Here is a 262,861-nt window from a genome sequence, read left to right as displayed (position 1 = left end):
GGATACAGCCTCGCTGCGCTCAGACCTCGGCCCCTAGGCCCAGCGGGGCCGCAGGTGACGGACTGCCCCACCGGCTGTCGGCCGCCGTTACTCCGTGGGTCACCTGGGCTGTGCAGGTGTGGGGGGGATGGCTCCTGTTTGTCATCTCTTAGGGGCCTAAGCCAAGGATCCTGCTTGGGTTTCCTAAACCATGGTTCCCACCTGCCTTTTTATTTTTAAATTTAACTTTATTGATGAAAGTATTACAATGTCACCCTTTTTCCCCCATTAACCCCCTCCACCCCACACCTCCTCCCAGGCCTTCACCACACTATTGTCTGTGCCCATGGGTTATGCATGCAAGTTCTTTGCTTAATCTCTACCCACTTACCCACCCATCTTCCCTCTGAAATTTGTCAGTCTGTCCTATGCTTCTATGTCTCTGTTTCCACCTGCCCCCTCCTTCCTAGAACCTATGCCTGCGGGGGACCTTTGGAGCAGATTCATTTAACAACCAAAATAATGGTGACTAAGGTTGCCAGGCATCCTGTGTGTACAGGACATGCCCTATATTTAATGGTTTAGTCCTGTTCTTTCCCAGAACAGCTTCACCAGAGGGACAGAGTGCAGGAAGCACTGACCCAGAGGCAGCTACATGGCAAGGTGAATCAGGAGAGACGGGAAACGTTAGTCTTTGCAGCTGTCAAGGAATCTACTCATGGATCAAATTAAAGTCTGGAACAGAAAAACACACTATCCCCAGCTACTAGCCCATGCAATAAGTCAAGAAAAAGAAAATGCATCCAAAATTGGAATAGACGTAAAAGGCTTTGTCAATGTTACAAAAGCCTATGGAATCTACAAATGTCACTAGAACTAATAAGTGAGTTGTGCAAGGTTGCAGGCTAAAAGATCAAAATACAAAAATTAATTATATTTCTGTATAGCATCAATGAAAATTAGTAATTTACTATTTATTAGAGCATCAAAAATATGAAATATTTAGACATAAATCTGAGAAAACATATAAAAGACCTAAACAGTAAAAGAAATTAAGATCTAAATAAATGAATAAAATATTGCTAAAAGAAATTAAGATCTAAATAAATGAATACATTTACAATGTTCACAAGTCAAAAGACTATCTAGTTACAATGTCATTTATTCCAAAACTGATCTATAGATTCAATACAAAATCCTAGAATGTGTTTTGTAGAAATAGACAAAATGATTCTAAAATTCACATAAAAATGCAAAGGACCTAGAATGGCCTAAACAACTTTGGCAAAAACCAAAGTAGAATGATTGACACTACATGGCTTTAATTAAGGCAGTATGTTAATGGCATCAAAATAAACAGATCAGTGCAACAAAACAGAATCTAGTGCTGGGCCCACACAGACAGGGACAACTGATTTGTGACAATGGTGCAAAGGCAATTCAGAAGAGAAGGAACCATGCTTTCAAAAAATGGTGCTACAATAGGTGATCCATTTAAAAAGGGAAAGGGAGAGGAACTTAGGTCCATACCTCACACCCTGTACAAAACAGATGATAGATTTAAATGTAAAGTTTTAAACTATAAAAACAGGAAGGAAAAATAGAAAAAAGCCTTTATAAACTTGGGTAAGGCAAATATTTCTTACATATGACACTGAAAGCACAATCCATAAAAGAACTGAAAAATTGGACCTCATCAATATTGAAATCTGCTCTTCAAAAGCTACTGTTAAGAGAATGAAAAGACAAACCACAAGCAGGGAGAAAATATTTGGAAATCACATCTATGAAAGAGGACTTGTGTCAATAGTGTATAAAGACCTCTCACATATCAATAAAAAGAAAACCCAATTAAAACAAAGGCAGAAAATATGAACTTTACCAAAGAAGACATATGGAAGGTAAGTAAGCACATGACAATATGCACAATAGCATTAGTCATTAGGGAAATGAAAATTAAAATCTCAATAAGATAGCGTTATATACTTATCAAAATAGTTAAAATTAAAATGAAATATCAAGTGTAGGCAAAGATGTATTAGGATGGAACTCTCATACAATGGTGGGAATGTAAATGCCACAACTTTGTAGAACAATTCTGAAGATTCTTAAAAACATAAATATACCTATCTAGGACCTGGCTATTCCACTCCTGGCATTTAGCAGGATAAATAAAAGCATATACATTTACAAACACTTGAACACAAATGTTCACAGAAGTTTTATATGTAACAACCAGAAACTAGAAACAACCCAAATGGCCATCAAGAGGTGAATGAACAAACTGTGATATAACCATAGTGCAATACTACTCAGAAATAAAAAGGAATGAACCACTGATGTATGCAACATGGGTGAACCGCAAAATAATTATTCCAAGTGAAAGACACTGGACCAGTACCTAGTGTGGCAACATTCATATAAAATCCTAGAAAGGGAAAATGAAGGCACAGTGACAGAAAGCACATCAGTGGTTCCCTGTGGGGAGCCAGGAGGGAGAATTACAGGGGCATAAGCAAAATTTGGGAGGTTTGGCCGCTTATTATCTTGTGGTGATTGTTTCATTGGTGTATACGTAAGTCAAAACATATCAATCACATTCCAATAAATAACATTTTTGTTTATTATGCCCCAGTCACTGTGCTAAGCACTTCTACATGTATTAATGCAGCTAATCCTCAACACAGAACTATGAGGTAGATTGCCATCCCTATTTTACAGATAAAGAAATTAGCATCGAGTTTCTGTAACTTAACCCTCTGCTTCCTGCAGTGGGCTGTCAAGCTGTCTGCAAAAGTGGTAGCTAATTCCCTGAGTAGAAAAAAAAAAAAAAAAACTAGATGAAGTTGCTAAGAAATGTTCCGGCTGTGAGGTCACTTGGAACAGCAATGAGATGGATAAATTTAAGACAGATAGCATCTTGCATCTGATTCAGAGTACACACACCCCAACTTTTGCGAAGGCACAGACAGCAATTGAGTGGTCAAGAGTAACTTCAGAGTAGTAAGTAGTGTGGGTGGGCTGCACCCGAGGTCGGTCTCTGAAAGCCTGAACTCTATTAGAATGTCCTAGATGCAGATGGCTCCAATGGTCAAGGCCCCTCTGTTGGTGAGTTTGGGAGACTTCTAATATTCATATTGTAATAGATGCCCATATATCTTTATCTTTCTGGTTTACCCCTTGTTTAATGTTGCACATCTGAATGTTGCACATGGGACATATAAGTTTTAAGATTTAAAGGGTCTGAAATGTCTTTAATTCTGGATGAAATGATTTTCCCTTAGAATTTTGAAGGCATGCACCATAGTCACCTAGCTTTCAAGGTTACTACTGAGAAATGGGATGCCATTTTTTTCCCCCCTGATTTTTTGTTTTTTCTCTCTAGATACTTTTAAGGATCTCTTCAAACCTGGTATTCTAATCCGTCTTGCTGGGCACTTAGTATAGCCTTTCAGTCTAGAAACTTACATTTCTTTCATGTTTGTAAGTTTTGAGATTTGTTCTTTTGTCTTTTCTAACTGGAAAGAAAGTTCATGTTGGGGAAACAAGGGTTCAGAGAATTTGAGGAAGCCAAGAGTCTGAATTAAACATCTTACTGGGACAGGAGAGAAGTGGGCATTCCAGTTACACAGAGCTATAGGAACAGAGGCATACAGTTAAGAATTAGCACAGTACAGTACAGCCCTGGCCAGGTGGCTCAGTTGGTTGGAACATGGTCCCATACACCAAAAGGTCGTGGGCTCAATTCCCAGTCAGGGCACATAACGAGGTTGTGGGTTAAATCCCAGTTGGGGCACATACGGAAGGCAACTGATCACTGTTTCTCTCACATCGCTGTTTCTCTCTCCCTCTCTCCCTCTCCCTCTCAAATCAATACACATATCCTTGGGTGAGGATTTTTTGGAAAAAAGAATGAGCACAGTCCAGGAAGAACAGTGATGACACTGACAAAAAACATGAAGATGGAGAGACACCAGGAGAGGCAGTGAGCCCAGCTGTGGCTAGTCCTCCTCCTGGACTGATGCCTTCTGCGTGTGGAGTTTCTTATGTAGAAAGAATCTTCCACACCAGCTAAAGGTTTTCCCACACACCTTACACTCGTAAGGTCTCTCACCAGAGTGCACTCGCTCGTGCTGAACCAGGGTGAATTTCTGAACGAATGCCTTCCCACACTCCTTACATTCAAAAGGCTTCTCCCCGGTGTGAATGCGCTGATGCTGAGTCAAGGCTGTGTTGGAGCTCAGTTGCTTCCCACACTCTTCACACTCATAGAGTCTCTTCCCAGTGTGGAACCTCTGGTGCTGGAGGAAGACGGAGCTGCTACTGAAGGCCTTGCCGCTCACCTTACACTCATAGGGCTTCTCTCCAGTGTGGATTCTCTGGTGCTGAATCAAGGCTGTGTCTGAACTTACGCCTTTCCCATACTCTTTACATTTAAGTCGTTTCTTTCCAGTGTGAACTACCTGATGCCGCGTAAGTAGTGAGTTATAGGAGTTACACCTGCAGTCTTTCCCACATTCTTTGCATCCAAAAGACTTTTCACCAGTGTGACACCTCTGATGTCGGTGGAAGTCGGCCATTCGACTAAAGTATCTGTCACATTTTCTACATTCATAAGGTATCTGACCACCAGGACCTGGCTGATTCGCGGCGAGTTGTGTGTTGACGCTAATGTTATTTGCTAATTTCTCACACTTCTCCCCACTCTCAATAGCCTGGGCCTCATGATACTGGAATGACCCATCAGTGAAATTTCTCCTCTCTGACTCTGCCTTCGTAACTACCCAGTGGCTGTGCTGCTGCCCTGGGCTGCTCCCAAGATCAAGGTCCTGGGGAACATTCCCTGGCAGCCCTGCCAGTGTCAGTCTGCGGGACTCTGATTCTTTGGCAATGTGTTCCTTTGGAGTGGATTTTTCCTTCTCAATTCTGGTCTCACCCCCTGGTATCACAAAAAGAAAACACAGCCGTCAGCCCCTGATGTTGCAAACAGAAGACCTGTGCTGCAGGGGAAACAGGAGCAGGTGTGTGGGTATTTTCCAGTCTGTGCAGAAAAGGGCACCAAAGATCACCACCCAGAAGAGCCCCCCTAGAATGAAGACTCCATGGGGGAGAGGCAGGTGAGGCCAGGCAGCATTCCCATAAAGAGCATTAAGACGGGGAGACAGAAAAGACTGTTAACTAGGGCAAAAGACCAAGAGCTTTCCCCCAAGTGACTGGGAGGGATAAAAGGGCAGACAGAGCGAAGTGATGAACAGAGACCCTCGGTGAGAGGAAGGCCGCCGAGACGCAAGAAGAAGGGGGAGAGTCCTGGAATCCTCCCTCACTCCCTGGAGGACGGGGACACAAAGGGGCTCTGCTCCCAAGAAACCTTCATTTCCCACCGTGCTTAAGGCAGAGCCCCTCTCAGGGCTGGAGGGACAGCCGACTTCAAAACCTGGGAACCCAGGGCTCTCCCCACCCAGTAGCTTCTGGGGAGCTCAGCCTTTAGAGCAACTGCCCATGAGGGTGTTTAGAGACCCACAAGGTCTAAGGAAGAAAGAGAATAGGATGCTCAAAAGGTAGCGGCAGACAATAACAGGGAGAAGAAATGCCTTACCCACGAAAGCCACATCTGCATAGTTCTCCAGCATCACCTCCCTGTAGAGGGCCCTCTGCACAGCGTCCAGGATGTCCCACTCATTCTGAGTGAAGTACACGGCCACGTCCTCAAAGGTCACCAGCTCCTGAAACAACAGGTCCCGGCTCACGCCTGTGTGAGGGCAGTGGAGCCTAAGTACAGGGGCAGAGGCCCACGGGGTCAGGTGGTATGGTCCAGGACAGCTAGCCAGCACCCTCCCCACCACAGGGGCCAGCCCTCAGCCGCACTGCCCTCCTCAGTGCACCCCTCTGTGGTCATCCCCTGTGGATCTCTGCGCTGACTCTGCCATGCCCTGCTCTGTGTACCTGTCGGTCCCTCTGGCTCCTTCCCCCCACCTGGGCCTCGTGTGCACATGCACAGGGGCATCTGTATAAACACAGCCCACACACAGCACTTTTGTACTGATCTCCACTCCCTCCTTGATCCCACTAAAGTGATAGTAACATCATGGCCCACGAGGAGGTGTTAGCAAAATGTCAGAAGGCAGAAAATAAAGGATGGGTGGTATCTAAGTTAGAAAGGCAGAGAAAGCTGAATCTTAACTGCTGGCAGAGGGGGAGGCAAACCAAAAGGAGATCATTCACACCACAGGATATTTTGGTAAAATGTTCTCTCCGTTTAAAAGCATCAGGGAGGAGGGAGGGCCCACAAAGAATTTAGGACAATGAATGAAAAACATCTATACAAAGGCACGCCAGTGAGAAGTCTCAGAAAAAACGAGAACATGAAAGAGATCCTAAAGGCTTTGGAGAAGGAAAAACAACACATACATGAAGACTGGAGAGTCACTACATGGCAAAAGTAAGGGAAATGTTTTTCAAAATGCTAAGGGAAAACTTCCATTTCTCATCTACAGGCATTCAATGACCCGATTAGCCTCCTGCCTGGACAAAATTACATAAACCAACAGTTTTTAAGATACTGGTTATCAAGCAATGAAAGACCATTCCTGAGACACGGGAAACAAAGAGGTAAGCCCCATGATTCCCCAAGCTCACTACGCTGGAAGTTTCCAGGCCATAATGCAGGGAGGGCAAACTGAGGCAGAGCCTGGCAGATCGTGGTAGAGCCTGAGGGGACCAAGACAGCTGGAATTTATAGGACAGAAAAGCAGAGGAAAGAGCTGAACAGGAAAAGAATACAAGTCACCTGCAGACGGTTCCCCTAGAAATTTAACAGAGTACTGATCTAGGCATGGCTGTAAGTAAATGACCCAAAGCCAGGGAGAGGATCCTTTGAAAGGACTGAAGGGAACAATGCCTGGCATTCACTAACAGAGAACATTAAAATCCTATGTAATAAACCCCTAATATGCAGACTGACCGAACAGCAGAAGGACCAATGGAAAGACTGGTTGCTATGATGCACACTGACCACCAGGGGGCAGACACTCAACGCAGAAGCTGCCCCCTGGTGGTCAGTGCACTCTCACAGGGGGAGCGCCACTCAGCCAGAAGCCAGGCTCAAGGCTGGTGAGCACAGCAGTGGTGATGTGAGCCTCTCCCGCCTCTGCTGCAGGCAGGCGGTAAGGAGCGAGGGTTCCCAGACTGCGAGAGGGATGTCTGACTGCCAGCTTAGGCTCGATCCCCAGGTATCGGGACTAAGCTGGCAGGTGGACATCCCCCAAGGGGTCCTGGACTGTGAGAGGGCACAGGCCAGGCTGAGGGAGCCCCCCCCCCCCACCTCCAGTGTACGAATTTCGTGCACTAGGCCTCTAGTAGTTATTATAAATGTATACCATAGGTTTAAAAGTTAAATAGATACAAGATATATTTCTTTAAAAGATCCAAATCAAACTTCTAGATATGAAAACTCCAATGTCTGAGATGAAAAATATACTTCATGGAATTAACGGCAAATCAGAAATTGCACGGGTTGGGGCAGGGAAGGGAGAAGTGCATGTAAGGCATAGCAATACCAAATGAAACACAGAGAAAAAAGACAAAGGCAAAAAGAGCAGCAACAATAACAGCTGCTCTCACCACTTCTCAATACTGAACTGGAGGTTCTAGCCAGTGCAAATAGGCAAGAAAAATAAAGGCATCCAGACTTGAAAGAAAAAAATAAACTCTTTATTCATAGATGGCATGTCTATGTAGAAAATCCAATGGGATCTACAAAATAATTATTAGAATTGTGTTATCCAAGGAAGACAATCTTGTGGATGGGGTGAAAGGGGTCTTCACTGTATGCAGTGTTGCAGTTTCCACTTTTCAGTTAATTTCTACTTTTCAGCCTCAATGCCAAATCTATCCCAGTCAATCCCTCCATACTCCTTTTTTCCCATTGCAATTATCTTAGTTTGGGCATTCTCATCTCTCCACCCCTCAACTCCTCCTCTTCTGCAAACACATCCAATTGTGACAGATTCAAAATGGAAGCCACTGGCCCAGACAACTCAAGGTCTGGATGCAGAGCTGACACCTACTCTCCTGACATCTGTGGACAAAAAGGGACCGAATACTAAACCTGACAAGCGCAGGGGAGGCCTGCGTGGCAGCCTTATAAACTCAAGTAACACAGAGGGATGGTTTTAAAATAAAACTTTTGAACTAAAAGCAGTGTGTGGCGTAGTCATGCCTAAGGCATTTTTCCCTAACAAAGGTCAATCCTCACCTTAATTAAGGCTGTCTCTGGTCTTTTTGCAACTAAGATAACATACCAGGAAAACATGCCTTTGTAATAACAAGGTAATTGCTCTTTTTCTGGACTCCTCAAAGAGCGGGCACCAGTAGAGACAACAGATCCCCTCATAGTTATTATCATGTTAAACGTGAACCTTAACTTGTACCCAGCTACGTAATCCGATCCCCCCCACACACACCCCTTGCTTTCTGCTGCCTCACTAATGTATCACCCATGGATTTCCAGTAGCCCACTTATGCCTTCTCTTTTGGCTGTCATGTATAAAATAAGATGCAAAACTACCATTTTCCAGAGCATTTTCTCAATCTGTTGGGGTTCTGCTTCCTGTCAATTGCCATCAGTTTGGCTTGGGTAAACTCCTAAGAGGTCTGAACGCTTCTGACACTGACACATAAGGATGGGGATCCACAGAGGCTGAGAGGATGCCGGCTCACCTGGTGCCACGTGGCCTGGACATGCCGCCTCGAGGTTCTACAGGTGAGAGAGGAGAAATACGGAGGCACGGGTAAAATTAACGCTGCCTCGCACCCTGCGAATGTGCTCTCTTCGCCTCGGACCCCATTCCTCCCGCCACCTCCTCACCCCAAAGGCAGAGCTTATTAGACACTCCGCCCGCCGCCGGGAAACAAACCTGTTAGCCACTGGGATGCGAGCCCCGACTTGCCCTGAGGGCTAACCCGCACGGCGCAGGCGCAGGCGCAGCGTGGTGGGAACGAGACCTAGGGCCTAGGGAAGCGTGGCCGGCCCAGCCGGAAGTGCATGCACCGTTTCCTCTCTAGAAACCTGGGAAGCGGCTCGTCTCTATGGTTCCCTATCCCAGCCGCAGAGACCACTGTCCCTACTTTCTCGCAGGAAGTTGCCGCCCCAGGCTCGGGTCCTGCAGGGCCATCCTCTGGGGACGTCGAGTTACAATTCTGTGATTCACCCAGCGTTCTCTGGCGTTTGCCAGTACGGGCTGCTCTGCCAGGCAGCGAGGGGATCATTGCTCCGTGTGCCAGAGCTGCCTGGGTGCTGTGGCTGCACCAGCCCGCCCGCAGCGGGAGCCTTGGAAGTGGGAAGGGCTGTGAAGTTTTAACCTTTCTAATAAACTGTTAACAGGAAGGAGTTCTATGATGAGCTGTCCCTGACAATTATCAAGCCGCAGGAGGCAGTCCAATTTACAGCCGGTCACTCAGAAAGCCTGGGCCTTGGGACTGCATCTGAAGTGCGGGCAGACCTCTAAACCCCTTGGTAGTCGTGTCAGAATCGCAGGGGCTGCTGTGGAGTGTAACACCCACACATTTACTGAGAAATGCTGTAAGAAACAGTTCATGAGGACAAAGTAATACAGACAAGCCAAGTCTATCCCTCATGAAGCCTAACAGGACGAAACACTGGAGGATGCAGTAACTGAAAACCAGAAAACCAACCCAAGCGCAGTAAAACCAAGAAACCAGTAAGATGGCTTACTTAGGCCTACGTGGCACTACCACCACTTGGTTGGTTTAGACCAGTGATTTTCAACCTTTTCATCTCATGGCACATAAATGACTAAATTCTGTGGCACACACAAAAAAAGGGGGGTCTAATTTTAATTCTCTAGACAACTCCTGAACCCTCACACAGGCCAGGTAACCCAAAACTGACTGCATTTCCTTTATCACAGAAGCTATTACACTATTATCACTTGACTATTAATACCAAGCCAAAATGATTTTGTCCATTTCCCAGTCAGGTTCAGGAAATCAGCTTTTGGTTAGAAATTATAGGCAACCGAACTTAGAATGTATCTTATTAAACCCTCAAGCATCCAAAGCTGCTAGAATTTTATGTTTATATGGAAAATATATTTGTACTAGAAAAAAAAACACCTGATGTTCTCATCATCATTTCCCATGAGAACATTAACTCGTTACCACTTAGTATGATGGCTTTAAACTACCTGAAAGCAGGCAGAATGAGACAAAGGAACTGATTTTCTAACAATGACATCAACCTTCCTACTATCAATCTCCTTCGCAATCCCTGCCCCGCAGCAGACGTTCACCCACAGCAAGCAGATGGGCCAGTGTGTTAAAAAGAACTTTTATTAATCGTTTATAGTAGCCCCTCGTGTTCTCATGCTTTCTTGCCAGATGCCTTGGGAGCAGCAGGTGCTTTCTGGGCTGGGGCTTTCGGACCCTTTTGAGCTTTTGGAGGCGCTGCCTTCTGGCCTGCAGGCTTCTGGGCGGGAACCTTCTGGCCTGGAGCCTTCTTGCCTGCAGCGGTGACCTTTTTTGCTGGAACCTTTGCAGCAGCTGCTGCAGCTGCAGCGGCACCTTTAGCAGCAGGTGCTTTTTTGGGCGAAGCTTTCAGGAGAGCTGCCTTTTGAAGCTTCTTAACTTCAAGCTTGATTATTCGGTTCCTCTGAAAAAGGCCAATGTAAGTATATTTACAACATGCATACAGAGACTATTTGTCATATATGTATGTATGTTTAAGAGAAAACCCTAATGTTAAGACCCTCATATAATCAACTTTGCTCTACTAAGCATGGGCAAACAGAATTACCATATAAATAAGTTTAGGGTTAAAACATAATCCTGTACTAATTTTAAAAACTTACCATTTTCTTTGCCTTCATCACTTTGTAACGATCAAAATCTGTCATCTTGGCTTTCTATAAAAAACAAAACACAAAACTCTCTTATACCACCTTCCAACCCTCCAAAAAAGGTCAGAATTCAAATGACTGTAAGTTATTACCTTTTCTCTGGCTTCAATCTTCTTGGCCCATCTTGTGGCTGCCCATTTTGTATTGATATCTGCCTTCTCCCAGGCTTGTCGAACATACTTCTGGCGGGCACTAGAAAGAACCAAGACTAGAGATGAAGAAATCAGCTTTGAAGCAAAACAAACCCAAGGGCAGCTTTTCACCCTCTGAAAAGCAGAACTGATACCCCCTCTCAGGTTAAAAAGCATAAGCAAAATAATCCCAAAAGTACCCTTCCCATTTGTTGTACTTCTAGCTCTAGTTGTCTCTAGAGAACAAATACCACCCGGCACACCACATCTTTGGATGTCTTATAACCTCAAACACACAATTAACCCAGTAAAACCCAGTACACTTCAAAAGTAAACTAGTTACAGGTGTCCCACTACAACTGTCAGTGCAGTTGGATAACTGTACAGCAACACAGCAGTTAACGTCCACAGTCTACATCAAGCATGTTAAAAAAGAATTAATGGTTTTCTCAATTCCTTGTAAGTAACTGTCACAAAATGATGCATGTTACTTTTTTAAAAAAATCCTCACCCAAGGATATTTTTTCCATTGATTTTTTTTTTAAATATATTTTATTGACTTTTTACAGAGAGGAAGGGAGAGAGATAGAGAGTTAGAAACATCGATGAGAGAGAAACATCGATCAGCTGCCTCCTGCACATCTCCCACTGGGGATGTGCCCGCAACCCAGGTACATGCCCTTGACTGGAATCGAACCTGGGACCCTTCAGTCCACAGGCCAACGCTCTATCCACTGAGCCAAACCGGTTTCGGCCCATTGATTTTTTTTAAAGAGAGACTGGAGGGGAGGGGTGGCAGTAGAGAAACATTGATGTGGTTACCTCCCGTACTTGCCCCTGCCCTACTGGGGCCAGGGGTAGAGCATGCAACTCAGGTCCATACACTTGACTGGGAATTGAACCCAAGACCCTTCCATCAGCAGGCCGACACTCTTACCACTGAGCAAAACTAGCTAGGGCTGTTAAATACTTCTGACACACAGGAAACATTCAACTAAGGATAACGAGTATTGGAAGAAACAAGAACTCGTATTTTTGTTTTGGAACTAAAAGTGATTAAAATATAAACAGGAAACCAGAATTCCTAAAAAAAGGTCTTTGCTGCGTAAATCCTGAGAGAGGTACAAACAAAAGAGGATGGCAAATCTGCACACAGGCAAAGCCAGAGAACGAAAAGATCGCAGCACATTTAAAAGGAAACAATGCCTGCCCACTACACTGGAAATTCTTCTTCTGAATTGCTTCCATTCTTCAAAACTGTTCACTATATTCTCAAGGGAAAACTAGTAAAATAACAAAAACTTTTTTTTAAGTAAACCAAGAAAATGTTCTCTAGCACAGTGGTCGCCAACCGGTGGTCCACGGACCACTGGTGGCCCACGAGGTCGGAAAGGCTGGCCACTGCTGCTCTAGCATAAGCAAAGCTGGGAGGTGGGTTTTACCTGTGTGGGAACTTAAGGATGAAGTCAGTGAGCTGCATGCATTTGAAAGGCATAGCCTGTCTCCTTACTCGAGTGCAAGGTCCATCAACCAAAGCCTAGAAGACATAAGATCAAGACCTCAGTGCAAAACCTAACAGCATTCAACAGGATAGTCTGCAATAACATGTCCTTTCAAAATCCAAGCCCTACTATTTAAATGCTTTTTTTTAAAAAACGATTAATTATTATTAGTTCAGCCTATTACCTAACTACATGTAATTTACTTGACAATTTTAAGTCTTCAATCCTTACATTTCCAACAAACAACTTAATGTCCATTCACAGCCTCTGGTCAATCCCTTAAGTTTGTGGTTCTCAATACTACACGCCTGGCTTGTTCTAAACTCCCTTTATACATATATAGTAACTCATTGAACCCTCACCAATGTTTTAGCCATAAAGGTGCTGGCTAGTGTAAGCCGCAGAGGCAATACCCAAACCCAGTGGCACTGGCCAACTCCAATCTGTGCCTGAAAACCCCTACAGCGCCCTGCCTGCTTTCCCCGAACTAAAACACCGCCATCGCCCACCCACAGCCCTCCGGCCTCCGGGGCCGCTGGGGTCCTCGCAGCGCACCACCCACTGTCGTGGGAAGCTGTGACTCTTCCCTTACACTTACCCTGTTCTGATCGATAACATCTACGATCGCGACCAGCTTCCCGGCATGAGGCCCGAAGGAGACGTAGGCCACCCGGCCAACCTCCACGAAGCGCCTGAACACCTGAAATGGGCCGGGGGGGGGAGGAAAGCGAAACTGATTAAAATCTCTCCACATTCACAGGGTCCTGCAGTTTACAGGCAAAGAGGCTCAGTGCAGCGAAGAACGTAGAGGGAAACACCCACCCCAAGCGCCACGGGTCGACCTGGATAACAAACTCGCAGAGGCGGGGACGGCGGCAAAAGCCGGGGTCTCGCCGGCCGTCACGGCCCGGCCCGCCAGTTCCAGCCCCGCCAGGCCGCCGGCGCTCCAGCTTTGGCGGCGGCTGCGCGCACGCATAAGCCCAGGCGCGCCGGGCCTGCCGGGCCCTCCACGCGCTCATCGACCGCAGGTCCGGGAAGCCCGCAAGCTACGCGCTCCATTCGCCCGGGAACCCTCACCTTGCGCTACGTAGGGCCCGCTGGGCGCCATTCCGCGCCCCGCTCAGGCGGTGGTGCAGCTGCGGGGCGGCCAGACCCCGGAGCCCGCAGCAGTGATACTCACCATGTTGGCGGCGCTCGGCGAGAAGGAACGAGGCCCACCCAACCGTGCGCATGTGCAGATAGTCGCCCCGCCCCTGCGCTGAACGGAACGCCGACGTGGGCGCTGATTGGTTAGAGCTGGGGCGTGCGTGCGTGCGTGCGTACTCGCGCGCATGCTCCCTGGGAAAACATGGCGGAGCCGGCGGAGTCTGGACGATTTTTCGCTGAAGCCGGCAATGAGCTCGCCCTCGGTGGTGCGGCGCTGAGTGGCGGGAGGGAAGATCATCGCTTAGGAGATTAGGGTGAAGAGCACAGAAGCTTTGACTCCCTTTGTCCACATTCCACTTGGCTCTTTTTTTAACATTCTTCCGTCTTTCTTTCCACTGCTCACCCTTCTCCCGACTTTTATCTAAACGTGGTTACTCATGGTTTAGTGCTAGATATGTTTTTTCTGTCCCCGAGTGACTCCAGTAATTTTGTTAATGTTTTATTTTAGAGTAATTCAGACTTACAGAAACGTTGCAAAGCTAATAGAGGTAATTTCCATGAATGCTGAATGTTGACATTTTATGTTTGCGTTCTCTGAACGATTTGAGAGAGAATTGCAGCCATGATGTTTCTTTATCGCTACACGATTAAATGTGTTATTTCCTAAAAACAAAGACATATCTTACGTAATAAAATGATCAAAATCAGGAAAATAATACGAATAGTCTGTTCTTTAATTTGCAGTCCTATTTAAATGTTATCAATTGCCCCATTTACAGTTGTTAGAGTAAATGCTATATATATATACTTTTTTTCCTGGTCCACAATCTAATCTAAACAAGTTGTGTTTAGTTACCATGTCTAGTTTTTCTGTTTTGTTTTTTTTGTGTGTGTGTGTTGTTGTTTTTTTAAATATATTTTATTGATTTTTTACAGAGAGGAAGGGAGAGAGATAGAGAGTTAGAAACATCGATGAGAGAGAAACATCGATCAGCTGCCTCCTGCACATCTCCTACTGGGGATGTGCCCGCAACCCAGGTACATGCCCTTGACCGGAATCGAACCTGGGACCTCTCAGTCCGCAGGCCGACGCTCTATCCACTGAGCCAAACCGGTTTCGGCCTGTTTTGTTTTTTTAATCGGTAACCGTTCCTAAGCTTTTATCTTTGGTAATACTGACGTTTTTGCATTTTAAAATACAGGCTGGTTGTTCTGTGGAATGTCTCTCGATATGGATTTGTTGTGGTTTTCCTCACCATTGCACTCAGCTTATGCCTTTTTGGTAGAAATGCTGAGCCCTTGATGGCATCGTATCAGGACACACGCGGGATGTCTCCTTGGCAGTGTTACTATTCACCACTTGATTAAGATGGTGATTACTTTGCTGACAATTCCCAAATCTATTTCAGTCGTTTCCTAAGATCTACACCAGCATATACTCCTGGACTGTTCCAAGCAGCCTCCTAAAGTGATCTGCCTTTCCATTGATCCATTTAATCTATTCTCTGCTCAGAAGTCAGAGGGATCTTTTTAAAAAACAAATCATGCCCTGGCCAGCTTGGCTCAGTGGATAGAGCGTCAGCCTGTAGACTGAAGGGTCCCGGTTTGATTCTGGCAAAGGGCACATGCCTGCGTTGCGGGCTCGATCCCCAGTAGGGGGCGTGCAGGAGGCAGCCAATCAGTGATTCTCTCTCATCATTGATGTTTCTCTCTCTCCCCTCTCCCTTCCTCTCTGAAATCAATAAAGAATATATTTTAAAAAATAAAGTAAAATAAAAAACAAATCATGCCCTGGCAAGTGTGACTCAGTGTGGCTCAGTAGGTGGGTGTCGGCCGGTGCACTGAAGGGTTGCCCCTGGTTTGAGTCGCTAGTTCGGTTGGACCCCTGGAAGGGGGTGTGCAGGAGGCAGCCCATCTAAGTTCTGCTCTCACATCGATGTTTCTCTCCCTCTCCAAAAATCAGTAAGAAATTTTAAATCAATAAATAAAATCACATCTTTCTGTTTAAAACATTTCAATGGCTTTCTACACTATTAGAATAAAATCAAAACTGCTTATTCTGGCCTGCATCATATGCTCCTACATGCAACCCCTTGTTCCCCTTCATTGTGCTTCAGCCACACTGGTCTTGAATAGGACAAGCTCTCCCCTTCTCCATGACTTGTACGTGGTGTCTCCTGTGCCAAGAATGCTTGGGGGGAGGGGGGCGGACATCAATTGGGGAAAAAGAAGACAAATGTAAAACTTTAGACAATAAAAAAAAAAGAATGCTCTTCCCTTTGTTCATACAGCATGACTGCCACATAAAAAAGGTCAGTCCCCTTGTCCCTTTACTAGATCAGCTGTTTGTTTTCCTCAGAGTTCTTACCACAGTTGTTTGACTCATCTTTCCGTCCATTTAGCTGTAGTTTTGCACCAACTAAAGTGAGTTCTATGAGGGCAGGACCTTGAGCGTCTTCTTTTCTTAGCACAGTGCCTCCTAAGGGGCTCAATAAGTGGGTGGCGAATGATTTCGTCTTTAGGCCTTGGCATCCTGCTTTATAATTTACAAAGCAAAAGACATGAATAAGAACATTCACCGCAGTCTGGTTGTGGTAAGAGCCCCAGACTGGACACTACCCAAAGGCCCATCAACAAGAGAATGGATAAGTCATGGAAGTCTTTATAATGGAGTCAGCAGCGTGTACACGGAACATGGACGCATTCACACACAACAGTGAAATAAGTCAGACGCATAGGGTGTATGCCATGTGATGTCAATTATATGAAGTTCAAAACAAGCAAACTAATCTTTGGCTGTTAGAAGTAAATGAACGTGTTTACCCTCGGTGGAGGCAGCGGCGGCTGGGGGGAAAGAGAGACAGCTGAGCTGCTGGTGGCCAGTTTCCTCTGCGTGTTGGTGACCTGAGTGTGTTCAGCTGGTGGAAATTCAAAGCTTTACCTTTCGGGCTGGTACACTTATTTCCCCCAAATAAAGGTTAGCTTAAAAACGCACACACAAAAACAACTTTCAAAATGGGGTCCTCTGGCTTTAACACCAGAGACTCTGATTTGCTGGTCTGAGGAGGGGCAAGAATCAGCATTTAAAAAAACAAGCTCCCCCACCTGGCAGGTGTGGCTCAGTGGTTGAGCACCGACCTATGAACCAGGAGGTCATGGTTAGATTCCTGGTCAGGGCACATGCCCAGGTTGTGGGCTGCATCCCCAGTAGGGGGTGTGCAGGAGGCGGTCCATCAATTATTCTTTCTCATTGATGTTTCTATCTTTCCCCTTCTTCTCTGAAAACAATAAAAATATTGTTATATTAAAAAATATATTAAATAAGAATATATTAAATAAGAAAAAAAATATATTAAAAAAGAAAAAAAAAAAAAGCTCCCCAGTGATTCACTGAACACACTTTGGCAAACACTTTCGGATTCTCCAGTTACAAAATTATTTTTCTAAAGTTCATCATCTGATTAAGTCAACCCTATTTAAAGTCCTCCAAATGTTCACTTTCATCCTCTGTTCTACAGAATCAAGTCCAAACTACCGAGCCTGGCATTCAAGGCCCTGCACAACAATCCTGCAGTAGCTACGGGTCTCACGGCTTTTCATACACTGGGCTTCCCTTTTCCTAGAATGTGCTCCTCACGCTACAGCTCTCCTTGAAGAAGCCGCTGGAGACCCTTCCCAAGCAGCCCCAGGCTCTTTGCGGATTTCTCTATGACAGTGGTTCTCAACCTTCCTAAGGCCACGGCCCTTTAATACAGTTCCTCATGTTGTGGTGACCCCCAGCCATAAAATTATTTTCGTTGCTACTTCATCACTGTAATTGTGCTACTGTTATGAATCGTCATGTAAATATCTGATAGGCAGGATGTATTTTCATTGTTACAAATGCAACATAATTAAAGCATAGTGATTCATCACAAAAAACAATATGTAATTATATATGTGTTTTCCGATGGTCTTAGGCGACCCCTGTGAAAGGGTCGTTCGACCCCCAAAGGGGTCGCGACCCACAGGTTGAGAACCGCTGCTGTATGATAATGGGAAGGCAACTGTAAGTAAGGCCCAACCGCCTTGTGGTGTAGGCGACGGGAAATGAGCAGGATAATCCTTAGCAGCCACTTACATCAGAAACCAAAGTATCAGACCACGCGTAAGCAGAACTCTGATAGGCCGGCTACACCCAACTGGCTCGTCCAATCACCAGGAGGATTGGCTAGTTCTGTCCCATCCACATCCTCCTTTACAAATCATTTTGAATCAATTCATAGATGTGATGGTCAATTTTATGTGTCAATGTGGCTAGGCTACAACCTTCAGTTAACCATTATTCTAGGTGTTGCTGTGAAGGTAAACAAAAATTAGTGGGAATGCTTGATATCAAATGTTCAGATTTCCGATTGCCTCAGTATTTTATAATATTAAAAATATTTTTGAACTGATGATTTTTTTCAGCATCCTTAATGAGGTAGAAACAAAAAGGACCCAACCTGGGAAAGATTTTCTCCATGGCTCCAGCAGAGGGCCTTCGTGTCTCATGTGTTTCAGGAGTCCTTACTTAGCATAGAGTAGACTTTTGGAGAATGTATGAATGAATGAATGAATAAATGAATGAATGAGTAAATGGATGAAAGAAATACCTTTTAAAACTCTTATTCATTGCCTATACTCCCTGCCAGATACTGGCTAAGTGTTACATTTTACTTTTCTCAACAATCCCATGAGGTACTAGTAGATATTAGTCCCAGAGATTGAAAGACTTTATGAAGATCATAGAGGTAGCAAGTAGCAAATTCTTGAGTTAACCCAGACCTATAATCTTTTAAATGTCATATAGGACATACAGAAAGTACATGCATGGTTGAAAAAAGGGAACACCTGTAACTACTACCTAGTTATAGAATATCAATCACCATCACCCCAAAAGTTCTGTTACTCTAGACTGGATTTTTGTGTGCCCCCGATATTCATATGTTAGAAGTCCCAACCCCCAATGGGATGGTATTTGGATATGGGACTTTTGGGAGGTGATTGGGGTTAGATGAGTTCATGAGGGGGTGCCCACTATCATGATGGGATTAGTACCCTTATAGAAAGAGACACCAGAGAGCTCACCCTCTCTTTCTGCACAAGCACAGAGACAAGGCCCCGTGAGGACTCCGTGAGAAGGCAGCTGCCCACAGCCAGGAACTGAATCAGCTGGCACCTTGATCTTCGGCTTCCCAGCTTCCAGAACTGTGAGAAATTAGATTTCTGTTGTTTAAGCCATCCAGTCTCTGATATTTTGTTATGGCAGCCCTAGCAGACTAAGACATCTGTTTGTTCCTTTCCAGACACAATCTCTGTTTCCCCACCCCACCTCACCCCCGCCCCAAATTTAAGAGCAATGATTTTCTTGCTTTTCTTTAGAGTTGATCTTCTGTGTTTAGTTTTGCCAGTTTTGGAGCTTTACATAAATGGAATTAAACTTGCTTTTTACCCTATGTTTGTAAGATCCATCCATATTGAACATATTTGTAGTTCTTTTGTTTTCACACATATTCTCATGGTTAAGGCCTTTTGTGTGTGTGTTAAGAATCCCTTTCCTTATTCAAGATCTCAAAATCTCAAAACCCTTCAGTCCTCGGGCCCACACTGTATCCACTGAGCCAAATTGGCCAGGGTACCTTCTGTCTATATTAGAAACAAGCCATATGCACACACAAAGACGAATAATGATATAATTTATGATGTAATTAGTTTTGAAAAGGTGATCCAGGAGACAGGCCATAGTGTGTGTAAGGAAAGCTTTGTGAAAGAAGTAGAGCTAAAATTATGCCTTGAGAAATATGCATTATTTGCATGGATTCGAGGATGACCCAGTCTAGGTAGAGAGAACTCTGTGAGCAAAGGTGCATTTTGGGATGGAGCAGCCATTCTGGGTGGAAATCAAGATCTAAATGGCGGGGGGGGGGGGGGGGGCAGAGAATATCTAATGGCAGGCTGTGGCCTCACAGAAGCTTTGACTGTCAAATAAGGCACAGAAATGTTCACTACAACTACTAGTATCTCAAGGAGCCAAAGGTTTACCAAAGGGAAGTCCTTTGAACTCTCTGAAATAAAAGTGATATTAATGCATCATTTTCTTAATTCACTAGGCAAGTCTTCTTAAGAAAATGTTCTCAATTTTTAAAACTTCTCACCAGTACTGCCTTGGGACCTTGGGAGAAGGAGTACCATGTGCAAGGTAACAAACACACACCCTGCAAGTCAAAACAAAATCCGAGTCCTTTATTCCACATTGAGCTACCAAACGACCATCTGCAATCATGTTGACTTTTAGCCTGTAGCCATCGGACATGCCGGAGTTCTCCCCATCCCACTTAGGAGTTAAACGTCCCTGCAGCTTCCTCTTCTTTCTCCAAAGTCAGGAACTATGGCCGCTACGCAGGGAGATCTACCGCCCAGGAAAGGAACTGGTAAGCCAATCATAGAATAGGACGTCTTGTGGCGCATCAAGCATACCTGTGGGATGGTGGACAGAAGGTGCACGCCACGCTAACGGTTTCTGGAAAGATGGCCCAAAACAAAAGCCTCGCCAAGGCAGAAAGATCTGGAACACGATGCCCTCGCCAGGAGGAAATGTTTCATAGGATGACAGGAGCAAGGTGAAGGGGAGGTGAGGATAATGATACAGACACCGGCTGCGATCTAATGACCAGAGCCCTGAGCGGGAGGGAATCCCACTTGAGGAATGGCCAGCTGTTTTCTGGGAGACTTGCCGTGCGTCCATCCTTCAGGTTCTGCCTGCACGACAGAAGCTGGCTGTGGCCACTGTCCTTGGGCGTAAAGCCGTCTTCTCCCCCAGATCCTATATTCTACCAACCTGAGGCAGCTCAATGTGGATGGGATTGCTAAAGGACAGCCTCAGTTAAGGACCAGTGGGCGGAAGCCATACGATGAGATAGCTGATTGGGTCAAATGCTTAGTGGGCATCTGCCAGGAGGAATACGGCCTTTCTAAGGGAGGACAGGATGCAAAATGTGCCCTGAGGTCAATTCTTCAACATGGAACTGTCATAATCTCTGCTTCCTCTTCCTCTGGGGCCCTGGAATAAAGAGCCGGCCTTGAGGGCCTGTCTCTCCTGTTCCCCAGGGGGTCAGCATTGGGTGGTGGGGTCTCTGAGGAGCAGTGTGCAAGGAACAGTTGAGGGGCTCCCCAAGAGGTGCGTTGGCATACATCGTATCTGAGGGGCGCACAACCTAAATATTTGACTGCGGTCGTGTTTCCCGCAGATGGGCATTTCACTCGCATTGTCTGGTGTCACCCAGGCTGGACCTGGGCAGCCCTCGAGCTCCTGCAGCTGCTCACTCGGCTCACTCGGAATCCACTGCATGGTCCAAGGCATGCTGGGAGCGCCTCTGATTCCTAGACAACGCATACAGGTACACCAGGAATGCCAGGCACAGCAAGGCCACTCCCGTGAAGAAGGCGAGGACGCTCATAAAGGTAGGTGGCTTCATGGGCAGGCGGATCAGGGGGATTTCGGCTGGGATCTGGTTGGTCAGGGTGAGCATGTAGCCAAGAGACCAGGCTATGCTGCTATTGTCCACCTGTGAAGTAGAGGAGATGGTTGAGTTCTCAGGGCAGGGGCTGAGGTGGGAATGCCATACCCGGGGCACACCACTGCCACCAGCAGGAAACACCCACTGGAAAAGAGGTCAAAGGACTTGCCCAAGTTCAGACACTGCAGAGGCTGGGCGACAATCCAAGTCACTGGGACCCCCAAAGGCTCGAGGGCCCTAACTCCAGCACCACAGAGGCAAGGCAGAACGAGTCCCCACAACCTCGCCACGGCCAAGTGGGAAGAGGCAGAGTTGATGACAGTGGACCATTGTCTGTTGCCGGCTGTACAGTGTCTGCGGCTAAAGAAGGAAGGTAATGTGTGTTCGCTAAGCCAAGGGCCAGTTTCTAAGAAACAGGGTTTGTCAGTTTCTTCTGGTAAATTCAATCGATTTTTGGTTTGCACATTTTTAGGTTGTTTTATTAGATGGATAAATATTTCTAATTTGCAATCTTCATGATGAAATGAACTTTTTGTCATTCTGTTGTAATCCTCTCTATTGTGAATGATGCTTTTTATCTTAAAGACAATTGTTTTCAGATATTAAATAGCTACAGCAGTTTTCTTCTGGGTGATGTTTGCCTGATAGTTTAAAAAAAATCTTTTTCTTTTTCTTTTTTAACTTTCAATCTTTCCAAATCCTGATGTGTAAAGCCTGTTTCTCTTATAAATTACATATATTTGATTTTTAAAAATCAGGTCTGGCAATGTCTGTCTTTTAACTGGTAGGTTTGGTCCATGTACGGATTATTGTAATGGTTGATATATTTGGATTTCTAATACCTTACTTTAAAATTTTCAATTGGTGCTTTTTTCCTATATTTATTTTTTTCCTTTCTTGCCTTATAAATTGTGTGTGTGCATGTTCCCTTTAAAAAATTAGCATTTTAGGCCACTCGAATGTGCCTGTATCCTATGACCCCCTGGCCCCATCCCCATCATACTGAATATTAGCTATACTTGAATTCTGGGTTGCTCTGGTGTATGGATGAATTCTTCTCTTTTCCTTTTTTATTTGGTGTTAGTTTTCTTTTTTTAAAAACATACATTTTAAGCCACAACACTATTTATTCTTACTCCACATGTTTTTATAACATCTGGATTTATTTCTAGTCTTATTTCATTACTTCCTCCAAATATAGTTTTGATGTTCAGTCTTTGTGTGGCCAATCTTCTACAGTCTTTTTAGGCCCTCACATTCGGATACTAATTTGGCTGGATAGAAGATTCTTTATGAATAAAGGAAAGGAACTTGACACCTAGAATTCTGTGTGCATCCAAGCGGGTGCTCAGTGGGAAGCCGTTCTCCATTCTCATCATGTACTTTCCTGATAATTAGATCATGAAGCCAAGCCAGGAAAGGACATGCCCACAACAATCCTTATATGTTCCCAGACATCCTTATTTCTTATAGATGATTCAATTTCATTGATGTAAAAATAGCCAGTCACAGGCCTAATGCCAGATGTTGATTGGTTTCATCTAATTAGCCAAAGCTCATACCGAACAGACTGACTCCAGATATACTTCAGGCTTTATACCAGCTCTTCCTGAACCCAGACAAGCCTCCCAGAACCCGGGAACATAGTGCTGGATGGGCATGTCAGCAAGGCTGCCGTTGCCCGAAAGCAAGGTCCGAGGCCCCGTCACTGCACAGTCACCTGGGAACAGCTGGGGTTCCAGCTTTGGCCCATGCTGGACTCTTGACAGTAAACACAGTGCCTCAGGCTCATTCCGAGAGAAGATTCTATTTAACCCCTCAAGCTCTAAAGCCTGCATCTTACTCTGACATCTGCGTAAATGGAGAGCGATTAGTTACTACCCTCTTTTAAAAAAATTTTTAAAATTGATTTTAAAGAGAGAGAGGAAGGGAGAGGGAGAGAGAAACATTGATGAGAGAATCATCAATTGGCTGCCTCTTGCATGACCCCTATTGGGGATTGAGCCCATAACCAGGGCTTGTGCCTGACCAGGAATAGAACCAGTGACCTCTCAGTACACGGGATGGCGCTCCACTAACCTCAACACCAGCCAGGGCTTTGTTTTAAAACCATCCTCTTTTTTTAAAAAAAAAACAAACTGTTCTATTTGAGGCTTCTTTTTAGAATGAAAATATGTTAGGATGAAATCCTTAACATATGTATTCATTCACTCAACAAACATTTACTAAGCATCTTCCAGGTTCTCGCCCATGTGCTGAACTGAATGCTGGGAATGTGAGGATAACACAAGTCCTGCCCTGGAGGAGCTCAGAGCCCACGGGTCCTGGCTTCCAAGGCTCTGCTCAAGGGGAAGGGTCTGCGGTGAGCTCGGCTTCCCAATTCTTCCTCATCCCTCCGGGGAGGTCCCTGGGGGTCAAGGCTCTCCTTTCACGCACGTACGCGCAACCCTCTCTGTTTTGAGAGGAAGAGGAGGAAAGGACTTGCGCTCTGACTTACCTCTTTTTTAAAGTGTATCTGGGGCCAGGTGTCCTCGGTGAATTTGTACCCACTCACGAGCAAGTGGTAGACATAGTGGGCCGAGAAGCAGTAGGAGCGGGCGTACACCTCATCGAACCGGGGCAGCAGCAGCGGGAGCTGAGAAGGTCAAAGCAGGGAGGGGAAGGCGGCAGGCAGGTTTTAAAATGCACATTTTGGAACACGTTAGGACCAAAGGACCAGCTGAAAAAATTCTATCACCCAGCGTTTCATATTTATTTAAAATTTTTTTTTTAATTTTAGTGTTTTTTAAAAATTGATTTGAGAGAGAGAGAGGAAGGGAGAGAGAGAAACATCAATGAGAAAGAACCATCCATCGGCTGCCTCCTGCATTAAGGGATGCAATGACATAATATTAAAAATATCCCTAGAACATCATCACGTAAGAACAATCTCTAAGCGTACAGGGTGCTTATCACGTGCCCAACACGGTTCTCACCCGGCGCCTGTGGTCAGAACATTAGTTCCTGACGCAGGTATGGCTCCCCAGATAGCCCCATTTTGGGGGTTAAAAGCAGAACAGCATAGGGCGAAATTCAGAACACATGCACTCCTGCGCACAATGGAGTATCCCCTGCTCTGCTGTGGGTGGCGCTGTTGCTCCTTTCTCCGTACACACTGACCTGACTCCAGTCCTGTGAGCAGAAATCCCAGGTGCTGGAGTTGAAGGCGTCCAGGGAAAAGCTGCCCGAGAGGTTTAACGCGTTGGCTGTGTAGAAGAATCCCGCAAAGGCCTGGGAGGAAGCAGAACAGAAGGACATAGTGTCTCAGAATGGGACAGACCATGGAGGCGTGAGGGCAGGTCGTAAAAGCAGGAGACAGGTCAGCAGCAGAGAAACGGAAAGGTGAGAAATAAATATGCAATGGGAAAAAAACCAGGAATCTTTCCGTGGTTTCTGCTCTTACCACAAAAGATCCTTTAACTTCCGGCTGATAAACCCCGTCGAAGCAGCAGATCTCTCGGTCGTGGCAAGCTCTGAAGGCAAAGAGGGAAGCCACCTTCACCCGACAGAGTAATGGGTCCCCGGTTCCTTCAAACGTGATGGTGTCATCGGGGTCGTAACCTCCAGGCCGCAGCTCCTCCGTGCACAGGCTGCCAAAGAGGTGGCCGGCGGTGAAGGTGGTGGTGTAATTCCGAGGGTAGCAGGGGTTGGTGACGCTGGTGCTGGTGGTGGAATTCTGTAGGCACACGAGTGGCCTATTAGAAAGCACTCTTTCGTTGAGGACAAAGTACTTCCCTTTTGCCAACTCTTATTATCGCTACACGCTAATGCCAGGAGGGAAATGGGGAAAACGCCATTCTGTGTCAGTGGGTACTTGAAGGCAACTCCCAGGTTGTCTAGATAACTCGAGTGGCGGTGGGGGGACAGTTACCTGTACCGGGTGCAATGCTAGGCTCTCGCTCACATGACCAGATCCAGCCCTTACGGCAGGCCTGTGAGGCAGGATTTATGAACTTCATTTTGGTGAGAAAACAAGATAGGCTAGGTTAATCAACCATTTTGACTAGAGTATTATCTATCCACCTAATAAAATAATCCCAAAGGGACAAATACATGAATTATGAGAATTTAGCTTCCGTCCCCCTCAGTGCCCCCCACCTGACCCCCTCCCTGGAAGTGACCTCTATGGCCAGTTTTTGTGTATTCTACCAGCGATGTTGTCTGTACTTCTTGTGTGCATACGTGAATACATTTTGTTTTCTTCCCTCTTTCTTTTACTAAAACCATAAATGGTAGTACCCTACACACTATTCTGCTCCTTCCTTTTCTTACTTAAAAATCCATCTTTGGCCCTAACCGGTTTGGCTCAGTGGATAGAGCGTCAGCCTGCGGACTGAAAGGTCCCAGGTTCGATTCCGGTCAAGGGCATGTACCTTGGTTGTGGGCACATCCCCAGTAGGAGGTGTGCAGGAGGCAGCTGATGGAAGAAAAAGATCTGTGAAGAAGGAAGGAAGGAAGGAAGGGGGGGAGGGAGGGAGAGTCCCTAATGTCTAACAAGTTATCAGAGTGAGACCTGAGCCGGGGGTGGCTGGGGACTGGTTAATAAGAGAATGATTGCCAAGTATCTACCCAGGTGTCCTCACCACACTGTGCAGGCCCTTACGGTACAGAACAGGAAATGAGACGCAGATTCAGCCAGTGATCATGATGTAATCATCTGTGTGAACCTTCTCAGTCGGGCTTGCTAGCATGTACTTGGCGCATGAAAGTGCTGGTCAGGCAGGTCTGGGCACGCATTTGTGGGTGATCCTCATCACACCTGGATCCTTTCCCTCACCTGAGTCAGAAGGCTCAGGCCAGAGCCACCCTCTCAGCACCCAGAGGTTACCAGGCAAGTTGGAGAGATGGCTGGTCCCTGTGAGATGACTGTCCACAGCAGAGGCTGGGCTCTCACACCTCTGCCCCTAGTCCTGGACTCAGACCTGGAAACTTGTGTTTTCATACGCAAATGAGACCTCAGACAGGTGAGTATACTCAGGGCCAGCTGACTTTAAAAGGTTAGAGTCCCGGACCCCTACTCACCCTGGGAGGATGGTTTCACCTGCCCCCTTCTGTGGAGTTCCGAGGAGCCCTCCCCTCCACTCTCCCTCTCCCCCTGCCAGGGCCGGAGCCAGAGCTGGAGGAAGGAGCATTAAGCTTTGCCTGAAATAACAGGAGGTTGAGAAAAAAGGATTTTCCAGGGCTTTTCTCCTGGGAAGAGGCATGTTGGCTGAGACTTAATGCCTTGGCAGGGCCAGACCAAATGATTTCCAAGGCCTTATATAGCCCTGTGGGCTGGACGTTCCCCACCCCTGCCATAAAGGGATCCCGGGACTTGAATCATTTGTAAAATGTGGGGAGCTCTGGAATTTCCTTGGAATTCTGACTCAAATACACTGGAAGTGGTCAACCCAACAGAGAGAGAGAAAGAGAGAGAGTGTGCGCGCTCGGACCCCCACAAGTAAACCGGAAAATGCTGCTGACTTCACCCACCTTCTAACTGGAGCTGAAAGGACGGACCCCGGAAGGCAAGGTGCCCGTCCCTCAGCCGAGACCCCCCAGGAAACGCCTGCTCCCCGCCCCCACTCAGGTACCTGAAGGAGCATGGCCAGAAACCTCTTCTCGGCCTCGTTTCGCCCGTAGCACTGGAAGCTGCGCGTGTAGAGTGTGTACACGTAGCCGTACAGGGACACCTTTATGATGTCACTGGTGTTCAGCTCCACCTTCTCTCCCACCGCGAAGGATATCTGGGTGGAGGCGCCGCCTAAATCCAGGGCGCCTGTGGTCTCCACGCCCTTTGGGTGCACCCACATGTGCCACAGGTCCTTCTGCGCCGCGGGAGAAGAAGGCATGAGAACAGGCCGGAGGCGCTGTTTCTGTTTGCCCAGGGCTCGCCACCTAAGACCCGTCTCTGACTGCTAAGAACTAGGACATATGGGGAAGCATTCAGGGCCAAACCTCTCCTTTCTGTCAGGGGTGGTGAACTCAAATGCTTCCAGGAGCTGGGCAGGCAGCAGGAATGAGCAAAGTAGGTTAGGGTTAGACAATAGGGAATGGTGGGGACTCTGGCAACCTGGGGAGTGCATGTTACACACTGTCCCGGTTGGCTGTTGCATGCAGGAATGGGAGTCCACTGTGACCAGCACTTCCAGCGAGGGCAGCGGGGGGGGGCAGGAGAAGCTATGAATTTTTATGTGAACTTTTCAAAATATTAACTGTTGGCAGTGAACTAAAGATTTAAAAAATATATTTGAGAAGGAACAGCATAGGTGTGGGCTGGATATGGTCTCTGTAACACAGTGATTGTCTCCTGGAGTCAGCCTTCCTCTGCACCAGAGAAGAAGGGCGTGTGGAGACTGGCGTGTCACGGAGACCTGGGGACACGGGGACCTGGGGAGCGGGCCGCCCCAAGGCTCTGTAAATTCCAGAGGGCTACGGGCCAGCTTAGAGGAGTCATTCTCCAGCTGCCCTTCCTATTACCCATAGCCCAGTGTTAGAGTCTCACCCCTCCCCCAATGTCTTATTTGCTCGTAAAGGGATGCTATTTCCTCTCCCCCGGGCATTTGGTCCTGCTTATGAGCCAAGGTTTTGCACCAGTTAGCGTGTCTTTTCTTACCTATTGTCCCCTGTGTTTCCCTGATGCGTCACACAATAGGAATGACCCGGGACAGATGCCCTGTTGGCATGCACCTCTGCTGAAGCTACCACCCACAGGGGAAGGGGTCAATGGCAAGATTAGAAACCATGCATTTGTTTTCACACACCTCCAGGAAATTTCCCATTAAATAGTTGGCTGTAATCCATCCATATATCCCTTCCTCTTGCCCAGAAATGATTTGAGCACCCCTAAAATCAAAGGGCTGGGACTTGAAGTAGTTTTGGATGCTTGCAAGGACTTCATTAGCTGCTGTTTCATTTTGCAACCTATGCAAGGCACAGAACACACAAGGCTGAGTGCCCGGACAACAGAGCCTTAAAATACCCTCCGCCAGGTGAACAGGCGAAACCTCCCCGCGCCCCCGCCCGCCCGCTGCGGACAGGGACCATTTCCCAGATGTGTGCGACACAGGCAACCCCTCCTGCAAGCCAAGGCTTCCTGGGGGACAGGAGGGGACAGCAGGGGGCACTAGGTACCTGCCAACCTGCCAGCAGATTCCAGGAAAAGCACCACTAGTTCTCGCCTCCCCTACCTGTTCCTGCCCCTCCCTCCAGCCACCCGCTCGTCCGAAGAGCCTTGTGCTTCATCTGACTCAGGTCAGCAGAGGAAAGGGGGGGTGGGGGAGACACAGAAATGGTATAAGTCATCTCTTGGGGGCACCACAAAAAGGAGCCCTCATCAAGCCAGAAGGAAGGGGAGCTTAGGAGGGGGCGGGAAGGAAGAGGGTTGACTCTCCAGCTTCACCAGGGGGGTATGAGGACGCCCGGGGAGGCGGGGGGGGGGGGGGGCGTCACTGGGTGGAATCCATTCGTGTGCTGCCCTCGGAGGGGTGGCAACATGGTAGTTTCATGTCACCCAGGACACGGTGTGATCAGGCCATTCACCCGCTGCCATTTCACCCTCCGGGGCATTACCTTCCCTCCCGTCCCTGTGTTAAGGAAGCCAGGGCCACGGGCTCACTCTGGGCTCCCAGAGAAAGAGCAGTGCGAGCCGCAGCAAGCGGTTGATGCTTGGAAAAGAATTCAGTTCCCCTAGTTTCATCTGTTCTCATCCAGGATGATTCCCATTAATTTTTTAAAATTTTGCCTTTTCCGCCTAAACCAGTTTAGCTCAGTGGATAGAGCGTCGGCCTGCAGACTGAAGGGTCCCAGGTTCGATTCCGGTCAAGGGCATGTACCTTGGTTGCGGGGCACATCCCCAGTAGGGAGTGTGCAGGAGGCAGCTGGTCGATGTTTCTCTCTCATTGATGTTTCTAACTCTCTATCCCTCTCCCTTCCTCTCTGTAAAAAATCAATAAAAATGTATTTAAAAAAATTTTTTTTGCCTTTTCTAGCAATTAAAATGTCAGCTAGTTGCTCCGAAGACGTGGCTCACCGTCAGAAAGTTTCACAAGGAGGAGTTAATATTTAATGCATTCCAATGGAACATTCATTCACTTTTTTCCCCAAGCGTTGACCTTTCTACCCCACGGTGCTGGTCATGGGCTATCAATCACAGAGCCTTGTAGTTATTTCTCACTCAGAGGACTGGGAAGGGGGGGAAGCAGCGAAGTAAAAGTTGGGTTCTTTGTTTCCATGTGGAAGAAAAGGCCGAAGGAAGGGATTTCTGTATCATTTCTATTTCAGGTAAATTCAATGACTTCAAAACACGGCCGATTCTAAGAAATTCCTCATTCCTCTTGGTCAACCAGGACATAGGAATAGGAACAAGGGTAGGAAAACGGCCAGAAAAAGGCCCATCCAACTAAGACTTTTTTGGATGGTGATGTTGAAGAGGCCCTGTTTGCTTGTTCCTTTGTGTTTCCTTCATGCCCACATGCGATCTGACATTGCTGGGATCACAGACAAGGGGGCTTGGGAGGAGAATGAGTGTCATCTTTTGGGGATAAAGCCTGATTTTCAAAGTTTGGAGCAGCTTCTTCTACCCTAGAGAGATTTGAGTTCGATGTTGTTTTTTAAAACTATTTTTTTCTTTTATTTCAAGGCCAATGAAATACTACAATGAAGAAATGGAGATAAATGGCCTTCAGAAGCAATGCAACTGGGCTAAGGCATGACTGCAAATCTAGAAGGAACTGCTTAGTTGGATGAAATGAGGTGTTTGTTTCATAATAACTCCAAAGGCTTTGATGGGGTGAGGGGAGGTGCAGACATTTTGTGACTTTGAAGTAGACTTCAGTGTCGTTTTGTACATGGGTACAAGCTCCATAGCTATGGGTGGCCCTCAGTGGAGCTGCTTGTGCTCAGGTGTCAACATACCAGGCGTCAAAAACAGTTTCTACTTTTTGCCCAGCTGGTGTGGCTCAGTGGTTGAGCATTGCCCTATGAACCAGGAGGTCATGGTTCTATTCCTGGTCAGGGCACATGCCCGGGTTGCAGGCTCGATCCCCAGTAGGGGGCGTGCAGGAGGCAGCCGACCAATGATTCTCTCTCATCATTGATGTTTCTATCTTTCCCTCTCCCTGCCTCTCTGAAATCAATTAAAAAATATATTAAACAACAACAAAGTTTCTACTTTTCTAAAAACTAGAGTTAACCCCGTGAACAGGTTTCATGTCACCTTCCCCTTTCTCAGAGTTCTCATTAGAATTGCCAAGGGCAAGGGAATCGATTTCAGAACTGTTTCTTTCTGGGTATTAAAATAAAGACGAAAAGTTTCCCAACTTTTTAAAGTCTACATTTATGGCAGAATATGGGCTTCTGTCTTTGGGATTTGTTCCCAGAAATAGAGTTATGTTCTTGGCAAAGTCCAACACATTCTTGGCTATTTTGGTCACATGGGCTGCTTCGTGCCTGTCCTGCCCTTACCTCAGCAAGCGCATCCCAGCCGTGGCGCCCAGGTAAATGTGCGTGGATCCCTGCAGGTGGGCTGGAATCTGCTCCTTCACTTTTTGCATGCAATCCTCGAAGGCTTTGGGGGCGTCTTGGGGGTTTTTCCCATAGCTGGAGATCCCAGAGCCTAAAGAGCAAGCAGTCAGCACTTCTTAGCAACCTCAGGAACCGACAAGAGCAGCACAACTTTCAAATAAAAAACCAATCAGCTTTGGAAATGAATAGGTTTCAGTAGGTGGATGTGCTAGGTGCCGTGATGATTCAGCTCCCAAAATAGGAAGGAGGGAATTACAAAGGTGAAAAACTGAGCCAGGGTGGAAAAATTAACCTGCTTAAAAAAGTTCTTGAATTGGTAAAGGGGTCAAATATACGGTAATGGAAGGAAAGGACTTTGGGTGGTGAGCATGCAGTAGAGTCCACAGATATCAAACTATATTGTGTACACCTGAAATTTATGTCATGTTAATAATCAATGCTACCTCAATAAATTCAATTTTAAAAATACACCGAGACCTCACCTTCTAGAGAGCCTCAGTCTACCCTTATAGCAGGCTGCCTTAATAAATGCACTTTTACAAAAAACGTTCTCGTTTTAGAAATTTCAAATGTAAATGAAAGTAGGGAGAATAATGCAGGGAACCCACGCACCACCTCCCAGCTCCAACAGGGATCACCTCTTACTTCACCTGCACCCCCGCCCCCATTCCCTCCTCAGAAGCAAACCGCAGACATGGTATCTTTTCATCCTGCGAATATTTCAGTATGCATCACCAGAGACAAGAGTTCTCTTAAAGAGGCATAGCCACCACCCACTATTATACCTATAAGAACTTAAAGTTGCCCTTTAACACAGTCAAATATCTAGTTAAGGTTCACATTTGCTCTTTGGTCGTATTTTTTCTCCGCCCCCCCGCCCCACCCCTCTCTTTCTCGCTTTCTAGTTTATTTGAATTAGTGTCCAGATTGCAATTGGTTGGTAGAGCTCTAAATCTCTCTTAATCTAGAGGCTGTGCGTCTCTATTTTTTCTTGGTAATTCAAAATTTCCCCCCTCCCAATTTAATTTGGCTTGTAGAGTTCCCCACAGCCTAGAAGTTGCTGACCGAATCCCCATGGTTCATTTTTAACATGTTATTTGGTCCCGGTTTTTCCTAGAAATTGGTAACTGAATGCTGAGGCTTAATCAGATTCAGGCTTGAAACAAGAATTCTTACGGATGAGTGCGTACTTCCAATAAGAGGCGCCCGCGTCTGGCTGTTTCTCTTTGGGCGCAGGCACCAATGGTCGCTGCTGAGACCCATCGGCCCAGGAAGGCCTGTAAAATGGTGATATTTTCTACCTGAAACGCTGTCGTGGGAGAAGAGCTACACCACCATTAACTATGTGGTTACCCTGCAGTACCGTTTGTCCAGAGAAGACAGGCTAAGAGCTTGATTCTGTTCCTTTATTTACCAGCTTAAAAATACAGACTGCCTCTCCAATATCTTTCTAACTTCGTCAAAGAGGGATTTTTGTTTGTCTGTTTTGTATGTTAGGAACATATACTGGTAAAGGTATATTTGATGCGTTTCGATTCATTGCAATTATTCTTACTCAGCCTTCTTCAGTTGGCCCGGCGTCCTCTGAGATTTTCTGACACGGGAAGATGTGTCAATGACCTCATATACTTCCTGCCCCGGATCGGGGCTCAGCCATTTCTCCACCGAGCCCTGGCTGCTTTTATTGAGTAATGGTATTCAGCACCCAAAGTTTGGGAGCTACGGTGCTCACTGTAAGTTTTCTCAGAGGACAGACCTCAGGAAAACTTTATTTCCAGAGAAAAATGTATCATGAATTCTTGTTGATGCTTCTAATTCAAAACTACAGGTTTTTACTGAAATTCTTTGATTTTTCTACCCTTATTTTCTTTTTTCTATGCTACCAATCCTGTTTGCGAGCACTCCAACTTAACAACTCATTTGCTTTATTTCACAGTCCACACACAAGTCTCAGTATCACAACACCGCACTACCACCAACTGTATCATCATTGAGAACAGTCTAAGATTATTTTAAAGCTCTTCTGTCCTTGGGGAATATCCCATTAGGTATGGACAGTGTCCAGGAAATAAAGCTTTCTTGAAATACATATTTTGTCTGCCTATTGGCTGTGGCTGCTTTCATGCTCACATGGTAGAGTTACATAGTTATGTCAGAAACCATGCCGAAACCGGTTTGGCTCAGTGGATAGAGCGTCGGCCTGCGGACTGAAGGGTCCCGGGTTTGATTCCGGTCAAGGGCATGTACTTCGATTGTGGGCACATCCCCAGTAGGAGATGTGCAAGAGGCAGCTGATCAATGTTTCTCTCTTATCGATGTTTCTAACTCTCTATCTCTCTCCCTTCCTCTCTGTAAAAAATCAATAAAATATATTTGAAAAAAACCCAAAAAAAACAAAACAAAACCATGTGGCCAACAAGTAAAGAGTATTTAGCACCTAACTCTTTACAGAAAACGTTTGCCAGTTTGACTTGGGCCCTCCATCCAACTTCCTATGCCCAAAATCAAATTCCTCCATCCCTGCAAGTCCCCAGCTGACTGCACAGGGAAATGGTACCATCACCTGCAGTTACCAGTTCAGAACAGATGCTCAGGCACCATCAACCGGGATGCCTCACATTGAATCTACCCTTAATTCTTGTTGGCTCTCCTTTCAAACAGCTCTCCGATCTGAGCCCACCTCACCCCGTCCCCCAGAGCCATTCCAGACCAGAGTTTAACCTCAGCACGGCTCGCATTGGGCCAGGTAACTCTTGCAGAGGTTGTCTTGTGCCTGTGCGATGTTGAGCTGCATCTCTGCCCTCTACCACTAGGTGCCAGCACCATCCCCAACCCCAGCTGGGACCATCGAAAATGTCCCCAGACAAATGTTCCCAGGGGGTGGATGGAACAGGGGGAGGGGGCAAAATCCCCCCATGCCCAGAAGCACCTGTCCAGGCCAGACCATCACAGCATCATGTCACCCGCACTGTTCTCATAGCCCTGGCTTCCCTGCTTCCAATCTTAGCCTATCACTACGTGTTCTGTATCAACAGAGGGATCCGTTAAAATGGTAAGTCATAAGTTGGGAGAGTTGTGGGGGGTAAGAGATCAACCAAAGGACTTGTATGCATGCATATAAGCATAACCAATGGACACAAGACACTGGGGGGTAGGGGAGGCCGGGGGAAGGTCAAGGGGGGAAAAAAGGGAGACATATGTAATACTCTTTGTAATACTTTAAGCAATAAAACAAAATTAAAAAAAAAAAAGGGTAAGTCATAGCATGTTAGTTCCCTGATCAGAACCTCCTACTGGCTTCCCAATATACTTTGCAGAAATTGCACTGGAGTCGAAGTCAGAGCCCTACTGTCTCTCAAGCCACGAGCTGGCCTGGCTACAGCTTTGGTCTCCTCTCTCCCTTCCTCTTCCTCATTCTGCTCCAGCCACTCTGGCCCCTTTGCTTTTCCTGGAAAATGCGAGCAGCTTCTACCCTTGGCCTTTTCTCTTGCTCAGCATGTTCTTCCCTCAAAAACTTGCATGGCTCACTCTCTTGTCCCACTTTTGTCTCTGCACAATTGTCACCTATTTTGTTCTTCCCCGAAGATCATGTCTAAAATAGCATGATCACTCTCTATCCACCTGCCTGGCTTGATTTCTCTTCGCAGAACTTCTCCCTGACATATCACATATCTGTTTATTATCTATCTCCTTCATTAGAATGTACGTTCTGTAACAGAAGAGCCTGTATATTTTGTTTGTTTTAGAATTCCCAGTCTTAAGAAATGTTACTGGCAAATGGCAGGTACCCAGTAAACATTTATTAAATAAAAGAATGAACTAATGAATCAATCAATCAATCAATCAATGAGTTTTTCAAACCAACATGCAACTCTACGGGAAGGGGGTCGTTTGCTCCCGGCTGCAGCAAACAAACTACATTTTGCTAGTGCTGGCCTCCGGATGGGGACTGGTTAGCAGCCTTGCTAGGATGTCCACACTTGGACCATTCAAGCATGTCACCTGTTTCCATAAGGTCCCGTAAGCCTCCTAGAGGGAAAAGAGACTGGGCTCATGGGCTCATGGGATACTGGGATTCTCACCCCCAAGAACAGAGTGAAAACTGTATTCCAATCTGGGGACGGAGGGGCGGGCAGACGACACAAAACTTACTCCAGGTGGGACAGCAGCATAAGACACACGTGTCTGAGCAATGGGTGCTGTCAGCATTATAGTGGCTGGTCCCTGGGGCAACTCTTGAAGGGGTTTCCATAGAGGAGAAGGCTCCAGTGGCGTTTAAGGAGGTTTTAAGCACTGGTGTAAAGGGAAAACATGAGTGTCCCTTGTGGGAGAAGGCAGCAGCAGGCGTGAGTGCTGCCCACAGCGAAACAGAGGAGGGGGGTCAAGGAGGCAGTCCCCCCCAAGAAGGGCTCCACACCAGCACGGGGACCAGCACCCAGGGAACTCCCGGAAAAGAGCAGCAACCTAGACAGACACACACCAGGGCGCCCCTGAGAAAGAAATTTCTGAGGGCCCAGGCATTCGGGAAACACAGCTGGGCAAGCAAGCATTCAACATCCCCTCGGATTGCCTAAGACGGGAGAGTCCAGGGGAAATTTGCAATTGAGAAACCAGAAACCCAAATTATCCCTGGAGAAGCCACATGTCCTCGAGGGGGTGACACTTAACCAGACTTCAGCTCTGTGATTAAGCTTTCCTTTGTGGTCCTTGGGTCGTCCAGGGTATATATGGATCACTGAGGCTGCCGTGATCAAAGGAGGGGAGACCCATTTATGGAGGTGGTGTGGGCTCCATGACCCCGCTCCTCCCCTAAATCCCGCCCTGGGTGGGCCAAGGCCCCCACCCCTGAGAGACTGCCCGTGTTCCTTCCCATGAGTCTCATGTCTCCCTACAGGTCAGAGGGACGTAGGGGCTGACTTGGCTACATTGCTTTTCCGGGTCGAACAGACCTTATAACTCCGGCACCGAAAACCTAAAGGGTGATGCCCCGTGAACAGCAATAGCTAACACGTTTGAGTGCTCAGTGTATGCCAGGCGTTTGCTACCTGCTTGACAAATATTATGGCATTTCATCTTCAAATCTCTCCTATGGGGGAGGCTTTACTATTGTTATGCTTTGTATTTGAGAGATGAGGGGGTCAAGATGCAGAGAGGTTCGATACCTTTGCAGAGCTCACACAGCCGGGATGAGGGGAAGTCTTAATCACTATTCTCCACTCTCCTCTCTTCTTGAAATGGGTGGTCTCTCTTTTCTAAACAAGCATCCTGGGCCCTCTTTCCTGCCCGGAGGGGAGAGCTGCTCAGACATCAGGAGAACAGAGATGGGATTTCTGGCTCAGGTCGAAGCAAGGCCACTGCTGCCTGTGCCATGTGGACAAGCAGCACCCAGAAAACATCCGCCTTTCTTGTTGTAATGATCCCAGAGAGGGGCCACGCAGACGCCCTTCCAATAAAGACTTACCATCCCAGCCGCCAGCAACTTCAGGGTTTGCCTCAGCCATAGAGAGCTGCCTTGCTCTTTCCAGGGTGACAACATCCAAAGACGGGAGGTGACAGGGTATGGTACCCAGCCACTCCAGGCCATTTCAGCCCAAAGAAAACTACGATCGGCTGGAGGTTTGCCAGGCCTGCGTTGCACTTTATCGCTCTTCTGTCTAATGCTTCTTCTTACCTCCTCCTTCAACAGGTGGGGATCTCTAGTAACTACCTGGTCTCCTTAACTTAAACTTAACTGTGACACCTATGCATCATGGTAGACGAGGCCAGGATGCTCACCACAGCAGGGCAAGTGATCAGAATTCACCCTGGTCTTCAAAAGAAGACTGTTAGGAAAGGCTAACTCTGCCTCTCAACTTTTTCTTTTAAAAAATATTTTTATTGATTTCAGAGAGAAGGCAGGGGAGAGAGAGATAGAAACTTCAATGATAAGAGAGAATCATTGACCGGCTGCCTCCTGCACACCCTGCAATGGAGATTGAGCCCGCAACCTGGGCATGTGCCCTGACCAGGAAGAGACCTGGTTTGTAGGTTGATGCTCAACCACTGAGCAATGCTGGCCAGGCTGCCTCGCAACTTTTTCAATGCCATGACCCCCAAGACATTCAAATACTTGAGCAGCTCATTGAGAGAAATAAAGGGCCAGAAGGACTGGTCTGGAGTCTCTAAGCTATGAGTATATCTGTAACGCAGACAGGACACACTGATTGGGAAGCTCTAGCCACCTCAAGATCAGAGTGCGCTAAAGTGACTGGTTTTTAAAGAGGCTCACACAGACGCACGCTCACAAACTGGGCTTGACTATGCAGACTAAAGATTTCATTGTTTAAGGCAAAATTATAAAATGTCTAATAGAAGAATATCTTTAGGACTACAGGATAGGGAAGAATTTCTTAAAATATCCCAAAGAGAAAGCCATAAAGGAGAAGATTGATAAATGCACCTCCATAAAAATGAAGAATTTCCATTCATCAAAAGACATCATGAAGAAACTAAAAGGACAAACCATAACCTGTGAGATGATATTAGCAACAACATAATAACAGAAAAGCATTCATATTCAGGATATGAAAGATGAGCAACAGCCCTAGCCAGTTTGGCTCAGTGGATAGAGCGTCAGCCTAAAGACTGAAGAGTCCCAGGTTCGATTCTGGTCAAGGGCACATGCCTGGGTTGCTGGCTCGGTCCAACATGCAGGAGGCAGCCAATCAATGATTCCCTCTCATCATTGATGTTTCTATCTCTCTCTCCCTCTCCCTTCCTTTTTGAAATCAATAAAAATATATTTTTTAAAAAATGAGCAAAAGACATGAGGCAGGCATTTCACAGAAAACAGAAGTGGTCAGAAATATCTAAGAAGATACTCAACCTTATTAATAACCAGAGAAATACAAATGTCCATCAACAGGGAAAATGATTGAATACTGCTACTCATATCAACAGAGATGAACCTTAAAACCCGGTGTTAGTGAACAAAGCAAATTACAGAGGAATAAATGTTTGATGCTATTTAACTAAATATGTGTTTGATTCCGTTTTTCAAAAGCAGGAAAAACCAAATACATTAGGACAAAAGTATGTAGCAGAACAAGGAAACAGTTACTATAAAGTTCAGGATATGTTGGGGGAGGCAGGGAGTTGTGTGAAGGGTCATTAAAGATGCTAATAATGTGCTGTTTCAGGGGTGGCAGCTCATGGGCCAAATCAAAGCCATCATCTTTTTTTTTTTTTGTACAGCCTGTAAGATAAAATAGTACTTTTTTTTTTTTTTTTTTTTAAGAATAGCTTATTGATTTTGAGAGAGAGAGGAAGGGAGAAGAGAGAAACATCAATGTGAGAGCACAACATCCATCGGCTGCCTCCCGCCCACCTCCGACTGGGAATTGAGCCCGCAACCTGGGCATGTGCCCTGACCGGGAATTGAACCAGAAACCTCGCGGTGCACAGAACAACATCCAATTGAGCCACACGGGTCAGGGCAGTTTTTACATTTTAAAATGGTATCTTGTGACCTGTGAAAAGTTCAGGGTCCATCCATAAAGCTTTACTGGAACAGAGCCATGCCTGCTTGTTTCTGTACTGTCCATCTCCCTCCACCCCCCTCCCCACACCCCATACACCTGCTCGGAGACAACTTGTCTCCCGTGTTCCTGCATGTTTTATGAGCACAGACACTGATTGCCTTTGTTCTGGATTATTTTTCAAGGATGTTTGCAGAGTGAACGGGCTCAGAAGACAGAGAAAAGTTGCACCCCAGAGCAAAAGGCAGGCACGCTCAGTGCCCTCTATAAATGTTTCAGATTCCCTAACCTCAGGTTTCTCTTCTGTAACCCAACCCACTGTGCGAGCAGATCCTGTCTGGCCCTCTTTGCATCATCCTCAGAGAACCAGCAGATGAAAAGGAGCTGATACTCTGGCTGCTGCTATTGCTGTGAATAACAAACTGCCTTTATTTGTGACCCAGGAAGCTTGCGTCTCCCACCAGCATCCATGAAAGAGCGGCAGGTAACGTCTCAGACCACTCGCAGCTCTTGACATGCCCCCAAACCTGTGTGGGTTTTGTTGTTGTTGTTGTTCCACCTATTTATTTATTTAAAACATTCTTTATTGTTGAAAGTATTATATATGTCCTCTTCCCCCGCCCCCCATTGACCCCCTCCAGCCCACTCCCACCCCTTGCCTTCGCCACCCTATTGCATTATGCATCTATGCATGCAAGGTCTTCGCAAACCTCTGTGTTTTACAGATGAGAAAACGGTGGCCCAGAGAAGGGCGGTGACTGACGGAAGGTCACTGCTACTGATGAGTAGCAGCACTAGCATGAGAGCTCATCGTTTCCTGGCACCCAGTCCAGGCAGCTTCTCGGGGCCCCTCCCGGCCTTCAAGGACACAGGCCTCTCCCTTGGCCTCCCTTCGGGCCTCCCAGACCCACTCTGGGCCTTACCTTTCACACTGCATTTGCTGGTTTGGCTGACCACGCCGGTATTATTCTCCTTCTCCGCTGGCCACTGGTACACGTAGACTGTGGTTCTGGAAGACCCGGCATCGAGCACGATTCCATACTGAAGAACAGCGGGGGGGAAAGGGGTCAGAATGGGCTGGGCTTCTCTGAAAACTTCTTTCCCGAGTGGCCCCCGGACACTCTCAAGAGCTTAGTCCACACTGCTTCATGCAGGGAGGGGCTGACTGAGAAGGAAAAACTATTTGCCCCAAACCAATGCCGTCTCCTGGGACTGTGGGGGGAGAAGGGGACAGAGAGAGGTAGGGCTGATGTTCTAGGGCACGGTTCTCAGCCGTGGCCACACATTAGAATCACTTGGGGCCGAAACCGGTTTGGCTCAGTGGATAGAGCGTCAGCCTGCGGACTGAGAGGTCCTGGGTTCGATTCTGGTCAAGGGCATGTACCTGGGTTGCGGGCACATCCCCGGTGGGGGATGTGCAAGAGGCAGCTGATCGATGTTTCTCTCTCATCGATGTTTCTAACTCTCTCTATCTCTCTCCCTTCCTCTCTGTGAAAAATCAATAAAATATATTAAAAAAAAAAAAAGAATCACTTGGGGAGCTTTGGGAACTCCCAATGCCAAGGCCGTGCCCCACAGCCATTCAGTCAGAATCTCTGCAGTCCTTGAGGCTCCCGTGGTGACTGATTCCTTATGCAGCCCAGGCTGAAGCGTAGTGCTCCAAGGACCCTGGACACAAAGACAGGCGCGTGAGCCCCCTTCATCCAGACCTCTGAGGTCGGGGACAGAGCCACCGGGGCTCAGGAGGGAAATGAAGAGTCAGTCACCTCCTGCCCTCTACGCTCCAAACTTGCAGGCCTGTCATCCTGGAATAAACAACCAAAGGGAAACTATAGGTGGATGTGTGCACAAGGGAGACACATTACTATCTGAATCAGCCCTCAGAATTAAAGTATTCATCTTTTTTCTGTTTTAGAAGATATTTCTATTGATTTTTAGAGAGAGAGGAAAGGAGAAAGAGAAACATCGATGTGAAAGCAGAACACCCATCGGCTGCTTCTTGCATGCCCCCTACTGGGAATCGAGCCTGCAACCTGGACATGTGCCCTGACTGGGAACCGAACCAGCAACCTTTTGGTGCAAGGGATGACACCCAACCTACTGAGCCACACCGGCCAGGGCTAGACATGTGCCTTTAAAACAACACAGGAACATATTGGACATAGTCTTTTCCAATGCTTTCTTCTTACTTAAGATGATATGAACATTTCTCCCTGCCAATATAGCCATTTTCAGTTCATTCCGCACATCCACTGTGAGAGTTACAATAATTTATTGAACTGATTCCAGACACGTAGGAGGTTTCCAACTTTCTACTACACAAATTTTTGCTTCATTTGAAATGGGACCAAATAATAAAAAATGCTGCTCCGGCTCCTGAATCCCAGCTTCTCTGTGACATGAGTTAGAACATCCTGTGTTCACTGGTATTTGAACTTGGACAGCCCTTCAGTCTGATAAATGTTGGTCAGGATCCTGACCTGACACCTTCCACGGCGAATAAGGGAGGCATTGTTCACCACCCGTCCCAGAGTCCCAGCAGAGGCTCGGGGAGAGATTAAAGTGCTGGTCGAAACCCGAAGGCAGGAGGGAAAGCAGGCACTCGGGAGGTCTGAGCTCCACATTATGTTTGCTTTCTCTCCTCCCCCCCACTGTGAAGCTGATCAGCACCCCAGTACCGGCCCTTCCACACCTGGTGCTCCCCGTGAAATGGAGAGAGAGAATAAAGGAACAGTGACTCCCTCCGGGGGTACCTGCCTTTCCCCAAATCTCTGTTCCAACCCTTCTCAAAGCAAGCGGTTCCCTGTGTACGAAGCCCGGGACCGCTGGGCCTGGATCAGAGAGAAGGAAGAACATCCATTCTCACGTGTAATCAGCTGGAATCCAGTTCTCATGGGGTGGGGGTGGGGATGGGGAGCCAGAGACTCCACTTGGTGAGCCTGGAGAGATGGCAGCCCCCGGGGCACCTGCTGATGCGGGGACAGGGGTCAGCCTTGAGGCCCAGCGTGACTGCTAGTATCACCCAAACGCCCCCACCATGGTTCACTGACATTTTCAAAAGTGGGAAAATGGGTCTTGGACCACTTTTCAGAGCTCAATTGCTTTGATCAGTGGAACTCAATGTGGTTCCAGGGAGGCGGGAGAGGGACTGCATTTCATTCAGTTCAGCCAGGTGGGTGATGCTGGGAGGAGAAACAGTAAGGAATCCGCTGTCTAGTGTAGCTTCAGAGAGAAACAGGGCTGGAATGTGGGTTAACCCACAGTGACAGTCTTCCTCGTGGACGCCATGGTCCAAAACGTAAGGACTGTGTGAGCTTCTGGCAAAAGCAAAAGCAGAGGTCACGAGTTCAGCTTTCTCAGACTGCTTTATTATTAGTAGTAGCAGTCGTATTACTATGTCATTATCATGGCTGTTACTATAAGAGAATAATAGTAAGTATTTATTTAGTACTTATTATACGCCAGGCACTGCACCAAGTGCTTCCATATGACTGCGTTCATCATGCAGGTGTTTTCATCATCCCCATTAAACAGATGGGGAAACCAGGGCCCACAGGGTCACTGCCCAAGGTCACAGAGCTGGGAACAAGCCTGGGTCTCATAGACTCTCAAACCTGTACTCCTAGTCCCCACGCTTTCATCGGGTTCCCAGGAAACCGAGTCTAGCAGGTGCCTGTTTAGTCAGTAGGTCCCTGAGCCAGCCTGGCAGACTGACTGTTCAGACAAAAAGTCCCTGTAGGCAAACTCCTGGCTAAGTGGGATGCACGTCTGGCTGGAGGGGAGGTGGTCCAAGTTGGACAAGGAGCCCAGGCTTTCTGGGAAGGAAGAAACCCATGATCCATCCTTTACTCTCCAAGGGGCAGAGCAGGTGGGCCACAGGCACCAGAGATGCAGGCTGCGGGTCCCAGCTTGATGGGGGTTAGAAGGAATGGTTTCAAGGCAGAGGGGCTCAGTGGCTGTGCTTCGGAGGGTAATGGCCAAGCAAGGGAGAGTGGCCCAACATGTCACAGCAGAAAAGCCGCGCCCTGGAAACCCTGAGACTGTGCGGGCCCCTCCCTCTCCAACAGTGACATCATGCGGCTGCAGGGCGAGGCCGGGGGTATTGATCACCCGGGGCTGAGCAACTCCAGCTTCCGGACAGTTGCTGATGGGAGGTGGGGATGTGAAGGCTCAGGAGGAAGATCCTGGACTTGATACTAAAGCCAGCGGGGGCTGAGTGAAAGGAACAATGATGTCATCATGTTTACACTTCCAGCTGGAAGAGCAGGTCGGACCAGTAACAGTGAGAAGGGGACTGGGGGACATTTAGACCCTTAACTAAGTTTTACAAGTTCCGCTCTTAAACTCAGGCAAACCAAGGTTAGGAAAGCCCTGGTTGGATTGAATTGCCAGACACCATGACCTTTCACGAGGGTCTTGAGGAGCATCCCATGCCCCCGTCCCCCTCCCCCCCCTCTCCGCCCCCCAGGCCACCGTGGAGCTGGCCCCTCCTAACCAACTGTCAGGTCCGCACAAAGGAAAAGGGGGCTCCAGGTATGACAACATAAACATGACAATGAAAAAGCCCTCACATTCAGCCAACCCTCCCCCCACACCCCCTTCTCCCCCCCACCCCCGCACACACAGCGAGAGGAAAGATCGCTGGCGCCCTGAGAAAAGCTGCATGAGGACGTTCTCTTCCAGGCCTGTCCTCCTCCTGGCTCAGCTGGCCCAGAACGTGTGTCTTTTCTCACGTTAATGGGCCCGGTGAGGCAGAAGGGGCCTTCTGAGCCAATATCCCAATGTTACACAACTTCCTGCCCCTGACAACTGCGCCTGGGCCTGAAGCAAGACTCTGCAGAGTTTAAAAAGCCCCTCCTTGAGCCCTGGCCGGGTGGCTCAGTTGGTTAGAACATCTTCCCAATACGCCAAGGTTTTGGGTCCAATCCCCAGTCAGGGCACATACAAGAATCAACCAATGAATGCATGAATAAGTGGGACAATGAACTGATGTTTCTCTCTCTGTCTCTCAAATCAACAAATTAAAAAAAATTGTTCCTAAAAAAAGCCCCTCTTTGAACTGTGTGCTAATGGGTGAGGGTGTGTCTTCCCATCTTCCCAAACCCTTGCCTGAGGCCAATGCTCTACTCTTTCCTTCCTCTACACCAGTCCTGCTATGTCCCCTCTGTGTAACTGCGGGACGCCATTTGCCCTTTCTTTTCTTCCATTTCCTCCTCTGCAAAGGGGGGTAATAATTACTGTATCTACATGGAACAGTCACGGAGGTTCCTGCCCACGGTCCCTCAGACCTTACCACCGTGATGGCCAACCGTGCGCTTTCCACCTGCCTGCAGACACTCTCTCTAGTGGCCTGAGCCAACCCGAGCGCATAAAGTGCCAGAAATACTAGAGTTAACGTTCCCCAGGGAGCAGTCTCTCAACCGATGAGTGATGGGTGTTGGTGTGTAAATGCGCCCAAGAGAGGGATAGCTGGGAGGCAGGTGTTCCATATGCCCCTCCCCCTCTGTAGAGGACAACCCGGCAATGGGTTCTGCACTGACTTCTAGGCATCCCCAGCAGGACTGAGCCCCAGGAGCCCAAGGGGTAACCTGCTGGGTCCCAGGCCCTCCAGTGGCTGCTTTCCTCCCGTCTCACTTCCCCAGCTCCTCCCTGTGCTTCCTGGGCCATCCTCAGATGACCTGCTTGCACTCAGATCTTAGGTTAGGGGGATCCACCCGCGACAGTAACATTTAACACGGGTGACCCTCTCCTTCCATGGTGCCCTCCGTATGCCTCGGGCTCCACTTTTCAGTTCACTCTTCCAGTCTTCCAACCACCTTAACCAGCCCACGCCTCACTTTTGAAGGGCCTGAGGGGTGTTTTACAGATGAAGGCTTTTGCCCTGCCCACCTCATCCACCTGTCCTTTTCCCACCCCTGGCAATCCCACGAAGTACAGAGCCTTGTGCATCTGTAGGCTGACTGTAGGCGGCCATGCTCTGTCTACACTCTCTGCAGACCTCGAGCCAAGGCAATAGTAGTTTCTTATCTTTAAAAACTTCTACTTCAAATATAGCCATTGACCAGTCACTAACAGTAGGAAGATGCAGAAGGACTTGTGAGGCCAAGTGTAAATGCTACAGGGGATCAAATAGCCCTGGTCGGTAGTTCAGCGGGTCTGAGCATCATCACAATACACCAAGGCCTGATCCCTGGTCCGGGTACATACAAGAAGCAACCAATGATGCATAAATAAGTGGAACAACAAATTGCTGTTTCTCTCTCTGTCTCTCTCTCTCTCTCTCTCTTTCTCAAAACAATCAATCAATCAATGAAAGTCAAATAACACAGTCGAACTTGGCCCCTATGTCTCTCCAGCTAAGAAGGGTTTTTACATTTTTAACTGTTTTTTTTTTAAAGTATGTTTTTATTGATTTTAGAGAGAGAGGAAGGGAGAGGGATAGAAACATTGATAAGAGAGAGACATGGATTGGCAGCCTCCGGCATGCCCCCTAACAGGGATTGAGCCTGCAACCCAGATATGTGCCCTGAGCAGGGATTGAACCGGGGACATGGGTCAACGCTCAACCACTGAGCCACACCGGCCAGGTGGTTTTGACATTTTTAAAGAGTTAAGAAGACAAAAACAAAAGAGGGTATGTGTAACAGAGATTATAAATGGCCCTCAAACCCTAAAATACGTACTATTTAGCCCTTTACAGAAAGTTTGCTGGCTTCTACCCACGGGGCAGAAAGGCTCAATGACTCTGCCTGCCTTTCATGGGACAGGCCCTTGTGGGATCACCTCCCGTCATCCTTACAGCCAAGGCTGGGGCGATATTCATGATTCTCAGCCTGCCAGAAGTCACCCAGGAGGCCATCTAGGATGGACTTATTTATCAAGGGCCGAGAAAGGTCTCTGGAAGAGAGCATAAGGTCCTGAGAGATTTTTCCGGGGGGAGAGTTAGAGGGATCATGGCACATTTCTAGGCCCAAATACAGTTCCAGGAGATCTTCTCAAGTCCTTGAATTTTTGTTTCTCCAGGCCAGGCCAGAGGAGCCTGGGTCTCCTGGTCTCCACTCATGATCAGGGAGAGATGTGTGCTCTGGGGAGACAGACAAGTTGGTAAATCTTTGGTAGCCATTTATTATTGGCCACAAAGTCTAGCTTTGCTTCCAATAGTCAGGGGTCAAAGCAAAAACCACACGGTCCTTGGGAAAGGTGTCACCACAATCAAACTGGAGCCTCGAACATCACAAACCCAGCATGTCCGGCCCTTCTCCCTTGGGTCTCACACTGTCTTCCCAGGCTCCAGCCGGAGGCGGGGAGAATGCTCTTCTCTTCTAACTCATGGCTTTAGAGTAAGTGATGTCATAGCCCATTGCTCCCCTTCCGTGCCGATCCCGTCACGCTTACCTTCAGTCCGGGAAGGAGGACCTCTTTCTGGTGAATCTGGATGAGTGTGATGGCCACAAGGACCACCACGCTCAAAATCAACACCACCAAGGCGATGACGACTGGCGTGCGGGAGAGGGCCTTGAAGCCTGAAACGGGAAGACGCAGAAGACTTACAAGGGAAAAGCAGGAACAAGACACGCGTCTTCTTTGCAGAACCCAGGAACGGGGTGCATAGCCGTGGGCACCAGTCACTTCTGGCTTTAGTGAGACCCACACGCTTAAGGTGGAGAAGCAGCTGGGTTCTAATACCCACTTATCTTTCCTCCAAAGAGTGGACTTAAACCGTGTTTGCATGGCTTTAGTTTTCTGGTATTTAGTTTTCTGTAGTATCATATTAGTTATATATGTATTAGTTTCTAATATATTTATACATATGTTATATTTATATATTTTACATTACACATACACATATATCTATTTGTTGTATACAATATTATATTAGTTTTCGGTATGCATAGTTTAGTTTTCTGGTATTTCTCAAAGTATGTTATGCATATTACTGGTTGTCCCTGAGAAGATTTACAATAACATTTGTTTCAGTGCAGATTAGAAAAATACGGGTTTTCCATTAAAGCAGGTAATATTTCATTTAAAATTAATCTCAGATAAATAAGAAGAAATCAATATGGTACTTCAGATATAATTAATGATTCACTACACGGTGACTTCTTGTGGAGCAAATGATCACATGTCTAAATTTCTACAGCATTTGGGTTCCCAATAAGGACTCACACTCAGTTATGCTTGCTGTGTCTACAGTGAAGGCACCAGGTCTCCCTACATCTTCACCAACAAAGACGAACTAGACCCCAATCCACATGTCTCGTCCAAAAGGGATCATGTAATCGCTGGGATTTGTATTTTAATCAAACATGTAAACTCTATCTACCCATTTAAAAGCAAAAAAATGAATAAATGAGCACATGAATACTCTTAAATTAAATATATAGACACTAAGTAAAGATCATTATATAATTGCATATATGGTATAATATATGATGTATATACATATCTATAATAATAAATTAGTAATATGCTAATTAGACCAGACAGCCGAACGACCTTCCAGACATCATTCCAGACATCCTTTTGGACAAAGCTGCCATGGTGGGGGCCGAGGCAGAGGTAGTTAGGGGCAATCAAGCAGGCAGAGGCAGTTGGGGGCAGTCAGGCAGGCAGGCAGAGGCAGTTAGGGGCAATCAGGCAGGCAGGCAGGCAGGCAGGCAGGCAAGTGGTTAGGAGCCAGCAGTTCTGGATTGCAAGAGGGATGTCCCAGATTGCGAGAGGGTGCAGGCCAGGCTGAGGGACCCCCTGTGCTCGAATTTTGTGCACCAGGTCTCTAGTTGTATAATAATACATAATGTATCATAATGAACTATGTCTATTAAATTTAAACTAATATTGCTTAACTGAATGATTACAAGATTAAGTCTTAACAAACCAGTGTGGGTTCATGAAAGTTTATTGCTGCCCCATCTGATCCCCTGCTGTGTAGACACTGCCGCAGACTTTTCCTAATGTCAAAAGTGGTTACTTAACAAACAGCCTCATTCTTCTACCTTGTCACTGGGAGTGAAAACTGACACAGCATCAATGGAAGGCAATGTGTCGGTATTTACTGACGATAATTGCAAATAGGCCTACCATCTGACTTGCAATCCCACTCCTGGGAATGTATCCACAGAAGGAGCCCCATGTGTATAAAACGACACGCAGTTACTCTAAGCTGACTCCTCTGTAGTAGCAACCGAAGGGGGCCAACCACCATGGGTGACCTTCAGGTCCTAGATCACTTTTCTGATGCTGGAGACCACCAGGAACCAGTTTATCCACAGAGACAAACTCTTGTATCAACTTTTAAAGAAACCCCTGTCAGTGTCAGTTGAAGGGATTTCCCCCCTAACAAGACATGGTGGAGGTTTAATCTGCCAGGTTAAACTTGTCCTTTGGGAGGAATGTAACAAGTTAGTCTGTACGTGTGATGTTACCGGATCTGTGTTAAACCTGGAGATCAAAATAAATCAGCTCCTTAGATACTATTTCCCTTTAAAGAAAAAGAAAAAAAATTGGTATAAATTCCCCCCACTAGGCGACAATCGTATCCTTTTGGAAGACAAGAATACCCAATGTAGGGGCACAACATCAGGCCACAGGAGGAAGGCGGGTGGTAGGTAAGCAGTCTCCTGACCACAGCCACACGCTAGCCTCCCCGGTCCTCCACGCTTCAGCAGATTCGGGGTAAAAGGCTATGATTACCTTAAGCAAACACTTGCCCCAGCAGAAAAGTCTATCACGAAGCAAAATGGACTAGACCAGCTCTCATTCATTTAGGGAACAGGGCCCACGGCTGTGCTATCATTAGGGCCGGACACACACTGTAATTACCAAGTGCCGACCTGGGAGAGGAGAGGCCAGAGGCTCCCGAACTTTCATATGAGCAACCGCAAAGAGTGCTCCAGGGCAGGCAGGTGGGGCAAACATGGAAGTGTGTGTGTGTGTGTGTGAGAGAGAGAGAGAGAGAGAGAGAGAGAGAGAGAGAGAGAGAGAATTCTGCCCATGTGCCTGCGGGAACATCAGCAGGAACAATGCTGACCATGCTGGGGGCTGGAGGATGCTGTAGGCGCTGTGCCAGCAACAACGCTTGAATGGGAAGAGAGCAAAGCTCCGAGCACTTTGAAGTCCGGCACAGAATCCACATTATTCTACAGCAAACCTCACACACCGTTGGGTAAGGGAAACCACAAGGGCCAAATGAATGGATTATGCAAACCGGAAAAACCATTTAATCGAAACATGCATGTTAGCCCTTGTTTGGTGTCGCTTGGATGAAAAGCATTACTTTTCTGGGAGGAATGCCTGGGGTGAGAGCCGGTGAGCAACGCTGCATCAAGCTCAGGAGGATGCACAGCCATGTGCCTGCCGGGCCGGGGCGGGGATGAGGAACCCGGGCGGACGCGGTTCTCCTGCGATGCGGGGACCCGCAGGCCGCGCGCTGCCATACTCACCTGCGTGCTCGCAAGGCTGGCGGGTCAGCACCGTGAACATCTTTCCTCCCAGCTGCAGGCGAGAACACAGACGGTCATGCTTCCAGGGCGCCCGGCTCAAGTTCAAAACCCTCGCACCGGTTAAAGCACAGACCCACTTCCTCCCAGTCCAAACCTCACGGCGGGGGTGAGGGTAGAGGGGGCGGGGGCGGGGGGGGGGTGGTGGTGACCCTAGAACTTCAGAGATAGACCCAAAGCCGGGGCTTAAATTCCAGCGTCACCTCCCCAGATGCAAGGGAAGGGGTTACAACGGGCTTGCTGGGTTTTCACATTGGAAACAATCGGAACGGAGCCTGTCTTTTCCTGCAGAATTCGCCACCTGCCCGCAGCCCCGGGCAGCAGAAGTCTCTCCAAAGCGCGCCGCCAGCAGGTTTCTGTGGGGTCGCGGCCCGCGAGCCTGGGGTCCTCCTTTCAAGACCCAGAGGCGTATCCTTAGCTCCGGGCTGGGAACAGCTGCGAGAGGATGTGGGGCCCCCCGGAGCCAGCGCCCCAGGATCCGGGAGGCCCCAAGCCCCACGCAGTCACAGGCACCTGAGCGCCCAGCGCATCTCCGGGCCCGCAGGGGCGCTCGGCTCCGTGAAGGCGAGCCCGCCTCTCGGGGCTTGGCGGGGACCCCCTCCCAGCCGCCCGCCCAGCATTTGGAGTTCGGGTCCCTCGGTCCCCCCTTCCGGCCTCTGCGGAATCCGATTACGCTCCTTCCCTCCCGGCTCTCAGCCTGACGAAGCTTCCCGCTCCTCCCGCCACGGGTCAGACGCGGGGCTCCCCGTCCTCACCTGTGCGGGGCGACCGAGGAGGCGCCGGGGCTGCCGCAGTGGCAGCGGGCGGCCAGCGGGCAGGCTTCTGCGGAGGCGCCGGGGGCGGGGCGGGGCGGGGCAGCGTCGCCGGGGCCGCCCCCTCCGCCGGGTCCAGGCTGGGCGCCTCTTCACCTTGTTCTTGCAGCTCACTCCATCACCAGGACCCAAGTGGAAAGGAGTGGGGCTGGGAGGCCTCGGGGGTGTGGGGTGGGGGAGGGGGGAAGGAGGGAGGAGGGGGGAGGGGGGAGGGGGAGGGGGGAGGGGTGGGAATGGGTGGGAGTGGGGGGAGTGGGGGGAGGTGGGGGGAGTACCCTTATCGCGCCGGGGCCTACACTGGGAAAGGGAGGAGGTGCCGCTGCCTGCCTCCCCCTTCCCTCTGTCAAGGCCAAGACCCTTTCTATTTCTCTTCTGGTTTCCTCCACCGTCCCCCCAAGCCTAAGTGAGGGGGCAGAGCAGAGAGGGGACACTCCGTGGGCGCGCACAGGTGGGCCCTGTGCTCCAACCTGCCGTGGATGCGGGCCAGCCAGCACCTGCGAAGTTGGGGAGGCGGAGAGGAGGCAGACAGGTTTCTAGGTCACCTGGGCCAAAAGCACCAATTAATGCAGAGACATATTTCTCAAATACAGGGGTGGGCAAAAGTAAAGTACCAGCCATCGTTACCTAAAAACACGAATCATAAGTAAGGATATGGAATAATAATAAGAAGAAGACAAATAATACAAATAAGCAATTAATGAATAAATAAGACAAGAATAAACTGTTTCACGTACCCACAAGTGTCAACCTACTTTTGCCCACCCCGTACCTTAGCAGATCTGCCCTGGCCATGCCTAGGGACCTTCTCACTGGTCACTGAGCAATGCTCTCCCCTCCCCCGTTTTATATGGGTGTCATTAGGCCAACAATTAAGACAAGCGCTGCCTGGGAGAGGCCAAAGGGGAAATGACAGAAGTGCAGCATGGGGGCTGCAGAGACTCCAGTCCCCAGGAGTCTGTGGTTCAGGCAGCAGCAGGCAGCCTCCTGACCCCTGAGTGACCCCAGGGCTCCTTGCAATGATCCCAGCAAGAGGCCCCTCCTGTGGCTCCTGATTGTCTGGAGGAAAGAGCCGAGGCCTCTGCTATATCCTGGGCTGCCTGCCCTCTGCTAGAGCCAGGCCTGGAGCTGAGCTCAGAGGGTTCCAAGCTAGAGTGTGTGTGTGTGAGTGTGTGTGTGTGTGCATTTTTAAAATGTTTTAAAAATCAAATCTGTGGTGTAATATATATGTGCGTCTTTATTAAGCCATTAAGTGATGAGATCCAGCAGCAGATCGTATGCTATGATGAGTGTAGGGACATTTTAAAATATTTACCATAACTGTAAGGTGATATGAAATATCCGTGATTACTATTGGTGACAGTCACAGCTCCTGCCAATACCATTGAGCTTTGTTGACTCCATTCATAAGGGAAATGTTCCATTTCCTGAAAATAAAGGTAAATTTTTCCCCATGCAAGGATACAAGCCCCCTGCCTTGTGTGTGAGGACCCAAGCTAAGGACCGCTAGACTGATCTTCATAGCAGAGGTGTGGGGTTCCTGCTCAAAATCTTTTGACGACTCATTCAATGAGCTGCCTACTGAAATAGGCCCAAATTTAGCCTCGCATCAAAGACCCACTTTACCAATAAGTATCTTCTGCCTTAAAAATGGACATGAATGTATTTTATTTTCTATCCTTTTGCCACTTGCCTTTTTCATTCAAAGGGGTTCTTCCCCCCCCCCCCATTTGTTGTTAACATGTAGTTATCTGCCCTAACCTGCGGACTGAAGGGTCCCAGGTTCGATTCCGGTCAAGGGCACATGCCTGGGTTGTGCTTCGGGCTCGATCCCCAGTGGGGGGTGTGCAGGAGGCAGCCAATCAATAATTCTCTCTCATCACTGATGTTTCCATCTCTCTCTCCCTCTTCCTTCCTCTCTGGAATCCAATAAAAATATATTACAACAAAACAAAACAAAAAAAGCATGTACTTACCTATAGATTCAGTAAAAAATAAGCTGCATCATATTCTATTGTATAAATAAACCAAGTGCACTGGGCTTTTCGGTATTTGTGGATATTTGGATTGTTCTCATTTTTTTTGGTAAACAATGTATTGGATTTATTCTTGTTATTTTTAAATAACTACAGTATTTTTTAAATTTTAGTTGTAATTTTTAATGCATTCATTATTGAGAGCTACAACCCACGAAAATAAAAGCTCTCTGGGATCCTCAGAACTTCTGTTCTAGGCCAATTCTACCTGAGTCACATGCTAAGCCTTTTCCTAGAATTGGGCCCTGTCTATGCCAGGGGCCGGGCAGCCACCGGCTCGCCCAACCCAATCCTTTGGTGGGGGGGGGGGGGGGGGGGAGCGAGATTTATAAGCAAGTGCCTCACATGTTCCCTGGGCACCAATTTCGATTGTAATCTCTTTCCATCTTTTATCACCTGATTTGGGGAAATGAAATTCTGCACCCTTAGCTGGAATATGTCTAATTTCCTTCTCCACTTGGCTGGCTTCAGTTTATCTTTTTCTTCCCTGCCTGATTGGTTTCTGCATTCTTTTCATAGTTTTCTTGTCTGTCAGCCACAATTCTGTTGTCATTTTATGAACCGTCCTCTCTCCACAGTGTGCCTTTGTTGGCCATTACAGCTAATTTTGTTCTTACTTTTATTTCCTTCTTCCACTTTTTAAATGCTCACTGCTCTTTTTCTAACTTCTTGAGCAAAATGGTTAGCTTATGACCTCATTTAACCTTAACTGCCTCCCTACAAGCCCTATCTCAAATACAGTCACATTGAGGGTCAGAGCTTCAGTTTTGGGTGATATGATGTAGTCCATAACCTCTACACCTGTATCTCCTTCTCTGAGTCCTTCCGTCTCTCTCTGTCTCTGCCTCTCTTTTGTGGGCACTTTAAAAAAATCACTCTGCAGCCCTAGCCACTTTGGCTCAGGGGATAGAGCGTGGGCCTGCAGACTGAGTGGTCCGGGGTTTGATTCCAGCAAAGGGCACATTCCCAGGCTGTGGGCTCGATCCCCAGTAGGGGGCATGCAGGAGGCAGCCAATCAATGATTCTCTCTCATCATTGATGTTTCTCTTTCACTCTCCTTCTCCTTTCCTCTCTGAAATCAGTAAAAATATATTTAAAAAAATAACTCTGCCTGCACTCAGATTTATTCACTAATATATTATATAGTAAAATGATAATAAAGTATCTTTTCATCTAAAAAAAATTATGCCTGATACCCACCCCAGTGGTTTTGATTTAAGTCAGTATTGCTATTACTTTATAACTTTGTTTGTGTTTTTTACTTCTTCAGAAATTATTAATATTTTTAGTAAACTTTTTACTTTAAAAGTTTTAGTTTTATAGGAAAGTTGCTACCATATCACAGAGTTTCTGCAAACCTCATACCTAATTTTCCCTTGCAACGTTACTCTTCTTTCCTCCTTCTCCATTCTGTATTTTTAAGAAGGAAGTCCCTCTCAGCACTGTACACTTAAGGGGTGGGGAGTTATGTTCCACCTCCTTGAGGGCAGAGGAGCTACATAAATTATTTAGGAATTTTCTGTACATGAGACTTAGTGATTCCTTTTTACATTCAATTATTACGTTTACCAATTTCTTTGCTTTCCATTCATTGCTTATTTATTTATTTATTTATTTATTTATTTAAAATATATTTTACTGATTTTTTACAGAGAGGAAGGGAGAGAGATAGTTAGAAACATCGATGAGAGAGAAACATCGATCAGCTGCCTCCTGCACATCTCCTACTGGGGATGTGCCCGCAACCCAGGTACATGCTCTTGACCGGAATCGAACCTGGGACCTTTCAGTCCGCAGGCTGACGCTCTATCCACTGAGCCAAACCGGTTTCGGCTCATTGCTTCTTTAAAAATTTTTTTATTATGGCCGTGACCATTGTGGCTCAGTTGGTTGGAACATTGCCCTAGGCACTGAAGGGTTGTGGGTTCGATTCCTGGTCAGGGCACATACCCAGGTTATGGGTTCAATCTCTGGTCAGGATGGATGCAGGAGGCAACAAATCAATGTTTCACTCTCACATCGATGTTTCACTCTCACATTGATGTTTCTCTCTCCCTTTCTCTCTCTAAACTCAATAAAGAAATTAAAAAATAAATACATACATAAAATAATTTTTATTATGTAAATTTCATTAATATATAAAATAAAGAAAATAGTGTAGTGAACTCTAGTTTCAATAATTAACACTTTTTCAATCTTGTTTCTTCTACAGTCTCCAGTCAACATTTTTTTCCTGCAGTATTTTGAAGAAAATATCAGATATGTCAATTCCCTGGCAAACTGACAGAAACATAAAAAAAAACTCCCATTCCCTTCCACATAACTGAGTTAACAGTAACAATATCATCCAACAGTTGCCTTTTTATGGGTTATTTGAATTGGGATCTAAATAATGTCCATACATTGCATTTAATTGCTTTATCTCCCAAGGCTTATTATTATTATATTATTGTCCACACTCCCTGCCTCCTCCATCCCTCCCCCACCCCCCCCCACCCCCCGCCCTCCGCCATGTCATTGATTTACTGGACAAACTGGGCCATTGGCCAAGACTTTCCCATATTCTGGATTTGGCTGATTGCTTTCATGTAGTGCCATTTATCAGTAAACCGATAGTTAGATGTAGAAGCTTTATTGGGTTCAGATTCAATTTTTGACAAGAATAGGTGGTTAGATGCACTAACTACTTATCAGACCATATCATGCGGTGTATAATGTCTCTTTTAATGGTGTTAAAGGTTGGGCATGGGCTCAAGGTCTCAGCAATATGTTTCTTTCCTTTTGTTCTCAGGCTGGTGGGTGTAATGTTTCAAGTGCCTTTATCAAGCACATGGCAGGTCTCAGAGAATCTGGGTTTTGTGCAGGGGGCTCATCCAGCTAGTTTGTCATCACATTTTTTTGGAATTTTAGTCTCCAGCCTCTGAGGTCTATATTTGGGTCTGACATTCTCTTGGTCTAGAGTAATTTTTAGCTGATACAGATTCCTCTGGCCTCAGATTCTCTCTTTGTTTATGGCAGCATTTCCTTACTTGTTTTGACTTCATCTATGTATTAAAAATTCATTTGTATCATAGTTGTGCTATATATCAAAGCTCCCAATCAGCCAGTTAGAGGTTTATCAGTATGAACAGTAACACTACTGCTACCAGCAGATACGATGGGGTGGGGCCACTAACATGGCTCAGCTCAAAGGTTCCCACCTCCCCAAGTACAATCGCAGGGTCTCACACCTTCACCATTGGAATTAAGTTTTCTTGGGACATTCCCGGGTGGAGTTGAATGGAGCAGGGCACTCAGACAGGGATGGAACCAAGTCCCACTGTGGCGGGTTTTGCTCCTGTGAGAAATCACCAGGTGGAGGGCTGATGCAGCCAAGGTGAGATTCTGCCCTGACAGGTTCTCCTGGAGCTGGTGGGACCTTCAGCAGATGAGACCTCAGCCTCCCGATGGTGCCCCTCACAGTGGTCCTGCAAACACAGCTTCAGGGGCACCATTCCCGTGGACCACAGCCCTGGAGTTGAGCAGCGTGCAACCCTCACAGCCGAACACAGTGGCCTGAGCCTGGCTAGGTGCACAGGCCTCCCAGAGCTGCAGGGTTCTCCGCACTCCCCACTTCTTGCCTTTTTGTCTCGGTAACTTCTACAGGATCCACTTCCAAGCTTGGAGTTTCAGGTGTGCACCTCCTGAGCCCTTCCTCACGCATCTCTGGGACTGTGTGAAGATGAGGTTCTTCCTTCCTTTAGGGACTGTGAACCAGTTGTTGGATGCAATTGATTCTGTCTCCAGTACTGATGGGCCATCGAGGTTATTCAGATAGATATAGATATAGATATAGATATAGATATAGATATAGATATAGATATAGATACAGATATAGATATAGATATAGATATAGATGATATAGATACAGGTATAGGCACAAGCATAGGTATAGATATAGAGATATAGAGATAGAGACATAGCTATAGAGAGAGATAGAGATATATGAATTCATAAATATAACATAGCTTTTTGTGCCTGGGGTTAGAGGTGTGTAGGTAGGAACGCCTAAAGGTAGGCACAGTGATTAGCTCCTTTTTAAGGATGTGGAAGTTGGAGCTTAGAGAGAGTAGGTAGGTGATTTAGCCAAGATTACCAGCTAATGTGTGTAAAGGTGACTCCTGGCTTGTCTGACCCCCCTATGGTGGAATGGTGTACTATCTGGTTAGTGATTTCTAGTGAGGGAGGAGAGTACAGTACATTGATGAGGTAAACTTTATACATAAAGTGCACAAATCTTAGGTGCTTAGGTTGGTGAATTGTAATGTGGAAACACCACCTAATTCAGGATAGAGAACATTTCCTTCACTCTGGAATGTTCCCTGGTACCTCTTCCCAGGATTAATCATTAGTCTGACGTCTGTTACCATAAATACGCTTGCCTGTTCTTGAACTTGATATAAATGGAATGGCTCAGGCCGGCTCTCGGGGGTGCCTTCTTACTCTAGGGAATGAGTGTGTGCGTGCTCATGCATGCCGTGTCCAGCCGAGTCTTGTTTATCCTCGGTGACACACCGAGAGAAACCCAGACATAAAGGACACGCACTGTGAAAGCGTGTGCTGAGTCATGGGTGTCTTCTAGACCTCTAATGGCCAGGTGTGGGATAAGGCCCCATCTCAAGTGAACTGGCTGCATTTATATTTGCTTTGGGCATGATAATGAGAATCATTACCTTGGTGAACTCTCTGTTTAATCACTTCCATTCCTTAATCGCATTAGATGTGCGTTTGGAAACAAAATGAACTCCACTGGGACAGCCCTAGTGAGTCAGGATTTCATCCCATTGGATCGGAAGGCAGGCCGCGGTGGGTACTGAAATGCTAAGCTTTTGAAGGATGAGGGCATCGCCTGTTTCTCCTGTCTCTTTATAGCACGGTGCTGGGTGGAAGCACACCCATAGGAAAACAAGAACTGCTTGCCACTGGTCTTGAATTGGGCAGGAGGAGTCCTGCTTTCCCCCTTTCTTTTCTCTCCTCTTTCATTATTGTTACCGTAAGTGTTGGTTCAGGCAGAAAAGAGAAGTACTGCGTGTTTCCCAGGCTGCCTTATCCCTCGTGTTTTAAAGGCAGTGTAACTAGGAGATACAAACCAGGCCCTGCCAGTCACTGGTTGTGTGACTCACCCTTTCTGCGCCTCCACTTCCTCAGCTGCAGGATGGGGACAGGAGTCGTAGCTCTGTTACAGGGTTGCTGTGAAGGAGCTGCACATTTATGTACACATATAGAAGTTCCTATAAGGTGCTTGGCTTTTAACAAGCTATCAGTAGATACAAACAATTGTGCTTACAGAACAGTGCTTGGAGCCCATGGCTCTTCATGCAAATATTTGTAGCTTGAAAAAAAATGATTGGCTCAGAAATATAAAAGGAAAACTGCAAAATAAAATCAATAAATATTAAATAAGTTTTGTGGAAGGGACATTTACAGCTCATGAACAGCCCTGGGCTCACTGCATTTCCTTACTCCCTTGCAGTAGGTGGGGCCTTGCGGTTGGATTGGGCCATTAGGGATGACTGGGAGTGGCCTCTGTCCCTTCTAATATGGGGCATTTTAGAGCCAGTGTGTGACTCTCCAGCTTACTCCTTCCCAGTTATGGAGACTGACCAAGTCATGTGTTCTCACTGGTGCAACTTCAAGGTGGCGATGCTTTCTGAAGTCTCGGTTCCCACGTGACCACGTAGAGCATAGCGCCTCCAACCTCACTGGACAGGTAGCGAGTCAGAAATAAACTTGTGTTAAGTTAAGCCACTGAGATTTTAGAGATTGTTATCTCAGCATAGTCTAACCCAACCTGACTAATACAAGTGCCTACTTAATGTAACATGCCAACCATTCAATTGTACTCAACCTAACCTGACTCTTCTTTAGTTGTAAATAAATTATATTGAACTAAGTCTCCACAATAGAGACCTTAATTTTGTTCACTAATGTATGCCAAGTTTCTAGGACAATGTAAATTTTCAATAAATGATTATGATATAGGTTTATTATAAAGGATTTGATAAGACTATAGGTGGGGCTTTCAATAGTATGACTGGTCAGGACATACCAAGGTCTTCAAATAGTTCAGATGGGGTTGGATACAATCAGGAATGATGGTTATGATACATGTTGATGAGATAGAACTCTGATAGACTCAATAGTCCAGCTCATGCCATGAAGGAGAGAAAATTCAGAGGTGGATGAACCACATTTCATCCTCCAGGCCTTTCTCATGTGCTTCCATTTTTAAGTTCCTCTGTCTCCTCTTGTTCTTTGTAGAGAAGAGGAGATAACGGCATTGCCTTGAATAATATAATTTAAAAATTATTCCAGAGCTAAGTCAGAAGATGCGATGTGTAGCCTTCTGGCCTAGCCTTTTAACTTTTAAAATTTTAATTTTAACTGTGAGTGATTATGTTGTTTTTAAATATAGAAATGTCAAGCTCTAAAACCTTCACAGTTAATATGACTTTGGTAATTATACTGACAGCACAGATATTAGCAAGAACTCAGTACCAAAATAAATCAAACCATGGATAATGGGAATCAAAGAAGACAGTCAGTGAGACTAAAGAACTGAATATATTTGGACTCTTCTTTCTTTGAGTTCATTTTTATTTTGAAATTGTAAACCTAACTTGTTCATCTGATCTAAGAAAAAATTATGATGGGCCAAAGGAAATACATTTGTGGGCTCTAGAAAAACCAATGAAAATATGAAATCTGGGGAAATTAAAAATTTTCCATCCTTTATTCTTATAACAAAGATAGAATGATGTACCCATATCCAAACATTGAAAATAATTTTTACTGTGTTTTTATGTTTTATTGCCAGTTGTTGTTTTTTGTTTGTTTGGTGAACTGGGAGTACATATCATTTACTCATGTTTTTCTATTGGGTTGCTCATCTTTTAAATATATTTCTTTGAAAGATAAAAGATTAAAATTAAATTTTGTGTCCCCCTCTACCTACTGGGGTCTTTAGAGGACTTGACAATCCTATGTTATTTGTTGCAGGATTCAGGGACAGAACACAGAAAATGGAGAGGGAGAGACTGAGAAGTAATATAAGAAAAATCCCCAGATTTGGAGAAAAGTAATGTCCAGATCGAAAGTGCTAAGTTGAGTACCCAGCACAAGGGATGAAAAAGGAGGCAAACAAGATACTTCATTGTGAATTTTCAAAATATTGATATTGGAGAGAGAGGGAGAGAAAGAGAGAACAGTTCACTTACAAAGGCATGGAAATCAGATTGGTATCAGACTTGTTGATAGTAACACTGAATACTAGAAGATGGTGAAATTGTGCATTAAGGTTCTCTTCCACGACCAAATAAAATGGTGATGATGGTAAAAAATAATCATCCCAATATACAAACAATAGCTAATATTTATTGACTGCTTACCATGTATCAGGAAGTAGGCTAAATTCTTCCCATTGATCTCACTTAATGCTCACAACAAATTTAATAGAAAACTTTTATTATTATTTCCATTTTACAAATGAAGAAACTGAAGCATAACAAGACTAACAAACTTGTTAAAGGTTATGCAGATAGAAAACTTTGGAAGCACATTGAGTTTCCCCAAAAAATTACTAAAATACCTGGATTAGTAAAATGTTAATGTTTTATCTGGCACAGAATAAAGAGACAGAAGAAAAGAACAAAAAGGAGAAAACCGAACAAAGTCTATTACACTCAAGGAGTGAAAAAATGTCAGTCAGAGGTGGAAAGGGAAAAGCAGCCCTGTTCTCCCTGCGCTGGACCAGCCTGACTGCGGAGTCCTTGACGTCAGGGAATGTGTCTGATACTTTGCATCCACCATGATCCTAGGCACATAAACCAATCCCTGTCTGCGGATCAGGCACAGTGCTGGTTACGTTGCAATGTGTTGTGGTAAGAGTGAAACGTACGGACACCTCGAGCCTCACTTACCTAAGAAGCTGGAGCGGGAGTCTCAGGGAGGAACATTCAGGGTGTGGTGGCAGCCTCGAGAGGTGGGCATGTCCCTTGAGGAAACAGAATTTCATTTACCTTTTTCCAAGTAGGACTGTGTTGGTAACAGAGTCTCGGTGAAAAGTGAGTGTGAATGAACAAAGGAGGCTCCGAGGAAGGGAGTGGATCCCCTTGGATGCCGCAGCTGATAGCCAGCACTGGTCACCTCGGGGGAGGCAGAAGAAAACACCGGTCTGGGGGACACCGATGTTTTGGGGCATTTGGAAAAATTGCCTTAGGCATGTGACAGATCTGTTGGGTCACTGGAAAAATATGACAGAAAATAGAAAATCGTAAGAGGAAGAAGCAAATCATAGAACTACTTGGCTCACCAGTGAATAATACTTACATTGGCTATTTTTTAAGCCAAACAAAACAAAACACAACTATGATATAACCCATATTGTGAGGCTGAAGAAGGGGAAGCAGATGGTCATGGGATGTAAGAGAACTACAATCTCGAACACCATAATTAAAAATCAACAGACACTCTCTAAAACAGGTAAATCTAGAAGTAGCAATAAGAACACTCCACTTAAAAAATGTGAGAATAAGTACAAGAAAAAGCAGCCCAAAGAGTTGAAAGTGATGCTTCTGAAGGACAAGGTGGGGAGAAGGGCAGAGACTGTCTCTTATTACTATTAATTTTTACATGATGTGCCTGTGTTATCTTCTTATTCATTTTTATAACACAAAGTATTTTCATATGCTTCAAAATTCAAATAATACAGTAAAAAGTCTGCCTTCTTTTCTGCCCTTTCCTATCTACTTCTCTGCCAAGGCAACCAACATTTTTTTCTTGCATAGTGTTCCAATGATCATTTGCTTCTATTTTTTTTTTTTATTAAGATGATTATTAGTGTAAAAGAAGGTAAGGCAAAAAGCAAGTCTGAAGAGGTTTGCCGTTCTCATGGTCCAATAAAATAAACTAATCTCAATGCAATAGAATCTATATATATAAAAGCCGAAGTGTCTGTCTGACCATCCAACCAGTAGTTAGGATGTGCACTGACCACCAGGGGGCAGATGCTCAACACAGGAGCTTCCATGACCCGCATTGGCCATTTAAAAATAAACAGCACTGTGGACCTGGCACCGACAAACCAACACTCCCTCAAGTGGGATACAGGCCCTGCCACCACCCCGGAGCAACACCCCACCAAATCACAGCCAATGCTGCCAAGACCCCATGGTGCAAAATAGGACCCACAACCCAGCCCAGCCCGGAAACGGTGGCTGTGGGCACCGGATAATGATGTCACGTAGCAACGCCCAGCTTCCTCTCCCTAGCAACTAGCCTCCTTGGAGTTTTTTCAACCCAGGAACCCAACTTGCTTTATAGCCAGGTGCAAACATTTTACAGTTTTACCAAATGTTTGTTAAGCTTTTCCTGTGCCTCATCTCATTTGATCCTCACAGAAGTCCTGGAGTAGGTAGGTAGGAGACTCGGTAGAATCCTATTTTCTTTTCATTAGCAAGATGCGAATAGCGATATTAAAATATTCTAATTCATTTCCTTTCAATGTGCATGAATCCGTGCACTGGGACACTAGTTAATTTAATAATTCCTTGACATCATCAATAGTGCTTTAATAACAGTTTTTCTGGGGGGGAAATATTCATGCTGTTAAATGAAAAACCAACACATTTACAATAACTACCACTTTTGATCCCTTGTCACTGCCATGGGCCTTAGATTTTAACTTTCTTACATTTGCTGCCACTTTGAGAATTGGAGGAATGCTGACTTCAAGCTAAATGTTCTGTCCTTAAACTTGACAATAGATCTCTCTCCCAGAGCTAATGATAAGTTTGGCTGCTGGTTTACAGAAAAGTCAATTACAGATATTGGTAAAGACAAGATGCAATCTGGGAGCAGCATAACTTGTTATTAAGCACAGTGTGTTTCATCTAGGGCTGGTTAAGCACTTTCCCCCAGGGCTCTAAGGGCTCATTCCCAGGCATGATATCTAGCAGGTGGTGGGGACTGAGGTGGGGGAAGGGCAGGGAACAGGAGTAAGAACTCAAAGGCTGTCCTGTTTAACTGTAGAAGAGGTGAGAGAAGCTAGCTCTTACAACTCCGGGACCAGCTTGTCATTTGCCACATCCAGGACCAAAGAGGTTCCAGGTAGTCTGTTAAAATTCTCAATGTATTCATTCACTCATTTATTCATTCATTCATTCAAACATCAAACCTTTTTGACTGCCTGTCATATTCAATGCCAGGCTACGTTCAGAAACTATAGAAAGGAGAAGCGAGGTTGGCAGGATGCATTGGCAAGATGCTCTCTATGCTTTGTGATGCCAACTAAGCAAAGGACTTGGTGGAAGGATCAATTCTGGAGCTGGAGACTCCCTTAGAAGTTATCTTTGCAGCTGGGGCCCAGTGACATGAAGCATCTGGCCTAGGCTCTCACTGGTGTTTACAGAACTGAGATGAAACCAGTTTCCAATCTGGCTGGGTCCATGCAATGAATTACTAGAAGTGTAAAAGAGCTGTTGATGACGACGTTCTGCAACCCTTTTCATAGAAAGTTTCTGGAAATGTGCTCCTGGACTTTTCACAGGCTGAACAACTCATTGAGCAGCTCTGACAAGGAGAAAGGAACTGTCCCCAAGGGTCAGGAGCCTCCCTGACTCTCCAGGCCAACCACGTGGTTTGTGGGAGTAGGCATGCTGAGGGGAACCATGGCAGTAAGAACCTCAAGAGAGGTGAGGGATGGACAGCAGAAACCGGGGGGGGGGGGGGGAGAACTCAGGAAGTCATTTTAGGGAGTCATTCCCGGGCAGGAGGCTCCCGGCATGGCAGTTACATTAACGAGTCCAATGCAACAGTAAAGTCCTGCTGACAATGTAGCCAGTGAGCTCTGCACATGTGGAAGGGAGCATGGCGTGTGTTCATTTCAGATCCTCAACAGGAAGCCCAGCTGTGCCATTCCTCATTTCACTGGGGGCAGGCCTCCGACCCCCGCCCTGACTGCAGGGTGACCCTGGGCTCCCAAGACTTCCTGTTTTAAGGTTCAACATCTCCTTAATGCCGGCAACGGTTCTGCAGCCAATGAAGCTGCCATTCCTAAGGAGATGTAAATGGAAGAAGGCAGAAGATACTGCTCACTGTTTATCTGCAATGGATGTCTCTATAGATAGAATGTTTTGTCCATTACTGACAAATTAGATTTGGGGTTTTCAACTCCCATTACAAGCATTCAGTTACAAATGAGTCGTGGCTGTAATTGTCCTGGCTTTATCAGGCAGTGCTTCCATTTTTAGGAAGCAAAGATTTCCTGGTAGACATGGCACTCTCCGGCTGCCAAGCAGACTTTACATCATTCAACCTCAAGCACTTAAATTCCCTCAACACCCTGGGCATTGCTGACAAAGACTCAGCTTACAATGTGGCCTTAATTGTATGACTGTATTTTTTTCCTAAGAGAATCACCAAGGTCCTAGGAAAGGCTTAAAGAGAGTTTTATTTCATCTCCTTTTATTATTATTTCTATTATTCTGCTCTCTGGTCCTATCATTTAAGTAATTGAATAACCAACTGAAGAAAAGCTGCTATCCATCTCCCTCATTTCTTAGAAAAATAATTAGGGCACAGAGAAAACTATTCAATACTTTTAACTGGGGCTGATAAGCTGGCTTTTCCATCCACTGCCAAGCTGACTTAATGACTCAGAGAAGTCACTGGAAGATCAGAAAAGCACCCGCTAGGTTCAGACTGTGGCCTCATCACACACTGGCTGGGCAAGGCCAGGGCGCCTCCAGCCACAGTCTCCTCGCCTGTGAAATGGGGGTTAGTCTCCTGCCCTCCTCCCCTGGAGGCTCAAGTGAGGTAATGCTGCCCTGAAGTGGAATTCTAGGAAAGTCTGATATTAAGTTTTGATATGACAGCGATAAAGGGTCTGGCACAATATCATGATATCTCCTGATCCTACTGACTCCTCCCTTACCTCCCCCACTCCCCCTGAAGCAGCAGCCCCAGGCAAGGCTAGGTGTGCGGGGCCAAGCAGGAAGGCCTAGGCCCTGCCTTCCGGAAGCCCACAGGCCTCTTGGATGGGAGCCTGGAGGCCTGGCCCAGCCTGGCCCCGTCCCTTCAAGGTAAGAGGCTTGTGGGGCTGTCTGGTGACTGGCACCCCCATTTTCTTCCTCTTCTCTCCTTCACTAGAGGGGTGGGCTGTCTCTCCAGGCTGCCTTTGACCCATCTTTATGAAAGCTAACGGGAAAACGCTGCTGTTTCAAGCAGGTGGAGGGCCTTTTCCCCGCGTTTCCAGAATGGAGGCGGGTCCTTCCATATTTTTATGTTCTGTACGCCAGTGTTTCAAACTGGCCTGGTCTCAAGAATCCAGCTGAGCGCTTATTAAAAACAAGCCCCACCCTTCCAGAGATTCTAGATTCGGGGATATGATGGGTCTCAAGAGTTGGTGAATTTTCGCTGTGTTCCAGGTGATTCTACGGATTAGGTGGGTTTGAAAGTGGTTCCCTATGTCGTCTCCATGACAAACTAGAAGTGGTTCAGGGCTCAGGGTATACCAGTGTTCACATTGCCAGCTAGCCTCACATTCCTTAAAAGCTCAACAGCTCCTTCATGGCAAAGTATTGAGTTCAAAGTCATACTCCCATCACTTCATTTCACCCTGACAGTGGACACTGCGTCACTAAGCAAAATATCCCAAGTTACTGCTGAGGAAACCGAGGCTCTGAGAGTTAGCTGGCTTGACCTGGTCACACAGCTTGGAAGTGGTGGAGCCTGGATTCGAATGCAGGACTTCTCTGAAGCCACCACACGGACTCCTGTTATTATGCCCCGCACTATGAACCCTTGCAACTCAAAGCATGTCTGGCAGACCCGCATCGCATCACCAGCACCCAAACAAATAGCAATTAGATTACAGGTGGAAATGTTAAGGGCCAGCGGTAAATAGGTCAATAGCATCACCTATTGGTCATATGTGGGAACTGCATCTGCTAATTTTTTCAATTTAGTAAAATAACAAAATACACCTGGGAATTTGTGGTTAGAGCAAAGATATCCCTGCCACACTGTAACCAAGAGAAACAACCAAGATAATGATATCTCCAAATACAATATCTGAGGACAGCTTGCCACAAGCTGTGAAAATGAACTGAATTTAAGAGGAAGCTGAGAGCAGGTGTGTAGTTCCTGCAGATTTGAGCAGAGTGGGTAGACCACAGAGGTCCCCAAGGAGCGGAGAACACCAAATGTGACAGGAACTAAAACATGTTTCTCAGCGAATGATAATGAAAATACTACCGAAACCCGAGTGTGAGCTTCACAAGGGAAATTTATATCCTTGAATGCTTACAGTGGAAACAAGAAGTTAGTAAGCCAAGTGTCTAACCTTAGAAGCTATAAAAAGGATAGAATAGAGAAAGTGGAAGGAGGACAGTGTTGAAGATAAGGGCAGGAATTAATAGGACAGAAAATAAACATATAATTGGGAGGGTCAAGAAAGCCAAAGAAGTTTTTTTAAATGAAAAACTGATAAGCCTCTGGCAACACTGATCAAGAAAAAAAGAGAAGATGATACAAATAAGAATAAGAGAGGAGCCATAACTACAATGCTCCAGAGATTAAGCAGCTCGAGGTCAAAGCCACTCTTTTGTTCTCTGAAGGCTGCTGTGCCCTGCCACCAACCTAGCATGTTTATTTAGTCCCCAGGATTCTGCAGGCCTGGCTTGTAAAGAGACGATTACAATTACACTTAAGCTCTTACTCTTATATGTTCACAACATGTACTTACTTCACTGACTTCCATAAAGTTACCATGACCAATGTTCTCTCCTTTGATAGGTAATAACAACACGTATTAAATGCTTATTACATGCCAAGTACTGTGCAAGTAATCCCCACAATGAGCCTCTGAGGTTATCATCATCTCCACTTTCTGGATAAGGAGACTGAGGTTTGGGACCTCAGCTACCATGCCTCCCACCACACAGAATGAGGTTGTGCACGGATTTTGCCAAGCAGTTGGGGTTGGAGCTTCTCCTGATCACAGAGCAAGCTGACAGCAGAATCCAGGCCCTTTGACAAAAAGTCCCAGTGACACAGCACTGTCTGTGCCAAAAGGCAACTCTGATTGCTGGTTTTGTCCCTCCCTCTCCAAGCTGAGCGGGATGTGCTGTGTGACTCCGGATGAACCCATGGATGCAACTTTGGCCTTGGATGTAGGTCCTAGCATGGCCCCGACTGCCTGTGGCAGGTCCCTGAGGCCTTGGAGGCCCCGTGGCCTGTCCCGCAGGCCCCCTCCCTGCCTGCCTTGGAAATGCCTCTTTACCCAGGCTTTCATCTACTGTTGCTGGGCTACCACGGTTTATATTTAGATTTGTGGTTAGATTTAGATTTAGGGGCTTCGGGTAAAAACCCGCAGCAACTGTGGTTCTGCAAATACCATTTTAGTGGGAATGAGCTGCTAACCAGTTTCTTGGTTCAATGTGTGACTTCTTTACGCACTACGATTCCCATGTTGCATTAAATTAGCATCTGTGAACTTTGGATCTTGGGCCAAATCTGTCCTGTCACTTGTTTTTCTATGGCCAATTAGTTAGGAAAGGGTGGATTTTCTATTTTTGAACAGTTGAGGATAACATCAAAAGAATAGCATGTTGTGACATGAGAAAAATGATCTTGTAAAAAAAGAAAAGTGGAAGGACTCACACTGCCTGATTTCAGAGCTCACTACAAAGCTACAGCAATTAAGACAACGTGGGTTTGGCGTAAGAATACACAGATCAATGGAAGAGTTGAGAGACCAGAAATACACTCTCATTTGTGGCCAACTGACTTTCAACAAGGTGCCAAGACCGTTCAGTGGGGGAGACTAGTCTTTTCAACAAATGATGCTGGGACAACTGGATATCCACATGAAAAGGAATGAATTTATATCCCTAATTTACACCGATACGCAGAACTTAATTAAAAATGGACCAAAGACTTAAATGTAAGAGCCAAAACGATACACGCCCACAGGAGAACATACGCATGGGGAATGACTGACTGCTAATGGGCATGAGGTTTCTTTTGTGGGCAAGATGTTCTGAACTTGTGGTGATGGTCGCACAAGTTTGTGATTCTAGTATAACACAGAGGACTCTATACTTTAAATGGTTGGATTTTATGGTATGTGAATTATATCTCAGTAAAACTTAAAGAAGACAATGTGACAAGGGCCTGGGTGAAGGTGGGTTTGACAGGCCAGGAGCAGCCTGTGAGGCATGGCAGCTGGGGGAGGAGTTTCTGTAGGGTAGGAATCTGGGGTCTGGGTTGGAATCCTGGAACCCTGGTCTTTCCAAGTCCCTGGTAGAATATGTCTCTGCCAGGCATTCTGCCAACTTTCTTTCTCCTGAAACTGCATTCCTATCCTCTTCCCCCACTCCAGGGAGTTCAGACGGAAGGTGGGAGTAAGGAGATGGCGTGCCAGAAATAATTGTGTTCGAAGAATCCTATGACAATAATCTCAGCCATTTCCAACTTCAGGGACACACAGGATCCAAATGTCTTCAAAGCTGAGACGGATCCACAGCTACGCTATAGGATAATCAGACTGGAATTTCCCAAGGGGTGCGTGGAAGTCAGAGGACGGGAGATTTAGTCATTGGTTCAACAAATCCTGAGCACCTACTGTGTTCCAGACCCTGTTCTAAGCACTAGGGGTGAGACATAGAGGTGCCTTAGAGGGTTCCATACTTCTACCAATTTGGGAGGTGATCTCTGGAAGCACTGGTGGAAGTATGGAGAAACGAGACAGGAAAGGGTGTTTTATGGAAGGTCACCATGGTGGATAGCTGAGGCCTGGTCTTGCTGGAGAATTTTGGAGCCAGGATAGAAGATGCTTCCAAGTTTTCCCACCAGAGTCTGAGGGAGCTGGGATACTTCTATAGGAACTCCCATCAGTCCTTGATGGAGGGCTGCTCAAGCAGGGGTGGGGGCAGGTGTTAACCCCTGGTCTTCCATCCTACCCTGTGTAGGCCCAGGTGCTCCTGGGGCCAGAGAAACCCTCGAGCGAAGGTCACAGATGCCTACGGTTGAGCACCTGGTGTACAGCACGGAAATGGTGAGCGCCAAGGGGACACAAGTGAGGTACTGACAGCACCTCCTACAGGCGTCTCTGTGTACCTTACATGTCAGTGGGGTTGGGAGAGATGGAAAGTCAACTAGCAAAAACAAGACAGGCTCATTTGTTAGCCATGGATGGGGCGGGGTAATTACGATGGAAAGCCAGGGAATCAAAGTCTGGGTCACGAAGTCTGAGAATCACACAGGCTGATACAGGCAGAGCACTCAGTGCTCCAGGTTACAAGTGTTCAAAAGAGGTTAGCCATTTTCACCTCATTGCAAGGGAGAAATGAGGGGCAGTGATAGGGAGAAATGTGGACAGGGTCAAAGAATCTGTTGTTAGAGAGCACATTTTCTGAAGAAACGCCTCCCAATTGATCTTAGCCATTTCCCACTTCAGGGATGCACAGGGTCCAAATGTGACCAACTCGGGATGCGGATGCTGACATTGACTCAGGTGGAATCAAATCCCTCAAGGACAACTTTTGGGTTATCAGGGGCTCTCAGGAGGCCTCCCCTGCTTATAAAGGTGAGATCTGCTGGAGGCTCTCCAGGTGAGTGTGTTATAATGGACCAGCCTTCTGAGCCCCATTCTGGGCTCCTTAGAACCAGCGGAATGGCTTCATGTACAGACACACCTCATTTTACTGTGCTTCACAGACGTTGTGTTTTTTTACTAATTGAAGGCAAGACTTTCCACCAGCAAAAAGATCATGACTCACTCTAGCCGGTTTGGCTCAGTGGATAGTGTTGGCCTGCAGACTGAAGAGGCCCAGGTTCGATTCTGGCCAAGGGCACATGCTTGGGTTGCAGGCTCGATCCCTCATTGGGGGGTGTGCAGGAGGCAGCCAGCCGATCAATGATTCTCTCTCATCATTGATGTTTCTACCTCTCTCTCTCCCCCTCTCCCTTCCTCTCTGAAATCTATCTATATATATAAAAGCCTAAGCAATTGTTTGACCATTCACTGGTAACTATGACACGCACTGACCACCAGGGGGCACATGTTCAACACACAGGCCTGGAAACATGGAATAGACTGATGAATCTCAGAGGAAAGGGGGGAGGGGGAGGGCAGGAAGAGATTAACCAAAGATCTTATATGCATGCTAGAGGCCTAGTGCATGGATTTGTGCATGGGTGGGGTCCCTTGGCCTGGCCTGCGGGAATTCGGCTGAAACTGGCAGTCCGACATCCTCTGAGGGGTCCCGGATTGCAAGAGGGTGCAGGCCAGGCCAAGGGACTCCACCAGTGCATGAATCCGTGCACTGGGCCTCTAGTAAAGATATATATATATACCATTACTCGCTTCACTGTGCTAGTCTGGAAACAGTATCTCTGAGGTGTGCCTGGACTGTAGACATTGGATCTTTAAAGGAGTTTAGTTACTACTTTTCCCAAAGAGAAGTTGCTAATCTTCAAGTGACCCTCTCAGTGGGTGTGTCCACAGCAGGCAAAAAGGCTCGCTATTTACTGGTCTAAGACGGAGGTTTAGATTGAGAACATCACACCATATACTTAGTAATTCCAGATTGTGTTCCTCAACTTGTGACAATTTAGGAGGAGCCCTGATTGTTTTCTAGCTTAATCACCTAGTCTCTGAAGGCCATAAACAGATGCCTGTGTTTACATTTCAATTAAATTCCTCCTAACAACATTGTAGTAGATAGCAGGGGAAGTGGTGTTATACATCCCCAGGGTAAGACTCTTAAAGCATTTTTTGGTCTCTCTCAGGTAAAAGAAAATTGAGATAGATTTTTATGGATTTCAAGAATAAAGGCTTGGCTAGATCAATTTCTGCATAACATGTGAGGGATGACAAAATTAAACCTGTCAGCAGGTGCTTTAATTGCCTGTAACAATTGAAAACCTCCCATAATTCACCCTGAACTGCCAGGAGCGAGCTAGTTTTTCAAATGGCCACAAGAGGGGGTGAAAGGACTACATACTTGCCTAAGCACCCACTGCCCCCTTTTAACTCCCTACTTAATATATCATTTTTGGGGTACCCGCTGCTGTTTCAACAAACTCGGTGTATCAAGTAAGTTGCGAGTAGTTCCCATGGTCCAATCTAACAAGTCCATGGCAATAAGCACTCAGAGTGGACTTGTGGATGTCTCCCCCACAGAACTTGTCATGGCTGACATGGGTTAAAGTACTGTCTGATTCTCTCTCTGCTCTCCAGACTGCGCGCTGTTCCTTGCTCAATGGACCGAGGAGCAGGGTCTTGGGGTCCTGATAAGAGTGGGTGAGGGACACATGGAGACGAACCCCAGGTTTACAGCCAGCCTTTGGTAGGCCCAGAGACCCTTTGAAACCCTCCAGGCTGCAGCAGAGGGCTGCAGCTGCAGCAGTGTGGGGGCCCTGGTCACTTAGATTCCCTGCAGGGGACTTTGGCTTTGAACTTTGTGCCTTGAATGAATGGGGCCTATCTCTAAGTAATTGCTTTTTGCATGAGAAAAAGTCTGTAGGTTGTGCATGAAGTTTGAGATGAAGGCACTACGGAGATTCAGATAAGGCCCTCAGTTTTTTGGGAAAACAGCTACAGACACAGCAGATGCACTGTTCCTCCTGCTCTGTTCAAAACCAGACTGAAGAGCTAACAGGTGAGACACCAGACCCACACTGGCACCACATGGCCAAGGCAGAGGTTAAACTGCCATTTAACTCCTCCATACAGGTCAGAGAATCCCCACGGGCCATGTCACCCCACACAGTAATGCCCAGTTTGGCATCCCCTCCTCTACGGCACTAACTCCACTCTGAATGGTGTTCCAGGAGTGAAGAAATACAACCATTCCTCCAATATATGACTTCTTTTTCCGAGCTTCCGTTATCCAGGTAAAAAGGGAGTTAAAAGTTGGCATGGCTGTGTGAAAGGAGTTGTCAATGCAGAGGGCCTGACATGGTTTTGCTCCTGAATTCTGATTCACTTGGTCCCAGACAAGCACAGTGTGGCCTGGCTACCGCCTGCATGTCAGGTGAGGGCAGCTGCGTGCAGTCCACGGCAAGTGAGGATTCCCTTGGTTTTAGCCACAGCAGAGCCACACCTCCCTCATTCCTTCCCACGCGAAGCCTGGCTTGGCACAGGAAATCCTCCCAGGACCAATGAAACAGGTCTGTGTGGGCGACCTAATGAGGTTGGTTTTTCCTGAGGTGTAACTACCCATTTCTTTATCTGGAGCCCAACGGATGACAGGTGGCAGGGATGTGTTACCATTCTGCTTTTCTCAAGTCATTTTGGTTCACTCCCCTCCTGATTGGGACTAGAACTATTCCTTCCACATGATCACATCCAGCCCACTTCTAGGATGGTTCAGAGACAGCATCTCCTGAGTAAAGCAGGCTGCTGCCCCAGGCTTTCCTGGGCAGGAGGGAGAGGGGCAGGATTGAGGGGCACAGGACATCCTTGCTAGTAGCTCTTTACACTAGGCTGTGCCTCAATCAAACACCAATTTCCTAATGGCTTTGCCAAGACTTCTGCCAAGTCTATAATTTCAGGGACAAGTCTTCTTGTCCTCCACTTGGCATTTTTCGTTTTGCACCTGAATGTACAGACCCCTAAAGGAACTGCAGACCAAAAGCTCCCCACCCTGCAGGCACAGGGAGATACCCAGTCTGGGTAGTTATTTTTGCTGCCTTGGTTAAGTCTGTTTCCCCTCCCATTGCACATGCTGCCTAGCCCTTTGCCCCTGAAGCCAAGAACAGTCAGCCCTGCTTCCATGCTTAGGAACCGCTGAGGCTCCCGTCAGCTTTCCCACACAAGGGGAATATTCCAACTTTATCCTTTGACTTGTTTCAGTGAAAGTGCAGAAACCTGTATTCTTAACTACATCCTGTTTTCGCTGCGCTGCATAAAGTCAGGAAAGGAAAGGGCATATACCCAGTTCTTGCTCTAAGGACTGGGACTGCCCTACAGGTGAGAAGTCCAATTGGGTGTCTGGGCTCACAGGCTGAAGGATCAGGAGTGGCACTCCTCACAGAACCCAGCTCTGCGCAGGCTCGGACCCATCCAATGTGGTGGGCTGGCATATGGAGACCAAGAACTTACGTGTGGGGGCCAAGATGAAGGGTCCTCTCCTCCCACCCGAGGCTTCCGCTGTCACTCTACCCCCTTTGTTCAACACTCATCTCAGCAGACAATTCAGTGTGGGTTAAAGTTCTCTCCAGACTGCACGCTGTTCCTTGCACAACACTCTAATTTCATGTTAGTGTGTTTCTGCCGGATCATTTTCATAAACGATTTCTATAGCACCTCTGTAACTGAAATCATTACAGAATGGTGCAGGCAGCAAAGTGAGGATTTCTCAATCATTCTCCCAACTCTCTTGATCTTCTTAGTCAAATTATATTAATGTTTTTCAGAAAGGAACTTATCAAATTCAGCACTCTACTTTGGTGTACTCAATAGTCCCCGTCTCTCTTGATTGGAGGTAAGATGGGATAGAAAATAACAAGACCTACTTCCTTAAGTGTCTGTAAAACACCCCCCCTGCCTACAGCAGAATCATCAAATTAGGGGCAAGGGTTCAGCTGGTACAGAATGTGACAGACATTCTTTCCACCATCATCATTCCACTGCATAAAGCTAAAAAGTATACACTTGTGGATGCATTTCTTTGTCTTCACTAAGTGGTTTTAATGACTGAGCAAATAATTACAGTGGGGCCTTGACTTACGAGTGTCCGACTAACGAGTTTTTTGAGATACGAGCCGTCTCTCGGCCGATTTTTTGCTTTGAGCTGCGAGCTAAAATTTGGGTTATGAGCCAGCTTCAGATACCCCACCGCTGGTTGGCGCAGCGAACGTCACAGTGAACACCACAACATCAGCCCAGCATCACGTGTCTCACCCGTTCACTTTATGATTTGACATACGAGTAATTTGAGTTACGAGCTTCGTCACGGAACGAATTAAACTCGTAAGTCAAGGGCCACTGCACTACTCAATCAGAAGCAAAAGTTTGAAACTCAAGATAAGCTGCAGAAATCTCACGATTAAGAACTGCAAATCATATTATTTCTGTACCACTCCAGCTCCCATGTGTTATCGCACGTGGCTTTCACTTCCTTCGGCGAAACACACCAAAACCATGATGCAGTGAATACGGCTTTTCGGGCTGGAAGCCCTGGGCTGGCATCCCAACACTGGCACTTTCTGGCACTCAAGGGAAGTTAACCTGAACCCAGTGTCTTCCAGCTCTAAGGTGGTATCACTATCACCCACACTTGCAGGGCAGTGCCTATGACTACACTTACTTATGTCATAAGCCTACTATATTACCTGGCACTTGGGGATACTTATGGTGGCAGTGCAGTAACATAACCATAAAAAACATCTAAAGAATTCCATGTGCTAATACCTTCGTTTAAATTATACTTCACATATTGTTTTCCTTATTCCTCACCCAAGAATATGTTTTTACAGAGAGAAGAAAGGAGAGAGAAAAACATCAATGGGTTGCCTCCCGTACATAACCTAGGTATGTGCCCTAAGCCCCAACCCACAACTTTTTGGGACGATGCTCCAATCAACTGAGCCACCCGGCCCAGGGCTACTTCACATTAGCTTTTCAAGATTTAACACTATATTCTGGCAGATTCTTTCCCCTGGCTGAGTTTATTCCTTGTTTCTATTCTTATTTTTAAGTCAGTAAATGAAGAACACAAGGTACATATAATAAATGTTATCTTCTCACTTTGGTTTTAACAGAAGCTGAAGCTAATTAGAAAGAATACTTACAGAATGAGAACACCAATTATGAAAGACAAAATATATGTGCATCTCGTTTAGATTTGAGACCCTAACTGCTCACAGAAGAATTCATAGATTTTATTGTTAAGCTGCAACATACATGGTTTAATACAACAAAAAACATTTATCAAGTGAAAAGTAATAAACTGAACAATAAACAAATAAACACTCAAAACAAAATATTTTCCATTGGAAACATGTTAAGATGAATACGGGGTTTCTTTACCATCTTACTGCAATTTTCTTATGTGTTACTAGCCTACATACCCCATGTTTTCTGTAATCATGCAGATGATGTGAATGGAAGTTTGAATGATTAAATAAATGAAAAGTCCGTTTACTGCAGAGAATCATTTCACAAGGCAGCCAAACTGGATTTAGAGAATAAAATTATTCAAGAAATTCTCCATGTATTTAGGTTCATTTTAGAATCCATGAACCTTAAGCTGTTCCTCCTTGACAATGCCAACCTGCAAAATAAAACTTAATTTAGCAGAATCCCGCTAAGGACTATATCAATTCACCCCTAAGAAAACAGGGAGCAGCCATTAAGCAGCAGCATTGCTAATAGCTTATCACATTTTTTTTGGTGGCACCAACTGTTAACAACAAACAGTTGCAGTCACATGAGTACCCTGACATGCCACAAAACACCGTGTAGAAGCAGGGACGATCCAGCCATTCCAATGACAAAGCCATCGCAAGGGTGTACACAAAGCACCCACTCACCTCCAAGAGAAACTGGCAAATGTTTTTCCTCTGGTCCCCTTGAAGCTGAATAACCTCTCCGTACTCGGGGTGCTCAATCACAGTACCATTGCAGGCAAATTTCTGGAGAATATACATGTCCAACAGAACTGAGTCAAACACAGGTTTTATTTTCGCCGTATGACTAAAATCAACTACTCCGTAGCCTTGACTATGTGCATGAAACAAGTCTGTCTCCTCTAACCCCCAACCCCCAACACTCCCAAGGTAATTTGAAATGAACCGGCAGGTCACATAATAAAAGGCAATGATGTTACTTGGACCATCAAGAACTACATTATGTCGCCTGTTGCTAGAAGGCCACGCCAATCTTAAGACGGGAGCCCAGACATAAACACCCGAGTGTTAAGTGGGAGAATGAACACGGCCTTCCTGGACCCGCACTGCTTCGCTGTGAACCATCATCCAATGCAGAGGTGCGCATCCGTGACCCCGCTTTAACCTCTCCTCCCTAACACCTGTACCTTTTTGAAAGCTTTCACAAGTTTCTTTTTGTCATAATCATCTGCAATGCCCTGGACAGTGGTCAGCGTCTTCCTGCCGTTCCGTTGCTGGATTCTTATATGAATGTAATCCTCAGTCCCTGCCGGGAGTAAGTCGTCACCCTTAGTTGCATCAGCAAAGGGGTCTGCAAAAGGGAGACAACAGTAGTCAAAAGCGGAAAATACCGTTTAGTCGTTAGTTTTCCAGGTCTAGGGCAGGCTGCAGTCTAGACAGCCAGCAGAGAAGGTGCTAGTGTCCCCCCTCTTTCCGCGGATGGGAATGGGGGTGGGGGGGCGGGGCATAAAAAAACCCTCCCAGGTGCTCCCGCAAAAGGAGAACGCTTTGCACGGGCACGGCCATGGCTATCCGGGCTGAAAGATGTTCTAGGGAGGCAGCGTCACCGCTGAGCACGGCCCGCTAACGAGACAAGAAATGTTAAGCCCTTATTTTATAGCCGCCATAAATAATGTGCTTGGCCGGCTTGGCTCGGAGGATGGAGCGTCGGCCTGCGGACTCAGGGGTCCCAGGTTCGATCCCGGTCAAGGGCATGAACCTGGGTTGCGGGCACATCCCCAGTAGGGGGCGTGCAGGAGGCAGCTGATCCATGTTTCTCTCCCATGGATGTTTCTAACTCTCTATCCCTCTCCCTTTCTCTCCGTAAAAAAAAAAAAAAAAAATCAATAAAACATTTTTTTTTAAAAAAATGTGCGTCACCGCGATGACATTCTGCTGACAACAGAAACATTCAAGTCCCCCAATCATGTCACCGTGAAGGTGCCGTGCAAAAAGGAACAACAAAAAAACGCACCCATGTACACGTGTGTGTGTGTGTGTGTGTGTGTGTGTGTGTGTGTGCAGAGATCGAGGGGCGTCATCTGACAAACGACTCTCCCAGCGGAGGAAAGGGGGCCCCGGGCCCCGCGGAGGCCGGTCTCCCCATCTTTCACAAAGTGCCCCCGACACCTGCTCCCCGGCAGCTCCGCCCGCGACGGGACGCCGACCCCCGAGCGCGGCATCGCCCCAGCGAGCGGCGGGGCCGGTGAGGGGCCGGCGGCGGGCCGCGGGGATGGCAGGGGATGGCAGGGGATGGCAGGGGCCGCGCCGGGGGCCGCGGAGCGGGGCCGGGGGCCGGTCGGCTCGGGGAGGGGTCGCGGGGGACCAGTCGCCATTTTCTGGGCGCCGAGACAAAGCCCCACTCGGGGTCCCGGAGGGCGGGGAGGGGGCCCGGGCAGGGGCGGCGGGGCGGCCGAGGGCGCGCGGGGGCCAGCGGGGGACGGCGGCCAGCGGGTCTTACCGAAAGATTGGAGGTTCTGGATAGTGGACATGCGATACTAATGTGAGGCCGGTGAAGGGATAAAATTCCTGCGGGGCCCGCCCGGATCACCGTGTCTAGAGGCTGCAGGGGCGAAAAACGGAAATCAAGAGATGCTTCGCCCCGGGGCTGGGACACGGCGGGAGCGGCGGCGGCGGCGGCGGCGGCGGCGGCGGCGGAAGCCGGGAGGAGGCGGAGGAAGAGGCGGCGGCGACGGAGGCGAGGACGCGACAGAAGAGGCGGCGCTGCGGCTTCCCCGACAAAATGGCCGATGGAGACTATTTAGCCGAGCCCACCGCCCCGCCCACGTGCTCGCCCGCGCCAGGAATTCTGGGACTTGTAGTTTCCCAGAGGCAGCAGCGCTCGGAAAGCCTGGGGCCGGTGGGCTTCCGGAACCGCAATTCCCAGCAGGGAGTTCGCGCCCAGCGCTGGCCGCAGGACCAGGACGGTCCGGGTGGGTGCAGCGGTACCCGCGAGAGCCCGCAGGTCGGGGCGTCCTCTCCGCGCGCTCGCAGGCTCTCCTCACCCTACAGCGGCGGCACCGAGGGATCAGAGCTGGGGGTAATCCCCATCGGTCACCCTGGAGGCCGGGGTAATATAATGGCACCTCCTTTGGACTCGATGGCCGCCCCTCAGCATCTCCCGCATCCAAATTCCAGCCTCTCCTCCCCCCGCGTTGCTGGAGCCCCGTTAGTCCCATCGAGGTTCGAGGTGGGAGCTGCCCTCCCTCCCTCCCCGCGGGGTTGGGCCGCCTCCGGTCCCTTCGCGCGGTGGTTTTCAGACTCCTGCGTGCATCTCCTGGAAGGATGGATAAAACACAGAGTGAGACCCAGAGTTCGGGTTTCAGGAGGTCCGGGGTGTGACCCGAGAATCGGCGAATCCAGCGAGCTCCCGGGGTCAGGACGGGCCGGGCGAACACACCGGAAAGCCCGCCCGCGGGTGTGAACACAGAGCCGTGAACCCGACAGGTGCCTGATCGGGACTGAAGGGCGCTCCCCGAGAGGCTCGCTGGTGCAGAGTCAGGTCCCAGAGGCTGTCGAGCTGCGCACAGAAAACACGCCCGGGACTTGGGGAATGGGCTCACCCCAGCGGCCTCCGCGGGGCTCAGTGGTTGGCTTTCTGGAAGCCAGGAGATAGACTGAAAATTAGGGATCCTTAACCTTTTTTAAAAAATGCCATGACTGTCTTGTGAAGCCTCTGCACCCCTTCTCAGAATATGCTTTCAGTGCATGAAATAAAACATCTATTCTAGGGTTACAAAGGAAACCAATTATAGTGAACTTAAAAGCAATACATGGATAACATAGCGTTGTTTCTTTATCATTGCATTAACAAGATCCAGCAGTAGGTCTGACTACTAGAACTTCAAAAGGTGATAACATATTTTGAGATATCTGCAACAGCAGAAACAGGAGTATACCTGTGACCTCTATTGGGGCAAAGTGACAGGTCCTTCTAATACTACTGTGCTGTCCCCAGCATTCCTAATGAAGGAAATACTACACTTGGCTTAGAAGTTAGTGACAATGGAGGTGTAATCCTTTTTCCTGTCCAGTTTTAGGAATTCTCCCCCTTTTCCCGACCCCGACAATTTATCCATGGACAAGTATCTGCAGACCCCAGGTGTAGAATATCTGGATTTAATAATCTGTTGTAATTAAAGCTGGTGATAGGTACCATCTAGTGCTTACTACGTGCCTGTTGTAAGGTTTATATACAATATTATTAATCTAGAGCCATTCTATGATGTAGTTATTACTCTCTTTAACAGATGCAGAAATGGGGGCTTTTGTAGGTTACATAAGTTGCCTTAAAAAATTCAAATTCTTAACTGAGGAATCCAACTACATTTTTGGTCCTCTAGTCCCGATTTAAAACGAATTAACACATATCCAAACTACGGTGTGAAGTTTTAGAGCTAGTTCCAAAACAAGGAGAATTCGAAGACTTAAAACCTCATATTTCTAGTTCTGAATGGTACCAGTCTAGTTTAAGGTGATGATATTCGGCCTTATTTCCGAAGAAAGTTTAGATCACTAGCAGAGCACAGTAGTATGGACTAAAGGAATCAGGGAAGATTTTTTTAAAAATAGAATAGTTGAAAAATAAAAGCTCCCAATGCTACAGATAGACCCCCCAAACTGGCTTTTACTGTCTTAAAGGCTAAGAGAGAGACACACAGAGAGAAATGAGCTAGAAAATCCCTATGTCTACAGGGTGAGGACATACCAGTTGTGCAGGAGGAGTGACTTTGCCCGGCCCTGAGCCACAGGAGATATTTTTCTGGGGCCTCATAAAGGGGACACTGTGATGTATTGCACAGCATCCCAGCAGTTTGCCTACATGAGGACAATGGTGGGTTTTGTGCAGCTGTTTCTGGTACCTGCTAGTCATGAGGACATGCTTTCTGGTGAGGGCCTTGGGTCCTCCTTCATCCAAAGTTTGCCGTCTTTCCCCCCACATCCCCCCCCCCACACACACACACATACAAAATGGGAAGAGGCTCTAGGGCAGTGGTTCTCAACCTGTGGGTCGCGACCCCTTTGGGGGTCGAACGACCCTTTCACAGGGGTCGCCTAAGACCATCGGAAAACACATATATAATTACATATTGTTTTTGTGATTAATCACTATGCTTTAATTATGTTCAATTTGTAACAATGAAATTGGGGGTCACCACAACATGAGGAACTGTATTAAAGGGTTGCGGCATTAGGAAGGTTGAGAACCACTGCTCTAGGGTCTTTTTTCTGCCTCAGTGAGATTCACAGAGCTTATTAGTTACATTTATTTGTTACATTTTCAAATAATATACTTAATGATATTTTTTTCAGCCTCCAGAAAACTTATCAGGTCAAATACCTGTAAATGAAAGCAATAGGTCCAGTCTGTTTTTATTCTGAAAAAGTACAATAAGTACACTGTATTTCTAGACCTTTTAGACACTCTGTAGTGTTCAGGTCCGTTCGAAGTCAGTGAAAATCTTGAATTATCATGCTTGGTTGTTACATTAGCAATGTGTGACATAAATGAAATGCTGGAAACGTTACGTATATGATAAGAAGGGTTTAATTCCTTTTCTTATCATTGAACGTAGAATTCTGTTAGAGCAAAACTCATTATCTATATTCACGTAGGTCAAAAGTAAAATCATGTCCCCGGAAACCTCCTTAACTACAGAGAATTGTTCACCAGCCAGGAGCTGAGGAACCCTCCACACCCCAGGTCCTTAACACAGCAAAGTAACAGGCCTTTACAACAGAAATATAAGCAAGACCGCGCCTGGGAGTTGCCTTTTAGTCGGGGTCAGAGAGTCCTTGGGACACTCAGAAGGGAGATGGAGACTTGGCGATCTTGAGTAGAGGAGGCGGAGACCTAGCATCTCTCAGACGGAGGCGGTGAGCCCCCTGGACAGCATGGGAAAGAAAGGAATCAAGAGTCACAAGCCAGCTAACTTCCAGAAAGCTCTTCGAAAAGGGATATGTATTGTTTCCCTTTGGGAAGCCATAGTAAAATTTTATTGAGGTGTAACTTCTAGTTACAGACAGGATACTCTACCTACCACATTGTGAAGAGATGGTCCCCCCTTCCCTAATATATCGACACATTAAAGGACATAAGCTCTATGGTCATCTCAATAAGATGAAAAAAAATTGATTTTGATCACCTGATTCTATGCTCCAAGAATACCCCTCCCCCCCTTTTTCCCAGTGAGGGAAGGGCAGAAGACCACAGTGTGGGGGTGAAAGCTGCGTGTTATTTGATTTCCTAGAACTTTCTGGAAGTGGGGTGATACAGGAGAGTGTTGCTTCTTATTTCAAGGGTAGGCCATTGACCTTTCCGAGTCTCAAATTTTTATGCTGATATTTTCAATGTAATAATAACTTCCCTGAATTCTTTTCTTAGCTCACTTTAATATAAAAGCTACTTAATCGATTCTATTACTCTTTGAACTGAGCCACCAGCTATTGTATAGGTTGAGGATAACCGTGCCCACCACTGTACGTCATCCCAGGCCAACCACGCATGACCGTACATTACAGGGCTGCCCAGACCTCTGGGAACAGCCACGTCCAGATGCAGATCAATGGCACCGCATCTTCATAAAAGCCCATTTAATTGCTATCCTCCTCTTCGTGTTCTGTCAGTTTCTTAGGCCACAGGCTCTACATTTTCACGACTTAAGTTTAATCCTACTTTATTGTAAGCATGGTCTGTATTGAATGGATTTATAATGTTCGTAAAACAACCTCACCCAAGATCCTGTTTCTTGTTTGACCGGAGTGTATCATGTAAGCAAACAACAGAGAAACACTCACGGGGAGGAGGGTAAGCTCGCACAGTGTGCGTGCCGAGTACCGGGTCAGGGCTCAGTTTCCGTGCGCTGACTGTGTTCTTCAGCCAGCCTCGTCCTAAACTCGGGAACACACATCTCAGGCGGGCAGTCAGCTCCGTACCGCCCTTCCTCTGGGGTTGTTCTCTCTTCGCTGGGGATTTCATACATTTTCTCTTCTCAAATCCCAGCTCCTTCCCTGTGTTCATCCTCGGCTGATGACCTTGCTCACACTGAATGAGAACATTGAAGTGATCAGGTGGGGCAAACCTCACCCAGACACCAAATTCCATTTGTACCACTGACTTTGCCTTGTTGTTAAAATAGATGAATTATCCCAGTTTTCTTCTGCTGCTCTCTCAAGGAAGTTGCATTTATCATCTCTCTCTCTCTCTCTCTCTCTCTCTCTCTCTCTCTCTCTCCTCTCGGCATTAAATCCACCAGGATGCAACTATTCTCTAGAATCTTCCATCTTAAAAGGACAAAAACCAAAGCTCCCCTTGGTCTTGTAGCCTTTCCTTGCTAGGACCCATTCCTCCGCAGCCCTCCAAGCAAGCCTCTGTCTCCCTGCTATGCCGAGGCCACTCATGTCAGGGTTCCTTGACCTCTCTCTTGCCAATCCAGCGCCCTTCTCTGTTCTTATCTTACTAGACCCCCCACGCAGCACTTCACGTGTCGAACTACTCCCCTCTTCTCTTGGCTTCGATGACGTCACACTCTTGGCCTTTTTCCATGTCATTGATCACACTATTTCCAATTCTTTTGCCGGCTCCTTGTCTACTCACACTGTGCCAGTGCAGTGTTTTAAATAGGAGGGAAATCGGGGGACAGCGGTGGCCTGGAAGCCAAGGGAAGGAAGTAGGCGCTCCAGGGGCTGGGTGAGCAGTGGTTGGTGGACAGCAGCAGGAGGTAGTTCTGTTCAGAGTTGCACTCAGTGGCGTCATGGTGTCGGCATGAGGGGACAGAGCCGAAACAGAGGGGACAGTTTTCAAACATTCCTGAGATCAGGGAGGGTCTCAGCTCATTTCTACCGGGGTTACATGGTTGCAATAAGCTATGAGCAAAAGGAAATGCATTAGAATTTCTCCTTAAGCTAAAACAAACAAACAAAAAAAAACAGGAAGTTATTCTTCACCAAATGCATCTTTGAGAAATGGGTAGGACAAGGAGACTGTAAGAAAACCAATTTAAATTGTGTTTTCAATTACAGTTGACATACAATATTACTGTGTTTAGGTGTACAACACAGTAATAAAACATTAAATAAAATTTAAAAAAAGTCTACTCTTAAATTCAGCTCACCTTAATTCCCTTTGAGGAGTAGGCCTCTTTAATAATAATAATGCTCCTTAATCAAAACATCTGAGAATTTGCAGAGCTGTCGGTAACAGAACAGAATTTGGAGGGCCATGTCGTTGCTTCTTGGAGTAAAATTCCACAATTAAAAATAAAGGACCCCACGCGACATAACAGGCAATATCCACAATAGCATTTTTCATGGTAACTTCAGAAAAGGGTTCCATGTGGTGTGTTGTTGTTTTTTAAAAAAATAGATGATAAAGAGCGAAGACCTTCCCCCTCTTAGAAACAGTTGTGTATTTGTTAAAACAACCCAGTCACAAAAAGCAAATCTGGCTTTTCAAAGTAAACACATCATTTTCGATGTAATTGCTGTAATTAGCCTGTGGGAACATCACTGGCCATTAGCAGAAAAAACAGATGGAATGAGGTTTGTCTTCATGCATGAGCTAGGATGTCATGCAAACACCAATTGTTAGCTATAACTCAGTCACCCTGTTGTACGGCCGGGATGCTGAGTTACAAATAACGGTGGAAATGTACAGCCAGACCCTGAATGACCTCTTTTAGTTACTCGGAATGAACATTGTAGGTGTCGTCCAGGGTAGCTCATTAACACGCGTGGAGATTGCAAAATCAGTTCAAACAAAAATTTGAGCCAACTTCAGAGCAAAAGCAAGAGCTACTATTTCCCATATTGATGCCACTGTTTCAGCTAATGGAGCTGCCACCGCCCCAGCAGCCCTGGTGAGAAACCTGGGGGCCTTTTCACCCTCTCCTTTCCCCTTCCCTTTCTGCTTGGCCTCCGTCTGCCTACTGATGAGCACCTACCTGCAGCCTCACTATTGCCCCGGGCCTGGGTAGGGTCCTGGTTAGGAAGCAAGATAGTGTGAACTCTTAGGGGTTCGGAAGGGGAATGGGGCTGGTGGGCTTTCTTAAAAAGCACCCGGGGGGATTCTGATTCCCCCTCCCTCCCACGTGGTGAAGAGCCTCAAGGTATAATATAGATTCTCAAGATCGAAGGGAATACAGTAACTTTCATAGCAGGGAGATTTTTCAGACCCCAAGTGAATCATCCCAGCAACATAAAGGAACAAAAGGCACTTGAAGGAGACATGAGACAACATGAAAGGCAGCAGGACAAGCCAGAGATGTGGATTTGAGATCTTCAGTACAGATCTTTGACCGCCACCTCCGCCTGTCTCTGGGCAATACGACTCTGCCCAGGTCTGACCATGTATCCTTCTCTGAAGGTGATGCCAACATGATTAATTCTGTGTCTTGTCTCCCTTCCTAGACTGGCTTGACATAACCACAGCCTAGAGTAGGGGTGGGCAAACTTTTTGACTCGAGGGCCACAATGGGTTCTTAAACTGGACCGGAGGGCCGGAACAAAAGCATGGATGGGGTGTTTGTGTGAACTAATATAAATTCAAAGTAAACATCATTACATAAAAGGGTACGGTCTTTTTATTTTTAGTTTTATTCATTTCAAACGGGCCGGATCCGGCCCGCGGGCTGTAGTTTGCCCACGGCTGGCCTAGAGCCAGATCACCATGGCCCTCCAGGTGAACCACCTTTGTTTTAAGCACCTGCTCAGTTCCAGGCTGTGTGTGGGACACATGGAACTCTGTCTTCAGGGAGCTTTCAGGTCAGTGTGGGAGGACATGTGACACGCGAGTGCACTCCAGGGGACGGCTCAGCGGGGGGGTCTCCCCAGAGCAGACTGTGGGTTAGCACTGTGGGTAACCGGGCCTCAGTCCTGCAGGGGACTTTCAGAGGGACCGCACTGAACCTCTCTGCTCACAGTGTGGCCAGCAGCACTGGCATGAGCCGGGAGCTTGTCAGAAATGCCACATCCTGGGCCCCATGCCAGCCCTGCTGAGTCAGAATTTGCACATTACAGTTTGAGAGGCATGGCCTTAAATCTTTCATCTTTATCAAACGTGATAGCTTTGATACAGAACAAATTTTTCTATATTTTAGGACTTGATCCCAACAAACTGGATCCATCTGAATAACTTCTTTGAGGTTTCCAATGTTTGAAGTGGACATTAAAGTCTTCCAGGCCTTAGAAAGCTCTTTAAAATGCAACTCTACTTACCTGCATTTTATCATCATTATAACTCGGTTGCAGAGACAGAAGGCTCACGCAACCAACTGTTCTGTCAAATGCAAATTTTGTATGGGAAATACTTCTGGGAGAAAATAGAGCGGCCGTCATGCGAGAAGTTATTTTTAAAGGACTATACCAAATGGCTCCTGTACTTGAAAGTTTTATCAAAAATTTCAGTGAATAGAGGAACCTTTGTGGAAGATCAACACAAGCACACACTGAAATAGATAGATGCCCTCCTCAAAATGTAACCAAAGTTTCATATGTAAATTATGAAACATCAAAAGTAAGTAGCTCAATGTTTGTTTATATGCACCCTTGATGTTGACACATTGGTTTACTTTTGATACTCATCTTCATTTCATCGCTAACACAAGGACTAAACTAAGGCGGTAAAACTAACTTTTCAGGTAGTATTGCTGCATAACAAACCACCCCAAATTTTGATGGTTTCATAAAGCGGTGATTTATTCTCGCTCATGTGTACAGGTTGGCTGAGGTGGCTCTGCCATCTCAGCTGGGCTCCCTGAGTGTGGCTGCAAGCTGCATCTTGAGCCTGGGTCTGTTCCTTGGACCCGTGGGCTCCCCATGGCATGTTCTCATGGTGAAGGGCAACATGTAAGTGGACAAACACAACTCCATCAACATATTTCAAGCCCCTTATGTCCCTCTTCTTCTAACATCTCATTAGCTAAAGCAAGTCACATGGCCAAGTCCAAACCAAGGGTTGGAGCATACTATGGTCTGAAGGTTTGTGTCCCTCTGTAATTCATATGTTGAAATCTAATCCCTAAGGTGAGGCCTTTGGGAGGTGCTAGGTCGTGAGGGCTCCTCCCTCATGCTTGGGGTAAGTGTCCTATTAAAAGAGGCCCCAGAGAGATCCCTTGAGCTCTTCCACCGTGCGAGGAAACAGGGTAGGTCCGAAGTCTGTGACAAGTTTTACTGGATTCCAACTAGCACCCTAATCTTGGACTTAAGAACTGGGAGAAATAAATTTCTGTTGTTCATAAACTTCCCAGTCTCTGGTATTTTGTTACAGCAGCCTGAACAGACTAAGAGGTATGCTCTGCCAACCATAAAGGCAAGTGGCATGGTCAAGCCCAACTTTAGTGGTGCGGGGTGGTGCACTCCTCCCAGAATTAGGGGGTTAGAGGGAGTGAATATTGGAAGAACAATAATCTTGTCTACTAAAAATAGAAAAATTGAGGCACAGCAATTTGCATCATAAGTCCTGGTGCTGATACTTAAGTGATTTTCTTATCCTAAGAGAAAAGGAGGACACAAGCGTTGAGTATCGATCGTTACCAAACATTCCGCTGGGGGGTTTCTCATGTGCTATTTCATTCAACCTTTCACACCACCGTGAGGAAGGGATCTGTGACCCCACTGTACACATGAGGTGATTGGCCGCAGAGCTGGTAAGTAGAAAGTCTAAGAGTGGGGCCTAGTTTTTTTTGTTTTTTGTTTTTTTTTTTTCTAGCAGCTTCAATGCTTTGAATATTGGGTCACATTTTGTGTGTGTGTGTCATGGAAAATCAAGCACTTATTTCTTAGGGGAAAACATCATCTTTACACTGTTCCTTTTTACCCAGATGCAAGCAGAGCTGTATGTTTTTTAGCATAGCTCCGGTCACTCTTGATACTCAAATTGTTGGCTCAAATGGATTCTCCAGAATACTCGGGTGGTCCATACAGATGGATTGCTCCGTGCATGCTTTTGGGGCTTCTGGGTTAGAGAGGCTGAATGCTCAGGTAACTTGAGGGCAACTAGTCCCTCTTTACTGTCTTGCTGTCTTATGGGGATGGGGATGTGGAGTGGGAAGATGGCGAAATCAGGAATTCTGGCCAGGAAATGCTGCCTGGAGAGGATTTCAGATGGGTCTACTGATACTGTCTTCCCCACTGCACCCATCTGAAATGCCCCGACAACTTAAAACGTGAGCCTGTTTGTTGGGAGTGTTTAGCAAACATTGTGCCAGGAACGCTAATGGCAGTGCAGAGAAAGATTGAGGACAGGGGTTGATTGGATTTCTTCATGAATCTGTGTTTTTACAGGGGATTCTATGGGCTGCTTTATTATTTTTTAAATATATTTTATTGATTTTTTATAGAGAGGAAGGGAGAAGGAGAGGGATAGTTAGAAACATCGATGAGAGAGAAACATTGATTTAGCTGCTTCTTGCATACTCCCTACTGGGGATGTGCCCTTAACCAAGGTACATGCCCTTGACTGTGGACCCTTCAGTCCACAGGCCGATGCTCTATCCACTGAGCCAAATCGGTCAGGGCTCTATGGACTGCTTTAACCCACCAGGCGGAGAAGGCTCTTGGCTTTTATAGTGTTTTCATTCACACGTTCATTTCAGGTTAGTGGAGGGTTCCTATTCTACGTGGGGATGGCGGGGGACAGTGTCTGGCTTGTGTTCTGGACGGGCCAGACACAGAGGAGCAACAGCTGCCCTGAGCCTGTGCAGGACTCCAGGGGGGTTCCTGACCTGCTTCCCGCTCAGCTAGAGTCCCTGCAGAGACTGGCAGGGGCTTCTCCACGGACGCCCAGGCTTACCACCAGCGTCTAACCCAAGTTCCCAGCCTTAGCACTCCTGACGTTTTGAGTTGGATGATCGTTGTTGTGGGGGACTGTCCTGTGCATTGTAGGATGTTCAGGAGCCTCCCTGGCCACTAGCCACTGTATGACCACTCCATGATATGGCGATCAAAAATGTCCCCTAAGAGGCCCAATCACACTACCACTCCTGTCTTCTCGCTCCGATCCCCTGCTTGGAGAATTGCTGGTCTTACCTGGGTGTCACTCAGTAGAGGTGACTGCTGGGAATTCTGTTCTCAGGAGAACAAGCATGGAGAGGTGACTGGGAGGACTGGGGTATTAGGCAACCGTGACTTTGAATGTTCGCCCCTCTGGTGACTAACCATTGACTTCTTTCCCTAGCCCCTCTCTTCTCCCAGCCTTTCCTAACCGAAAAACAAACACACAAAGATCACATTCCTACCAACATTGTTTTCATAAATGACTTTTACTTGTTTATCATTTCTCCTGACAGTAATTCTCAGCAATGTGCATATAACATGAAGGCAAGCATAACTCTCAGAGGCCATCACAGAAATGGTCCTGTCATCCTCATTTTCTCAAACCATTAAAATATTCTCATTTATAAAAATTAATCTAAATATAAATATTGACACTGAAGATCAAAATCACTTGATGACAAAATAATTCTTCCGGAACTATAACATATACTTATGGTTTTTAATAGTAAATTAAATCTTTGCACTTTTTTTTGGCACAAGGAAACCTTTATAAAAATTCAAATGCCATAGAGCAGGCTTCTTCTTCTTCTTCTTTTTTTTTTTTTTTGCAAGGCTCACACAGTACACATTTTCGTCAAGGAAAACTGAATATTTTAACACTGTGACACAACAGTAGCTGCTTTTCATGCCTCCTAAAGAAAACGTTCTATTTGGAACCAGATCTTTTCTGTTGTGTTTTTCAAATTTGAATTTGTCTGCTTTGAACCATACCAACAGAGCAAAAGACCAAAGACTGACTTTATTTCCAAGGCATTATTTCTGTTGGCGGAGACATACACAGCATCAGCAAGAATAATTATTGGAAGATAGATAGACCCCCAGCAGGAATGCACCACAACACACATTTCAGCAGCAAGTCAGGTCTGGGATTGTGCCTACCAGCAAAAGAGCGTAGCCGTTGGAAACAACAGGGATGGAGGGAGGCTCTTCGGCGTGAGGCATTCTAACTAAGCTTCCAGGTGTGACTTCGCAAATTAATGTCTATGGCCCTCAGTCTCCACATATAAAAAAAATGGCGGTACCTTTTGAATAGGGCTGCTCTAAGGATTAAAATGAGAAGGATAATAAACATCAGTCATACTATTCCCTTGCCTCCCATCTTTGCCTTCTTCCTTAGATTCAGAATATATCAGCAGAATGATCGATTGAGTGAAATTCCAGTTCCATTTGCTTTTATAAACACAGTCTACATAGTCATGCATTTGAGACCTGAAACAGAGTATCAACTCTGTGTCCATTAAATTCAGTTTGTCCTGAAAGTTTTCTGGCTATTCCTTAACTATTTTTGTCTTTATGGTCATTTTACTACTTTGGCTGAATATTTATTGGGAAGTAAATTTTGGAGGACAACATTTTCTCATGTGGCTCTAGCCTGCGACAGTGCATTGAGCGACACCTCATTTAGCGGCGGTCATCGCTAACCCACGTCACGTTGGTTCTGGACAGTGCCCTAAAGTTAAGCCAGTGATGGGCTTTCTCAAGCCCCTCTCCACTCCAGAGTGGGGAAAGTCTCAGGAAGTCCAAGGAAGAACCTAAATTCTCAATGAGCCATAGTTTCAAATGGGCCTGGGCGTGGCATGGGTGAGGCAGAGCTTTCTATTCTGTGGCTGGTGATCGCAAAGCAATGAGAATGACGGGTGGTGCGGTGGGCTGGGGGCCTAGCAGGAAGGAAGTGGCTAAAGGGAGACCTGCATCCCTGATGGGCGAGCACTCTCCAACTGTGACAGTCCCTCGTGCTCACACAGGGGCATTTTCATCTTTTCCCTTAGCATTGGCAAGATAAGATGCTTGTGAGAGATCAGTAAGAACTGATGATGAATTAAATGAAAATACCCATCTCCCTTCCCTCCACCCCCACCCCCACCCCCACCCCACCATTTTTCTTTGGACAAATTGTTATGTCATTTTAGTTGAAGCAAAAGGATTAAAAAAAAAAAAAAGATCACAAAGACAACATACAGTAGCAAAGCAGACAGGGACATGATGCATTTTTGGACGTGGAACTCTACTGTTGGAAGCCAGCATGTCGGTTTTCTGTCCTGGCTTCTCCTGGGAGCCTAAGGCAGAGAGCGGGCAAGACCGCCGTGCCGATGTCTGGGACCGCTCTCTGGGTGAGGTATCAGGACAGCCCTGTGCACCGTGGCTCCCCAGGCCCTCTCCGCAGGTGGAGATCCATACAGTATTCAATGGCTGTTGGGTCAAGGCACTGTCGTGTACGCCGGAGGCAGTGGGTCACTGGCAGTGGAGCTCCGTGGCGCTAATACATCACAGCGGATTCCAGAGTGGGCTCCTGAGGCGAGACAGTGAGCACACGGTCAGCCACGTGGCAGAAGGGAGGAGAGGCCTGGAAAACGGCTGCTGCTTTTTTATCTCTCAATAGGTATTCATGCTCATTGACCGGTTACATTGTTCACAATACTTAAAAAGTGATGCATGGTTACCATGTGCATTGTAATCCACCTGAAATTTATTTGGGTATGTGGACTACTGAGGCAAGTTGGTGCCCTTCCCACTACCACCCCCTTGGCCAATCTCCCAAGCACATTAAAAAAAGAAAATCTATACTTTCCCTCCTAGTTCCTAATGCTTTAAAAAATTCACATAACACATTTTCTATGTGCCTGCACTGTATCTGAGCTTTCTCATCTATTCCATTCATCACTAATTCCTTTATAGAAGCAATTTTCTACCATTATGCAGCAAGGATTTTTAAAACATGCAATCCCTGGATATTTAGTCAGGGGCACTGACCGCCCTTCCCTTAGATTGTCAAATAAAAAAAATGATAACAGCCAACACAACAATAGCCATCCAGTGTGACTTAATCAAAATTATACCTATTTTTTGGTCTGATTGGCAAAAAATATGTAATTTTGGTGTGCCGCAGAATTTGAGTAATTAGTTTATGTGTGCCCAGAGATGAAAAAGGTTGAAAATCGCTGCTTTACAGCTTTTAATTTGTTTGAAAATCTGGCAGGAAAATCACTTTAATTTTGCAAAATGCTTTTGTCTATTTTTTCTGATTTATTCCTACATAAACCTTAAAAAAGTCCCACTGAGATTTTTATAAGAACTGGATTAAACTATAAATTAATAGGAGAAATGACTTTTCTTATTGAATTATTTATGTGACTTATCAGTATCTCAATATTAAAGGTATCCTTGCACTCCTGTAAAATTTATCTGGTAATTTATTATTTAATGTTCTTCTGTGTCTAATTTGTTCATATTTTACTTAGTATGCATCATTTCTCTGAAGAAATACAATTAATGTGTGGTTTGTGTATATCTCTGTGTATATGTCTGTGTGAATGTGTGTGTGTGTGTGTGTGTGTGTGTGTGAACATGGAGCATGTGTACACACTCACCAGCCATGTTAGGCTTTGGTACTTGAGGTTATAGTAGCTTCACAACATATCTTTTAGTTTCTAATTTTTTTTGCTCTGAAACATTTTATATTGCACGGGAATTAACTGTTCCTTCAAAATTTATCAGCTAAATCACTTAGCCAGAGAATCTTTTTCTGAAGGTTTAATCAATTTAAAAATTTTATTTCTTTAATTATTTTTCACAAATATTCTGATTTTATTAGAATTATGACTTTAAAATTTATTAGCACTGATTTATATCACATTTATATATTTAAATTTAAAAATTTACATCTCTTTTATAGTTTTATGTTTTTATTTTATTTTTTTCTTGATTTGGTTTACAAAGAAATTCTATTTTATATTTTTCTAAAGCACAAACTCTTCAATTATCATAAATTTCTATAGTTCTCTGGTTTTAATTAATTGGTTTTTGCACTTATCGCATTTATCTTTGATGTCTAGAATTCAATGTCTATTTCACTAGTTTTGCTTCTTTAATAACAAAAAACATTTGATATTATAAATATGACTAGTATAGTTTTATACAGACCCCATTTGTTTCATATATGTAATGTTTTCATGTTCTAAGTGCTCTGTGGATTTTCTTTTCTCTTTAGTTCATAGTTCCTTGGAAATGTGTGTGTCAGAGTGTGCACATGTGCATGTTTGTATAAATGTATAGTTGTGTATGCTGTATAAATCAGAATAGGGTTTTTGTTTACTTTTACTTTTGTTCTAATTTTCTAGATTTGCCCTGTCCAATATGGTAGCCACTAGCTACTTGTGGCTGTTTACATTTAGGTTAAAATTAAATGAAAATGTAAAGATCAGTCCTTCCAAGGCAGTGACCATATTTGAAGTGCTCATAGCCACATGTGGCTACCACATGTGGCCTTTCCATTATTTTAGAAAGTTCTATTCAACAGTGTACTGTTCTAGGTTATTTTTGTCATTGGTGTCACAGAAGATAGTTTTATACTGTCTACTTTTTGGAATTTATTGAGATTTTCTTTGTAGCTGGTATAAAATCAGTTTTTATAAATGGCCCATCGATGGTTGGAAAGAAAGTGAACCTTCTATAAAGTACACAGTTAAATAAATATCTTAATTACGGGAATTTTAAAGTTACCAACCATGGCATAATAAACTGTTTTGCTCTATTGTTTGCCAAAGCAAGGAAGGCTCATGAGTTGACTTTATTTCACCAAAATTAAAACACCTTCCCTCTTTGTTTTTTCTCTGCAAATGCTTCTTGTCTTAAATTCTACTTTGCTTGAAAGTAGTATTTCCACTTTTGTTTGCATTTCTTTAGTAAATATTGTCCATGTTTTCATTTTTAACCTCTCTGTTATTTAAAGGTAATTTATTTTTTAAAAATAATTTATTGCCTTGACTGGTTTGGCTCAGTGGATAGAGCGTCAGCCTGCAGACTCAAGGGTCCCAGGTTCGATTCCGGTCAAGGGCATGTACCTTGGTTGCGGGCACATCCCCAGTAGGAGATGTGCGGGAGGCAGCTGATTGGTGTTTCTCTCTCATTGATGTTTCTAACCCTTTATCTCTCTCCCTTCCTCTCTGTAAAAAAATCAATAAAATATATTTTAAACAAACAAATAAATAAATAATTTATTAAGGTGAAATTCACATAAAATTAACCCTTTGGGAATGAACCCTTTGGGAAATCAGTGGTGTTTTGTATGTTCACAGTGTGTGCCGCCACCACCTCTGCGTGGGTTCAAAAGCTTCCCCTCGCTGTAAAGTAAAACCTCTCACCTACTGAGCAATTGCTTCCTATTCCCCGTCCCCGCAGCCCCTGGCAACCACCGCTCTATGTTCTAGCTCCACGAAATGTAATTTATTTTTAACCACCTGATTTAGAACAGATTCCTTCCCCAGCCCTAGTGGTCTGCCCTTTTAGTGTAATAATGAATCTTTTAGCTCTTCGAAGAAATGGCCAGGGGCAAGGTAATTGGACTTTGAAAGGTCAAGGGTAATGGCTGGCCCCCGAAGGAAAGGCAATGGCCTGCACTGGCCACGTGGTGCTTCATAGGTGCAGTGGCTGTAATTCTAAATGGCACGGCCAGCATCGTGCCGTTACCAGTGCACTCCGGAGACAGGAGATGAGGAGGAAGAGGACGGGAAAGGGCGTGACTGGTGATGCATAAAAGGCCAAAGGTTATACTTGTCCTTGCTTTGGTCTTGTCACTCCAGACACTGTCTGCCTGTAGCATAATGGTACCACTGAGGCAGTTTAGCTGGGTCGTCACATCCCTTATAAGTAGCATCGAGCATTTGCCAAAATTCTGAAGCATATGTGGGTGTTTAGGCAAATAATCTACGATTCCCCAACCTCTATATGACCTCCAGGGTTTGTGCAAATTATCTTCTGTCCTTTTCTTTGCCTCATTTAGGGGCAGTTGCTGCCTTTTTTCAGGACCACAAGTGGCTAATGGGAAATTTAAGGAAGAGTGAGTATGGTTCAAAAACAGCATGAAAACACCTGCACTGCACCTCAACCCGACCTTACATTCATGTGTCCACATTTTCATTTCTCTTATATCAAAACTGGTTCCTACAAGGAGGTGGTTATGCAGTTGAGGGGCTGTGTCCATCTATCAAAGAGGCTGGCGATGCCCGGTAGGGTGTTCGTCGCCTCTCTTAGCTCCCCATCACCCCCACCGACAGGCCAGGAGACCATGCAGAAAGGACGGGTCTTGGGGCTCAACCAGGGAAGCCACAGACAGAAGGGCTACAGAATGGAGGTACCACCTCCAGTGAAAGAGGTGGGCGTCAGGACGGAGACGACATTTACCATCAAGTCCTTGGCGGTGCTTCTCCTGTCTGGCGAGGAGCCTTGGAGAATGAAGTTGCGGTTGAATGTTTTTGTGTTGGTCACTGAAGATACCGCCATTTTTTCTGCTGAAAGGAAACAAATGGGAATGTCACCCAGCGCTGGACCGGCTGTTAAGGAAGAAAGACCAGGTGTCCAGATTGCCCGGGCTTGTGTTCTGGACCTGGAATCTCATTCTGGTCCGCGGGTCTGACTGTGGCTTTATTTTGTGTTCATTTTTCACAGTGAACCAAATAGGGTGTCATTAGTAGCTTTCTGGGAAAAGGTAGCTTAGGGATCATCTAATATAGTTCATAAATTCTTATTTGCCATTTGGAAATACAAAATGCTCTAAAAAGTGCATGTATTTATAACTTTGGAGCCAAAATTGTCTGATGGCAAAATGTAACTTGAATGGCCATGCGGCCCTTTAAAGTCCTTGTCCACCCCATTGAGTGTGAACATTCTCACGCCTTCTTGCCAGGATATTGATGTGTTTATCAGATGCTTCCCGACACCATGGCTGGGGGTGTGGGGGTGGGAAGGCTGTTATAAATTGTACAGCATATATATCATATTACCTTTTTTTTTCCAATTACAGTTTACACTCAATATCATTCTGTATTAGTTTCAGATGTACAGCATGGTAGTCAGGAATTCATGTACTTTACAGAGGTTCCCCCGATGCTGCAAGTACCCACCTGGCCCCACACATCGTTATCACGATATTATTGACTACATTCCCAGGCTGTGGTCCACATCTCTGTGACCACTCTGTACCTACTAATGTGAATTGCTTAATCCCTTTACCTTCTCCATCCTGCCTTCCAAACCCCTCTCCCCTAATGTCCAAGAAATTCTGAAACACATATTGACCTAAGGCTTTCAAACAAGGTGTCATGGATCTATAATAAATTTTAATTGTAGAAGTTTTGGTGGACCATAAAGTAGGCATTCAATAACTGTCTAACAACGAATGGTGGAACCAAGACTTCAACATGTATCTGCTGACTTCCTACTGTTCTACTTTGTAGATCTAGGACTTCTGCTTTGGCATCATCATCGTCATCATGTGGCTCCTGAATCCATAGAACTTGTTGAAAATGTCCAGGATAAGAGTGATACACCTGGCATCGCTAGATTCCCTTCCAGGTTAGATGCGTTGGGTGCCCTGCCCACGTCTCCCTGACAGTCATATTCCAGTGCCTTCTAACACATCCTATGCAAGCGCTGCCACTCTCTGTTGCCCATGCACGAGGCAGGTCAGAAGTACCAGGAAGCTAATGCCCTGCAGGAGTAACCTTCAGCCAGTGATAGGTGGGAGTTGAAATACCTCGTCTTCATACCCTTTGGGCAAGAAACTCTGAGGTGCAGTCGGCACCATCTCCCAGAAGTTCCCAGCAGTATTTAGTACCTTGTGTGGGCTTTCTTCTCTGAGTCATTTCTCTCTCCCCCTACTAGTGCTTATTGCAGTCACCTCCCAGATAAGCTATTTGCACTCATATCCTTGTCCCAGGGTCTGCTTCTTGGGGGACCCAAGTTGAGAAAGACCCTCCACAAGAGCAACTCTAGGTGAGAACCTGCCACTGGATCCGCTCCTCACACCCAGATTTCTGAGTCACTCAAAGTGAGAGAGTCACGCTTAATCCTTTGGTTGCTTTGTGGTTTTCATTTAGCTCACCTCTCACTGGTGGGGCAGGCAGTTTCCTCCTCTGCTGTCTTGATGTGTCTATTGTTTGCACCTACAAACAGAACATAGCAGTCAACACACCCTCTCAAAGCCCGGAAACGTTACCTTACACATTTTCCACAGAACGAGCGCTGGACAAACGCACCTGGTGCCTTTGCTTCTGCTCCCGCTTCCTGGTGAGGTGCACACACGGCGCTATGTTGAGTCCGGCAATGGTCAGGGCTGAGATCCGGCTCTCGATATCAGAAATCTTCATGTGGCAGAAAGACAGAATCAGTAGGAAGAAAGCACAGGTGGGGAGACCCTTTGTTAAATGTGTTATAAATCGATAAAGAATAAATCTGCTTTGCTCTGGCCGGTGTGGCTCAGTTGATTGAGCATCAGCCCATGCACCGAGAGGTCGCCAGTTCAATCCCCAGTCAGGGCACATGTCTAGGTTGCAGGTTTGATCCCCAGGGGGTGTGCAGGAGGCAGCCAATTGTTGTTTCTCTCCATCTCACCCCCCCCCCCTCTCTCTAATAAATAAAAACATTAAAAAAAAGAACAAATCTGCTTTGATATATGCTCATGTATTCATTCAACTTCTACATCTACTGCTATAGTGAGAAAATAAAGCACAGGCTATTCTTTGTAAGTTTAAAGTTCTAGTTGGTGGCTCAGGAGCATGTCAGCCACGTCAGAGTACCCCTCGGGATAAATGGAAGCCCGTGGCACTTGGGGACGCCTGGCCCAGGCCATCTGGGGTGGGATGGTCAGGGGAGGCTTCCGTGGGAGGTAACACTTGGTGTGCACTTTGAAAGTCCCGCTTCGTTTTTCCATGGCATCACGAATCCAAAACCACAGCTCTGAGTTTTAGGAGGAATCCCCAGCAACTCCCGGCTCAAGTCCATCTTTCCTATTGAGAAACTCCGTCCTCTCTCTGGGCATCAGTTTCCTCGACTATAACATCGGAAGGTAGGAAGGAGCTCAGATTTCCTTCCAACAGTGTCTTAAGGCAAATAGAGAGCAAGAGCCCACTCAGTGCCAGCAAGAACCTGGTCCATCCCTGTCCCCGGGATAAAGAAGACACAGTCCCTACTCTTAGAAAATGGCATTATTATGTGCTGTCACATCATTATGCTAAGTGTGTTTCATTCATGAACTCATTCGTAATCCAGTGACATGGGAAACCGTTCCTTGGTTGTATAGATGAGGAAACCATGGCTCAGAGGGATAAGTAATATACCCACCATCTCACAGCTGGTCTGGGGCAGACACTGGAATTGATGCCAGTGTTCCTGCTCTTGCCACATTCTCAGAGGCCTTGCCAAGGCTGGCATGGGAGGCAGTGGAAGGGGCGGGAGAAGACTGGCAGAGTTGAGGGAGGAGGTGGGGATCACGGTTGACCTGCTGACATGGCGCAGACTGAGTGGTGCTGGGGCATGAAATAAGTAACCTGAACGTAGGCCCAGCAGCCATGTGTGTGCTCCACCTCGAGGTCCCCATTGCCTTCCCCATCCCTCAACTTGTTTGTGCCGCTCAAGACAAACTCTAATTCTACTGTCATTTCCTGAGAGCTTCTTTGGACAAAGCCTCCTGGGACAGGTGCTATAAGAAGTGCAGAGAGGACGGAAAAGTCAGCAAATTCGGGAGATGCTTCCTCTAACCCAGGGGTGGGCAAACTTTTTGACTCGAGGGCCACAATGGGTTCTTAAACTGGACCGGAGGGCCGGAACAAAAGCATGGATGGAGTGTTTGTGTGAACTAATATAAATTCAAAGTAAACATCATTACATAAAAGGGTACGGTCTTTTTTTTTTAGTTTTATTCATTTCAAACGGGCCGGATCCGGCCCGCGGGCAGTTGTTTGCCCACGGCTGCTCTAGCCCCAAGGAGGGCCTGCCTTGGTCAGAAAGAGAAGAGGAGGTAGGTGAAGGCCAAGCCTGCGGCAGCTGGTGAAAGAATGCAAGTATAGCTGTCCTGCAGCCACCACCAGAGGGGCCGCTGTGCAGCCCCTGCCCCTCTCGGGCTCCCAGAAGCCTTCCTGTCTGACTCCTCAAGTTTCATGAGAGCTGCATTGCTTTGGTTTATAGCCCAATAAGTTGCACAAGCCTCTGAGAAAGGTTGCAGGCTAAACTTTATCAGTCATTTGCAACTGGTGTGGATTAGGTGCCCACCATCTTGTCTGGAAGCAGTTTTGACAGAGGGCCTTGCTCAGAGGGCCCTGGGAGACAGCTCAATGGGAGAGCAAACTGCTGACCTCCTGTTTGCTCACTACCAGGTTCTGGATAAGAAGGGGTTAATTTTTCAAGTTTTAGTCCATAGGGCAAAGGACAAAGAGAGAGGAGACTACTGAGGGTTGATTTTTGCCTATGTCTTGTCCATCTGTCTATTTATCTATCTATCTATCTATCTATCCATCCATTATCCATCTATCCTCCTATCCATCCATCCATCCACGCATCCATTCATCCATCCATCCATCTAGTTATATTCCACTTTACGCCCAAGACTGCATGCCCAATAACCCTTGAACTTGGTAGAAGAGGAGTTTCCTGCTCTGAGTTTCCTGGGAGCCAAAGCAAAGAGATCAGTGTAGGCGTCTATGTCCACAAGATGAAGACCAAGCACTCAGAAGAATTGCTTTTTCTGACTCTAAGAGTTAAGAGAGACCTTCCCCAGGAACGCCCACATGGTGACCCTGTATAATGCAGTGGATGGCATCCTTAGTACAACCCTTGGCACAGAGTAAGGCAGACTGGACATTAGCTATTAATAACAACATTGTAAAATTCAGACATGAATAACAAATTAATAGGCACATTCAAACATAGGATATTTTGGATTCCAGGATTTCCTGCCATAAAATTTGGCCCCAATAATTTAAGCCTAGGAAAATTTGGAAGCAGGAATAACTAATTATTACAACAAAATCTTCCCAAACATCCATAAATAATATTTCTTCCTGCTAAACCTTAACCCTAAGTGGCATAGGTTTTAAAGAGAAGTCTGATATATTATCAAGGCTAGAATTTGGGCAAAGGAAGGCTGCACTTTAAAAGGAATCCACCCTGAAGGATCATATCCATGCAACTGAGCTGGAAATGCAGGAAGTGAAAGATAAAAGGACTTCGAAATGATTCTTGTGGAAGATAGGGTGCTCTCTCCTTTTGCTCGGCGATCGCACATCTGGGCAGAGAGGAGCGTCCTTACCTGGAGCTCAGCATGGTGGACCTGGGCTGCAGCCGTGGCCACCTGGTCCTCCAGATCTGCCAGTTCGGTCTCATCAGTGCCACTGTGGATGCAGCGGGCGGCATCCTCCAGCTCACTCAGCTGGCCTTCCAGTCCGTACACGGTGCCTGCCGCCAGGTACACCTGTGGGGGAGGCACAGCCGTGAGCTCAGCTCTGCGGACCCAAGACAAAGCGAAAGGCCAGAAGGTTCATCTTTTGCTCTGTGTCCCTGCTTTCCTGGCACCAGGAGAGACTCTGTGGGTTGGCACAGACACCGGCTAGACAGGCGCTCACAGCTAAGGTGGCGGCGCCGGCAGGACAGTGATGGTGGTGATGATGCCAACGACACATAGTTATTGAGCCAAGTCTGAACCAAGGGCTTTGTGCGACTTATTTAATGCTCATGGCATAAACCCTTGAGGGAGGTACCAGTACCATCACCGTGTTAGAGGTGAGAACATTGGGTCTTAGAAGTTCAGGGACTTCTCCAGGTCTCCTAGCTGTCAAGTGGTGGAACCTGGTTTTGAGCTCTGGCGGGCTGATGCCAGGCCCCATGCCTTAATCCACCCCGCCCTGTGAGGCTCTGGTAATCCTGTTTGGAATGTTATGACTTTTACATGTCAAACTTTGACATACAGGTACTAGAATTAATGTGGTGCAGCGGTTCTCAACCTGTGGGTCGCGACCCCTTTGGGGGTCGAACGACCCTTTCACAGGGGTCGCCTAAGACCATCGGAAAACACATATATAATTACATAATTTTTTTGTGATTAATCACTATGCTTTAATTATGTTCAATTTGTCACAATGAAATTGGGGGTCACCACAACATGAGGAACTAAAGGGTCGTGGCATTAGGAAGGTTGAGAACCACTGGGTTCGAGGATGACATGACATTGGTTCTGAAATGCAGGGCTGAAATAACAACACTTAGCACGTTATATAATGAAAATGTTATTCTAACCTTAAAAAATAACCCACTGAAAAACATTAACCCGGAATTGCTTGCTTAATATAGGCCCATTTTTGGTGAAAACTGTGGTTACCATGTCTGAGTAGTCTGTCTTCTCCATTCCCTAAGCACTGATGGCAACGACCCCACTGACTGGTCCTGGTTCAGCCAGTCTTTCTCAAAATGGCTCAAGGGAGGAGAACAGATGTTTCATTAAGAAAGGACTTTGTGGTCATCAAGAGAATTAAGCAGATTTCTTTACTGTAGGATGTCTCGTTCTTTCATGTACTAACATACAGGTTTCTCACTTATTTGATCTTAGAGCATCTTATTGGGCTTGGCTTCCAGGAAACCCACTTTAGGGGATGTAAGACACTCAGGGACAGTCTTTCTTTCCTTGCTCTCGGAGGTCAGAGAACCACCTGAGAAGCACAGTTCAAGTGCATCATGCTCTCCTGGGCTGTGGGGTTTACGAGAGCCTTGAGGAGGAGGGGGAGGACCAACATCTTTGTCTGGTCCTGGATTCTGGGGCAGAGCTGGGTCCTGGTGGGGCAGCTGCCACTGGTTGCAGAATACATGGCTAACATATTTGGTGTTGCTGAGAGTTTCAGGACAGAGCTAAAAGGGAAGTTTGGATGGTCCCTCCATGGCCTCTGTGGCTGGGAATTAGGGGTACCTCAGGCTGTCTCTGTCATTTAGCAAAGATAAGAACAAGAACGGTGCTCAGATGGGGATGTAGGGTGAGGGAGCCGACTGGTCCCTCCCACTCACAGGGTGGCCCTTGTTGGTCCCTAGTGTTTACCCCACAGGCCCAAGAATGGCCATGCTCAGTGGTTCCCTATTGACCCCTGGATACATTTTCCATCCGTCTCTGCTCTGCTTTGTTTTATATAGGGGTGGTCTACATGAACTTCATCACCAAGGCTCGCCTGCTGACTGGGATGGGTTTGGCCAAGGGGAGACACCAGCAAAGTATCAAAGGCAGGAGAAGACAGAAGTTAGAACCTTCCTTGCCTGGGCCCCAGGCTGACAGCTTCCACTAGGGGGCGCTCTTCCAGAATCCAGTTCTCCCTGGGCTACACTGCTTAGGGCTGGTGTCGGCTTCCTCCTATGGCTACTCTCTGGATGGTTCAGCACCCCTTAACCCTGAGCACACCCCAGTTACTCATCCTTTCCGGAAACTCTCCTCTTCCAGCCAGACCCCAACCGGCACAACGGAGCCCAAATACTTCACAGCTCTCAGCAAGAGCACCGAGAGACCCAGGCATTCAACCCAAGAAACCGAAGCCCCACTGTGTGTGCAGGGGAGGCTGGGGCTGGCCCAGGTTCCTCCTGCCTTTTGGGAAGAAAGAGCCGATTTCACAGGGCTGGCTCCAACAGCAGGTGAGACGTGTCAAAGCCGAGAGACGAAGGGGGTTCTGTAATCCCCATGCCTAGTTTATGAAAACAGGAGATTCGGCGTCAGAATGTGACATTTTTATCTTAGGCAGCTCTGAAGCCTTCAGAGGTATTTTTAAAGGCGAAACACTCTTAAGCCAACGATCTCTTTCATCTAGGAATCCTGGTCTGTGGTAGCGGACGTTCAGAAGGCGAGAGTAGGTGTGGCCGCTTCTATTTCTGACTGTCCCCGGCTTCCTCGGCACAAAGGGGAAGGCGCGGAGGCCCGAGGGGCGCTCTTTAGAAGAGCCAGACAAAAGCTGGGCTTAATGCAATCGGCTGCACCCAGAGGCCAGCCTGAGAAGCAGCCCTGCCCTCTCCCGCCGCCGCTAGCTCGGATGAATTCCATCTGGAACCCGCAGAGCCAAGCAGCCTGTTCTGGCGCTGTGATCAGTGAACTAAAGAGATAAAGAAAAGCCATCCCTTCTTGGACTCAAACCCCCTCAAATTCAAAGGAACGTAGACAGAGTTGCTTCTGAGGTGAAGCTGGCAGCTGGAGCAGGGGGAAGGGGAGGAGGAGGAGGAGGAGGAGGAGGAGGAGGAGGAAGGCAGTTAACTCTTTGGGGACAGGAGAGGCAGCCTCCAGGGGCTGGGCAGGGGAGCGGTACTTTACAAACCTTGGCCTGTGAGCTTCCGTCCTGTCCCTGCGGGGATCGGTGACATCCTGGATCAGGGGGTAAGAGGGTGCGTTTCACACCGAAAGTGTTAACAAACCCAGGGAGAGAAACATAACGCACCATGAAAAGATCTTACAAAAACTCCGACAAGGACTTTCTTCAACATGCTCCTTGCGGGAAGAGAAAGGCGTGCTGAGCTCTTTGCATTAAGTGTGCCGTGGGGACTGACTATTATCATTTAAATCCCGATTACTTCACAAGTTGTGTTTTTTATACCATACTTTGTAAAAAAAAAAAAAAAAAAAGGCAACCCTTTCCCAGTGAAACATTATCTTCGCTTTAACCCAGCGGTTCTCAACCTGTGGGTCGCGACCCCTTTGGCGGTCAAACGACCCTTTCACAGGGGTCGCCTAAGACCATCCTACATATCAGATATTTACATTACGATTCATAACAGTAGCAACATTACAGTTATGAAGTAGCAACGAAAATAATTGTATGGTTGGGTCACAACATGAGGAACTGTATTTAAAGGGCCAGAAGGTTGAGAATCGCTGCTTTAACCTTTTCAGTGCAGCGTGTCCGGGGTCAGGGCCATTTTGGGACGGCCAGCACTGAAAGAACTGAATGACAGACACAGTGAAGGAAGGGAGGCCCTGCACGTGAGGCGTAATCATTTCTTCACAAAGGACTCCATTCATCGGATGAAACCCTACTTCAGATGAGCATTCTCTGGGCCCCTCCAGTGTGCGCCAGGCCGTGGCCGAGGGCTAGAGCCACAGATGGAGCCAGCAGGCCCCGTGAACAGGGATGTACAAGTCTGGTTCCCAACCTGCGGGCGATTGTGCTCCCCGCCTCCCCACAGGGCCCCTTCCAACATTTGACAATGTCTGGAAACATTTTTTTAAAAACATTTTTTTATTGATTTCAGAGAGTAAGGGAGAGGGAATGAGAGATAGAAACATCAATGATGAGAGAGAATCATTGATCAGCTGCCTTCTGCATGTCCCCTATTGGGGATCGAGCTCACAACCTGGGCATGTGCCCTGACCAGGAACCAAACAGTGACCTCCTGGTTCATAGGTCAATGCTCAACCACTGAGCAATAGCAACTGGGCTGGAGACATTTGTGATTGTCAAAACTAGTAGGGTACTATGCTGGTTTGGCTCAGTGGGTAGAGTGTCAGCCTGCGGACTGAAGGGTCCCAGGTTCAATTCTGGTCAAGGGCACATGCCCAGGTTGCAGGCTCGATCCCCAGTAGGGGACATGCAGGAGGCAGCCAATCAGAAATTCTCTCTCAGCACTGATGTTTCTCTCCCCCCCCCCCCCTGCCCTTCCCTCCCTCTCTGAAATCAATAAAAACATATTAAAAAAAAAACAACCAAAAACTAGGAGGGGCCCGGCAGGAGGCAACTGATTGATGATGTTCCTCTCATCGATGTTTTCATTTCTCTATCCCTCCCCATTTCCCTCTCTCTCTAAAAATCAACAAAAAAACCCAAAAACAACTAGGAGGGTGCTGCTCCTGGCATCTAATGGGGAGAGACTAGAGATGCTACTAAATATCCTACAACGTGTAGGACAGCCCCTTATGACAAAGAATTACTAACCCTAAGTGTCAATGATGCCGACTGATCGAAGGGAAGACAAATGGGTGACAGAAAGTCCGGCAGAGTGAGGCGAGCGCTTTGATCGACACACGCTTAGGTTTCAGCGGAATCCAAAGGGAGAAAATCTTCAATTTTTAAAGTGAAACAAAGACTGGTTTTTTGGGGGGTAAAACTTTGAGGTATTTTGATTTGTTGTTTCAACTTTTAGCAAAAATTCCCTCTAAGAACAGTTCCTGATTTCTGTGAACAGCATTCATTAGCGCACCCCCACACCAGGGTTCAGTCAGCTGGGTCTGCAAAGATGGAATCAGCTGACTTGGTCTGATACCCGTTTCGTGGGCAGGACTAGGCCAGCTGGTGATGGGGACTCTGTGTCACCCCTGGTCTGCGTTGCTGGAAAATTCTCATTGGACCTTTATGGAAATGCTCAGCAATGATTGTGGATATTTATATGTAAGAATCTATGACATTCTTTCTGTCCTCACAAGTTGGAAGGATAGAAAACTCTATTCCCAGCAGACTTATCTGAGAAGCAGGGCAGACCAGTTGTCGTTGTAACCTGAGTTCTGTGGGCAGCTACTCTCATCTCCTACAATGGAGCTGGCCACGCTCTACCTGGATCCCCACACATCCCTTCTATAGTCTCTGCATAGACCCATCCATGCCCACTCCCTACCCCCAAGCTTCAGTGTGCTTTTGTTCCCAATAGCTCAAATCTACACACAAGACTGTCCTTGGGCTACTGTAGACACCTTGCTGCACACAAAGAGAATGGAGAGCCTGCTGGCTGTAGGAAGGGCACGTTCCTTTGTCTTAGATCAGACAACTCTGAGAGGCAACTTAAATCCCCGAGTTCCCTGCAGGAGCAGATTGAAGCTACTCTTTGTCTAAGATCATACCTTCACCTGGCTTCTTCCCTCTCCCTTTCTTTCCTCCCTCCCTTACTAGCCTATCCTGGGAGCACTTCCCTAACAAATCACTTGTAGGCAGGACCCCAGCCCAAGACCCTTCCTGAGAATGTATTTGCTCTGGTGGTGGGGGTGTGTATGTGTGTGTCCTTGCGCTCTTTGTGACGAGTTATAACTCCATCAGCCGCTGCTTCACACATGCTTGCCCTGGACAAGGCACATCCACACCATCTTACGTTTTCTTCCAGGGAGGTCAGCTGCTCATCCAGTCTCACTTGGTCTGTCCCAAGAGGAAATGTCCCCTTCTCTCTGTCAGGAGGGCCAGGTGGGAACTCCCAGGGCCCTGTTGACTCTGCTATCAACTCCTCCGTGGCATTGATGACTTTCAGGACTTCTGTGGAGATGTTGCAGAGAGAGACAGCAGAATACTTCTGTTTGGCCCAATAACAGAAGGAGACAGAAGACAAGAACAGCACATTAACAACGACGTGGAAATTCTACATTATCATGGCGCTCGTCATGAGACTGCTTCCATTACAACAGACACAAACGTTAATGTGCCAAAGGGACGAGAAGCTAAACAACCTACACAGCAGCGGGGGACGCAGAGGCCTGATTTGACTTGGCCTGGGACTCACGCTGAATTATCTCAGAATCTTCGGGAGGGAGGAAGGAAAGCTCAAGAGGAAGCTACCATGTCTTCTGCCCACTGCTGAGAGTTTCATATCCATCACCTCACTTTCTGGATGATATCCTACTTCCTCCACAGAGCTTCAGTCACAGACTCTGTCAAATACAACCATGGCATGGTCCAGTGGGCAGCTTTCTGGACAGGGAGTTAGGAGACCCAGGCTCTACATCTGGCTCTAACTTCATCTTGTTACAGGACCTTGGCCAAGTTATATCCCATTTCTGAAACTCAGTTTGCTCATCTGTACAATGAGCGTATTGGAAAAGAGTTCCTCTGCAGGGTCTTGCTAGCCACTGTGTGTTAACTCGCACACACCTGGCCCATTCTCTGGCCCATTCTTCCTGGCTCTCCTCCAGCACAGAGGCTGAACAGAAAAATACTCCATTTCCCAGGCTCCCTTGCAGCTAGGGGCAGTCATGTGACATAGTTTTGACCAATGAGCCTGAAGGGAAAGCCTATAGAGGAGGTTTCTAGAAAAGCTTTTTTCTAACAGGTGAATAGATGCAGCTGATTCTCCCCTTCCCTACTTCTTTCTACTTGATCACAGATGTGCAGTTATGAGAAAGGTGAGGATAAATACCAAAATGCTGAGTAAGGTGGATCAGAAAGGCTGAAGCCCAGGTAGCATTATCCTTCACTACCTGCTCCTGAACATCTTGTTACAGGAAAAAAATAATTTCCTATCTGTTCAAGTCATTCTTGGCCAAATTTTCTGTTACTTATTGCTGAACATATTCCTAACAAACACAGTTGCTTCTAGCTTTTACACTCATTCATGGCTCCAGATCTGGACCAAGGTCATGAATGGAGCAGAAGTACTTCAACCCCAAAGAATTGTCTGCATCTTTGAGTTCATCTGAACATATGGCATCGAGCAATAAGCTGGATTTCAATGTTGTTTGGCAGTAATGACTTCCATCTATAATCAATTTTTAACCCCATCACAGGGCTTATAAATTGAAAGGCGAATATTGCCCATAGGCATTTTGTTGTTTTGCTTTTTGACCAGTAAAATGTTGCAAGAAAAGCTGAAATTTTAATGCCTTTGGTACTTCCTAAGGTAACTACCCCATTTATCCTGCAGAAGGCTGCTCCTGAGACCCTTGGAGGGGAAGAGGAGAGGAGAGAAGGAAGCCAGCTTGGAGTTAATGCGGCTCCCTCCTGTGCCCAGTGTGACAGGCTCGTCATCATTTTATTTAACCCTCACAACAGCCTCACGTGGTGGATGCTTTCATCCCCTCTTCAGAGGTGAAGAGACCCTGGCTCAGTGAGGAAGATACCGTGCTGGGGTTTGAGCCCAGAGACGTTGGTCTCTGAAGTCCACACTCCTCCCCACCTGTCATATCCCCCCCTCCACGTGCCTAATTCCCGGGGCCCGATGGACAGTAGAAGGTGATGGTGGAATAGAACTGGACTGAGTAATCAGACCAGAGAACAGCAGGTCAGCAAGAGAAGGGCCCTCGGGTGGTTCTGCAGCCTCCACCACGGGACATGGCTCGGAGTGAGCTCGATGGTCTGGCAATGACCAACCACACCACGGAGCCTGAGGTCTGCCCATGACAGGCTCCTGAGCCGAGCCCTTCGGAGCCCCCCCCAGGCCTGGGCCGCCAAGGACAAGCAGAGTGTGACACCATCACTCTCTGCCCCAGCCCACAGGTGCTGTCCCGGCTCTAGGAAAGGCTGCTCCCAGGCGTCCAGAGCAGGCAAGGACATGTGTCCAAATGCCCCGATCGCATGTATTTTTTTTCCCTTTTTCAAGGGTGAGAGAAGAAACCCCGTGTGTCCTCCTAAATAGCTGACAGAAATCTGGTAGAAAAATTCAATGCAAATATGTTGCAATTCTCATGAAACAGATCGCGCTCCGGCGACGCCTCTACAGCCCGTCAAAATACGCTCTCCAGCACCAGACTCCTGTCCCGAAGAGGGATTGACGGAGAGGGGATGAAAGTGGAGCACAGGCCAAAACCGGTTTGGCTCGGTGGATAGAGCGTCGGCCTGCGGACTGAGGGGTCCCGGGTTCGATTCCGGTCAAGGGCATGTACCTGGGTTGCGGGCACATCCCCAGTGGGAGATGTGCAGGAGGCAGCTGATCGATGTTTCTCTCTCATCGATGTTTCTAACTCTCTATCTCTCTCCCTTCCTCTCTGTGAAAAATCAATAAAATATATTTAAAAAAAAGAAAAAAAAGAAAGTGGAGCACGGACCTACTAAGTTAGCAGGTGTAATAAACCGAAGCAAAGCGTACGGGAGGTCAGACAGCAAACCCCTCGGGTGGCTTCTTAATTCATCCTCATTTTGATGGTCAAGCCACTTATGAAAGAAATAAACCATTTTAAAACGGTAATCCTAGAAATGCGTTTTCTAAAACATGCCATCTGCAGTCTAGCTCTAGAAGGAAAGCCACTGGTCTGTGCATGGCCCTGCCCTTCCGGGGTGGACTCCCTGATGTGGATGTGGGCCACCCGAGCAAGGCCACGGCAGGACCTGGTGTGGGCCAGAGAGGAGGACACTCTGGGGCCATGGCCTTCGACCAGACCTTGCCTGGCAGGTGTAGAGCAGGTGGGCTTCCTGTCCTGGCTGAGGAGGTGATTGTGGGCATCAATGTATTTTGCTTTTGTATGTTGGCTATTCCTCAGAAAAAAAATGGTTCCTGACACCGACGGGAAACGCTTTCCCACTGCTGGCGGTAACCAGGGTGCCCCCGGGGCACGCCCTCAGCTCTGAAGAAGCCCGACAAGACATGAAACCACCTTCCATGACCACCGGGAAAGGAGGTGGCACATGGCAGCCAGGGTGACATGATACGTGTAAGGTCCCCCTTGTCACTCTGCCGCTGAAACCTTTCCAGGTGCTTCCCCTCTCACCAGAAGACATGAAATTCTTTGCATGGCCCTGCCTGCTCTGGCCCCTGCCCTCTCTCACGTCCCCATCACCCTCCTCTTGGCCCCCTCGCTCCAGCCACCCTGGCCTTTAACCTGTTCCTTGAAGCTGTCAAGGTCATTTTCGCCTCAAGGCCTGGCATGTGTTCCTCTGCCCGACAAGCCTGTCCTTTTAGGTCTTTTCCTCCTTGTCCTCCAGGTCTCGGTCTCAGACACTCGGTCACACCATCCAGGACTCAGCCTCCTTCCAACTCACCGCCATCATGGCCTCTGCTTCGTCGTCTTCTTAGCCCTTGTCATCATCTGACTTCTTCCCCGGATGTATGTCCATATTCCTCTGCTGTTTCCTCCAACAGGAGGTAAACTCCATGAGAGCGGGGAACGTCCCTCCCTTATTCTTGCTATAGTGCAGCTCTTCCTTCAACAAAATTATTTGTTGACTAAATAGTGAATGAACGGGGATTCAAATTCCATTCTCTCCTCCCCAAAGGAAGAAGTGAGCCTTTGTCCCAACACCATCTACTAAAGTGATCTTTTCACAATCAGAGGGGAGAGGTGGGTGCAAATCACAAAATGAATAGTTTAATTTTAATATAGTCTAGGACCGTGGTCGGCAAACTGCGGCTCGCGAGCCACATGCAGCTCTTTGGCCCCTTGAGTGTGGCTCTTCCTAAGCCTTAGGAGTACCCTAATTAAGTTAATAACAATGTACCTACCTATATAGTTTAAGTTTAAAAAATTTGGCTCTCAAAAGAAATTTCAATCGTTGTACTATTGATATTTGGCTCTGTTGATTAATGAGTTTGCTGATCACTGGTCTAGGATATACTCTGGACTATTTCATTGCATCTTGTATCAATATTCACAAATTTAATTACTGTGCCTATAAGACATAATGTAATATCTTAACAGATAGGCCCTCTTCATTCCTCTTATTTTTTTCTAAACATTTTGAAATTATTCTTGATTTTATTTTATCAGATGATTTTAAAAATCCTTTATGACCCTGACCGGTTTGGCTCAGTGGATAGAGCATCGGCCTGCAGACTGAAGGGTCCCAGGTTCGATTCCGGTCAAGGGCATGCACCTTGGCTGCGGGTACATCCCCAGTAGGGAGTGTGCAGGAAACAGATGAATCGATGTTTCTAACTCTCTATCCCTCTCCTCCCTTCCTCTCTGTAAAAAATGAATAAAATATATATTTAAAAATCATTTATGAAAGTTAATAAGTACCCGGTTTGGATTTTTATTTGAATTACATTAACTCTGGAAGGATTCATCTTTACACTATCTTTCCCACTAGCAAACTGTTAGATTTCTTGGAGATCTGTAGTTTTCTTGCTAAGTCTTCCTTTCACATTCTTTGCTTCTGTTATGGGTATTAACTTCCATTTTGTCTCTCCACCTCCCCCCATCAGGTTTGAGATTCATCTGCAAATTTAGTTAATGACAAATTAATGGCTAAACTAAAAACTCCTGACATAGGGAGTTCTAGTGTGAATCCCAGAACCATTTGAGCTGTATTGTGTAATTATGCTGAGTGATGTGGATCTATGAGCAGAGCAGCTACTAACCGACCTTCTCTTAGAATAGAATGGATTTTAATTTTGCATTTATTTGCAAGGCTGCTGAATTCTCTTACAAACTCGATGTCTCAGGTAAATGTTCGTGATCTCTGACTTTACCCAGGTCTCTATTGCTGCCTGCGGATCCTTTCTATCCACATTCTTTTCTCTTCCATTCTATGCGATAGCTATTTCAAACCCTCTCCACAATCCTGAAACTCCAATGCCCTTATCCCCTCACTTTCAGAAGAAAAACCTGCCTTCTAGTCAGAGAGCTAGAGAGAGGAGGGGGAAAAAAACCCCACAGACTATAAAAGAAAACCTCTTCAACTTCTTGACATCAAATCTACCCACTTGCTGGTATCTGGACCAATCTTGTCTTTGCTATTCCAATGTTTTCTGGACCTCGTCCCCTTCTTTTCTGCAAGATCCCTTATTGCTGGACAATCAGGGTGTGCCAGTCTTTTCCTACAATACAAATACAATGCTTGGTGAACTGCACTGTGATACCTGGGCTGCTATCCATGGTTCTCCTTCAGGATAAATGAATGAAAGTACGATGGCTGGACCAAAGGGTATGCCGACTTCGATGGCTTTGAGTTACCAAGCTACCAGTGATTTCTTCTTTGACCCATTGGCTGTTCAGGAGTGTGCTGTTTAACTTCCACATATTTGTGACTATCCCAGTTTTCCTCCTGTTATTAATTTCTCCTTTCATAACGTAATGTGTGGAAAAGATATTTGGTATGACATCAATCTCCTTAAATTTGGTAAGAACGGTTTTGTGACCTAACATACGACCTCTCTTGAAGAACGTCTGGTGTGTGCTGGAGAAGGAGGTATACTCCGCTGCTGTTGCGTGGAATGCTCTGGATGTGCCTGTTTGGTTCATCTGATACATACTTTAAGTCCAACATTTCCTTAGTGCTTTCCTGTCTGGATGATGTACTGAAAGTACCGAAGTCCTCTGCTATTATTGTATTGCTGTCTATTTCTCCCTTTAGATCTTTTAGTGTTTGCTTAGTATCTTTAGGTGCTCTGATGTTGGGTATACTAGTATATATATTTATGATTGTTATGATTGATGAATTGACTCCCCTTATCATTATATAATCACCTTCCTAGTAAGCTTTTGAGCTAAAATCTATTTTGTCTGATGTTAAGTATAGCTACCCATGTTCTCTTCTGATTTTCACTTGCATGGAATATCTTTTTCCATCCCTTCACTTTGAGCCTGTGTGTGTCCTTAAAGCTGAAATGAATCTCTTGTAGGCATATAGTTGGGTCTTCTTCTTTTTTTAAAATATCCATTCAGCTACTCAGTATCTTTTGATTGGAGAATTTAATCCATTTACATTTAGAGTGATTATTGATAGGTAAGGACTTTATAACGCCATCTTATTGTTTTCTGGATGTTTTGTTGTTCTTTTGTTCTTTTCTTCCTCTCTTGTTGTCTTTGTGAACTGCTGATTTTCCATCATCAATGCTATTCTGAAACTTCTCCACTGGACTCCTGGACTCCCACAAAAGCTCTCTTGTCCATTGGTAATTGTTTTATTTCATGTTCTCCAGGGGTTACAGGGCCATGGCCAAGAGGAACTAGAGCAGTGATGGCGAACCTATGACATGCGTGTCAGAGGTGACACACGAACTCATTTTTTTGGTTGAGTTTTCTTTGTTAAATGGCATTTAAATATATAAAATAAATATCAAAAATATAAATCTTTGTTTTACTATGGTTGCAAATATCAAAAAATTTCTATATGTGACACGGCACCAGAGTTAAGTTAGGGTTTTTCAAAATGCTGACACGCCAAGCTCAAAAGGTTCGCCATCACTGAACTAGAGTTATTTCACAGGCCACTCCAAGGTCCACAGCCATGACCAAGGTCTGTATGCCTCCTATCTGGTGCATGAGTGGGTGAGACTCCTCCTGGGAGTATATATGGTCACTGTCATTCTTTACATGTTTGTGGAGAGAGGAGTCCTAGCTTTTATGAAATACCTAAGGAGATCTGCAACCCGCAAAAAGTTAAAAGCCACTGCTGTTGAGTTTTTATCTTCCTATTTTATCAGAAATGGTTGCTTAACTTTAACAGCTATTGCTTAGAATTCATTCTTCATTCAACATTTATAAATTTTCTACCTTATGTCCAACAGCAATCAAGGAATTTAACAACATAATCATGTTTTCCCCCTTTTTCTTATAAATATAATGGGAAATATCAATGTTTCATAAAATTGATATTATTGATATTCCTAGACTAAATCCTACATGGCCATTGTAAATTATTATTTTAGTATGTAGTTAAAAAACATTTGCTAACATATGGAGGGTTTTTGAATCTTTATTAACCAGTGAGTTAGTATGTAAATTTTTGGTGGTATCTGACTTTTGGGTCAGATTCAGACCAAGATTTTAAATAAATAAAATGAAGTTGGATACTTTCAATTTTTTAATGCTAAAGAACAGTTTAAATAGTATGGAAGTGACTAGTACTATGAACATTTGATGAGTTTTATTGGCAAGACTTTTGGATCTAGCTTCTTTCTGAGGAATAACTCTTTGACTACTTTCCCAATTTCTTCCATGGTCTGTTCAGATTTTATGATACTCAGAGCCAGTTTTGCTTATTTAATTCTTAGAAACAATCACTATTTAAAGAAGTTACTACAAATATCAAATCATTCACCTATAATTTTAAAAAATCTTAAAGCCACATATACTTACTATTTTTCAAATATATGTATATACTATTTTGATGGACAAAATACACATTTATGTAAAAGTGTTTACATTCATAACTCTGTCATGTACTTATTTGATTAATAGTAAAATATTACGATGTTCAAGATGTTCTTGATATTTACAACGAGTTCTCATTCAGGAAAAACTCTAGGGTTTCACTGTATTGCTTTGAGATGGATATTCTTAATCATAATCACCTGTTTCATTGACAGTTTTTTAATGGAATATGTGTTAAACGTTTCCAAGGACCATTCTGGCATCAGTTGAGATTATGATGTGCTTTTAAAAAACAGCACTTACGAAATGATTTCTTGTAACAATGAGGTTTCCTGCCATTAACTTCATTTTTGCATTTTCAGAATAAATATATTAGCGGTGGCTTGTGATTCTCTTAATATTGCAAGATTTAGTTTGCTAGTATTGTATTTAAAATTTTGGTATTTGTGTTTGTAGGTAAGGCTCCTCGCTCCCTCCTTCCTTTCCTCTTTTCCTTCCTCTCCTCTTGTTTTTATATTCTCTCTATTCAGAATGTTTCCAAGAGCACAGTCCTGTTTATTCTGCAGAGCTTCAGACAGACGGTACCCTTTTGCCTTCTCTCCCCGCTTACCTCCCATGATCCCATCTCCCAAGGGCATCTTACTTTTGGGCTTTAGTGGGTCCAGAGCTTTGTTTCTGAGACCTTTCTACTTCTAGAGCTACTCTGCCTTTCCCTCTTCAAACCACATCTGTCCAATGTCCCACTCTACCGCTGTGGCTGAGGTAGCCTAGGTTTTTGCCTGACCCTTCAGGTGACACCTGCAAGTTACAGAGGCTTTAAGGCTCTCTGCATTGGAGTTCTGGCCAGTCTTTCTCTCGCGCTCAGTTCACCTTTGCCCAGAGAGGAAGGTGTTCTGCCGAAGTCCCGTTATCCAGGGGAGACCCTGGAGCTGTCTTCCCAGCCAGGCAGGCCTCCCCACCGTCTCCGCACAAGGAAGGCTGGGGAAGGGGTGAACCAGTGACAGACAACGTGGGCAAATGAAGCCTCCTCACCTGTTCAAGCACCGTGGACAAGAGCTGCAGCTCTTTCAAAAAAATTTTAAATATATTTTTATTGATTTTAGAGAGGAAGGGAGAGGGAGAGAGAGATAGAAACATCAGTGATGAAGGAGAATCATTGATAGAGCCTGCAAACAGGGCATGTACCCTTGACAGGAATTAAACCTGGGACCCCTCAGTCCACAGGCCAAAGCTCTATTCACTAAGCCAAACCAGTTAGGGTATCTAAGTGGATAGCTAATGCCTCTGTTTCCCTAGGACAGTGGTTGGCAAACTGCAGCTCGCGAGCCACATGCGGCTCTTTGGCCCCTTGAGTGTGGCTCTTCCACAAAATACCGACTTCTGCGCATGGGCCACGAAGTTTCAATCGCACTGTATGTGCGTGCCCGCACGTGGTATTTTGTGGAAGAGCCACACTCAAGGGGCCAAAGAGCCGCATGTGGCTCGCGAGCTGCAGTTTGTCTACCATGGCCCTAGGCCTAGGGCAACAGTTAAATAGAGAGTTAGAAAAGAGATGTGACTTCCTCCACAGGCACACGGCCTGCGGAGGTCAGCGGAGTCTGTAGGCTACAAGTTAGTATCTAACGCCATATTCACTTCAGCACCAACTAAAGATTAAGACGCTCTTCTGAAATGAAAAGCTACCCGAGAGGAAGGACAGCCAGTCCGCCTGTGGATGACGAGTTATTTTGCAAGGGTGAGCTACACGCGGACAATACTTGGTTTTATGTCAACACTGTGATGTCGACAAAAGCTGGTCACAAGCACATGAAGCTTCAGAAGCCCAAGGCTCTGCGTTTTCTCGGCATCAATAAGCCTGTCTCCCTGACCACTGAGCAGCACTGTGTTTCTATGTGACTTGATGTTAGTAAGTGGGGAGCAGCCATGAGAAGGTGCACAGTGACACTGGTTAGTTTAGAGAAGTCTCAGTACCTTGGTGAGAATTACTCCCTGAAACTATAAACATGGGAGATGTTAGCTAGTCGGTGACTCCCTTGTGGAAATAAAGCACAATGGCTCAGCCAGCTGTGATAAGAACTGGCAAACGAAGACACCTTAAATAGAAATGTGTTCAGGACACTGGATGTAAAAAGTTGATGATAATGCAAAAATTTAGTAATGTGAACCTTCAACAAACATTCATGTTCTAAAGATTTGACACACAGGACATCATTTGCCATAAACAGTGTCACAAATGATACTTAGGTCAGAAAACCGAAACCTACTTAACCCACTACATGGGATTTTGAAGCCAGAAGGGCCCCTGGGGATTGCTGTTCCAAGCCGAGGAAGATTGGGGGGTTTGTGGGAGATTCAGCCCCTGAATGTGGCCTCCAAGCTCAGGCTGGGAGTACTTGGCCCACCTCTGCGCCCCTCTTTCAGGAACACAGCACCTGCATACCTAGAGGCAAATGGTTCTAAGAACCAATGCAGCCAGGATTCGGTTACAGAACCACTGGCAGGGCCACCTGCCTGGCAGCAGAGGAGACACAAGAGCTTGCTTCTGGGCTGAGGACGCGCTGGTTCGGAAGGCTGACTCCTGAGGCTCAGTGGAACCAAGCTGGCTTCAAGAAGAACATGATCCCTTGGGAACCAGTTCTAGGAGGCTTCTGGACGGGCCCCAAGCCCCAGCAGCCCGTTCTTCAGCTACTTAAAATGCAGACATCAGTGACCGTCCTTGTGTCATCACTGGGCTCCCACACAGCCAGCCAGAGGGAGCTGACTCCAGGGCCAAGTCTGCTCACAGCCAAGGGCTGAGTCCAGTCAAGAGAAAAGGCGTGTATGAAACGGCTCTGCTGCTGCTGGACAGGAACCTGAAGCCCTAATTCCCAGGCGGGTTTTCACTAAGAACCCTGAACTGCCACTGGTGTCCCTGTGTCTGTGGGAATGGGCACATCCCTCTGCTTGGCTCTCAGAGAGCAGGCCAGGGGTGGAGGCAGGAGGAACAGTGACTTCTGGATAAAGCTCTCTCTACAGAAGCTTGGCCTGGCCTCTCCCTGGTACCTCAACTTGACTGCTGAGCAGGCGAAGGGGGCTCGTTCACCCATACACGTGGGTGACCAGTAACTTGCTGGTGTAGATGGCATATTCTCAAAACAGGAAAAGACTGATCATACATGCAAGGCAATCTAGAAGTTTCCAGACAAGAGCTTCTCTCGAGTTACAGATGAGGCAGCTCCTTGTGAAGGAAGGAGCCGGTGATTTGAGGCCAAGCAGGTGCGTGGTGCAGCCCCAGCTCTGAAAGCTGCTATATGTGGGTGGGGGATCTACTTCGTAGGGTTTTTACTAAATGAAGTAAACAGAGGACACAGTCAAGGGTCAGCCTCTTCCTCTCCACTGGGGTTTTCCCGACGCTAACGTGGCCAAGTTCAGCCTGAAAGTACATGGAGAAGCTGCCCAGGGAGCCCAGGCCCACGGAGGAGGAGGGGGCAGAGCACTGACGGAGGCGGGAGTCTGGGATCCCTTTCTCCGAGGGTTGGGTCTACCTCCTGTGGTTGTCACACAATGTTGCTTGGACCTCTGGCTGGCAGGTGGGGGTGGGGGAGTGGGAGGAGGTGTTCGGGGCTCTGGGAGCCCTGGGAGTGAGTAGCAGTGTTTTTAAGATGTTTAAAACTCCGGAATTTCACATATGGGTTCTGAGGCTAAGACAAACACACACAGATCTGAAAAGTGCAGAGATAAACGGTCCAGCAGGCCACTCCCACACGAAGACCACGCATGGAGCTTCATCACTGACTGAAGGAGGGATGGGTACATGATCCCAACCCGCAGGCAGAACCCCCAGGGCGAGGTGGGAGAGATCACAGCACGAAACTACAGACGTGAGCCCAAAGGGCTGTGCTGATGAAGGAGAGTTCGTGAGAGCCGAGAGGTCTTGGTAGCCTTCCGTACAACACAACGCCGGGTTCCTGACTGCGCCACTCAGAGCTCAGCACGAAGGGCTCCTGGGGTTCTCCCAAGCGCATGGGGAGGGCCATTTTAGAGGGAGCTCTTTGGGGACCCCACCCACCTCTGTGCAAACACAGAACCTTTCCCCAGACCCGGCTGCAGAAAGAGGGCCCTTACCTTCTTCAGCTCTTCCTGGATGCTCTGGCTGTTGTCTTCCGAGGACAGACTTTCTTTCTGATTCTCGGACTCTGTCTTGGGCTCGGACTCCTGATCCTCCCCCGAAGACGTCTCCTTCTCACTCATTTTCATCGCCAACTCGAACAACTTGTTTCTCACTTTCTCCTCCGTGGTGTCGGCACGGGTCCGGGGGTGCCGAGTCTCATTGCCGAGGTCGGTCTCTGATAAGTCACCCAACACCTGAATGAAAACCAGAACCGTGAGCTGAGGACGCCTCTCCTACAGTCACGTGGTTCGTCCCCAGTGGCACCCAGGAAGGATCGTCCAGGAAAGTGACAGCTCTCTTACCTGATCTGGAGAAACACAGATGGGCTTTTACTTTTCACTTTTATTTTCTCAAACACATGCATCTTAACACTTTGCTAAAGGGTTCAGACAGGTGAGCATCTGCACTCAGAGACACGTTGGAATTCATCAGGATTTTTTAGTCACAAAATACTTGCTGAACGCCCAGCCTGGGCAGCACCGTGCTGGTGCTGATAAGGCAAGGCCGAGCAAATCCAGCCCACCCTAGAGGAGGCACAGTAAAACCTTCCATACTAGCCGCCATGATGGCGCGTGCAGAGAAGGGGGTGGGGTGGGAGGGATGCTCTGATAGCCACTAAGGGGCACTTGCTGGGAGACGCTGGGGATTAGGCAAAAGCCTTCCTTGTGGAATCAATGTCTGAGTTGAGCATCAAAGTATAGCAGCTTCCCAGCTCAAAGGCAGAGAGGGAAGAACAGGATTCCAGGCAAAGATTTTGAGATGGAGCAAGGTCCCTGCACATCTGTAAGGAATACTGTGTGGTATTCCCTTGGTAATTGTGGTTCTAGCTTAGTGATGACACTGACAGCTCCTACTCTCCACTTCGTGAACATCTCCTAAGCTCCTCCTGTGAGCAAGTCCCTGGCCAGGCCTGGGGAAATCCAGGAGCACAGGGAGGCTGTGACTCTCACTTGTTCTTGGCCTTGACGTGGACAGATGTATATGGAATGTTAAGATAGCCTCAGCATACCACCAGGGTCTACTAGAACCAATTTTAGAGTTTGAGTTTCCTCACTGAGTTAGTTGTTCGATCTATTTATAAGGCTTGATATCTCATGACTTTTATTACTTTGTGAATGGCTTCCAAAGAATAAATGGAAAATTTACTTATATTTTAAATAAAATAAAATATTCTATCTTGCATTTACTACATGGGTTCACTGGGCCCTTTTGTAACTCTAAGGTACACGATGGGATCTTCGTGATCTAATTCTTCCCATCTTTTGAAATATTTTGCTGTTTCATCACCCTGGGAGATGTTTTTCATGATTACTCATCAGTTATTCCCAATTATGCTAGGAGACTGAGATAATAATACGGAAGAAAAGAATTGCCTAGAAGAATGATTCAATAGTGAAATAAATCATCACTGTTTTGAGTCTGCTTTTTGCTCACTGCATACAGTTGAGAATTCAAAGTTTCATAATGACAAAGAGAAGAAATGGACAGAGAACAATGCTTCACAATTACTGGGTGACTCAGAAGATGAAGTGTCAGAGGAGCACAGCTCTCCAGACTCTAACAATGATGGTGAAGTTAACTGTATGAGTCAAATCTCAGACCAAGACTCTTCAGGTGATAGCGTCCTAGGTGACTTATCTTAAACTCAAGAATCCATGAGCACACAATGTATTCCTGAGGACAAGACAGTATGATATTTTCATTTAGTCATTCGACAGGAAGAGCTTCATCACGCACATCTGCAACCAGAATCTGCACCCTCTTGTTTTGCTAAAAAGATGTGTGACCATTCTGGCTGGGTGGCTCAGTTGGTTAGAACTAACCGTTAAGGGTTGGCCCGGTCGGTGTGGCTCAATGGTTGAGAGTTGACCTATGAACCAGGAGATCACAGTTCGATTCCCAGTCGGAGCACAATCCTGGGGTTGTGGGCTCTACCCTCTGTAGTAGGTGTACAGGAGGCAGCCGATGGAAGATTCTCTCTCATCATTGATGTTTCTATCTCTCTCTCCCTCTCCCTGAAAATCAATAAAAACATTTAAAAAAGAGAGAGAGAGACAACCTTGACAATCTGCTATTTAAAAAAAATAATAATAATTTTTAAAAAGGTTGCAGGTTGGATTCTCAGCCAGGGCGCATACCTAGATGGCAGGTTTGGTCCCCAGTCAGGGTGCATATGGGAGGCAATCGATTCATGGTTCTTTCTCACATTGATGTTTCTCTTTCCCTCAAATCAGTGAAAACATACCCCTGGGTGAGGATTAAAAAAATAAATAAAATGTCTTTTAAAAAGCTTTCTTAATTAAATAAGGTACAAAATAAAAAAATAAAGGAAATAACTGATATATTATTATTAAGAAAAACGATTGACAAATTATTAGCAATAAAAACTTTTGCATGTAAAATGAAGTTAAGGCAAAAGTGATAAACAAAGGGAGAATATTTTCAATGTGTAACCATCAAAAAACTAAAATCTACAACATAATTAGAAAATAAAACTCATTCGGAAAAATCAATAAGAAAAAGGCAAGTGGTCCAATAAAATAACAGGAGGAGATAAGTGTGTCTTTCACAGAAGAAAAAAATGCAAATAGCTTCAAATATCAGGAAAAATGCGCAACCTCAGTCGTAACTGAAAATGTTAACTGAAAAGAAATGCATTTCTTCCCTCACTTAAGGTGGTGACAGTTTCACAGGCTGACGGCACTAAGTACTGTGGGAAACATACTCAAACGGTGCTTGGCCGCGTGAACTGCTATGAGGTTTTGGGAGCTTGATTTGGCCAGTCCTCATTAGAATGAAAGATCCATGTACCTCAAGTCAGCAATTCTACTTCCTGTACTTGTGTAAAGAGATTTGCACAGCGATATTCTCCGCAGCGTTGTTTATAACCTCAGCCTCTGGAAAGTCTTTAGTGTCCATCTTTCTGGGAACTGTGGGTGGTGGTCCCTCCCCACCATGGAGAGTGGAAAGCCCAGGGGGTTGGGTGGATGCTGGCAGCAGCCTGCCCCCGTGGGGAAGTCTTCCATCACTAGCATAGCTTAGACTTTTCCGTGGATGGTTCAGAGCGATAAGAAAAAGACTGACTTCTGTTAGATTTAGTTTTGTTTAAGAACTCCCTACAGGCAAGGCACCCTCACTGCTTGCACCCGGATGGATTGCTCCCACTCCCACACTCTCGGGGACCACGCGATGCAATCTTTTGCAGGTACGATGAGCAGTTCTGTGTGTGCTGACATCCCTATGACTTATTGTTAAGAGAAAGAGGAAGAAGAATATGGATAGAAAGACGCTGGTTTTGCTAAAACACAGATACATTTACAGAACTATATTTCTAAATGTACTATATGCGTATAAATGCACAAATACAACTGTAGTCATTTGGGGGAAGATAACAAGGATTTAGGGTTGTGGTCAAGGGAGAGGATATCTGTGTTTTGAAATTTAAAATTTAAAAGTATACAGGTAAACTATAATATATATTTTTTTCTTTTGAGAAGAGAACTGCTCTGGTAAACTAAAGAGAAGGGAGGATCGGGAGGCCAGAGTTTCCAAGTCCCTGGAAGTGCAACGCCATCGCCACCTAGTGGAAGGAGAGGACACTGCCAGGGGAGGTGGACACAACACTGGTCCAAGCCATCACCTTTCTCCCAGCTCTTGCCTTCCCTTTATTGACGCCTTGCAAAGATGAATACCAAAAGATAACTTGCAAGCCACTTCAGAATAAATAGAAAGCTTCAGGCACCTACAAAACTTTATACCTGCAAGTGTGCAGACGACCCTCAAGAATATCCCCGAGGGAAGTTACTCACGGTTTCGGGAAAGCAGTCTGCACCTGAGCTAGGTGATAATGATTCCCAGTTGCACAGAACTTTGTATTTACTCTATCGTCACAACAATCCTGAGATCACTTTTAATGATCTTGTTTTAGAGAGAAAATGAGAGCTTAGCCCAAATAAGGGCCCTTTCTAGGCATGATATGCACAGGTCAGGTAGGACTGACGCCAAATTCTGTGACATTCACTTCCCTCAAACCTTCTTTGAAGTGGGTTCCACTAGTATCTCCATTTACAGACGAGGAAGCTGAGACCTAGATGCTTTGCCCAGGTCACATAGCTGGACTTGAACCAGGAAGGCTGACTCTAGGCCCCAGGCCCTTCCCCTGCTGCCAGTGGCCCTCACACTTGCATGCACAGGATTATCAGGAGAGTCCACTGCCACAGAGATGGCTGGATCCAGCAGGACTGGGGTGGGGCCTGCGAATCTGCATTTCCAGCATGTTCCCTGATGCTGCTGGTCCGGGGCCACACCTTGCAAAGCTACTTTGAACCCTAAGCTCTCATCTCTGAGGGGGCCAGAGAGTTGATGTGACCTGTCTGTGTCGCTCAGCTACCTAGCAGCAAACATCATGATGAGAATCTGGGTCTGAAGTCTTAACCCCGGACTCTCTATGCCAGTGATGGCGAACCTTTTGAGCTCGGCGTGTCAGCATTTTGAAAAACCCTAACAACTCGTGCCGTGTCACATCTAGAAATTTTTTGATATTTGCAACCATAGTAAAACAAAGACTTATATTTTTGATATTTATTTTATATATTTAAATGCCATTTAACAAAGAAAAATCAACCAAAAAATGAGTTTGCGTGTCACCTCTGACCCGCGTGTCATAGGTTCGCCATCACTGGTCTATGCCAACCATGCTTGAAGGAGTGCACATCCTCCCGGAAGGTGTGCGCGTGCGCGCTTGCACGCACCTATTTTATTACCTGGTGGGTGTTCGGCTCCTGGGAATGGGCGTTGGGGGAAGACAGCTCCTTGCTTGGATCCTCTGAGCCCACGCGGGCCCTTCTCCACCTCCGTGCCCGCCGGTCTGGCGCGTGGGGGGCCTCCTCAGGCTCGCTGCTGTCCGAGGTCTCCCTGCTGGCTGCCTGGGGATTGAAGTTCACGTCCAGCTCCCCCTGGAGGTGCATCTTTTCGGCGACAGGGGTCCTAGGAGCCTTCCTCTGCAGCCAGGACAGTCTGGCCCGATGATGTCCTGTTTCCCGGGAGGAGCCCGTGGAGGACGTCTCTGAGTCAGAGCACGTGGCCTCGAGGTGGGGGGAAAGCCTGGAGGGAGCAGAGGTGGCGGAGGGGACTTGGTCCAAGCCTTGGGCCTGCGTGGGCTGAGGCTGGGGGTTCCTGGGCAGATCCTGGGGCCCTGGGCATAGTGTGCTCAAGGCCTCACTCCAGTCAAAGTCCTCCTCGCTGTCGGAGCCCATCTCGTCGTAGGCGGAGGCCGCGCTGGAGGCAGCCTCCAGGGCCTGGAACGCGCCACTCTTAGGCTTGGCCAGCAGGCGGGCGGGGGGCAGAGCGCCATCCTTCAGCGCCACCCAGTTCCCATCGGGGCTCTGCAAAACGGGGGCCCGGTCTGTAGGTGGGGGGGAGAGAGAAACCAGAGAGGCCGTTATCAGCTTAGAGCAGGTGAGGCTGCCACCTGCCACTGCCCCATGACTGGCTCCTGGGGTCTTGGGGAGCAGCTGCTCTAGGAAGTCCATAGGGGCACACCTAACTGGGGACAAGTTTAAAGGTCCCCAGGAAGTCCCTCGAGGCCTCCCAGCGCCCCAGTGCTGCACAGATGAAGAGAAACTCAGAGATCTGACTCCTATCTAATGCCACCCAGGTAGATGGTCCCCTCCGTCTCCAAGAGTCGCCCCACTCCTGTCCTCAGCTGGCCTGGCCTGGGCAGCGACGGGGAGAGGGGAAGGCTGCTGCTGGCAGCCTCAGGTCCTGGCTCTTTGACTTTGGCCATGGTTTTGTCTCTTAGATCCTCCTTTTCCTCACTGGATGGGAGAAGACACCATCACCTGATTCCATCACCTGCCTGGCCCACCTCACAGGTTAGCACACCCTGCCCTCAGCAACTGTACAGACCTCACTCACAACAGCCTTGGCAGGTGGCGAGGGAGTCAGCCCAGTGCCGCCTCCTCTCCTCCCCTGCCTTTGGCAATCCCAGGTTGCCATGTTCCCCTGGGGAAGCTAGAAGTTGGCCAACTTCTTTCTCGGCAAGAGCACAGACATCTCCACGAACACTCAACCCTATGAAAACCTTGGTTGTCGAGCTGCATCATGGGAACTGCTCAACGTCGCATCTGGGCTCCAAGACCACATTCTCTTTGTCCACTGGGGGCATCCTCTGAGACCCTGCTCCTCGCCACCCACTCTTCTGTCCAAATTCTCACCCTTTCCTGGTTGTGCAGACGGTAGTCAGCGAGCAGCTGGGGGCAGGGACCGTCCCCTGATCTTCCCGTCCCAGCTGTGCGCACAGGAGATGCTTGGTCAAGGTCTCTAAGTGAGTGTGTGTTTGGGGGGACCCACGAGCTGCTGTGAGCGCTGTCAGGACTGAGGCAGAGTTGCTGTGGTTCACTCCGCCCGCAGTGCCCCCGGCGCTGACCCCAGCTGTGGACCGGACAGGCTCCAGAACCAACCCTCCCCCTGACGCAGAAACAGAGCTGCTGACAACAGCCCAGTGGACATTAACCTTCTACGGTGACCTCCGCCTCCAGGCCTCCTCAGGCTGGGCCATGCCCCTCGGAGTGATCTGCTTCCTGCTGTACATATCAGACCGTGGTCAGGACCTCTGGGGTTGGCCCGGACATTTCAGAACGTCAAAGGCCCAGCATTCCTCAGGAAAACCAGCGGTTTCCTACCCAAGCGCTTTATTTATTATTAATTTTTCATTTTCCATCTTCCTCCTGAGGGATGCAGGGATGTTTGGACCGAGTGTGAAATGTGTGTGTGTGTGATGTTGTTGAACTAAGTTTTATGCGTACACAGAACTGATGAATTACACGCGGGTGCCTTGTTTTACGGAATATTATGCACGCAATCGTGTTTCGAAAAGCAAAGCCCTCTGCAAATGTATGCGGAGTGCTCGTAATTCAGCGGGGAACTGTTTTGTGGAGTGGAGTGTCTTTTAGAAGGTTTATCATATCCTTTAAGTGTACCAGTGTGTACGTTTGAATTCTGAAATGCTGTTCTTGTCACTGCTGCTTGTTTGTTTTTTAGGTGGGGGGGCTCTGCCAATTTGAAAAAGCTGTGATCGGAGCCACGGTGTCTGCAGGTGAGGGCCAGGGTGCTCCCAGCTGTGGGGTCCTGGACAAGCTACTCACCCTCACTGACCCGCAAGGCTTTCACCTGGCACGCAGGATAATGGCAGTGCTTGGGAACGCCATGGGAGGGATAAACAAAATTGGGCCCGCAGGTGGTCGCTGTCCCTTGTAAAGTGATTCTTAAAAGCTAGGTATTTATTACTCTTTAGTGAAGATCTATTATGTGATGTTCTCAGAGGTCCTGTGGAATCTAAGAGTTCCTTCTCTGTGATAATTTTCCATCCAGGTGAGAGAGAAAGAAAAAAAATATGAACGAATGAATGAATGTGGGTCTGTTGGGCAACAGCAGGGGGAAGAAAACTGATCTAGAAAGGGAAAATGCACTTAAGGAAACCCAAAACCATACGCATACACAAGGAAAACTTCATGTGCTCACAGAATCTCCGCAATTTCTACTGACAGGTCCTAAAAGGTTCACATGGAAAAGACTTCTTTTGGAAGGTCTTTAGAATAACTGTTAAAAAATACTTCATGTTTTTTATTCTTTGCACTGTGATAACAACAGGATTGGCTTATCTGGCTGCTGGTTAAGTCTTTGCCCTGACAGAGTAGAAGTGATACCACAATCCTTGAAAGCACTGTGGGTATTTTGCTGCTAATTTATTGTTACGGTTGCTGAGGAAAGGGGTCGAGATTTGGGGGGATAATATGGGGTGGAAGTACTCTCTATGGCTCCCTCTTGTGGGGACAACATTCCTAGCTTCCATCACAGGTATGCGTGTTTAGGTGAGGAAGGAACTGACCTGTGTGGGGTGGGGTGAGCATCTTTATCCCAGTTGTGGGGCTCAAGAGACCTCCCTGGCCTGAGCACAGGCGCTTCCCCGCCCTCGGCTGCTCCCCAGGGGATTCCAAGCATCTGGCAGCCTTCTGATGTGTGTGTGACTCTGGCAAAGGGACTCAGCTAGTTTGGGCCCCTAAGGTTGGGAGGGATCACATGACTTGACAGCTTAATAAAGGACTGTGATAGATGTTGAGGAGTTTCTGCAGAGGGAAGTTCAATTGCCCTGTACAGAGGTGAGGCATTCCAGGAGAAGGAGCAGGAAGAGGGAACAGCAATGCCCTCCTCCTGTGTGGCAGGGGGAAAAAAAATCATGTGTCACCCATTCCTGGGATGCATTTTCCCAGCCAGGACTACATTTCCCAGGATCCCCTGCTTGAAGGTGGGGCCATGTGACTAGTTCTTGCTCCTGGGATGGGAGTGAAGGTGGTGCATGCGTCATTTTCCTGCTGAGGGGTTAGACAGCGGGTGCACTGACTTCTCCATTCTCTCTTCCTCTACCTGCTGGCCGGGCGAGGATGACCAGCAGAAGACTCGGAGGCCCTAGGAGACGGCAGAGCCACAGGGTTGAGGAGGCTCTGAAAGCCTCCTGCAGCCAGGACACGGCACTGCACGGCTGCCTGATGAGAACTAAAACTATGGCATTAAACCACCTAAAGGTGTGGTTCACTTGGCATAGCAAGTGTCACCCTAACGAATATGTCGGGCTTCAGAAAGGACACTCTTATAACCAGACACTGGGACCCAAATCCCTCTGAACGCTGACATGTCTGCTGGGTTGGATTAGCGTTCCTGGCCTGTATGAGACATCCTCCCCCTGTCCATGGACCAGGGGCTAGTCCTCATCTCCATCCACTCTACAGGCAGCTGACGTGGGCTGTGCAGCCATGTGAGTTGCACACACACGTCCAGGAGCCCCCACTGTCCCACGGGTCTCACGGGAACACTGCCCAGGCTGCCCACAATGGGCACATGCTGCTCAGATGACAGGAGAAGAGCTGAGCGGCCACGCGGCAGCCAGAAGCCTCCAAGCAGCACAGTTAACCCACAGGCCAACTAGATGCTGCTTAAAACACTCACCTGCCTGGTCCGGACTGTCCAGGCTCCTCCAGCTGGGCCACGCCGGCTCCCCCCTGGGCTGCTGGCCCAGGCTCCCCGGCTGCCTCGATGCAGCCTCCAGCAAACAGGTCTGTAGGGCATCTTCTCCGATGGGTGAGAACTCGGACGGGGACCGCTGTGGGCAGAAAGGAGGGGAAAGGGTGAGCTCATGGGGCGCGGGCCCCGGGAGGAACGCCTTCAGCTTGGCGGCCGACACTGCACAGCGTGGAGGAGAGTGACGGTGTGGGCTTTTCTCGTGTTCTGGTTAAAAGCTGCAAATCAGTACATAGACATACAATGGCAGAAACGGTTCCTGCTTATTGCACCGCCAGCCGGCCAGCCTGCACTAATGGAACAGACAGAGCCAGTTCTCACGGGCTCCGTATCCAGCCAACCCCCAGCTAGTATTTCTCAGGCCGATTACATGTAATAAAAGTAAAAGCATCGTTTCCTCGAAGACTCCGAGCCTGAGTTTCAGCAGGGTGGACAGTAAGCCACAACGTAGGTGCTGCAATTGACAAGTGAGCCAAGAGTGGTCAGTCCACAAGCCCAGAACTATCATAACACCGTCCGACTTGGCGCCTGAATGAAAGAAAGGGAAATAAACTCCAATCCAAGGAGAAGTGGGATCTCCAAGACTGACAGGAACCTTCTTTAAACTGTATCATAAATATGTTATAAATATCATCTATAGAGAATTTGAAGCTCAAATGTTATAGATAAGGAATTTCATCAACAGAGACCCATGTTTCCCTTGTCACTTAATGAAGGAATCCTCTTTTACTGGTGACCTAGTTTTCTCTTTTTATATCGACAAACCCAGGAGGGAAAGGGCAGGGAAGAGTGAAGCCCCCGGCAGCGTCTAGGACAGCAACGTGAACCAAGGACTGTCTCTAATGCTCATCCAACCGAGCAGTCTGTCTCCACCTGCTGGCATGTGACAGAAGTGAAAGCACCTTTTCCTCGAAGACTCCAGACTTCAGTTTCAGCAGGGCTGCAATAGACAAGTGAGCCAAGAATGGTCAGTCCACAAGCCCTAGGCCTGGTCAATGCAACAGCCCAATGCCTCCTCTCCCACCACAGGTGCTAAGAAGACAAAAGGAGGTGCGAGGAGACAAAAAAGAGTGCTTCTGGGGAGCTGTGGGCAGGCCCTGGGTGGTTGGGGGTGGACCCAGGAGGGGAGGTATGGGCAGGGCCTAGGTGGCTGGGGGTGGACCCAGGAGGGGAGGTGTGGGCAGGCCCTGGGTGGTTGGGGTGGACCCAGGAGGGGAGGTGTGGGCAGGGCCTGGGTGGTTGGGGGTGGACCCAGGAGGGGAGCTGTAGGCAGGCCCTGGGTGGTTGGGGGTGGACCCAGGAGGGGAGCTATGGGCAGGGCCTGGGTGGTTGGGGTTGGACCCAGGAGTCAGCTGGACCTGGGCCTTTGCTGTAATACCTTGGCCAACTGACTGAATGACTTTTCAAAAAATATTTTTTCCCCATCACAACTGACATTCAATTATATTAGGCTCATGTGCACAACATAGTGATTAGACATTTATGTAACGTGTGAAGTGGTCCCCCTGATAAATCCAGTACCCATGCAACTGCTCGACTCCTCCACAGACTATGAGCTCCCTGAAGGCCGGGAGAGACTTTTGGGGGGGTGGTCCTCAGTCCCATGTTTGTGACTGAATGTGTGGGGCTCAGGTCTGGCCTGGAGGAGCTGACAGCCTATTGCCAGGTGCAGTGTTACTGTAGGCTCACAGGAGATACTTCCTATTCCCATCTCCAAGCTCCTCACTGTAAATCATGCAGAGTATATGTTCAAAAAAGGGGAAAGTAGCCCGGCCGGCATGGCTCAGTGCTTGAGCATCGACCTATGAACCAGGAGGTCACGGTTCGATCCTGGTCAGGGCACATGCCCGGGTTGCAGGCTCAGTCTCCAGCAGGGGCCATGCAGACAATCAATGATTCTCTCTCATCACTGATGTTTCTCTCTTTCTCTCTTTCTCTCTCTCTCTCTCTCCTTCTCTCTGAAATCAATAAAAATGTATAATTAAAAAAGGGGGGGATAATATTTAATGTTTCATTTTATATGTGGTAGAAGCAGGGCTGGTGATGTCTAGAAGGATGGCCTGAGTTAGAGTCTGCACATGTACACAGGGAGGCTCAAATAGTAATTGATGCATCTACATGTGTGTCTGCAGGAAGTGGCTGGGATCATTTTTATGAGACAAAAATGTCCCCCAAGATACAAAAGCCAAGGCCAAAAAATAGAAAGTCCCTCGCTGGTCCCAACAGGGGAGATGGGATATATGTTCCTCATGAGAAAGCTGGGGGTGCCAGGCTTTTATAATCTATGTCAGACAAGCATTGTTTCCCACTAGAAAATGCTATTTCCTGATATTCACAAAAGGCTCCAAAGGACTGTCTGTAACCAGTCCCAGGACACTGCTGGCCGGGTCTCCAGCCAGGGCGGAAAAGCCCACTCAGAGGCCCAGACCTGGTTTCACCACAAATGTGTTGCAATAAACACACTGAGCAGTAGATGGCGCCACAACGATGCTTTTATGGACCAGTTAGTTCAAGCTCTGCGGCTCCTGGGAAGTGATGGGATTACCTGAGTAATTTATTTGCTCATAACCTTGGGCTGGGCTGCTTGTGCCCTTTCTTTCCCACCCACAGACTCTACCTTTCTTCCCTTCCTCTAACCTACCCGAAGGCTCGTGGAAGAGGCAGGGCTGGTGGTGTCTGGAAGGGTGGCCTGAGTTGGAGTCTGCACATGTACGCACGGAGGGCTGGGAACGCTGGTGGAGCCCGTGGTCCGGGAATGCCAGCATGGCATGCCCGCAGAGCCTTGCAACGAGGGACTTGAGAATCCGAGTTCCAAACAGGCCGCGCCTCCTAACTCTGCAGGCACTGACTATGGGTGGTGTGTTAGGTCAAGTCCGGCTCCTCCTCTTGCTATGTGGGCTCTTGGGGGAAACTTCAACCACGCTAAGCCTGTTTCCTCATGCAAAGGGTTCGGTGTCAGGCCGGGCACATGGAAAACACTCAATAAACAGTAGCTAAAATAAGAGCAGTTATTAAGGCCTCTCACTGAGCCAGGCACCTTATCCATCCTCTCACTCAGTCCGATTGGGTGTGCATGAGTAAACTGAGGCAGGCATTGAGCTCAGGTCTGCCTGGCTCCAAGCCCATGCTTTTCCACGCCCTCCGGGAGCTGTGCCCGAGCCTTTGCTGGAAGCCTGGGAGCAAAGCACTCCTGGCTACCGTGCACCCAGCAGGACCTGCCACGGAGCTCTCCGGCCCTGCAGCTCTGGGTGAGACACCCAGTGTGATCATCAGTTACCTCTGGGATCAGTGACCCTTGAACAATGTGGGGTTTAGGGATGCTGACCTCCGTGCAGTGGAAAATCCACGTATAACTTTTGACCCCCCTCAAAACTTTACTAATAGCCTATAGTTGACCGGAAGCCTTACTAATAATACAGTTGATTAACATATTTTGTATTATATCCATACTAGTGGCCTGGTGCACGAATTTGTGCACATTGAAAGGAAATTAATTAGACGAAATATTTTAATATTGCTATTCACCCTTTCTCTATAATAGAAGTGTCAACCAAATTCACGATCGACAATGACAGATGGAAACATACGCGTGCATTTGGCACAGCAAGAGCTTTATATGTATTGCGCATGCGGGAGTCAACTTAGCCTTTTATAGATACAGAATAAACTTGCTTAATTAGACCTGCTTTCTGATTTAGCTAAACTTTTTCCAGCCCAGTGAATTACCCCAACTTCTCTTTCAGGTAATTGTCGGCAACACAGCAGTAAACATCAACATGAAGCAGATTATTATTGTAGATCATGCAGGGAGAACAAAGGGTAAAATATTTAACTGCAGCAGTGTTTAACTATATTCTGCGCAGTGAGAAAACCTGAAGTCACTTTCAAGGTTCACCATTCCTTACTTCTTTTCAGTTGGGTCAAGTTTCTAAGCTTTCTAAATCTCTGTTTTCTGCCTAATGAAAAGAAAATAGGATTCCAAAGTGTCTCCTATCTACCTACTCCAGGACTTCTGTAAGGATCAAATGAGATGAGGCCCAGGAAAACACAGACATTCACAGACATTTGGTTACAGTGTAAAATGTTTCCACCTGGCTATAAAGCAAGTCATGTTCCTAGGCTAAAGAAACTCCAAGGAGGCTAGTTGCTAGGGAGAGGAAGCTGGGTATTGCTATGTGACATCATTACCAGGATGGACACTTAGCATATTAGCCTTTATATAGAGAGATTATATACTGTCTTCCATTTTTTAAACAAATTAAAGAAACTGATTTCAGAGAGAGGAAGGGAGAGGGAGAAAGAGACAGAAACATCAATGATGAGAGAGAATCATTGATTGGTTGCCTCCTGCATGCCCCACTGGGGACCAAGCCCACAACCCAGGCAATGTGCCTTGACCAGGAATCCAAGCAGGACCTCCTGGCTCATGGGCCGATGTTCAACCACTGAACCACACTGGCCAGGTTGTATATTGTTTTCTTATAATAAAGTAAGCTAGAGAAAAAAAAAATATTAAGAAAATCATAAGGAAGAGAAAATACAGTATTTGTTGGAAAAAAGTCCACAGAGAAGTGGACCTGCGCAGTTCAAGCCCCGTTTTTCAAGGGCCAACTGCCCCTTCCTTTACAGTCGCTGCGTCCTGAGTGGGCGGCAGCAGAGCATTCTACCTACACCTCTTGGAACGGCACTATGATTGCTCTAATTGTCGTCATGGCCAACAGGGCAGGCTCCCCGAGGCACCAATCACTATCAGAACAGTCTTCGCGATCAAGGAGCTCACAGCATAAAACAGGGACAGAACGTTTTTAGCATCGAGGGCTTGGGAGCAAAGGGACCAGTAATAATGGTCAGATGACTCAACAATTGAGACAGCTTTGCTTTGTATTTGTAGGGTCAGTCGTAGCCATTGAATTCAATCCAATAATTATAACAATAATAAAAAATGACTTCAGGTCTGTATGACAGCCAGTCAGAGGGCAGAGCAACTATGAGGGAGAAAATAGCAGTGATTCAGTGAAACGGGGGAGGGAAATAAAAAAGAAAAGAGCAGAGACAGAGAGTCAGGGCTGGGCTTAGTCACTGGCATATCCCGAGTGCCTGGCCCCTGAGGCCATCATCATGATATCAAGAGGATCATCGTATTATTATTACAGAGACACATTTTTATATACAGGCGCCCAAAGGGACAGGCACCGAATGAATTATAACCCTGGGCTAGACCTTTTAGGATATTGCATCATAAGGCTTTGAAAGGCGATGGTGCTGACCCCCTACAGGCAGAGAGCCACACAATAACGGAGGAAATTAAAAAGAGAACAATCACGCTGAACTTTCTTTCATGAGAACAGATGAGAAATCCTGGCTGAATGGGAATGAATTAGGTTTGGGATTTGCAGTTAAGCCCAGGGAGCCTGCAGCGCTCCGAACTCGGCGCAGTTACTCCCCCGAGCCGTACAGAGGAAGACGCTAGATCAGCGGCTCTCAACCTGTGGGTCGTGACCCCTTTGGGGGTTGGACGACCCTTTCACAGGGGTTGCCTAAGACCATCGGAAAACACATACATAATTACATATTGTTTTTGTGATTCATCACTATGCTTTAATTATGTTCAATTTGTAACAATGAAAATATATCCTGCATACAGTGGGGCCTTGACTTACGAGTTTAATTCGTTCAGAGACGGAGCTCGTTAAGGAGCTTGTTAACTCAAATTACTCTATCAACTCAATGCAAAAAAATCAGCCAAGAGATAGCTGGTATCTCAAAAAACTCGTCAGTCGGGACACTTGTAAGTCAAGGCCCCACTGTATCAGATATTTACATTATGATTCATAACAGTAGCAAAATTACAGTTATGAAGTAGCAAGGAAAATAATTTTATGGTTGGGGGGGTCACCACAACATGAGGAGCTGTATTAAAGGGTCGCGGCATTAGGAAGGTTGAGAACCACTGCGCTAGATCAAGGGCATTGGAGCAGGAAAAGGGTATTCAATGCCTGGCCCCACCAACCAGCACATGGGTGGCCTTAAGTAAGTTATGTGAAAGCTTTAGCCTCCGTTTCCTCACCTGTAAAATGGGTCTAATGATACCTGCATCCCCACTGTGATGGGCAGACAGTGCCTGCTCCTTACCCAGCAATGGTTCCTGTCCCCTCCCACTGGGGCCTCATCAGCATCTGTGGCCATCGTGCTGGGGCTGCCACTCATATTGTATTCCAGATGAACGGGGCTCCCAGTCAGGCAATGTGGTGGCCTTGACCAGGCTCAGTCCCTCTCAGGTCCCAATTCCCGAATGTGGTCCCAGCACAGGCTCCTTCATCACAGGGGTCCAGGGCCTGGAGTGGGCCAGTTGGGGCAGGAGTGCGGGGGGTGAGGGTGGGGGTGCGGGGGGTGGGAGGGGAGGAGAAAGAGGGGAAGCACTGGCTTCGCCCATGTGGGTGGGCAGTGTGCCCAGATGCACTGCATGGACCCCGTGAGGAAGCTGACCCTTGTCCACTGGATGTGCCCCCACCTCGAGGGTCCCAGGCTGGCCCTGCTATGGTGCTGGTTAGAGGGGAAGGGCTAGGGGTCCTGGCCAAGGGAAGTAGGCCTGTGACCACTGCAATCAGGCTGCTCAGAGGGGCCAACTGTGCCCGGGGCCGAGCTGGATGCGGGATTTTTCTTTATTCCCCGTCAGGCGGCTCTGTGTGGGGCGGTTCCCATGAGCACAGTGTGGCTCCTGACTAGCGCTTCGGTGAAAACCCGCTGTTTCCGTGGTACAAATCCCGGCGCAGGGAGAACTCAGAGGAGGGGCCAGGAGGAGACTCCTTGATGACCATCCAAGTCCAGGGTGAAGGTTGTAGTGATCTTGTCCCTGTGGTACAGTGCCCACACCCCTGCCAGGCCACACAACCTGGGGTTAAAGTGTAAACCAGAAGGAGTGCTTACCCAAGGGGGTGCACCAATGTCCTTTATGGGCCTTTATTCAAACCACAAACTCGAGGTTCTATCTCCCGATACCCGCTGTGATGCCCTGCCCCCCGCCCCAACCCCAAAAGTGGACAGATCCTGCGGAGTCGACATAACTTACAAAGAGATTCAAAAGATGCTTTAGAGTCAGAGAGGGACTTCCACTGGGCCCTACTCTATCCCAGCATCGGGAAATAAACCATATTCTGCTCTTTGCCTGGGAAAAAAGTAAGAAATGAGTCAGCGCTGTCTACCTCGGTGTCGAAGGCAGAGTGAAGACCTCGCTCGTGGGAGGCAGGCGGCTGGCGAGACAGGTTTCCTGACAAGAAGAGAAAGCCCCGGAGGCATTAGCGTAGAACCCAAGTGGGAACCCTGTGCTAAAAGGCTTCCTCGGTGAAGGCGGCAGCGAAATAAGCTGACAGCATGTTGACAACGGAAGGTCCTGCCAATCAGCCAGTGAAGTGAAATCTCTGATAAAGCCGTAAGGATGCGCCCTGTCACCCCCACGCGCCTGGCGACTGGTGAATCCCGGGCAGAGTCTATGCAGGCGAGGCTGCTGACCATCCCTTCTGGGCTGGCGTGTCTGCCATGGGGCTGCTCTGCACACCCTTCTTTCACTCTGTTCAGAAAGGGGGTGCTTGCCCCTAACCCCCAGGAGGAGTGGGGTAAGCAGTAGGCATTGGTCCCCCACTCACGTGACTTTCCAGTTTTAAGCTGAACCTGTGTGTTGCCCTGGCCCCATGCTCTGCCTGCTGGCACCTGGAGCCGTGGAACCCACGCCCAACTAGCCAGTCCTCCTCTTGCTGAGCCTCCCCAGGCCCAGCCTCTGCTTCTCCCACGCTCTGCGGTCCTCCGCTGGGGCCCCTTACACAGAGAGCCTGCATTTCACAGGCCGGGTGCCGCTACTGCAGACATGAGCAGGCCCAGACCCGGGTCACAGGAAGGGCACTGTGCTTCCAGATTGCACCCCTGGCTTAGTCTCAGGGTGACAGACAGGAAGGCTGAGCCACACCACGACTTCCCAATTATGTCTCGATGTGGCCATTTTGGTGACTCAGATGGCAGTGGCCATTCTCTTGCTCTACCTTTCCGGTTTTGGAAAAGCAAGTGGTCTTCCTGATACAGCTTTTTATTTTCCTCAAGGGACTTCGTACAGCTCTTTCCGGGATGAATGAAAAAGTGCCTACTGACATCTTGATTTTCCCTGGATTGGTCTGTGTGGAGAAACCTACCTCTGTATTCTTCAAAGTCCCTTCGTATCTATTCTTTCTTTCTCTTCCCTCACTCTCCTACCCGGACTCACACACACTTTTTCAGTTTCTCCCCCTGCCCACCACCCTATTCCTTTATGCCAGCCGGTGGGCACACGAGTTAATTACAGATGGTTCCGTGTGCTGACCCCGTTTCCCGGGGAGAGCGTGCAGGACGCCTGCGTTACTGCCTGGAGACTCACCCAGCGGATGCTGGAGGCAGGGTGGCCTCCCGGGGAGGCTGCGGTCCCCTCGTCGGCTGCCTTCGCACTGCAGCTCTGGGGCTGTGACCACTCTGGCTCTTCTTCCATTTGCTGCTCACCTTTGCTCTTCTGTTTTCTTATGATCTGGGGAGGAGGTGGGGTGACAAAGGGGGAGAGTTACCAGAGAGGCCTCGGAGTCTAGGTAGAGTGACCGGGACCACCTTTGAGATTTTTCTTTCAGCCACGCAAGAGCTTGGTTTCAACAGAAGGCCAGCCTCCTTCAGATCTGTCTTATGACAAAACAGTACAACCATGGCCTTGAACATTCCACAGCACTTTACAGTTTACAAATAATCATTTTATGACGGCAACGACTTCTTCTCTTTACCAAGTGCCTATCATGTGCCAGACGCTGGGCCAGGCACCAGAGATGCTTTATCTCATTTAATCCTCAAAACACTGCTAAGAGCTAGAGACTGCAACTATACCTGTTGTACAGATGAGGAAACAGGCTCAGAGAGGTTAAGTTACCAGTTAAGGATGCACAGCTCACAAAGAGTGGAGCTGGATCTCAAACCGGAGTCTCTGGCTGTAAATCTTGATTTTAGGAAGCAACGGGAAGGCCTGTGCAGGGGGCAGACAGCAGGAGTCATCAGGGTTGGCTTCGGCTTGCTCGCTCCGCTTGCTGTGTTGGGCACAGCCATGGGGACTGAATGAGTCCATTTATACAATGGTCTCTGGGCTCCCAACTTCCTACAGGCAGGAAGCAGCTGAGAAAACAGCTGAGCCACCAAGATGAGCATATCCTCCAATGCCTTTTTGGACCAGACAAGATGATGAAGAGGAAGGCTGAGAGCCAAGGGAAGCAATGAACTACAGTGCATTCCCAGGGACAGACCTGGGCCTAATCAAGGCCCACCCCCGACCTGCAGAGTGGGGACCTGGCACGTGCACCTAGCAGGGTTTCAGAATTGCTATGGACCGGTCACCCCCATCTTTGCAGGTGGGTGGGGCAGTGTTGCTGTCCTATCTCGGCATTGTGTGTTGGTATGTGGGGACAGGTGACTTGTTTGCTTAGGTCATAGGTCTCCATCTTAAAAGGAACTGACTCTGAGTCACATGTACAATGACTTTGATCTGTTATTGACTGAGGCATTTGGGGCTCGTTAGGTGGGAAGAGTGTTGTGGAAGAGACATGACTTACTGTGACTAAAAGGAAGACTGAATTTGTCCAATGCTCCCTTTGTTCCGTGACTCTGTGCTTCTTCCAGGACAGGGAGGATATACAGGTGACCCTTGAATAACACAGATGTGAACTCCATGGGTCTACTTATACGCAAATTTTTAAAAATCCACATATATGTGAATCCATGCAGTTCTAACCCGTGTGTCTCAAGGGTCAACTGTATTTTTCTTTTTTAAAAATATATTTTTATTGATTTCAGAGAGGAAGGGAGAGGGAGAGATAGAAACATCCATGATGAGAGAGAACGATTGATTGACTGCCTCCTGCACGCCCCCTACTGGGGACCCAGCCTGCAGCTTGGGCAAGTGCCCTGACCAGGAATTGAATAAACTGTGACCTTCTGGTTCATGGGTCAACACTCAACCACTGAGCCACACCAGCCAGGCTTACCTGTATTTTTCTTAGTGCAGTTGAGAATCTGCATAAGCAGAAAGCTGACTTACTTTATACATGGATTTTCAACTGCACAGGTGGTTGGCACCCCAACCCCCACAGTGTTCGAGGATCAAGTGTACCTCCCACCTTTGGCTTTGTGTTGACTGTGTGCCTGGCTTTGGCCAATGGCATGTGAGGAGGGAGTGGGCTACAGGGAGTTATGGCTGAGCCTAGGCCTTGATAGACGTCACTGGCTTCCTCTTGCTGCCTTGTGCTTGGTCATGGTCATGAGTAGCTGGTGAGGTAAATGAGGTAGGGCCCCAGAGTGAACACACTTGACCCCAACCCACTGCTTTAGATGGAGCCAGTACAGATGTATGAGCGAGAAAGAAACTGTGGTACAATAAAAAATATATGTGCTGTTAGACTGATTCCAGATTCAGAGCTTCAAAAATCCTTGGAATATTTTGAGTGACAAGAGTGTCTTTGTGATGCTAATGAGGTGACTCATGGCCAGGGCCACTAGATAGGAGGAGGCTGGTGGCTAAAAAAAAAAAAACAACCAGAGAAAGACAAATACCATACCATTTCACCTACATGTAGAATCTTAAAAACAAAATAAAGGGACAAACCAAACAGAAACATATTCATAGATATAGAGAGCAAATGGATAGTTGCCAGATTGGATAGGATTGGCTGATGGGTGAAAAAGGTGAGGGATGAAGAAGTACAAATTGGTAGTCACAAAACAGTCATGGGATGTAATTCTGTAATAACTATGTATGGTATCCGGTGGGTATGAAACTTATTGGGGTGACCATTTCATAAATGCCTAATCACTAAGTTATAACCTGAAACTAATATAATATTGTATGTCAACTGTAATTGAAAAGCAATTAAAACCCAATCCTGTAAACCAAGGAACTTTAAGCTCTACCCCAACCTCTGGGGAGGGGACAGGGACTAAAGACTGAGTTCATGCAGGTGGTCAATGACTTAAGCCAGCGGTTCTCAACCTGTGGGTCACGGTCCCTTTGGCGGTGGAACGACCCTTTCACAGGGGTCGCCTAAGACCATCCTGCATATCAGATATTTACATGATGATTCATAACAGTAGCAACATTACAGTTATGAAGTAGCAACGAAAATAATTTTAGGGTTGGGTCACAACATGAGGAACTGTATTTAAAGGGCCAGAAGGTTGAGAACCACTAACTTAAGCAATGATGCCTACTTAATGAAGCCTCTATTAAAAACTCTGAAACACTGAGGCTTGGGGAGCTTCCTAGCTGGTCCAGGCACAGAGAGGGCATGGACAGTTTGTACACCCATTCCACAGATCTTGTGGTCCCATCATCTCTTCCACCGGCTGTTCATTTGCATCTTTTCTAATAATAAAGAGGTCACTGTAACTAAAGCACTTTCCTGCGTTCTATCAGTTGTTCTGACAAATTATCCAAATTGAGGGAGGGTCATCGGAAGCCCTGAATTTGCAGAGGGCTGGGCAGACGTGGGTGACGCGGGGATTCCTGAGACTTGCACTGGCATCTTGTGGGACTGAGTGCTCTCTGCCTAGGGTCAGAACTGAAGTGAACTCTCGGGGTTGGCGAACTGGCCGTGGAACACAGAAATAAGCCTGTTTAAAGCCGCAGAGTTTTGGGGGTGTGTGGCTTCTAAGTTGTCATTACTGACACACCTGGCAAAGGACAGTTTAGGCAACGTAGGTAGCAGGGGGTGACTGCAAGCTTTTTCGGCAAAAGACTGTTTGAGAAGTGTAAGAAGAGGATACCCACACATGCACACACGCACACACATGTACACAGGCATGCACACACACACAAAGCTCCGGAAACAGGAAGCCAGTGAGTAACCTGCTCAGCGCTGAATTCCTGGCTCCCCACCCACCAGCTCCATCCCTAAAGGCAAGCACCCTCCATCCTTTGTCCTAGATTTTGCAGTGCAATCCCTCTGCATTAGCCTCCTGAGCACAGGGGACAAAACGACAAGGTGCAGAAATGGTGCCCAAGACAACAGCCACGCCAGTGGTTGCTCTACAGCTCTCGGGAGGCCCCGCTCTGGGCCAGGGTGGTAAGTTGCCGTCATCGCGTGGCCGGGCCACCTACCTTCTGCAAGATAGTCGTGGCCAGCTCCTCAGTCAGCTCCTCCTTGTGGTCCCGCAAGTAACTGGCCTCATTCTGCTTGTCCTGCAGAGGGAGGGAAGAGAATGGCCGATTGCTGGGCAGGTTTGGGGTACAGTCCCTTTCGTGGGGGTGAGAGGTTGACACTGGTTTCCTGACAACCAGCACTTTTCTCTGGCAGCCAGGACCCCGACCCACACCGCCCCAGAGAGGAGAAGGGGGTCCATACCAGGCTGTCCCCATAGGCTTCTGCTTTGGAAATCGCCTCCTCGATGGCCTCTTCGGCCACACGTAAGGCAACAGCCAATGTGTCCATCATGCTGTGTCCTAGGAAACAGAACAGAGGTCGCTTTCTGAAAGGAAATGACAAGTAAAGTGACGGCTCCACTGGAAGCTCTTCTGCTCAGACCTCTGGGGAAGGAGCTGAAGTGTCGGAAAAGGCTTTATTTGAAACTAGAAATTTGTTTTTGCTTTTAACCTCTGCTCTGAGGGAACTATTACACTGGTATAAAAAAGTAGAAGTTAATCAGTAAGTGGTACATTCTTTATAAGAATACTTTAATATGAAGTGCCCAGGTATGTTGATTTTTATATTCCAACTCCAAACACTCACTAGTTGATCACCAAGTATCTGGCGGTTGGGTAGCAAATACCCTTCTCTAGGCCATACCTTGGATTTACTCATCTATTTTGATGACGGATCCATACAAATGGCAACCCCTGGAGACTCCCACACAGCAATACATAGTTGTATCAAGTGTTCATAATGCAACTGGGAGATCTGGACAGTATCTCCCGGTAGAAGGTGCTTCTATTCTTCCAACCTTCCATTAGCTGTAAATTCTTAAGCAAGTTTACCTTCTGATTGCCTATAAAATGTTGAATCACTGCCTGAGACACTTCCTTCATTCTCCAGGTTTGCCTCAAAAAAGCTTCCTCCTGGGGGAGGGGGAAGAAAGGAGAGAGGGAGAAATCATGATTATCAAAGGTCTTCAGGGAGCACAGACGCACCAAATTGGCAAACCACCATTTCCCACTTGAAGTTAGCCCTGCTGACAGGTTAGTGAATCACTGGGTTACACAACAATGCTACACTTTTGGATCAATCACATTTTTCTTTTCACATTGATAATTCCTGGTGTAGCATTGCTACCACCCCAACTTTCTTCCAGTACCTTCTTTGGAGGCAATGTGGAATCCAAGACAGAAAAATGGATTGAATTCAGAGAAATGTGAGGTCAGCTCCTGGACCTGCAAGTTATTAGTCATGTGACCTTGAGCAAGCACCCTTAGGTGAACTGAAGATGGAGCCATTTATTCAGAATTCTCCTGAACAAATTATAGAGAAATTGGCTGTGCCTGAGGATTATCCAGAGAGCTTTAAACAATATCTGTACAGAGTCCCCTCTAGAGATTCAGAAGTAATTGACTGAGCATTGGAAGATGATCTGGGCACTGGCTTGTTTTTTATAAAACACCCTAGGTGATTCTAATGGGTAGTCAGGATTGAGGATGGCAGATGACAACCACACAAGGGTGTTGGGTTGTAGCTAGAAGACAATGGTAATGACTCCCCACTCATCTCACATAACCAGGAGGCCATGTAAGCACTTGAGGTGGGACTAAATTTTCTAGGTGGCGTGCAGAATAAATCTCATTGTTTTGTGATCATGGCTTTACTTTTTGAGTACCATCTCATAAAGTGTCTCCCATCAGCTTGTTTTCATGTGTATCAAGAGGAAATCGTAATTAAAATGGAGATACCAATCATATTAAAGCAACCAATTCTACTATGTCTATGAAGTGTCTTGGTACCTACAAAATGCTTTAAGACTGAACTAGCTAGTGCAATATGGAGATCATAATACATGCCGGGCATTGAGCCTTGCTTTGAGGACACAGAGACAAAGGATCTCCACGTGGCCCAGCAGGAGCGAAGCTTAGTCAACCATCACCGGATGCAGTGTGCTAAGTGCTGTGACTGAGCGCCAGGTGAAAGAAGTGGTGAATCGCTGAGGGCCCGGGACCTACATCTGTTCCAATCATGGCAGACAGTTATTCCCAGCAAACGATCATCCTTTGAAAATGACCCTGGAGGGTTTCAAAGCCCTGAGCTGGCCCACTTGGGATTCGTGTCAGCCTGCTCCACCGGTGGCGCCACTGGGAGAAATGGAATGAGATCAGAATTGTGTTCTGTGCTGTGAGAGTCTCTACACAGGTTTGTTTCCTTTCCATTTGCATTAAGCCCTAGAGAATGCCGATGAGATTTGAATTTGGGGACACGTAAAGGGGTCCCTAAAGCAGACCGGAGGATGTACAAGAGAGGAAAGAAAAGACGGCATGCAAACGAGTGAGCCGATTCTATTCTGGAACTTTCTTGAGAAATATTTTTGGGTTGAAAAACTACTGTGACCACCTTTACTTTAAAGTTTCTTTTCTGCCTCCACTTCTAGAAACATATTTTTAGAAAACCCTACAAAGGGAAGATAAAAATAATCGGTGGCAACCTTGGGCACTGCTCTCTTCGCCATAGGCAGGAAGAGAGAGATTCTAACAACTACCACAAAAGGCGCTAATGACTCCACGTTTAAGGCTTCCGTCCTGTTTTGGAGAATACAAAACAAGGATGGTGAAAAAGCTCTAAATGAGATGGAGGAGATCTGCCCTCACCTCTTTCTTGTGCATAAAAAGCATTCACCCGCGTCAGCAAAGTGATAGGGGAAAAACCTCCCTCTAGACAGGAAAAAACAGCCTTTCTTTGGAAGAGGTGCTTTTTATATTCTGACAACAATTTCTTTGTACTGGCTGGTCTACTAGAACTATAGCATATACACTGAGTGGCCAGATTATTATGACCACCTGACGTTTGTAGGCAAATTAGCTATAATTTCATGCTAAAGTTGCTAGAGGGCCAGACCATTATAAATAGGGAAGCGGGTTGTTTACCACAACAAAAGTGATTTTTTTTCCTGAAGATATGGGTAAACAACGCGATTTAACAGCCTTTGAATGTGGGATATATATATATACTACTTCCTCATTCTGGTTTACCTACATTGGCTGTTTGAACTGAATAAAACAGCGTACGCAGGCGTCATCCTTTAGGCTTTCTGGAGGAAGCTGACATTTTTCTCACTCTCCCTTCCCCTCACATCCGGGGCCTGGTATAGACACCATTTTGGAGTAGGAGGAAAGGGAAGTGGAGGCCATATTCTCCGAGTGCGGACCTAGTCTACATAATCGACCCAAGATGACTTCCTGATGCTGTAATCATTAGGGAAAGATGATTAAGAATCTTTTCTTTCTAAGGATCCAGAATTAGAATGTCCACAATTTGCAGCAATACTTTGGTCCTCCGAGCTCCTAATATACCCAGCCCACTGGGGCTGCTGGAACCAAAAGACTCAGAACTTAACAGAAGCTTTGACTTATGTCCTGTTTTGGCTCCTCACTAGAGGGGGATATTTAAGGAGCTCGTTCTGTCCAGGGGAGTGTGCCTCAGCATACGGGGCCTCCAGGCAAGGCCTTCTTCTACCCCCACCCCTCTGCCCCCCAAGGACTCCCAGAGCAAGAGGCAGCCAGCATACCCAGGATGTCGAAGCCTGCTCCGCTCTCCAGCCGGTGCTTCCTGTACAGGTTTTTCAGGACCTTGGCGCTGCCAAAGCGCTTGAAGCGGCTCTTCACATTATTGTAGAACCATTCCAGAGACTGGGTTCGCAGGAGCCTGAGGGAAACACAGAATCACAGGAGAGAACATGAGAATTACAAGATAAGGTGGCTGAATGGTGGATGGCCAAGGTTGGGGGGAGTCCATGGATTCCACAGATCAGCTGTCGAGACTTGTGTCCTAGCGACTCCATGGGGGTGAGATGGGAGAAGAGCTCTGAAGGAGGCTGGAGTGTAAGGGCTAAAAACCAAGGGAAACACCATTGCCCAAGAAAGGTCTATGGAAGAATCCATTTTTGAAGCGGCCTGACGGTGGATGTCAGGGTACCCTCTGTTCCTTCTAGAACTTTCCCAGGTGTCACTCACAGGGCTTGGGCCCAGCAGCCATTCTGGCCTTGGCAGGGCCTGCCCTGCTGTCCCCATCTGGCCCTCAAGGAGCCTTCTCCAGACTTGAGGCCACTGGCACTGGCCTCCCTGAACTTTCCCATCTCTTAGGCCAGTGATGGCGAACCTATGACACGCGTGTCAGAGGTGACACACGAACTCATTTTTTTGGTTGATTTTTCTTTGTTAAATGGCATTTAAATATATAAAATAAATATCAAAAATGTAAGTCTTTGTTTTACTATGGTTGCAAAGATCAAAAAATTTCTATATGTGACACGGAACCAGAGTTAAGTTAGGGTTTTTCAAAATGCTGACACTCCGAGCTCAAAAGGTTCGCCATCACTGTCTTAGGCGGTCTCCGTGGCTCTTGGCTTCACTCTCGAGCTTGATTCATTCCTCTTTGTACGGTTCGGAGAGTTTGATGCATACACAGCCAGGCAGTTGTCAACCAGGGGTTGGGGTGGGGGGAGGGGGAATGAAATGATTTCTTTTAGCCTCAGCTGTCTGGAGGCAGGACTAAAGGTTATTTGAATATGGCTTTTCTTTTGCCTTCTTATTTAAAAAGCTGATCAGGACTTCCTTCTTTTACTTGTCAGAACCAACTTGAAGTAAGAGAATTCAACAGAGTTCATTTGCAAGAGCTGCAGTTCTTGCTCCAGCTGCAGAAATTTGCACTCCAAGCTACGCTGGCCCAGAAGGGACAGCTTGCATCTTTCGGGGCTGATTAGCATGACGGAGACGGCAAAGAACAGTCAACACTTATGGATTCTTTCCCCACCTCATCACTCAGTGTGTGGCCTGGAAGATGTCAGTTTATCTCCCTGCATCTCGTCTTCCTCGTCCTCAGAATACAAATGATCACAGCTTTTTGCAACCGAATTTCCAGCACCACACGGTTGCATCCGATACTGCCTCACCGCTCAGGTCCTGACACATCAATGTGCCAGTTCTGCTCTGATAACATCTTCACGCTCGTATTAAGAAATGTGCCCAATTCCTACATTTTTGGTTTAGTAACCTGTTTCATTAGTGGTAGGTAACATCATGCTCTATACCAGTGGTTCTCAACCTTCTGGCCCTTCAAATATAGTTCCTCATGTAGTGACCCAACCCTAAATTAATTTTTGTTGCTACTTCATAACTGTCATGTTGCTACTATTATGAATCGTAAGGTAAATATCTGATATGCAGGATGACCCCTGTGAAAGGGTCATTCGACTGCCAAAGGGGTCGCGACCCACAGGTTGAGAACCGCTGCTCTATACTATAGAATCTATAGCAGTGATGGCGAACCTTTTGAGCTCGGCGTGTCAGCATTTTGAAAAACCCTAACTTAACTCTGGTGCCGTGTCACATATAGAAACTTTTTGATATTTGCAACCATAGTAAAACAAAGACTTACATTTTTGATATTTATTTTATATCTTTAAATGCCATTTAACAAAGAAAAATCAACCAAAAAAATGAGTTCGCGTGTCACCCCTGACACATGTGTCATAGGTTCGCCATCACTGGTCTAGAGTGAGGTGTTTCCCCTTCCAATTAAGGCCCAAGCTGGCTGTTGGAGTCTCTATGGCTCACAAGCAGTGTTAACGTCCTCAGTCCCATCCCCTCCTCAAATAATCCCGTGTAGTCCACCGGCATTGCCCTCCAAGGTCCCAAACCTTCCTGTGAAGTCAAGGGGCCACGCCATCCGTCTTCGCTCAGGTGCCATTTCAGCCCATAATGGATGTGTTCGCCCTCTGCACTGTTTCCGAAATGCTGTTTCTCCTGTGGCTCCCATGATACTCTGACTTTCAGAATGCTTGCTTCCCTTCTCAATCCCCGCCCTTTGTAATGACTTGTATGTGTTGGGAGTTTGGAGGAATAACAGAATAAAATCTTTTCATATTAAGGAATAAAGAGATAAGCCAAGCCATTTAGAAGTATGAAGATAAATACCAAAAGAAAGCTAAAGTTGAAAATGACTGCATTTAGCAAGCAGGACTAGGGTGGAGGTGGGGGGGGGGGGGGAAGGGACTACTGTGGCTTTATTTGTTGTTATTTTTTGTACCATAAATCAAGAGAACTAGCTGATATTTCATGTAGGTACATCTATGACTTTGATGACCATAACATTAAATACAGATCCAAGGATGTAGCTCTTAGCTTAAGGACCCTGAGAAGTCCCTTAATGTCCCTTCTGGGTGGTAGACACTTAGCATTCTGCAGGAGCTCTGTGAAAATCCAGGCTTAAACAATGAAATCCCCAAGAACATACATATCCCCTCCGTTGCTGCCCATGAAGCCCGAGTGTAGAATGAGCCTGGAATAGGTCAGCACCCTCCCATTCAGACCGGACTCTCCTACGCCCGGCTGGAATACAGTAGGATCCAGCCGCAGACTCAGACGTCTGCAGGGAAGACAGCCACACCTGCAGCACTCGCCCCATCAGGGTTGTTTTAGCAGCAGCAGCAGAGTACATTCTTCCTGTGTTTGCCATGTAGTCAATCAAGAGAGGAGAAATACAGTTTTCTATCTTTTAAATAAAACCAGTAGTACAAAATGTCCCTTTAAAGTCATCGCTTACATGTTTGCACAGATACTCATATGCAAAACGCTGAAAACATAGGCACCAAATAGGACCCAAACGACCCAGTCCTGTAGAAAACATCAATGACAACAACCAGGCAGCCTACAGGAAAGGATTAGAGTACATAATCAATAAGAAGAAGCTATAAAATAAAGGGCAAGTCAATATGGTTTAATTACGAAAATTACCGGAAGCAGTGGGTTTTCTCTGTCAAGTTCTTCTACCCAGATCTAGTTCAGGTGTCTTGAGATTGAATTAAATACCAGGGCACAGATAATGGGGGTCCCCAAATCTTCACTCCATGTCCTCCTGGCCAGAAAAACCCAAAGACAGAGCATGAACCAAGAATCCTTCTGAGGAAGACACAGGGCTGCCGGCAAAGAGCTACCCCGAGCGAAGGCGCAGGCAGCACACTGCCACCATCTGTTTCTATTACCGGCTTCAGAAGGGAGGTGACGGGGAGCTGTGAAACCGCAGACAACCAAGCTGAGAAAAACCCATCAACCCGTGCGAGGCGGGAGGGAGAGGGACCAAAACTCTTTTAAAGCTGCCCAACTGAATAGAACTTTGTGGGGGAAATGTCATGTGAATTTTTGCTTGTATCTATTTTTTAAAAAGATATTTTTTATTGATTTCAGAGAGGAAGGGAGAGGGAGAGAGAAATAAAAATATCAATGACGAGAGAGAGAATCATTGATCGGCTGCCTCCTGCATGCCCTACACTGGGGATCGAGCCCACAGCCTGGGCATGTGCCCTGACTGGGAAATGAACCATGACCTCCCGGTTCAAAGGTCGATGCTCAACCACGGAGCCACGCTGGCCGGGGTAATTTTTTTATTTTTACTTTCTTGCTTTGCAGGTTCAAGATCCTGTGATATAGAAACACCAGAACGTGGTTTCATCATGTACTTTCTCATCAGTCAGACCATGGGGTCTGCTTTGCTAAACATTCTCAACATAGACATGCCTGCCATGGCAGCAAGAGCCAGAGCAGGGGGGTAGGTGGGGGGGGGGCAGAGGAAGGAGTGGAAAGAACCCTGGGGGTCTCTCAGGCAGGGCGAGTGGGCACTCTTCCCTGGGGAGCACAGGGGGGTGTGCACACGTTTTGCTCCGTTCATACTGACTCCGGTGTGTGCAAATGTAGCTACAGCATGAGGTATGGACGTGACCACCGACTGGCTGTGACCACAGGCAGTTTATTTTGCTTTTCAGAGCTTCAGCAGCCTCGTCTGTACAATAGGCATCATTCCCACTGCCACCTTGTTGAAAGGATCAAACAGACCATCATGCATGTGGCGCTTTATAATACTTGGTATATTTCAGACCGCAAATATTAGCACCACCTCCTCTGCAGAGCATGACTAGCAATAAGCACGGGTAACGTGTTGCTTTGACCACACAAATGATGAAGATTATCACAGAACATTTCTTTGTGACCCCAGGCACTTGCTTGAAATGTGCCCCCTGCAACGTCCCTCCTGTTCTGCTGCAAGTCCCCCTGCCTTGTATGTAGGGAGGAAGAACTCAGGAGGCCACCAGCGCAGAAGGTTCCACAGGAACAGCTGCCTAACTGCCCAGTGCCATCCTCAGTGCCAGGTGGGCCAGTCTGCTCTCTGCCCAAGACCTGGGTTGATTTTTCAGGTAAGATTTCATCCTGGGGCTAAATAAAACAGAAGGTCTTGATTCGAAATTTCTGCTCACACACACACGCATGCACAAAGAGTGCAGAACATTTGATAGGAAAGGGCCAGAAGCTTCTCTCTACAGGATCTAGGCACGGCTTTGAAGAATGCTTTCCCCTTGATTATGAAGTGGCAGGTAGAATATTCTGCAAGTCATCATATGAGCTCCCACCCGTGTGTGAGTGCGTGTGCATGACTCAGGTACCCACTGGGGACCCAGGGCTCCTGCGTCCAGCCCACCACTGCTACACAGACAGCGCTTGCTGAGAGAGGACCTCAGATACACCAAGAGCATCCAGGAGGGGAGGAGGAAATTGGTTCTTTCCTGCCTGCTGCCAACTAACCGCATCCTCAGCCGGTGGGTCCCTTTCTTCCAGACAAGTGCATGTTCGCAAAATTCTGTCCACACTTTGCTGGAATGTACTGCATTAGGAATGGGTTCTGTTGACTTATACAGACATAAACACAAACTCTGAAAAGGCACCGGCCTCCACCACTCATTTTCATGCAAAAATTCAGTAATGGCCACTTCTTACCCAAACAGGAACACATTTATATTCTGCAAATCGAACACGAACTTTATGTACGTCTGGCCAAAGGTAAATCTCCAAAAAGAGGCTGCTGCTGTTGGTTGATTTGAAAAATAAACTGAAATCGTGGCGTGACCTCTGATGGGGCCCGACGCGAGTCATCTGACCTGTCAATCTATCCAGACTCGTCACTGGCGGTGAAGGTGCTGGCGGGCCTGACTCACAGGAAGTGCCGTAATCAACCCGAATGGAGGTTTCCAGGTCTGGACAGATGAGAGCAAATGGAGAACACTGGAATTCTCTAATATTCTTCCAGCTGGATCCCTCCAGCAACATTTCTGTTCTCATAAGTCATGGAGCTCATCTTCATCGAGGTCCACACCGCCCCTTTGTACCTGTTGTCAACGGAGGATCACAAATCCCAGCGTCCAAGCTATTGGAGCAGAAGGGACCTTCCAGTAGGTTCTGTGGCGATCCCAAGCCTCTCTGCTGTTTGCTGCCTCCTGAGGGACTCAGGAAGCCTGAGCTCGGGGGCCGGGCTGGGGACACTTTCCTCAGGGCTGGAAATCGTGCTCATTTCTTCACTCCCACCTCCGGAGTGGGAGCCTGGCCACAGACACCAAGTGTGGAGGAGGTGGTGGCGGGCTGCTTTCTGATTTGTTAGCAGTATCCACCATGGTGGACTCCAAGGCTTTGAATAGCAAGATCTGGTACATCTGTCTACAGCCAAAAATATCTCTCGAGAAAAGCCTTGAATAACTTGCTTGTAGAGGGGCCTTTTGGCTGTTCTCACCCAAACTGAAACCACTGCCCAGGATTCCAGTAAGAACCTCAGAGTCTATCCTTTAGAAAGTCTTCAGATTTCCGAATTCCTGAGAGCACCACCTGCAGAGGGTAAGCGTGTCAACTAGAGAGCCAGCCTACCCTGAGCAAACCCTGACCACTTCCTGCCCGTGAGACCTCGGGCAAGTTCCTTGACCTCCCTTTCCTTAGTTGCAGCATCTGTCAAATGGGTGCACGAGGACCACTACTGCCACTACTGCCTTATGGAGTTGCTATGAGGGCAACCGAGTGCTTAGAACAGTGATTTGGCACAGAGTAAGCTCTCGGTAATGTTAGCTGTTACACACAAAAGCAGTTTCCCATTTCCACAAGCCTTTTCAGTTGTGGTTGGCCGTGGGATCGGAGATTCAAGGCCCAGCCTCTGAAGACATTGAAAGCTTCCATGGCAACAGCTGAGCCTTTTCCGCGGGTGCTGGCAGGGCTGCTGATCCCCCGGCACACGGATGCAGACAGCAAGGAGTTAGGACGATGGGCGGAGCGTGTTGCTTCACCCAAACATTAAACCAGGGGCTTTGCCAAGCAGCACAGCTGCTGTACTCAGAGCGCCCAGATTTTCCTTACAGTTGTCATTGTGCCTCGCAAAGAACATTTTCCTCATTTCAAAGATGCTGATGCCTTTGCCCAGTGCTCCATCCTTGCCTGTGCTCTCAGCCTGCTGCTCCAACATGGGGGGCTCTGGGCAGATCTGCTGGGATGAGTCCCATATCCCCGGCTGCTCTCACAGCGGCTCACCTAGGGCTGGTCCAGACACTCCTGTATGCAGCTCTGGCCTGAAATCACACAGGAGTTCTGGCCTGAATGGCCACACTGTCATCACAGACCCGTTGAAAACAATCTTCGATTTCTTTGGTCACTGGGGGGAGGGTTTTGTTGGAGGAGAGTTGAAATTAGGGGCTGGAGATCATTTGCAGAGATCTCCCCACTGGATTCTCATGCCACCTTTGTCATGTGCTAAACTTGACTTCATCTCCTATTGCAGTGAGGATTAGGGCATAGGAGAGGCACCTTCAGTCAGAAGAGAAAAGTGCAAACAATCCCAGCCTAGGTTCAGAGAGCTGGGTTCCAGCCCACCTCTGTCACACAGCGGCTATGTGACCACACTCAGGTCACTTCCCTTGCTGAGCCTAGTTTTCTTATCTCGGGCATGCCACAACCGCATGCAGTTGGAATTATAGTTTAAGTTGGAACATAAATTTTAAAAATATTAAATCCTCATCCAAGGATATGTTTCTATTAATTTTATAGAGAAAAGAAGGAAGAGAAAGAGATAGATAAGGGAGATAGAGATAGAGATTGATAGATAGAGAGAAACATCATCGATGTGAGAAAGAAACATCGATCGGTTGCCTCCTGCATGTGCCCAGACTGGGGAATGAGGCTGCAACCTTTCTGGTGTATGGGACAATGCTCCAACTGACTGAGCGATCCATCCAGGGCAAGCTCAGGATTTGACTGCCATTTGGGGTATATCCAGGTGTGCTGCAGCCTGAGAAAACAAAACCAGGGGGGCCAACCTTTGAAGGGTTAGAGGTCACCGGTATGGTCTGAGGGCTTGGGGTTGGTGTGTGTGTTGGGGGCTGGGGAGGAGGGACAGAGGGGTGAGGTGCTATGCTGTACAGCCTAAATGTATCTGAGAGGAAAGGGGGAGGGTGTGTATGTGAGAGAATGAGAAAGAGAACAACACCATGCCTATCATGTATACAGGTTCCAGAGCAGGTCGGATGAGGAGAGAGGCAGGAGGGGGAAGGGAAGGAGAAGAGGAGAACTGGGAGGGGAGGACGGGAGAAGGAGGAGGAGGAAGATGGACTGTGGAGTGTGTAACATAGATGTTGTGTGAGAGCATATTGTGAGTGTGTCAGAGAAAAGGAGATGGGGGTGGGGGGTGGGGACAGCAGGCGGGCAGGAAGAGCCAGAGAAGGAAGGGAGGGAGGGAGGCAGAGAGGGTATTGGTGGGGGGGGGGGGTGTCTGCGTGACTCCGTGTCTGCCTGTGAGTGTGTGGTGTGTGTCAGCCGTGACCAGGGGCTGTGTGCACACTCCTACACATTCCTCAGAAAGCTTCCAGCTCCTAGAGCAGCTCAGGCCGGGCTCTGGGGACTTCTCTCCTCCGACTGCCTCCGAAGCACAGCTGGTTCTCCGAGCGTGAAGGCGGAGGACCAGGAGGCGCCCCAGGGTCCTGCCCCACTCTTCAGGGCCCGATTTCGCTCTGGGTTTCGGAAGGTTGGCTCTGCGCCTTTGGGCCCGTGGGGCCCACATTAGCTGGGTTTTCTCAGAGCAGCACCACCTGTGTAGGCAGCAGCTAGAAGCTGACTCACCCTCTCGGCTCAGGGAGGGAGGATGCTGGGATCTGGGTACAGCTCTGGGCCCATGAGGTCTTCCCGGAAGCGATGCATATTGCTGTTGCTGGTTTGCGTCCAAGTGTAATGGTGTTTTGACCAGGTTGAGAAGAGCGATAGGAGAGAAGCAAAAGGAAAGCCGGGTGCATCTCACCTCTGTGCCTGAGCCATGCTGAGACGGGGCGGCTGCGTGCAGCCGGTGCCCTGCTATTCCAGTGCTGGGCAGGAGCTGTGAGCGGGCAATGGCAGACTTGCTTCTAGAGCCCGGCCAATGGCCAGAGAGAGCAGGCGAGGGCCTCAGCTTCCTGGAGGGGAGTGGTCACCTACTACAAAGCTGTGACGTACCAAGGGACCTGGACCTCCCGGAACATGAAGCCCCTTTAGCCAACTAAACACTTCCTGGGTGGGAGCCCCTGAGATGGACTTGCCTCTGGAGGCCAGGGGTGGCAGCCTCATGCCCACAGGTAAGCAAAATGAGACAGTGGAAAGATTCTGGGTTTCAGAGTCAAATGGACGATTCCAAATCCAAGCTCAGTATCTCATCAGCTGTGTGACGTTAAGCAGGTTCCTAACCTCCCTGAGCCCATCTCCTACCCTGTGAATCAGGGATAACCTTACATGCAGGCTTCCAAGGACGGGGTGCGCTAACCTATACAGCATGCCTGGCCCTCAGGAAGGGGGTCACGGCTTTCCGTTCTCCTCCCCCTCCTTTCTCAGGGTTCTGGGTGACCAACTGGAGCCCCATGTGATAAGACAGCCCGTGACAGCCCCAGGCACAGCCCAAAGCAGCCCAGAGCAAAGCCCCAGATACTTCCAGAATACCTCAAGTCAGCAGAAGAACTTTCCTTGGAAATCAGATTCACCTGGGAGGGCGATGTGGGGAGACGCGCCCATCCCTTAGGGTGGGGGGTGGGTGCCTCCCACAGCCTTTCCTGACAGCTGGCTGTGATCAGGGGAAAGGAGAGAGCGCCCAGGAGGGGTGCCAATAATCGGGGGGGGGGGCATCTTTGGGGTTTTCCAATGCTGACCATGAAGAGGCTGCAAAGACCTCAGGGTCTGTGAATTGAGAGTTAGTGGCAGTTTCAAAACCTGGAGGAAAAGAGACCTGCAGCCCCAGGAGCACCCCCTTTGCCGTCACAGGCACAGTGGCCCTTGTCCGTCCAACGAGCAGGAAGGAGCAGGCGGGGAAGGGAAGGCAAACCCGCCCTGCACAGGCTCAGCCAGAGCGGAGTCCACCCCCAGGCCTACAGAGCCTCAGCCCAGCAAGTCACCGCTTCTGAAATGCATCCTAACGTGCGTCTGCACGCCATCGCCTCCCAGGCAATTCCAATCCTGGGCACCGTCACCGTCACCGGGTGAGAGTGGGCGGTGACGGCTTCCCCGGGCAATGATCACCTTCCTTCGGGGGGGGGGGGGGTTGTGGGAAGAGGAGGAGGCAACCCAAACAGATCCCTTTTCTTGCTTGAATTCTCCCTACTCCACCCAGCCCTTGATGCAGCCTGAACACGAATCCTACAGTCTAACTGGCAGGTCAAGCGTGCTATTAAATGTGAGAATTGGAAGTGACAAGGAAAATGCCCTGTGCCATGATGCTAATACTCATTAAATCACCCGCGCCTGTTATTTCGGATAAAACACAAGCTCACTAAGAATGTACTTAGCAACTGTCTGCTCATATGTGTGCCTAGTGATTTAAATCAAACACGGAGAGGCCTTTACAGAATAGCCATGGGGATGTAAAGTATAGTCAATAATGTTGTAATGACTATGTATGGTGCCAGGTAGGCACTAACCACTGTGCTGTACACCTGGTACTAATACAAAGTAACACTGAATGTAAACTGTTATTGAAAAATAAAATTTTAAACGGGAAAAGAAAACATGGAAAGGTCTGTGTTGTCTTTGATTTGTCACATGGCCATGAAAACTACTGTTGCAGAGAAATACCATACTCTTTAATTAAAAATAAAGCGTCTGGCGCCAGAAGAATGACACACGTGGATCAGGAAACACCCTACCTGCCGGACCCTCCACCACCCTGGCCTCTCCGTTAGGGGCTGACCCCCTTCAGCTGGGACGATGCCCAGGAGACCGGGCCAGAAGGCCTCACCAAGACCTGGATGAGGGCTGCGGGGCAGCAGAGGAGAGGCGAACACCCAGGGACCTCTGGCCGGATCAGGTCTCGGATGCGCACTGCACCCACGCGGCCTTCCTGAAGCCCACCCCTGAGAAACCAGGACGGAACACCCAGCTCTGCTCCATGGGAGTGTCTGAGGACAGAGCCTTTCCGTGGCGTCTACTTAGCTCCACAGCCCATCACACTAGAATACAACTCAGCGCTGTGTGCCCTCCACAGAGATCCGGCCAGGGACACTCCCCGCAAAGGGACGTGGGACACCATTTCCGAGGAGAGCAAGGCACAGAGGCATGTGGCCCCGAAGGTGTCCGTGTGGCCGTTTATTGCGGAAACGGCGCTGAGCAGACAAGTGCATGAGGCAGCGGGTTTGACAGGCAGCGAGCGAAAAACGAACGAAGCTGGCCAGCGGAGGTGGGTTTTCCTTTCCTCAAAGGGAAGCCCTACCCTGCAATACCGAGAGTTGACGTGAGACCAGAAACCGTCCTTCAGCAGAAATGGCGTCGGGAGAAAGTCTGGCTGGTCAGCAAGGAGCGAGGGCTCTCTCCACGGACTTCAGCCTCACGCCAGCGGGCGCGTGGCATAGCGGAGGGCACACTCCTCTGCTGTCCCTCCCCTTCCTCTTTCCCCAGCTGCCATGGGGGTCACGCTGCCCTCTGAGTCCCAGTGCACGGGGCCGCCTGAACACAGCCACCGCCCTTCACATAGAGCAGTGGTTCTCAACCTTCCTAATGCCGCGACCCTTTAATGCAGCTCCTCATGTTGTGGTGGCCCCCAACCATAACATTATTTTCGTTGCTACTTCCTAACTGTAAATTTGCTACTGTTATGAATCGTCATGTAAATATCTGATAGGCAGGATGTATTTTCATTGTTACAAATTGAACATAATTAAAGCATAGTGATTAATTACAAAAACAATATGTAATTATATATGTGTTTTCCGATGGTCTTAGGCGACCCCTGTGAAAGGGTCGTTTGACCCCCAAAGGGGTCGCGACCCACAGGTTGAGAACCACTGACATCGTGGCTCCTCCCAACACTGGCAGCTTTCAGCACAGAGCATGGGCCCAGCTCCTCACCGGCCAGCCCCGGGCACTCTGAGGACATGTGACAGGCGTCCCCCAGCACTGTCAGCCCCCTAGGGGAGTCCAGAACGGTCAGGGGTTTTGTACAAGGTGTCCCAGCTTACCAAGCAAGAAAAAAGTCTGACTAGAAACAAAACCGGGGATGTTGACTTTTCTTGATGGAATTTTGAATGCGACCAGTGTCCGTGGAGTGTTTTTCAGCATCCAGTAGCACCATTCAAGGTACTTGTCGATAAGCTCCGGGGAGAGATTGTCCCAAGGTCAGAAATACAAGGATGGAGAGACGGGCTTTTATGTTATTATTAGAGATGCACACAGCATAGGAAGTGACTTTCCTTGACCTTGTCCCAGCGAAATAGATTCACAGGCTCTCACACATCCACATACACCTTGGCCTGAAAAATCCTGTACATAATTTTAGAGAAGAAAATAGAAAACTACAGAGTGCGGCTTTAGGGAAGCAAATACAATTCTGCGTAACAAACTGCGTACTGCCCGGAAACATCCAGCAAAGAGGCATTTGCCTCAGAACTTAATGTATAAAGGCTTTACGATAATGACTTCATTCCTGAGAGCCTAGGGAAAATTTCTGTTAAGCCTCATGTCCTCTTTTGGTTTGGGGTTTTGCGGTATGTTTTTGGCTCTTGTCAGTTATTAATTTTTTTGGGGGGGAGGGAGGGGACTCTTGTTGGAGCTACGACATATTATTTTTTGAGCAACAGACAAGTCCTCCAGCGTTCTGGCACACTCCAACTACATCTGGGATCAACATTTTCCTTCTGTGTGAATACACCCCGTTCCCCACCCCAAGGGAGCACCCCGGAATCTTAAGACCCGGCATGGAAAGCTGCGAAGCTCAAAGATGGCTTCTGAGGGCTAAACATGAAAAGGATGATGTGCTAACAACCTCTGCAAGCATCAATTTCATCAGCTACAAAGTGGGAATATTGGTTCCAGATCTCTCATGAGTGGCTGAGGGATTAGAACAAAACGATGCAAGCAAAAAACATCTGCTAACAAATAAGCCACAGCTGCATTCTTCTTAATGACCTAGAGCAGTGGTCGGCAAACTCATTCGTCAACAGAGCCAGATATCAACAGTACAACGACTGAAATTTCTTTTGAGAGCCAAATTTTTTAAACTTAAACTATATAGGTAGGTACACTGTTATTAACTTAATTAGGGTCCTCCTAAGGCTTAGGAAGAGCCACACTCAAGGGGCCAAAGAGCCACATGTGGCTCGCGAGCGGCAGTTTGCCGACCACGGACCTAGAGTGTTTTGGGGTCAAGGACGAAGATGCTGATGGCCAGGGTGGTAAAGGCCTGGAGTGGGGGGTGGGAGAGGCTAGAAAGGATCAATGGGGAAAAAAGGGGGACGTATGTAATACTTTCAACAATAAAGATTTTTTTTAAAAAGATGCTGATGGCTACATTTGTTCCATACTCCCTGGCCGGTCCTCTTTCTTCTGGTCCTGCTGTGGGGACCACAGGCTCTCACGCTCACCCATCACCCTCCCTGTGAGCACTGCTCTCCATTTCCCCTTCATTCCTGAAGGACAGTTTCCCCAGCCACACCCCTTTCTGTTGACAGTGAAAAGACATTCTTTCACCACCAACCCTGCAACCTGCTTTTCTGCTCCTCTGCCCAGCTCCCTCCCGCTTCCAAATCCGAGCTTAAATGATGCCTTCCCCTTTCTCTTTCACAAGCTGACATAAATGCTAAATAAATAAAACACACAAACATTATTTATATGAGAATATAAAACATATTTTGGTTCCCTAAAGGGAATTTTTAAGCACAAAGAACACAATCTAATACATAGGAAATTTCTAAAAGTTGAGGAAGAAAATCATCTCTTTTGACTAATACATAATGTCCAAGACACAGCCTACCTGCTGAATGGTCTATTATCTTCCCCCAAGTTAGAGACAGAAGCTAAATTGATTAGAAGCAATGAAAACATTTAGTGCTTTATGACTGTATCTGAGAGGCACAGCCGCCACCAAGGCTTTTTAGAGTTAGTTAGCTTATTTGAAATTTGTTACACTTCCCGAGTCTACAAGGCCACTTCTACGAGTCTCTTGAGAGATCTCATTTTGAGTGAGACTCGCACTTCTCAGCTTGCACAAATCCCCGGGGAGACACACAACTTTGGAAGAGGCAGATGTCTTCGTGTGGTTTCATTCCGAGCAAGCTGCTTGACTGGAGTCCCTGGCACGATTCTTCAGAATAAATTAAATCCCCTTTTCTGAATTATCTCACATCCTCACTCCTACTGTTACAAACTACAAGCCTCTTCAATTCTTTCCTTATCAACGAATTCCCAAATACTCCCCTGCTAATGCCGCCTTTGAATGACAGACAGTGTACTATTCTAGGGCCTTTATGAGGATTCTGAGAGCAATTCACACCTCAGGCAGGATTCCTAGGGACCCTGCCGGCAACGGGGCTGCCCAGCCCAAGCCAAAGCAGCCCACTTCCCTGGCAAAGGTGTTGGTCCTCCCAACAGTCGATGTTGAATTAAAGTTTGCCTTCTTCAGGCCATTTGCTCCCGCTCCCACATGAGAATCCAAGACACTGAAAAGCATTCTGCAGCAGCTTTGAATTTTGACTTTAAGAGATGTTTATGGTCCTCAGAATAAATACAGCATCATCTTCTGCATTTGTTCTGGCTGAACTGAACTGTCTTCATGCCGAATGCTGTCTTGTCCAAATGAGGCTTTATTTCTCTAGGACCTTTCTATGGGTTTACATTTTTTAAGGTTTTTATAAAGTGAAATGGGTGTTGTCTATTTGCTAGCCTCCTCTTAATGCTGGGGTAACAAACCCTTCTTTTTCATTTCTTAGCTTGATGTTCTGTGGGCTCTTTTGAGAAAACGTGAATTTTTTATATATATATTTTAGAGAGAAAGGGAGAGGGAGAGAGAAATAGAAACATCAATGATGAGAGAGAATCATTGATTGGCTGCCTCCTGCATGCACCCTACTGGGGATTGAGCCCGCAGCCCTGGGCATGTACCCTGATTGGGAATCAAACTGTGACCTCCTGGTTCAGAGGTCGACACTCAACCATTGAGCCACACTGGCTGGACAGAAACTTGAATTTTTAACACCAGGCTCATCCTAGGCCCTCTTCTCCCTTCACTTTACAATTTGTCTTTGGTCTGCTCCTTCCTTCTAGCCCTCGCTACCATCCAGGCACTTCTGAGCTCTGAGCTCTGGCCAGCTACCCATCTGACATGCCACTTCAAAGCCCAACATGTGAAAACCAAATCCGTCACCTTCATCTGTCCTGCCCATGGCACTTTACTGCTGCCTTCCAACTCCATCAATGGGACCATGCTTCCTCCCAGGTAAGCAGGAATAATTTGATTCCCAGATTAAATATGGTTGATTTTCTTTTAGATAAGACACTTAGAGGTGTGATACACTGGGACCTGCAAAAGGAGCAGGTTTGCTAAGATTGTCTGAGTATTGCCCACCGGGCCTGGAATGGCCAATGTTTAGGCTTGGGCCCTGTGCTGGCAGGAGGAAGGATGCTTAGCTGAACTTGAGTATGTAACTCACGGAGAAGCAAAGTCACAGCTAGAATTGTCACGGTGGTAACCCAGAGAGTTAGGGCATGGGCACTTCCAAGGAGCGAAGTGGAGTCATAACCAGGAGAAAGAAGCAGGAAGAGATGAGAGGAAAAGAGCAGACTCTGGCCGATGGTTCTAGAACCTGTGTCTCTAAAGCAGGCCTGCTGGGGGTAGCTCTTTGTGAGGGTCCCTGCAGGAGGTGGTACCTCTCTCTGCTGCGGACCCCTGAGGTCTGCTATCTAAGGAGCCCCAAATGCAGGAACTCTTCTGATAATTTAATACCCCTTCATCCATTTGCCGTTAGCACCACTACAATATTTTATTATTGAGGATGGAAACTGAAAGGAAGACGAGAGAAAAATGAAAAAGAGAGAAATGAAGCAGCAAGCCATCCTGGGCACATCGGCCCTTCCCTGGAATGTGGGTCTCCTCTTCCTGCCTCCCACACTGTGCAATCATCTGCCTTCGTCTGACCAGCTCCCGCCACCTAAGGGGAACTGGAACGTCACTTTCCTGGTCCCCACGGTCTAAAGGAGGACCTGCTCCCACCGCTGTATCTTTCCTTTTCAGTACTTACCCCAGAGAGAATCGCACACAGAGATTTATTTACTCCCTTTCTAGGCTGTGAGCTCCATGAACACAGAGTCTGTGTCTGGGTTTCTGAATCCCTAATGCTGACCTCAGTGCCCTGACATAGTGGCCACTCGTTAAACAGGTGTTGAGTGAATGACTAAATCCCTGTCACCTCCCAAATAAGCTATCGAGAGGTTTTGTTTTCTCATCATGGCAAAACTCAAAGGTCTACTCAATGTCAGGTAATGCTCAGTTTCTGTAAATTGGGTTACTCACTCAACATGATCCAGTATTCTTCTGGACTATTTCATGGGCAGACACGTTGGTTTTAAACTTATAAAGTGTTTTATTATAGAATGAGTTATGGAACCAATTCCCTAGATGTATCTGCTTGAAGAAACCCAGTTGATTTACTGAGAGTCAAAATGAAGAATGCATCGATTACCTATGTTTATGTCATTTCCTTTCTGATGAGGTGGCCACACGGAGAAGAGCCAGGTGATAATATGCAGGGTGAAAATTCATTGTTTTTGTGTTTCCTCAGCCATTGTGGTTGCAGTAAGATTTATACTTGAAATAAGCCGGTGCTACGCTCTAATGAGAATTACAGTGTTCCCCAGCCCCATGAAGCCGGAGGGTTGCAGGAAAAGCACGCAGAGCGCTAAATGCTAAAGAGATGAATTGTTGATTTCTGGCCCAGGATATAAATAAGCTTGACGTTATCCCTCTGGGGTAATTAAATATAAATGGACTGAGCCATTAATGAAAACCACGCACAGGAGACAGGTGTCTGACGTTTTGAGAGAGCTCAGAGCTGCTGGGATGGGTTAAATGCAGGTTTCTCAGACGGAGAAGGGAGGCTCTGAGAAGCTGGGCTGGATCTGAGAGAGCTGTCCAACAGAGTACTGCTGACTTTTAGGCTCATCATAACCTAAACATTTTATAGGCTGACTTCCGTTTCTAGCAGCATGGTGGATTTCATACCCTAAATTACAACCCTCTGAAAACAACTAAAGACAATGAGGCATCTTCAAAGCTAAAAACTCTGCAAAAATGAGAATTCAAGGAAGCAAGCCAACATGGAGGTGTTTTATGGCCAGAAGGTTTCAGATGAATCCAGACAGCCTGAAGCTTCTCTTTTGACAGCTTGGTGGGGACAAGGCGTAAGAAATAAACGTAGGACTCCCACCAGTGTGGAGAAATCTAAAAAGAGACCCTTCATATAAGGCTTGGACCCCATCAGGTTATACTTTTAATGTAAGAATCACCTAGAAACAAACCCATCATGCAGAATGGGGCAGCAAAAAACATTTGGTGATGAGTGGCATAAACATGATTTGAAAATGGTGCATTAAAAATCTCCTCTGAAAAGTTATCGCCTCAAGTCATAACCACAAACCTTTCTTGGGAGTTTCAGCCTGAATTCTCATTACCTCTGTTGATAATAAAAACAAAACTAAGACTGAGCTTATCTGCTAAATGTGGATAATCTTGACTAAGAGTCAGGAGAAACAACAGCTAGAAGAACCAGACCAGCTAACACCTCAGATATTAGAATTACCAGGTAAAAAATAAAATAACTACATTTAATAAGTATAAAGAAAGAAAAGCCTAACTAAGAGGAATTCATCCTTCAGTTTCGCCCACGTCCTGCCCATGTCCCGTAGAACATATTGGTTTGCAAAGGCTCTTGGGATGCAAGGTTCTAGAATCCCACAGGAGAGTGTGCCTCACAGATGCATGGGACCTGGGCACCCGTTGCTCTATCTTCCATACAACCAGAATGAATCCTGTTTTAGCACAAGTATGTGATCTGAAAGCTAAGTGCTTTAAGGTTAGGGTCTGGGCTGTCTCTGACAGAGGTGTGAGCTACCAAAAGGACTCTTGAGGTGGGTTTTGTGGCAACTGTCTCCTGATGAAGTTGAATTTCCCTGACTCAGTACAATTGTGTGAGGCTCCCCAGATTTAGGGTTACAGGACCACTGGACACTGAAAAGTTCAATACACACCAAGAAAGGCTTTCTGTGAATGAAGGGGGAGGGGCAGGCACTGTGTAATTTGCTCAGAACAGTTCTCATTGTATCTGTCGGTCCCAGTGTAATTAAGAGCATTCCCTTTTACACTCAAAAGTGTCCCAGAAGGCTTAAGTGATAAGTTATGTAATCTTATATATAACTGAATTCTACATACAACATTTTAAATCCCTTTATCTCTACTGACAAATATCAATGGAGCAAGGTCTCCTGACAATGTCTACCTCCTCTTCTTGGGTTTTCACCACTAAATTATTAGATCTCCTCAGGCCCTTTCACATTGTTTGTCCTCATCCTGGGGCTTAAAGAGTTCCAAGTGACATGGAAATGAAGTAAAACTGAAGAACCAAGAGGTGATGGAGGGAGAAGGAGGGGTCTGAGGTCTCTGAGCAAGGACTTTCCAAAGGAACTCCACATCCTGTTCAGACAGGTGGATGTCCTAGCACCACCCCCTCCGTCTACTTCAGCAGAACCGAAGGCCTGTAGTATCTCTTAAAACAGGCTTCTTTCTCTAGAGCACAGCCAATTCTTGGCAGAACAGCCTGCCTGCTGAGGCATAAGAAGCAATGTCACAGATGCAAATCAGGGAGGTTTGAGGGGCGAGGAAGGGCGAGAAGCCCAGTGAGTGCTTGCCCATCAGCAGCGAGGTGCCTCTGGGAGGCTTGTCCCTATACAAACTTCGAGAGGAAGAGGAAGGTCCTGAGTTCAGCAGCGTTTTGGTATACATACCATTTAAATTTCTAAAATGCACTTGAAAATGTGGTATGAAAATCACTATACAAAAGGCTCATGGTTTTGTTCTACCCTCTAACTGAAATGAGAAAGTCATACAACTGCATGGTGAACTGTGACATGCCATGGGAAAGGGACCATCAATATTAATACAGCCACCCTCATGGTGGCTGCTGTATTACTTCGCTGGGTTAGCTGATGAGATACATCTCCATATCTGTACTTTGGCATTTTTTGGGTAAACTGTTTGAGTGCATATTTTTGAGTCAGAAAGTATGTGTAAACTGCCCTCTAAAAGTTTGTACTGGATTATATTTCCACTAATTGTGCAATAGAATGCTTGTTTCCCATATACACACCAGGCCTGGATATTGTTAAACTTTAATATGTTTTGCTCAGCCAGTGTGGCTCAGTGGTTGAGTGTTGACCTATGAACCAGGAGGTCATGGTTTGATTCCCGGTCAGGGCACATGCCCTGGTTGCAGGCTCAATCCCCAGTGTGGGCGTGCATGAAGCAGTCAATCAATGATTCTCTCTCAACATTGACCTTTCTATCTCTTCCACTTCCTTCCTCTCTGAAATCAATAAAATACACACACACACTAATAAAAGAGAAACATGCAAATTGGCGTCACTCTGCTACGCCCACCAGCCAATCAGGACTGTATGCAAATTAACCCAACAAAGATGGCAGTTAATTTGCATATGCAGGTGCAGAGCCAAACCTGAAGAAGACTGAAGATGACTGAAGACTGAAGAGGCTTGGCTTCTCTACTACAGCCGGAGCGGAGAAGCCAAGCCTTGCAGCTGCTGTGGCCGGACCAAAGGCCTGGGTCCCGGTGCCGGAGGAAAACGGGTGCCAGCAGCCAGGGGAAGGCAGGCCTATTGCGCGAATCTTCATGCAACGGGCCTCTAGTATATATATAACAACAAAACTTTAATATGTCTTGCTAAGTTTTAAAAAAGTTATCTTTATTGTTAAAAGTATTACAGATGTCCCATTTTGCTAATTTGATAGGTAAAACATTACTTGCCATTTTGATTTGCATTGTTTCAATTATAACTGATATTATCTTTGGCCATGAGTCATAGCTCTTTCTTTTTCTGTAAGCTGCCTGTTCATATACCTTTTTGTCTATTTCAGTATCATTTTTGTTTTATATTACTTTTATAACTTGAGAACATTAGCCCTTTGAATTTATGTTAGAGATATTTTTCCCAGTGTGTTATTTCTTGATAGTTAACTGTCTACAGTAATTCTCATCATACAAAAACTTCTAATCTTTAATGTCGTCAAACTAAGATGTATTTTATGCTAGAATTTCTGGGTTTGGGGCTCAATTTCTCTGAGATTATATTTTCTTATGTTTTTATCTACTTCTCACAAGGTTCAGTTCTAATATTTAAATATTTGATTGATCTAGAATTCTAGAATTTATTTTGATGTAAGAAATAACTTAAGGATACAGCCCTCCACCCTCTTCCAAGTTGAGTTGGCCAGTTAGTTAAATCAAATACCGTTACTGGACCTTTCTCCACGGAGTTGAAATGCCATAGGATTCACAAACTGAATTCATCTATCTCAACCCTCTCTATGTGGCTTATATCTTGGCTCTCAGTTTGTTCCAAATAGCTACCTATTCAGTGCCTGTATGAAACTGTTATACTTATTGCATGTTTAATAACTAGGATAAGAATGGTCTTTAATTTTCTTCTATTTTCCCCCTGAGGTTTCATAGTTTTTCTTGCATTATTTTTCCATGTGAACTTCTACATTTAGCTCATATAACTTTAAGGAACATCCTGTTGAAAATTATATTGGGATCAAAATAAAGTTACAGATTGATTTAGAGAACCGAGCTCTTTACAACATTTTTATTTTTCCCATATGGAGTCTATGGATTTCCTGTAAAGTTATTTTGAGGTGTCTTATCCTTTTTGCTGTTACAGATGGGATGTTCTTTTCTATGATATTTTTAACTGTTTCTGTGTAAGAAAGCTTCTGGTTTTTGTATCTTAACATGGTAGCCATATACCTACTTTGAATGATTATAATTGGTTTTTAGGGGTCCCACCCTCCGGTTTCACAATGACATCATCTGAAATAATGAGGATTTTTGCCTTCTCTTTTTACATTTTTAGATACATTTATTTCTTTTTACTTCATGTTAAATAGCAGTGGTGATTGTGAACATCTTGACTTGAATACCCACACTCCTCATACTTACCGTTGAGTGCGGGGCTGCCTTTTGGCTTGAGGAGAGAGGGGGTGAGCGTGGGTAAGCACGCACACATATTTATCAGTAAGAAAACAGGCACTTCTTTTTCCAGAATGGATTTTGAAATTAAAAAGGGTAATGGATTTTGTCAAATGCATTTTTTAGCATCTATTCAGAGACTCGTATGGCTGACTTCCTTTGGCTTATTCTTATGTGATGTTATATTAATAGCTTGATTTCTGAATTCCCTGTGTTTCTGAGGTGAATACTATTTTGTTATGATGTGTTGTTCTTTTAAATGCACTCCTGGATTCTATTAGCGAATCCTTTACTTAAAGAGTTTTACATTAACATTCATAAATTAGGTTGATCTAAAATGTTCGTGTTTTTTAATTTTTTTTTGGTGCTATCTTAACACTGTATACAATTTCTTCTCTGGGCTCTGAAGCCCTTTTAATGACTTGGAATTCTCAGTTAAGATCCAGATATAGAGAAAGCAGTAGTGGTAATGAATTCTAGGAAGTAGGGCTGTAGTAGAGAGATGCTGTCTTAGCCAACCTCCACTCAGTCAATACTCTTTGCCTCCCCATTTTTTTTCCTATAAAACATGATGATCCTCAAGGTACACTGAATGATCACAGGTAGTTGCCTACTCTCTAGGACACTAGAGATTTCTGCCTCTGCCAGTTGAGCTGTATCAAGAATCTGCATCTAATTATGTTTGTGCCAGTTATACATAGCTTAGTTAAATATTATGGAAAGTAACGAAAGGTATGTGAAATGAAAGAGAATTGCTCTAGTAAAATGAAATTGAAAGTCTGGGGAAGACTGGGTAGATTAAATTAAATATGGGCAAGAAAACTGTAAAGGACTGAAAAAGCTAGATACATTAGAATTCTGCTTTTAGTATGCTTTGCTCTAAACTAAAGAAGCAGCTATTGGAATTGATATACAATTCCACTACATCCCCAATAGTACTCTATTAAAGTATTACTGAATAAATGTATATTTATACATTTTAAGTTTTAAAAGGTTTAAGACACACATACTTCAATAGGATCATTCGCCTGGGAATTACGAACCTGTGAGTCCTGATCGCATTATGTAAGAGGGCTTATATTATAACAAGCCACCAGCATTTACCACCCTGGATATCCCAAAATATTCTTTGATGTCTTTCCCAGTATCCAGTTGCTGTTGGTGGCTGACCCAGGAAAAGTGGCTAATTTCCCAGAACTAATGAAAGTCATCCCAATATACTGATTTAAGAAGTCCAATGATGCCTAAGAAACATTTTAAACCTCATGCATAGATACATTCTAGTAAAATTAAAGAAAATAAAGAATAATGGGAAAATCTTAAAATCATTTAGAGTGAAAAAGGGCAGCCCGGCAGGCATGGCTCAGTGGTTGAGCATCGCCCTATGAACCAGGAGGTCACAGTTCAATTCCTGGTCAGGACGCATGCCTGGGTTGTGGGCTTGATCCCCAGTGTGGGGCGTGCAGGAGGCAGCTGATCAATGATTCTCTTCACTGATGTTTCTATCTCTCTCCCTCCTCCTAACTCTCTGAAATCAATTATATATTTTTATTTTTATTTTTAAATATATTTTATTGATTTTTTACAGAGAGGAAGGGAGAGGGATAGAGAGTTAGAAACATCGATGAGAGAGAAACATCAATCAACTGCCTCCTGCACACCCCCCACTGGGATGTGCCCGCAACCAAGGTACATGCCCTTGACCGGAATCAAACCTGGGACCTTTCAGTCTACAGGCCGATGCCCTATTCACTAAGCCATACCAGTCAGGGCCAATTATATATTTTTAAAGGCAGATTACCTAAAAGCAATGACAGACACAGTATGAATGTACTTAATGACACAGAACTATATAGTTCTAAATAGTTAAAATGGCAAGTTTATTTAGCCTTGAAAGCCAAACAATAACTCTGCACAAAACACCATAATTCATTCATCTATTTATGTTACATATATTCTACCACAATTTTAAAAAGTAAAATATATATACCTTGTGAGATTTGGTCTGGAGGTAGGTTAAACTAAATGTGTAATTAATTTTTTCTTTGATGAAATGAGCAAATAAAAAGTACCTGAAGGGTAACACATGTGATGGCAGTAAAGATAAAAAGTGGGTGGTGTGTGTGTTATCTGTGCAGCCATTGCCAGAATATGGGGGAGAAGAGATATCCAGGTGCACCCCTAAAATGAGTGACAACTTTTGCTCTTACAAAGGAGCCGTGTTACTCAATCCACTTGTCCTCTTTAATCATTTGTCCTATGAGTATCAACTACCAATATACTCATTTTACTTAGAAAAGCAGGACTATATTACTATATATTTAGATACATAGGACAAGGCAGGATTTGCTTATCAATTATTTTTTTTTTTTAAATAACAAGGGGGGGGGTGAAATGGACCATGCCCAGGTTTTGCAGGAGGTGACGCCAAACGCAGTGTTCTCAAATAGAGCATCTGCCGAGGCTTGATGTGTTTGCAGCCTTCCTGGCAGTGTCCAGCGGAAATGAACACGCCACCCTTCCATGGTCAACACAAGTCTAAATGGTGGCCTGCACATGAAAGTGTAACCATCACATGCTAAAACACTAATAAAAAAAACAACAACAGCCAAGGGTTTGGAACTAAAGCCAGAGAAAATGTATATTTTCCTTTTGTTTATCACTCGGCTCAGTGAATAGCTGTCAACCATAGGGGCTGAGCCTGGGAGATCTTATCCTTTGTCTTATGCATAACTTGAATGCCTTGTCCTTGATCGATCTGTACTTGATTCCATTTCATAGCTCCCCACGGGGGTGAAAAGATGAATGAATTATGGTGTTTTGTGCAGAGTTATTGTTTGGCTTTCAAGGCTAAATAAACTTGCTGGGAGAAAACTCTACACAATGCTCAGTAGCAACCCAGGTTTTAGGGTCACGAATCTGACACTACATCCTCAATCATCTCAAGAAGTTAACAGACTCTTTTAAAGAAGCCGGAGGAAAACATTCAGAATCACTGATATATTTTTACTCTCCTACAGCAAAACAGTTTTATTCTCAGCAGCACGGTGAACATTTTAAAAAATGAGAGAACCCGACACTGGCGTGTGTGCTGAGCTGGACGTTTATTGCTGATGCGGAATGAGTTTGTACACTTCTGTGAGGAAACAATGTGGAACTCGTTCCAAAGAGTCAAAAATACAAACAGACTCTGAGCCAAGAATTCTACTCCTGGAGATTTTCTTAGGAAAATAACCAGACGCAGAAGGACGTCTGCATAAAGATGTTCGTGGGAGCATTGTCTGCAGTTGCAAAATAAAATCAGGAAAAGAAATATGAATGTTTAAAATCACAAGAATGGATTAATAAACCATGGCACAATATCATGATAGACTATTAGACAGGCATTCAGTGATGAATATTGTATAGAAGTGTGGATAAGAATGGATAGATTTAAGTAAAATCCTATATAATAAAAGGCTAACATGCAAATTGACCGAATGCTGGCATGACCAGTCGCTTTGATGAGCACTGACCACTGGGGGGCAGACACTCAACGCAGGAGCTGCCCCCCCTGGTGGTCAGTGTGCTTCCACAGGGGTAGTGCTGCTCGGCCAGAAACCAGGCTCATAGTTGGCCAGCGCAGTGGCTGAGGCAGAAGCCCCTCCCACCTCCCTGGCAGTGAGACATCCCCTGAGGTCTCCCAGACTGCGAGAGAGCACAGGCTGGGCTGAGGGACCCCCGCCTCCTGAATGCATGAATTTCGTGCACTGGGCCTCTAGTAGTATATATAAAGTAGGTATTACCATGATGATCACCTTATAAAATATGGGTTTATATGGATGATAACATGTAGACATGAAGATAACTCCATTCAGGTGAGAGGGTCACAGGTGACTTATTCACCATGCCTGGTTTCTGATGAGCTCTCCATAAATGTCAATGTTGGTGCTGTTATCACTGTCTCTTAGGCCACATTTCAGGGTGTCTAAAGTGTATCAGGAAGAGATAAGAAAAGTTGGGTTTTATGTGGACTAGCTCCCTTCACAACAGAGGCGGAGCTAGCTGGGTCTCTCTGAATAGAAGCCGGCCTATCATTCATTCTCAGTACAATATCCAGCCTGATGCCCTCACCCTCACTCTCTTCTGACTTAGGGGAAACCTGCTCAGTACAGTTGACTGCTGTTGTTCATAAGGACCCTCTCGGTATTTTAGAGGGAGCAGCTCTTCTTGGCCTGTGACTGTCCCATATACTGAATGATGGCTGGCTCCCAGGCACTAGGGGGCAGTAGGACTCCCAGCGAGGCCGAGGTACTTGTGGGATATGAGAGCTTCCCAACATCCTTTACAGCGTGATTGGCAGGATAGGGGCAGCTGAATAAGGTAATGCACAGGGAGCCACACGGGAAAGAAGCAAGCAATCACTATAGCAGGATCAGGAGAAAGTATAGGCAAGCTCCCCTGGAGACCCTGCTCTTAGACAGCTAGAGAAGTAAATGTTGACAACTCATGTACACACACACACACACACACACACACACACACAGTGTGGGTTCAGGGTCCGCTATAAGTGTATGCAAGTTGCTGTGAGTCCTTGAGAAAGTGTTCTGTGTAGCAGACCTAAAGTTCAGGTTAACTGCTGTTCTATTTGGACTTCTTTTTTTAAGGCTCCTTTGCCACATAAATATTCCATAAAGGGTGGGTCCAGGAAGAATGCTTTCCATTCAAAAAAGTGAAATCCTTCCAAGAAACCATCACATAATTTTTGTAAAGACACTTCAAAACATACGAGAAGAAAAAAACAAGAACATTATACACAATAGCCAGACAAAAAATTCAGACCAGGAAAAAAAAAAGTTCCAAAGAAGAGAATATGAAACAGAAAGAGTTAAAGAGTGAGACAGCAGAATTCGGGAAAGAAATGAAACCAAAAGCACAATGACAGAAATTCATAGGCGTGGTGGCAAAGAGGAGAAGGGACATTGGTGAAAACCCTGCCAGGGATGTCAACGTAAGAATCATTCAAACCTGTGAAGAATTTCTGTGAGTTTTTTGAGCCAAACTGTTGATGAATGCTGGGAAGCACCATCTTAATGGATTGAGATAATGCTCCAGAGAATGGCAGATTTGCACCTTATTTTATACATTACAATCAAAGGAGAGGTAAGTGGGTTACATGGACTCCATTGGTGACAGATTAGGGAGGTGGGAGAAAGCAAAGTGGGAAATCTCTGGGATTGGATAAAAAGTAAAATGATAGACACACACTTCTTTTACTTAGGTGGGTGCTGGATAGTTCACAGTCAACGATGAACTCAGTAACAATGAGGAGATCTGTGGTCTCCACAGAGCGGTGCCTGTGCTCTGAGGGGTCTGGAAAGAGAAAAATTACTTTGACTTTCCAACGATATGTTATTGTAGATGCAAAAAGACCACAGACAGGCTCGACTTTTGTCAGGGAAGACACTGGCTTAGGACATGACTACCCATCACAAACTGCTTTTAGTTAAAAAGTTATAATTTCAGACCATCCTTTGCAGTTACTTTAGGTCTCTGAGTTTGCAATGCCACCACACAGGCCTCCCCTGAGCTTGTCAGGTGAGCATGTGGCCCCTGTGTGTCCACAAGGACATAGAGGATGGGCTGGAGAAAATAAAGCAAAGTGAAGAGGAGTTAGAGGGGACTAGAGATAACATGATGGGGTGGAAATATGTACCCTACTATTCATAAAGCTGGTGTCCCTGAAAAAGAGGAACATCACAGCAAGAGAAAATCAATGTGACAATATTTTAGAGCAGTGGTTCTCGTTCTTCCAGTGGGACGCTCGGCCTAACATCATCACCTGGGAGTTTATACAAATTTTAGAGGCCCTTCCATGACCTACTACAGTCAGATACTCTGGGGTAAGGCCTGGCAATCTGTTCTAACACGCTCTCTAGGTGACTCTGATGCACACTCAAGTTGGAGAGTCACTATAATAGAAAAAGGTTTTCCCCAAATAAAGGAAGATCTTAATTCTAGATGAAAGGACATGGTAAGTTTAAGAAAATCAAGTACTGAGTAGTCAATATAACACATATCTACTGGCATTCAGGCTTATGACAAATCAAGACAAAAATAAAAATGAATTCTCTGATAGTGGGAGAAGAGAAAAAATATGAACTGTATAATGTGATAGAGTACAAATATTTTTACCTGACATCTGTACTGAAGCTAGTCTACTGTACATATTTTTTAATGCAGATAAGCTTATGAGCACTAAAATTTAAAGTAACACACACTTAGGGTTATTAAATGATTATTTGCATCCTAATATCCTCACACATTCACTGAGCAATTCTGGGAAATCTTTTAGAAGATGCACAAGTCTCATTTGTTGATTCCCAAGCGGCAATATCTTTAACTGCCTTGGGCCAATGCTGGGAAAGAAACTATAGAATTAATTATCAAAATTAAATTATTCCTGCTGTGCTATAAAAAAGAGGCATTACAAATTGAGAAAATGCTTTCATGCTCATCGGCAATAACACTGTGCTGAATATTTCATAAAGGAAAGGAAAAAGCTATTTAACCACCTCACGAGAAAACAACATAATACTAGCTACCAGCTATTGGGTCTAGGCATTGCTAAGTGATTCCACCATCTTTTTTTTTTTTTCAGACTGATGTCATTTTATTTTTTTAAATTTTATTTTATTGTTTAAAGTATTACAAATATTAGTACATATGTCTCCTTTTTTTTCCCCATTGACCTTTCCCTGGCCTCCCCAGTGTCTTGTGTCCATTGGTTATGCTTATATGCATGCATATAAGTCCTTCGGCTGATCTCTAACCACCCCCACAACACTCCCCAGCCTTCCCACTGTAATTTGACAGTCTGTTCGATGCTGCTCTGCCTCTGTATCTATCTTTTTGTTCTTCAGGTTATAATGTTCTTTATTATCCATAAATGAGTGAGATTATGCGGTATTTTTCTTTCACTGCCTGGCTTATTTCACTTAGCGTAATGCTCTCCAGTTCCATCCATGCTGCTGCAAATGGTAAGAATTCCTTCTTTTTTATAGCAGCGTAGTATTCCATTGTGTAGATGTACCATAGTTTTCTAATCCACTCATCTGCTGATGGGCACTTAGGCTGCCATCTTCTCTTTTTCTTTACAATAACCTTTTGGAGGATAGTCTTGTTTCTCCCAAACTCAAAAAGGTTAAATAACTTGGCCCAGAATCACTTGGCAAATAAGTAGGCGACATCGATGTAGCGAACGAATGTCAGGTGGAAAAGGACCTTAAGAGATCACCAAACCTAACCCCTTTCTCTGGGAGATGCCGCCAACAGGAAATTCCAGGCTTTCCATTAACACAAGGTTCCAGGGTAGGGGATCATCCCCTTTTTGATAACACACTTTAGGCACCATCACTCCATGTGCGCACCGCCGTGCTAGGGGAGGTATGGGTTATGGGGTAGAGATGGCTGAGAGGAGCCCTTGTGGTCCCTGAGCAGGGCTTGCTGGGAGATCCTCAGGCACTTGGTACCACTGGTCACTGGTCAATTGGTCTTTCTCCTTGCTAATGAGCAGATGACACACAGAATCTGCCCAGATTAACATGTGCAGCTGTTCATGGCCATTTCATTCCACTCAAAGGCTCTACCATGTTATACTTTCCAATTATTTTTTTCTGTAAACTCCAGCCCCTTTGAAAGATCAAGTTGCCTTAGCCCCAAAATGCAATCCCGGTAACAAGCCTGTTTGGGTGAGTCAGGCTAAAGGAAAACTTGAAGATTACTGGCTCGAGGCAGCCTGCGCTATAGGACTTTGCTTGGGCTTTTCTGAAATCTTAATTGAGGCTCTTTCGGTGCACGCCGAGCTTGCCAGAATCCAGTAGATAAGGAGGGAGGCATGGGGGTGGGGAGGAGAGAAAATGAGGGGTGGGAGTGGCTCTGGGAGGTCAATACAAGTGTGCTCCACAAGCGAAGGGCACTGCTCTTTAGGGTCCCTAGAGAGCCAGCAATGCTGTGATCATGACATCAACAACAGTTACAGCTTTAACAGTAACTGCCATTCACTAAACACGCGACTACCAGGCACTGAAGCAGGTTCCCTCAGTTTATTCTCAAAACAATTCCAAGAGGTGGGCATTATTGTCCCTACCCTTTGCACGAGTGGTGGATCTGAACTCAATCAAGTCATTCCAGAGTCTGCTATTTCCAACATACCACGCGGACGGACTGATTTCAGTAAGGTACCCTACCGCTTAGCAGATGATGTGCTGTAACCACTTTCTTTGCTCTCTGTCCTCCCAGTCTTCCCCACCCCAGGTTCTCAGCTCATGTTCTCCTTTCCTGGATGAATATGGCCATTGTCCCAGCTGTCAGAGCAGCAAGCTTTCCAACCCAATCTCATCGATGGAACCAAAAATGTTTCATGAAAACGAATCCATTTAGCTCAAGTTATTTACTGTCTTCATGCTTAAGTTTCCCTATATGTAAACTGGGGATAATTACAGTATCTACTTCCTGGTATCATTATGAATATTAAAGAGTTGATATTTATAAGACTCCTAGAGCATTGCCTAGCACATAGTGTTATGTAAGCAGCTGTTATATAAAATTCTCTCTAAATACAGCTTGCCACTACGACAGCTGGGACAATGGCCATATTCATCCAGGAAAGGAGAACACAAGCTCAGAGAATCTGGGATGGGGAAGATGGGAAAACAGACAACAAAGAAAGTTCTCGCTGTGCTTCAGGATGTCAAAAAGGGCAAGTGTAGGCCTCCCACGTGTGACCAAAGGTCAACAGGCACTGAACTGAAAGTGAGTCCATCTTCTCTACCAGGAAAACTGACAGTGACCTCAGAAAAAGGAGCATAAACATTGACAGGAGGGAACTGAGTCACAAGATTTGTCCGGTGGGGGCAGGGAAGCTCCCCACTGGCCTAACTAGATTCATGTTGACTTACATCCCAGGGAAGAGAGAGAATGCCCAGGCAGGTTCTGGAGGCACTGCTGCTGATCTCCAAACGCCACATGCCCTCCAAGGTGCCAGGGGCCACTCCCTGCCCTGGCCTCCTGCTTCCTGCCCAGACATCGGGTAGCACCCTGCACCCTGATTATGCCGAACCATCTGTGGTTCCCTCAACTTTGCAAGGAGTATCGAGCCCTGGTCCACCCCACCCAGAGCACCAATGCGCAACTACAGTCTTTTTTTTTTTTTTTTAAATATATTTTATTGATTTTTTACAGAGAGGAAGGGAGAGGGATAGAAAGTCAGAAACATCGATGAGAGAGATCGATCAGCTGCCTCCTGCACGCCCCACAGTGGGGACGTGCCTGCAACCAAGGTACACGCCCTTGACCGGAATCGAACCCGGGACCCCTGAATCCGCAGGCCGACGCTCTATCCACGAGCCAAACCGGTTCGGCACGCAACTACAGTCTTACTGGCTTCTGGGGAACATCTGAGACCTAGTTTAAGACCCAAGAAAACAAATCAGTTGGGTCACACTTGGTCACACGGGCACCTACTCCAAGCAAGCCCTTCCCAGCAGCGACTCCCCCCAGCTCCAAGGCTGGGCTGGTCCACTGCCCCTGCTCTGCCCAAAGACAAGGCAGCAGAGCTCACCACACACAACATGGGCAGGGGCAGGAAGATGAGAGGGCTCTGTCCCAGACCCCACGTCCGTCCCTGGAGAAGCGGTGCCCAAGGAAATATCCCCACACCTTTGTCCCAGGCACCAGGACTACAAGTGGAACAGGGGGCAGTTGGCGCAGTATTTAGCATTGTGACCTTGCTACACATCATTCCTCACCCCCGGGGTCCCCAATGCATTGCCACCTTCTCCATCCCCCACTTCAGATACTCTGCATCCAAGCTTTCTGTCTGCTCTTCTGGCTGGAGCAGAGCTCTGGTGCCAATGTGCCATGCTCAGCACGCACCCAGCACCAAATCCTCCCAGTTGCCAGTCATGCCTGCACAGCTGTCTCTCAAACGTTTACCACAGCCCCAACCCCTTGCCCAGAAAAATGAAGGGGGAAAAAGGACAAACCTTTTGTGAGGGGACAGTAACAAAAGAATGCTCAATACAGTTACAGAGAATGCTTTTCCTGACTGAAACCAGAATTAGCAAATAGTGACCTGTAGATATGTTTGCTGTTTGGTCAAAGCCTTTTCCAATAACTAGAGATAAGGCTCATTCCTAGAGATAGGATGATTCCGAAGAACACGGACCTCTGACTCGTGGCTATTTCTCATTGCACAGCTGGGCAGAGTACTGGTTGAGGGGTTCCAGGGCTCAGGTTTCTGTTCTTTCATGCTTTCAACCATGGATAACCGGGAGCCTAAGTGCCCAAAGCCGACCCTTCTGCTGGATCCTGATGTTTGGGAACTCATAATGGCTGCTAAGCCTTTGTCTACTATCCGGCAAGTATGTGGACTAAGGTGAATCTCTAAAGCCTCTTTCTCTGCATTTATAAGATGGGAAACAAGACTGTCCTGTCTGTATTGTCCAGGACTAATTAAGATAACACCCTAGAAACTTAAAAAAATATATATATTTTTATTGATTTCAGAGAAAAAGGGAGGGGGGGGGGAGAGAGAGAGAGAAACATCAATGATGAGAGAGAACCACTGATTGGCTGCCTCCTATATGACCGCCAATGGAGATTGAGCCTGCAACCTGGGCATGTGCCCTGACCGGGAATCAAACCATGACCTTCTGGCTCATAGGTCGATGCTCAACCACTGAGCCGCATTAGTCAGGCCCTAGAAACTTTTCACTTTCGTAAATAAAGCCCGAGCTAGAAGTTCTGGTGCCAAAACCCCGAGGCACTCGTGGACAGCACACAGGGAGCAAGAAGGCATTTCCAGGGCCGGAGCTAGCTGGTGTGGCAGGGAATGCCAGGTGAGCTCGGGGATTCATGGACCGGAGCAGGTACCAGTGAGGAGCAAAGGTGCCTGGACCCTTAGAACCATCCCTGCCAAAGACACTGTCTCCCATCTCTAAAATCCGAGCAACGTGGGAAGGACTGCATCGTCATAATTGTTATGAAGACCCCGGATTAAGGAACACTCATTCCTGTGCAGGTTGGGAAGGATGAAAGAGAACGTGGGGCCAGACCAAGAATCAAGGAGATGAATGATGATGCAGATGGGGACTGGGACAGGGACGCCCGTCCTAACTCCTAGCTTAGCTTTCACCACTTCCTTGGTGGGGCGGGAACAGACGTCAGCATCAGGACCTAGTGCACTGTGTCTGTTAAATGAGGTTTATGTGAGTGTTAGTGGACGTGCATGGTTTAGTCCAGGGCATGGCTCCAGTCACCCTCCATTCTCTTATTTCTGTATCATCCGGTTTAAGAGAACCTATCCCAGGGCTTCCAGGTGATTCTTGCTGCCTAGACATCGGTCCGAGACTGGCCTGAACGGAGGAGCTGTATCTCTGAGGAAAAGGCATTTTTACAGGGTCTTTTAGCTCTGGATGTGACTCCTCAACAAAGACGGCTGAAGACAGTGGAGAGGAGCAGCATGATTCTAACGGGCATTTTCTTTGTGAGGCTTCTTCATGTCCTTGGGAGGCAAACAGGCCCGGCCCCGCCTCCAGGAAGTCACCAAACCTCCGAGGTTCGGGTGCTTTGTACACTTGGGACTTTTTTTGTCTTTATTTTTCCTCAAATGATGACAAGCTATTTGACTGCTGGGTTCATTTTAAAGAACATTTTCTATTGATTTTCTCTCTTAATGTGAACAAGCATCAATTAGGAGCTAAATGAAAACCACTCTCTATGAGAGCAGTTTGTTTTCTGTTTAACGGCCTCCTGTATTTCAGTGTTTGCCCAAAATATAAAATTAACCTCTTTAGTTCTTTCCCTAAAACCTTAAAGCTATTTGTGGCATATCTAGCCCAGAAGCTGATATTTCCACGAGTTATTTTCATCTTCATATCACTGACACATGTCAAGCACTGATGTAGTTGGTGGCTATGTACCAGGTTAATTATATGCTAAAAAAGTGATGCCAGGAGATACCTAATGGCCTTAAGATTGAGTACAAAAAAAATTTTTTTTTATTGCTTAAAGTATTACAAAGAGTATTACATATGTCTCCTTTTTTTCCCCCCCGCCCTTGACATTCCCCTGGCCTCCCCTACCCCCCAGTGTCTTATGTCCATTGGTTATGCTTATATGCATGCATACAAGTCCTTTGGTTGATCTCTTACCCACCCCCCTCCTGCCCTCCCACCCTCCCCGGCACTTCCTGCTGTAGTTTGACAGTCTGTTCGAGACAGCTCTGCCTCTGTATCTATTTTTGTTCATAAGTTTATAATGGTCTTTATTATCCAGAAATGAGTGAGATCATGTGGTATTTTTCCTTCATCGACTGGCTTATTTCACTTAGCATAATGCTCTCCAGTTCCATCCATGCTGTTGCAAATGGTAAGAGCTCCTTCTTTTTTAGAGCAGCATAGTATTCCATCATGTAGATGTACCACAGTTTTCTAATCCATTCATCTACAGATGGGCACTTAGGCTGTTTCCAGATCTTAGCTATGGTGAATTGTGCTGCTATGAACATAGGGGTGCATATATCCTTTCTGACTGGTGTTTCTGGTTTCCTGGGATATATTCCTAGAAGTGGGATCACAGGGTCAAATGGGAGTTCCATTTTTAGTTTTTTGAGGAAACTCCATACTGTCTTCCATAGTGGCTGCACCAGTCTGCATTCCCACCAGCAGTGCACAAGTGTTCCTTTTTCTCCACATCCTCTCCAGCATATGTCGTTTGTTGATTTGTTGATGATAGCCATTCTGACAGGTGTGAGATGGTACCTCATTGTTGTTTTGATTTGCATCTCTCGGATGATTATTGACTTTGAGCATGTTTTCATATGTCTCTTGGCTTTCTGAATGTCCTCTTTTGAAAGGTGTCTATTTAGATCCTTTGCCCATTTTTTGATTGGATTGTTTATCTTCCTTTTGTTAAGTTGTATGAGTTCCCTATAAATTTTGGAAATTAGGCCCTTATCAGATATGACATTGGCAAATATGTTTACCCACACAGTGGGTTTTCTTGTTGTTTTGTTGATGGTTTATTTTGCTGTGCAAAAGCTTTTTATTTTGATGTAGTCCCATTTGTTTATTTTCTCTTTAGTTTCCAATGCCCTAGGAGCTGTATCAGCGAAGAAATTGCTTCGGCATATGTCTGAGATTTTGTTGCCTTTGGATTCTTCTAGTATTTGTATGGTTTCCCGTCATATATTTAAGTCCTTTATCCATTTTGAGTTTATTTTTGTGTATGGTGTAAGTTGGTGGTCTAGTTTCATTTTCTTGCATGTATCTGTCCAATTTTCCAAACACCATTTATTGAAGAGACTATCTTGACTCCATTGTATGTTCTTGCCTCCTTTGTCAAACATTAATTGAGCGTATTGGTTGGGGCTGATTTCTGGGCTCTCTATTCTATTCCATTGATCTATATGTCTGTTCTTGTGCCAGTACCAGGCAGTTTTGAGAACAGTGGCTTTGTAATACAGCTTGATATCTGGTATTGAGATCCCACCTACTTTGTTCTTTCTCAGGATCGCTGCAGCTATTCGGGGTCGTTTATTATTCCAGATGAATTTTTGGAGAGTACGTTCTAGGTCTGTGAAATATGCCATTGGTATTTTAGAGTACAAAAATTTTAATACCAGTCTAAACTGGTAAAAACTTGGGCATTTTTTCCTACCATGTCAATGAGTAAAATTGATGATGGTGACGTCTTTAAACTGGTCCCTGTTAAAAGAAAACGATGCTAAAGTTTCCATTATTTTTCAAGCTCACTCGTTATTTCAAGGCCACAAAGCATGGCCCTCTGGGGCGGCGGGATGGGGGGATGAGGGGTGCGGGTCCCTTGGTTCACACTGCAGTCAATTAACAGGAAAGGTGCTAGCAGCTTGTGTGATGTCTTGTCAGCTATTAAAATCCCCAGATATTCCACACTGTGCGTGTGGCAGACATTCATGGTTGCCATCACATCCAAGTTAACATCTTAAATAGAGTCCCACTGTGTTCAGGATGGAAACGTGCTGAAATCTAGGTGAAGGGCCATGACTGTCTAAGCTGGGGGTCGGCAAACTTCTTGTAAATGGCCAGATAGTAAATATTTTCTAGCGTCTCTGTTGTAATTATTCAAATCTGCTGTTATAATTGAATACAGACATAGACAATACACAAATGCGTGAACATGGCTGTGTGCCAATCAAACTCTGTTATACTAGTAAAAGAGGGGACAGGCCAGATTTGGTCTGTGGGCCCTAGTTTGCTGACTCCTTTAACAGCTGAAAAAATTACACTTATTTATTTTTATTTATGTATTTATTTATTTATTGCGGTAATCTTCACCCGAGGATATTATCCATTGATTTTTAGGGAGAGTAGAAGAGAAAGGGAAAGACCCAGAAACACCGATATGAGAGAAACACATCGCTTTGAGCCTGCAACCAAGGTATGTGCCCCTGACCAGAATCGAACCCAGTTCCCTCTGGTCCACAGGCTGACGCTCTATTTTAACATTTTTTAGTTTTCTCCTTGAATAGACATTTCTTGCTGCCGGGAGCTGGTCCATCCTTGCTGTTTCAAGGGACCTGGCATATATGGCATACTGTTCTTAATATGTTTGCTCACCTTCTTGGCACTATGTGTGTTAACCAAGGTCACCTCTCTGAGAAAGGTTGTTTCCCCAGGTAGGGATTTTCCCCTGAAGTTAGGGAGGGAATAAAACCCCTTAACTAAGTGCCAGGCGGGTAATTAATCACTTTAACTACGAACAATCATGCTTAAGCTACATAATCTTTACTCCCTGGAATGGAGATAAGAAATGCCCTAACCTTTGGAATAGAGATTGATAGGATTGGAATCAACTGGTATAAATACAGATGTAACAAGACAACAGGACACAGAACCTAGACACAGAACCAAGACACAGAACCTACACAGAACCTAGAGACAGAAGAACTTCGCTGGAGAGAACATGGCAAAAGATCCTGGACAGAAACTGGAGACAGAACCTAGAGACAGAACCTAGCGAGAGAACATGGCAAAAGATCCTGGACAGAAACTGGCCACAGAACCTGGAGACAGAACCTAGCGAGAGAACCTGGCTGAAGAACCTAGAGATAGAACCTGGCTACAGAACCTGGATAGAACATGGCAAGAGAACCTGACTAGAACCTGGTGACTGAACCTGGCTGGAGAACCTGGACAGAACCTGGCTGGAGAACCTAGCGAGGGAACATGGCTACAGAACCTGGCTGGAGAACCTGGAAAACCTGGCTGGAGAACCTAGCAGGAGAACATGGACACGGAACCTGGCTGGAGATCCTAACCAGAACTTCGCTGGAGATCCTGACCAGAACTTCGCTGGAGATCCTGACCAGAACTTGGCTAGAGATCCTGGCTAGGGTGCTGATCTACTGAACGCTGTCTCTGTATCATTCCTTCTTCGCCGACTCCGTCCACACCTTTGGGGACCCCTGGACCTGCTGGGGTTGGACCCCGGCATCTTGCCTATTCTACTGCCCTTATAGAATTTTATTTTAATGTCATATATTTTTATGCTTAGTTTTAAAATTTATCACCATGTTGTCCTTCTTTGTCAGACAAAGATGTGTAATAAATTGAATTTAATAATTTTTTGAGCCATAAAGTTCAAAGTGTCAAAATATTTATCTTGGCTTGAGTTATCAATTTGGACTAAGACACAGTTGATGAAAAACAGAATATATTAAATTCTGATAAACAGTAAGAGAACATATACATTTATTGGAAATATATTTTGCAATGAGATGGCTTTTTTATTAATTTCTTTTCTGAACAGAGGAATCTTATTTATTATGTGAGATAGCGCTCAGCACTAGTTTTATCCCTTTTTTAAAAAATAAGTAAGCCCTGAGGAAATTTGTTCCTATAGATGGGGATAGAAACAGTTTTAATAGCAATATCTTTCAACTTTGAACTCCATCTGAGTCATATGCCAAAAATCATATAGCAATCTATGATCCAACATTATTATTTTTTAAAAGATGTTTTACTGATTTTTAGAGAGAGAGAGGGAGAGAGAGAAACATTGATGTGAAAGCATAACATGAATTGGCTGCCGGGGGATTGAGCCTGCAACCCTGGCATATGCCCTGACAGGGAATCAAACTGGCAACCTTTTTGTGCCTGGGATGATGCCCAACCAACTGACCCACACCAGCCAGGGCGATCCAACATTATTTATAGTGGCCATTTAGGTCCTCTTTCTATTTGGCTGAACATAAATAAGCAGAGATCACCTGAGCTACAAAAAGAGTCATTTCCCAGTCGGGAGAGTACCATGATGTGTTTGTACCACTCCTAACCTTTATACAGGCATCGCTCACATCCTCCTCACCCCTTGGATAACTCAAGAGGCCAATGGTTTACCAAATTATCTCAAAAATTAAATTCATGCTCCTGATGTGCCACAAAGTCTGTACTTTCCCTAAAACTTCAGAATTATAGGGATTCGATCTTTCAGTCAATACAGCACCCACTCGTCCCCATGGTCCAGACAAGATAAATGTTAGAGCTAAAGGCCTCAAGTTAGATGGACTGCGAGGAGCCCAGAGTGCTAAGGGGAGAGGAGTGTCAGTGTTTGACATGGTGGCATGGACTGTGATGCCACCATACCCGTCCTCCTCCCGGGACATCTCTCCTGTGTCTCAGTCTGTTCTCACTGTCATGGCTGCACAGGGAATACAAGTGTATATAGTTAACTGCCTGTGAATGCACGGTGCTTTCAAAAACAATAGAAACCTCCACTATCCTTTGACCCCATAGGCTGTCCACTGCTCTACAGACTTAAAAATGAGGTCCAGGTAGCTGGCTGAGCGAGGAGGCCGGTGGGACAGCTGAAGGCCGGAGGTCTAGGAGCCCAGGCTGTATTCCTGATGGTAAGAAGACTCCTGAACTTGGGACTTACAAGATGACCTTGACTAGCCACATAGCCAATTGGAGTTTCAGAGTTTCATAGCTCAAAAATGGAGCTAATCTCTTACCCCTTACAGAGTTCTTATAAGGATCAGAGGAAATAACTCATCTGAAAAGGCAAGTTCAATCCCATGTCCATAGCAGGCACTCTTGATATAGTCATTTGTTATTTAATCTAGTGGTAGTAAAGAATTAGTGAACAGAAAATAGATGCTTAGCTTTCACTGGGGGCAATTTCAATTTTAAAGAATTCCCAGCTGCCTCATGACTCAGGTCACTCTGACAATGATTAGATTGAGTACTACAGTCAAAGTCTCTATGGAGATCTGTTACAGACAGATCAATAATGGAAATTGCCCATTAATTGTCTCTTCAAAATACAAGTCCCCTTCAATGGTTCAATTTTTCCTAGGAAACTGGGTGATTTCAACTCTGGTGTAAAGCAGGGTTGTTGGGGAACAGCAACACTGGGTGATGCAGGAGGGGATTCTGGAATGAGGAGGAAAGGTACAAATCCTAGATTTTTTTAAAAATATATATATTTTATTGATTTTTTTACAGAGAGGAAGGGAGAGGGATAGAGAGTTAGAAACACTGAGAGAGAAACATTGATCAGCTGCCTCCTGCACACTCCCTACTGGGTATGTGCCCACAACCAAGGTACATGCCTTTGTCTGGAATCGAACCTGGGACCCTTGAGTCCACAGGCCGACACTCTATCCACCGAGCCAAACGGATTAGGGCAATCCTAGACGTTTTTATTTTTATTTTATTTATACCGGGTTATAAAAGCACATGTCCAAAATGTGAAAAACTTGAAAACAAAATGGAAAATAGAGCGGTAAGAAAAATAGTATCCATAAGCCTACCTCCCAATTACTGTCAGTACTTTTCCTATATTTTCTTGATTACAGTGATTACATTACATGTGCGTCTTGCATTGCAGTTTTAAACCTAACAGTTTAATGTAAGGATTTACCCACGTTAATCCAATACACACATTATTTTAAAGGTCTCATCATATTCTGTTGAGTTGAATGTACCCTACGTTACATCCATTGTTCCACTGTTGGGCATTTAGATTATTTCTCTCTTTTAAAAATATTTATCTTTATTATCCAGCTGGTGTGGCTCGGTGGTTGAGCATTGACCTAGGAACCAGCAGGTTGAGGTTCAATTCCCAGTCAGAGCACATGCCTGGGTTGCAGGCTCAATCCTCAGCGTGGGGTGTGCAGGAGGTAGCCTATCAATGATTCTCTCTCATCATGATGTTTCTATCTCTCTCTCCCTCTCCCTTCCTCTGTGAAATCAATAAAAATATATTTTTAAAAATATGTCTTTATTGGATTTTAAAAATTTTTATTGTTGAAAGTATTATGGATGTCCCCTTTTTCCCCCACTGATCCCCTCCACCTCACTCCCACCCTCTCTCATGCCTTCACCACACTATTGTCTGTGTCCATGGGTTATGCATATCCTTTATAATAAAAGAGAAACATGGTAATTAGCCATACCTCCACTACCCTTCCCATTGGCTAATCAGGGCGATATGCAAATTAACTGCCAGCCGAGATGGCGGCCGGCAGCCAGGCAGCTTGAAGCGAACATGAGGCTTGCTTGCTTCAGTGACGGAGGACTCCAACGTTCCCCTCCTGCTGCTGCCGGCCTCTGGGCTTGCAGTTTGAAACATTGTTACAAATATAGAAGCTAAACAAAACTCCAGAAACCTGCTTTCAGCCAGCCGGGATCTCAGAGCTGGAGTTGAAACAGTGTTTCAATTATAGAACCCAAACAAACCAGATACTTGCTTTCAGCAGCCAAGGCCTCAGAGCTGGAGCCAAGTCTCAGAGCTAAAGCTGGCCCAGAATAAAAAAAAAAAAGAAAAAAAGGAGAGGGTGGGAGCTTCAGTCACCCGCCAGCCTGAAAACAGCCCTCAGCCCCTCACCCAGGCTGGCCAGGCACCCAGGCGGGATCCCCACCCTGATCCAGGACACCCTTCAGGGCAAACCAGCTGGCCCCCACCCGTGCACCAGGCCTCTATCCTATATAGTAAAAGGGTAATATGCCTCCCAGCACCAGGATCAGCGGAGCCGCAAGGCCTCCCGGCACCGGGATCAGCGTGACAGGGGGCAGTGACCAAATGCCCTGATCTCCCTGAGGCCTGTGTGTGACAGGGGGCGGGGCCACAACCTCCCTGTCCGCCCTGCTCTGTTCGTGACAGGGGAAGGCACCCCAACCCCCTGATCAGCCCTCCTGTGTGCCTAATAGGGGGGAGCTCCCCAACCCCCTGATCGCCCTGCGGCTCTGTGTGTGACAGAGCGCGGCGCCCCAACCCCCTGATCGGCCTTGCTCTGTGTGTGACAGGGTGTGGCGCCCCAACCCCATCCCATGAGCCCTGCTCTGTGTGTGACGGTGTAGAGCCATTACCTCCCCATTGGCCCTGCCTTGAGTGTGACAGGGTGCGGCGCCCCAACCCCCTGATCTGCCCTGCTCTGTGTGTGACAGGGGGCGGTGCCCCAACTCCCCTATCGGCCCTACTCTGTGAGTGACAGGGGGGAGATCCTCAACTCCCTGATTGGCCCTGCTCTGTGCGTGACGGGGTGGGGGGGAGCTCCCCAACCCCCTGATCGACCCTGCTCTGTGCGTGACAGGGTATGGAGCCCCAACCCCCCTGATGGGCCCTGCTCTGTGAGTGACAGGGGGCGGCGCCCCAACTCCCCAATCAGCCCTGCTCTGAGCCCGACCAGGGGCTGCACCAAGGGATTGGGCCTGCCCTCTCCCACCCGGGAGCAGGCCTAAGCCAGCAGGTCGTTACCTCCCGAGGGGTCCCAGACTGCGAGAGGGCACAGGCCGGGCTGAGGGGCCCGCCCCACCTCCGAGTGCACAAATTTTTGTGCACTGGGCCTCTAGTCCTTTATAATAAAAGGGTAATATGCAAATCGACCAAATGGTGCAATGACTATGATGCACACTGACCACCAGGGGGCAGACTTTCAACACAGGAGCTGTCCCCTGGTAGTCAGTGCTCTCCCACAGGGGAAGCGCTGCTCAGCCACAAGCTGGGCTGACGGCTGGCGAGCACAGCCATGGTGGCGGGAGCCTCTCCCACCCCTGCAGCAGTGCTAAGGATGTCTGACTGTGGCTTAGGCCTGTCCCCTTGGGAAGCAGACCTAAGCCATCAGTCAGAAACCCCCTCAGGGCTCCTGGGCTGCTAAAGGGTGCAGGCCAGGCTGAGGGGAACCTCTGCCCACCCACCAGTGCACGAATGTCGTGTACCAGGCCTCTAGTATGCATATAAGTTCTTTGGTTAATCTCTCTTCCCACCCCCACCCCTGCTTTCACTCTGAGATTCATCAGTCTTTTTTATATTACAAATAATTCACCCATTTTTGTACAGCATTTAAAAAAATAATGTTTCCTATTTAGGTATAGGTTTTCAAAAATGAAATTATAGAGTAAAAGGGTTTGGACATGCTACAGGCTCTTGATACATGTTGGTTAAAAGGTTATGCCCACTTAGACTTCACCAGTAATGAGAAGGCCTTTTTCAATCTGTATGATGAGTAAAGAAAAAAAATTACTAATGAGGAAAATCTACTACGTGAAGCACAAACTCAATTCCCTTGCTTTTTAGTGAGGTTCAATATTTCCCTATATATTTGTTAACCTGTAAATATCCTTATCCAATAGTGATCATTTTAAAATGTTATATCTTTTTAGAGATATTGCACACCCTTTAGGTATCTCTAAAACATACTGTGGAGTTTATACCAAAAGGGCAATATGCAAATTTATGAATCACATGGGCTGTGTGAATACCAAGAGATAAGTGATCAGATACCCAAGATTACAACTCCAAGAGGAAAGAAATGAAGCCTTAAGTTTTCTTGGAAAAACCAAAGCAAATGACACAGGCATAATGAGGAGATGTGTTTTGATTTCAGTTCCAAGAATATTTTTTTTCCTCTCATTCCCTGAAAACAATCTCCGAAATTGGTCTGTGTTAAAGGTACTAGCACAAAATGATAAAAATCAGAGAGAACCATTTTTATAATAAAGCAAAAAACTAGAAAGACAGTTTGTTCCCAAGGAAAGTAGAGACATTGTTCTTGAATAAATTTGACCCGAAATAATAATGGTTGAGATGTATGGGCTGGACTCACTCTGAAAGTTTTATTTCCTGCAGAAGACCTCAAAATGCAACTGCCATCTGTCCTTATATATAATGTTTGAATGAATATGTGTAATAAGTGGTCAAGAACATAAATTTATGTATAACAAAAAAAATGACAAAGAGAATGATTCAGTAATATTCCATTGATTCTATAACTTCCAACATAAGTCATCCAGCCCTAGATGGTTTGGCTCAGTGGATAGAGTGTTGGCCTGCAGACTGAAGGGTCCTGGGGTCGATTCCAGTCAAGGGCACATGCTCAGGTTGGGGGCTTGATCCCCAGTAAGGGGCATGCAGGAGGAAGCCGATCAATGATTCTCTCTCATCTTTGATGTTTCTATCTCTCTCTTCCTCTCTGAAATCAATAAAAATATACTAAACACACACACACACACACACACACACACGGCCTTGCTGGTGTGGCTTGGCAATTGAGCATCAACCCAGGAACCAAGAGGTCGCCGGTTCGATTCCCAGTCAAGGCACATACCCGCGTTGTGGGCTCAATCCCTGGTGACGGCTGTGCAGGAGGCAGCCAATTGATGACTTCCTCTCTCATTGATGTTTCTCTCTACCCCTCTCCTTTCCTCTCTAGAAATCAATAAAAAAATATTTTTAAAAAATAAGTAATCCATCATTTATTCCATAATAAATTCGTCTGTTTGTTAATCCCCCAAAGTTAAAAATTGTAAACTGACACTAACAAAAGAAACACATTTTAATGCAAAACATATAGAGCAAAAGAACTGATCAGCAACGACGGTGAAAAGGGAATTTCCATTTAAAAGAAAAATGCTTTCCTCTAATAAATAACCACCTAGAACACTAAGACATACAAGCTCTTTTCCATGGAGATGCAAAGGAAGAAAGCTGCAGGTAGAGACACCACCATTTTTCCAGTGAGTAGGCCCAGGGTCTTCCCTGATGAACCCTGCATTTCTAATGCAAGTCTCTCATTTAGAGCTACCCCAGAGGCAGGCCCAAGCGCCTCACACAGTTATTTACCTCTGATGCAACTTGTTAATATTTTCCCAGGAACATCTACCCTCAACTCCTAGCTCCTTAATCATCTGTGGACAAACATTTTTATAATTATTCATGGCTCCACAGTATCTCAAAAACCATGCATATGGTAGCCAGGGGATAAACCGCTAGGAATGAAACCAATGCAGCGAATGTAGGACTGATTTTCATGGGAAAGGAGAAGTACATCGCGTGCTGTGGGGAGTGAAACATGGTCCTGAAAGTGACCTCACAAAAGTGGTCATCTCTGCACCTTCTCAGAGCCGCTCTCCACGGTTTCACGGAGATTGCACACACACACGCACGCACGCACGCACGCACGCACACATTGAGTTCTTCGTGGAATCTGACTTAATACAACATTTTAAATCCAATTGCTTGAATATGAATATGCTGAGAGAATGTCCTGAGGACTAAAACCTGAAGTAAATCACTTCTAAACCAAGAGGCGAGTTTCAGGTTGCACGAGGGGCAGAGAAGCTGACGGACACAGTGGACGGGGTACAGAGTGCCCCATAGCACTATCCCCCAGCATGACACCGGCTTTTACTACGTAAGATCAGTATTTAAAGTCTAAACAATCTGTTGTAAACTGTGTTGTTGTTGTTTTTTTCCCGTTTCAAAAAACTGTGCAAGTTTTTAGAGTTATTTATTTGAAAATTTCCATACTTGATTCAAGTCAAAATATGCCTTAAATGCTTGTGTAATGCTGGGGGTTGGACAGCTTGTTACTACACATATGAAACAGACTTCTCTGAGACATCCTGCAAAATGCAAAGACTGTCAGACTGACCTGGACATTCTTCTCTATCAGTTTCAAGAGAAATGTCAAGAAGCAAACATCTGCCACATGTATCCTAGGGATTTCTTTCCTGGACAGGTTCTGATGATGAACTTGAATAACATAGAAAAACCGGAAACGAGCCCAACTTTTCCGTCCCCCTTGGATTTCAGACAATAATAATCCCAAGACTTCTGAGATGCCCCCACAAGACAGCATTCAGGATTAAAACAGCAAAATTCCCAACTTCTCCTCAGAAACTTCTCTCTGCCAATTCTGATGAAGCCACTCTCGGTGTGTTCTAACTAGGCCAGACGCGCCGAATGTGGAAAACTCCTCAATGACCCTCCCTTTTCTTAGAATAACTGGAACAAATGAACATTTATTTGGATGTCTTTCCAGGTATGCTCCGACGTGTGGTCCATTATTTCCCAATGTCCTACCTCTGAGACTTGGGGACTGCCATGGAATGTTGGCGCTGAAACAATACAGGACTATTACATAGGATTACCTAAGCCTCCTGCCTCCTCATTAAGTGGTGGAAATGTGAAATGGACATTTAAAATGTAGCCTGAAGAGCCATGTGCTGCCCTTTCACAACGTATTCTTCAATATTCGGCTCCTCCTTGAGACGGCCTTGTAGAAATAAAGTAGCGCAGGCTTGGCATCAGAGGGCTGGCTTCTGGGGCACTGTTCTCCCATTTGTAAGTGATGTGCCCCTGAGGCCGTGCACTCGTCACTGAGCAGTTCTGCTGTTTCATGACAGCAATGTGTCATTTAATTGTAACTGATAGTAAACGCATGCAGCTCAGGGTAGATGTGGGGTGGAGAGGATGTGACTGTATTGCTCCACGGCTACTGACTGCTTAGTAAATATGGAGATTTTTCTGAACCACAGAGAAGAGGAACAGAGAAAAACCAAAAGAAACAAAATTATGTAGGTACTAATATGTCCTTGTGTGTGTGGGGGGGAGGGGAGATATATTGAAGGACAGTAAAGAACAGCGTATTTTAAAAACTGCTATTCCAATGATTTTCAACTGCTATTTTCAATGATTTTATAACCCCTTGAGGAACAAACCCAAATTCCTCACAACTCTACATGCCTCTGCAAGAGTCTGTTCCGGGCCTGCCACACGGCTCGGGGAGCTGTCCTCTGTGCGCATGTCACCCCTTGTCCAACAATGCCCTGTGATTCCTCCTATCGAGTTCCACCCAGGGTCCCCTCCTCTTCCATGAAACCTCTTTAGGACACTCCAACACTCTCTAGATCCCTTTCCCTTTAAAATTCCTGAAACCCCCTTCATACTATGTATTTTTCTACTATTGAACACGGCCCTGGTCTATTATTCAGCCCCTAAGATGTGTGTGCCTTTTACATGCCAGGCGATGTATGGTGCTACACATGGAGTTGAATAAGACAGGGACAGTTTCTGTCCTGGAGGCAGGCATCCACCATGGGTTGGGCAGCACAGTGGTGCCATGACAGACCTTTGAGCCAAGTGCCGTGTACAATGAATGTACCCAACCAGCTGGGTGCAGTACTGTAACATTCTGGCATTTCATCCATCCACCCTCCCCTCCCCCCGCCCAAAAGCCATCTGCCTCATTCACCATCATGGTTCCTGCGTCCAGCATCATTCCTAAGACTCCCACACGTACTTGTGGAATGAATGAATGAATGAATGAATGAATGTTGAGAAATGTGGTCCCCTCTGTGATGCTCACGCAGTATCCTTAACGGCCCCTCACCTGGATAATCTACTGCACTCAGTACTGTGTGCTGATCCATCGCTGCTCATCCTACCTGGTTGAAGGAAGGTGGGTGGTGCCAGATGAGGCTCGGGGGTCCACTGGGCCACTCACCTGGCTTGTTGGCAGACGCAGCAGATCCAGACCTTCTCGTGCTTCTGGTAGGAGCAGCAGCTCTTGCAGACGTTGAACGCGCAGTCCCCACAGCGGCGCTTGGTGTTGACGAGGAAGGTGAAGGGCGAGCAGCAGCGCATGCAGCAGTGCTCCACGAACTTCTGGTGCTTGGAGAGGATGCTGCACTTGCTGCCCTCCTCGTCCAGCTTCTGCTTCATCTCGCTGGGATGGGCAGACAAGGAAGGAGAGGACCAGGTCAGGGGGCTCTCTCCCCAGAGCATCCTTACCCTGGCCCGTCCCATCCACAGACCGAGCCACCTGGAGGCCCTTCCCTCCCCACAATAAAACTCACACTTGCTTCCCATGATAGCCAGAGGGGAACCCCAATGATGGATTAGCGCCGGGTGCTTCTGTACGTCACATTTTCTGTGAGAAAGCACGAACGCCCTGCTGCTTGCCTTTCAGACACTAGACTGAGATACGTATTATCACTATAAAACTAAGTACAACCTCAAAAAAGAAAACCTTGAACTTAATTAACACCTTTTTAAAGGAGGAGATGGTGTTGTTATGTTACTGTATTAAAACATTAATCCTCCCGACAGCCCTGCTGGGAATATGATCGATGCGGTGCTGGCCCTATTTAGCAACCCTGGAAACGGAAGCACCCAGGGATCTTAAAAGCTTTCAAATCAACGTGAGTGAATAAATCCTAAGCAGTGGTGATTCAGAGTTGCCTAAAAGACAACCCTCTTCTTCAGGGCCTCTGACCAAAAGAAAACTCACGAAATCCATGACCTAAATGGTAAACAGAGGCTGTGTACGTAGGAGTAACCTTTGCCTGACATATTAGGCATGGGGCAGGTAAGCAAAAGGGGAAATGTTAGAATTCCCTGTATTCTACTACTCTGAACTATTTATGTATCTCCTCTCTCTCTCCCCCCCTTCACCCCCCCCCCCCGCTTTTTCCTCTGCCCTCATAGGAGATGATATTATACATACTGTTTTAATTTTGAAGCCTAGAAAATTGTCTTTTTTTGTTTAGATTTTCAAGTGTGTTGGCATAAAGTGGTTCATATGTTTCTTTTGACTTTAAGACCTCGGCTATATTAGTAATTATTTGTATTTCTGTCCCCCTTTTCTTTCTAAATGTTGCTTATTTGAGCTTACGTGTTTTATTCCAAACTTTATGCAGTATCTCACTTTCAGCTGCTTCCCCCCCGAAGGCTACAGGCCACCTCTCTTGCCCCATGCCGAAATGAATGCTGCAGCCGCTAGCCCGCAGAGCCCGCGGCCCTGGCGTTCCCCGTCTGACCAGACTGATCCCCCTGGTTTTAAATTCATGCCCAGCTGGCGTGGCTCAGAGGTTGAGCATCAATCTATGAACCAGGAGGTCATGGTTCGATTCCCGTTCAGGGCACATGCCCAGGTTGTGGGCTACCGATCAATGATTCTCATCACTGATGTTTCTATCTCTCCCTCTCTCTTTCTCTCTGAAATCAATAAAAATATATTTTTTAAAAGTTCCCTCTTCACTTCTACCCTTGGGGAATTTCCCTTTCTTACCTTTCCTGCCAACTTTTAAAAAATTTAGATATAATCCACATACCATAAAATTTACCCTTTCAATTGTACAGTTCAGTGGGTTTTAGTATATTCACAAAGTTGTGCTAGGCACCACCCCTGCCTGATTCCAGAACATTTTCATCAACCCCAGAAGAAAGCCCACATTATGCAGTCACTCCCCATCGCCCGCCCCCTCAGTCCCTGCCAACCACCAACTCCTTTCTGGTCCTATGACTTTGCTTATTCCGGACATGTACTGCATAAATGGAACCACACCACATGTGGCCTGTTGTGTCTGGCTTCTTTCTTTGCATGTGTTCAAAGCTCATCCATGCAGTAGCATGTATCAGCACTTCATTCCTTTTTCCTGCCAAATAATATTCCGCTAACATACCCTATGTCATTTGTCCATTCATCAGCTGATGGACATCTGGGCGGTTCCTTTTCTTTGGCTATTACTAATAATGCTGCTATGAACACTCATATATAAGTTTTTGTGTGGATATAGCTTTTAAATTCCAGGGGTAAAGTCACTGGGTCATGTGGTAATGCTATGTTTAAATTTTTAAAAATCTGCCAGACTGTTTTCCAAATGGCTGTACCATTTTTACATCCCCATCAGCGATATCTGAGGGTTCCAATTTCTTCACCTCCTCACCAATACTTGCTATTGTCTGCCTTTTCTACGACAGCCACCCCAGGGAGGATGAGGTGTTCTCTCATTGTGGGACTGATCTGCATTTCCCTAATGATGAATAATGAGCATCTTTTCGTATCCTTATTGGCCATTTGTACATCTTCTCTGAAGAAAAATCTATTCCCATCTTTTACCCATTTTAAAAGTAGCTTATTCATCTTTTTATTGTTGTGTTGGAGGAGTTCTTTAAATGTCTTCTGGACACAAATCCCTTATCAGTTTTATGACTTGCAAATATTTTCTCTTTCTTATATTAAACCTTATATTTTGTTAGTATTTTTATGTGCTTCTAGTACAAAGAAGGGTCACATTAGTTCATCCCACCCTCCTATTAGAACTGGAAATCTACATATGGTTTTATAACCTCATTTTTCACTTATCAACAACATATCATAAACATCTTTCCACGACAATTCAGGGAGCGTTTGCAGCTTTAGCCTCTGGTGCTTGGGCTGGCTTACACATCTGCCAGTACGTGAGCGGGGCTGACTGCCCTGCACAGCAGTCTCCAGTACAGATCTGTGGCTTGATGGGTAGTAGAGAAAGGCGAATCAGTATTAAAAGGGGAGACTACATCAGGCCAACTAATAATTCTATGAGGTAAACTATTATATGCATACACTTTGAACAAATGAACAAAACATTTACAGGGAAATAGGACAGGGTTTTTGTCCTAAGGCATGAAGATGTCGATATCCGGTCCCTCGGATTGAGAACTGAAGAGCTAAGTCATCAGCGGTTCTGACATCTGTAAACAATACAAGGACAGTGTCGGCCACGGACCAGCTTCTATTGATATTTCACAGACACTAAATTAGATGGGATAAAACATCTAGGAAGGAAAGTCTTTGGGGATCAAAAAAGCTCTATGAACGCAATCTACAGAATCCCTCGAGCTTTATGAGTTCTGTTTCCTGATACACAGGACTGCATACACCGTATTTGATCAGTCTCTGCAAAACTGCTCCTCCCTAAGCTTCTGGGCTCAGTGAATGGACCCTCCATCCACCCCCTGCTAAAGCCAGATCCAGGACATTTTCTTGGTCTTGTCTCTCCTTGCACATCATGGTCAATCCATGTTCTATACGTTATATCGTCCAAATACAAAGTACCTGGCATTCATTCACTTGTCTCCATCTTTGCTCTGCCCTCACCCACCCCCAGTCCAATCTGGCCTCATCTCTCCTGAGACCAGGAAACAGCCTCTTTCTAAACTTCTTCCTCTTCCCCAATCTCTTCTTCCAACTACAGCAGGAAAGTCCTTTCGAGTATGAAAATCTGATTGGATCACCCACCTGCTTAACATGCTTTACAGATTCCAGTTTTCCCCATAAGATATAACAGGAGCCCCATAGCCCGTGTGCCTCCAAACGCACCCCCTCCTCGTATGATGCGTCAACCACACAGCCTGTCCCATTTCTTATTGATCTTTGAAAATGCCATGTCTTTTTTTCTTTGAGGTTTTCCTACATGTTCTCTCTTCTTGAAAGCTCAGCCTAAGTCCATTCACCCTCCTCTGTTTATCCACAAAAGGCCTTCCCATGTGGCCGGTCATCCGCACAGACAATCCTGGGCAGCCCACCACTGTGATGACTGGTCTCCTGAGAGGTTTCACAGGTGGAAATCATACACCCTTGTTCATTTTTCCTGACGATGCTTTTAGGTTAGAAACATGGCAGCTTACCTTCTCCTTCCTCCTACCCTGGATCTGAGTACTTGGAACACATGGGAAGCGTCTGCATTTCTGTTTTAATTTTCATAAATTCCTCTGGTGGTGTTTCCCAGGGTGTGGCACGTGGGCCACTGCTGATGGACCAGACGAACGTGGGTGGTGCAGGACTAAGCATTTTTTATATTAAGTTACGTTTTGGTTTTAATACGTATTAGGAAAAAAGTTTAACAAACATAGTGAGCCTGATATTTCATAGATGTAAATGCTTCGAGTTAGTCGAAGTGCTATTTAATATTTTTAAGTGAGATGTTTAAGAGGAAAATATTAAGTAAATAGCAACAAAGTTGATATATGCGTTTGGCAAAATTTTTGAAAGTGGTTGCCTATAAACTCACAATGGGAGAGGGATGTGCTCAATGGACAGACCCATCAGACAGTTTCTTAAATGGCCAAGGATGTAGAAACTTCTGGAGACAGTTCCATGAAACAAGAGACAGCTCGGCATAATCCCATACGGAGAGATTTCCTTCTCGGGCACTAAGGTCACCCCCACTGGAAAGTACAGCTGCCAGTGATACTGGAGGCTGCCAGGAGCTTGCTGAGACTGGAGCTTGGACAGACTAATCTTCATACAGTTCACTAGCTACAGGAGTTTTATTCCATAGCCTACTATCCTCAATTAACATTCATTCAGATTCCACTAGGGGGCAGCCCTGCACATAGAAATGGGGGGAAAGGATGACCACTTAGCAATAGACTGTGTCATCTATTGGGTTATGATGACTAGAACCATCAGAATGAATAACAAGACACTGAAATCTTTCAGTAAGGTTTCAGTTTCTAAGCATTTCTTTAGTCGTGGGATGTGGATTTAGCTCATAACAACAGTTAATACTTGTTTTTAAGTCTTTTTTTTTCACTTTACAGGTAAGAAAGCCTGTTGTGCTGGAGAACCAGTTAGTGGACAGGTAACTGGGAAACAGTGAGCAAGGGCGAGAGAGCAGAGCCCAGAGAACAGGGAATCTCGTGTATATGACTTATTGCAGGCGTGCTCTTGAACAAAGGGAAGGAAGAGAAACAGAATAGAAAAGAAAAAGGAGGCGAGCAGAGCTGTGGTCTGGTCCCTAGGGGAGCTCTGGAGCATGGGTTGTCCTGCAGAGCAGGTCCCACTCTGAAGAGAGAAGATGGCCTTTGTACCCTATTATTAGTTGGTCCTGTAGTGGGAAGCCACTCCACCCCGACCCAAAGAGGGTGTAATCTCTCAGGAGAAAAATTGTTCTGAACTGGGAGCAGCTGGGAGCCATCAGCAGCCCAGACTCGGACACCCTGGACTATGGGTGTCCTGGACAAGTAAAGGTGACCTGGGCAGGACCCTGCAGCACCCACTACTAAGCATCTTGCCCATGGGTGTTGCTGGTAGGTACCAGAGCAAAGGTTTTCATTTGAAATATGTTTTTATGATTGCCTTAGGTTTGTTTGTAGTTATCACCAATGTTCTTATTTATAAAATATATAAACACAATAAAATCAACAAACTAGGAAAAGAAAAGAGATTTGAAAAAAGGTCAGGAACCAAACATAACCAGAAGGAGGCATCTGCTCTAACTCTACAGCCAGTTCCAGGCCAGCCTCAACACGTGGATGCATCTCCAAACCACAAATCCAATTCCTAGCAAACCCCAGAGAGGAATGTCGATTTTATTGAGAGCTTTGTGCGGAAGCGGAGGTGTGAGGGATGTGGCACATCACGCTGAAAAACTTCCTTTTATACACTCCCCTTCAAACATCTCTGCTCTGGCCTGTGTCCCCAGTCTGTCTAGGCTGGCCCCGGACTGCCCCAGAACCACCTACTATTTTACAAGCACATCCTTGGGATGGGGGTACAGGAGCCAGGGGGTGTTTCAGCTCATCTGCTGCACAAATATACTGACCAGAAGAGATACTTCATTTTTTTTATTTTAAAAGATTTTCAAGTCAATCTTTAGAGGGAAAGAGAGAAAAACATTGATGTGAGAGAAAATGTTGACCGGTTGCCTCCTGCACACCCACTACTGGGGACCAAGCCCACAACCCGAGCACGTGTCCTGACTCGAACTAGCAGCTCCTCAGTGCACCGACAATGCCCCACCAACTGAGCCACCCCAGCCAGGGCCAGAAAAGACACTTTAATGCTTTCACTGGGCATCAAAGTTCTCTCCAAGCTTCCTAAAAACCACAGCAAAAGAGGAAAAAGGGTATGTTATGGAATTTTCAGTTTCACAAAGAAGGCAGTTCACCATTTTCTCACAACAGGTAACACTTCCCAGAACCCAATTCTACATTAAATTTCTCATGTGGAGCTTATATTGGGTAATCAAGGGACATAGAGGCTCATGTTTTCAAATGCTCTGTAGAGAACGCATCCCTATACATAACGTCTCTCTTGGAGCTCTAGTTCTTTCTGTCCCTGCCCTTATCACAACATGTAATTAATGACGTTACATATCTATTCATTTGTTTACGTGTGCATTGTCTCCATCAGAGCTCCAGGAGGGCAGGGGCTGGTGTGGGTGACTCACCACTGCGTGCCCAGCCCTCCGGCAGGGCCCAGTCGCAGGCTGTCGGCTAGTTTTGAATACATAAGTAGAATAGGTCAAGCATTAGGTGATGCAGCAGGGGAGTTTTAGGAACTATAATCAGCAGGGCCAAACAGTCTAGCATAACAATCGAAACAGAATAATTTGTGATGGAGAACATTTATAATCAGTAACCCTCATTACTCAAAATTTAGGGTTAAAAATTACGTTATACGGCAATGAGGTATAAACAGGCACACATATGCCTGATATCCCAAGGAGATAGTTTTGACCCAGGAAACTACTGCTACCCTTCGTTTTGTTTTAGATTTTCTTTCTTCTACTGCAGCGCTATTTCACCTTTTCCTGAAGCCGTCTAATGCAGGGGTTAAAAGCAAATGGATCACAGATAGGCTGAAAGAGAGCCAGGCCCACCTTTTCAAATATCAGAAACCTGTATTTCAGGTTTATATTCAGCAATGGTATTTGGTTATGGATTAAGCCTGGTCAAAAGGAAAATTTCAAAAAGATTTCTGAAGAAATAAGTTTCTATGATTGCCTTAGGTTTTAAATATTTCTAAAATTTGTTGAAACACTTAATACCCATTTATCCCCCAAATAAAATTAAAAAGCCTCAGATGGCACCTAGAAAAAAAAACATTCATCATCTTAATAGATGCTTTTCTATATTATTCTAGACAATCCCAGCTTATGGAAAATGAAGTTGACATATCTTCTTATCTATGAGCTTGACATTATTGGGGAAATAATGTTGAGGAGTTTTTGCCGACTCTAATATATTTTCGTCTCAGAAACCAGATTCTATTTTAAGGAGAAACAAAGCCTAGTAATTAGGATCATGATTCAGGCAACAAGAAGAAAAAAATTGAATGCTAAAAAGACACCCATCCTTTAAAATATGTTTGAGTAATAATATTTACTGGTTAGTTTTTCCTAGTAGATACTTTATAATGCTAAAATAGCTAAAGTTGTTACCAAAATATTTTGTAGCAGCCCCAAGAGACTTGGCAGGCTTCTGGAACACAATGCTTAGCAATTATTGTTGTTTTGCACAATCAAGACCATTGAGTATTTGTAAGTAATGTTTAACCGAAGTTGTAAGTGGTTCCTTAGGTAATTTCCTTTGTCAATGAAACTGGCAATTCCATTAACAAAAAGTGTAGGGGCTCAAATCTGTCTACAGGAGCCCAATTTCTTATCCCACATGACATATATGGTGCCACCAACAGACACGGGTGTTGCTGCCAACACAGATCATGAGTGGATGGTAGGCCCACGAGCTCTTGTTCAACTCTCAGGCACCGAGTCTATTGGGTTTTCTTGGATAAGCTTACCCACCCCCTACTCTCCACAGAATCCATTACTTCCTCCCTGATCTGTATATATCTCTACTAAACCGTGCTCTAACATTACGTCTGTCATTATTTATTTATTTATTAAATATACGTTTATTGATTTCAGAGAGGAAGGGAGAGGGGAAGTGAGATAGAAACATCAATGAGAGAGAACCATTGATAAGCTTCCTCCTGCACGTCCCCAGCTGGGGATCGAGCCTGCAACAGGGGCATGTGCCCCCTGCAACCCGGGCATGTGCCCTTGACCGCAATCGAACCCAGACCCTTCAGTCTGATACTCTATCCACTGAGTCAAATCAGCTAGGGCACATCTGTCATTCAGTTGAGCACTTTACATGCACCATTTAACGCTCTTGGAAGCAGATCTTGACCCTGATTTAAGATGAGGAAATTAAGGCATACTACACCATATCTTAACCATGTGTTTGCAGGCCCACTTCTCCTTCTAGTACTTTGAGTTTTTTGAAACCATGTTTTGTTGATCTTTGCATTCTCCAGCCCAACTGGTTCCGTTTTATTCAACCTCCACTGATTGCCTGAGCTCCTCCTGTGTGTCAGAAGTCCCCCACCCTGGCCCATGGCTACCACACCACGGGCCCTCCATGTACTAGTACATGTGCTGTTGTGTTCCAACCTCCAATGTGAAATTAGTCCTTAGATGTATGTCTTTAAGTAACATATGTCCCGAAATGAGAAGACATTTGTCAGATAAAACTGTCACTTCGGGAACTTGGCCGTGTTTCCGATCTAGCAGCCAGGCTGATGATGCAAATGTCTCAAAACATCTCAAAGAAGGACCACAGTGTCACCCCCAGAGGGCCTCTCTGCACCAAGACCCCAACCATGTGGACAGTAAGGCCGGAGGCAGCGCATCCTTTGGACAAAGAACCAGATTTCAATAACCTCCCTCGTTTTGCTATGTAACGGAACCGAGTGCTAGACTAGAACTCGGAAAGGTGAAGAGTGCCAGGAGGAAAAAAGCAACAGGTACCAACAATAAAGAGAAGGATTAAGATGGAGAACAGTCGTGAAAAGAGCCCAGCCAGCAGAGATCTAAGAGACAAACCTGCACGGGGCAGGAAGGCCAGCTGGGACAGGTAAGGAGGCAGCCCAGATAAGGAAGTCTACCGTATCTAGCAGCCCTTTGGGGTGAAATTAAAAAAAAAAAAAAAAAAGATTTTGATCTCAAAGACTCTTTTTTCTATCTTCAACCCTGAGCCAATTTCAAACGGAGACAGTAATTCTGATCATGTTTGGTGAAGGAAGAAAGATTTCTTCAGAGCCCAGAAAAGCCATACCATATGTCAAGTGTTCATGTAAAGCCAAATTCTAGAGCGCTTATAGATCTTTGGAATAAACACACAAGGCAACAGAACTGGGTGGCTCAACACATGCGGATGAAATGTGAAATAATGTCCCAAATAGACAGTGCTGTGGAAACAGAAAAGCTAACGGAAAGTCCAGCCAAGACAAGGGGAACTAGAATAATAAGGGCCACATGAGCCACTGAGCATCGCCCCACAGACATCCATGAGAGAAGGTCAGAGTGCACCCCAGGTCCCACAGGCCTTGGCAGTCCTTTTCAGAGACCCGGCTCTTCTTCTGAGTCACATGGGAGGCCGGAGGGTTGGAACAAAGAACACTGTAGTATACACTCTGTAGTGGATGCGAATGGTGCTGCACCCAGGGCCCCTCCCAGCTCCATGCACTCCTTCTCTCAATTGTTGCCCTCCTTCCCTGGGAAATTGGCCTTACAAAAGCCCCCCCTACCCATGGCCATGCACACCCTCACCCCCAGGTCAGACTCAGGTCAGTGTGTGTCTTGCACAGGGTTGGGGAGACTACAGAAGGCCAGCCCCTCGCCTTAAGTGGGACAACTCTGGTGCAACTCATGATCCAGAGCTCCCGATGGGATCAGACTGAAATTTGGTCCAGCGGAGACCTCACCCTTCCCTGCCTCTGCCTCACTTGGACACATCACTTCTCCCAAGAGCACTCCCCCACCAAGCCATCGGCATCTGAATCCCTGCCTCACGCTCTGTTGCTAGAAAACTCATCCTAGCCTGTCCAGCGTGGCTCAGTGGTTGAGCATCGACCTGTGAACCAGGAGGTCACCGTTCGATTCCTGGTCAGGGCACAGGCCCAGGTTGTGAGCTCAGTCCTCAGTGAAGGGTGAGCAGGAGGCAGCTGATCCATGATTCTCTCTCATCATTGATGTTTCTCCCCCTCTCCCTTCCTCTCTTTAAAAAAAAAATGTATATATATATATAGTTGTTGTTAAAGAAAACTCATCCTAAGCAGCATTAGGAACCCTCTCCTTCATTACCTGGGCCACAATTGTAATTGCACACTTCCTTCTGTGAGTCTCTAATTTCTGCCTCCCCACTGGAGCGTGAACTCTCTGGGCTCACCTTTGCTTCCCCAGCACCAACCACAGCAACCCGCTTCCCCTGAATACTCGAAACAGATCTTGTAAAAATCTTTTCACCACTGATGTTACTTTTCATGACCAAAGTGTCATGTGGACACTCATTACAGGCGGCAAGGCGTTTCTGGGGGGCCGTGTTCATCTGAAAATCTAACCAATTGCCAATATATTTGCCACTGAAAAGTCACCTATTAAACACCGTGAAATCCTCCACGGGCAGAATGTGTGACAAAAGGTTGTCCACCTGAGCGTATTGGGCAAGCGAGCTGCTTAGTTTTAATAACACTGCAAATCCCAAGAGGGACGAACGCATTAAAAATCTGGGTTGCGTGCTCCATAAAACTCTAGTGCATGAAAAACTTTAGGCCTTGAGCATTCCGTAGTTATGAGTTTGTTTTCAGTCAGCAGTCAACACGCATGTACGATGAAGCCGCGGGCCGTCTCTACAGCGGCCTCCTCCTCTCCCGGTGTAATTTCTCGGTGATCTCTGAGAAGTCCTGCTCCCAGTCAGCATGTGGCCAGGCTTAGGCCCAATTTCTGGGAAGACTGTTTATGTCAACACAAACATACGGCCTTGAGAATCGTCATCCCGGGTGGGGCACAGTGTCCACAGGTATTTTTACAACGTAAGCGAGACAAGATGCATTTAATCAGGGAGAGGCTGCAACTCACTTTGCACAGCCCCAAGGCCACCCAATGACAGGCAGATAAAACAGACTTCTGCGGAAGACACCAGCCAAATGCCACAGTGCCGACGCCCCAATATTTACAGTGCTTACCACTCACTTTTTAAAAAATGTTTTTTATTGATTTTTAGAGAGGGAGGAAGGGAGAGGGAGAGATAGAAACATCGATGTGAGAGGAAAAGGGATTTGGTACTTTTAAGAGTATATTTATTACCTTATTTTTTTCCTGCATGATGAGGAAGTCCCAAACGCCAACATTTATGACTTTTTTCTTTCTTTTTTTAAATAACATTTATGACTTTTGAAAGCAACTCCGAATCCTATCAGTTAAAGTCTAACTCCATGTGAAAGTCATTTTGTGTCAGTAATACTTCAAAAGCACATCCCTCTGCTGGTGTGGTGCTATTTTCACCCAATAAAAAAGAAGATAATATGGGAATCGTTCATTACATGCTGGGAAAGAGAGCAGTACCAAAAATAATCACATCCCCAGTACATTCTGAATAAGAACTAAACTGCCAAAAATTACCACCTCAGTGAAGAAACCGGTGTTGTTCATAATTATTGCCATCAAAAGAGAAAATTCCAGGGTGAATATCCCTATTTATTCCAAATTGTCTTTGTGAGTCACCAAGTCTTGCTTGTATGAATATAAGATATTATAAGAACTAATTGACGTTTAGCATGTTGCCAACAATTTGTTGCTAACAGTCCTAGAAAGGAAGATACTTGATCCTGTGCTTTTAGGTGATTAGTGCTTAGAAATAGCAGTTGACCTATGGCTGTCAGTTACATTTTTCCTGGCACTTGATTGCTCAGGAGGGTTGTAAATGCCAGTGCTGCTCCACCCTACGCTGTGGAAATCATGCATTTGTTAAAATTTCTTAATTGGCTTTATGTTCAAAGATGGCTCATGAGTTTTTCATAGGTGTAATATGATAAACTGTAGCAAAACCTTTGACCCTGTTTTATTCCCAACCAGGAGCCCCATCCATGCAGACAGCACGGGGTGCTTGTCATAAGGAGTAAGAACGTCTTTCAAAATCAGCATGCTTTTTGGCCCATGTCCCTGAAGGTGCAGCTTTCTTTCTTGCAAAGACAACAGATTCCATGTGAACCTTCTCCGAGATGAATTTTAGAGATGTTTCCATTGGTTTTCTATTTGACTTAGAATCTGAATCATACTTATAAATAAAGTGTAACAATCAATACTATCTTCATACACTATTATCTATAGACTATATAATCTGTAAATCCTCCTTGGTAATCCTAAATATTATAGAGAAATTACAGATGTGGGCACATTTATTATATCGCAATGCTATTACCTGCCTAATATTCACAGTTGTTACAAAATCGTATCAAATTATAGTAAAAGTGAAGTCAGGCAATGCGCATTAGTCTCAATTTCTCGCCTCTGATCCTAAAGCCATTTTCTCTGCTCCTTACATTTACTATCATAACGTAAGTAAGAGGAATATGGCATTCAAATTGGGGTAGTTTACTAGTTTTCTTATTTCTCTCTGGCAAGTAGGTAGGAAAATGTGAAAATATAGGTACATGCCCTGGACTGGGAATCGAACCCTCAACCCTTCAGTGTGCGGGCTGACACTCTAACCACTGATCCACACTGGCCAGGACATGCCTTTCAGTCTTTTTAATCCCACCTGCCACAGTCTTTTGCAGCAAGGGTTCAGGATCTGGAGAAGGGGCTGCGACATAAACGGATACATTAGACAAGAAATATAAATTTGGAAGGCATGGGGGAACCAGGCAGATCACTTCCCTCTAGTGGAGAAGCTCTCTGAATCTCCCAACCCACGGCTTTTTATTTACTACAATACACATTTGCCCTTTAGCAAAGCAAACAGACCTCAATGGTAAGGTTTGGTAAACAATAAAGGATTATCAGGTTAGGGGAATTGCCTTCAGCTGTTCAACCAGCAGCAGGTAATAATATGCAGATTTTTAGCCCTGCTGAATATCAAAGTCCATCAGGCTTCTGAGGGACTTCTTGCATAATTATGACCTGCTGGTCTTAGCCTCTAGCACCAACTAAGGGTGACCCACAGCTATGATGAGAAGTACCTATCTCACAGCAGAATAGGGAAAAGGTGCCTTGCTGAAGGAGCTAGTTACAAACCTAGACATAATGCAATTGAACTAAAAGATGCTGTGTGGTGGCCCTCTGACATTAGGCACCTCAACTAGCAATGGAAGGGTGACTTCAAACTCCCAATCTGGAAACATCCAGAGGGTCAGGCCAGGAATGAGAGTGTGGTGGCTGATCTTGTTCTGCAAAGCCCGTGCCTCAACCATCCAGATCAAGTATCCAGATTCAACACTTTTCCTTCTTGCTTGAATTCCCAGAACACGGGAGGAAAATGGGCTTTGAACGATGGGAATCTCCAATGATGCACTCCAGAGTGATTAATACCAGTTGATCTTGTTTCTCCACTATTACCCTTTGCCTAGCTCAGTGATGGTGAACCTATGACACACGTGTCAGAGGTGACACGTGAACTCATTTTTTTGGTTGATTTCTCTTTGTTAAATGGCATTTAAATATATAAATAAATATCAAAAATATAAGTCTTTGTTTTACTATGGTTGCAAATGTCAAAAAATTTCTATATGTGACACGGCACCAGAGTTAAGTTAGGGTTTTTCAAAATGCTGACACGCCGAGCTCAAAAGGTTCGCCATCACTGGCCTAGCTCTTCTAGTTGAATTGCAGTGACATCATTAAGCCACTTCAAATCCTTTCTGAAGTAAGATTGAGATAAAATGCATAAAGTAAATATTATCAGGGAAATGGGAAGGGGGGAGCTGGGATCCCTAAGTCTCCTGCTACCATTCCTTTCCACGAACATGCACCAGTCTAACCTCTTCCACACAAAAAATTCAAGAAAAACTGCCTGGAAAACAAAATGTGTGGGGAAACATGAGAATTGATTTCCTTGACTGCAAGCCTGGACACAATGTTCTAAGGTGTTTTTTAGAAGCTAGATTTCCTTCCAGAATTCAGCATGCACAGGTCTGCCAGATAAACATTCTGGATTCAAAGGGTCGTTAGGGAAACGTTTGTATGCTTAGATTTGAATGAGAAGAGGAAACTGCTGTGGTTGAGAGATTGCAAAGTGCTGTTCCATTTAGCATGACATTAAAAGCACAGCAACAATCAAAGGGACACTCTCCTCTCCATGCGGTTCCTGCCTGTACAGCATGCCCCTCCTGAGGGGGACAGCATTGCTTTTCAGAAGGAAAACCCAGTGTACAACTTGCTTCCTAAGAAATGCAATTGTGTAGAGCCAGCACTGACTAAGGGGGCTTATGTAAGCTCCTATTTAAGGCAGCGTCTGCCTGTGTCTTGATTCCCTCATTAGCAACCTGTTATGGCTAACCCACCACACGGTGCCTTGGAATACTCAATTTCCGTAAGTTGTAACTTTGCCAAAAGAAACACACAACCCATGTACAGGGTGGGCAGAAGTAGGCTTATAGTTGTATGTGGAACACAGAGTTTACTCTTTTGAGTTAATAAAGTTACTATAATAATCATTACCTGTATGTCTTTTTCCATATAAATAATTATAAAACTACTTTTGCCCACACCTATATGTGGTGCCAATTGCATTAAATGGATATATGAGCTAGTCACGCTAGTTGAACTGCAGGTGCACTGCTGTCTATATATATATATATATATATATATATATATATATATATATATATACACACACACACACACACACACACACATACACATATATACATACTAGAGGCCCTGTGCACAAAATTCATGCGGGGGGGGGGGTCCCCTCAGCCCAGCCTGCACCCTCTCCAATCCAGGACCCCTCCGGGGATGTCCGACTGCCGGTTTAAGCCCAATCCCTGGGACATCCCTCTCACAATCTGGGACTGCTGGCTCCTAACTGCTCACCTGCCTGTCTGCCTGATCACCCCTAACTGCGCCCCCCCCCCCGCCCGCCGCCGTCAGCCTGATCACCCCTAACTGCCTCTGCCTGCCAGCCTGATTGCCCCTAACTGTCCCCTCAGCTGACCTGGTCGCCCCTAACTGCCCCCCCACCCGCCGGCCTGGTCACCCCTCACTGCCCCCCTGCCAGCCTGGTTGCCCCCAACTGCCTCTCCCCCGCCAGCCTGGTCACCCCACGCAGCCTGCTGTTCAGTCATTTAGTCGTCCCTCACTAACCCCCCCTGCCGGCCTTGTCGCCCCAGGCAGCCTGCTGGTCATTACTGTTACTGTGACAGCGTCCCAGACAATTTACATATTCCTCCATTATTAGTATAGATTGTTCCTCTGCAAAGCTGTATGAATTTCTAAAAGTTCTGTTTGGTGGATGAGGAAAGGCGAGCAAGTCAACCTATTAATGAACTACAAATGCTCTAATTAGGAAAATAAAGGGGAAAAAAACAATCATATTGTTGTAAGCAAAAAACAGTTTACTGCATGCTATTGCTAAACTTAGCCTCCTCAATTAAAATTAAATACTTGCTTTATTAACCAGGCTCCTGCTTTTTACAAGAGGGTCTCAGGAATGAATGCTCAATGAGAACTGACCCCACTTTTGATGTGATGGCTGACTGGGAGGAAGATAGGGGAGTTGCAGGAAAGAATGGGGGGCAGGAGAGACTGAACTGTGATCATGATGTGGGATTAGTGGGTTTCACTTTTCACTTACTTCTAAGACCCAAACCCACTGACTCTCAGATGTCCCCTGGGCCAGTGCTGGGGACTGGAACGGGAAGTCACTGTCACATCTATTGCTGGTCCCATTTTTGCCATAAATAATGCCAAGACCAAAAGAACAGCCTGCCTGGGAATGGGAGGTATGTGGAGGCACAGGAAACTGACGCCTGTTCCTGCTTGGTCCCCTGGACGCAATAGTCTTTTTTTCCTATCTTTTTTATACCTGGTATCAGGAGTGCTCAGGTCAGCCTGCTCACATTGGTAGACCAAGGAGGACAAAGACAAAACTCAAAAAAAAAATTGTCAAAAACAGTTGTTTTTGGACTCTGGAAATGGAGCAAAGGCATATAGCAAATTGGAAGCATTTATTCAAATAAAACTATTGAAGCCCAGGCAAGAACAGTGGGGGGGTGTGTTTTAGCTTGGGGCTACTCACTCTGCCCTCCTCTGATTCACACTCCCCTCTCACAACTGCCAGTTGGTAGTTCTACCAGGGTGAGGCAAGCCATGAAAACCTGCAGTTTTGTTTTGTTTATTTGTTTGTCTTTAATATATATTTTTATTGATTGGAGAGAGGAAGGGAGAGGGAGACAGAAACATCAATGATGAGAGAGAATCAATCCGTGATCGGCTGCCTCCTGCACGCCCCCTACTGGGGATCAAACCTGCAATCCAGGCATGTGCCTTGACCTGGAATGGAACCCATGACCTCCTGGTTCATATATCGACACTCAACCACTGAGCCACGCCAGCCAGGCAAAACCTGCACATTTGCTGTCAAAGGAAGAGCATTAGATTTGGAGCAGGGCACAGCAAAACTTTATGCTTCTGGGCACTGTCAGAAAGAGCAACAATTCCAGAAGCAAAAGAATGGGGAATGACAGAGAGGCTGACATGCTGTTTGGGACAAACAGATTAGCTGACAAGGCAGAAATTACCAGGGGGATCTGGGAAGTGATACAGCCAGAGTGGGTTGTAATCAGCTCCAATATATCCCTGGGGTCTGGAAGACTGTGCCATGTGCAAGGCTGGAAAGGTCCCCAGCTCTTCCTATATTCTTGTCAACCAAGAATTCAATATCCAGCAAAACTATCCCTTCAAAAATGAAGGCAAAATAAAGACATTCCCAGAAATAAATATTGAGAGAATTCATTGCTACCAATTCTTCCCAAACTCATTAAGAAAACAGAGGAGGTCCCTAGCTGGTTTGGCTCAGTGGATAGAGTGTGGCCTATGGACTGAAGGGTCCTGGGTTCAATTCTGGTCAAGGGCACATGCCTGGGTTGCAGGCTTGGTCCCCAGTAGGGGGTGTGCAGGAGGCAGCCAATCAATGATTCTCTCTCATCACTGATGTTTCTATCTCTCTCTCCCTTCCTCTCTGAAATCAATAAAAAAAAAATTTTTTTAAGAAAGAAAAGAAAAAGAAAACAGAGGAGGAAGGAATGGTTCCCAGCTCATTCTACGAGGTCAGTATTACCCTGATACCAACACTACCCAAAGAAATAATGATTAAAGAAAACTACTGACCAATATCCCTCAGGAATATAGACACAAAGATCCTTAATGAATATTACAAGCCAAGTCCGGGCACATGTAAAAAGGATTATATACCATGATTAAGTGTGATTTATAACTTCTGAAAATCAACTAATGCATTATGTAGAAAAAGGACAAAAAAGTATGATCATATTAATAGATGCAGAAAAAAGATTTCACCAAATCCAATATTCTTTCATGATAAAAACTCTCAATAAACTAGGAATGGGGAGGAATTTCCTCACAGCATTAGTCATAATAGCCCCATAATCCATGAGTGAATGGATAAACAACATGAGGTATACCCCTCCAATAGAACGTTATGTAGCAATAAAAGGGAATAAATTAGTTATGCATGATACAACATGGATTAACTCAAAAATAGTATGCTGAAAGGAGAAAAGTGCAAAAGACTACATATTGTATGATTCTAGGTATATGACATGTCCAGACAAGGCAAATCTATAGAAACAATAAGCAGATTATTAGTTGCCCAGGGGCTGAGGTGGGAAAAGACAATGAATGCAAATGGTCACAAGGATCTTTGGGGCATTATGAAAATGTTTTAAAACTGGATTGGAGTGATGATTGCACAAATCTATAAATTTACTAGAAATCATCAAATGGCACAATTAAAGTGGGTTAGTTTATGGTATATAAACTATATCACAATAGAGATGTTTAAAAGGAAAAATATTACAATGACTGAAAAATGGTGAGTTTTTTAAAAACAAGATGATGAAAACCTTCTCCAAGACCATGGAAGAAGTGTTTCCAGTGGAGGAGGGAAGTGTTGTCTCTACCTTCTAGATGACTCAGAGATGGTCTAGAGCAGGGTCCGCAAACTCTGACACGGGGGGCCAAATGAGGCCTACCAACTGTTTTTGTATGGCCCACGAGTAAAGAATGGATTTTACATATGTTAACGGCTGAAAAAAAACACACCCAAGAATATTTCATGACATGTGAAAATTAATGAAATTCTAAGTTGAACGCCCATAAATGAAGTGTACTGGAACACAGCCAAGCTCATTTGTTTACATATTATCTATGGCTATGTTTGTGCCAAGAGGCAGAGGTGAGTAGTTGTAGCTGAGAACTCAAGGCCTGCAAAGCCTAAAATATTTACTATAGTTCCCTTTAAAGAAACAGTTCGCTGACCCCTGTTTTAAGTACAGCTCTATTCTGAATACACACTAGATTTACATGGGAGCTTTAAAAAAATATTTTCAACTGAATTCCACCCCCCCCCCCATGCCCCGCCTCCTGCCTCCCAAGTAATTACATGGCAATCTTTGGACAATCTAGCTTTTAAAAAGCTGTCTAAGTGATTCCCGTGTTTCACCAGGACTACGGATCACTGTTCTAGGTCATCCATGGAGCTAAGACCAGGGGGCTGGAGTTTTATTTTAATATACTGACATCACATCAAGTTTTCAAAATGTAGTAAACAAAACAGCTTCAGATCAAGGATCTAACTCTAAATCACTGGCAGATTCAATGGGCCTATCTGTGACAAACTAGCTTGTTCTACTGTCTCCCAAAGAGAAGGGACCATAAGGCCACTGCCTCTCGGTCAGTGTTTCCCACATACATTAATTGAGTGGATCATAATAACCAGTCTCTTTATGCCAAAGCATTTCCAGAAGGAGGGTTCCCAGTAAGAGCATAAACCTGAAAACAAAAAGGTATAATTGGAAATAACATAGAATGCCAAGGTTTTTGATGATTCCACTGCTTTTACTTATTTTAGATTTATGTATTATGTAGCCCGATGTACACAATAACTGTTGGGGAAATAAGTAAAAGTGGATGACAAACAGCATACATGGTAGATTAAATATGGCCACTAGTTCTTTGCCACTCCTCTCATCAAGAGTTGGCATCTACTAGCCTGACCCTGATCCTTGATTTCAACAATCCTTGCAACTTGTACTCATACTTCCCTTAAAATCCTCAGACTACAACCCTGCAAAGAAAGACCAAATGCAAAGAGAGACCCAGTCACCTCAGCTGTCCCAGCTGCAACCAGATACTAAAAATGTAAAAGTCACTGTGATCCTAAAGTGACAGAGACCTTGAAGGTGATCATGTCATCTTGGAATACCTAACAGTGAAGAAAGGAAAAACTTGGGATAATCAAATGCAGAAAAGAACCTCAAATAAGTACATTTTTCTAAAACATGTGAAGAATATATGTATTATTAAAAGTTCAAGCCCGTGATGAAACACAATTCAAAAAAGAATAGAACACAGAAGTGAAAATTGTTAATATAAGTGAGTGCCCTTGATAAGGAAGCAAAGGGAAGAACTCTTAATAATCAATGTGGTTATATGGAAAATTATCTAATTCATCAGTTCATGAATTCACACGAACATGGAATATCAACCATGTGCAAAAAAAGTGCTAAGCTATGGTCATACCTTTAAGGTCATACTTTCAAAAGCACAACTAAACATGGAAGAAATCACATTTTTTGAAAAATACATGCTAAAGAGAAAAGAACATAAAAAATAAATGGCAGAGCCCTAGCTGGTTTGGCTCAGTGGACAGAGCATCAGCCTGCAGGCTGAAGGGTCCCAGGTTTAATTCCGGTCAAAGAAACATGCCCAGACTGTGGGTTCAATTCCCAGTAGGGGGCATGCAGGAGGCAGGCAATCAATGATTCTCTCTAATCACTGATGTTTCTAACTCTCTCCCTCTCCCTTCCTCTCTGAAATAAATAAAAATATATTTTAAAAAAATAAATAAATGGCAGAGATCTATAAGAATATTTACAGAAAAGCTCAGGATGAGCTAAGACATTCAAAATAACTTGTGTCTGAAATTATGTTCCGGGGCAATAGAAATAAGAAACAAAGTGATACTGCTAGGGCAGATGGTGTAATGCTGGTTAACAGATGCTAGTGGGAAATTCAGAACTCTTCAACATATTTTTTTCTGCCACCTTCTCCACTGAAGAGACTATTTTCCAGTTAAAATAAGAAACTGGAATCCAAGACAAGAGGTAAAATTAGTTAAAACAAAAAAGCACACAGGTAGCCTGATACTGATGTCACATTGCCCACCTGAGCCAAATCACATCTGGGGGTCCAGAAAGAACATGGAAATGTGATTACAAACCACTATCAATGGTCTCTGAGGATAGGCAATGAGCTCTGATTCAGATCAATAGCATTCCACTTTTCAAAAGAGAGAAGAAGGTAGACTCTGTTTAAATATAAAACTTGAAATCAATGCCTGATAAAACTCTAGACAGGCAGTTAATGAAACAGGTGGCTAATAAGCACTTGGGAAAGAAGCTGATTCTGAGGAGTTAGGAATCATTAAAATGTGTGGCATTTTATATAGCAAAGGGTTTTCAGATATAACATATCTTTTTTTTCCAGGTATAATATCTCTTTTAGACCTCACAACACCTCAGTGAGTCATATGCTGTTGTTGCCATAATACAGATGAAGAAATTCAGGTTCCTAAAATTGAATTATGTCCCACGTCATGAAGTGGTTGGCCTACAACTCAAAATCAATTAATAGCAAACTGATTTCATTTTTGATAGCATGAATGATCACCCTAGATATACAGGGGTGGGCAAAAGTAGGTCTTACAGTTGTAATACAAATAAATATTAATAAATAATACAAGAATAAACTCTGCATTTCATTTATTCACAACTATAAACTACTTTGCCCTCCCCTGAATTGTAAGTCAATTTCATCAAGACATCTGACCAAGTTCCTTGTAATATGTTTTTAGACAGGATAAAATCTGTGAGCTAGATAATGGGATGAAAAAGGAACTTCATCTTTTGAATTTCTCAAAGAATCTCAAATTCAACTTGTCCAAAACAAATGCATGAACTTCTTCAAACCTGGCTCTCTTTAAGTATTCCTCATCTCAGTGAAGGTATCTTGAGCATTCCAGAAACTAGACAGATACTCTTCAAATGCTTCCTCTATGATGCCATATTCAATCCACCACCAAAGTCTACCAATTTTATTCTGAAATAGCTCTCGGCACATTTAAGATATAGTTCCTCTGCTGTTGACAATCAAGTGTCATTCTGGTTGTTACTCTTTTGAAATATCTCTCTCTTATCTCTGGCTGCTCTTCAGATCTTCCATTTGTCTTTGGTGTTCTACCACTTCACTAAGGTGAATCCACATGTAGATTTATTTACCCTGCTTGGAAATTGTGGGCTTCATGAAAATCTTGGAGTTTTTCATCAGTTGTTGGAAATTTCCAGCCAAAAACCTCTTCAAATATTGTCTCCATCCTATTCTTTCTCTCTTTTGCCTCTGGAACTCTGGTGAGACCTCCTCACTCCCTCCTCCCTTTGACTCTTAAGCTCTTCTTTATTTTCTCATCTGTTTCTCTCTATCGCATTCTAGGCTTTAAGAATTCATCTAATTCTCTCTCAAGCTATGTTTAATTTGTTATGTAATACACTGATTAGGGTTTTAGTATAAATCAAAATGTATTTCATCCTACTGAGTCCTTTTCATCTTTAAGTTTTTGTTCTTTATTCATTTTGATATTTGCCTGATTTCTTTAGCATAGTACTCATTATTTTATACTGTTCTAGGTGTTAGGTATAAAACAGTGAGCAAAGCCAGTCTTTGCCCCAAGGAGTTAATATTCCAGAGCTGCGCTGACCAATACCATAGCCACCAGCCATGTGTGGCTACTGAGCAATTGTACTGTGGCAATTCTGAACTGAGATGCACTGTAAGTGTAACAGACTTAAAAAATTTAGTAAAAAATTGTAAAATATCTCACTGATAATTTTTATATTGGTTACATTTTGAAATGCCAATATTTTGGATATACGAGGTTAAAGAAAAACATTAAAATTAATTTTTTCTATTTCTTTTTACTCGTGTTTTAGTATGGCTATTAGAAAATGTAAGTTGAGAATTTTTTAGTTCAGGAGTGACTCAATCTGACATCTGTCTTACAGGATCACCCTGGTTGCTCTGTGGGGAAGTAATTCTGGAAAGGCAAGAGAAGCCATGGGAAACAAGTTAGGGGACAATTTCTGAAATCTGGGTGAAAGTCCTGCTGTGGGAACCTTGGAGGTCTGTGTTGAGACATTGCAAACGAGGGAGCCTGGTCCCTAAGACACTGGATGGAGGACAGTTTCTGAGGACCAGCAAGGGACTCTGTGTGAGGAAGCAAAAAACCTTTGTTGGGTTAAGCCACTCAGACCTTGGGGGTTTACTTGTTATAGCAACAAAGCCTGGTATTACTTGGACTAATATGGTTTGTAGACCTAAGAGGGGCCTGAGCATTCATGCCTCCACCCTTGACTTGGCAGCTGAAGAAGTAGGCTCATGGGCACACAGGCGGTTACAGGTAGGGAGGTTGCTGATGCCGTTTCCGGTCTTCTTCTGCCATCTGGCCCCTCAGGTAGTAGAAGTCACTTGTGGGAAGATCTTCAGACTTAGCCCAACCAGCATGACTCAGTGGTTGAGTGCTGACATGAACCAGGAAGTCATGGTTCAATTCCCAGTCAGGGCACTTGCCCAGGTTGCAGGCTCAATCCCCAGTGGGGGGCATGCAGGAGGCAGCCAATCAATGATTCTCTCTCATCATTGATGTTTCTCTCTCTCCCCCTCTCCTTTCCTGTCTGAGATCAATAATATATTTTTTTAAAAAGGAAAGAGCTTCAGACTTATACTGGAATCATAATTTACACCCTATTATGTTACACATTTACAAAAGTGCTTTTTAAAATGACTGTTAATTGCACGGTCCTCTGGTGTTCAAATTGAGTCTTGGGACATTTAATGAGATAGCCACAGGCTTTAAAAATCTCTCATTTATCAGATGCTTGCAAGAAGATAGCTAGCATCTGGATAACTTCCAAAGATTCGCTGATGCTCTAATGGACTTGGTCTGTGAGGGAACAGGGGTTAGATTTGATGGACTTGTTTCCCGTAACTGCGACTGGCCATTAATTGGCAGGGTTTGCTGAACTGGCAGTGTACTCTCGCCTGCCAAGGCCTGCTGGGCCCAGGGAAGGAAGGGAGGGCCAGGGTAGGAGAATGAGACCGTGGCAGCGAACTTCCTGCCTAATCCTTTCCTGAGAGTCTTGGCTGCTGCAGTCCTAGCTGTAGCGTGTACACGCCTTTCCCCTGTTCAGAAAGGAAACAAGATGCACTTGCTGCGCTAATGGTTTCAATTCCTCACTTGCTGGCATGGCCTGTGGGGAGCAATCTCCCACCCCCCCAAGAGTCAAGTCTCAATGTTGTAAGGAAATGAGGAGGACCTGCCAGGGGTGTGGAAGAGCCACTGCAGGGGAAGCAAAGCCTCTCTCAAAACCAGAAATGATTTGTGTGTCTCGTCTGTTATACAGAAACTCCTTTGAGGAAATCACCATTTATCAAAAAGGAAAGGACCCATTTCCTTTTACACAAATTAAAACTGTATTATAATTACTGAATTTTTCAAGAAGTTTCTTTTGCCCTAGCCGGTTTGGCTCAGTAGATGGAGTGTCAGCCTGCGGACTGAAAGGTCCCGGGTTCAATTCCGGTCACGGCATGTACCTTGATTGTGGGCTCATCCCCAGGAGGGGGTGTGCAGGAGGCAGCTGATTGATGTTTCTCTCTCATCAATGTTTCTAACTCTCTATCCCTCTCCCTATCTGTAAAAAATCAATAAAATATATTTTTTTAAAAAAGAAAAAGAAGTTTCTTTTTCAGAAAGTAAAATGCCTCTGTCTTCTGTGATCTTTGGACAGTTAAACTCCTCTAATGAGTTAACAAGCACTCCTGGTGACATCCTTCCTGAAATGGGACCGCCTCGTCTTTCCTCAGTTGGAATAAACAAGCCCTACGGCTTATGAAATAACTGTGCGTGCACAGAACGCACCTGACCAGCATCTCCTCCCTGGCCCCTTGGGGCTCTGAGATGCCACACTGACACGGTGGCCTTAACCTACCCAGTTCCTGCACCTGCTGTCTCAGCGGGAAGAGGCCGCAAGGCCGGGGCTCCTTCCCCTGCACTGGTAGAGCAGGTGAGCAGCCGTCACCTGGCCGGGCCCTGAGCTCGCAGAGCCCAGAGCAGTGGTTTTACTGGTGCAGTGGAGGGCCTGTCACAGCCCTGTCAGAGGGCCACTTTGTGATGGGAAGGCCCGGTAGGAGTCAGAGCTGGGAGATACTGGGAGGGAACCTGGACACTTGTTAAGGGCAGGTGGAGGGCCCTGTAGGTGGGGAGGAATGTAGGGTACAGAGTATCAATCTCAAAGCTAGAGGGGACCTCACATGATTTTTTAGAAGTCTCCTTTCTATTTATTACTGACCTTATTTATTAACAATGAAAAAGCCAAGTATATTAAACCAAAGCTGTTAGTTAATCATTCGCTTGCTTTGAAATCATATTGTGAATGTCAGGAGCCTCCTGGACAAATGTGAAGGCAGGGGGTGGGGGGCAGTGGCAGGAGGGGAGAGAGAGGAAGGGGTTCACAATTTTAATAAGGGCCTTAACCCTTGAGGGAGAGCGCAGAAGATTAGCTAAGTCTGATGCGAATGACTAGGATGCTATGGAGAGTGAGACATAAAAGCATTAAGGCAGATCTGCAGGAATACTTCCAGCTCAGAGGCGGCAGGTAGGAACAGGCAGACTTCCTGGAGGAGGGTGCATGCCATCTGATCCTTGAAAGACAGACCGGATTGTGAAAGTGGATTGATACAAAGTTCTGGGCAGCAGGGAGCATCCCGGGGAACAGAATAAGAAAAGAGGACATGTTTCTCAAGCCCCATCAGGACCCGTGGGGCGGGGGAGGCAGGGGAGGCGGGGAAGGCGGGGAAGGCGGGGGAGGAAGAGAGTACTTTGCCACGCTGCTAATCACATTGAGTAGAGTGTGAAATTCCAGGAATACCACCTCTTCACATTCCCAGCAACCCTGGGGAAAAAACCTCTGTTGTCTATTTCCAAAATGGTAAATGAAGGCTCTGAAAAGATATGAATAACTTGCTTTGGCTGCACATAGTGAGGGATAAATCCAAACCCAGGCACTGGTGCCTCATAGCTGGGCCAATAGCCAGGGCAGCACCCTGCCCCCCGGCACTGAAAACGGGTGCACCCGGACGTCATGTGACAGAGTGGGTAAAATCAGGGCCACCTTAGAAACTGGTACCCGTCCTTGCAAAGACTCGGGATATGTGCAGGGATGGGGACGTAGCAGGGTTTAAGTCAGGATAGGGGGAGGGGACAGTTGGGACACTGCAGTAGTCTTTAGCCACATGTGCCACTGGGCACTTCAAATATGGCTTGTCCAAACTGAGGTGGAGTCTAAGAGTATAACACCCTCTGGATTTCAAAGATCTCGTAGGAAAAAGAACGTCACACATCCCATAAATACATTTTTTCTATTGAAAACGCATTGAAGTGTACCTAAATCACATTTTACATAAAATGTACAATTACAATTAATTTTGTCTGGTTCTTTATTTTTGAAAATGCGACTGCTAAGAAAACTTGATAGATACGGCTCACATTCTATTTTTATTGGACAGCGCTGGCTTGGAATGCTAGGCGAGGCAGTGTGGAATTTACAGGACCAACAAGTAAGCTTGCGTGTTCACTTTTGTTTGGGGCTAGTCCTTTTCTCTCAGAGGTTTTCAGGTATCTGAAGGGTCCAGCCAAAGTCTTAGTTACCTAACCTGTACTGGCCTTTGCTATCGGATTGCCATCTCTGTCGTGTGAAGGTGGTCCCAGGATAATACGCTGGTACTGGCTTTAACGTGCAGTTTAGAAAGGAAAGCACAAGGAGTCGTGTCAACGTCACCATGGAGATTTTGTGCATCTCAGGACAGAACCAACCCTTCGACGTTCCTCTGAAGTTAATGGTTGATCATGTCATGGCCTTTGAAATAACATGTGAGTTTAGAATGACCTCATATTTATACCTTTTATACTGTCTCTGGCACCATAAAATTGTAAGCTATCACCTACTTGCCTATAGGGATCTGTCTTTACACATTGCCAGGAGGGTTTGATGCTGCCAGTTTGCTGTGATGTAGAAAAAAGGGACTGATGCTAATTCTCTTTAAATCTGCACTCATGTGCAGATTCTGAATTCTGGATACATTCTCCCCAGAACCCCAAATTCTTTAGTAACAATTTTCTACTAGGTTGCCTTTGTGGTTCGAAGTTCCTGATCTTATTTACTTTTCCGCTGCCAGCGTCAGAGGTTCAACCCTGCTGGGCTCTGATAAAACTTCTGTGGCACCAATTCTTGGCATGACCTCCACGTCTCGGACCTCTGGCTGCAGAAGGCATTTCTTTGGCAAAAAATTCTGGACTTGAAAGAGAAGGAAGAGAAAAGTGTTGTTTGTTTTTACAGCAGGTATGAAAGCACCTTTCTTCAGCCACAGTAATTCAGGCACGTACAGTCTCGTGGAGCCAGAAGTGATCTGAAACACAGTGTGATCAGCACAGATGGACAGTGTGGGAATCCGAGTTTCGCTTTCTTCCTTGCCCTGCTGTGGGAGTTCCGGCTTCCTCGCTCCCATGAACTTCTTCAGTTCTCGCAAACAGGCCCCGCTTCGTGGCCAGAAGCCAACAGGCCCTTCTCCTGCTCCAGTCTCCGAGCTGATACCTTCATGTGGAAATTCCTCAACAACCTCTCTGATTCTCGAGGTGACTTGTAACAAGCTCCCTCTCCCAGATGGGAGATTCTTGCTCCAGCTTAGAGGTCCCTTTTTTCAGGAAACCACACTGAGGGCCTGAGTCCCCAGAAAAGCTGGGCCCCTCGTGTGCACCGAGTCCCTGCCCAATGCAGGGGCTCCCATTCTGCATCAACTATTCGTGTGTGATCCCAGGTCCGCTTCCCTGGCTGGCTCTTGTCCCCATGCCGAGTGCCCAGCTCCTGCCTGTCTAGCTGGACTGTAGGTTTTTCCTTGTAGTGACCTGCCTCGTAGGTTGGCAGGGCCTTTGGCTCCTACCGCCTCTGGAACTAGCACTGGAATGGCATACCTCCTTGTCCTCCGCTCCGTCAGCCCTCTGTGGGCCCCCTGTGTCAAATATTTTAACAAAATCTCATACATCAGCCATTCAATTGTGGAGCCCATTTTAAAATGTAATTTTTGGACCTAAGAGAGCTGCAGGTTGCCCCCAAATCTCACTTTGGCTTCAGATTTCAAATTTGAAATCCCCATAAATAAATGTCCTAATGAGCCACAAAATCCGCTCACTCTGGGCTCATCGCTCTGTCTTATCTTGCCAACCTCTGAGGGAAGAGGCCAGTTCCGTCAGATGGGATGCAAAAGAGCAGCCAGGGCACAGCAGAGCCTTCTGGCAGGGAAACCGCCAGAGTGGGTACCATTCCAGCACGACCCGGCCCTTCCTGCAGATGCTTGGGGGGGATGGAGCTACACAGGGAGATGGGCAAGGAGTAGTTAAAAAATAAAGCAATATATTAAATGTTATGGCTGCTGCATCTAATAACGCACACACATGTATCTGAACGTGTGTGTAAAGTAGAAAGAATAAGCAATAGGTTCAGGGGTTCCCTTTTCTCCACATCCTTGCCAACACACATTATTTGTTCACTTTTTTATGATAGCCATTCTGACTGGTATGAGGTTGTATCTCACTGTGGTTTTGATGTGCATTTCTCTGATGATGAGTGATGTTGAACCTATTTTCATATGTCAAAGGGCAGGAGGACGAAAATGGATTTTAAAAAAGGGAAGGGGAATACAGTCAATAATATTGTGATAACTTGCATGGTGACAGACGGTAACCAGAATTAGTGGGGCTGTCACATTGTAAGGTATAAAAATGTCAAATCAGTATATCGTACACCTGACACTAATATGACTGATACTAGAGGCCCGCTGCACAACATTCGTGCACTCGGGCGGGGGGAGGCGGGGTGTCCCTCAGCCTGGCCTGTACCCTTTCGCAGTCTGGGAGCCCCTGCGTTGAGCGTCTGCAACCCATATTGCAATGAGGTTATAAGTCCTTATGATTAAAATAATACCTATTCTGGAAGTAGAATTAAGGAAAAGATAATCTCTTTGAGTGTATAACATATATTAATAGGTATGTATATGTGCATAAATATACACATATATGTGCAAACTGAGTATGCACACATATATATGTATATGATATTTATCAGTTTATTTACCCTAATTCTATTAGTCCCTTCCCTTTGTAAAATAGGTGGAAGTGCTAAAGAACTGGGGAATAATATATGTATAATAATAGATAGTAGTCATTAAAATATATATGATAAAGTACACATTTTTTTTAAAATTTGGGGTTGGTAATCCTCACACAAGGATATTTTTCCATTGATTTTTAGGGAGAGTAGAAGAGAGAGGGAAAGACGGAAACATCAATGTGTTGCACATTGATTGGTTGCCTCCTGCATGCGCCCAGACCAGGGCCCTGGGTCGGGGAGGAGCATGCAACCAAGGTACATGCCCTTGATTGGAATCAAACCTAGGACCCTTTGGTCTGCAGGCCGACACTCTATCCACTGAGCCAAACTGGCTAGGGCAAAGTACACATTTTATATGTGTATATATTTTAATACAATTGAATCACATATTTATAAATCTTCATGGAAGTACACAGAATAATGTCATTGATTATTTTTTAGTAACGATATTATGAATAGTTTTTCTTTATTGTATCTCAAAAATTTTATGATGAGCATATGCTAGTGTTTAAATAAAACAGTCAAAAGGTCCTAGGTAAAATTTGAAACTTTCAAGTCCCCTGGGTAAGATGGGTAAGGATATGAAGAAGGAAAAGGCAGGGTTATAGAAACATACTACTGACTTCCATTTTCCAAAGGGTTGCTGAATTGTGTTTTTAAGTAGATACTATAGGAAAAGAATCTGAATGTGGCACTAGACCTTTTGCTAACAAGGAGAACATGTTCTTGGCTTCGTTCGCTTTTCTTTTTTTTCTTTTTTTAAATATATTTTATTGATTTTTTACAGAGAGGAAGGGAGAGAGATAGAGAGTTAGAAACATCGATGAGAGAGAAACATCGATCAGCTGCCTCCTGCACATCTCCTACTGGGGATGTGCCCGCAACCCAGGTACATGCCCTTGACCGGAATCGAACTTGGGACCTTTCAGTCCGCAAGCCAACGCTCTGTCCACTGAGCCAAACCGGTTTCGGCTGTTCTCTTTTCAATAGTGTGTCTTATTTTCTATCGGGTTTATAGATTACTAGCCCCCACTTCTTTACTTGTCTTGACAGAAATTGATCATTTCCTTTTTTAGTGGCGCATGCTTTCTTCTTAGCGCTCAAATGTTCCACTCTACTTGGATGGACACTGATACATCATTAACTGTGTACACTTACATATTTATCAAACTGAACAATGGAAGAATGTACCAGAAGCAAATGGGTATTATTTCACTTATTAAAATTCATTTCTTTAAAAAATGCTGATTATAAACATGCAACTATATAGGAAACAATGAAAAGCACAGAGAAGTTTAAAGAGAATAAAAACTATACGTAATTACACACCTTAGAAATAACCACTGTAAAAACAGTGGTACGTTGCCTTAGATACTTAACCTTTATTATCAGTTACTACCTTGAAAGGTAGTTATTGAGCTGCTGGTATGCAGTGCTGTGCGCTGGGAAAAGGACAAGATTCTGCCCACATATAACTTACTATCTGGCCATGGACCATTGTGTGCATCTGTGTATGCATGTGCATGTGTGTGCATGTGTGTTTGTGTGTGCATGAGCACATTTGTGTATGTTGAGGATTGTACAGGAGGCAGTGGAAAGCAAAACAGATGTGAGAAGTGCCATTATGGAGGAAATGTCTCTTTAAAAAATGTGTGAATGTGTATGTACAGTAGACAGATTTTTATTTTTAACAATTTTTTTAATTGATTTTAGAGAGAGAAAGGGAAAGGGAGGGAGGGAGAGAAGGAGAGAGAGAGAGAAACATCAAGATGAGAGAGAATCATTGATTGGCAGCCTCCTGCCTGCCCTCTAATGCAGATCAAGCCCGCAACCCGGGCATGTGCCCTGACCTCCTGGTTCATGGATCAATGCTCAACTACAGAGCCACACCAGCTGGCTAGATAGACAGATTTTTAAAAAGAAAATCAGCATTCTGTATAGTTTCCCCCCACTTAATATTATATTTAACAGTGTCCAATGTTATTAGATATGGCTGTTACAGTATGTTTATTGTAATGTCATATCGTATCATTGCATCACATGATATCACATGAATGCATCTTAATCTAACCATCCCTTGATTATTGGATATTTGGGTTGTTCGTGATGTTTATAGCATAAAGAATGCTGCAGTGAACATCTCTGTATATCACGCAATGTTGTCGTCTTCTCCCATCATCCTCCTTAAAATTCATCCTGAAAACTGGAGTGATGGCTTCACTGGGTGGAATGGAACTTTCCAGGCTGAGGAGACACTACTGCGTTGGTTTCCAGAGGGTCCCGCCTGTCACCCATCCAGTGTTTGCTCCCTGATGCAATGTTTGCTCCTTCGGAAACCTGTGGGCAGCAGCCAAGTGAGCACGCCCTGTGTTGAGTTCTTTATGGCAAGTGCTGCCGGCAAGGGCTGTGTTTGTCACCAAGTAAGCAAACAGAGCTGAGTTCCACGTGCCACGTGACCATGCTAGCCGCCCTGGGGACGTACACCTCTCTGTCTGTTCAGAATAGGAAATGTGTGCTAAGTGCGGGACAGGATGGCAAGAGAGCCACGTCACTGGATTTTTTAAAAAATATTTTTTAATTACAGTTGACGTACAATATTCTATTCGCTTCAGGTGTATAACCCAGTGGTTAAACATTTACATACTAAGTGGTCACCCGGTCATCATGTGTCAGGCATGGAAGGCACCCAGGACCACCACTAACCAGAAACAGTAAGTGCTGGGCGCTGCGCTGGAATAAACATTTGTTCTACGAACCCCGCTGAAACCCTGCGTTTCACCTGCCTCCTAGGAATTGGGATTGATCATTTAGGCCTGACTTTTCAGATGTGTGGATTTTATAGAAACAGGAAGTAGCAAGTTTCCCCTGTATTTGAGATATGCTAGTAACTTCATCAACAGGGGCCAGTGGGGTTTTGAAAATTAAACAAGATACTAGTTTGGTCTGGAACAGCTCTGTGAGCATGATGTTGACATGCTCACCTGAGAGACTTTCAGTTCTGATGACTTGGACTCTTGTTCTCTGTAGACCCGTCTAGGGCCCTGTGACTGAGACCATGTCTTCATGCTCTAGAAGTTTTCTCTCGAACATTCTGATGAGCTGTATCTCATTAAATTTTTGGCATAAATTGCTCTGATGGCCGACCCTAATCTGTGACAACATTCTCATTTGTTTTACATTTTTATAAGTCCTACCCTTTAGTTTAATATTATTAAAGCTTGACAGTGGCCCCATCCAATGAGGAAAGACAAGTGGCAGCCACCTCACCATTATTTCAAGTCCTTTTTGCCACGCAGAGGTCCTGTTTTTAGAGCTGATCCTGAGGCTCACGTGGAAGTAAGAGCCCCCCCCCCTCCCCCTGTGCTGGGAGGAAGCTGGGAGGACCTGGGCTGGGCTGGGGCAGCACAGCTCTGCTGGTTGAAGGCCCTCTGCCTAGTGCTTGGGGTTTGATAACTCCGCCTTTGTTGAGTTATCCAGTAGAAGACCACTGTCCTATGAGATCAGTACATTCCCCTGGAATTACCTCTTAATTAACTTTTCTGGTACTTAATCATCATAAGCCTTATTTAATATCTAGGCAGTGTGGGAAAGTGCCGATGGGATTTCTTGTATGAGCAATAAGATAAGGTCTTTGGAAACTGTTGAATCAATTCTCATTAATGTTGATTTATAGGACTGAGGGTTTACCAGCTGTCTGCTAGCTGGCAGGTTAGCAAGTAGATGGGCTTTGTAAAGACCCTCAAATGTAATGGACTCTAGACCCTGACCGTTTCAGCATGTCCTGAATTTGTGAAGCTTTATAGCAATAGTGTGTGTGTTGTGTTTTAGGGAAAATACAGAGGCACCAGGATGGGTTAGGATATAAACCAGGGCCCATCCGACTATTCACACTCCAATCCTAAACAGTCCGGCAAGACCACACAAAAAAGAAATTGAGGACAGGAACTTGAAAGGACCATGTAGTGTGCTTTGGAACTATTGAAAATTATGCTGTAGTTACATGACTGGGTGGGAATATAAATTATTTCCTTTATGGAGAGCCATGCGGCTATAGCTATCAAAATTACAAATGTGTACAGCCTATCGCTTAGCGATTTCATTATCTCTAAGAATTATCTGACAAATAAACTTCATTTGAAACGAAATGTGTTTGAGGTTATAACTGTAACAGTGTTTAATTATACACCAATAAGTTACTGGGAACATATAGTCCACCTGGGCAACGGAATGCTATGTGGTTGTGAAAAAGAATGAGGAAGCACTCAATACTGCTGTGCAAAGACCTCCAAGATGTGTTACAAATAAGGTTCGGGACAATGGGATGATACCATTTTATTAAAAAGGGATGAAAATTCAATTTATATATATATAATATATAAATTCAATTTATATATATATAATATATATTATATATATATTATATATAATATAATTCAATTCAATTTATTCAATTTATATTCAATTTATATATATATATATAAATTCAATTTATATATATATAATATATATTATAAATATATATATAAAATTTATATATATATAAAATTCATATATATAAAATTTATATATATATAAAATTTATATATATATAAAATTCAATTTATATATATAATATATATATTATATATAATATGTATATATTATATATATACATATATACACATATATGTATATATATACACACACACACACACACACACACACACATATATATTATACACACACACATATACACATAAAGAGAGAGGGGAGGAGGAGCAAGGGAGGAGGAGGTAGGGAGAGAGATTCTGTATATGCATGAAGTATCTCTGGAAGGATACATACATGTGAACCATGTAGCTTAGACTGTGGGGAGGAATTGAGTAACTAAAAGACAGAATTAAGGGGGAGACCTTTCGTTGTCAATTGAACCATGTCATTATAAAACCTAAGAGAATCATTTGTAAATGGAGCCTAAGAAAACATTCCTAAGTGTCTTAATTGCTTGTGTGTTATTGTTGGATGAATACTAAGGGTTCAGCAACAGTTTATATCCTTTTCCCTAGCCTTTACCGTAAAATAATGCGGTTGTACATACACTTGGAAGAGTGTCTATTTTTTCTTTTAAACAGGAAGAGAGAGAGAGGCTCCTTTTTAAATGGACTGTCCGTCACTGTGTGACCCTGAACTTGTAATGTTGTTGCTGCTTCTCGCAGGCCCAGGTCGCCACGGGAGGGCTGTCGGGCAATCTTGCCCTCCTACAGCTCCTCACAGACTGTGGGAACCACACAGAGCAGAGGCCAGCAGGCCCTGCGCGCCTGCTCAGGCTTAACTACAAACGGGGGTGTCTGATGTCTGTGACCCCACAATAAGACATAATGGAAATAAATGGCACTGTGTAATCTAAGGAGGATATATTCCCTCTTGGCCCCTCTTCCCTCCCCGCCCCGCCCCCCCAAACTTCATGAAACGCTTAAGAATTTAGTCATATTAGGCCAACATAGCTCTTAAAACTTATTAAGCTATCTAAATGGTAACTTTACTTTCTTGGATCACAAACAACTAAAACTTAATGACAAAAGTGTAAACAAAAGTTCTCCCCCGAATAACTCTGCGGTTACACACTCACTGTTTAGAAAGTGTTGTTAGAGGCAGTGTTCTGTGACATGCAGCCAGGCCTATAGAAGGAAGAGTCTTGCATTTCAATTTTTTCATCATTAAACAAGTAAGCATAGATAGAATTAAACTAGCAATTCAAAAGCCGGGGGGGGGGGGCAGGGAATGAGTAAGAAAAGTAAACAGTGTAATAAGAGGAAGGGATGATAAAAATAAACGCAGAAATTAATGGTTCAGAAAGCAGAAAGGATAGAATTAGCAAATTAAAGTAAAATCTAGCTAACCTGTTTGCTTTTTTAAAAAAGAATAAAATACCCCCCAAAATATTTGACAAAAATATTCAAAGAAAGAAAGGGAAAAGAACAATTATACTAGTAGACCATCAGGAATGAGGAGGGGAATGTCAGCCCAGGTGCAAAGGAGATAAAATGTACAAGAGAAACTCCTCTAAATCTTGGGGACTCAAATGTGGTCCACGGACCAGCAGCAGTTTCAACCTGGGAGCATTACTAGAAATTGACGCTCTCAGGCCCCACCCCAGACCCACTGAGTCAGAATCTGCATTTTACAAGATCCCCAGGTGATTCACATGTACTTTAAAGTTTGGGTGACATTGCTCTAAATCAGTGATTCTCAATCTTGCTGACATACAATGATCAGTTTCAGAGCTATAAAAAAATACTCCCTGGGATTCTGACTTCACTGGCCTATGCATTGGGATTTTTCGGACTTGCCCAGGTGACACTAATGTGAAGCCAGAGTTGAGCATCACTGCTCTAAATTATTCTATGAAAATAAATGTTAAACATCTCAATATGGCCCTAACCAATTTGGCTCAGTAGATAGAGCATCGGCCTGCGGACTGAAGGGTCCCGGTTTTGATTCTGGTCAAGGGCACATGTCCAGGTTGCAGGCTCGATCCCCAGTTGGGGGCACAGAGGAGACAGCCGATAAATGATTCTCTCTCATCATTGATGTTTCTATTTCTCTCTCCCTCTCCCTTCCTCTCTGAAATCAATAAAAACATATTTGAAAAAAGACTAAGGTTTGTGATCACTTTATAACTTATCACTGCGTTTTACACCTAAAACTAATATAATATCGTGTGTTAACTGTAATTGAAAAAAATTTTTTTTTAAAGACTGAGGTTTGGAGCTCAGTGCCTCAGGAAGAAGATGGTCCGTGACCAAACCATGGGCTCTCCTGGGAGGACAGATTTACGGAGGAGGGGAGCTGCTGCGGACTTGCCATCTGGTTCTAACACGCGAGGCCCAACCCGTGGCCTCGTTTCTATCACTCGGACTTTTTCACTCCACCCACCTGAGCGGCAAGACTTTTTCCACAAGGGCCTATCAACTACAGGAGTCAGAAGACCCCACCCCCCGGGCCTCGGTTTCCCCCTCTATGACATGAGGAGGAGGATGCTGGGCCAGATGATCCCACCCCCAACCGGACGGTCACTTTTGCACCAGGTCTCCCACGGGAGGGGAGCTTTCTCACAGAAGACTGCAGAGGGGTGACTGTTGTTCTCCCAAGAACTGTTCCCAGCGCCCTGGTTATGTTCCAATGGTACCAGCCGACAGGAAAACCACAGCCAGGAGCAAGCTCAGCAGCCACTGTCATCACAACCCCACCCCTTCTCCAGCTAATGATTGACAGGGCGAGCAGCCCAAACCAAACCTTGCTTGAGAGTATGAACAGTCACATGTCTTAACTGGCACTGCAATGCCCAGCACTGAGGCTGGCAAGCCTTCGACAAAGGGAAGGGTGTTCTTCTTGAACACACGTAAGCGTGTGTGGACGTGACATAGAGACTTCTGAGCTCCGAGCTGGCAGCAAGGAACATTCTCGGGAAACCCGTTTTCACTTGTCCACATACGGCTCATGGCACCCAAGAGCCAACAGAGGCATCTCACCTAAGCCGTTCTTCTTCTTTTTTTCGAAGATTGAAGTCTCGCTGGACCACCTGGAGGACATGCTCGGTTTCATCGTCCGTCAGACTGGACAGGTCCAGCTTCCTCCCCATGATTCAATGCCAAACGCAGCCGAGAAAACAAGACCTGGAAAAACCAAGGAGAGACCACAAACTGAGGGGAAGATAAAAACGATCGATGGATAAAGTCTACCAAGTTTGTGATTAAACAAAATTAAATGCAGTGTTTATATTAGGTAGTATAAGGTAGTATCTTGCTGCGCTCTCATACTCAGCAAACATTTACCGATGACTTCAGCGAGCCTGCAGAGAAAAGGAAATGACCATCTGCTGGTTTCACTTATCCTGACTTAATTAGAAAGAAACAAGTTACTCTCCTCAACCAAGTGAGGATACATGAGACCTGGTGTGGATGTCTATGAAGGTAATATCCCCAAAATCTAAATTTTATGGTTTGAAGTTTTACACTCTAAGTACCATGTGCGATTGCAAAATAAAATAAACTATAATACTTAAAAAATGTCCCATTTACACTGTATATCCTTGAACTTTTCATCACATGACTGTAAAATATAAACTAGAAATTAATAAACTCTCTTCTGCAAAATGGCTAAATAAAATCTTATTTAGCCATTTTCCAGCAGTAGAAAGACAGTATTTCAAAGAAACACCTACCAGCAGTGCATAGCTAATAATTACGGAAACTACATATCTAATGAATGGCTGCATCCAGGGATGAACTCAAATAAGTAATTCTAGCAAATAGCCCAGAACTGAAGGCCAGCATAAACAGAAATGCAAACATCTTCAGCAAAATATTAGTGGACCAATTCAGCGAGATTTCAAAAGAATTATTATATACCATGACCAAGTGGGCTTTATCTAAGTGATGCAAGGTTGGTTCAACATGTAAAAATCAATGTGTCATTCAGCACATTGACAGAATAAAAGGGGAAACTAATATAATCATTTCAAGAGATGCAGAAAAAGCACTTGACAAAATTCAATACCCATTCATGATAGAAATCCTATGCAAACATAAACTAAAGGAAACTTCCTCAATCATATAAAGGTCATTAAAAAAAATAAAAACAATAAAAAACAATTGACATCATACTCAATGATAAAAGACTGAACGCTTTCTCCTAAGATCAGGAAAAAGGAGAGAACGTCTACTCTCATGACCTCTACTCAATACTGGATGTTTTTACTTTAAAGCTACATTAATCAAGACCGAGGGGTACTGGCATGTAGGTAGGTGTATGGGTTTGCTAGGGTTGTTATAACGAGTACCACAGACTAGGTGGCTGGAACAAGAGAAATTTATTTTCTCACAGTTCCGAAGGCTAGACGTGTTAGAGCAAGATGTTGGCAGAATTCATTTCTTGTGAGGCTTCTCTCCTTGGCTTACAGCTATCTGTCTCCTCCCTGTGTCCTCATCGGGTCTTCTCTCTATACATGTCTGTGTCTAAATATCTCTTTTTAGGGGTCTCAGTCATATTGGATTAGTGTCAACCCTAACAACCTCATTTTAACTGAACTGTCCCTTAAATATCCTATCTCCAAATACAGTCTCAATCTGAAGTAGGGTTAGGACTTCAACATACGGATTTTGGGGTGATCTAACTCAGCCCATAACATCCATGTTTTGCCCCCCACTCCAAATCCATATCCTTCTCACATGCAAAATATATTCACCCCGTCCCAAGATCACTAAAGGCTTAACCTATTCCAGCATCAATTCGAAGTCCAAGATCTAAATATCATCTAAATTAAGTATATATGAGACGTGAGCTATGATTCATTCAAGGAAAATTCTTTTCTAGTGATAAGGTACATTTCTAATGAAACCAGATAAGAAGTCATCTGCTTCCAAAATAACAATAGGTGGGACAGCCAATGGACAGGTACTCCCATTCTAGAGGGGAGACAGTGGAAAGAAGAAAGGGGTACTGGGTTTCAAGCAAGCCTGAGAGCAGCGCAAATCCTCTTTGGCTCCAATCCTCCTTGTGCCCACCAGGTGGCCCTGCCTTCTGAGCCCACGAGGGTGGCTGCCCCACCCTTGGCCCTGGGCGCAGCCACAGTGCTTGGCCTGCTGAAATCCAGGAGATGGCCCCACCCTCTATAACTGAGGAGGAGAGCGCTCCACCCACCCAGACCATGGGGACAGTGGCAGCCCTGCAGACCTCTGAATTGCCTGTTGGACCATTCTTCTCTTTTCTTGAAAAAAGAACATGTTTGTAGCTAGATGGCTCTATGGGCTCATCCTGTGGAATCTCAGAAGTCCAACAGCCTGCCTTCACTTCATCCTGTGTCTGTTGAGTCTAAGCTGGCAGTGTTTCTGTTCATACAAGTTCTTAAAAGCTTTGTTGGCATCCAATGCAATTCACGGGGGCCAAGCCACCAGACCAGAGGGTCCTCTGAGCATCTTTCCTGGATACTGAATCTCCATCCCTGGTTTTTGCTGAAATAGTCAATTGGATCCCTGAGTCATCCATGTCATCCCTTTAGCAAGTTGGTTGTCCAGACACACCCTTGATGTTCTCATTTTTGCAACATGGACAGACTAAGAACTTTCCAAATCTGCATGTTCTGGTTGCTTTTGCTGAACAACTGCTTCTTCAATTTATCTCTCTGCTCTCACATTTAACTATAAGCGGCAAGGAGAAACCAGACCATGTCTTCAACACTTAGAAATCTCTTCAGCCAAATATCCAATTTCATCTCTCACAAGTTCTACCGTCCACAAAACACTATACACAATTCAGCCAAGCTCTTTGCCACTTTATTCAAGGACTACTTTTCCTCCAGATTCCAATAACATGTTCCTCATTTCTGAGATCTCACCAGACCCAGCTTTAACATTCACATTTCTACCAACATTCTGCGCGTGATGATGTATGTTTTCTCTAAGTTGATAGACCCTTTCTCTACAGCTCTCCTTTTCTTCCTCAGCCTCAGCACAATCACCTTTAACATCCATATTTCTATTTATAGGTCCTTTAAGGGTGTGTAGGCTTTTCTGGCATGTACCTCAAAGCTATCCAGCCTCTACCTGTTACCCAGGTCCAAAGTCACTTTCACATTATTGTACAAAGGAAACAAAAATGGCCAGCACCCAATGTGTAATTTCATTGGCAGTTACACAACTGCAAATTAAAACCTCATTTCACACCCACCAAAAGAAAAAGTCTTCATCAAGTGTTGACAGGGGGCAGGACAACGGCAGTTTTCAGAAGTGGGCACAAATTGGTACAATCTATAATAATAAAAGTGTAATATGCTAATTAGACTGGACATCCATCTGGACATCCTTCCAGACGACCTTCCAGACAAAGCCAGGGCTGCGAGGGAAGCCTGGGTCCCAGATGCCTACCAGCGGCCGGAGGGAAGCCTGGGTCCCAGGTGCCAGAGGGAAGCCAGTGCCGGCAGCTGGGGGAAGAAAGGCCTACTCTTGCATGAATTTCGTGCATTGGGCCTCTAGTGTCTTTATAACACAATTAGGTGTCATTTTCAAAGTTGAAGATGCATGTGCCCTATGAACTAGCATTTCTGCCACATCTAGGTATATTCTTCAGACATACTCTTGCAAAAGATATGCACCAATTGGGTGGAATCATATGAAATTTCTAAGTTTGTACTATTTTCACCTGTAAAAATGGCTATTTTACACTCTTCAACCTAGCACAAGAGTATTAATAGCAGTCACATTCAAAATAGCACAAAATAAATTAAAACATCATAAATAAAACCTAGAAATGACCTCAAACATCCATAAACAGGAGGAAGGATAAACAAATAGTGTATATTTGTCTCATACAATGGAATACTCTAACGCAGTGAAAAAGAACATATTGTAAGTTTATTCATCATCAGGAATGAGTCTTAAAAACCTAATGTTGAGACAGAGAAGCACACCACATGTGCCTGCATGTACAGTATGCATACAGTATGATTCCTTTTATAGGAAGCTCAAAAGCATACAAAGACAAAAATATATATTTTTTGAGAATAAAGGTGGTAACTATAAAGAACAAAATGGGACCTCAGAGAGGAGAGGATTTGGTTGTTGATAATTATGTAGGGGTTTCAGAGCTATCAGGGAAGTTCTATCTCATTAGCAAGACAGTGATACGGCAGCTGCTACTTACTATTACTAATATCATTATTAAAAGTTTCAAGTTACATACACTTTTGTCTGTATCTTTTGCAAGCATATAAAGTAAAATAAATCTGGTCAGAGCAATCAAGATGGCGGCATAGGTTAACGCCGGAGATTGCTGCCTCGAACAACCACTTCAAAAAACAACTAAAAGACGGAACGGACATCATCCAGAACCACAGGAAGGCTGGCTGAGTGGAAATTCTACAACTAGGAGGAAAGAGAATATCATACCCAGACTCAGAGGAGGCGCAGTGCTGAAGTGAAATACTAAGGTGCGGAGTGCACGTGGAGCGGGCTGGAGGCGGAGGGCGCGGTTGTTGTTTTCAATCGGGAGGGAGTTTCAGACTCTGAGCTCCAGATCCGGGCGAGTCTCTAGGGACCCAGACTCAAACGGGAGAAGCGGGACTGTCTGGCTTCCGTCGGAACTCGAAGGCAACTTTCTCTCCGAGGTTTGCAGCGGTTGCTGGGACTCTGTGAGGCAGAGCCCCTTGGGATGGAACTGAGAGCAGCCATAACTGCTCGCTCCGGCCCGCCCTGTAGATCCCTGGGGACCCGCCCCGCCCAAGCCCTGCGCAGAGCCATTTGCCGGATAGCCTCAGGCAAACGCTAGATTAGCACTGCCCTAGAGATCCAGCACAGAAGCTCTCCCACTGCAGACACAGTGGACTCTCATAGCCAGTTAGCCTGGAGGTCAAATCACCCCCGGTATTTCGGACAACAATCAAGGCTTAACTACAACAAGAATGCGCACAAAGACCACTAGGGGGTGCACCAAGAAAGCATAAAAAAATGCGGAGACAAAGAAACAGGACAAAACTGTCAATGGAGGATATTGAGTTCAGAACCACACTTTTAAGGTCTCTTAAGAACTGTCTAGAAGCCACCGATAAATGTAGTGAGATCCTCAAGAAATCTAATGAGACCCTCGATGTTATGATAAAGAACCAACTAGAAATTAAGCATTCACGGACTGAAATAACGAATACTATACAGACTCCCAACAGCAGACCAGAGGAGCTCAAGAATCAAGTCAAAGATTTGATGCGAAGAAGCAAAAAACACCCAACCAGAAAAGCAAAATGAAAAAAGAATCCGAAAATACGAAGATAGTGTAAGGAGCCTCTGGGACAGCTTCAAGCGTACCAACATCAGAATTATAGGGGTGCCAGAAGATGAGAGAGAGCAAGATATTGAAAACCTATTTGAAGGAATAATGACAGAAAACTTCCCCCACCTGGTGAAAGAAATAGACTTACAGGTCCAGGAAGCGCAGAGAACCCCAAACAAAAGGAATCCAAAGAGGACCACACCAAGACACATCATAATTAAAATGCCAAGAGCAAACGACAAAGAGAGAATCTTAAAAGCAGCAAGAGAAAGAAACTCAGTTACCTACAAGGGAATACCCATACGACTGTCAGCTGATTTCTCAACAGAAACTTTGCAGGCCAGAAGGGAATGGCAAGAAATATTCAAAGTGATGAATACCAAGAACCTACAACCAAGATTACTTTATCCAACAAAGCTATCATTCAGAACGGAAGGTCAGATAAAGAGCTTCACAGATAAGGAAAAGCTAAAGGAGTTCATCACCACCAAACCAGCATTATATGAAATGCTGAAAGGTATCCTTTAAGAAGAGGAAGAAGAAGAAAAAGGTAAAGATACAAATTATGAACAACAAACATGCATCTATCAACAAGTGAATCTAAGAATCAGGTGAATAAATAATCTGGTGATCATAATAGAATCAGGGACATATAAAGGGAATGGACTGACTATTCTTGGGGGGGAAAGGGGTGTGGGAGATGCGGGAAGAGACTGGACAAATATCGTGCACCTATGGATGAGGACAGTGGGTGGGGAGTGAGGGCAGAGGGTGGGGCGGGAACTGGGAGGAGGGGAGTTATGGGGGGGAAAAAAGAGGAACAAATGTAATAATCTGAACAATAAAGATTTAATTTAAAAAAATAAATAAAGTAAAATAAACCTAACACTAAACAAAAGTCATCTAATTTCATTATAATTAAAGCAAATATTTGACATCGGGTGTCCTAAAGGAGACATGATAACTAAAGCAAAAACTTGAAATGTTATTCAAGGAATATTTGATTATAATAAAAATGATGATAATGATTTTAACCATTATTTGTTGAACACCTGCTATGTTCCAGATGCTTTAGCTTTTCATATATATACTAGAGGCCCGGTGCATGAAATTCATGCACTCAAGGGGTGCCACTCAGCCCGGCCTGCACCCTCTCGCAGTCCGGGAGCCCTCAGGGGAAGTCTGACTGACGGCTTAAACCCACTCCCCCAGTCCTCCCTCCCCACTGCCCCCCGGCAGTCAGACATTCTTAGCACTGCCACGGAGGCGGGAGAGGCTCCCACCACTGCCATTGCGCTTGCCAGTTGTGAGCCCAGCTTCTGGCTGAGCAGCACTGCCCCTGTGGGAGTCACTGACCACAAGGGGGCAGCTCCTGCATTGAGCGTCTGCCCCCTGGTGGTCAGTGCACGTCATAGTGACCGGTCATTCCGCCATCAGGCCAAAACCAGCTCTTCGACATCCCCTAAATGGTCCCAGATTGCGAGAGGGTGCAGGCCAGGCCAAGGGACCCCACCAGTTCACAATCGGGGCTGGGGAAGGGAGGGATGTGGGAGGTTGGCCAGCTGGGTACCAAGGGAGGGCTCGATGGCGTGTTCGGCCCATCTCACTCAGTTCTGATTGGCCAGACTTCAGCAGCAAGCTAACCTACTGGGCAGAGTGTCTGCCCCCAGTGGTCAGTGCACATCATAGCAACTGATTGACCGATAGACTGTCTGCCCCCTGGTGGTCAGTGCACGTCATAGTGAGTGGTTGAGTGGCCTTAGCATATCTTTAGCATATTACACTTTGATTGGTTGAACACCAGACTAAGAGACACTTAGTACATTAAGCTTTTATTATATAGGATAACATTTAATATTCTTAACTCCCACAAAATCCTATAGGCAATCACTACCTGCGCCACCTCATACATATGAGAAAATGCAGGCTCATAGTTACATTTTTTACTAAAACAAATGACAAAAGACAGGCAGGGTCTGACAGTTGCCTCGGTCTGGCTCTGGGGCCACACATTCACTCCAAGATTGTCAAATTTGAGGCCCACAGTTCCCTGCCCTCTCTTTCTAGCGTGTGACAGCTAAGAACAGGAGATCCCAGTATTTGGCTGCTAATCGGACGAAGGTGATCTGTCATTATAATCTCCAAATAATGGCAATAGTCATAGAGGACAGAACAGTCTCAGTCCTTAAAAATCTTTTGTTAAGTAATTAAAAACCTCATGACTGTATGATGCAAATTAATCTCAAGATTTAACCAACAAATCACAACAAAAATTTCAACTATTAAAATTTTTTAATTAATGCTATTTGTCAAAAGCAAATCTTTGGTCCACTTTGCCCAAGTGATGTGGGGGGTGGGGGAGGGGGAGGGGGGGGACAAGTGTAGAACCTAGGGCACCTACTGGTCCTTAGAAGTCAGACTCCACCATGGGCTGCAAAGGTAAGAGGGAAGCTTCATAAATTACCATCTTGTAGTCTTGGAAGGTTAGGAAGAAACAGATGAGAGGGCACCGTGAAAATGCAGGCTGAGCTCTTCCTTTAAAACACTCTGTTAACGGTAATAATGGCACTTTGGAGTTTCTCAGAAGGTGGCACGTCTGTCTCCTTCACTTTACTTCACTGGTGTTTGGCTTCTGAGAACTCTAAATGAGATTCTGAGACTCCCAGTTAGTAAGACTGAAGTGGCAGCTTTGATCATATCAAATCTAAGAAGAGGAACCTGAGCCCAAGAGAGAGAAATGGTTTTTGTAAAAAAATACATACAGTGGTTCTAAATGGACAAGTCAGAGAGCAACGAGAAAATCTTTTTGGGGGGAAATGGTGAAAGCTTCTTCCCTTTTCTGAAATAAACACAATTAGATTCCCTGAGCGACAAGAGAAAGAGCATCTTCAGAGCTGGAGGAGCCTCAATGCCCGTGAGTCAGAGGTCACTTGGGTGTGATTTTTTTTCATGGAAAGAGGACAGACCGCAAGCCCAGGAGGAGGAGTGATCTTCCAGACAAACACACAGGCTCAGACGCTCCTGACTTCCACGCCAGTGCGCCTGCCTCTGGATGGCTCTGATGTATACCCAACGAAGATGGCAGCAGAGAGAATACATTTTAAAAGCAACTAATGAGAAAATTAATACAACGTCAAGATTTAATTATATCCCCATGTCCCTAATGTGTGCTTCTCAGGTTACTGCTCCCACAAGCGGTCTGAGAAAGGGGAGCTCCGCAATTGAATGAATTTGAGGAATGCTGCCAACTGGATTGCTCTCTTGGGGACACACAATATGCATAGAAGCTTATCAGAGCCTTTGAGACGTCTGTCACTGAAGAACCGGTTTGATTTTGTTGAACCCTGCATTTCCCAAATGAATTTCTCTTCGGATACCTCGTTCCTTGATAACAGCTACCTCTTCACATCCAAAAAGAAAATGACTATATGTGGGAAATACTGCAGTAAGTCCATCCCATGATGACAAACCCCAGCAGTTACGCTAATATGATTACTGAACTGATTTAGTTGTGTTTTAATGTGATTATCACAAGCTACCGAGATAGATGACGTTTAGAAGATGATGACTTCAAAAATGAAACCAAATGTATAGAACTTTAAAGTTAGAAGACCAAAACAAAGGTAGAACGGTCCACACTATTCCTGACTAGAATAACTAACATGAGGGAGGATATGGACACTTTTTCAGGATACTGGTTAACACAAACCTTGCAAATGAACAAAAGCCGGTATTCCAAGAATATTAAATCCATATATGAAGGTTCATCATGAAAGGTCAATGTCTACACAAGAGACTTTCTGGAAAGGTACCTAGAACAGAAAGATCAAGGACAAAAGACTGAATGGGATATTTACAGATCGTGTGTGTGTGTGTGTGTGTGTGTGTGTGTGTGTGTTGATGATAGTGATGGTGATGGTGATGATGATGCACCTAATGTAGAGAAAAGAGTAAAATGATTAACTTGGAACATCCGAAGTCCTAAAAGTGATAAAGGATAAATACTTCTGAGGCTTCCCTCTTTGGCCATGGCTAGATCTGAAGAGAAATGTCTTCTTCCTACAAAGGAATCTGAATACTGGGACTCTCCTACTTAAGGCACTTGGTATGGGGTTGGGGGGCGGGGGGAGGAAGGCACTTGGCCTGGGAAGAAAACACACACACATATGAAATATGCTTTCACTGTGACTTTTCTTTGGAGCAAGGGATGCTCACTAACCTTTATCCCTTCACCTTCAAGGGTGTTTCACAGGAATGGCCCAGAGCAGATGTGGTTACACCACTGGGCACAGCTGATTGGACCAATAATAAATGTCAGAGTCACTCTCCCGGGATTGCTATTAACATTCAGCTTGCTGATCTTGGTGGCCTGCTGCAACACTGCCTGAGAATGCCACCAAATACCCTTTTATCTCTGCCATAAATTTTCCACTTTACTTTTCGCTCTTTTTATCACTTCCGTTTCTTTAACTCACTAACAAATGGTCCTTGACTCCCGAATCTATGTTCCTAACCTGTTCACCATCCTACCCTGCTGCTCAGAGGGTCACTATAAGAAGCAATCGCACTGACCAAATCTTTCCCCCCATGTGTATGAAACACTTTTTAAAGAACAGTCCAAAGTCCATGCTGTTTTCAAATTTGAACTTGAATCACAAACCCACATTTAAAAAAAAAAATAAAGTGACTGACATTCCAACTTGCAAACAGTTTTATACACTTGAAGCCTTTGGCTAACCCACAGGATCTAACATAATGGGCACATATTCAAGCATACGCCCTAGAATTTCCCTCCATGGGGCTTCTCAGCGTACATTCTGCCTTCCCCAAAGTTATCGGTTTCTTGGATTAGATGAACTCTCACTGGCTTCCAGCGCAGTTGGTAGCTACAGAGCACTTGGAGGTCCCCAGGGCATGTCCTTAAATCCCAGTAAATCTCCAGCAGGTCTGACAGCCCACCTACACAAGAAAGGAGGCTGGAGAGAATAAAATCCTCAGCTAGAATATCAGCGTTATCATTTCTTTGGCAGGAATCAAGATCAAAAACCCAAAGACATGACATTGTTCATTTCACACTAAAAGACCTATCCGTCAGTATATCACCCAATTACCGTATCAGCTTCTGCTAAGACCCACAGAAACGCCTGTTATCACATTCCCCTATTGCTCAAGGAGCTCATCCTGGTTTCTGTGGAAAATAAGCTTATAAATAAAAGCTGGAATTTGGAATTTTCAGTGGAAAATATGCATTTTAACTAGGAATAAGGCAGATGAAAAACACTGGTTTTCAACTACTTAGAATTTGCATTCGAGTTTATGTTTTAGTTTCTTTTGTCTTCCTTCATTTATAGGATTTAGAAAAAAGACATGAATACTGGTTAGAATTCCCTTTTAAATTCGTATTTCTAAAAATGGATATTAAGAACTATAACAAAAAGCTTAACCAACCTTACAGCAGTCCTACAGCCAGGAGGAAACATCTCTTGTGAAACTCGGGCTTAGCTCGGGCTAAATGAAAACATCAGTCTTATCCGCGTCATTTGAGAATTCTGTGCCATGTCAGCTATTAACTTAGAAAGGAATTATGATGCCTGATGCAACCTGACCCAACCCTTCCTGGCATCCATATCCCTGCACGTTATTCAGTCTTTGCCAGGTGTCCCCTTCCTCCCTCTTTCAGGACAAAGTAAAGGTAGCAGGAAGAACTGAACTTTGCTAAAGAGGATTTCTGGGAACAGGAAAAGGGCTTGAGATCCTAAGCCCTTCCTATCTGAGTGATAGGGGTTAGCTCTCCAGCAGTGCCCCCTGGGCGTGGCGATACCCAGCTATGCAAAATCACCTGCAGTCCCCCCAAGAACTGTATGCTTTAGGTCTCCCTGCTAGTCATGTCACTTACACAGTTTCCCCAAATCAGGGTCCATCTCTACTCTAGAAAGGCTTCCCTGACCAGTCTAGGTGCCCCCATTTTCTATTGCCCACCCCTCTGCTTTGGCACATCCCATGCTGCTAGCCCCCAGCATCATCATTCATTCCAATCTACCTAAAAGGCTCACACATTATCTAACCCAGCGTTCGCCAATCAGTGGTCCGCGAGGTCTGAATGGTTGGTGGCCGCTGATTCTAACCCACATCTTAGATTATATAAATATCATCTTTACTTCTAAAAACAAAGGTCAGTTTCATATCATATCCACTTGGTGGGCTTACACTAAGGAATGTGAAGCAGATTTGTTTAATGTCCCAATAAACAAGTCTTTACTTCCCAGTAAATGATTTTCAAGCTTTTTAGTAACAGATATGGCTTGGTTTGAAAAGGTCAGCTCCACTGAACTCAGAGCCAGCAGCTTTGTCAAACCAGCATCAAGACTAGAGGATACTCAGCGCATGTCAAGAATATAAATAACTCCTGCACATCAAATGCAAGCCTGATAGGTGGAAGTTGCAAAGAAAGGTTCATCCAAAAAGAATTACTATCCTAAGTGCCAAATGAGAACCTTAAATGCAACATAGTAAATGCTACACATCATATAAACGAGGAATTTTCCTTATGTTACAGAGTCCATAAATATTCATTTGTTCTACAAACATCTGGAAGTGTACTACACATCATCATCTATAAAAGGAAAAAAATATTGACCACTGTTCTCCATGAGCATCATAATTTAGTAAGGGAGACTTGCAAGTCAATAAATGATCTCAAATAGAGAGTGAGCCATGAGCCATGTCAATCTGGGAAGTGCACAGGGCTCAACAAGTTGGGAGTGCAAAGAACAGAATGGGGCCCAGAAAAGGCAACAGAAAGAATTACTAGATGGAGATAATAAGATGTTGATCAAAAGATTTCAAAGGAAATCCTAGGGAATAAGATGTCCATAGGAAGCTTTTAAAAGCTCCAATATATTCTTGGGAACCTACAAGGCCACATGCATGTACAGGGCTGTGTGCCTAGACAGAGCTGTGCATACTGGTATGCTCAGGAAAGAGCTAAAAAGACTCTAATCCAGGGGTGGGCAAACTTTTTGACTCGAGGGCCACAATGGGTTCTTAAACTGGACCGGAGGGCTGGAACAAAAGCATGGATGGAGTGTTTGTGTGAACTAATATAAATTCAAAGTAAACATCATTACATAAAAGGGTACGGTCTTTTTTTTTTTTTTTTAGTTTTATTCATTTCAAACTGGCCGGATCTGGCCTGCGGGCCGTAGTTTGCCCACGGCTGCTCTAATCTCTTGTGTGTAGATGAACCTCCAGGCACTGAGCAAACAAGAAGGAAAGGCTAAGACAGATGTGTAAATTGACTGCCAGAGCATTGCAAACATACTCCAACACAAACACAGAGTCCCTTTGGCAAAAGCTGGGAGACTTACTTATTCGGGGGATTAAAGAAATCTATGTCCAATCAGCTGACCACTAAGCTAACCAATCAGAACTTCAGTGGCCACACATGACAAAGAAAAATGAACTTACATAATGAATCCAGAAAAGTCAATAAATAAACAGAAACAACCCAGGAGAAGGTGAGATCTGACTTTCAGAGTTATCACGTTATATTATTTGAAATGTCGTTTTCATTAAAAAAAAAAGAAAAACCCACTATGATATGTAAAGAAACTGAAAAAATGACTCACACCTGGGAATAAAAGTGGTCAATAGAAACTGTCCCTGAGAAAGGCCATGTAGTAGACTTACTGAACAAAGACTTTAAATTGGCTATTTATAAATATGGTCAAAATACTAAAGGAAAACCATGTCTAAAGAATTAAGGGAAAGTACAAGAATGGTTTTATTAAGGAATATCAATAATGAAACAGAAATTATAAAAAAAGAACCAAGTAGAAATACTAGAGTTTAAAAGTGCAATAACTAAAATGAAAAATCACTAGAAAGACTCAACAGAATATCTGAATTGGCATAAGAAAGAATCAGGTAACTTGAAGATACATAATGGAGGCTACAAGCTCGTGCAACTTTAGGCCAAACTTCCTCCCCCATTAAACAGGAGTCACATTATGATTTTATTTCTGGTAAATGAGAACAGTTCTGGAAGTTGAAAATTGGCTGAGAGATCTTATTATCTCCTTCCATATAAGATTTGATTGCATTTCCTACCTATTAACTAGACCATGGTGTAAACTTCCTCAGAAGGATGGTAACGGTGGAGGAGATGCTCAGGTGGTCTCTGCTGGCAGGGTCTGGTGGCAGCAGGTCTTGGGAGATGATTTCAAATGGTAGTAGATGGCACCCAAACACACCCTAAGCACAAAGTAGTAAAGGGAGTTAGGGGATGGCCCAGAGACTGGTTCTCAACCAAGGGCTATATTGCCTCCCAGGGGGGACATGCAGCGATGTCTGGAAAAGTTTATAGTTGTCACAACTAGGTACATGCTACTGGCATCTAGTGGGTAGAGGTCAGGGGTTGCTGCTAAAGGTCCTGTGATGCACAACAAAGAATTACCTGACCCAAAATGTCAATAGTGCAAAGGTTAAGAAGCTATGGTCTAAACAGAAAGCTACGAAGCATGTCAGACTTTCTCTTCACCCCCAACACACCCAGGCTTGCCTAGGAATTCACAGAAGGCCTTCACTACTGTCACTGTGCACGGAGCATGAGGAACTGCGATCACTACAGAGACTCTGGACTGCGCAATCACTCACAGACACTGTGATGGTTAACGTGATGTATCAACCTGACTGTGCCAACGGGTGCCCAGATATTTGGCCAAACATTATTCTGTGTGTGTCTGGATGAGATGACTATATGAATTGGTAGACTGAATAAAGCAGATTGCTCTCCTTAATGGGGGTGGGCCTCATCCAACCAGTTGAAGGCCTGAAGACAACAAAAAGGCTGACCCTCCCCCAAATAAGAGAGAATTCTTTCTGTCTAATGTGTTCTAATTGGACAAGGACTATCCCCCGTCTCTGGACTCAAACGGAAACATCAGCTCTTCCTGGTTCTCCAGCTGCAGGTCTTGGGATCTGTCAGCCTACATAATCATGTAAGTCAATTCCTTATAATACCTTTATTTTATACACAGATATGTATACACCACACACATCCTATTGGTCCTGTTTTTCTGGAGAACTCTAATGAATACAGACATATACACACATTACACATTATTGGCAAATAAATGACCTGCTTTATAAACCCTGATTACGTTTTCTGGCTTTCTCTGCAATGACGGTCCTTATAAGAAACAAAAGCCCAGGATGTGTACTAGAGCTCAGTACATGTCTCTGCCATCCTGAATTGGAACCATGCCTTCAATCCCCTACGTCTACATTCGGTTTCTGAGGCTCTGAATACAGTGGAAACCCTGTGATGGCTCCCTGTCAGCTTCCCATCCTTTGGGTAATTTCATGTTGCTCTCCAGCACAGAGGACAGCCTAATGAACACCCGATAAAAATAATTCTTCAGCCTACTGAGAAGGTGCTCTTCAGTTTCACCTGGATAATGATGCTTTTTGCTCCCTTCGCTGTATAAAAGTCTGGTACATTTCTCCTGTCTGTAATAAAAGTGCATCAAGATAAGAGTTGGCAGCGGGCTGTATTTGAAACTAGACCACATAATTACAGTGGAGCTCATAAGACTATGAAAAAAATATACATTAAAACTCACTAATTCAGACTTCATCAATTCTGAATTTGTGATCAAACACGGTAGGCTAACATTTATGTTGCATTTGTCCTCAAAAGAAAGGAACTAAGAAAACTAAGAGTAGGTGAAAAGGGTGAATATTTACCTTCCAAAAAGAGCAAATCATTATCAGGTCCTCACTGAGAAGTATCAATTCATATGTAAACACCACAATGACAGCGTAAGCAAATAACAGCTGCAGAGCCTGGGTTTTAGTCCACAAACCTCTCCTAGTCCTGCATACCTTCACTGAGTAGAGGCTGGGACAGCTTGCAATAAAGGACAGTCAGGCAGTGTGGCGAGGGCGACCTGAGGAATGCGCGGTGAGCCACTGCGCCGAGGAGAGATGGGGAGCTTCCCAGGAGTGGTGATGCCCGGGCCAGGGCCAGGGCCCTAACGAGGGGCGAGATCGGCCAGGTGTCCAGGCTGAGGGAAGACGGAAGACAGAGGCATCCCTCAGAGATGTACTTATCACTGTACATCTGCTGCCGGGTTGTGGAGGGAGGTTAGGAAGCCGAGTTCCAGAACTTGGACTTCAGCGGAGGGCCCTGGGAGCCACTGCAGGGTCCTACACAAGTGAGCAACGGAGGCCCAGCATCTGTGCTTTCCTGGGGTCACTCGGGTAGTGGTGGGGAAGATGGCGAGGTGAGCAAGGACAGAGGCAGGTGAGTGGGAGCCACTACATGGTTCATGTGAGAGTTCTAAGAAGAAAAGAAAGCAGAGAAAAGGGACCAACCCTGCCTATTTACTCTCTGATTAAAACCCCTTCCTCCTGGAAAATGGTCAGAAAGTTCAAAGTTCAACTCTCCAACGGGGCCGCTCCTTCCCTCTCCCTCCTCCTTCCCAAGATGGCATCTGGCACCTCAGGCAGGCTTTACTGCTCTCTCGGCAAAGAATGCAAGCGTGACCAGTATACACGGAGCCCTTCTAGGCTGGGCTCTGCCACCAGGGGCTGGTCTGGTGCCTGGACCATATCTATCCTCTTTCTTTATCGTTTGTCAGGAATGGCACACCCGGCTGTTGACCGTGATCCCACTGAGAACTCTCATCACCACGGCCCTTGTTCTCGTCGGCCTCCCCTCCTGGACCCCAGGCTTCAGCAGCTCCAGCTGTCCACCCAGCTGTCCAACATTCTCTCATCAGGACACATGGGGATCCCCAGCTCCCTGCCTTCCATGCACGGGCTGTGGGGCCCAACTTGATAGACAGCTCCCCCAACCAGTGCCCCAGTCATTCCTGGGCCACAGTGGATGCGGCTACACAGGGTTTCCTAGACAAGACTGCAGCTTCCTCCCCGCCATGTCCCGAGGCCCCCTGTCCCTTCTGTTGAGTGTTCTACCCTGCACTGAGGCACACACTCACACCACTTGCCATCCTACTCCAAGAAGAGAGCGAGGCCACAAACTCCTGCCCTCTTTGCCTGCTCCCTGTCTCTGCTATTGGGAAGATAGGCACCCCCCGCCCCATGGTAATAGAGTAGGCCTGCAGAGAGGAAGTCTGTGAGGGTGGACCCATGTGCAACCATGTGGTTGGGCCCTGCTGCCATGGCCATTCTGGTCAAGAGGTCAGTGAATAAGAACCGGGGAACAGGCTGCCTGACCCACCACCCCCACTCCAGGTGCCATCGTGTTTACCTGATTATGGAGAACGTCCACACAGATATTCACACATCAGCCGTGCTCCTCTGAGCGATCCCTCATCCGCAATCCGCTTTCCCAGACCTCCTCGTCACTGACCTCCCATCCTGTTCTTTCCCACCCTGCCGTACTTTCAGCTACTGCCCATGAATGGATGAAGGTCCACTCCTCCAGACTTCTCTCAGTCCAGACAACACGGAACTCAATATACTGCTTGAATCCTGCCTACCAGAAGGATTACCCCTCACTACTATCCTTCAGCCAGCCCTGAATGAGGCTGTAATGCTACAGTTGTCCACTTCTGGTTGGCATTAATGATATCTCAGAGAATCATCCACAAATCAGGACTGTGATTTTTTTCCCTCTTACATTGTTTGATCATCAGGAACTTCCTATGAGGCAGAGGTGTGGACTGGTGGGGAGGAGACAAAGCAACAGACACAGGAGACAGAGCAGTGTGCGTCATCTGCCCGTGCTGCGTGAGCCTGACTTCTATGCCATTTCCGCTTGAAAGCAGGTGCCTAGTGGATGTGGGGGAGGAAACCAGTGCAGCACCTGGTGGCAGAGTGATTATACTAGACCCTTTTGTCATGGAGGGGGTGATGATTCCTCCCTGGAATAGACACATGTAGATTTGCCTGGTGCCTGTAAGCTCCTGCCTGCACCTTTTTCCATCACTTACAGAATAGTTGATTCCCTGTCATGGTCTCCCTTACTGTGTTGTGACTGACCAAGGCACTAATTTCATAGCAAAAAAAGTTTTGCCAGGGACTCATGTTCATGGAGTCCACTAGTCTCACCAGTGTCACCTGATGAGATGATCAGTTTTCTACCGCTGGACCAGATGATTTTCAAAACATCTCTCTGATCTGACCCTTTTTCATGCTGTGGTTTCTTCAATGACTCAAGGTCCAAATGCAATAAATAGGTCTTTCTTTCTTCTTTCTTTCTTTTTTCCTTTCTTTCTTTCTTTCTTTCTTTCTTTCTTTCTTATGAAACCTCAATATAGTGAAAGTTGAAATAAATTTTTGAACTAGACTGGAGTATACATTCTCAAAAGGAAAATCATTTCAAATAGAAGAGCTTACAATAAGATACTGTGCCCAGGTAGGCCTTTCAAACTGTGGCTATATTCAAAGATATATAAGCAACAACATTTTAGAGATCTGATCCTAGATAATATCTTACTGAGTAGATAAAAAAGAAGAGAGTGAAGTTGTGCTAGGCAATAAAAAAAGAAATCTCCAATTCAGTACCATGGCAGGAGGGAAATGGTTTAATGATTTTTCACAGTAGCCTCATCCATGGCAAGCTCAGCAATACATCTCCAATCAGCGGGAGGTGCAGAAACACATACTTTAATTAACGTTAGCTACTTCCAGGATAGTTAAAGGTGTGCCACAGAATTCTACAGATAAGATTACAGAACTCTTAAGGTATTGAACTGTGACTTCCTGGTTTATAGGTCAATGCTCAACCACTGAGCTATGCCGGCCTGGCAGCAAAGCAGATTTTAAAAGAGCCCATACAATTAGTTGCTATTCTTATTGCGTTCATGCAAAACATCAGATTGAAACTAGACTTAATGCAGTAAATAAATTGGTCTTAATTTGGCTCTTAATAACAATGAGGGTGATGGGGGAGGTGTTGTTTCAATAGACTATAATCTAATGTTCTTAAATATTTTGTTACAAATCTCCAAAGTAATGTTTTTCATTTTTCTCTCGTCCTTTTACTTAAAATTACGAGAATTAAAATGTTCTTTTCCTTCCAATAGACCATCTGTCATAATTCTTGTTGTTCTGGCTTTTGCAAAACCCTTCTATCTATACAACCCCTTTACTCCTGGACACATTATCTCTATTTTTCTTTCCTGCTCCTTTGTCCTGGTCAAGCGACTTGCCTGCTCCCAGATTCCCAGGCATATCCCACCTCAACCAGGTCTGTGGAGGCACCCATCACCCAGTAAGGTTTCACTCCCCCTCCTCTGAGATTATGGTCAGACCACACTGTACCCTCCCGTCTTATCCCCGCTAGATGGCTGAGAAGTCAGATGCTAGTCCTTGAGCGCTGGGACCCCAGGCTCCGGAATTGACCCTAGGATGCTGGGCTCTCTAATTCCTAACCCCGTGGTCGGCAAACCGCAGCTCGTGAGCCACATGCGGCTCTTTGGCCCCTTCAGTGTGGCTCTTCCACAAAATACCACATGCGGGCGCGCACATACAGTGCGATTGAAACTTCGTGGCCCGTGCACAGAAAAGCCACACTGAAGGGGCCAAAGAGCCGCATGTGGCTCGCGAGCCACGGTTTGCCGAGCCGCAGTTTGCCGACCCTTTTCTTCCTTCCAGATGGGGAATCAACAAACTGTAACTGATGGAAATCCCTTGGACTGTATCTTGGCTAACTTGGTGCCATTTGACCTGCAGACATTAAAACAAAAGACTAATTCTATTGCAATTCAGTCTGCCACAATATAAGTTCTTTGATAGGGAGTCATGGCCTCTAAACAGGAGCATTATTCACAATACCATCCTTCAATTGGGTCTTTTCTGCAAGTGACCGATTGTAAACGGTCAGAAATCCCTTATGCCCAGGCATTTTTTCTACTACTCCCCAATAATAACTAAGATTATAACACAGTTTGTCTCCACCAGGTTACAAGCCCTACTCGTAGTCAGGGAATACCACCTCAGGACACCATCGCCACCTCCTTCCGTGCCCAGGACTCATGTCCCTCTGACAGAGAGTAAGATCCTCTTGGCTCTGAAGAAAAGCAGTGCCACCTTTCAGCAGGACGCAGCTGCAGAAGAGACCCTGCGCGCCCCTTTTCTCTGAAATGTTTCAGAGCCAAAATCATTGAGGGGGGACGCTGAAGACAGCCACGAGCATAGCAAGAGTAATGGGCAGGTACAGAAGTCACCAGGGCAGAAAGCCCCAGGTGCCTAGCCATAGGCAATCAAGGCAGGGTGGGACTCACCCCAGGGTGACTTTTCCTCCCCTAGTGTATGGCTGGGCATGCGGTTTGGACCCCTTGACCTTTCCTCCCTAGAGATAACATCTAGGCCGCAGGTATATTCCAGCTCCAGGCCCAGAAAAGCAGCAAAACCAGCCATGGCTGACCTCAGGACCAGCTGCATGGAATAATGCCCCTGTGCCCTGGTGCCGGCCAATCCATCAGTGGAGACCACGACCCTGAATGGACACATTGGAAAGCTGCTGAATATGCTATTAAGATCTTTCCCTGGGGCCTCCCCTTAAATCTCAGCCCTTAAAACCCTTTGGAGGGAGGACCCAGCGTGCTCTCCTTCCCGGGGTCATGCCCTGCCTTTCCCTTTCCCTTTCCCTATGTGCTTCCCCCGGGGCACGTTACCATTAGCTTCCCCAACTCCTTTACCTCCATAACTTGTTTCCTAAATCCCTTTCTTCTAGGAATTCCTTTTTATACCTCTGTAATTTACCCAATAAATGTTTTCTTACCCCCCCAAAAAAAGTGTGTTTGGTGTTTTGTTTCTCATTCTCCTCGTTGCTTTTGGATTATGTACAGAAGAGAAGGGAAAAAGTCAACATGACGTCGCCATCCACCAGCAGCAGCAGTCTGAGGGCAGGGTAACTGAGGCAGAAAGTGAAGCTGGTGGGAGTGGGAAGAGCAAGCAGCAGGCACCTGAGAGCCTGGATTCGGGGGAAGGAAGGATTCAGGGCTGGGACCGCAATGGGCCGGTGGGGCATCTCTGGCCCTCAGGCACCAGGCGGCAAGATCCACAGTCCTGGGAGAGGCACCTGACATTCCCTGGATGGAGGAGCTGGAAAACCGACTGGCGAATTTCTAAGAGGCTTTAAACAAGGGTGCAGGTAAAACAACATAAACTATGACCCTGCAATTCCACTTCTGGGCATATGTCCTCAAGAATTTCTTTTCCATGTGCCTAAATGTAGTTCAAAGGTGTTTGCTGCACACATCAATATAAGAGCTAAAAAAAAAAAAAAAAAAAAATAGAGAAGCCATCAAATGTCCATCATGGAGGAACAGATGAATAAAATACGGTATTTTCATATGATGGGATGATATTTAACAGTTAACATCTGAACGTAATCTGTGTAAAACAACCTGATAGTTCTCTCAAAACCACCAAGTGATGATGTACAGAAGGTGAAAGAAACAACCCTCAAGGAAAACTCTATATTGGAAAACTCTATACTGAAGTCCACAGTAAGCACGAAGCTATGTTCTGTCTCACTAGAGGGAAAAAAGCAAAGTGAAAAACAAGATTCTGGGTTTTTTCCTTGGCCTGTGAAATTGGCAATGTTGCTGGATTATACTTATTGTTGGCAGGCATGGGGATCTGGCACATCCAGACACTACCAACAGCAAAGTAAATGTATAAACTCTCTGGGAAGATTATTCTGCAAGATGGATCAAAGATTTTTAAAAAGTAAACAAATTTTGACAAACTAATTCATCCTAAGAAAATAAAGATGAGTATAAAGATGGAGTTACAATAAAGAAGAACCGCTTAATGTTATAAAAGAATGATTTTGTTTTCCAGCTGATGTGGCTCAGGGGTTGAGTGTTGACCCATGAACCAGGAGTTCACAGTTCCATTCCCAGTCAGGCCACATGTGTGGGCTCCATCCCCAGTGCTGGGCATGCAGGAGGCAGCCAATCAATGATTCTCTCTCATTATTGATGTTTCTCTCTCTCTCCCTCTTCTTTCCTCTCTGAAATCAATAAAAAAAATTTTTTTTAAACAATGATTTTGTTGACTAAATTATGGTAAACGAAATGCATTATTAGGAAGATAAAAATAATGACAAAGAATAATTACTGACATTAATACTATTATGTTTTTTAATAAAAACGATCTTAATTGTGCTTTAAAAAATTATATTCATGTGGTCCTTATTATTCAAGGATATCTGGTACCAGAGAAGAATCACTTAAAGTAAATCCATGTAAAATGGAGAACAAATTCACAGTAAAGAATTGGAAGTGAAAATGTTTGATTAGCACTATATTTGAAGAAAAAGAAAATAATTTTACTTGATATTTTATCAAATTTTGGTAACAGTATTTTTCATGGGAAGGGATATTTAGGCTAGATCCTAAAATTAATGTCAAAGTCTAAATGGTCAAGAACAGCCAAGACAATTTTGAAGAAAAAGGTTAAAAGGGGAAGATTTATGCCAACGCTTTAATAATTAAATGAAAATGGTATTAGTTCAGGAGTCACAAAAAGAACAGAGTGAAGAAACAAATCCAAAAATATAACAGAAATGATATGTGACAGAAACAGCAACAACAACATAAGAAATAGTTAACTATTCATTAAATAATAATGGGATAGTTTTCAATATGAAAAACAATTAGATCCCTGCCTCACACTATACAGAAATATAAATTTCAGATGAGTTTAAAGATCTAAAAGTATTACCGAGCATAAAATAGCAATGCATAGAAAACAAAACTTGAAAACCGAGATATGTACATTTTAAGAACTCTCAGGGAAATGGAAAGTAAAAGAGCAGTGAAATACATTTCTGATTAACAAATTAACCAAAATTAGGCCATCTGGTTAATGCCAGGCACACTCAAGGATATGAGGATCCAAGGAACTCCAACAGAGAGCTAGTGGGAGTGGTAAATGGCACACAACTCAAGAGGGCAATTTGCAAAACCTAGCAGGGTTGAAATAACAGACAGATGTTGATGCAAGAGTATCCTACTGCCCAGATATTCAGCTTCTGAAGGCATACACCCTAGACATCCTCATGTGTGTTTCTACAAGATCTTATCAAGGATACCCCTGCAATTCTGTTTATAATAGCAAAAGGTAAAAACATCGTTTTGTCCGTCAGTGGGGATTATTTCATCTCTGGGATATCCAAGAAATATTACATCTACAATTATCAACATACGTACTCAACACATGTCAAAAACAATACTGAGTGAAAAAAGGCAAATCACAAAAATAAATGACAGGCCTCTATGTACCTAAAACTTTAACCATGAAAGAAAACTACACGTGACGGGCACACACACAGTCCCAATGTTATAGGCTGTGTGGACTCAACCCCGAATTCCCAGCCTTCAGTGTCTGAATTTCCCTCTTGCTCAGCGGAGAATTTTCTCTGTGTGGCAACCTCATACTTAGTCTAAGAAGCTACTAGATGTAAAGTACTGTGCTAGGTGCCAGGGAGGGCTAAAGAAATATGCAAGACTCCCTTTTCACCCTACAATTCAGCTAGGGAGAATTGCCTCAATTCTGAGAGAACAGCCTCAATCCTCGCTCTAGGTCCCATAGAGTATACACTTAGAAAGAATGCTTTCTTTTCTTTCTTTTTTAAAATATATTTTTATTGATTTCAGAGAGGAAGGGAGAGGGAGGGAGGGAGGGAGGGAGGGAGGGAGGGAGGGGGAGAGAGAGAGAGAGAGAGAGAGAGAAACAACAATGATGAGAGAGAATCATTGATCGGCTGCCTTCTCGATCCCCAGCCCACAACCTGGCCATGTGTCCTGACCGGGAACCGAACCATAACCTCCTGGTTCATAGGCTGATGCTCAACCACTGAGCCACAGCGACCAGGCAAGAGTACTTTATTTTCAAGGCCCAGTTACTTCATCTATAAAATGGGAAATCCACCTTCCTCCTACTGTGAAGACTTAATTAATATTTACACAGTGTCTAGCATATGGCAAATACCCAACACTAAGCAAACAGAGGCATGGCCGCCATGACATGAATACAATCACCTAAACCAGCGGTTCTCAACCTTCCTGATGCCGCGACCCTTCAATACAGTTCCTCATGTTGTGGTGACCCCCAATTTCATTGTTACAAACTGAACATAATTAAAGCATAGTGATGAATCACAAAAACAATATGTAATTATCTATGTGTTTTCCGATGGTCTTAGGCGACCCCTGTGAAAGGGTCATTCGACCCCCAAAGGGTCGCGACCCATAGGTTGAGAACCGCTGATCTAAACAGCACCTGAGCCACACTGACAGGAAAATGGAAAGCGATGCACAGGAGAAGGGCACTGGCTGGGTTCTCTTGGGTTTCCACAGCCTGGTACAGCATCCTCACCCCCTGAGGGTTCCCCTGGCAACGTGGCCCCCATGCTGAGGACGCCACAGGGCATTTCTCCCAGCAGCAGTTTGGCTGCAACCCAGGCCTATTTATTCTGCAAGTTCACCGTGGACAGTGCTCTGTGAAAAGAGCAGCCAGCTCCAGGAAAGAGAGCGCCTTCTCCCATGCCTGTGGGGGACTCTGGGGTGAAATGACAGCAAAAGCACCATAACTACACCTCAGTCAACTTCTCAGCGGACCCTCCTTAAAGTTCCAAGGACATACTGCAGCTCCGCATGACTACAGAGAAGGCAATAGTGCCTCGGCTCCAGCGGCCCCAACCCACAGGCCACCCTCCTGACGCTGGGGTAGCGTCCTGTCCATGAACTCAGCAGGCACCAGAGGGGAGGCCGGCCTGCCAGGCACTGGGAACAGGACAGTGTTTGGAAATCACTTTTGGAGATTGCGCTCAGAGGGCTTGGGAAAGGATGGTGGGCATTTCAGTTCTCCTGCCAAGGTGGCGCCACCATGTGGCAACAGCACAAACAGCTCTCAAGCCACAGCCTTGAAATTCTGCGATTTTCACCCATTTCCAACCTTGAGGAACTCAAATCATTTCCATTTTTATGTTTCAAGTGAGAACTCATTCACATATTTTATTCATTCATCTTTTATTATCACACGCTTTCAGATCTTCATTTTTCAAATGCACTCTATGAATAAACCAGCCTCCATTTATCAACGTTGGCGCTGTGATATCCAGGACCCAGCTGGTTGCACCACCCAAGAACCAATGACCTGGGTGTTGCCGGACACGCATTTCAGAGTCTGAACTGACTTAGGTATAACTACCTTTGGTTTGTACACATTTAAAAAAGGAGGTAGAAAATCATCTAGCAGTTTCATTTTTGCTTTGAAACTCTGATAAAATAAAAATAATAGTCATGAACATAAAACTCGCCTGACAAAACTAAGCGGGGTGGTGGTTACCCTTGGGTGATAGTGCCTGTAGGGGTAACGGGAAGACTGGGAACATTCTAGCTCTTAATCTGGTCGCTGGTCCCACAGGTGTGCTCAGTTTGTGACACTCCATTGACCTAATGTTAAAACGAATGCACCCAGGTCTGGCCAGTCTTCTGTCCGTAACTGGCCTTTGTGACTGAAGTCTGAGTAAACACAATAATAACCAGGAAGGCTAAACCGGAGTGGGCGGGGGGAAATGCTCCGTTCTCCATGAGGTATTTCAGTCTGTGAATCAAGTGCACGAAAGGCCAAGGCCACAGATGAACGCTCCTCGGTCCCTCTGGGCAGGGAGAAAGGAGACCCCGCACAGTCTAGGCCACTGTTAGTTTAAACTTCCATGGCCAGGAAAGGAGTAACCGGAAGTTGGAAAGTCCTATTTCCAAAGTCTTACCAAACCGAATTTCCCTGGAGAGAAGGACTTTTAAGATCTGTAAATCTGCTGTAAAAATGCCTTTAAATTGCCTCCACTTCCACCCATAGTTCAGTTCCTCCTGAACCATCTTCCTTCCACTTTTACATCTAATCGTGTTCCCTGACCCCCAACTGCCTTGGGGAGACTAAAAGGCAGGAATTGTTCCATTTTACAGATTTAAAAGTTGAGGCTCAAGGATGTTTGTCAGACTTCACAAAACTAAGTAATCATCTCATCGCTCACTGAGTTGGGGCAAGGCAGACTGAGTTGGAGAAACGGGCTGATAACCTCCAAAGAGGAGGGGCAACCCTCTCCCCTGCCCAGTTCTGAGAACCACCCCCAGCCCCACAGGAGCTGCCTCAAGGATCTGGAGTAAAAGACCCGCACCTGACACCACTGGCCCATCCTGAGGCCGCACGCCACCCTCCCCTGTGAAAGGTGAAGCATCCAGATCAGGGTGGGGAGAGGGAGCAGAAATGAACCGAAACTCAAGGCATTTCCTGAAAGCTGATGGGAGCCAGGAGCTTTTCTTAGGAAGTCACTGGGCCCAAACTGGCTTGTGCGGTTCGAGTCCCTTGGATACCGTATCCCCAGGGCACAGGGCTCATCTGGCAGGAGATGGAGCAGGCACCTAGCAAATTCTCCTAATCCTGCCGAGACGTTAGCAAATTGGCTGGTAATGGAGACGATGCTGCAGATACCGCAGGTCCAGGGGTTCCCATCCCCAAGGTCCCCCGCGGGGTTCCTGGGGATCCGCTCCTGACCTCTCCAAATAAGGCGGAGTTGGGGGAGTATGAGGAAGAGACTGGGGTGAAGCTGAGGTGACCCCCCCCCACACACACACACACACCTTCCCTGCAACAGCGCGCCCCTCTCCAGACAGTCCGGGGACCCGACCAGAGGCAATCGAGTCAGATTCCTACTCCGTGCACCAGCCGTGACCTTGAACGAGTCCCTGGTTATCCCATTTTACTGAAATTAAGAGTCCGAAAGAGTCGAGTCAGCTGCGTGGGGCTGATTCGGACGCTTACCCGACGGTTGAAGGCGCCCCGCCGGCGCGCCCGCAGCGTAGTAGGTGCGCGAACCGCAGCCCGAGAGCTACGTGGCCGGCGGGGACAGAAAGCCGCCGGGGAGACGCAGAGGCGAGCTCCAGCCCCGGCCGCGGGCGAGAGGCGAGGTCCCCACTCTGCAGCGACGCCCTCGCAAGTTCACTCCCGCCGCCCAAGCCCCTCCGCAGAGGCGCACCGGCCTGGCGGGGACCCTGGGTCCGGACCCGCACGCGGTGTGCCACACACCCACCCTCGAAGTTGCCGCAACCTAAGAGGGGCAATGGCGCAAAGCCGCGGGAGGGGAGGGCAGGGCAGGGCAGGGCAGGGCAAGGGAGGGGCCGGTACTCACGCGGGGTAGCCAGGCTGGAGCAGGTCCGTGACCCGGGTCATCGGCGGCGGCCAGGCTCCGGCCACCGCGCCTCGGGGTTCCTGGGGCACCTGCCGCCGCAGCGCGGCGCGCGGAGTAGAGGCTGCGAGCTGCGAGGCAGGGGCGCGGCGGGTGGGTCGGCGCGCGGACCTGAGCTGCAACGCCGCGGGGCTCGGCCGCCAGAACCGCAGCCGCAGCGGGAACCCGGGAGCAGCCTGGAGGCGGGAGCGCCGGGCCGCGGCTGCGAGGGAGGCGCCCGTGCCGCCGGCTGCCAGGGCCCGCTTGGCCGCAGCCGCCGCTGACACCCGCTGGCCCAGCTGCGGGCCAATCAGAGGCGCCCGGGGCGGGAGCGCGTGCGGGGGCGGGGCGGGGCGCGTGCGGGGCGCGGGAGCGAGGGGCGGGGCGCGAGGACGCAGCGCCGGGGCAGGGGTTGCCAGCCGGCCGGTGCCTCTGAGCTCCCCCGGGCGCGGGCTGCCCGCGCGGGGAGGGCGGGGCGCCTGGGGAGGAGGCGGGGCTGGGGCTGGGGCCCCGCGCCCCCTCCCGGGCGCTCCCTGGCGGCGCAGTGCGGTGTCGCGGCCTTGGCCCGGGATCCCCCAAGCGAGACCTCCGGTCGTTCCCCGCTTGAAGTGAGGTTTTTTCCCGTCCCCTGCCCCTGACCGCGGAGTGACGGGTCACCGGTCCGGGGCTGGCCTGGCCCTCCCAAGGCCGCCGCTCGCGGGCCGGAGTGTGGGCGCCCTCCCGCCTGCGCTTCACCAGACGCGGCGTGGCCCTTCTCCGGGGACGACTCTCGCTCCGTCCGCAGCCTGTCCTGGCTATTTAGTCACCGAGCCGACCCATCCCCGGTCCGGACTCCTTCCATTCTCTCGAATTCACTGTGCTAGCGACGCTCTGGGTTTGGAGAGCTGTCCCGGGCCGCGGCGCGCCCCAACTCCCGAAGTCCCATCGCTGTCGCACCGCCGGTTAGGGAGCCCGCGTGGCAGAAGGACGCCCCAAGATTGCTGCGGATGAGGGGCGCGCCGGGCCCTGGACGGAGGGAGCTCAGGTCCTGGAAGAGCCGCTGGGAGTTGGAAGGTTCCGCTCCAGGCCAGGACTTCAGGGCGCGTCTGCCTCCATCAGGCACAAGGCCTGGAATCTTCCTAAGACGGACTGCCTCGGGCAACTCTGGGCTCTGCAAACACACTGTCAGAATTGTAACTGCAGGACGGGAGTCACGCCATCAGAAAACGTTTGTGGAGCTACATGTTGATTCCTAAAACCCTGGGATCCTCAACATGACGGTGGGTTGAGGCTGTTCTCTGTGTAAATTTGCGCCACAGAAATGGATGGCTTGCCCGTTTGTTGATCTGTCCACAACAGAAACAAACGAAAAACCACCTTTAAGACGGGAACTTGGAAGGTAAAGAAGTTGATTTCTCTAAAGATCTGGTTTCCTCTCTCAAAGGGATTTTATCATCTACAAACTGGTTAGAGCGGAAGAAAGTTTGTATTTCGTTTCTATGTTATTTATGTAATATTAGTTATCTATGCTTGATTAGCATTTGCGTGGTACGAGATTTAAAACGTGTGAGTGGGCACACAGTCCCCACCCTTGTCTCCAGCCTCTCAATTCCTCTCCCTGGAGGCAACCATTACTATATTGTGTGTAGTCTCCTCGAGAAAGGAGGAAATGTATTTGTCTAATGTCCTTATTTTTACCTTTTGTTACACAAAATGCTAGGTCTAACTTCAGGCACATGTGGATCAGGGGTTCAAGTGAGGTCCCAAGTATAACTCAAATCTCCACCTCCCTACTCCCACCTGCTTTCTCCCTTCTCTTCTCTCTCCCTCGTCCTCCTCTCTTCTCTGCTGTCCTCTACTCTAGAGACATCATTGTTAAGCTGATTTACACAGGACACCTGGCAACGCCAGGTTTATCTTCCCTTCAGGGGTCAGGATCCAAGACTGAGGCGAGTTTCCTCTTTCCCAACGTGCATATGAAACGGCCCAGAAAAACTCATCTGCCTTGCTTCAGTCGTGCTCTACCCCTTGAGCTGTCTAGCACTTGGGTCTTCTGATTGTTTGTGGGTGAACAAGGACCATGAGGTGAACTCAGCAGTGGGAATACATCTACACAAATGTCTGCAGGCAGTTCATGAATGCTTTCCTGCAGGTGCCTCCTGCTGGTCAACAGGAAGCCACAGGTAAACACTCGTATTCACTGCAGACATTGTGAAGACCTGTGCTTCTGCAGCTCGATTCCAGGCCGTCAGGGTACAAGTTTGAATGTAGAATGTGAAAGGATCACTCCACGTGTGGCCCAGCAGTGTCTGCATCATGACAAGAATGAGGGCTGGGTTCAAAGGTTATTTGACATCATGCAGGAGTTTGTAAAACGGACCTAATATATCAATTCACCTCTTTACAAGGTCCTAACGTTTTGCCTAAGTTATAAACATTTTAAAAGAAAGACAAATTCAGAATAGTTCAGTGATGTGGGCAAGGTCATAAATAGTACAGAAAGAAAGTATAGATGGAAACCCAGACATATTATGAATGGGAAAGAGCCCCAGTTCTTTATTTGTAGTCCTTTAGGCCAGAAACAAATACAACTTCAATTCTTCACCAGAGCTATTAGTGATGCTTTAAAAATCATTCCCCATGAAAGATTTGGCATTGGAAGATGACTTGGGTCACAGTGAGCCAGGAAGAAAAGGACCTAAAATGCTATTTCCTTGATTACTCCATCCTGAGCTGTCACCCAGCAAAATTTTACTGAATTCCAGCAATATCCATCCCTTCTTTTTAAAAAAATATATTTTACTGATTTTTTTACAGAGAGGGAGAGGAAAAATAGTTAGAAACATCACTGAGAGAGAAACATTGATCAGCTGCCTCCTGCACACCCCCTTATTGGGAATGTGCCCACAACCAAGGTACATGCTCTTGACCGGAATCAAACCTGGAACCCTTCAGTCCGCAGGCCGATGCTCTATCCACTGAGCCAAGCCCGTTAGGGCCATCCCTTCTTTTGTCCCTTGTGAGTCACAGGCAGAGCTGATTTTCTATTTGTTGCATAGTCTTGACCACTATAAGAGTTTTAATGGATTCTTTATCAAGAAGAGCTCATTGGCTTTTGTACACCAAAGAAATGTATGGTGTATTCTTTTAAAATGTGAATCAGGCAGTCCATTTCTTATCCAGAAGATTGATGAGTTTATACTGGCAGGAAAAGGACATGTCTCAGGAGGACTCTGGGTAGAATTAAAAGAACATTAATCACAAGACCAGAGGGCTGGTGTGACCTTACTACTTCCTATGTGTATGACCTTGGGCAAGTTCCTTAACTTCATTGAATCCTAGATACCCTAAATAAATATATGGTGCAGTCCTCTCTACTAACCTGCAAGATGGTTATTAATTGATACAATGTCTGTGGCATTGCTTTGCACAGAATAAGATTTAATGTTAGCTATCTAAAAATTATCATTTTAACCTGGAAAAAAATGTGTTTACAAAGAAAGTTTCTATACCATTTTGTGGCATTCTCTGGCATAGAAGTGGTGAAACCACCTACTACTTCCCTATCATCCAAAATCGATTTTCTTTTTATAAAATGTATCTCTACCTCTTCCATGGCACTTAGCACTTGTTATGTAATATTAGTTACTTGGCTATATCTCCAGTATCCCCAACTAGACTGGAAGTGCCTTGATGTTGGCACCATCTCAATAGACATTTTAAAAGGAAGACAAATAAATACAGAACAGTTCAGTGATTTGGGCAAGGTCACAGCTTTGATTCCTGTGGGTGCCTAGAACATTATCTTTATAAATTGTAGACAAACAATAATAATTTGTTGAATGAAAAAGTAAGTAGATGAAAGGAAAAATTTATAAATGGGACCTCATCAAAATTTTTAAAGATTATTCTATAAAAAACCTATTAGGAGGATGAAAAACCAAGCGATATACTGGGGGAAATATTATCAAATAACCTATCTGACAAAGGATTCGTATTTAGAAAAAAAGAACTCTCAACAGTAAAATCCAAACAATCCTACCAGAAAATGGGCCAAAGGCATGAAGAGGTATTTCATGAAAAGCATATACAACTGGCAAATGAACACATGGAAAGACGCTCATCATCTTTAGCATTAGGGAAATGTAAATTAGAAGTATAATGAGATGTCACTCTACACCTATCAAAATGGTTAAGGTAAAAAATGGTGACAACACCAAATGCTGGTGAGGAGATGGAAACGATGTCACTTACTCATTACCGGCGGGAATGAAAATGGTGAAATCACTCTGGAAAATAATTTGGCTCTTTCTTCTAAAACTAAAATCAGACCTGCTTATCCAACCTAGCAATAGCACTCTGGGCATTTATTTATTCTAGAGAAATGAAAACTTATATTCACATAAAAGCTTGTACAAATAAAGCCACACACAGCCAGTCTCCAGCAACCCCACCATGAGACAGCGGGAAGTAGAGGACCACAGGGCACATCCACTCTGCTTGCCGTATAAGGATACAGGGTGGACCTCATTGGACCAAGAACATACTCATCCTTCTGGACGACTCAAGGTGAGTGGGAGGCTTAAAAATGGAAATGCTGGATTTTTCTGCACTTGGGCAGTGATTAATTTAAAAAGCAAAACAAAGCAACCAAAACCAAGATCTCTGCCCTCATGCAGAGTTCATTCTAGTGTGACCATATGTGCGTCTTGAGTTGGCGAAACAGACCATTCTGGCCCAAATAGAATTAGAAATGCAGAGAAAATAACTTATTGTTTCCGGTAAATACAGTATTTTTCTCCAAGATATCCTTTAGGAGAATTACTATTTTATCATACAGCTCTAGGTTCCCTGTTCAATATTGGTTTTTAAAAAGCTTTGCTGCTTTCTTTAGTGAATTCGATTCTACCTTGGAAGGACAATGTAGAAGCAATAATAGAATCCTGCCATTCACCGATGAGGGTATCCAATAAAGGATCCTGATGCTCGTGAGAGACACTGATAATAACAATATTATTTTACAGAAGTATATGTGATTACTGACTTACAGGGTGTTGATCTGTGACTCTTACCATTTTTTCAAAAAAAAAAATTTTTTTTTCTTACTGAGAATCATGTCCCTACAGTAAAGCCCAGATTTGGTTAATAACCTTTATAGCCAAATCAGATACGGTGCTTCTCTAAATCCGGAACCAGTTGAGATGTGTGGCAGCTGACTCAGCCTGCAGCTGTACTGAGGATTAATAAAATTAGCAGTAATACTCAGAAACTTAGCCAGAGGCCTGTGTGCGCGTGTGCATCTCCTTCATAACAGTCCTCAAACCCCGAGGGAAGGTTTAATTGCATTGGTCTAATTCACTGAGGCTTAGCAAGAAGGTTGCTATTGAAATCAGGCATCATCAAAGACAAGGAGACACGTGAACCTGCCCTTTTCCCTGGGCGCCTGATCCTCCCTGCCCTGCTCTGCGTTTTCTTTCTTCCATAGCACTCGCCACCCGTTAACACACGATTCACTTTCTTATTCTGCTTAGCGCTTACTGCTTATCTTCCCCCACTAGCATGACATCTGCGTGAGGGCAGAGAGCTTTGTTTTGTTCACTGGTATCTCCAAGTGCCTTGGACAGAGCCTAGCACAAAGGAAGTGCTGGACAAATATCGAATGACGGAAGATGCCAGAGAAAATGCTCATCTGCCAACATCTACGATTCACAGATGTTCAGAAGCTTTCACACATGATGAATATTCACATGGATATTTGTTCCATCAAGTGACCTGAATTTTCCTAAATTTTAACGTCCCTTTGAGAGCTGAAGATTCTCTATGCTGGTTGCAATGATATTGACAGTTCACTGAGGATATTTCTCCTCCCAGCAATCCGTGACCACCACAACCTTTAAGACAGAGCTAAGAGGCTCATGGCTCCAGGAGACAGAAAAGTGGACCTCACTGGAAGATAGAAATCTAAAGCTGGGGAAGAAAATCTAAAAGCTGGCGAGTGCTATGGAAGAAAGGGACTATAATGTGGAGGAAGCTTCTGCTCTGTAGGAAGAAAAAAGGACGCACTGTGTCTCCCAGGAGAGCAAGAGAATCATTTGGAATAAATGCGAGTAGCTGATAAAACACTATGTTAGTGCTCCAATAGGTCCAGGACTGAATCATTCTTGGTCCCTTGGGGAGGATGGTAAGAAGATGGAGACAATATGCCATTTGTGGTAGACCCTGAATACAGAGGGAGCTAGAGAATTGAACCCCTGAGAGGCCCCGAAGTTAGTTCACTAAAAGCCACACCCAAAACATTTCCAATAAATTTTGATGATTCTGTAATTCAATCATGCACACAGAGAAAAGATGAAACAATAGAAGATTATGGCCACACAGTCCACTCCCTCAAGGACACATCACTTATCCCCCTATCATCTGGTAACTGGAAGACCTGTGCATTTAGGGGTCTCACCTCTGATATTCTGCCCTGCTACATGCAGAGATGGCAAAATATTGCAAGGCACTCATGTACTCAGTCCTATCATCAGCAGGTTAAGGCTGCCTTCCCACATCTTAAACAGGCTCAGCCTCCTGATCTTAATCCAGATTTCATCTACTGGACAAGACAGCTACTCTTGAACTTCATTGGAAAGGAGCTTATCAGGTACTGTTAACAACAAATACGGTAGTGAAAACTCCAGGAAGTTAATCCTTGGGTTCATGTTTCACAACTAAAGAAGTAATTCAGAATTCCACACAGTTGTCAGGCTGCTCCAATACAATACCTCAAATATAGGATTCTCAGAGATCGGCTAGTAGCAGCTACTCTTCACAAGTAGATAGCTGAACCAAGATCTTTGGAAAACGCAGATAATTTAGGATAGTGGACAGCCGCTACCCAAGCACAGGACCAAGATCCCAACTAATCCCTGCTTTGTTATTCATCTACTTGCTTATAACCATTCCTGCCCCCAGACCCCCGGTTATTGTCCACCCATAATGGCCCTTTTTCTCTTTTCCTTCCTTTTTATTCTAATTGTTAGATCAGAACATACTCATTCTAACACTATCCTTAGATTATCCCTAACATCCATCAGATCATCATGATAAAAACTTGTGGACAATTCCAGTCTTATCAAACAAGATCATAGGGAATTGCAGCTGATGGCATTTGTATCTACATAGACAAATGACCTTAAATAAACAAACATATGAATTTGATACGAGTGCCCTTCTCTCCCAGAAAAAGAACCAATTACAACTGGTTCTACCTTTGAATTCAACAATCTTCGTGGAGCGATAGGCCAATTACTTGCCACCTGGAAGAGACTAATAACCATCCAAATACGTAACTAGGCTAATGTAAGGCCTTTCTTCTGACCTCTCATTGTCAATAATTCCTTCTCTTCTGAATCTCCATGTGCCCCCTACTGGATATTATTTATTTTGCATCTAGGATGACTAGTCTTGTTTGCCTCAGACTAATACCTCCTGCATTTTACTCTGTGTGTGTGTGTTGGGGGGGAGGCGGGGGGGGGGGGGGGAAGAAAGCAGGTAGGGAGGTAAGTCCCGTGCATTGTGGGATATTTAGCAGCACCCTGGACTCGACCCTTGTGACAAAATTACTCTCCAGAAATTGCCAGCTATTCCCTGGGCACCAAATTATGCCTGGCTGAGAACATCTGCCTGAAGGACAATCACTATTATGACTTCTAATTGCATAGGTTAATTTAGCCTGTTTTGTTCTTTATATAAATGAACTTATATACTGTACTCACAATCTGGTTTTATTCTCCAAACATTATATTTATGAGATTCACTCATATTTTGTGTGTAATTGTAGCCTGTTCATTATTGTTGCTGTATCATACTCTACTGCATAAATATACCACAATTTATTTATCCATTTAACTATTGAAGGGTATCTTGGAAACTGCCAGTTTTTTACTAATATGTAGTCTAACTCATTTTTTTTTTTTTGCTGTCATACCTTATATCCCAAATTACATCTTACTTCTTTAAAAACAATTTTTAAGTTAAGACATCTAAATTTTGGAAATTTTGTTAATCTGGAACAAATCTCACTTTAGGTATTATTAGTAAAATATTTTATGATAGCTTCATAAGAAACCCACAATGAAGCCACTGATTCTGAGGATGAAGTTGGGAGAGGGGAGAGAAGTTCAAGTTCAGTGCAACCAATATTTATTGGATACCCGTGACTGTGAGGCACTGTGGGCAGCTCTGGAAATGTGAATATGAATAAGACAAGTTCTGTGTCTTTGAGAAGTTTGCTGGTTCATTTCTCCTATTGCTGACTGATTTATTTTTCTCCTGGGGTTGGTATGATCTAATGGTACCTCCTGCTTGGAAGGTTGCCTCTGAGGAGAAGATATGGGCAGTCCAGGAGGAGGGGGCGTGGATGGGCCGTGGAGCTGTACCTTCTTTAGGTGTTTGTCCAGGACGATGAAAGTAGAGGTCCTAGAACTACAGCCCCACTCACCAGGGTTAGGAAACAGGGAAGGGTTTAGAGCAGAACCTTAGCTGAGAACAGGCAGGGTGCAAGCTGCAGGGGGAGAATGTGCCCTGTTCCCCAGAGCCCTTAGAGGCAGGGATGGCTGGATGGGGCATGGGACACAGAGCCCAGGACATTCAGCTACAGAGAGGACAGCAATGCTTAGTGATGCTCCATGAATCACTTCATAACTAAGTCTGAAAAGTTCATTCACATTCATACCACACATCCTGCTAGAGACAAAGGGAAGGTGAGCGTAGGGAAAGAATGACTCCACAGGGCTTCTGTCTTTTAAGAAGAGAGACTAATTTAGTCTTTAACAGGCATCAACCAAGTCGAGCAGCTGCCCTTTTACAAGAGTTTCATCAGCAGTATTTTATAAAGCATCTTTGTCTCTTATCTCTGCTACTCAAATGTGTCATTAACTATCGACAACTGGAGTACAATGAAAGCAAAGGCCAATGTAACTGATATCACCCTTCCTACTTATTCATCATTATCAAGCTTCTCAGACTTTCACTCTCCTCAGTTTATGTGTTCATTATTACTGCACAGTCTTTAACTCAGTACTAGTTAATTAAATTAACCAATTGTGTTGTGAGTTTATTTTGGATTAATTTTCTATGATGGTCACATTATAGTTATCAAATGATAGATACAAAAAAATTTCAATCCAATTAGGAAGGTTTCCAAATTTTATTTTAATTACTAGAGGCCCGGTGCACAGATTCGTGCACATTGAAAGGAAATTAATTAGAAGTTGGCCAGTGGGGCGGGACTGGGTGAGACGGGCTGGACACATCTTGGAGCCAACCTCCCGCGGCCCCTCCCTGGCTGGCAGCACCTAGGGCAGCACCAGGGCTCAAAGGGCATCTGCAGAGTGAGTGGGGTCCCTCTGGCAGGTGGGGGTCCCTCGGCCTGGCCTGCAGGGATCGGGCTGAAACCGGCAGTCCAACATCCCCCAAAGGGTCCCGGAGTGCAAGAGGGCACTCTGCAAAGTTGCTATCACTCAGCAGCTCCTGTGTTGAGCATCTGCCCCCTGGTGGTCAGTGCGTGTCATACCTACCAGCCGGTTGGTCAGTCGGCCAGTCACTTAGCCTTTTATATACACAGATTACCACGTATGTTTTTCGCTAATTGACTAATTGGCCGTAAGGGATTAAGGGAGCAGATTGGGAGAATGGCAAGATCCTGCCTGCACTTGAACAGGTCCATTAAGACAGGAGTGTGGTGAAGGCCTGAGGTGGGGCAGAAGCTGGGTGGAACCATTGCAATAAACCCAGACATTATTTCCAATAAAATTTTAAGTCAAATTTTAAAAATGATATTTCAACTACTTTACACACCTTGCCGAGTTCAATTTAAAAAAGCAACAAGCAAACCAACCAAACCAAAACTCACACAAGCTTTTTTTTATCAGTGTAAATTGTGTATTTATTTACTTATTTATTGATTGGTGACAGTATTATAGATATCCCCCATCTAGTTCCCTCCCTTTCCTCACCGCCATCCAGACCCCACCCCATTCCAGGCCTTCACCGTTATTTACAATAGCTAAGATCTGGAAACAGCCACAAGCTTTTTTAGTTTATTTTTTATTGTTGACATTATTATAGATGTCCCCTGTTTCCTGCCCCCCCTCTTTCCCCCTCCACCCAGCTTCTGCCCCACTTCAGGCCTTCACCACCCTCTGGTCTTAATGGCTCTGTTAAAGTGCAGGCTGGATCCTGCCATCCCCCCAGTCCACTCCCCCACTCCCTTACTGCCAATTAGCCAGTTAGAGGACAAGGAGACATTGAGTCACTAACAGATCCTTAATGTTTAAAAGTCAGCCTTTGATGTTTGTTTCTTGTTTAGTGGGAAAATCCCGGAAAGAATGCATTTTTCACCAAATTTATCCATCACATGATAAAGTAACCCAGAACAAATGCATAAGACTTTCCATTCAACTGCTTGTGACTTCCCTTTCATCTATCTCAAAAAACTTTCACTGCAAAGGATTTGTAACGGGTTGTCACATGATAACTGAAGTATTTTTATCTTTAAAATGTTTGCTTACTCATTTGTGAGTCCCAATATTATAAATTATCATTTAAATAACTATGCTTATTGTTTAATGGAAACTGTGCATCTTTTGTAAAGCAAAATGTGTATATATGTCCTTTAAAACATTACCTACACATCTATAGGAATATCTGTATGTGTGCTCATATATAGCAGTTCATATCTACCCATGTAGTATGTAGATTTGCATATATCTAGATAGATATACCTATATTCGCGTACAGCATTATAACATATATATGTATGCACATACATACATAACTCACATACATACATATGTATATACATATGGTACAAAGCAATGGTTAAGACCAGGGACTCTGCAACCAGTCTTCTTGATTTAAATTTCAGATCCATAAAATAACTAAGCCAAGTTACTTAATCCTTGAGTGCCTCAGATTCCTTATCCTAAAAGAATAATATTTGTATCTGTCTTGTAGGATTTTTATAAGGGCTTTGTGAATGAATGTATGCACAGCTCTGCACAGAGCTTAGAATGACATCCCATGCATGATAAACACTATGTAAACATCTGCCTGTAATTAATGTGTGTGTGTGTGTGTGTGTGTGTGTGTGTGTAAACAGTGTAGGTGTAAGTAATTACCTTCTCCTGTGTCTGTTCCACACATTTGGAATTTTTTGTATACTGGGTTTTTCTTCATGGGGGGATATATGTATATACTTAAGGATGATTGTAAAATTAACTTTGTTCCTACAAACTCTTTTTTTCCTAACTCTACTTTTCCAGGCTAAACAAATCTAACTTTTGACTTTTGCCTATGTTTCATATTTCAGACTCCTAAATCTTTTCTTTCATTTTTTCCTGGATCTTCCTAAGGGTCCCACACCTCTAGCACTGTCAGACCCCAGCGTGTACACCTGTTCTACCCGGGACGTGCTCCTGCAGCTGTGATGCTCTGGCAGGGCTGTGAGTTTTCCGGGGCCTGGCACTAGCTCCAGTTCCCAGGTCTCAGCCCCGATGCCTGGGATCCGGCTCTCTCCAGAACGGGCACTCCTGCAGTGTTGCTCAAGGATTACAGACCTGCAGTTGGCCCCTGGTTGCACATTCAAATCACCAAGGGAGCTTTTAAGGAATACCACCTCTTAGACTCACCTAAAGCAATTAAGTCAGCATCTCTGGAGGGTGTGGCTGTATGTTGCTATTTCTTAAAAGCTCAGGTGTGGCCCTAACCAGTCTGGCTCAGTGGATAGAGCGTCGGCCTGTGGACAGAAAGGTCCCAGGTTCGAGTCCGGTCAAGGGCATGTACCTTGGTTGTGGGCACATCCCCAGTAGGAGGTGTGCAGGAGGCAGCTGATCAATGTTTCTCTCTCACTGATGTTTCTAACTCTCTATCCCTCTCCCTTTCTCTCTGTAAAAAATCATTAAAATATATTTTAAAAAAAAAAAAAAAAAAAAAAAAGCTCAGGCGTGACTCTTCAATGCAGCCAGGGTGAACAACCAGTGCCATTATAGAAGGGACCTCACCCTCCAATGTTGAAGACTACCTCTGATCCAAAGCCCCAGTGCAGACACCCGATCTCTAGGTATACACATAAGAGGAGATGCCAGTGTGTGCTTCCTCATTGAGTGTGGGCAGTAACATCATTCCAACTCCTTCCCAAAGGTCAGTGGGCAGCCTCTTAAAGCCATGCTCTCTGCCTTGTCACCAAAAATCCCAGAAAAAAAAAAGACCTGCACAATGAGGCTAGAAATTGTACTTTAGAGCCATTGCTCTCTGTTCAGAGCAACTTTTCTTCTGTTGTCACACATATGATGGACCATATGCAAGTGCATGACACTGTCCTGCTGTGATACCCAGGCAAGACTCAGTTCCCAGCTGTAATTCTATGTTAGAAAGCATTTTAAAATGTAAGTAAGAGCTGCATAATTATAGGGACAGTATGGGTTGTTATTAAACAAAGTTAATGATGTGCAATACTTTAGTTACTGCTCATTTGTTCAATAAGTATTTATTGAATGTCTCCCTCTTCAGGTACTGGTCTAGGTGCTAGGCATACAATAATTTAAAACAAAAAAGACAAATTTCTTACTATCTGTGGAAATTACATTTTAGGGCAATTACATTTTAGTGAAGAGACAGGCGATAAACAAATAGACAACAGACAAATATGAGTTTCTGTGAAGTGAAGAAAAGGAAATGGGTGAGAGAGTGTTTTGTTCAATAGAGTAATCAGGAAGTACCTCCCGGAGGTGGTATTTGAGTAGAAAGAGATCTGAAGGAAGTGAGAAGGCAAGTCTGGGTGTTGGGGGAAGAGGAGTCTGAGCAATTGCAAAGGCCCTGGAGAGGGAGCCTGCAGTATGGTTTCAAGAACATCAGGTGGACCCAAGTGGCTGGGGTGGGGAAGGAATGTGGACAGTGGTGGGAGATGAAGCCAGAGTGATAGAAGGAGTCGGGGCTGTAGGGGCTGCGGATGTCATTCTTCATGCAGGGGAAGCCGCTGGAGGGTTTCCAGCTAGGGATACTCAGATTTACCCCAGGAACGAGCCACTGCTCAGGCTCCTGTACCGAGTACAGACGGCAGTAGAGGATGCAGGTGGGATCAGGAGACCTGGCGGGGGCTATGATAATTGTCCAAGGGCGCTGGTGCTGGCCTGGTCAGAGCGGGAGCAGAGGATGGAGTGAAGGGCGGAGTTATCAGGATTTGCTGACGGGGTGGAAGTGGGATGTGAGAGAAAGACAGGATTATGGGGTGGGGATGCTATTTATTGAGATGGAGGACAGTGGGAAAAGAGGTTGTTCTGCTCAATGCCTTGGTGATCAGAGGATTCAAGGGAGAAAAGAAATGTCAGCCTTGGATCTTCATATCAGCTCCAATGAACCTTTTCATAATGTTGCCATTGAGTTCCTTTGTCTGATGATGCAAACTAGAATGAGATTATCTTCTAAGCGCTAACCCTCCCAGAGATCCTGGACAACCCATCGCTGCTAATACCACTCCTGGAGATCGCCCCCACGGTGTCTGTGCTCGTGCTGGTCATGGTTTAAAGCACTCCCATTTGCAGAAGAGACTTGCTAGTTCCACTTCTTCTTGGACGGACAATGGCAGCAGAAGGGGCAGTCACTCTCAGGTCTCCTAGCAGCTGTAACACTAACAGAAACGTTCATATCCTGGCACATCAGAGTTAGGACAAAGGCAGCATGGAGCTGCGTGTCTTGGCTGTCACCTCTGCCCAGGAGGCTGTGAGCATGGAGATCTAATAAAACACAGGCAGTTCTTGGCCCAGCAGATCACGTACACCCGACACAAACAGAGGTGATTTGTTAGGTACCAGGCTTGAGACCTGAGAGTGATGGTGGGAGATGGAAGAACGGAAGGACCTGTGCACCCTTCTCAGTCTGCCCTTCCTGGAATCTCCTCCCTGGGCTCTTCTCAGGTTAGACCGCATGCACCAGCTACACCGAGGCCTCTTGCAGTCTCGACACATGCAGGCGTCCTTCCTGCTCTACCTCAACATCCCGTCCTCTCGGAGAGCCCCCAGACCCTATTTCTGGTAAGGTTGGCCAAATGAGTCAACCCTTTGAGCTTCCACAACACTTGGGACTACACTCGATAAGAGCTGCTCTCTGTGCATGGTCATTCTTGGTTCACTAACAGATGTGTGTGTATAAAGGAATGGTCTATTATTGGGTAACTTTTCTTTTACTGGATGTTTGATTCATTATGCCTTCAAGATATTGTTAGATTATTCTGATGATCTAAAGGTTAAGAAAACTTTGAGTGAAGAGATCCTAGATGTACAGCAGAGAGTCATGAAGGGGTCATGTTTATGACCCCCAACCCTTCCACCCCATTCCCACCTTTCGGTAACCTATCTCATTAGTTTAAAATAAATAGATATCTATATAGTGTCTTATTTCATTATTTCTCTTACACAAAAGTAGCAGGGTGTAGCAAAAGTGAGGTTGCAGTTGTTTATATGGAAAACAATACAATAATGCAAGAATAAATTCTGTTTCTGTACTTACAAATGTTGACCTACTTTTGCCATGCCCTGTATGTATATACCCTTTGCTTCATTTGCTTAATTCACTTTAACAATATTCTATCACTACATTATTGGTAATAATTCTATTATAAAATGCAAAAACATGAGCTCAGAGAAGTTAAGTAGCTTTTCTAGGGTCACAAAGCCAATAGGTGGAGGAACAAGGAAAATACA

The 262,861-nt window shown here is 45.8% G+C and overlaps 4 protein-coding genes across 5 annotated transcripts; all 4 read right to left on the bottom strand.

Moving 5' to 3' along the window:
- Positions 1 to 10,308: 10,308 nt before the first annotated feature.
- Positions 10,309 to 14,513, bottom strand: RPL14 (ribosomal protein L14). Its single transcript, XM_081105883.1, has 6 exons — positions 13,709 to 14,513; positions 13,127 to 13,228; positions 12,469 to 12,563; positions 10,988 to 11,087; positions 10,848 to 10,901; positions 10,309 to 10,648 (listed from the first exon to the last, which is right to left on the bottom strand). Exons 1-6 carry the CDS (start codon positions 13,970 to 13,972, stop codon positions 10,361 to 10,363), a joined length of 903 nt encoding a protein of 300 aa, XP_080962009.1. The 5' UTR covers positions 13,973 to 14,513; the 3' UTR covers positions 10,309 to 10,360.
- A 5,398-nt stretch (positions 14,514 to 19,911) lies between these two features.
- ENTPD3 (ectonucleoside triphosphate diphosphohydrolase 3) lies at positions 19,912 to 49,608 on the bottom strand. Of its 2 annotated transcripts, none has more exons than XM_081105882.1 (11): positions 49,527 to 49,608; positions 48,715 to 48,766; positions 45,668 to 45,795; positions 39,196 to 39,313; positions 30,696 to 30,846; positions 27,995 to 28,154; positions 26,825 to 27,058; positions 24,655 to 24,927; positions 24,372 to 24,482; positions 23,710 to 23,847; positions 19,912 to 21,260 (listed from the first exon to the last, which is right to left on the bottom strand). In XM_081105882.1, the coding sequence occupies exons 2-11, from the start codon at positions 48,752 to 48,754 to the stop codon at positions 21,024 to 21,026; spliced, it is 1,590 nt and encodes a 529-aa protein (XP_080962008.1). In that variant the 5' UTR covers positions 48,755 to 48,766; positions 49,527 to 49,608; the 3' UTR covers positions 19,912 to 21,023. The 2 variants fall into 2 exon arrangements, with proteins under 2 accessions (XP_080962008.1, XP_080962007.1); XM_081105881.1 differs by lacking the exon at positions 49,527 to 49,608 and adding an exon at positions 48,975 to 49,282.
- A 23,917-nt stretch (positions 49,609 to 73,525) lies between these two features.
- Positions 73,526 to 76,333, bottom strand: EIF1B (eukaryotic translation initiation factor 1B). The gene is made up of 4 exons (XM_081105880.1): positions 76,014 to 76,333; positions 74,701 to 74,864; positions 74,198 to 74,299; positions 73,526 to 73,938 (listed from the first exon to the last, which is right to left on the bottom strand). Exons 1-4 carry the CDS (start codon positions 76,042 to 76,044, stop codon positions 73,894 to 73,896), a joined length of 342 nt encoding a protein of 113 aa, XP_080962006.1. The 5' UTR covers positions 76,045 to 76,333; the 3' UTR covers positions 73,526 to 73,893.
- Positions 76,334 to 86,799: 10,466 nt separating this feature from the next.
- Positions 86,800 to 248,410, bottom strand: MYRIP (myosin VIIA and Rab interacting protein). Its single transcript, XM_081106553.1, has 17 exons — positions 248,103 to 248,410; positions 221,635 to 221,778; positions 185,720 to 185,941; positions 140,083 to 140,219; positions 137,354 to 137,434; positions 136,725 to 136,822; positions 136,481 to 136,561; positions 132,737 to 132,880; positions 124,264 to 124,417; positions 120,024 to 120,664; positions 115,215 to 115,454; positions 103,466 to 103,660; positions 97,686 to 97,847; positions 94,639 to 94,743; positions 94,485 to 94,545; positions 92,786 to 92,892; positions 86,800 to 88,895 (listed from the first exon to the last, which is right to left on the bottom strand). Exons 2-17 carry the CDS (start codon positions 221,742 to 221,744, stop codon positions 88,863 to 88,865), a joined length of 2,571 nt encoding a protein of 856 aa, XP_080962679.1. The 5' UTR covers positions 221,745 to 221,778; positions 248,103 to 248,410; the 3' UTR covers positions 86,800 to 88,862.
- Positions 248,411 to 262,861: the final 14,451 nt, after the last annotated feature.

This window comes from Myotis nattereri (genome assembly GCF_964212035.1).
Source record: "Myotis nattereri genome assembly, chromosome: 14".
In the NCBI taxonomy this organism is placed as follows: Eukaryota; Metazoa; Chordata; class Mammalia; order Chiroptera; family Vespertilionidae; genus Myotis; species Myotis nattereri.
This window is presented reverse-complemented; position numbering and strand designations above follow the sequence as displayed.

Coding starts and splice junctions, on each gene's coding strand:
- MYRIP (XM_081106553.1), bottom strand. CDS start 221,744: ATGGGGAGGAAGCTGGACCTGTCCAGTCTGACGGACGATGAAACCGAG. Junction 137,435..140,082: donor AGCAGGCTTCGACATCCTGG/GTATGCTGGCTG, acceptor CCCCTCCCCCAG/GAGGAAGCTTTTTTGAGGCA. Junction 94,744..97,685: donor TCCACCATGCTGAGCTCCAG/GTAAGGACGCTC, acceptor TGCCACATGAAG/ATTTCTGATATCGAGAGCCG.
- RPL14 (XM_081105883.1), bottom strand. CDS start 13,972: ATGATCTTCCCTCCCGCCACTCAGCGCCGCACCACCGAGGGCGAGCTC. Junction 13,229..13,708: donor CGCCGAGCGCCGCCAACATG/GTGAGTATCACT, acceptor GGCCCATTTCAG/GTGTTCAGGCGCTTCGTGGA. Junction 11,088..12,468: donor ATCCTTAAGTTCCCACACAG/GTAAAACCCACC, acceptor GGTTCTTTCTAG/TGCCCGCCAGAAGTATGTTC.
- EIF1B (XM_081105880.1), bottom strand. CDS start 76,044: ATGTCCACTATCCAGAACCTCCAATCTTTCG. Junction 74,865..76,013: donor CCAGAACCTCCAATCTTTCG/GTAAGACCCGCT, acceptor TCCCTTTTGCAG/ACCCCTTTGCTGATGCAACT. Junction 73,939..74,197: donor TTTGCCAGTTTCTCTTGGAG/GTGAGTGGGTGC, acceptor TTTATTTTGCAG/GTTGGCATTGTCAAGGAGGA.
- ENTPD3 (XM_081105882.1), bottom strand. CDS start 48,754: ATGTTCACGGTGCTGACCCGCCAGCCTTGCGAGCACGCAG. Junction 30,847..39,195: donor CAGCAAATGCAGTGTGAAAG/GTAAGGCCCAGA, acceptor CTTGCTCTTTAG/GCTCTGGGATCTCCAGCTAT. Junction 28,155..30,695: donor GCTGGGATGCGCTTGCTGAG/GTAAGGGCAGGA, acceptor TGCCTTGCATAG/GTTGCAAAATGAAACAGCAG.